The 288,358-nt window shown below is 34.5% G+C and overlaps 11 protein-coding genes and 1 long non-coding RNA gene across 17 annotated transcripts; 5 read left to right on the top strand and 7 right to left on the bottom strand.

Moving 5' to 3' along the window:
* Positions 1-22,686: 22,686 nt before the first annotated feature.
* LOC124532993 lies at positions 22,687-25,519 on the bottom strand. The gene has a single exon (XM_047108138.1). It carries the CDS (start codon positions 25,481-25,483, stop codon positions 23,282-23,284), a length of 2,202 nt encoding a protein of 733 aa, XP_046964094.1. The 5' UTR covers positions 25,484-25,519; the 3' UTR covers positions 22,687-23,281.
* A 728-nt stretch (positions 25,520-26,247) lies between these two features.
* Positions 26,248-82,897, bottom strand: LOC124532992 (cholesterol transporter ABCA5-like). Its single transcript, XM_047108137.1, has 36 exons — positions 82,661-82,897; positions 55,073-55,226; positions 54,119-54,298; positions 53,318-53,490; positions 52,551-52,791; positions 52,225-52,451; positions 51,877-51,955; positions 51,420-51,527; positions 50,991-51,134; positions 50,484-50,634; positions 49,827-49,962; positions 49,029-49,259; positions 48,166-48,280; positions 47,493-47,642; positions 46,882-47,049; positions 46,035-46,110; positions 45,131-45,307; positions 44,420-44,592; positions 44,206-44,304; positions 43,259-43,415; positions 40,654-41,005; positions 39,918-40,104; positions 39,128-39,244; positions 38,463-38,682; positions 37,637-37,724; positions 36,546-36,714; positions 35,287-35,430; positions 33,886-34,092; positions 33,363-33,523; positions 32,466-32,673; positions 31,721-31,812; positions 31,009-31,099; positions 30,031-30,112; positions 28,514-28,652; positions 27,922-28,085; positions 26,248-27,675 (listed from the first exon to the last, which is right to left on the bottom strand). Exons 1-36 carry the CDS (start codon positions 82,735-82,737, stop codon positions 27,563-27,565), a joined length of 5,550 nt encoding a protein of 1,849 aa, XP_046964093.1. The 5' UTR covers positions 82,738-82,897; the 3' UTR covers positions 26,248-27,562.
* Positions 82,898-88,593: 5,696 nt separating this feature from the next.
* Positions 88,594-95,485, bottom strand: LOC124533184 (collagenase-like). Its single transcript, XM_047108356.1, has 8 exons — positions 95,387-95,485; positions 93,525-93,582; positions 93,107-93,266; positions 91,968-92,134; positions 91,304-91,405; positions 90,238-90,383; positions 89,254-89,362; positions 88,594-89,004 (listed from the first exon to the last, which is right to left on the bottom strand). Exons 1-8 carry the CDS (start codon positions 95,429-95,431, stop codon positions 88,634-88,636), a joined length of 1,158 nt encoding a protein of 385 aa, XP_046964312.1. The 5' UTR covers positions 95,432-95,485; the 3' UTR covers positions 88,594-88,633.
* Positions 95,486-101,393: 5,908 nt separating this feature from the next.
* On the top strand, positions 101,394-107,093 carry LOC124532884 (leucine-rich repeat-containing protein 47-like). Its single transcript, XM_047107998.1, has 6 exons — positions 101,394-102,141; positions 102,430-102,858; positions 103,049-103,208; positions 103,504-103,606; positions 103,788-103,943; positions 104,972-107,093. Exons 1-6 carry the CDS (start codon positions 101,520-101,522, stop codon positions 105,074-105,076), a joined length of 1,575 nt encoding a protein of 524 aa, XP_046963954.1. The 5' UTR covers positions 101,394-101,519; the 3' UTR covers positions 105,077-107,093.
* Positions 107,094-108,375: 1,282 nt separating this feature from the next.
* LOC124533098 (DNA repair and recombination protein RAD54-like) lies at positions 108,376-110,889 on the top strand. The gene has a single exon (XM_047108262.1). The coding sequence runs from the start codon at positions 108,514-108,516 to the stop codon at positions 110,809-110,811; it is 2,298 nt and encodes a 765-aa protein (XP_046964218.1). The 5' UTR covers positions 108,376-108,513; the 3' UTR covers positions 110,812-110,889.
* Positions 110,890-111,245: 356 nt separating this feature from the next.
* Positions 111,246-122,384, bottom strand: LOC124533084 (protein adenylyltransferase SelO-like). The gene is made up of 12 exons (XM_047108249.1): positions 121,990-122,384; positions 121,588-121,751; positions 121,192-121,272; positions 120,646-120,809; positions 120,024-120,199; positions 119,632-119,731; positions 118,637-118,797; positions 116,963-117,084; positions 115,361-115,490; positions 113,739-113,865; positions 112,926-113,038; positions 111,246-112,548 (listed from the first exon to the last, which is right to left on the bottom strand). Exons 1-12 carry the CDS (start codon positions 122,179-122,181, stop codon positions 112,426-112,428), a joined length of 1,653 nt encoding a protein of 550 aa, XP_046964205.1. The 5' UTR covers positions 122,182-122,384; the 3' UTR covers positions 111,246-112,425.
* Positions 122,385-123,620: 1,236 nt separating this feature from the next.
* LOC124532956 (hsp70-binding protein 1) lies at positions 123,621-130,974 on the bottom strand. Its single transcript, XM_047108093.1, has 6 exons — positions 130,662-130,974; positions 128,671-128,757; positions 128,281-128,473; positions 127,252-127,470; positions 125,985-126,140; positions 123,621-125,088 (listed from the first exon to the last, which is right to left on the bottom strand). Exons 1-6 carry the CDS (start codon positions 130,764-130,766, stop codon positions 124,787-124,789), a joined length of 1,062 nt encoding a protein of 353 aa, XP_046964049.1. The 5' UTR covers positions 130,767-130,974; the 3' UTR covers positions 123,621-124,786.
* A 1,406-nt stretch (positions 130,975-132,380) lies between these two features.
* LOC124533272 lies at positions 132,381-142,416 on the top strand. The gene is made up of 2 exons (XR_006966686.1): positions 132,381-132,605; positions 142,153-142,416. It is a non-coding gene; the product is annotated as an uncharacterized LOC124533272 (long non-coding RNA).
* An 8,252-nt stretch (positions 142,417-150,668) lies between these two features.
* Positions 150,669-151,770, top strand: LOC124533166. Its single transcript, XM_047108334.1, has 2 exons — positions 150,669-150,970; positions 151,272-151,770. Exons 1-2 carry the CDS (start codon positions 150,837-150,839, stop codon positions 151,426-151,428), a joined length of 291 nt encoding a protein of 96 aa, XP_046964290.1. The 5' UTR covers positions 150,669-150,836; the 3' UTR covers positions 151,429-151,770.
* A 17,900-nt stretch (positions 151,771-169,670) lies between these two features.
* On the top strand, positions 169,671-286,430 carry LOC124532756. 6 transcript variants are annotated; one of them, XM_047107816.1, is made up of 29 exons: positions 169,671-170,248; positions 172,013-172,156; positions 245,288-245,446; positions 252,673-252,883; positions 254,656-254,781; positions 255,497-255,664; positions 256,693-256,860; positions 257,518-257,643; positions 259,265-259,472; positions 260,478-260,640; positions 261,610-261,749; positions 262,812-262,932; positions 270,788-271,346; positions 271,808-271,925; positions 276,792-277,130; positions 277,350-277,807; positions 278,434-278,628; positions 279,028-279,258; positions 279,344-279,667; positions 279,827-280,100; positions 280,851-281,067; positions 281,576-281,656; positions 282,105-282,267; positions 282,548-282,645; positions 283,078-283,312; positions 283,510-283,793; positions 283,904-284,062; positions 284,168-284,382; positions 284,458-286,430. In XM_047107816.1, the coding sequence occupies exons 2-29, from the start codon at positions 172,119-172,121 to the stop codon at positions 284,580-284,582; spliced, it is 5,703 nt and encodes a 1,900-aa protein (XP_046963772.1). In that variant the 5' UTR covers positions 169,671-170,248; positions 172,013-172,118; the 3' UTR covers positions 284,583-286,430. The 6 variants fall into 6 exon arrangements, with proteins under 6 accessions (XP_046963772.1, XP_046963768.1, XP_046963769.1 ...); XM_047107812.1 differs by lacking the exons at positions 169,671-170,248; positions 172,013-172,156 and adding an exon at positions 219,785-220,053; XM_047107813.1 differs by lacking the exons at positions 169,671-170,248; positions 172,013-172,156 and adding an exon at positions 219,785-220,053 and having other exon boundaries at positions 283,513-283,793.
* LOC124532759 lies at positions 191,183-192,545 on the bottom strand. Its single transcript, XM_047107820.1, has 2 exons — positions 191,930-192,545; positions 191,183-191,721 (listed from the first exon to the last, which is right to left on the bottom strand). The coding sequence occupies exons 1-2, from the start codon at positions 192,114-192,116 to the stop codon at positions 191,234-191,236; spliced, it is 675 nt and encodes a 224-aa protein (XP_046963776.1). The 5' UTR covers positions 192,117-192,545; the 3' UTR covers positions 191,183-191,233.
* LOC124532758 lies at positions 194,777-197,836 on the bottom strand. Its single transcript, XM_047107818.1, has 4 exons — positions 197,669-197,836; positions 197,132-197,331; positions 196,765-196,918; positions 194,777-195,364 (listed from the first exon to the last, which is right to left on the bottom strand). The coding sequence occupies exons 2-4, from the start codon at positions 197,316-197,318 to the stop codon at positions 194,992-194,994; spliced, it is 714 nt and encodes a 237-aa protein (XP_046963774.1). The 5' UTR covers positions 197,319-197,331; positions 197,669-197,836; the 3' UTR covers positions 194,777-194,991.
* Positions 286,431-288,358: the final 1,928 nt, after the last annotated feature.

Below are 288,358 nucleotides of genomic sequence, written 5' to 3' on the forward strand. Positions count from 1 at the left end.
GTTAGCGCGATTCAGGATCGCTAATTTAACGTTCCTATATTTAATTAGGTACAGCTGTTTTATGAGTATTAATAAATATAAATTCTTGCCTTTAAAGAAACTATTAATAAAACCAAAGACATATAGTTTTTCATTTTTTGTTCATGGATTTATATCTAACTTTTCTAACCGCTATCCTGTATAAAAAAAACTAGGGTCATGTGGTTGAAATCATGAAATCGGCTATTAAAAGACAAAGAAATTAAAAACAAAAACGTATATTTTTAATGATAAATTTATCTCAATCTCAAAAAAAAAATCTAATAATTAAGAAGATCGAAAAAAAAATCATCTAATAATTAAGAAATGATTAACAAAATAAACATGTTATTCAATTTAAAGCAAAAATATTTGTACTAAATTTTTACTATTTGTAAAATTGTAAGAATTGATAAAAAATACCTTTAAGATATTGCAATGTAAAAAATTGCGAAGTATGATTTTGTTAGGCCGCTGACTAATTGACGCCGTTTAGTAATAAGGCTTGATTGTTGATTGAAAGGCTAATTAAGATATATTATATTAATTATTTCTTCTACTTATACAGGCCTAAACACTTGTGTGGCACCCAATATGTTCTTACTTCCTCCATTTTCACAACCTTATAAGCATTCCATGTAGAAAATTATTGAAAATGGAGGTCTCAATAGTCTTTCCACTATCTGTGCTATGGTTAAAGTTGCATCGCTATATAACATATGTACTTATATACTTTCTTGAAACGTATCACACTCATAAGAAGAGACAAATTATCTTAGTAATGGATTTTCTTTTAACGTCAACTGAATCTCTTATTTGTGCTTTAAAAAATATTCTTATAAGCTACCTATTTTTGACGATGTTCTAAATACTTACCAGCTGATATATGTCAAAGCAATTGTATTTGTGTCCGAAAACTTATAATTTGTATACACAGACAGAGCAGTTCGAAAAGGTTTGCTAAGTGCCCTTAAACAAAATACCAAATAATTTATTTACGCTATATTACCATATAAGATTCGAGTTATATTAAATGTAATACAAATTATTGATAGTGCGAAAAAAGACGGCAAATACAGAGGCTAATATTTATAATTAAACAAATGACGTCACCAATGTTATACGACGTCAAACCACCATATAATATTTCTTTTAAGACCCATTTAAGGCATTTAGATGATTAGTAGTTGAATATAGAATAGATCTGCCAAACTCCTAGTTCTATAGATAAATAAATTAACCAAAGACATTATTGCCTGCTTCGTCGTCGAGTAAATATTCATATATTCATAATTTTAGTGAACCAATGATGTAGTAAGATCAGATTAGTTATTTAGAATTGCAAATATTTGCTCTAGAAATGTTGTTGTTGTGGCCTAGCTGTAGTACAGTAAAAATCGAAACGAGTTAGTATATATATGAAAAAATAAAAATGCAATGCACAAAATATTAATTTCCTGTTTTTATAATGTTATGAGCTTGTGGGAAAAACAACATTAGTGCCAATTGTCGTGTTGAAACGGTGTTGAAGTATTTACTGTGCCCTGGTGCTAAGTGCTAAGGGCTTAATTATTTTTTTAAAAGTAAAGTACTTTTAGTCGTTCACTAAATTATTCAGGCAATTAAAGCCCTTTTAGCACCAGGCCGGTATACATTTGAAATAATTATAAAACTCATTAATATTATACTATGATAATAAATTCATTACGTTAGGTTAGTTACCTGCAAGTTTCGTTATAAAAGGCAATTAATTCGTTTGTAGAATTACCCGTGTATATTCTACAAACGAATTGACTCTTATAATCGCAATTAAAACTGTAATGTAAAGATAATCGTTGCCTTTTCGCTGGGTTCCTATTCTTTACTTTAATTGTCCACTATTAAAATAACAGTTAACAAATAAGGTTTTGATTCTACAATATGATTTGTTAACATCATATTGCTTAAATTCGAATTAATTGAGAATAATCTATATACTGAAATTATTGTAGCCGATAGTAGAATTGCCCTCAATTTCTTCAATGCAATGTTAAGAGATGCAGGCTTAAATCTCTGTTATAATATTTTTAAGATGTTCATAATATGTTTACTCCACTTTAAAAGACTCTGTGAATCTGTTATTATTTACGTACATATACTAATATAAAATTCTGTTTTAAAAATACTATTTAGAAGTATTTTAATGTTTATATAACTTATATTGATCTGTTATTTAATAAACGTTGCCAATAAATGAATATAATTTATTTGTGTTTTATTTTTTATTACAGCGTATCTTCTTTAATAATAATTAACAATGTAATCAAAATATATTTTAACAACCATAATGTGCGATGAACAGAAAAGAAATAAGCGAGGAAAAAAGACCTTGTTTTGAGTTTGACAGCTGTCAAATAGTGTTTAAATTGTGTTCTTATTCTCGTTCATAATACCTGGATACTGATTTGGTCTTCCACGTGGATTTTTTTTAAAGTTTTGAAAATTAGTCTGTTCATCTTGTACATTCCACGTTCCCTTTTAGATTATTATTTTGCCCCCTTTGTATTCATCGCACGCCCCACCGTGACGGGAAAATGGCGGCCCCAAACAACATATATATTGCAACGCACAAAAATATTTGAAAAGGAAATGTAAAATCTGATTATATATCAGAGTTTAAATTTTTTTTAAATATCTAAATGTAGGCAGCAAAATTTACTTTTAAATCTGACAACCGATTCGATGAGTGCAAAACATTTTTTTCCAGTATAGTGGTGTCTGTTAAGATATAATAGCAAAATGACAAAAAAAAACTATTGCCATTATTTTTTTACAAGGTTCTTAGAATTTCTTACATTTGATAAAACTGTTTTCCTTTGGTATTTAAATAATTTACATCTGATTGTCTTTTGGATGTAACCTTATTCCCTCAGAAAGTAAATAGAAGAATATGATTGCTCTACGTTTTAGCTGTGTGTGAGTATAATAATACCTTTAAATTCGGAAGAGCTGAAGGGAAATCTTATTCTGATATCTGTCACTTAAAATTAAATAATAATAAACATTACTAGTTTATTTTTATTAAATAGGTATAGCACGTTTAAATCTCAATTTTATATATTTTTGGATGCGCTAAATTTGCTTTTTGTTTATTGCGTCCACAACAGAAATGAATTTTGGACGGTATTGGATTAAAGAACCGTACATTCGAAATGAAATACCTTCTGCTTCTGACTTTCTTTATCAAGATGTTTAGTTCGTCAAATGACGCGGAAAATATTTTACATTGTATTAAATTAATCTTGTTGATTGATAAAACTGTCGCTGCAAATTACGGCGCCATTGCGAGGACAAATGACGTTACTTACACTGATCGTACGTTATTTGTTTGCATTAGGTGAGTATATATTTAGATTCTTTCACGTTAAGATAAGATTGGTATACAGCACGAACCGCGTTTTATGGGTACCTATATATGGTTTTTCGGCCTGAATGACACAATCAATACACCTTCCATTCATAAAGTAGGGACTCTCGTGTAAATAAAAATAATTATATTAAGAGTTTATATAACATAAAAAATAGTAACATTTTATGACTTAAAGTAACAGCCCGTAAATTTGCTGGGCTAAAACCTCCTCTTTAGACACATGCAGGTTTCATCACGATGTTTTCCTTTACCGCCGAGCACGAGATGAATTATAAACACAAATTAAGCACATATATATAGTTGTGCTTGCCTGGGGTTGAACCTGAAATCATCGGTTAAGATGCACGCGTCCTAACCACTGGGCCATCTCAGCTCAGCTTTTTTTATGACTTATATAAATAATAATTAAGTTAAAGTCATTAACCTAGTTCTAGATATTTGATAATTAAATGACATTGGGCCTTTATTAATTAATATATTTAATGAAATGATAGTAAAATCTTGTGCTGACCTACTTTCTACAAACTTGTCAATTAGTTTTGTGCTTTGATTTTAAATATTTCATTATTACAATTACCTTATTTTATTGCCTTCATTGGGAACAGGAAGGCTGGTTAATTTTTTGACCAGATGATCGAAACTGCGATTAATCGCGGAACATGCGTTTCTACGCGGTCACGTAAATTTATTGGTTTTAAATTTTATTTCATGAGCTTAGTGTAAATAATGATTATGTACAATATATTAATATACTATAGATTTATAGCAAATTGAAAATATATAAGGCTATAATCTCGATAGTATCTACATATATTATATCTTAATTTTAGGTATCTAATGCTAATAGAATATATAGATTCAGTCATAGACTTTAGATAATAATTGCACACAAATTACTATACAAATTTATCAATTAATTGGGCATTTATGAAAAAATACCATGTAGTAGTCTGTATCACCGGTTCGGATGCAGATTCTACTAAAAGAATCGGCGTTAAGATCTTTTTCAGACGATTAAATACATACATAGATATAGCATTCTGCAGGTAATAACTCAACGAATTATAACGTCACGCTTATTTTATAATCTTGAATACAATAATACGATTCCCATTATTGATGGAAACATTGGGTAATATGTAGGTCTATACATAGTAACGTATATTTTTCTCCTTGCGTGTTTTACAAAACATGCAAATTATAAAATTACCTTAAATAATTAAGGACATATTAATTATCATTACAAAATGATATTCCGTAAAATGATTGTGGGATTACTTGTAATCTTATACTTAAAATGTTATAACAATAAATATTTTTGAAGTTATCATTATTGTTCGTTGAAATTCATGAGGGTGAACTTTGATGCGCATACGCAGCGTGATATGAAAACTAAATGATGAAATTGCTCGTAAAACAATTCACGTTACGCGAAATAAACAACTTCACGTGTTATCTTATTTTAAAACTGTTTAATTATTTAATTAGGCATAGACAATTTTTACTAACACTAATGAAATATTCTTAACAAAATCTTTTCTTTTTATTAAAAAAAGAGACCCGCCCGGTTAAGCACGTGAATGCTGATTCTAAATATACAACAGAATATGTTTATATACAATGTTCACACTTTTTCTGTCAGTTCAGGGCCATATTCATCTATATTTATGTATTTAAGGTAATTAATTTCATAAAATTTAATACTGTATTTATTGAACCCACTAATCACTGGCTATTTAGGTTTAATCATAAGCTTCATTCATTCGTTAATTAATCGCATTCTCAATAAAAAAAGTTTTAATCACGTGAGTAGGTGACTTGTTATATTGTTTTTCTTAGCTCGCCTAGCCTAGCTAGTCTATCTAGACGCTTATCTAGGCGTCATATTCATATTATTAAAACGTCCCGCTACTGGAACACTTGCGCGAAAAAATATAATATTGTTTGGCAAAAGTACCTGATGGTCTGATTCAGATGAAGCATATCCAGTACATACAAAAAGACAATTCGTTTGAGTCCATGTTAGGTATTTTTTACTAAGATCATGTAAAGTAAAGTAAAGTAACAGCCTGTACATTTACCACTGCTGAGATAAGGCCTCCTCTTCCAGTAAGGAGGGGGTTTGGAACATATTCCACCACGCTTTTCCAATGCGAGTTGGTAGAATGCACAAGTGGCAGAATTTCGATGAAATTAGACACATTCAGGTTTCTTCATGACGTTTTGCTTCACTACCGAGCACGAGATGAATTATGAACACAAATTAATCACCTAGTAGTGCTCGCCTGGGTTTGAACTGACAATCATCGGTTAAGATGCACGCGTTCTAACCACTGGGTCATCTCAGTTCTAAGATCATGTACTTCTAACAGAATTCAAAATAGTGCTCAAGTGTGTACACACTCTATATTTCCTTTCCCGCATTCCAGTTCCGTCCAGTCCATTATAGTTTAGTCCTCAGCCCTCAAAACCGCAGCCAGTATTCAAACTTCTGATGAGTAGGTACTAAGAATTTGTTATCAGAAGACCCCAGTAACTTTTGTGAACCTGATTCGTTTTGACTAAGAAATTATAATGTAAAAACAACGATAATTATTAATATATAATATTTTTGTAATGGCAATTACAAATTATTAAATTAAGTAAAGAGTTATTTTTTTAGCTGGCAACAAAATTTCATCAAATGAACTCACTCCTGTGCTTCAGAAAGCAGATAACTAGTCGACCACTTTTACATGATATCAAAATACATCCTAACTAAAAGTGAACAAGTATTAAACACATTCACGATTTTTATCAGCTATATTATCTTGTATTGTCTTTGTATATCTTTACTTTTTAAGATTTTTTTAACAACCAATGTTAATTTATGATTTATATAATTTAAAATATTGTGTAGGATTGCATTTCCACCAATTTATAAGTCGTAGGAAATAGATCAGTTGCGCAAATTCCCGTGTAGTGTAATAATAATAATTTATCTTGCGCAGTGTCTACCCTTTGAGATTCACCGCTGTGACCGAAATACCACCGAAAAGCCATTATTATAATTTTATTAGTTTCTAACTGTTTATACCAGATTAATTAAAATACGTCGAATTTTTGAATCTCAACTAATTTGCAAAGAAGTTAGTTGTTTTATAATAATTATGTCTGATAGTAGTAGTAGTAGTATAGACTATAGATATACTAGTAGAGTAACTATAGATATATAGTAGTAGTATAGACTATAGATATAGATTAATTTTTATTTGCATTAAAGCTAAGGTTGCAACGTATGTTTTGAAGGATTGTCTTATCAGAACCGATTAATCAACTTATTTACCATCTAATATAGTTTTATATCTGAATCTACAATACCGTTATTATCGTATTTTCCGACAGCAAAACAAAAAATAACAACGCACACATACACATATATGTATGTATATGTCACCGTAAGATTAAGAAATTCGTTAGATTACAATCTGTCTCGTCAGATTAATAACGGTGACATACGATTGGTCGCTCTTATAACAATACCGGCCAATACGGAAGAGCTTTCGACAGTCGACAATTTGACGCGGGAAAAATTGTAATCTAACGGTTTAACTTCGATAGATTACAATATAACGAAAAATAATACGTTTTTTATGGTATAGGTTAGCGGCCGAGCATATGGGCCACCTGATGGTATGTGGTCACCATCCTATAGACAATGACACTGTAAGAAATATTAACTATTCCTTACATCGTCAATGTGGCACCAAATTTGGGAACTAAGATGTTATGTCCCTTGTGCCTGTAGTTACACTGGCTCACTCGCCCTTCACACCGGAACACAACAATACCGAGTACTGTTGTTTAGCGGTAGAATAACTGATGAGTGGGAGGTTCCTACCGAGACGGGCTTGCACAAAGCCCTACCACCAAGAAAAATCTAACTAGTTTTGTAATCTTACAGTGACATATACAAAAAATAAGAATACTCTTCAGTCTTATTGAACTTCCAGCCTATCAAATCGTAAACGTCACTGTCAAGATACACTTAGCAATTTTGAACCAACATTTTTGAATCATTGGCTCAACACCAAATTAAAAATAATATACATTGAATAAGGTTCAAGAGGCAAATGCCATGCTCGGTTTGAGAAAAAAACTTTAATGCAAATATATTAAGGAATATTGCACTTATGCACATGAGTTACCACTAATCTGCAGTGGTAACACATTTGATTTCATCCGAGTTCTTGTACTCGTAAAAAGAAAAAGATGAAAGAGCGAATGCATTTCGTATGAACGCTGCCGTAACGGTAAAAAATATATGATTACTTTTTATAGAACGGTTACAGAGCTTACGGCGTATGTTACGTTTAAACCACAACTCTGCCGTGGTATAACTAAGATGCGGTTAACTGACATCGGTTCGATTTTCAACTGTTTATGCCATATTAATAAGAAAAAAAATCTCTATCGTCATATATACGCAGTTTTTTGATATCTTGATTAATTTTGGAAATTATTTTATAAGTACATACATTTTTCATTTTTATCGCGTTTTAGCTCAAAGTTCATAATTGGGTGTAGGTAGATAACGATACTATAGATAGGTATACCAAGGAAAATTTTATATATTTATATATAAGCAACAAAACGACGCGTTACTAATGACGAATACTAGTAACAATAAATTGTATATACCTACATACATAATAGAAATAAATGTGTATTAACGGCCTTATTAATAAAAGTTGTATAAATTATTATTAATCGGCAATCTTTTTTTTTTTCTTTTTCATTACTAAGAATAAAACAAAGTCGCTTACTGCTGTATGCTTAGATCTTTAAATAAAAAAAAAAATAAAGCAACGGTTTTTGATGAGTTTTTTTTAACTAATAGAGTGATTCGAGAGCAAGGTTTGAATATATAAAAGAGGGACAATATACTAATGAAACACTGCTAATTTAAGAAGTTTCTAATGTGATGTCGTAAATAAACAAATTCTGTAGCATATTTAGTATCAGTATTGCATCCGTGCGAAGCCGGGACGCGTCGCTAGTTATTCTTTAAAAACAAACTGAAATCTCAGTGCAAGACACGATCGTAAAATGTCAGGATTAAATATGCATCATTGACCTTAATCATTAATAACAAAATCCACAGCATCTCATCGTAATTCACTTTTCAACATTTGAATGAGATTCGAAGTGAATTCCTACATTGCTTAAGTCATTCGACTTAAGAAACAAAGCATATATAAAATACAAGTTATCGTCCGCGGATGTGCTCACGTTTTAGGGTTCACCGTTTGGTTTTAGGCTAAAAAAATAGCCTGTCTTTCATCGAAGTCAAACCAACAACAACAACAACCACAGCCTGTAAATTCCCACAGCTGGGCTAAAGGCCTCCTCTGCCATTGAGAAGAGGGTTTGGAACATATTACACCACGCTGTTCCAATGCGGGTTGGTGGAATGCATACGTGTCAGAATTTCAATGAAATTAAACACGTGCAGGTTTCCTCACGATGTTTTTCTTCACCGCCGAGCACGAGATGAATTATAAAGACGAATTAAGCACATGAATCAGCGGTGCTTGCCTGGGTTTGAACCCGCAATCATCGCTTAAGATGCGCGTGTTCTCACCACTGGGCCTATATTTATAATATTAGTATCGATATTTTGTTTTGGAATATTGGAATTATTGATATGGAAAAGGTAATCAACTCGTCAGTCTGTGGAACACAATCCTCTTTCTTTAAAACAAAACACAAGCGATTTATAATTATATTTTCTACAAACAAACGACCTCTCCTCCCCGCAGTTTGTACGGGTTCAATTTATTGATAAAGAAAATTAGAAATAGAACGTATTCATTTTATAAACTTAATTTATTTATATGTGTTTGTTAAAATGATTAATATGAATACTTAATTTGAATACGCAACTGATCAAAATGTCCAATATATAGATTTAAATTTAGATTATGTAAACTGCCAAGGTCAAAATTTATTGTGACAGCCAGTTTTGCGACGTTATGCGGCGAATGCTTTTTTTGCACATCATTTTTAATCTGTGATGTCTTCTATAGTATTTATTGAAATGTTATAGGTTAAAAAACACAGTAGACAGTTGCATGTTGCGGAGATGAGAATGCTGAGAGGAATGTGTGGTGTTACGCGAATGGATAGAGTAAGGAATGAGTACATAAGAGGATGTTTGAAAGTGACACCGATAGCCGAGAAGTTATGTGGAAGGCGGCTATCATGGTATGGGCATGTAATGTGCAGGAATGAGGGATGCTTTAAGCATGGATGTGGATGGATATAGAGGCAGAGGACGACCAAGGAAATTATGGATGGATTGTGTGAAAGATGATATGGTTAGAAAGAATGTTACTTGTGAGATGACGTCTGACAGAGAAGTAAGGAAGGAGAAGACATGCTGCGCCGACCCCAAATAAAATTGGGATAAGGACAAGAGGATGATGATGAGGTTAAAAGACAATTGTAATCTGTTTTAATTGCCCTAAGTATTTAACAGGTAAGGTTGGTGGCGCATTGGTGATGTAAGGAATGGTTTATATTTCTTATCGCATTTGAATACGAGCGGTAACTGCTTACCATATAAAAATAAACATATCTTTACCTGAATAATAATTAATAGAAAATGGCTGCAAATAACTTTAAGATTTCACTAATTAATCCTCATTTACCTTAGAAGATACACAATTTTTGGGGACTTTTTAAGACCTACACTTTTCTAATACATTGTTTTGGTGTATTTACTAACACTGAACCAGCGTTAACGAATAAAAATTACGAGAACATTTTTTGGATACAACAACATAGTTCAGTCTCATTGTATAATATATTTAAAAAATATACCGAAAAACCTGGCTTATCCATCTTTCCTAATGGAAACCACTGAAATGATTTTGATGTGGCTTTCACTAATGTGAAAAGCACAACAAATGTTTAAAAATTTACTATGTAATTTACTACTATAATTTATAAGAGATACAGATATAGGTATAGAAAGCGGCTTTATTTTATAATATTTTTAGAATTACTAAATGATACAATCTTAAGATTCAGTCTATATTATCTGTTTTTTTTTTTAAATATTAATGAGACCGCTTTTATGTCAATGCAAATGCAAAAGAATTAATTGATGCTATTATCTAAATGTCAAATCCATTTTTACGCATTTTTTAAATAAATAACAAAATATTGCATCAATAATTAGGTGTAAGTTTTTTTATCCGAATTTTAAACATAGTAAGCCTCATTTATAAAATTGACACTTATTTTTTTTTATTTTACAGTATTTTATAAAACTTAATAATTAACAGATAAAAAAATACATACCGAACTAGACACTTCCAATTTCTTGTTTATAATATGAAAAAAAAAAATCACGATATTTTTTTTATAATGCATGTCACACACGTGTATCTCTTTCACGCACCAAGTTCACACTAAAACATCGTAATAATCGCAATATCGTCCAAAGCCGATTAAATCATAAGAAATAGCGATTGTATACATTATAACACTACTAATGACCCTTTCTTTTAAACCTTAATTCCACATATAATATAAATCCTTTTCGGTTCACTTTTTGTCATATTTTTTATCTGTAGCAGTTAATTTATTGTCGATAAAAATAATTTAAAAGTTAAGGTACTTTTTATATAGTTGTGGTTGTTTTTATAAATCGCACTTCCTATTAAACTGTATTATTATTTGTAATGACTATTTTACGAAACGCTCGTTCAAACTTTAAGATAAAGATAACTGGCGGTCCACATCGCCGTTCACGGTCATCTCGTAAGCAACGCAAGTGCAACTGTCTTAAGATCACGCTGTTGAAACTGGAATATAATATAAATTATGAAAAACACATATTGCGAAAGCTAATATTAATTAAAAGCATGCATTGCTTAAATCTGGTTAAGTACGAATATGTTTTGCTGAATTTTAATTCATTGTGCATAAGGAAACAATTTATATGATAAACTAGCGACTCGCCCCGGATTTTCACGTGTGCAAAGCTGATACTAGAAATACTACAGATATATTCTTGTTTCTTTACTATTTTGTCCATAGCATATAAAAAAAACTTCTCGAATCACTTTTTTCTATTAAAAAAAACCGCATCAAAATCCGTTGCGTATTATATATAGCATACATAGGGACAGACAGCGGTAAGCGACATTGTTTTATACTATGTAAAGATGTAAATGTCTTCTGTGAAGCTCTGTAACAAATATATTTTATATAATTTACACTTGTGTTGTGCAATGTAAATGATGAATGAGCTTCACTACGACAAAGTCCTATCCGATTATTTGCAATAAAGATTGTGTTAAATATTTCACAATGGTTATAACTTTAACGATTTAAAATTTATTGATAGATTATCGTTAGATTTATAACAACAAACAACACAAATAAAATATTAAAATGATGTTAAAAATATTTTACGGTTTCGTCTTTTTGATTTTAGACCACAAAAGTTCACTTACCTTAGGGACTGGTTTGTCGTTTTAATTGCGTCGTGTTCTCCCCTTAATATTTTTTTTTTGTTTAATTTAGTTCTTTCGATAATGAAGAATGGTGTCAATGAATGTATACTCTGAACTTGATTTAATTATAAATACTATAGAACTAAAACAGGATTTCTTTGTTTTTAGATGGATATTTATGTGTCTTCAATGAGATTAAATCGTTTGATATCTTGAGCAATTTATAGATTTATGAAAAATGGTTTTTAATGTTGGTAAAGTTTTTGGAACTTTGGAAATAAAAAATATAAGTGGAGTAAGTGTATTATAATTATTATAATAGTTCATATATGTAGTCATCTTAGTTAAGAATTCTTTGTAGTTTATAATAAAACAGAATGCTTCTTAGAAAATTGGATGATATATTTGAATCTAAGGTTTGAACACTCTCTCCTTCTTTCTTCAAGTAGAGAAGCTTATCCTTATAGATAGTATTAGTTATCATTTGTTAAGTTAATTCAAAATATTATTGACTAGATCTAAAGTTTCTTCTGAATTAGTCGACGATTGTTGTAACCACGATGAAATTATAACTTACTAGTTATCGCCCGCGGCTTCGCTTGCGTTTTGTGTGTTTGGTTGACATGTGTTTGGCAAAAAACGTAGCCCATGTTCTTCCTGGAACTTCAAGTTTGCTTCACATCAAATTTCATCAAATTCGGATCATTGGTTTGGTCGTTAAAGAGCGTCATACAGACAGAGTTACTGTCACATTTATATTATTAATATAGAATATAGATTTGTACATTTATTTAGCTTCACGATCTCCGTGGTCGAGTGGTGTGTACACCGGTTTTCATAGGTACGCCACTCCGAGGTCCTAGGTTCGATTCCCGACTGAGTCAATGTAAATTGTCTTTGTTTTCTATGTTATCTTGGGTCTGGGTGTTTGTGGTACCGTCGTTACTTCTGATTTTCCATAATACAAGTGCTTTAGCTACTTACATTGGGATCAGAGTAATGTATGTGATGTTGTCTCATGTTTATTTATTATTATATTATTAAGTATCGTATAAGTGGTTGTTGTGTGTGTCATACTTATGCGGTGGTAGGTTTTTGTGCAATGCCGTTAAAGGAAGTGAGCCAGTTAAAACTACATAGGTTCTTAGTTTCCTAGATAGGTGGTGCATTGACGATGTGATTTAGGCATTGGTATATGTATCGTGGAAATATAATGGAAGACCTACCATGGTCAAAGCAAGGTATCAATGTGAATGGGAAACACTTAAGCCACCTACGCTTCGCGGACGACATCGCCGTGTTCTCTGAATGCCCATATAAACTTAACACAATGATTAGCGAACTGCAAAGCGCTAGTGCTCGGTAGGCCTAGAAATGAATTTAGAAAAAACTAAAGTGATGACTAACAGTAACTTGACACCAGTACTGATTAATTATGCACCACTAGAGTACGCAGAGTGTTACACTTACCATGGCAAACAAATCTTAATTAAGAAAGACCGGAATATAGAAGAAATAAATAGGAGAGTAGCTATTACATGGAAGAAGTATTGGGCTCAAAAAGAGATTATAAAATCAAAATTACCAACTAATTTGAAAAGAATAATCTTAGACACGACGATTCTACCCAGTCTCACTTATGGCTGCCAAACATGGACTTACGATTATAAGTCAAGACATAAAATCCAGTCCACTCAGAGGGCAATGGAAAGGAGCTGTTTAAACATAAGTTTGAGGGATAGAATACAGAGCATAAAAATACGAAGAAAAACCAAACTTAAAGATGCTCTACATTTCTCTCAAAGTCTCAAATGGAGGTGGGCTGGTCATGTTGCGAGATACGATGATAATCGATGGACTATCAACACTACAAAATGGAAAGGGCCGTATGGCGTGAGAAGTAGAGGTCGCCCGTGCGCCCGGTGGCAAGACGAGATTGTGGCCTACGCGGGGAGTGATTGGATGACCATCGCCAAAGATAGAGGAAAATGGGACTCTATGGAGGAGGCTTTTACCCTGAAGGGGTCCACACGAAACAAAAATTAATCATATACATCAAACCTGTTTCATTGACGACCTCCATGGTCGAGTGGTCTGTACACCGGTTTCCATGGGTACGCCACTCGATGTAGATTACAATTAGTTTTATGTTGTCTTGGGTCTGGGTGTTTGTGGTACCGTCGTTACTTCTGATTTCCATAACACAAGTGCTTCAGCTACTTACATTGGGATCAGAGTAATGTATGTGATGTTGTCTCATATTTATTTATTATTTATATTATTTGTTTTATATATATTTTATGTGTTGTTTCTGTATATATTGTTTGTATGTATGTGATACAACTAAATTAGTATTTGTAACTTAGAGTAGTACTGTGGAATAAATAAAGCTATTTTATTATTTTATTTATTTTTTATTATTATATGGATCGTGGTGACTTCATACCATCTGGTATCTCTAGTCTGACTTGAAATAAAGAGATATTAAGAAAAAGATTTGCAATACATAAACATTAACCTCGCACGAAATAAAAGCAGCAACAACTGCAAAACAATCGGTCCAATTTGAGAAGCGTGAGCGTGATTTTATTGGATTAGGCTTTTTATATATCCAGAATATAAATACACTTTTAATTATAGACAAAAATTATGGTGTAAATGATAACATGCTATATATATATATATATATATATATAGTGGTGCTTGCCTGGGCTTGGACCCGAAATCATCGGTTAAGATGCACGCGTTCTAACCATTGGGCCATCTCAGCTCATTAAGTACAATAAAATAAACACTAAAGTTGTAAAGACTGCAGTTCAGTTCGGTAGAAAAGAGTGAGAGTTTGGATCGTGAAATTTAGTGCTTAATATATATAATAATTTATCGATATATATATATAAATATATTAGTTATTTCGCACAAACAATATATTATTAAAGAAAAGAATATCTGAGGACTTAGTTATAATTATATTACGATTTGTCAAATCCAGATCACTTGGATTAGAAGAATTAAAATATCTAAATTATCATTCACATGATTAGTGTTCCTTGTTCGCTAACTTTATATAAGATACAATGTCTGTTAAACGTATTTTTGTCTTTGATATACGACGGAGTTAATTTTATCATAAGCAAACTATTAAATTATGTAAATATATTTACTGATAACATGTTTACGGTGAGAAAATCTTATTAAAATTAACTACACTATGGGTAATCAGCTGATTCTCGATTTTCAACTAACATTCAACCTAATATATATATATATATATATATATATATATATATATATATATATATATATATATATATATATTAGGTTGGGGAAAAAGTCTTTTCGCATATAGTATGTATGAACTTAATAAAAAGTATGTATGAAAGTAATAAAATCTCTTTGGCTATACCTGTATCTGGCTGGTTTTGGTATCATTAAAAAGTTTTAATTTTAAAGAAGGCACTTCCAAATTCAAATTAGGAATTTGTGTGATTTTCATTTGTTTTTGTTGTTGTTAAAATGAGTGAATCTAAAGAAGAAATTCGATACATTTTAAAATTTTACTATAAAAAAGGTAAAAATGCAACTCAAGCCGCGAAAAAAATTTGTGATGTTTATGGACCTAATGCAGTATCTGTGAGAGTAGCGCAAGTTTGGTTTAAGCGTTTTCAAGCCGGAAATTTTGATATCAAAGATGCATCTCGCTCTGGTCGCCCTGTTACGGACAAAATTGATGGCATTTTTGAAAAAGTGGAGCAAGATCGGCATATTAGTAGTTACGATGTAACTGAAGAACTGGCAATTGACCACAAAACGGTTTTGACTCATTTGAATAAAGCTGGGTACACAAAAAAGCTCGATATATTGGTGCCTCATGAACTCACTGAAATAAACCTAATGAACCGTGTACTCATTTGTGATTCTTTATTACGACGTAATGAAACCGAACCATTTTTGAAGAAGCTGATAACTGGTAATGAAAAGTGGATCACATACGACAAGAACGTGCGAAAAAGATCGTAGTCAAAGGCCGGTAAAGCTTCACAGACTGTGGCAAAACACGGATTAACTCGCAACAAGGTAATGCTGTGTGTATGGTAGGATTGGAAGGGCATCATTCATTATGAGCTGTTACCGCCCGGCAGGACCATCGATTCAGAACTGTATTGCGAACAATTGATGAGATTGAAGCAAGAAATTGAGAGAAAGCGGCCAGAATTGATCAACAGAAGGGGTGTGGTTTTTCACCATGACAACGCTAGACCTCACACATCTTTAGCCACTCAACAAAAATTACGAGAGTTTGGCTGGGAGGTATTAATGCATCCGCCGTATAGTCCTGACCTTGCACCTTCAGATTTTCATCTGTTTCGGTCTCTGCAAAATTCCTTAGGCAGTGTCAGGTTAACATCACGAGAGGACTGTCAAAACCACTTGTCGCAGTTTTTCGATCAGAAGCCACAAAATTTTTACAGCAATGGAATCATGTCACTACCAACAAGATGGCAAAAAGTTATGGAACAAAATAGCACCTACATACTTCAGTCAAATGTAAATAAACTATAAAAAAAAATTTTTGGATTTTCATATAAAATACGAAGAAACTTTTTCCCCAACCTATTATATGTGTGCTTAATTTGTGTTTATAATTCATCTCGTGCTCGGCGGTGAAGGAAAACATCGTGAGGAAACCTGCACGTGTCTAATTTCATCGAAATTCTGCCACATGTGCATTACACCAATCCGCATTGGAACAGCTTGGTGGAATATGTTCGAAACCGTCTCCTTAATTGAAGAGGAGGCCTTATACCAGATGTGGTAAATTTACAGGCTGTTACTTTACTTTAAGATACTCTTTTATTTAATAATAACAATGATGTATTTTACGAAATAACCAATTAATATCGATAAAATATTATATGTATTAAGCGCTAAATTTCACGATCCAAACTCTCACTCTTTTCTACCGAACTCAACTGCAGTCTGTACACTTTTAGTGTTTAGTGTTTATTCTACTGTACTTTAGTGTTATTTCGCTATTCAAGCAATGTAGCGTTCGTATTTGTATATGAATTTGGACATAAATAACAATTTGGACTCCGACTTCAAATAGATTTAAAGTACGAATACAGCGTTAAATTAAAAAAACTTCATGTGTGTTTTTTACGTTTTAGCGCATGTTCCGCTAATTTTGAACGCTATTTTATTGTTAATTAACCGATAAGCGATTATGAGTTCAATAGGCTATTTGACAATGCGAAAAATAAATTGTGAATTATTGTAATCAGTGTATATTATGAGTTTAAAAATGATTATTTACTAACGAAACTTGAAAATAATACTTAATTTATTCAAAAATCAATAAATAAAATTTTTTTCAAACGTTTTTCACGTGACACAAAACGCTCCTGAGTGGCCGGGCTTAATATGAAGTCACTTTCTTGTAAACCTTGCTTTTCTACTATATGTACCACAGATTTAAATACAGCAAAGTGACGTCACCGACCCCATTGCAGCGCCATATTGTCCAAGTAGCGTTTTCGCGCGTTATTTAAATATGGAATTTTTAATATGATATTTTTCGGCGAATATGTACTAGAAATAAAAAAAATCAACTTTTACTAGGTTTCTTAACCTCTACTAAATAATATAAAATGGATTTTAAAAACCAGTCAAATAGCCTATTTTGCTTTAATGTACTAGATATTAATATTACATTAACGACTTGTTACTATATATTTTTCGAGTTATTGTGCAATTGAACCATAAACGATAATAATACCAATTAATCTATACACATAATACCAATTCATCTATACATATAATAAAATTTGAGTGTCTGTTTAAAATATTAAAATTACTTGTTTTGACTAAATGCATGTGTATGCATAATACACGGTACATGTACCAGAATATATTTTTTTCTGTCAGGAATTTTAATGTTTAGATGGGCTAGATCGATTTTGATTGGACACCACTGGCTGAAAGCCTGTGGAGTCCGTTCAAACTGAACAATAACTTCTCTTGTTAAATTTAAAAACGCACGAAGTTGCGGGGCATATCTAGTTAAACAATAAAATAAATTTCACAACTGAAATGGCGCAATCGAGGTGTAGATTTTAATTAAAATAAAATGAAATCCTTTCACGGAGACCTTGATGTCTTTCGTAGTGGAGATGGTGTGCTTATAATTATTGTTTCACAAAAGTATTTATAATAAGACGTGATTGACAAATATTCCAAGACCGACGTGCTGAGAAAACACAATTTAATAACACAGATTGTCTGATGATACCAAATGTATACATACTAGCGACCGGCTCCGGCTTCGCACGGGTGCAATAGTGATACTAAATATACCAAAGAATTTGTTTATATACGACACCAGATTAGAAACTTCTAAAATGATCAGTGTTTCTTTACTATATTATATACTAAAACGTTCCTCTCGAATCACTCTATCTATTAAAAAAAACCGCATCAAAATCCGTTGCGTAATTTCAAAGATCAAAGCATGCATAGGGACAGACAACGGCAAGCGACTTTTTTATATAATGAAATGGTAATGATGATATATTATTATGAGAAATCATATTAATCTAACAAAAGTCTAACTAAATAAGAAAGTGAGTAAATATAATGTCATAAACAATTTTTAATTTTCAACTTCTCTTTTTGTTTTCAAAGTCTATTTCAATCAAAAATATAGTTTTTCAGATAAAGACATGTATGTATTTATGACTAAGTAAAAACATAGTTTTTTCGATAGACTTTGTTTACGAAATGTTTCTATTATCAAAAACTAAATAGGAAAAATTTGCGTTTACTAGACGCTTGTAAATCAATCTCATGTTAAACAATCTTGACGGATGGTACGATATTAGCGACGTGACTTCCCACTTCAGTTACATCAGAACTAGCGACGTTCGGCGGTTTTACTAGCGTTAAATATTTTTGTTTGTTCCCCTCGTGTTTCCTATGGAATCTCTTCGGAAACGCTCCTCACCTGCTTTTCTCAAGTATTAGAGTTTTTAGCGTTGCCGACGGACCAATTTTGCTTTTCGTTACGTTTCATTAAAGAAAAAATGACAAATCTCCCATAAGACATCTGAAAACATTACTATGAATGATTTCAAGACGTAATATTCATTTGCGTTTTAATTTCAAAAGTAATTCCATAATAAATATAAATTATCTTCAACAAATATAGCTGACGTGACACACTTAGCCACTGTTTTCAGGTGATATCAAAAAAATAATAATGAGATTTTGTAATTAGAGTGTTAAATGTTTGTCAACACAAAACCTACGCGCATTAGGCATAGCTCGCTATGTCGAAAGTAAAGCAACAGCCTGTAAATTTCCCACTGCTGGGATAAGGCCTCCTCTTCCATTAAGGAGAGGGTTTGGAACGTATTCCACCACGCTGTTCCAATGCGGGTTGGTGGTTGTACATGTGGCAGAATTTCGATGAAATTAAACACATGCAGGTTTCCTCACGATGTTTTCCTTCACCATTGAGTACGAGATAAATTATAAACACAAATTAAGCACATATATGTAGTGGTGTTTGCCTGGGTTTGAACCCGCAATCTTTCTTACCACTGGGCCATCTCGGCTCAAATACTATACTGGAACCATACTTACTCATCGAAACTGACATTATTTCAGTTCTTGACCAATGATATCACGTACATTCGATGTCAATATAGTTTTTCCTTTTTTTTTCTTGTGGTTGGAATATAAATATTTTGCATAATATTTCTATATGATAGAAAATTATTCAAAAATAAAAGTATTTATTTTTTATTTTTATGTATTTTATTTCTTATAACAATTCTACTAATTCAGACGCATTTCAACAATTCGCAATACAAATGTGTCATACCTTAGGTAAATAGCAAAACATACTAAATATATACTAAACATATAACTGTAAATTATCTAAAATCAATATTGGACATTTGTATGTATATAACATCCATATATATAAATAAAAAACCTTCCCAGGGTATACTATGAAATAATTATTTATATATTTAAGTGAATGTTACATAGATACAATATTAAAATTGTTGACTAGAAAATAATCGAAATATACATCATAAAATTAACTTACATTTTGTTCTTATTCTAAATCTATATCTAGATATGGCAACACTTGTGTTTACTCATATAAATTTGATTACTAGCAATATATAAAACAATTATTTTAATAAGTTCATATTATGGTATATAATTAAGAATTAAAAAAATACTAATAAAATAATACTAAAATAAATACAAGTGCCTCCATATTGATTTTCACAATAACCGACATGTTATTATTATTATTTAAAAATAATTTACTTATAAAATTAAGACAGGGTTTTAAACACCTTAACTTTCTTTCAAACAAAGTATATTTGAATTAGCGACACTAAATATATATTTGTCTAAATACGCGATTAAAATAATGATTATAATATTTCCAAAACCATTTTTCTAAAGAAAATATGGTCTGAAAATAAATACGATCTTATTCGTGAAGCTTATTGAATTATTTTTGTTTCATTATTTGAAATACATAGTTTATAGCTTAAAATAAACAGCCAAAAAATAATTAAGTATAAAAAAACACTAGGCATTCGTGATTTAAATGATAATGTTGTTAATAGTAAAGAATGATTTTTTTTTTTATGAAGTCGTGCAAAGACTAAGCGATGGAATGAACTAAAATAAAACGTCAAAAAATACACAAATCCTTTCAATTAAATTTATTTATACAAATACTTATGATTAACTATTTTGCCGATAAAATTAAAAATATAAATTATTTTTTTTTAATTAAAGACTTAAATCGGCATATAGTTGAACGTAATTTTATTAGATCAATGTATTTATCAGAATTATTAAAACATGTATTGGTTTTATGATAAAAATTAATATCATTTTGCAAGGTCTGTGACTGTCTATCGATATACAGATGAAAGTATAAGACAAAGAGATTTGGAATTATTTTGAAAAAATATTTATTTTACGGAGAAAACTCTTTTTCTGAATCCAATCGAAAGGTTTAAACTTGAAAGTATATTTTAAGCACATCAAGACATATAATTATATGATACTCCTCATTTAGATTGGTCAGAAATTTCGAATTGAAAACGCACGATATATTTTTTGTCATTTGTGTTGCACAGTTCATGTAGTCACCTCAATTAATGGCTGTTGCCAAAATCATCTGGGATTAAGTAACCAGAGAGTCTAAGATAATGAGTTTAAATCAGAGTTACCAGGTTTTACTCCATTACCCGTTTTTTATTACGTAGCCTTCTGATTTGTTAATAACCAACCAATAGTAGCTTCTAAATTCTTCTTTGTAGCCAATCATACGTTAGTAAAATTGTTTTTTTAATATAAAAACCGAGCCTTAGAGCATTACTTTGATTTTATTAGAACTATGTTTATTTAATGACGTATTATTAATAACTGGACATATAATCGTAATCACTTTAGCAATTATTATGCTGAATATTATCCATTTCAAGCATTTGAAATTTCAAAGAAAATTTTGGAAATCTTTTCTTCATCATCGTCTCATTAATATTCCGAATTTTAATTTGCTTATTATTTTATTATCTTAAAACATATATAATAATTAGCTACAATGAACTTGGAATTGATTATCTCACTTTAATATCAGCACTGCTATTCTGTTAGAACTCACTTCGGATCTCACTCGATATATTTTGATAAACCTAACGCTATTTTTGGGTGTATCTTTTGAATTATATAATTAGGTAGGAGAAAATTAAATTCACAATACTACGTTAATAAGGTGGCGAAATTGAAAATGGTGGACTTTACCCACACGAAATTGGTAAAAACAAACTTCCAAGCATTTTACTCCCTCAGGGGTCACGTTTCGTAAAATTCTTACCGGATGTCTCCCTATGGGGAAACTACCTTCCAAATTTCAATTTATTCATTTTTATACATACAGATTATCTTCTTAACAATTAGCAAAACGCGCTGCATCTCTTGGTTTAGTTTGCTAATTTAATACATGAGATTTATTCTATAGATGACATCGTGTGTGAAATTCACGAAGGTCGTGTATCGAGATGAGTATCGAGTTCGTTCTCACAGAATAGATCTTCAGTACCGAATACACAATGTTTCGGAATTGTTGTCGAATGGAAACAATTTTAATATCCTCGCCTACTGTATATTTTATTATTACACTTTCGAATTATCAAAATAATTTCTATAAGATATTATATATCATCAAAAACACAGTGCGACTTATTTATCGATCCCTACACGTTATATAAAAATTGCTAAATTATGAAATTATAAAAATTTAAATATCAGTATCAACACGATCTAGTCCGAGTACACTTGTGACGTCATTTAATGATCTTTTATATGATTTATTTTTTAATATAAAATCAAAATTATATTCGCACTATCAAAAATCAAATTGTACCAAATCAATAAATATACTCCTACATTTGAATTGTGAAAATATATCAACAGTAATAATATCGTTAAGATTCAGTCTTTAATATTAGATTATTACTTTTATCAATTAAATAACTGGCCGCAATTTTAAATCTCGTAAATGATAACGAAAAAAAATTAAACAAGGTACTTGCGGGTAACAAGGGCCACCTTATTTAAAACCAAGATATTAAGAATAATAATGAATAGAAAATAAAACGCTATTTATCAAATTATTATTCATTTCTTTATTATTTGAAAAAGTACAGTCAACACGGTTACGTTAACATAATATCAAGTACAAAGTCGTTTTTAAAAAAGCTTTCAGTGGCCCTATTTATACTTATGTAGTTTATTAAGGGCCATTTTCTAAATATCCAGAATAACCAAATAACAAAAAATAAACTATAATTACAAATTACAAAAACAATTTTTGACTTTTAAGAAAGAAAAACATATTTAAATTCACTTTCATAACAAATAAAAACAACACATGGACCTTATTAAACCTAAGTAACAAATTTTCACTTCGAAAATGTGTTTTAAACATTAAATTGAAAAGAATTATAATAATTACGAACACCTCTTACATCTCTATATATATCGACACTATAAATTAGAAAAAGAAATATGTTTATCAAACATAAGTGGCCCTTATTGGACTCACGTAATTTGTACTTTATAATAATAACGATATTACTTACTGATTTGAGTCTAAAGGAACTAAATTGAATATCACAATTCGTAAAAATAGTAATGTACGCCTAACAAGGCTTATTTTTACGATAATATATAATAAAAAATAACTAAATTGAAAAATCTAAGGTTGTCAAGTCTTATTTGAGATCAAGTTAAGTTTCTCAGTCTTCTAATTGCACATTGGACAAGCAAAATCCGTATCTTCTTTAGTAAGTCCCACGCATGCTTCATGAAACCACTTTTGGCATAATGGACACTGTCGCATATCTTCTAATCTTTCTGTATTACATGCATAACAGTACCATCTATCATTAGTATCAATTTCATCTCTACTTAATTTGCTTTTCTTCTTTGATTCTTTCACTTTTTTTCCTTTTTCGCACCTTCTAGAACGATCCTTAATGTTTACTTTTCGCCGGTGACCCTCCTTCAGATTTGATTTCCGTTGCTTCTCTATATCAGTATCACTTATATTTCTTTCTCTTTTCTTATTCTTCTCTTTATGAGTTTGCCTTTCTTCAAATAAATTTTTAGTAACAATCTGAGCTTTGTAATTAATTGCTTTACGTTTTGGGTTTTGTTTGACAATGGCAAAGTTTGGTGTTGGTATGAGCTCTTGAAATGATTTCTTTCTCTCTTGTAACTTTCTTAGTGGTACATCATCTTCAGAATTTTCGTCACTTGTGACAGGTCTTAAGCTCTTCGTAGCTTTTACATGCCTAGCAGTTATCTGCTTGATGGGAGTGCGATCTTGCTTAGTTGCAGAATTTTCATTTTCATTGTCTGTTGAACTCGAGTATATGCCGAAGAAAGACTTCGTGCCGGGTTCATTGAGCATTTTCGTCAATTCAACACTAGAAGAGTCTGTATCAGAGCTATAAATAACTGGTCTTCTTATTTCAGTATTAGTATTGTGATTCCCTGGATCAGGTGAGTCAGAATCAGTTGTACTGTAGGACACTAATCTTTTCTTGACTCCGATAATTTCTATATGTGGCTGAGACAAATCCGGTTGCAGTAAGGATGGAGAGCTAGGACTTTGATTCTCACATAAAGTGGCATCTGAATCAGAACTATCAGGCTGAGGTCTTAGTTTTGTGTGACTTTTATTAATACCTGATGGACCTGGAATTGGTGAATCGCATCGGGGGATAACATTTTCCTGTTGACAATGCCTCTCAGTAAGAACAGAAGGAGCATAGGCTTCTGATGGTATCGCCTCTGGATAGAACGGATACAAACCAGTAGATTTAAAGCCGTTTACTATGATATCATGCGTCATGCACTTCGACCAAACCCTGCTGAATATTGAATTGAAACGGGCTTTTGTAATTTTTTTTTCAGGATGTTGATACGTAAATGTTAAAACCTCTTCGTCCCAATGATGCTCAAACGATTTGTTCACGCTTTTATCTAGAGGCTGAAGTTCATGAGTAGTGTTTGAAGGCAAACAATACAGTATAATATTTTCCTTGTCTGCCGCATCAACAATGCTGTAATCTAAATGGCACGAAGCACCATCGAAAATGAGCAAACATTGACCATCCGATTTAAACTTACCCAGGTGATGGATGAAGTCAACAAATAGTGACGTAGTCATGCTTCCTTTTGGTGCCATTTTTACCAACGATCCTGAAGGCAAATTGTCGTTGTACTCGGGCTTCATCCTTTTCCCCTTAAATAGTATCATTGGGGGAATTGCGTTACCCAATGCATTTACACAAGCGGCTATCGTAACGTTTTCGGCATGTTCTTGTGCCACCATGTGCACTCTTTTTGACCCTTTTTGAGCTAAAACCAAAGGTTGATTGTGGATTGTCAGTCTGCAGCCTTTTTCGTCCATATTGTAAAGGCGCTGTGGATTATTAGCAATATCTAGCTGTTCGTAAATTTTTTTGTACTCTTGAAAGTGTTGCATGACAATTGCTTTGTTAAGTTTTTGTGCTCTTCCGGGATTTAATATTTGAACTTTGCGCTTTGATATCTCAGTATGTCTTTTTAAAAATAGTTTGAGCCAATCTTTGCCAGCTCGCTTCGTAGATTTATTGAAATTATTCGGAATATTATTTGATTCGCAAAAAACAAAGGCTTGGTGGCGTAACAATTTAGGCGTTAAAGGAAATCCTATGGATGCTAGTCGCTTAATCCTTGAAGCTAGATCATTTTCTTGCTGTTTCGTCATAATTGTGCGACGTCCTATCTGTTTCTCCACTTTGCCTGATTTCAGATGGTTTACCAATGTTCTTCTGGGTATAGAGTAATGTTTAGCAGCAGCACGTTGAGACATGACTCCGTCTTTGACAGCAGCCATAGCTGCCTCCAGCTGTTGAAGTGTCCATAGACCCCGATTTCTTTTAATGGAATGTTCCATTATTGAAACCTACAAAAATAAACGACATACATAAAGCTCATGCCAATAGTCTAGCCTCACGACACAAAGCAAAAAAAAAATGAAAAAGCCATGGCCACTCCTATCGCATTCAAGGAAAAATGCAGCAGATGATATAAGTTAATTAAACTTCTGAAAAATAAAAAATATCAGAAAAAGCCTAATAATACCAATTTATTACTATCCCCCAGGGTCAATCTTCCAAATATTACTTTTTTAATGATAGAAATTAGGACTTTGATATAAGGTAATACAAATAACACATAATAATTTACAAGTATAAAAAGATATGAAAATTAATTCAATAAGTTTAATAAGGGCCGGCCCTCGTAAGCCGCCTAGAATGTGGCTCTAATTAGACTCTTTGGCTTATTTTTTAGCAAAACAGATAAAAACACATAATAGTAAAAAAAACATTTAAGCCTTACCTTCAACAGAAGCTATATCTTCTAAATTTTACATACAAATTCCAAACCTAACTAAAAACAAACATTTAATGCATATTTTATATAATTTCTAACGAAAGAATTTTATAATAATACAACACGCACGAACACACTCGATAGTCGCAGACCTACTGTCAAGATGGCGCGTGGCGCATTGTCATGCGATACGCAGGCTAGCTTTTCTATTGGTCGTTTACATGTGTGCGTGTCTAGAAATGGATAAAACGGTTTTTTAGGATAATTTTCGACACGTGGCCCTTGTTAGACGGTGGCCCTTGTTACCCGCAAGTACCTCATAATTTCCAAAAAGGTCATTAAATGACAGATCAGTGTACAGAAGATGGAGGCATAATTATTAATGATGACTCAATAACTTAATTGCTATTGAAAGTAGTAGATTAAATTAATTATCGATACGAAGTGTTTTTTGACGCCCTGGCTGAAAGTATCTTGAGAATTCAGAAGAATCTTGATTTATTTAATTTTGAATTTAAGTATGCAACATCTTAACAACTGATTACTTTTTATACGCCTTAAAAGGTTTAGAAGTGATTCTATTTATCTTATTTGGAATTATAAAGATGATGTGATTCCCCTGGGCAACATGGCTGGCGAGCAAGCTCAGGCCGGCAAGACTGAAATGCCACGGGATGATGCGGGATGCCACGGGGTCGCTCCTAGTACGTCTTTGGTTGAGCAGAGCGGATTCGTGAGTGAATTCGTTGGCTAGAAGGGTGGAGAGCTCGTTACTCGAGCCCCCAGGGTGTTTTACACTATTGGTCAGCGGCGGAGCCATGTTATCCGCCGCAGTTGCCTTACCACTCCGCGGCATATTGAAAACCCGAATTAGGTTGGTGTGATTTAAATAAGAGTTATAAATGCGATTCCGCGAAAACTAAAGCGTCAAAATAATTTCTCTTTACCACACATTTCAATTTAATTGAATGTAACTAATTAATAATTAACTAACATATTCAATCCATTGAACGTCACTTAATGTTCTAAGTTTCCTACTAGCTTGTTATGGATTTATTATTTTAATAGCGAACCCGCAAATAACAACGTTACCCAATATCCTGAAGTTTTGATTATTTTCCGATGTTCGTAAACCAGACGTAATTAATTGTTTTAAAATGCGATTTCGTTTTTAATCCTGTAAGCTCGTGAAGTGCCAGTCGGGAAAACGACCAAAAAGAAAGCGGATATTTATGCCTCCATCTTGAAATATACTACACCTAATTATTATTCTCTCATCGGTCTCAATACAAAAGCTCGGGAACCTAAAGAAATAAACTACTGAATATCTGAAGCGTATCAATTATTTTACATTTTTTTTTTCAAAAAGCCCGATATATCTAAACCGAATTTAACCACTTGACGATTTTATTCAATGTATTTATTATCTGTGACACCGACGCCTATCTACAGATTATATAACTTTGCAATTGCAAAGAAGCGCTGCTGGATATTGCAAAGTTTAATTATTATTAGCCGTACATTAGGCCTGGGTTAATAGAAAAATTATGCTGCGTTACGTATTAACGTTTCGTTTGTAAAATCGCCAAGTGAAATCGTCGCGTTTGTTATTATTTAAACCTTACACTATTGACGTTCGCTAATGTTCTTGGTCTGAAGATTCGACGTTCTCGGATTGTGCGAATTTCAGGAACACCTGCTCTAACGTTGTCTGACTAAAGCTATATTCGACGATGTTCAGCTTTTCTTTCGCTGGAAATTAAACGGAATACATAAGACTCACCCTTCGTGTTCAAGGAGACATACCGCGCCGACAGCTGGTCTAATTACTTTATTATTTAAAAAATGTCAAGAGCCACTTTGGAACTACTAGGTTTCACTTAGATTGATGTCGCAACATTACATCGATTGATTGCGAACGTTACTTTCATATTTGATTATATGATCAGCACGGTTACGGGAAGCTGAGTTTGAATGTTATAAGCAAACGTGTCTCACCCTCCTCGATCTGCTGGAAGCATCTCGCGAGGCTGGAGACGGAGGACTGCGGCACGGAGAACACGAGGCGCTCCGCGAAGCTCTCCTCCAGCACCGCGGCCGGGAACAGCTGCGCCACCAGCGCGATGGCCGCCTCCGAGCTGGCGCCGCCGCCCGACTCCGTGCTGAGGACCCACCACTCGTCAGCGCGACCAGGCTCGGAGGGGGGGGGGGGTGTTGTAGTACAACACAACTTAGATATAGCATCCGGCAAATTCAATAAAACCGATTACTGCCATAGAAATAGCTCCCTATCGCGCCATTTGACGCTATTTATCGCTCTAGATTCTCGCGTCAGTTCAACCCGAGGAAGCAAGTGCATGAAATGGACGTGTCAAATTGACGTATATTTAGGTGATAGGATATTACAAGTTATTACGTTTGTGTAAAGATCATATTCGTATGACAAATAAATATTGATAATTTGGTATAGCGTTCTCAATTCGGATGTGATCGGTTTTACGAATGAGAGCGTATTTCGTTCGGATGTGATCGGTTTTACGAATGTTGCCGATCTTGATCTGAGTCGTGTCGTAGTGTACGGGGCACGTACCGCTGGTGGTGCAGGCGCGCGGACGACGTGTTGGCCACGAGGGGCGTGTGTATGCTGACGTCCACCGCCTCGCCCTCGCCCTCGCCCTCGCCCTCCGCCTCCACCTCGGCCTCCACGGTCGCGGAGCCCGCTCCCGACCCTAAGTATGTCTCATTTATTACGCTCAATATAGAAAACAAAAAAATGTTGGCTATAAGAATTTTAGCCAATTGTTAAAAATAGGTTCAGTTCCATGGGTCTGTAGACAATAATTGGAGGCTCGCAGAGGTGGGCCTATCGTCAGAATTTCACGGCGACATCCCCCGAAAAGACGGAGTGGGTACCGCTGTTTATTTATTTATTTATTTATTTATGTACTAACAGAGTATACAGAGAATTATATAAATGAAAAATGTGTGCATAGGGATAACTTATCTCTAACAAGAGATCTCTTCCAGAAACCCTGAATCTAGTGGAGATTATTTGTAGTACAGATTTATAGTGTAGGTACAATATCAATTAGTTTTATATTATAAAATTCAAGTAGACTTAACGATACTTTTTTAGTGGGTATTCCGGCGCCGGCGAGCCCACATCATATGGGAAATGCATAATGCGTTTTTTAGCGAAAGAAAAGGCTCTGCAGATAACACTTTCTATGAATAAAATTTATATTAATCGTTGCAACTTGTCCAAAATCCTGTGAGTTGTACAGTCGGGGTAAGAAAAGGTTCGTCACCTTAAGATCTATTTTCGTGGCTCAGTTTGAGCGATAATCTGCTTTACCGATCGAGAATGATATATTGCGTCGCAATGATTTGATGTTAAGATTCAAAAGGTACTAAGAGTTTAAGACTTGATAAAGGAATGAATTTGAAAACAGACGAAGGTTTTCTTACTCTGACTGTAGATAATCGATTGAAAAATATCGAACAAAGAATTGCTCCTGATACTTATTTATTCTGGTACTTAATAAGGATATTATGTTTGTATAGATTTCGGTGTAAGTTGAAACTGAGATACTCTATCTCAGTAAACTACATTTCTTGATGGTAGGGCTTTGTGCAAGCTCGTCTGAGTAGGTACCAACCACTCATCAGATATTCTACCGCCAAACAATAGTACTTGGTATTTCTGTATTCCGGTTTGAAGGGTGAGTGAGACAGTGTAAATACAGGGATAAGGAGCACAAGATCTTAGTTCCCAAGGTTGGTGGCGCATTGGCGATGAAAGGAATGGCTAGTGTTTCTTTTACAGCGCCATACTTTTTTTTTACAGTGCCATTGTCTATGGGCCGTCGTGACCACTTACCATCAGGTGGCCCGTATGCTCCAAAGAAAACAAAAGAACTAGCAAAAAAAATAATAAAATTCTTGCTAATGCTAATTCTAATAATTGAAGGGGCACACAACTTATGAAATATATTGAAAAAAATATTAAAATTGTGTAGGTATTTAGTGTGTTTTTTGAAGACTCATAAATTAAAAAATATATGTTGTTAAATATATGTTTGTGAATAAAGTAAAATACAGTCTCACCTTCATCCGCCTCGCCCAGCGACGGGGAATTATTCGCTGACCGTAAGGGGGAGGGCGTCAACGACAGATCTGACTCTAACATCTGAAAATAAAGAACAACTTCAAACTGATTGCACAACCTTATTAATAACTTTATAAAATAAACAATACTTAAAACTACAATACTTATAACAGCTTATTATCTCTCGTTAAGCGATATATAACCGTTTCCGTAAAGGACAACCTCAGCCTGTCAATAGAGTCAAAAAGAAAACAAGGGTACCCGAACTTAGGAACCCATGACGGGTTATTATATACCAGGTTATATAAAACACATAATGTAATAAATTACCTATGTTTGAGAATAATTGAATGACAATGAAACATTATTAAAGACTAATTTAAATAATCTCATATATTAATAGCTTGAGCCGAAATCGGCTTTTTTCACCTGGAACATAAATATGTTCCTGGTATTATGGGAGCTGCATGTTGAAGATCGGTTGTGTTTTTATTTCAAAGAGCCTCATTTAAAAGAGAGGATTGTTGATTTAGCAAAGATTCAATATAAAAAATGTTACTGGCCAGTAAGAGAACGGTGCTAAGGCTGTATAAAGAAAAAACGTAAACAAAATTAAAGAAAGTTGATATCGTTATGTCGATATATATATATATCCTTTTCAATAAACGCGAACTTTGACGACCCAATAGTATTGTATAAAACTATATTAAATACAAAGAAACAGAGACACAAAGAAGAAGAGAAGAGATAAGTCGCCTAGTAGGGGTAAGACACTTTTTCCTTAGAGAGAAATTCTGCCAATTCTCTCCGTAAGTATGTACAACAACAACAGCCTATAAATTTTCCACTGCTGGGCTAAGGCCTCCTCTTCTTTTGAGGAGAAAGTTTGAAACATATTCCACCACGGTGTGCCAATGTGGGTTGGTGGAATGTATGAATGGTAGTATGTCCGTCGTTTTAAGATTTAATTAGCTCACCGTCGATTTTTGGTTCTGTTGGCCTATCTTCATCTCCAGCGTGTAGCCCGCGCCGTACAAGTTCTTTAAATGTTGCGTCGAACCAATACACCTGATACAAACCAAATAAAAATAAAACGACAAATTAATTACTGCAGCATACATTAATAAAATTTATTAATAATTTAACTCAAAACCTATGATAACTAGGACTGCTTTCAAGTTCTGTTATTATAATTTGTCTGTTAAGAATTCTTGATTTTTTTTATTAAGGAACAAAATTCAATTATAATTTTAAAATTTGAAACCTGCAGAATATAAATTATTGTAAATATATATTATAAATAGTAAGAGAAATGTTTTGACGATTGACTAATATTTATAGACATGAATTTATGACATCCTGAAAGAGGACTGACAATTCAAAACAAAGAGGAAATTACAAAGCTTCTTCTGCTTTCATTCGATTAAAGAAGAAAATATGCACGAGGTAAATAGTTTTTTTCATTATAGCTGGTCTTTTGACTAATGTTATCTAGGGAGCGTCATGTTGTGGACGATCGGTAGAATAATATTGAAGAAAGAATTGCTTCAGAATATTTATTTTTGTTGGTACTTAATTATACTTTTTATGCATTTCGCTAAAAGTTGAAAGGAAACATACATGAAGCCCAAAAATATCGGATCACGTATGCGTTCTGTTAGTTATTCAACACGTGAACAGATTCCTCACCTCAATCCACCCTTCACCATGATCCCGACTCTAGAACACAGAGCGTCAGCCTCTTCCATGGAATGTGTTGTCAAAATAGCACCTTTTCTACCCTGCAAATGTAATTCAACAAATCTAGCTATAGCATGATTAATATAAATAATATAATTCGAATGTACTAAATTGGTACAAATTGAAGTCTAAGGCATTTTATTTCAGGAATAAAAAATGCAAGATTATATACCAAAGCGAAATACTTTTTCCCTAAATGTTTGGTAGGTTCGACGGTCGTGAACTTGGTTTAAGATTGTGTTTCACTTGGTGGTAGGACTTTGTGCAAGCACTTCTCACGTAGGTACCATCCACTCATCAGTTATTCTACCGCCGAAAAACCGTACTTAGTATTGTTGTGTTCCGATTTGAAGGGTGAGTGAGCCAGTGTAACTACAGGCACAAGAGACTTAAAATCTTAGCACCCAGGTTGGTGACGCATTGGATATGTAAGGAATGGTTAATATTTCTGACAGCGCCATTGCCTATGGGAAATCTTAGTTCCCAGGTTGGTGGAGCCTTGGCGATGTAAGAGTGGTTAATATTTCTATCAGCGCCATTGTCTCTGGGAAGTGGTGACCAATTACCATCAGGCTCGTTCGTCAACCAATGACAAAAAAATGTGTGTTTTGTTCCTGATGGGAGGGTATAAGGACAGTTGGTTTCAGTATCAGGACAGGGATGTGTTCGGATCTGATTAAAGTATCGTCGTGACCTGGAAGCTCGCGAGTATGGTGTCCCAGAGGAAGCGCTTGCTGCGCGGGTCCATGCCGGTGGAGGGCTCGTCCAGCAGCACGACGCGCGGGCTGCCCACCATGGCGAGCGCGAACGACAGCTTGCGGCGCGTGCCGCCCGAGCACTCCTCCGCGTTCTTGCCCGCGTGCTCAGCTATCTGCAGCCCCTGCAGGTACGCCTCCACGATCCTGCACCCACCACTCCGTTACGCTTGGACTAGCACAATCACTACGGCTATCAGACGGGAAACTGTGATGTCATGACTCCACGATCCTGCACCCACCACTCCGTTACGCTTGGACTAGCACCACAATCACTAAGACTATCAGACGGGAAACTGTCATGACATGACTCCACGATCGCACTCCTCCGCGTTCTTGCCCGCGTGCTCAGCTTGCAATTTGCAGCCCCTGCATGGCATTGGCATTGCACTGTATGGATGTTTGTTACTCTTTCACGTAAAAACTACTGAATGGATTTGAATGAAACTTTACCACAATATATGTAGCTTATACATCAGAATAACACATAGGTCGTAAAAAAACACATTTTTTGCGCTTACATTGCAAACGCTGACTGAATCCTACAAGATAGATCAAAACAATGTACTACAGTATTGTACAACTTAAAAAGGTCTACAAAAAAGTCCTTGATGGTATATGTTTATCTCTTAGGAATAACCCACAATAACCATTTTTTATCCTTTACTTTGTACGAGAAATAATGACTTATTTACGAAGCGATTTTAAGCGATTGCTAGACTAGACGGGACGAACCTGAAGTCCACGCGAACGAAGTCGCGGGCAAAAGCTAGTCTACTATAAAACCTTACGAAGGAGATCTCCCTTCCCTGTGAAGGCAAAGCAGGCAGACTCACCGGGGCGTGTCGGCCTTGCTGATGCCGCGGATGGCGGCGTAGCACTCGATGTGCTCGCGGATGGTGACGTTCTTCCAGAGCGCGTCGTGCTGCGGGCAGTAGCCCAGCATCTGGAACGCGCCCGACTGCGCCTCCTCGATGTTCTGCCCGCCCAGCATCACCTGCAGAGGAATCGCTGGATTATTTCGTATCAGTATGACCGTGCGAAACCGGGGCGGGTCCCTAGTCACGGCATACAACAAATATAATATTGTCGTAATAGATAACATAGTATAAAACAATGTCGTATACCGCTGTCTGTCTCTATGTATGCTTAGGTCTTTAAAATTACGCAACGGATTTTGATGCGGGTTTTTAAATAGATAGTGATTCGAGGGGAAGGTTTTTTTATATTGATAAAAGAAACATTGATAATTATCGAAGTTTCTAATGTAGCTTATTTCGTATCAGTGTGACCGTGTGAAACCGGGGCGGGTCGCTAGTCACGGCATACAACAAATATAATATTGTCGTAATGTCTCACGGTGCCGCAGGTGAGGCGCTCCTCGGCCGTGATGATCTTCATGGTGGTGGTCTTCCCGGCGCCGTTGTGGCCTAGCAGGCCGAACACCTCCCCGCCCTGCACGGCCAGCGACAGGCGCGCCAGCGCGGCGCGACGCAGCGCCTCGCCGCCGCCGCAGCACGCCGTGCCGTTGCGCGTCCCGCGGAGCTTGTACTCCTTGCGGAGATTCTGACAATCGAAATAGCGTTTAATCAAGAATATATGAGACAACATCACATACATTACTCTGATCCCAATGTAAGTAGTGTAGCACTTGTGTTGTGGAAATCAGAAGTAACGACGGTACCACAAACACCCAGACCCAAGACAACATAGGAAACTAATGGTAATCTACATCGACTCGGCCGGGAATCGAACCCGGGACCTCAGAGTGGCGTACCTATGAAAACCGGTGTACGCACCACTCGACCATGGAGGTCGTCAATTAGAAGAAGTACACTGAAAGCGAAAAGGGCATATCCATCACCGATTTTGCCTTTATCCAAATTGACTGGAAACAATTAAAAAAAAAAACAAAAGCGCGCGAAACTGAATTAAACAACAATATTTTTTGTATTTGTGGTGCCGACAGACCTCGATACTAGCGCGTCTTGTAATTTGTTAAATATTGTATTATTGTAATTGTATTAGTAAACTTAACTGAGTAAGCACTGGCGCGCACTGGTGATTTTTGTCACGGTGATTGTTTCGTCACTCCTGTCGAGTCCGTGAATATGTACAGATGCAGACGCAAATGTCACCCAACTGTCACGTCGTAACGTGCGCTCACCTCCATGCATATTCATGGACTCGACAAGAGTGACGAAACAGTCACCGTGACAAAAGTTACCAGTGCGCGCTAGTTCTAAATAATCCTACTTAAGTATAAATGATTTGGTGATTTATTGATGTGAACAGTGGCGTAGCTAGGTGAGGAAGGGCCCCGGTGCGGTGCATAGAAAAAGACTCGGGCCCTCTTCCCCACTTTCCCATCCCTCTAACTAATAATTAGATACCCTTTGAAATTATAGATACCAAATAAGAATTTTTTGGAGCAGGGTCGTGATTATCTATCTTCAGAAGCTTAAGGTTTAGTTTAGAGGGCCCCCCGAACTTCGGGGCCCTGGTGCTTTGCACCACCTAGCCCTACGATAGCTACGCCACTGGATGTGAAGAAAAAGTTCGAATTTGGAACACTTTCGATTTGTTAGCAAAATGTTGTATGTGACTGTAATGTTCGTTTTTTAAATAAAGGTATATAAGCGGGTGCGGGGCGGCTCACGTGCACGCGCATTGGAACACTTTCGATTTGTTAGCAAAATGTTGTATGTGACTGTAATGTTCGTTTTTGTATATAAGTATATAAGGGGCGGGGCGGCTCACGTGCACGAGCAGCGCGGGCGCGGTGTGGTCGCGCGCGGCTAGCAGCGCGGCGACGCGGCGGCGCTCTCGGCGCACGTCGTCGTCCTCGCCGCCGTCGCCGCCCGCCTCCGCCTCGCTGTCCGCCGCCGCCGCGCTGCCCTTGCGCTGCGACGCGCGGGACAAAGACACGTTTGAATACAGAGACAATCTAACATAAAACAAGGAAAATGTTTGGCCTACAAAAACTCATGGTTCTGATTAATACGTCCTCCCGTACTCTCTGTACTTGTTCGTAAATGTAAATTCCTACTGCTGGGCTATAGGCCTCCTCTCCCTTTGAGGAGAAGGTTTGGAACATATTCCACCTCGCTGTTCCAATGCGGGTTGGTGGAATACACATGTGGCAAAATTTCTATGAAATTTGTCACATGCAGGTTTCCTCACGATGTTTTCCTTCAACGCTGAGCACGAGATGAATTATAAAGACAAATTAAGCACATGAATCAGCGGTGCTTGCCTGGGTTTGAACCCGCAATCATCGGTTAAGATGCACGCGTTCCAACCACTGGGCCAACTCGACTCTCATACTGAGATAATCTAACATAAAACAAGGAAAAAATGTTTGGCCTACAAAAACTCATGGTTCTGATTAAAGCGTCCTCCCCCGTACTCTCTGTACTTGTTCGTAATAGTAACTCCCTTTGTGGAGAGGCTTAGGAGCATATTCCACCATGCTGTTTCCAGTGCCTGTTGGTGGATTCACATGTGACATAATTTCATTGAAATAAGACACACGTAACCTTCGTGTGTCCTTATGATGCTTTCCATCACCACCAAGCTCGAGATGGATTAACACAAATTAAGCACATGGAAATTCAGTGGTGCTGGCATGATATTATCATTTAAAATGCACACGTTCTAACTGTACTTATTCAACAACAAAACAACAACAATAGCCTGTAAATTCCTACTGCTGGGCTAAAGGCCTCCTCTCCTTTTGAGGAGAAGGTTTGGAACATATTCCACCACGCTGTTCCAATGCGAGTTGGTGTAATACACATGTGGCAGAATTTCTATGAACTTTGTCACATGCAGGTTTCCTCACGATGTTTTCCTTCACCGCTGAGCACGAGATGACCCGCAATCATCGGTTAAGATGCACGCGTTCTAACCACTTGGCCATCTCGACTCTGTACTTATTCAAATGTATAAATATTGCATGATTTTTGTAAAACACCCTTATCCTTTAACATATATTTGGTTCATGTCCCGACACTCACAGTACATATCCTGCCCCCCGACTTGAGCCTGTCCGCCGCCAACAGAGCGGCGCCACATACGGGCACATGAACCAGCATGGCCACGATCAGCACCCACACCTCCGCCGTGAAATAGCTGGACAGTGACGGCACTGTGCACAGCCCTCGGAGGTTGCAGGTTACATATACCCTGGACAAAAAAAATTAACATCTTTCATACAAATATTTATTCAAGCATTTTTGAATTTAAAAACTTGTGATAATTCTTAGACTGAGACCACATTACGGTTAAATCGCTGCGATTTTTAATCGTGAATTTGTGTATTAAAGAAACTAATACAAGCGGCCGCACTTGCGGTTTTTACCCGCGTCTGATTTAAAAACAATGAAATTTTTTACAAAATGCTCGCAGGTAAAAACCGCGACCAAATTGCGCACGCACTTGGCCAATAGCCAAAGGCGGTTTTCGGTCAGTATTCGATAGACCACCGCGCGGTGGGGAATATCCATGAATTGATATATGGACGCACGAGGTGTAAAACCTTATCAAAGCTTTTTACTGGCATCCTATAGTAATTGAAACATTTCTCAGGATGTTCTCTTAAACTTTAAAATTCCTATGAAATAATCCTTTCTCAAATCTACGGCTTGTGAAATTAACGCTGAGGTCTTTTCTTTATATTTCTTAATATCAGAGCAACAACACATACTGCCTGCCACATACTGCCATCTTTAAATCGTGTTAATGGGAGTTGAACGGCGCTCACGTGACGCGTCGCGTCGATGATAGCGAGGCAGACATCTTGGATGCAGTTACATTCAAGATTTCCTGCGCACCACGTATGCGACGAATCGCTAATTTCCGACAGTTTCTTTATTCTTTAGTAAAAGATTCAATGATTCATATGTGTTTGTGAATATTATATTTAAACAAAACTATATTTATGACTACTGTCCTATAATAATATATGTAATTAATTTGTTCAATTAAAAACCTATTGAATTTGGCAACAATAGATTGAATACACGGTCTCTTATCATGAATGATCCCGATATTGGCAATAAAATGTCTACACAAAAATAAACTCTAAATCATTGTTCAAAACACTTACCTATCAACATAATAAATGATCGCATACGGTATGTACATAACGTCTAGAAAACTGAACACTAAGTGAAGATAAAACGCGATGTTGCTACCTGCAAAAAAATACACATTGTGAAAATTCAAATCTTATATGGCAATAATACAGGTTAAAAGGCAGGCAACACAGAATTTTCGTTTGTGTATCTTATTAGTAAAAGGAAAAAATTCTGGAACATATGTCTAACAAAGTTGCTCCCCGTTGTCTGTAGGCTCAGATCTTTTTGACTACGCAGCGGATTTTTATTCGGTTTTTATTAACACACTAGAGTAATTTAAGAGGAACTTTCATATGTGTAATACATATTTACATAATTTAGTAAGGAAAAGTCGGAAATTCCAACAATGATCTCAGTAGTTATTCAAAACGGGATATTTACAAGAAGTGAACAAGACCTTTTTTTATGGTATAGGTTGGCGGACGAGCATATGGGCCATCTGATAGTAAGTGGTCACCATTACCCATAGACAATGACGCTGTAAGGGACATTAACTATTCCTTAAATCGTCAATGCGCCACTAACCTTGGGAACTAAGATTCAAGCCGGAACACAACAATACTGAGTACTATTGTTTGGCGGTAAAATAACTGATGAGTGGGTGGTACCTACCCAGATGGGCTTGCACAAAGACCTACCACCAAGTAAAATTAGTAGATAATGTCGAAATATCGAGCTCCGCCAAGTAAAAGTAATAAACATGGTAAATATCCCGTATTATATAACTGTAATAATAAAAATAACTATATTCATTTAAAATCTTATATATCAGAAGTATAATAAATACAAACTCACCCCATTTAAAAGTATCCAAAACAGCTACCAATATGAAAGGTATGACGCCCACCCAAGTGGTAATGTTTGGCATGATACTCTGAGCGGAATCCATTTTGTCGAAGATATATGACAGGCACGTGTTGAACAAAATGGCGGACGGGCTGTACAAGATCAGCAGACCGCAGAGCATCGTGATGGCTGAACCGTTGGTTAGACTTGGTATATCGTTGAGGATCACCTGATAATGGCAAAAATGAAAGACCTTCATTTATAGTTTTAATAACCTTAACCAATTTTTGTCGTTGTTCCTTTGTCTTTTATATTACATTTGTTTGTGTTGTATTATATCGGTATGTATTTATTTACATACATAGTTATATGTGTTTTATTATATTTAAAACGCAGTATATAATTTTTCAAAGTTATTTTACGAATTTCCAAATTTATTTTGCTACCCATCTGCCCAAAGGTTGCCTGGAAGAGATCGCTGTTTTAGCGATAAGGCCGCCTGTTGCATTCATGGAACTTTTGTAAATGAAACTTTTAAATAAAGCATAAATAAATTGTAGAAGAAAGTAATAAGAGAAACGGCTTAACTATAAAATGTAAAGGGCTTAACTAGAAAATGGTCACAAGTTTTATGTGACAATGATACAAGAATAGTCCTTAAGTTAAATACTCACAAGAACCAGAACTCCGGCACTGGTGACGATCATAATGAAGATGAGGATAGTGAAGTACGTCAAGAAGTACATGCTCATCGACAGACCGTTCACGCGTAACTGGTTCTTCGCTTTTATCTGGAAGCGAACATGAGGAATTCTCTATTAAACGACCAGATAGGATGAACTTTTGAAATAAGACAAATTAGTAGAGTACAGTTCGTTTATAACTGTTGCTTTCAATGCAAAATCCTTAGGAAACCTGCATGAAACTTAAATAGTTGTAGTAGATGATCATGCTTGATTACAAGACTCTCCTTTTGAGAAGGTTTGGAATATATTCTACCACGCTGTTTTAATTCGGGTTGGTGGAATACACATATGGCAGAATTTCTTTGAAATTAGACAAATGCAGGTTTCCTCACGATATTTTCCCTGAACCGAGTACGAGATGAATTATAAACACAAATTAAGCACATGAATATTCAGTAGAGCTTGCCTGGGTTTGAACCCTTAATCATCTGTTAAGATGCACGCGTTCTAACCACTGGCTCACCTCGACTCATGTTTGATTAAAATTTTGAATTTCGCCTACCAATTAATTTTGTATAAAATTTTGCAGTTACAATTGAATTGTTTTTGTAATTTACACGATATTTTACCAATGTGTCTTATACTACAAATAAAAATAGATAAATTTAACTCTTGAAATCGTTTAAAATTTTCCACATTACTGTTCTACAATGGGTATATTCCTTCAATTCTTCGTGTAAAAAAGCTATCAGCTTTAAAACGTTATATACAGACATACCTCTCGATCGTACACGATGTCAACAGCCAGCGTGACGGGTACGAGCGCGAATATCATTCCCATAAAAATAGCGCAGACCACGTTCCCCAAGTTGAACTCTTCCTGCTGTTCCGTCTGCTGGAAGGGGTGGGTGAGGACCTCTATAGGCTTGAAGCTTTCCAGCTGACCGGAGGCCGTCATTAATACCCTACGAATATCAAAAATATATAAGGAAAATTCTTTAATAGATACTAGCGAAGAAAATACAAGAAAAATTGTCTTAATATAGACATTGTACTAAAATTATGGTATACTAGTTGTAGTCCGCGTCTTTGCTCGTTTAGGGTGTTGGTTGACATGTGTTAGGCCAAAAAATTAGCCTATGTCCTTTCTTGGACTTTAAGTTTGCTTCATAACAAATCTCATCGAATTCGCTTCATTGGTTTGGTCGAGACAGAGCGACAAACAGACAAACAGGCAGAGTTACTTTCACATTTACATATATAGATTTTTATGGTGAAAAAATAGGTGCATATAAAGTCTGGAGGTTGTTAAACGAGAGTTGTCCTATTAGATACTTAACTTAGCGTTACTTTTATAAAGATTGACTTTTAGATATTACCAATTTAATGCTTAACTTTTAAACAGCTATACCAAATTGCGTAGAAATTTCTACCGATTTTTTTAGCATTTTCTTTATTATATTATATTTTTAATTATATGTATAGGTTAGCCTATGAAATAAATAAACACTTACCTGTATATACTATTGTCCAATAAGTTAATTATAATAGGCAAGCTATGAGTATACGTGCTATTGTAGTAGGCCATTATTTTCCCAAAAGGAATTAGGCTATCCTTCAAACTAAACGCTCCAAAATTCTCCATATCTAGAAGACTCGAGAAGTTTCCATCGAATAGATCTATTGGGTGAGCACCTAATGTTTCTAAAGAATCCTTAAAATCAGCGATTTCCTTAAAGTTATCCTGTTCACTGTACAGTGCAATCGGCGTCTTATTGAAATAGGCGTTCGGTTCCAATTTGAGTGGCTGCATTCGAAAAAAGACGATTTGGCGCGACTTCATGTAAAGGCCGAGCGCGCAAGAGACTGCAACAAAAGATTATCATCAAAAAACAATACTATACTACCTTGACTACTGGTCCTCAATTACAATCGATTTATAAGTGAAATACTAGAAAAGGAAAAGCATTTGAGGCATCAAAATTTTCTTAAAAAGTTGTTAATCTTATTTAAATGTAATATGAAAAATGTTATTTTACCGTTTTCTAAACCATTAAAATAACATTTTTCATCATAAAAATAACCCTGGGCAAAGTAGCATCGCCTGAATAAAATGCTGGTAAATCAGCTTGCAATTACAAGACAGATTTAATAACGATGTGATGATATTTTTAGAAATGTGCTATTTTCAGAATTTCAAACAATTATTTATTTATTTATTTATTTGTAATCAACAGCGTATACAGATTATATTTGTACAATTTTTTTTAAATTACATGAAGACTATGGCCACAAAGATTACAATATAAAATGTTTAATATAATATATTTAACAAAGTGGATAACAAAAAGAAAGTAGGTCTAAAGAAAGTTGTTGACGTTTGTGACAACAGAATATTCACTTAGTTTCGTCTTTGCTCTAGCGAATCAAGTTTATAATAAATACAGGCTTCTTCATAAGTGTCAAATTTTTTAAAATCTTTGTACGCTAAGTATTTGAGAAATTTATATTGTATAGATTCGAGTCTCTGAATATGATTTTTATATAGAGGTGACCATATACTACTTGCATATTCCAAGATACTTCGAACGTATGCAGAGTAGAGTATTTTTATGCATTCAATATTATTAAATGATTGCGTTGCTCGCTTAATAAAACCAAGTTGTTTATACGCCCTATTTGTTACTGCGTCAATATGTTCAATCATTGAAACTTTAGTGTCAATTTTAATACCTAGATCTGTAACGGTAGATTTTTTAGCAATGGTCGCGTCATTGATTTTATAGTCGAAATTAATTTTTGTTTTTTTACGAGTCAGAGTTATATGATGACATTTCTTAACGTTTACTGTAATTCTGTTTTTCGCGTAGTATTTTGTCAGGGCATTTAAATCATCTTGTAATTTAAGGCAATCCTTGAATGATCTTATTTTAAAGTACAATTTTTTATCGTCAGCGAACATCAAATAGTGTGAATGTTTGAAACAATTGCCGATGTCAAAAAGATATGCATTGTATAGAAGGGGCCCCAAAATGGATCCTTGAGGGACCCCTGATGATATGAATACAAAATCACTTCTAGCACTGCCTGTTACTACTGCCTGCATACGATTTTTTATATAAGATGTCAACCATCGAAGCAAGTTTCCGTTTATCCCAAGAGTATTAAGTTTATGAAGTAATATCAGGTGATCTACGCGGTCGAACGCTTTTTCAAAATCTGTGTAGATGACATCTACTTGGCATCTTTCATCCAAACTTTGCAGTATAAAGTCTGTGAAGATGGCCAAATTGGAGACCGTTGAGCGATTCTTCATGAAACCGTGTTGTTCGTAGGGAATGGACCTTGTAATAATGGGGCATATTTGTCTGTAAACCACTTTTTCGAACAGCTAGCTCATTGCGTTCAGGATAGAAATCGGTCGGTAATTTTCAATTTTTGTTTTAGAACCACTTTTGTGGATTGGTACTACTAGAGCTTCTTTCCATACTTCGGGAAAAGTACAAAACACATTAACAGAAAAGTTAAAAATAATTGAAAGTGGTTTAGCTAGGTTTTTAGCACACTTGGATAGAAAGAATGGTGGAATGCCGTCGCTACCTGGCCCTTTATCAGTCCTAAGCGTTTTGAGCAAATTGTAAACTTCTTTTTCTTCGATAATGATTTTGTTAATGGATCCATTCTGAGATAATATAGGCTGATTTGTTACGTTATTAAATCTGTTTTATAAATTTACAAAATTACTTTGAGAAATTATATTTTTTATGCTATAAGTTTGCGAGCGAGCATATGAGCCACCTGATGGTAAGTAGACAATGGCGCTGTTAGAAATATTAACCATTTCTTACATATCAAAAGCGTCACCAACCTTTTGAACTAAGATGTTATGTCCTTTGTGCTTGTACATTGGCTCACAGCAACCAGAACACAACAATACTGAGTACTGTTGTTTGGCGCTAGAATATCTGATAAGTGATTGGTAGCTACCCAAACGGGCTTACGTAAACCCCTACCACCACCAAGTAACTATCGAACTCGTAACAAAATAAATGTTATCCCAGATCTTCTAACTGTACAAATGTTCAATTAATTTGTGCTTAGATATTGAATACAACTCACTGATAGGCATGAATATCATGACGTAGAGCTTGTAGGGGTCGCGTATCATGCGCACGGTGCGGATGTACACGAGCGCGCAGAACGTGCGCCAGCACGACGGGCTCGTCTTCACCATCTCGCCCAGCACGTCCGCCGCCACCGGCGCCTCGGGGGTCACCTGCCCCACGCGACACATCAGCACATCAGCAACACCAGCTTATGTATTAAGACTAATATTCTTCCACTTGTAACGACTACTGGATTTTTCTAAACCGTATTCCAGAAGTAGAAGTTTTCGATGTTTACATATTGTTACGAGAGTAACCTTAGCCTTCAATACGGTGTTATGACATTTGATTCTATATCATAATTTATATCACGTTATTATTGCATATTATTAATATATCAGGAGCTATTGAATTTACTTTATTGTATACAATTATTATTCTAATTAATTGATCAATAATTTGTAAAACTGTAATTAATATTATTTTATATGGCATAGCATTTAATACTGGCATGTAACACTATTTCTTATTTTAAATATGACAGAGTTGTCATTATAAAACAATTGGACGATAGCGGGGCATTCTAACAAAAGATAGAGAGATTGGAGCATCATTGTTAAACGATAATATTATTTTGGCCATTCCGGACTACTGAAATTACAATATTTATGCCTGAAGCCTTCTCGCCCTTTCGGATCAAGTCTTGAAAGTCCCGTAGAAACAAGAGAGATATGGACCTCATACATAAAATATACGGCTTTAGTATAATAGACTCTGTTAACAGCCTGTAAATTTCCCACTCGCTTGAATAAATCCTCTTCTCCCTTTTAAGGAGAAGGTTTGAAGCATACTCCGCGCTGCTTTAATGCGGATTGGTGGATACACATATGGCAGAATTTTGTTGAAATAAGTCACATGCAGGTTTCCTCACGAGTACGAGATGATCCTGACCCTATTTACCTTAACGTGTTCGACGCCGTGCGTGGTGGAGTGCAGCGCGTGCGAGGCGGGTGGCGTCGGCAGAGATGTCGTCTTCTGTTGGTCCTTATCGTTCAATTCCTATCAACAGATATTTATTTTTACTTTCTATATTTCTGATTTAATAAATAAAACATCAAATAACAGCTGAATAAAGAAGGAAAAGAAAGGTAGACTATATCTCTTGTCGACTCACCTGGTAGCTCAAGGTCTTGCTCTGCAGCGAGAGGCTGCGCGAGAGTGCGCGAGCGCGTACGAGCTTCACAGACGACACTCCCTCCACAGCCTCCGTCTCCTCCGCGTTCTCCCCCTCCAGACTCAGGAACACTTCCTCCAGGGTCGTCATCGAAACGCCGTAACTCGTTATACCTTTAAATGACAATATTATTATGAATTCATTGGATAGTACAAAGTAACGAAAACTATAGGAATCACAATAACACACGATGCTCAAACAAAAATGTTTACTGTGTTTCGTCCTTTCGCTATGCATTTGAATGCTCAGGGTAAAGAAGAAGTATGAAAATAAGATTAAGTTCTTGAGATAAAAGTGAATGAATAAAAAACAGTGTACAGGGGAAACCTCAAAGTAGTACCAATGACAGAGAAATTGAAAGGGCACTGTTGGATTGGTTTGGACACGTGAACCACAAAAACACGTAAATAAAATAATGTGAGAATGATCGTAGAGGGATGAAGGGAAATAGTACTAAGGACGCAGTATGTGAGGACAGATATGAAAGAGATGGTTTTAAAGGACGAATAATAGAGATAACGAGAGGGAAAGAAATAGTTTGGGCTAAGTCAAGGTAAAATAAGTGTAGTTGCCTATAAGAATACAGTGTAGTACGTAATATCACGGAGATTTGTCCAAACGATTCTAAGCTGTCCCCGCGAGGGCACTCACCGAGGCGGTTGGTCTTGTCGCGGATCTCGTGCTCGATGGCGTGGAAGAGCGGCGGGAAGAGGTGCACGGCGTAGTGCGGCAGGATGTACGACAGCTCGCGGCCGTGGCGCCGCGCCTTCTCCGCGCGCGGCACGTGCCCGCGCACCAGCCGCGTGATCTGGTGCTCGCGGCACGCGCCTGCACGCACACACACGCACACGCACACACTTAGCCAGCGGCCGAGTCATGAACGGACCGAGCAACCTTCTTTGTTTACATTTGGTCATTCTTTTACAAGTGTAATACAAAAAAAACTATTTAAATTTTATGAAGTGGAATTTTTTTTTTCATACATTTCCAATGACAGTTGGAAGATCGCGTGATTTTAAGCCGTTCATGTTTCTTTTCTTATTTGAAACGCATTGTACAGTCGGGATAAGAAAAGGTTCGTTATCTTAAGATCTATATCTCTATTATATATCTCTACTATATCTCTATATCTAGTTCTCAGTGTGAGCAATAATCTGCTTTACCGATGTGACAGTCAATGTGTCAGACAATATGTCACTCTGCTTTACAGAGTGACATATTGCGTCGCAATGATTTGATGTTTAGATTCAAAAGGTACTAAGAGTTTAAGACTTGATAAAGGAATACACTTGAAAATTGACGAAGATTTTCTTACTCTGACTGTACATAAATCAAGTTTAGTGTAATATTATATGTCATAAAAGGTATATCTATTTAAACTGTTATTGATATCTTTTATAATAATATCAAACTGATAATAAAATAAGCATGTCACTTTTTCTATTCACAAAAAACCAAATGTAAATTTTATTTTCGTAACATTAAACAATTAGGTATATATTTTAAACAGTTTCAAATAACTTGGCATTGATCACATTTGTGGAAAGACACTTACCGTCTAAAACCAGCGTCAAATGGTATCCGATTCCAAACTTGTTTTTCAAAAACAGAGATGTTCCAGCGCATCGAACCTAGGAACAAAACCTCATATAAGGGAACGTCCGATTTACATGCTTAAAATACAATCTATACTTATTTTTACATGTGTTGAGTATTTTACTCATGCTAAGTTAACCCTTAAAGTATTTCAGTTTGTATCAATAAACATGATTTCTTGAATGTTTACTGACTTCTAACGTATCAATAACAAATAGTATTCAACCTGTACTTGATGGCGTGCGACCTCAAATATCCCACAGCTGGGTTCGCTTCTTTTATATTAAAATAATATTCGAAATGAACTCCAATATACATTTTGTAAATCCTAGTCGACTCAAATTATTTCTATTAAAAATTCTCCATCACGCAACATAAGACAAATCACGTGAATAATCCTTAAAAATATTAACAGTGGATTATCTGAGATATTTTCTTTTTTATTGAATTAAGATAATAAGGAGACAAATTGAACACATATACCACTTGATGGAAAGTGGTCACAACCGCTCAAATATATTGACAATGTAAGAAATATTAACCGTCCCTTAGCCTATATACCATGGTATTGACTATATATATGTACCATGTGCCTGTAGTTACACTGGTTGTTTTACCGTTCTAAATAGAAGACAAAAATACTAAGTATTGCTGCTTCGTGATACCCAAACGGAATTGCAGTTAACCTTAAAGAATCAATGAATGTCCCAGATATATCAAATAGCTCAAATAACTTAAACGGTATTGCAGGTAAACTTAAATAATCAATGAATGTATCAAATATACCAAATGGAATGACTCCTTACCCGTCCCTTGCTAATAACGGCCTTCCGATCGCCGAGGATGTCGGCCTCGTCCATGAAGTGCGTCGTGAGCAGCAGCACCTTCCCGCGGCGCGCGCGCTGCAGGATGCGCCACGTCTGCCGCCGCGACACCGGGTCCACGCCTGCCGTCGGCTCGTCGAGGATTATTATCTGAAAGATTTGACATTGATCAAAGAAAACTCAATCCAACGATATTTCCGACAACTCTTTCTTTGGATGAATTATTCGTATTCACTCATCCCTCAAACCGAAACACAACAAGGACAGGTGATTACCGGTAGAATATCTGATGAGTCGATAGTACGAACCCAGGGTGGGTTGCACATAGCACACATATCAGGAAATGAAGATTTGGCCTTAATTCAAGTATACAGGCTTATGTTATCAGTGGGTTCAACCCAATATTTAAGGGTTCATGATTGAATCTGTAATCTTCATAACGCTAGAGAGTCTATCAGTAAATACTAACTAAAACTAACTAAAGGCTAGGCTTGATTACTACGTTATGTTGATCATGTGTTAAAAGATAGTTCAGGGGAAAATCATCAACTGTGAATAATGAATGTATTGTATTTCACAGTATTATGACTCACTTTAGGATCACCAATAAACGCGATGGCTATACTGAGTTTCCTCTTCTGCCCTCCAGAAAGATGTTTCGAGAATACCGACGCTTGTTCCAGGAGTCCGACTTCGGATAGAGCTTTATGCACTTCATCAGATATTCTTCTACGTGGTATACCCTGAAAAGTAATTTTTATTAAATACAACACAAGATGAATATAATTTTTTATCTCGCTGTTTTCAGTTAAATACTCTAGTACTTAGTAGTAGCAGATGAAATCCGCGAAATTAAATCCATATAATTAATTCTTATAAATATAGTGTTCCTTAAGAACTCTACTTCTAGTGAACCAAGAACTGGTGCACACTCAGATTAAAGATTGGGTCCAGCAGCTCAGAGAAGTAATAACACACTAAAAGTACAAATAAATCAAATTAAAATATTCGTCTTATCGACAAGGATCTTTGCCAAGATGAACTGTCAATAAACAATTCACCAAAGAGTAACATTCTGAAGACAATCCTCTTAACGGCATATTTACTATATCTTAAAGATATAGCTATATAGCTTAATATAATAACATATCATCAAAATGCAATTCGTGGATTGAAAATAAAACATAATATCCTACAATTTTTTTTAATTAACAGCTTTCGCAATTTTATCAAACTTGCCGAAATGTTGGAAAATTCTTATCAAACCTTGACAGCAGCGAAGAACTGCAGATGTTCCTTAACGGAGAGCAAGTCGAACAGGACATCCTGCTGCGGACACACGCCGATCATCTGACGTATCTCGTGCATGTCGTTCGGATCCCTGGAATTAGTTACACCTTCAGGACTTCGTGAAACTAACTGATATCTAATGTTGTCTTAAATTTTCATTATTACACATTTAAATAAAACTAGTTATTACGGATTTTAATCGCGTATATTAATTATTTTGGACATCCCGACGTTTCGAGCACTTTACAGCGTTCATGGTACCCGTGACCACTATCTGATATCTGATAGCAAGACGGACAAAGTTATGCTAGTCCTAATTGTAGTTACAATAAGGTTCACTTTTATAATCTTAGCTTGCATGCTAATCAAGTGTATTACGCTTAATTACAGTCAGCTGTCTCTAAAACTAAATAAGTCATTTGTTTTTGTTATGACATAGATAAGGGGACGAACAAATGGGTCAAATGATAGTAGTCACATCACCCATAGACAATGTAGCTCTAACAAATAGTAACTATCCCTTGCATCGCCATTGCGTCAACTTGGGGACAAAAACAATATTATATTTATAAGTCCCAAGTAATGAACAGACAGACAGGCACTTGTGCCTGTAGTTTCTCTGGCTGACTCATCCTTTACTGGAACACAACAAAACTGAGGACCGTTCGGTGGTAGAATATCTGATAAGTGGGTACCTACCTAAACGGGTTTGTTAAACCTTAACACCTTAAAATTGCTACTGTAATTTAATTATAGCGGTTTCTGTTAATGAAAGACACGAAAGACTTCTTCGACGAACGTAATGTAACGATGAACGTAAGGTACATATTGTCTCTCACCTAACGTCTAAGCCATATACGTATGCTGTTCCAGCTGTCGGCGCCGTTAGCCCAGTGAGGATGTTGAAGAGCGTGGACTTCCCAGCACCGTTATGCCCCAGCACGGCTGTTATTTGTCCTTCGTAGATGCTCAGGTCAATTCCGTCGATCGCTTTCACTTCCGGTCTCCGACAATGACGAAAACTCTTCTGAAGCCCAACGATTCTGATCGCCTCTTTGTCTTGCAGTTCTCTGAAATAATTCAAATTAAATTGTAATTTAGGAGCACAATATCATTATAAAGCTTGCATAATTATGCTTCGACACAATAGCATACTAAAGCGAGCCTGTGGCGCTCACTGAAAAGACGGGGGGCTACCGCTGGTTTTTAATAGGGCCGGGGCGCTCTTGGCGTCTTGGACAACGGCGAGCACCACATTTTCTTATTTTTTTAAATATGAGACAACATAACATACATTACTCTGATCCTAATGTAAGTAGCTAAAGCACTTGTGTTGTGAAATATCAGGAGTAACGACGGCTACAAACGCCCAGACCCTTGACAACATAGAAGAGTAATGATAATCTAGATCGGCTCGGCTGGGAATCGAACCCGGGACCTCGGAGTGGTGTACCCATAAAAACCGGTGTACACACCACTCGACCACGGAGGTTGTCAACCCATACCCCCCCCCCCCATTTCATGACGGAAACGCGTAATGCGAGAAAAAATATTCTTGCTGCTTAGCGTTTTTCCAGCGAGAAAATAAAAGGCTTCTTAATTCTTGCTGCTTATGTTTGTGTCGGGAGTATCGTTACTTGGGCACGGGCTCGATGTCCTTGTGCAGCGCGTCGCCGTTGGAGTGCAGGTGCTCGGCCGCCACGCGCGCGCGCCGCCCCACCCAGAACGACGGCAGCAAGCAGAACCACGGCTTCTGCTTGATGCCGTACTCGCCTGAAACAACAAACACAGGTTATTAACACAGACATTTATTATTGTATATTGTAAATAGATATTATATATAAAAAAAAAGTATATCCTGCTGAGTTTCTTTCGCCGGTTCTTCACAGGTCTGAGGTATTATATTCCTCACCGGTGGTAGATTTCGACAATCAATAAGAAAGTGTAAAAATTTCAATTTTGAATAAAGGTTTTTGACTTGACTTTGACTTGAGACACAACTTTAGAAGTTATCAATTACGGTCGCATGCGCAAGCGATCCCATGGAATAGTAAGTCTGAAAGGAGAGTCTTATAAACTTCCCGCTTTAAGTGGGGGGCGCATCAGTGTGATTTGCAATGATAACAAATAAAAGGTAGGCAACAATTATGGGCACATTTAACTAGGCTAAGTCTTTTCTACATTGAGATAAGCAAAATTATGACATTTCCCTTTAAATAAAAATTGTATTTCACGTAAAAGTATAATAAATTCGGCCAGAGTAAAAGATCGCATATTTATTCAACTCAAATTACTTGGTACAACCGCGTCCAGCCAGTACGCAGCCAATCCATAGAGAACTGTATCCACTGCCATCATAATGAGACTGCCTCCGAATGGCACTCCGGGACCGCTCCACAAGTTATCCCAGGTCACGCCCACTCCCGCCATGTCCAACACTAGAGCCTAAATATGACAAATTAATCAATACCTTTACCACAACAACCTGCAAATGTTTCATTATAGTCTTAAGCCAAATCTTAAAGCTTCCTTTCAAGAACCAACCTATATCTTAGGTACGGCGGTCGTTTTGTACAGTAATTTCTTATTTATTAATAGTTTTCTTCTAAGATATCTCCTTCAATGTTAGGAAAGATTACATCATAAGGTAAGATCAATGAATTCTGTATAGGTTCATCACAATTCATCAATTAATAACTACTTTGATCAAATTACAAGAAAATAATTCGTGCATGAAATCAAAAAAAATTGCAGATATACTGTAATGTATTTGATCGCTGTAATAATAAATTGTAAGATACCTTGTCCATTGCGAGGGCGTAACAGCTGGAGCTTATAAGAGAGACGAACCAGAAGGCGAGAGAATCAGCGTTGGATACGAACACCTGGATGAAGTACAGCCCGCTCATCAAATTAACGGCGAAACTACCCAGAATTCCAGCAGTCTAAAAATGTACAAAATCTTCATCAACATCGGGAAAATTAGACCACTTATCAACAAATAAACATCGTTTTACAAAGAAGTTCCATTCTTTTAAAATATTTATTAAAATTGATTCTATTAAAACTTTATTATTTAAGCCCAATATATACTACAAGTTAGTTTTGGTACTACAAATTCATAATGTGATGATGAGTTAGATATAATGGATTCAAAATTCAGTTCCAGGAAATTTTCTCCATGATAACAATTTACTAATCTTCTAAGATCAAATAGACAGTTGAATTACCCTGGCCTTGTCGAAGAAAGGCGTAAGCATAAACGCAAATGTAATTATAGTAAATCCAAAAAGAAGCATCAACAGGAAAATCAAGATGTAGGACGAGTGCTGGAAAACCTGCAAGAATGACATTAATCATATAAGTTCAAATATTACTAATAGGTCAAGTCTACCTGGGTGGATACTATCTGTTTATCAAACATTTTAGAACAATAATCGCATAAATCGTCTTTCAACCGTGGGTTTCGATCCCTTAGCAACTACGCCAAGCCGTTTGCGTCTCTGCAATCAAGAGATACCCTGGTGCGACATAGGTATAATAAACTTTAATGGGAAAAACATGTATAGCGACTAATAATTATGAGAATTACAGCGATTTTCTTTTATATATATATATGTATGTAAACGCTAATTTCATAGGTGAGGACCTAAAATAAGGAATAATAGGAAATGAGGAATAACTTACCTTTAAAGTGAAGAGCAAAACTGTGCTGACGATAGATAAAATTGTAACAAAAACGGCGTAAATTAAAAACCATGAACCCCTGAAACAATATTAATACACTATTAATAAAATCGAAGCATTTAACAAACCCAAACATATATTGTTGCAGACACTTATAAATTTAAAATAAGATAAAAGAGATCTGTCAAAAACTGTTATAAGAAGGCGTACTTAATTCGGTTGTGATCGGTTTTACGAATTTTGCCGATGCTACATCTAAGTTGTGTCGTACTATAACTAATCGATCGCAGACTTTGTTAAACTCCAATAGCTTTTTAAAAATGCATTCGATCGTAAAAACAAACTTACCAATAAACACTATCTTTCAATCCCATTATCCTCATCCCCTCCCGTATTTTCTTCTCCTTCTCGCCCACCACAAACATTAGGAGATAGGTGATGAACTGTGACAGCGTCATCACCATGTACATCGGCATGATCACCCTGAAGATCACCAGCCAGTCTCCCGTATGCTGACGCTTGGGAAACTGGCGTAAATCTACCCGAGGTGGAAAGAAACGAGTCCCAGTGTCCATCTAAGAAATACATCAGCAAAAATTAGTAAAGTATAATAATAGTATAAGAGCTTTGAACAGAATAAAGTTATTTGATTAGCAAACAAAATATTGACTTACTTTAATTTTAACATAATCGATCAGAGTCTGCAACGCCAGAAAACCTGTATAATAATACTGTAACACAGGACACGTATCTTCCCTGTGCATTTCTGACAGAGGTATAAGCTGTCCCCCTCTAGACCAGTCCGAAGACCAATCTTTAAATCCTGTTCTTTCTCGACATTTAGCTGGTGAAGTTGTGAGGGTCCTAGTGGAAGGCGTGCCTCCGTCGCGGGATGGGTTCGTACGAATTGTGTATCTGAAATTTTATTTAAAATTTTCTCTATTAGAATAATGTACTGGTATATTGCGAGATGATCGAAGATCGAAGATCGGTCAGGCAAGCATCACTAAGTGTGTTAGTGGTACTTGCTTGCCCAATCTTCGATATACTAAGTGTTTAACTTGTACTTATACTTGAAAACGTACTCGGCACTGCAATATAACATCGTAAGGAAACCTGCACATTGATATAATAAGGTCCAAGCCTTTTTCATCAAAGGCCTTTATATAGGCAGTCTATTTTTCTTTACTTGAATATTAATATAAATATTTTTTTAGTAAATTGTCAATGATCATTTTGATGTATATGAAAATAATAAATTTACATTTAAACTTAAATTGTTATTAAGGGATTTGCTCTACGAGCTGATAACATATGGATGCGTATTCTGATAACAACAATAGTAGACTATTTAGACATCTAAATTAATCACAAAACGAATTGGCATTTGTGAAACATAGGCTATCCCCGTAATCAACCTAACCAGTAATATATAAATTACCTGAGCGGTTCGCCGTAAGCGCCGGGGTCGGTATGAAAAATTACAGCTAGAGGGAACGTCTTGGCGTCGTTGTGGTAAGCATCGTTTAGATCTGTCGTGTTGTTATATCTGATCCAGTTGACAGGATGCTGGCCGGATTCGATGAGCAGCGAGTTTATGTCGTCTAAAAAACCCTGTGAACTCAGCTCGTTTTAATAAACTATTGAAGTAAGAAAGTACTTAAACGCTTCTTTGTCTTTATAATAAATGTTGGAAAAGTTCTTACGTCTCTTAAAGCCTACCCTTTTCTTTTATAAATTATTCTTGTGGTTGTCTGGGGATAAATTGTTATTTGTTATCTGATTGGTCTAACTAGTAGCGGCAGTTATTATGATATATGTATATTATTTTATGCAAAAGGTAGGCGGAAGAAATGGGCTATCTGATGGTAAGTGGTCACCACCGCCTACAGATGTTGACACTGTAATAAAACGATCCCTGACATAACACTCCAGTGCCACCAAGCTGTTATGTCCCTTGTCCCTGTAGTTACACTAGCTTAACCTCAAATCTGAATACAACGTCACTAGTTGTTGCTGTTTGGGGTAGAATTGGATGGTAACCCGTCTGGGTGGGTTTGCATAAAGCGTCCATCAAGTAAAATTCTTATTATTCTTATTAATTTTTTGATAGACTATATGTAAAATTTATTTTCTTACATCTTTTAATTTTGCTAAATACATTTAAAATTACAGAAGATAACTTCACAAAAACACCAAAATAGATATAATTCCTATTTAAGTCACAATTTACAGTACTTACCAAAGTTCCATTGGCAGTATCCCAATCTGCCACTACAGCGACAGAATGGTTATCTGATATGGCGTCGTGGTGGATCCTCAATAGTCTGCCAGGTTTCCTGACTTCAGGAAAGTTTGGGTTCGGCACGAGCATCTTGAGAAATATAAGCACGCCCAAAGAGTAAAGAGGAACCAGAACTTCCTGAAACAAATACCAAGAATAGGTCTTTAAGTTGTGGTTATACCTATTGTAGAAATTAAAAAGTTAGGAGATACACCTAATTATTTGATTTCATTTTTTTTATTTCATTCTATGTAGATGCTTAAGATAATAGTTATTTTACGAATTACTCATTAGAAATGGTTCATATGTTAATTTGAAAGTATTATGTCGGGTTGGACGTGATATAAGAATAATAATTTAATTATATGTTTATTATTTTTTTTAAATCTTCCTGACCTTTTCTACCATCTAATGAAGAAAATAGCTGCGTTCAAACAATTGAATCATTTTTTAACTATTATAAGGTTGAAAAAACACACATAAGATATTCATTTCAAAAGACTAGGTGTATCTTTACGTGAACATACTTTTCTATGTAACTTACATAGAAATAATTTTATTGTGAAAGCTTCTTTAATATACTTACTACTATAAACTATACTTTTCTGTAACTGACAACAAATTTACTTATATTAACTTCAGTTGCTAGTTGTTATTTAATTTGATTAATAAATAAAAATTTTAGTACAATCATAAAACAAAATTAAAAAACTCCAATTGATAAAAATCGCGATGTTAATAAATAAATAACTTATGTAGAGCATTTCGTACAGTTATTCCTAATTTATTTTTGTTCAAGTACTACTAGTGAAAATAAAGGATCATAATTATGAGTTACGTCATATCTAATTATCTGTAGCTCTTACAGGCTACGTCGTTGCGAGTTAAATAGACAAAGGGGCGATTACTCACGGCGAGGGTTTTCCTAGTATCGCGCTTTTTGAGCAACAGACTCCTGACGACAGTGGCCCAGAGTTGCGGCCAAAAGGCCGCGGGCGGACGCGTGCCCATCGGCCCTCGCAGTCTGCTACCTATCGCCACGCAGTCTGGCTCCCTCTCGCATTTTCTGTAAACAAACGCATAAAACTTACATCAAATCATTCACAATTAAAGTTAAAACTTAATTTCATATCCGGGATATTTTATTAAGATAAATGAAATATACGAATTAACCCGTAACTGAAATGTACCTCAACGTGTGATCAATTGATACTTTGTTTATTTACTCTTCGTTATTAATTTGCAACAATATGTTAATATTGTACAGTCAGAGTAAGAAAACCTTTGTCAACTTTCAAATTAATTCCTTTATCAAGTCTTAAACTCTTAGTACCTTTTGAATCTAAACATCAAATCATCGCGAAGCAACATGTCATTCTCGATCGGTAAAGCAGATTATCGCTCATACTGAGCACACGAAAATAGGTCTTAAGGACGAATCTTTTCTTCCCGGCTGTACAATAGCGTGTAACATCGTGTATGTATCTTGTTTTATTTCATTACATGTAATACAATTATAATAAAGGGACATATCTCGATCCCTGCAGCAGGCTGTTCCGTTAGCGTTCTATCAGGTTTACTGTCTGCAAGGAATGCATCGCGTGCCGCAACACAATTCCCATTACAAGTAATAGCCGTATTTTACTTCGTTTTACAAAAGATTTTCAAAGTATAGATAATAATTACAAAATAACATTCACAATTGCAATAATATTTGTCTTCGTCATCGAGTTTTTTTTATGTTATAGGTTGGCGGACGAGCATATAGGCCACCTGATGGTAAGTGGTCACCATCACCCATAGACAATGACGCTGTAAGAAATATTAACTATTCCTTACATCGTCAATGTGCCACCAATCTTGGGAACTAAGATGGTAGGTCCCTTGTGCCTGTAGTTACACTGGCTCACTCACCCTTTTAACCGAAACACAACAATACTAAGTACTGTTATTTGTCGGTAGAATAACTGATGAGTGGGTGGTACCTACCCAGACGGGCTAGCACAAAGCCCTACCACCAAGTAAAGCCCTACCACCAAGTAAAGTGGTTAGCGTAATATTGCAATAAGTTATATTAGACGTGAGAGTATATTCAACATTTCTTTAAAAATGACGACCACGGTGGTCGAGTGGTGTGTACACCGGTTTTCATGGGTATGCCACTCAGAGGTTCGATTCCCGGCCGAGTCGATGTAGATTGTCATTACTTTTCTATGTTGTCTTGGGTCATAAAATCATAGGCACGTAAGTGTGAAATGGACAAAAATTTTAAATCCATTAAAACGGCTTTTACTTTTTTAGGAAGTTTGACTTGACATTTTACAGTATTGTATTGAATATACTAAGATGAAACGATGGGTAACTCATTAGGTACACTTTTCCAACCACTAAATCTGTATTAATATTATAAATGTGAAAGTAACTCTATCGATCTTGCACGTCCAAACCAAAAACCAAATTTGATGAAATTTGGAGTGAAGCAAAGTTGAACAATGAGCTGAGGTGGCCCAGTGGTTAGAACACGTGTATCTTAACCGATGATTTCGGTTTTAAGCCCAGGCAAGCACCCACTATATACATAAGTGCTTAATTTGTGTTTATAACTCATCTCGTGCTCGGCGGTGAAGGAAAACATGAGGAAAACGTGAGGAAATCTGCATGTGTCTAATTTCATCGAAATTCTGCCACATGTGCATTCCATCAGCCCGCATTGGAACAGCGTGTAGGAGTATGTTTCAAACCCTCTCCTTAATGGAAGAGGTGGCCTTAGCCCAGCAGTGGGTAATTTACTGGCTGTTACTTTACTTTACTTTACTTGAACTTTACGGAAGGACATAGACTTCGTTTTATGATATTTATTATAAAAAAGATATTATCGAAATTTCCTAAAATGTATCAAAATCACGGGCTTGAGATAATAAGTTGGGTAAAGCTTTATTGTTAACCAACATATAGCTAATAATTATTTTCGATTTCATCATTCGCATGTTTTTTTCTATCTATATGGGGGTGGCGCAATATTTGTAATGAATACAACATGATTAGGCATATTCTTACAACACGCCAATTCTCTTTACTTTATATGATGAACTAGCTGTGTCCATTACCTTGTACGCCTTTGAATGTAACAAAAAAATATATTATTGTAGCCTAAGTTACTCCCTATTATATCAGTTATCTGCCCGTGAAAGTCTCGTCAAAATCTATCCAGCCGTTCCAGAGATTAGCCGGAATGAACAGACAGACATACATACAGACAGACCGACAAAAATGTATTAAATGTAAAGGTATGTGTACCGTGTATAAATACATACAGTGTACATATGCATTAAGGAAATAGGGGCTATTTTAATATTACAGACACTCCAATTTTACTATATGTATAGATTATATCTTCGTTATGTTACAAGTAGTTGCAATGTATAAAATGAAATGACTAACAACTTGTAAATGTCTTCGCTGAGCCCGAGACTTTATCTCGTGCAAGAGAAGATCCATCTGAATCTCATCCAAGTCGATATTCCGACGGGAATCAGCGAATGTACATAATATTTCCGATAAACTTCCGACACCGCCTCGAGCGGGCAGGAGATGAATTGTAAACACATTTACTTGAAAATTCAATATGCTTGCTCGGATAAACCTCCTATCAACTCCATTGCAGCTCAAGTTGCTAAACGTTTTAACGTGATGCCACTCATTTCCGGGGCAATCAACTTATATTCTTCCACATTGAAGTATTTTAAATGGTTTGTTAAAATATATATACAACCTTATTTGAATATTTTAATTATAGGAAGACGGATCGCCAAATAGGTTATAGACTTTGGTGTTGAAAAGAATACTAATTATTTCATACGTGACCAACTTGGTACATTTTGCATGTGAATAACTTACAAGCTACCAACACTTATTTGCTCAAAACTTTTGTTGTTACATTATATACCTATAACGTATTATAACTTAACTTAGTACTTAATAATAAATAATACATCTGTTGTATATTTTGTATAGTATGATTGGTATGATGGAAAAGTAGCAGGGTAACAGCGCAAGGCGCGGCCGGAAGCGGTGTCCTGACAGGTGCACGGCGCCAAGGGGACTCCGGCCCTTGTTAGGGCGAGTTACCCGCTAACACTGTTATTTTAATCGAAGCTATAATCATATTACGAACACTTTTATGGATTTTGTAATACAATGTAAGTCACCGCTATCGTTTTCCTTCATTTTGGTAATAATATTTTGGTGTATGTTACTCGTTTCGATTTTGTTGAGTATGTACTTTTATCGCCTAATGCATCAATACCTTGTGGCGAACTTTATTTAAAAAAAAAACGCGCGGTCGCACAGTCTTGGGTTGACTATTGGCGCGAAGTTCGAGTGCTTCGAATATGTTATTTCTAAATCATCGAAAATTTATGTTTTAGTGGTTTGTGTTATTCTTTAATATTAATTTGAAGTAACTAATAGGTATTATTTGTTATTATGATGTAAAACTGACATAAAAGCCTATATTTATGTAACAATAGTAGATTTTACTACTGGACAGCAACAGTATAATTTTTTTTTCACTTTTTTCTTTCCTTAGGGGGAAAAAGCAAAGGTATGTACACCGTACAGCCAAAGCAACAGTATCAATTTATGTTTTGATTTTTTTTTAATTCATACCATGTTAACGGCATAATTTATGCGAACTGTCATTCTAGTATGATAATGACTTCAACTAATTATGAAATATCTATGAGTAATGATATCCATATGTATAAAGACAATGCGTAGTTCTCCAAATTATAATAACTTAGCCTTTTTTAATCAACGGTTGTCCACTCATGATTGACGTATAATAAAAAGATAGGCGTGCCTCGGTTATCTAAAAGCAGAATTTATCGCAAATCCGGAGTGCCTGTTATTATGCGTCTATGGAATATTTTCACGGTGTAATTTTCCCTTCACCTGAACCTACTTTCGACAAAGAATTTGATAAATAGTAGCTGTATTGCTGAACAATGTTTATTTTTTTAAACGAAACGAAACGCTTGGCCCTTGGAGTAGTGGTGCAAAAAGATTCATCAAAAGTATAACACCTCGCCTCATTGCCTCCACTGGTGGCAGGAGGGCTGGTTCGTTTTTTGCCCAGAGGATCGGAATTGCGATTCAACGGGGAAATGCTGTTAGCATTCTTGCCACCATTCCACGCGGTCAATATTTATACAGTACAGTAAGTAGATTTAGTTCATATTTGTATATATTTAAGCATTTAATGTTATTAATTCTTATGTTAATAAATTTAAATACCATTTTTTTAAAGTAGCTCATACTGCAATATTTAAAAATAAGAGTCTTCAACTACAAAAACACCAACCTACACGAAACAATACGGCTGTTATACATGAATGCAGTTTTTCAGCGTGCTGTGGATGAAGCTTTAGTTTTATGGATAAAATACGAAACTAATCGATTTGTCAAGAACAAAGGTACATAGCTGACATATTTCTATAGGTTTGCAACCAGAAATGTCAATGTCATCCATTCGAGGAAAGTTCCACTTCTATTTACAATATTGTGTTTTATTAATGAAACAAAATGCTCAATTTATTTATTTGCTTAATTGCGTTTAGTTATTAATTCATTTATTGCTTCAATAGAATTTAATGAAATGAAATAGTAGAAACTGTCGCGTAAAATTGCAACTTTTTTAAACTGTGTTTTTAAGGGTTACTTATAAGTAAATGAAACGAAACGAAAAAAAGATAGAAAGTTAATATAAACACGTTCTCACTCAAAACAAAAGTAGGGCAACACTGTTGTGACATGTTTTAAGGCGCGAAAATGAATACAAAATGGACGATCGCGTGGCAAAAGAAAATGGCAGATTGCACTGATTAGAACTTTTTGTACTCGAACGTCCGTTAATTAATGGGAAAAAACATAAATAGTAAAAACTATGAGTTAATTTTTGTTTTATATCTCTGCGGACGGGTATTTAATTGTTTAATTTTACGGCCTGTATGATAAATCTTTATAATCAAATACATGTCAAGCTGGCAAAGTAATTTATGTTTTTTCCCATTAATTAACGGACGTTCGAAGTAATTATTTAAGGTCTTTATCAACTTGACTCTGTTGCGAAGTTCTGAAGGGATGATAGAGAATCATTTAATCCGCTTAGGCTTAAAAACTTCTCGTAATAAAATAAGTCGACGTTAACGATTTTTATGAGCATAATCTCTAATTAATCTGAAGTTCAAGGCGCTTACAAACAAAAGTTCAATCGATATTTTCAACCATTCACGCTTAGTTGAAATTAATACATTCAAATTTTTATTATGTTTTCTACATCTGAATAATTACGTCATAGCAATAATTATTGAAATATATAAATAATTATAGTATAATTGATATTTTACTGGTCTCTGTACGCGACTTTGCCTACACGTTTTAATCATAGATTAAAACGTCTAGGCAAAGCATATAAAGCACAAACAGTAACCCATATCCTTTCTCATAGTTCAAGCTACATACTAAGTTTCAACAAATTATCTTCAGTGGTTTAATCCTAAAGACGTAATCGACTACACTTGGTGGTAGGGCTATGTGCGAGACCGTCTAGGTAGGTACCACCAACGTATAATGATATCGTATTATTATGTTCCGGTTTAAATGAGACAGTTTACAGGCACAAGGGACATAACATTTCCCAAGGTTCATATAAGTTTGGAACATTGGTCAACAATGTATGGAATATTTCTTTCCAATGTCTATAGGCAGTGGTGACCACATACCATCAGATGGCCAATTTGCCTGTCCACCTACGTAAAATATAAGAGCACTAATACTCTATCTTCTGTAAAGGTACAATATAACACTGCACGATCATGATAATTAGGTAATTATACCAATCCGCAATTTACATGTTTCCACATCGTCCGCCCGTTGAACAAATAAGATTACACGTTGTGTTATATTCTATTCTATTAATTACAAGCGTTCATACTATGTACTAGAAATATCAGAGGCATTGTATATTATGTATGAATGATTAAACATATTATAATCCCCTAGAGCGTAAATCCTCCTCTTAGTCACTGTTAAGTACAATAAAACGTATATTTATTGGTTAATTGTAATATTGCTTGACATTAAATTATGATGCGAAGAGTTTAAAAAAAAAGTTACAACTTCTTGATTTAAAAATTATAAGTTAATAATTCATGAAACATCAGCATCATCAGCCAATCACAATCCACAGCTGAATGTATAGGCCTCTCCCAAAGTGCTCCTTCCACATTCAGTCGAGTCACTGCATCTTAGCCTGACGACCCACGATCTTAAGATCTGTCTACAAATCAATCAAACTTTTGACGTACGTGGCCACAACCACTTCAGTCTGCTAATTTAGCAAACTATGGCGCTAACTCTGGTTGTCCTACGGATAATGAAATTTCTAAGCTTATCCATCATTGGTACCTAATTCATAGATCGCTAAACGCCTTTTTTTTCCAAAAATTGTATTTAGCGTGACCCAAAATGGGCATTTCAATTGTCTTCCATTGCTTTTTTTTTTGTTTAGACGCGTGAGTTGATTATGCTTAAGATAAATAAAACTATAACGATATACATCATTAGTAGACCACAAAAAAAATTTGAGGATATCTCTAACGACCGTACAGTAAGTACTACTGTATATATTCTTCTATGCGAGAAATTCTGTCTCTCTTTCACAGCAAAACAACTTTTGATGTAATTTAGTTTGCTTACAAGCTTGAAATGAACGGAAGGGTCAATCCCTAAACCGCTAGTTGTGCTAGCCTAATAGAACTATTCTAGCCAATCAAGTTCCAAGTCCTTATATCTTACGCATAGTAAATGTTGCGGCGTTAAAATATCAGATGAATACTAATAAGGGTACATTATTACAGACTATATTCACCCATTTCATTACATAAGTATTACCTATATTCACAATAAAATAAAATATTGCTCAAAATGTAAATTGGAATAAATCTCAGATACTTTGTCGCGCTCTACCTAATAGTCACCGTTTGCTAAGCGACAGCATATCACGTGATAGAATGCGTCATTGGCATTACTGAGAACTTATATAAAAAGGAAAATTGGATTCAGTTCATTTAAACATTTAGCATTTGTTCAAAAATTTACATATAGACTGCTTTTTAATTGCTTAGGGTAGAGGTGATTCTACCGCTTTATCTGAGCATGTGCCCCTTTAAAACTATTTTATTCGCAAACCAACAAGAAAAAAGCAATCAGAACAGACCCAAAACTTAACAAACACTGAAGTTTTATAATTAGAAGTTATTTATAGTATAAAAAAATATCGGAGTAAATATTAGCAAAAACATTCAATTGAGTGAACTAAAACGAAAATTCAAGATGGCGTCCCATTCAGCTGGTCGGATCACTCATTAGATGATTTTGATGAAGAGGCTGGCATTTGTTCAATTCTTAAATCATTTGTTATTTAAAGTAAAACAAAACGGTTTCAATTTTGGTGACGACAATTTAATGGCGTATTTATTAGTGCAATTTATACATTCATGGCATGCATAAATAACGAAGTGTTATAAAAAAATTAATAGATAAAAGTTATAATGTGTTGTGTCGAGTCCACATAAAAGTACTTTAAAAAAAGATGAAGGATATGAGATGTGCAATAACGAATTTGAAAATGACAATGAATCAAATATTTCTAGGCGATAAGTTAATATACTAAAGCAGATAAATTTTTGAAGAAGTTCGACCACATTTTGTGCATGTGTATCGAATTATATGTATTTTTAAATCCACTAAATAGGTATGTTTCGATGACATAATTATATAATATTATAGCAACGTAAAATAACCAATAATGAACTTATACGCCAGTATTATACATATTAAGGTGGTGGCTTTGTCAAAGAAATTCTGAATAGGTACCTCATACTCATTAGATAATCTACCATGAAATAGCAAAACCATTACTTAATTCCGGTTTATTTTTTACTGACTTTGCCAATGTAACACGAGGGACATAATATCTTAGTTCCCACCAATATAATAAAAGTAATATCCCACAAAGTCTGCGACATGCAAATAAAAAAAAAAAATTACTTATTAGTAAAAAAATATGATTCTGATGATATATCGACTTCAATGGAAAGTATTGTCTGATAAAGTAATTAAATAAATAAGCTTCAATATTTTTTTCGTCACCGACAACATTTACATATTTTCAATAGAAAAAACATATGTTACACTTATTCTTGTAGTTCCACATTATATATTTTACATAAATACGAAGTGAACTTAGATATTCATGTTTCTAATTTGGATCTTATATAAATGTGTAAACGCAAATCGACGAACACCACCTGTTGTAAGCCCATTTATAAATAAATTACATTGAAATAAATTGCGTAACCATTAAGTAAATATTATAATTCTTGTATTGAAATAGCGAATACTTATTTAACATTTACTTGGTGGTAGGGCTTAGTGCAAGCCCGTCTGGGTAGGTACCACCCACTTATCAGTTATTCTACCGCCAAATAACAGTACTCAGTATTGTTGTGTTCCGGTTTGAAGGGTGAGTGAGCCAGTGTAACTACAGGCACAAGAGACATAACATCTTAGTACCAAGGTAGCACATTGACGATGTAAGGAATAATTAATATTTCTTACAGCTTCAGTGTATATGGGTGATGGTGACCGCTTACCATCAGGTGGCCCATATGCTCGTCCGCCAAGCTATTCCAAAAAACAAAAAAAAAACATAATAACCCCCTAGAATATAAATAACAGCTTGAAAGATCTATTAAGAAAGTTGCAGATCAGTTAGCACCATTATAATTAATATTTATATGTTAATAACATAATTACCAGACTACTACGCCGACCTGACTAACGCCAATCATATTACGAATGCTCGTGACATACCCACTTCGCATGTATGTGGATGGATGTGCTTAGTAAAGTTTTCTTAGTTGGGTTTTATTACATCCAGGGGCTTAGATTCCCTCCTGTTTAAGTCAAACTTAATGGATTTAAAGTAGGAGTGGTACTGTGAGATAACTCACCCCCAGAAGAATGATCAATGAGAGTTCAACAGAACAAGGTAGGTACGGTAGAGACAGCGGGAAGCGTGTATCTCAAATATCTACATCAAACGGATATCGAATGCGTTATTATTGTTCATAATGTTTATTTGATTGCCCACAGAGATCAAGGGAAATAAATTCTGAAGAAAGTAATGGTCTTTAATTATTCAGATCACGTGACCAGCGATTATAATATTATTGATGGTGTTGACGTCAATTTCGCAGTCGGCATAATTGGACCGGAAAGGTCAGCCACATGCTTATTCCCAAAGGCAAAGCTATACCAGAGACGAATTGCCTTAAAACTTTAGAGGATCAACTTCAGATACATAAGATTGTCAATATCGTAATAATTACAGTTGAACGCCGATTATCCGAACGCTGATTAAACGAATCGCCAAGAAAAGCTTAGGACTGCCTAAGCGTAATAAAAAAAATTAAAACCAAGTAAGTTTTATCCTATGTATTTTAGTCAAGTGAGCGTTATTTTAGAACCGTTTTTGTTAAACTTAACAAAGTTACTAGTCGATTTAAAATTATCGGAATCGACCCCGGTCCTATTTAATTCGAATAATCGTTGTTCTACTATATGTAAAAAGTATTGATATTTGACAAATATCATAACTGTACACTACATTCGTAAAAAAAGTGTAACAGAATTTTGACAAATGAAAAGGTTAATGTTACCATATTCAAATTCCTTTATTACTTTCTTATCGATCGTAATTAATCAAAGCCAAAATTACGATTGGTTCAGAAGATAAATACACTGACCTGAGAGCCTTGAAAAGAACTTAGCTGTTTTTCCTTATAAAACTTTATTATAATTTACAATATCCAATATTAAAAATTGTCCCGCTTTCCTCACGATCCGAGGAGATTTTATTCCCAGGATGTGCCATCTATGAACTTACTAATTGTTTATCAACTATTTGCAGATAATCTTTACTTCTCATATTTTTTAATTTACCAACAATATCTTCAAGCTACATTTAATAAGACATTATTTGCGGACTTATTATGTTTTTTTTAAATAGTATGTAATCGAAATATTAAATCACATAATGATGCGATATTTTTAGAATATGAAAAGTTTACAATCATTTTGATCAACAGCATAGAATTACGATGTGATGGAGAATCGAATCAAGAATCAGGGTATTTATGTCACCACCGCATGGGATAACGATTTACAGAACAATTGTTATTCATTGTGATCTTTTTATTAAATCAATCAAATCTTGATTAGATTTGATTTATTTACAATAATTTTATATAAATACAGCATTTCCCCGTTGAATGGTAATTCGAATTCTCTAAACAAAAAATAATACCAGCACTCCTTGTACCAGTAGGGGCAATAAGACGAAGTGTTATACTTTATCGAAGGTTTTTACATTATCACTCAAAGGTTTAAGAGATAAGATTTCAACTGTAAAGGAAACAAAGATGTAATTTGCAATGAGACGAATATTTTTATCGTTTATTCGCTTCAGCTTTTACCCCTGCGGCTCCGGGTATTAATTTGATATTTTGGCATCCATCTTTCTCGAAATAAACCAATTTGTATGCTCACGACAAACCTATACCACAAAAATTATTCAATTTGAATATGGGAATATTAATCAGCTGTATGATTCTATTCCTTCTATTGGAAATGAAACGATCGCCTCCTGGCTATTTCTTTCATTGAATATATGTAAATAATAAAAATGACCAAATAAAGACCTGCCGAGTTTCTTTCGCCGGTTATTCTCAAGGTCAGGGTATTTTCTTTTCCGAACCGATGGTATTGTTAAATTTGATTTTCAATAAGTTAATGTAATGCTTCTATATTGAAGAAAAGGAATCTGAATTTATTACTAACTGACTTACTTAGTAATACGCCATTTTAGTAGGTGTATATTATTTTATAATCATCGCAGTTTCGCTCGCGTTTTAGTAAAAAGTAGCCTACGTCCTTCTTTGGAACTCAAGTTTGCTTCATACCAAATTTAGTCAAATTCGGTTCACTGGTTTGGCAGTGGAAAAGCGACAGATAGACAGAGTTTTTTTCACATTTATAACATTAAGTATAGATAACGCTTATCACCATTCTTACGTACCACGCTATTGTTCTGCGTTGAACTTTGAATTATTTCTTACAAAATACCTAAATTAATCATGGTTTGGTCATATATATATACTCGTATAGATCTTAGAAAAGTCAAGATAAAGTAAAGTAACAGCCTGTAAATTACCCACTGCTGGGCTAAGGCCTCCTCTTCCATTAAGGAGAGGGGGTTTGGAACATATTCCACCACCCTGTTCCAAAGCGGGTTGGTGGTGCGATGTTTTCCTTCACCGCCGAGCACGACATGAATTATAAAAATTAAGGACATATATATAGTGGTGCTTGCCTGGGTTTGAACACGTAATCATCGGTTAAGATGTACGCGTTCTAACCACTGGGCCATCTCAGCTCTCAAAGTCAAGGTATATATATATAAATGAATTGTAATAAAAATTTTATCGCATTTCCTAAGGCTAATTCGGGTCGAATGTTTATTGTCACCATTATTTATTTTCAGTACAGGCAAATTACACATACAGATATATAAAGACAGCCTTAGAGTATAAAGAAGTGAAAAACGTAGCAATTGTGGAAAAAATACAACACTGTACTAATAAAATGTTTGAATTGTCGCGGAAGAAGTCGTGACGTGTTAGAAAAAGTTAAATGTGATTTTAGCAATGCATGATAATGATCAGTCGCCTTGACGCTGAAATGAGGCGCTCCCACGACACACCCTTGTGGGTTAACTTCCTATCGATCCACGCGCCTTGCTGCCGAACTGCGGGTTCGGTTCTAAACTGAATCACATTGACGTAACGGGGGGGAGACGGGAACTCTACGCTTTTTGTAAATGCTCAAAGCAGACAACCTGAGATTTTCCAGAAGATAGAACACGAAATCGAAAACCGCAAATTCAAATTAGTACATGTGCTTAATTTGTGTTTAAAATTTGCCTCGTGGGTACTGAAAAAAAAATACCAAAAGAGGTTTCAAGATATGTAGGTTTCATATCTTTCAAACTCTTTCCATAAAATCAGTAGATACCAAAGCATTGCGACAATTAAAATCTGTACTTTGCCTATTTATTTGTTGGTTTCGTGATTATAAAAGTTAATACATTTTATAGTTCGTTAAATAAAATGTAAAATATAACTTCATTCATAACATAAACCACGCAATTACTTTGAAGTACTTGTAACGTGATATATAATTAAATTAATTTTAAAGAATAATTTTCAATGACAATTGTTACTTTATACTTAATTAATCCTTTTGATTAACTTTCGAATATTAATTACATAGTTTAAAAGATAATGCGATTTTAAATCTCCATTTAAATAACATATACATTTTAACTGTGATCATAGTCATCATTCATACTACTGGACAACTACGACAAATATACTACTAGCAAAACAACTAGCATGCTACTACTAAAGTAGCATAGGTAAATACTTAGCATTTGCTCTTAGACATTCAAGGAGTTTTAATAATAAACTACACGTACAATGATTTTTTTCGAGTGCCGTCTCTACGCGAAAACTTGAGGGTCGGTTTTGAATAGTTAAACATTTTTTCATCCCCGTCAGAAATATCAAACAGCTTTATTTCTTCTTACTACTATTTTACCACGCGATACTATTTAACAAATTTTTACTGGAATCTCACCAACAGTAAAGATATCATAACTTCATAAGTCTCGTAATAGGTAATGCTGTAGATTTCAGGATTCTAGGGTTATCAGTTAGTATAAATATGTATAGCTTGAAGATCTTTCCAATCGTGTTATGTGTTTGTGCATTACATGAGCACTATAAAATATTATAAATGTCCACCATGAGTAAGCAGTCAAAAAAACATTATAATCATCATTATTGTCATTTATGTAAATCCCTGAGATCACATAACCTTTGGACACACACATACATGTAAATTTTCTTGAAATTCTACAATTAAATAAAAGAATACCTTAAGCATTTCGACATTTTCAATATTTTATAACTCTGACATGAAAAGTATTACGATATTGTTAATATAAGATGTGATACATAATACGCTATAACAACTTTATTTGAACAAACATGCTTGCCTAACACAAACATGAGCTGGCCATACAAATTCGTACAATGTTATATACCAACGAGTATAAGAGGGCATTGTGATCGAATAGCTATATAAATATATACATGAAGCGATAGCCTGCCATTTATAATTTACGAGCGTTCACCCTTAGGGTGGGCAATGAAAGAGGAACGTGTCTGGTTAATGAACTAAGCATAGCGGGGCGTAAAGCTAGTCATAAAACACATGATGAAATGACGTCACTGTATATACTACTATTATCGAATTACCTGGAAATGTTTCAGTCTTGTGAGGAAAGGGGTCCTGTAAGTACTGATCATCCCCTACATAGTTTTGGAACTTATTCTACGCTCTAATGCAGATTGGTCGTAAACATGCGACATATTTCCATCCGACCCAGGCATTCCAGACGATGTTTTCCCGAGCATCAATTTAAATACGAAATAAGCACAAGACAACTCACTAGATTATGCCAGACTTTGACATACAATTTTCGATTTAGATACGCTTAAAATTCAAGTAAATAACCCGTAACCGTAATTGATGTTACTATCATTATCATTGTTTACTATTCCGAGAGGTTAGACTTTGTTCTAAGTAACCCAGGTCTAACGTATACTTACGTCATTTATCTGTCTCGACTGCGATAAGAATTGACCTTATCAATGAATGTGTACCTCTTGAACATCATGGACTCGGCAAGCCGGGACTTCACATGGGTGGAAAAAATAATAACTATGTATAATCTTTTTAGTCATTTGAGCAACTATATTGACTGTTTATATGATCAGCTTCGTTTTAATTTAATTAAAATGTATATATTCAACGGATAATATGCTGGGATAGAGAGTGTCATGACGTTTGCCGTCAAAGCGATACGATGAAGTCTGACCTCACCAATGAGATCTTTCACATCAAAATTTATTTAATGCCGATCGCTCAGATAATTATGTATGGACTACACTTGACCGTCAGGCGTCGTATGCAAACGGAAATGTGCTATTTTTAAATCTAATACGTAAGTCGGCGTTCATAAATTACGCGGTATCATTTTGGCATCTTTTAAATCCCTCCATCCTTAAGTCATCTTATTTAGTTTTTTTCCCATTTATTCCAGAGACATTTAATGTTATCGTCTTTAGAATTAAATGTCAGTAAATAGTGATTATATCATAGACGAGAGAAAACGAGGGTGACAGCTTTAATATTTGGTGGTAGGGCTTTGAGCAAGCCCCCCTGGGTAGGTACCACCCACTCATCGGATATTCTACCGTTAAACAACAGTACGCAGTATTCTTGTGTTCCGGTTTGAAGGGTGAGGGAGCCAGTGTAACTACAGGCTCAAGGGACATAGCATCGTAGTTCCCACGGTTGGTGGCGCCTTGACGATGTAAGGAATATTTCTTACAGCGTCATTGTCTGTGGGTGATGGTGACCACTTACCATATGCTCGTCCGCCAAACTATTCCATAAAAAAAGTCTTATAATGCAAGTTCCAGAACAACAAAATAATATTTACCACAGCAAAAGAATTCAGATACACAAATAGTGCAGTTGCTACACAGACGCCCTGTAAAATTAAGGGTAGCTTGTTTTAAGTTTAGCTGAAAATGCGGCTAATCAATATTTCCGCAACAGTTCATTGATTTTAGCCGTCGTAATGAATTTGTAACACTGAAGGGGCATTATGTCTCGACACGAACGATCCTACCTCGTTGACCTTGCACTATTGTTTTATGTAGTTATAGTTTATGTAGTTCTAGTTATAGGTACTATTTTATCATTATTACATGATCGCACAGATAAATTGAGTTTTTTACCAGGTTTTCTCGTTATAGGTAATAGCTATAGCTATTTTTTTTTTATAAAACGATTATATTCAATTTAAAATAGTACCACACGACCAACGTACTAATTAATTAAGTATTTTAGTAATTTAACATTAATTAACATTGGTTACCCCGTATTATAACATTATAATAAAACTAGATATTTCTTAACCTAATAAGGAAGTTAAAAGTAAAAAATTGAAAAAACATTACCGATAAATATAATTTCATTTAGAATTATTAAAATATACTAAAGTTATTTTCACTTTATAACGTTTAAGACACATTTTTTTGTCTGTAAATTCAAATTCAACGGTTTCCTTTAATTATATTGTCCAAATAATAAACTTGTCTGTGTAAAATATAATATTGCGTATATTTATATTTTGGTAAAATTACGTACAGTAAATCGTTAAAAAAGTTAAATGTTTGACTCGATAAAAACTAATACGCTTTAAACCAATTTACAAATTATGTTAACAAAAAAAAATATTTTTTTACAAAGAATGAAAGGATCAAATGATTATTAAAAACCCTGAGCCCACGTTGGGCGCCATTTTTATAACGAAAGCTGATAAACGTCTAATATAAAAATATACGTTATACGTAAATTCATATAACTTTCAAGCTTCAAAATAATTAGTATTCGGGTAATCTGTAACACCAAATAGTATTTACCACGTTCTAGGTATTTCCATGACTTAGTCGAATTTTCCTCGCCTTTTTTACGTACAAGACATCGACCCCTACGCTTATCATAAATATTTGATGGAAAATGTTGATTAAAATATTACTGAACTATTATTATAATGATTACTGTTAAGCCTTCACCCATAGTTTAGCGAGGTCAGATAGCAATGATCGAATATGGATAAACTATTAGTTAAAACGTTAGAATAGTTGGGAAAGAAGATGATTAAGCTATTGCATCTTCAATTCGAAGCGAGGTCTAATACGCCTCGTATGGGTCTGTCTTGCGATGCAGCTTAGAGAAACATAGACTTCTCTGTCGTGCGGAGGCTATAACGTCTATTTGATATGTGATAAATATATTTATATGATGGCTATTGAAAGTAGCTTGCTACGGTGTACCTAATACGGGTCCTTGACCATGTACCGCCCTGAAGAAACAGAGTTCGATCACACCACAGCATCATATCACGAGTTTCAGTTTCTTAAACGGTACGGGGTCTAATGAGCCCCGTACTGGTATTATGATATAGTACTACGATAGTTTTCACACGACGTCTTAAGCGCCCCGTACAGCAGGAATAGAAAAAATAAAAAAATCATGCTGCAGCGAACGTGTTAAAGAAAATTACATGAAGGATATGAAACTGGGTATCTTTTACTAGATTACTTGCCAGACGATGTTTGCAATTTTAAACAGCTTAGAGCTAAACCAGATTTTTCGTTATACCGATCTCAATGTTGCTGATATTGATAATAATGTTCATCAGCATTTGAAGGCTTCTTAGTACGCTTTTGTCTTCCATTTGTCTCTATCTCTTCAATTCTTCAAGCTTCAGATGCTCTGTCCTACAGATACGATCTCATAATCCACCTACTTGGGTAGGCTTTTTTGTTATACTTATTTTGAGGTCAAAAATATCTAGCCAAAAACAAAACAATGTGAAGCTAATTAAAGAACAGTATTTTATCTAAACGAATAAACGCAATTACTGAATATGAATGGCCTTAATATTTTTTGTGACGATATTTCCAACAGATTATATTTCCGTTGGGCGATTCTTGGATAATTAGAACATCATAGTACTACTAGTAGATATATAATTTTCGTTACAATTACCAAAACGTTTTCACATCATATCCTGTCCTTACTAAGGACACGACTCAATATTCATATGTATTTAATCATCTATATAAATCGAATAAGAGCTGTAATTATAAGGTCTCAAGCCTTCAAATAGTCGTCGCATATTAAATAAAAAACATTTAAAACTTTAGTTTAAGATTTGGCGTTGATTTTGGCATTTTGTAAGTTACTTTTTAAAAAGTAATGAGGGTCACGACAAACGGTAATCCAGAAGTGAGTGCGTGATTTTAGCAGGGACCATATTTCCGTGTACCCCCGGACCTCAGAATATATATATCTATATAGTATCATCGCTATATCAATACAGCCTCAATGTAGACTTATTTATGTCTAGCACTATTTTTGTACTTAATGTACCTATAACGTCAAATTTGATCCTCAGTATCATAGCATACTGTATGATGTGATTATTAAGAAATATATATACACATATATATATAATGTACTAATGTCTATGTAATGACCAAAGTTATTTATATTATCTTTTCAAAACACGCTCACTACGTAAGGTGATCTAAAGGAACAATATAGAAGATAATGGTCTTAGCTGAGGTTATAACTCGTTAAAATTACCTAGTATAAAGGCGTCGCTCTGACCTTAAAAGGCGTAGACACAGCGGCGTCAATAAACTGGGTCTGAACAAACAAGTATTGGCAAACGGCCCACGCTTCTAACCCAGTGTCTCGGGTATTTTATGGATCTTACGTTACATATGAAATTTAGTTATGCAGTAAGATGTTTGGGTTCTCATTTTTATTAGATAAAGGATATTTTAATAAGCTTACAACCTATCATTACAACTGATAATCAGAGTTGGGACTTTGGAACCCAGCTTGGAAGCTGAATGGTACACCTATTTAGAACACAATGATAGTAATCATTGCATACCAAGTTCCTTTTTAATTTTGGTATTTTTCTATTTTTTTATACTTTTCTATACTTTACTAATTGTGCCGTGTCTCAAATAAATATTTGTCTTTTTTTCTACAGTTATTTTTTTATAATCCATTCGAATCATAGGGAAAAAATACACAAAGAATCAAGTTTTCATTTTTCTCGGGCAAAACTAAAATTGAAATAAGTAATGAAAAGCGCTCAAAATAATCTTAGGATGGATTTCGAGGGACCATTGAGTCAGACTTTATACTCTATATATACTCTTTAAAAATTCATGTACACACAAATGTTCATGCCCATTTAATTGAATATTGGACTTATAATCATGACAAAAATTCTTTAATATATACACTATATCGATAAGGCTTTTGAATTATGTTTACGCTTTTGCAAGAATTCTTCAAAATATTGAACTATCTCGTTTCAATGATGAGCCATCCATATGATATTAGTAACTATCATATGATTCAATTTACGAGAGTGATAAATAGCTGGTTAGGAAAGTAGCATCAGATTTTTATATAATATTAATTTTACTATAATCAGCCCGAAATTTTGAAGTCATACATGTGGCGCGTTAAAAAAAGGGATGAAAATGAATTTATATCATGTATGACGTCAGAGTGACATGAAACCTCGTGCTAAAGTCGCTCGCTAAACCGCCAATTAGGTGTCAAGTTACTCGAAATAGACAGCAAATTCACACCCATTTTATAAAATTAATTTTATCAATTAAAAACATGAATATTTAAATAATTTTATGTGTGTTTTATTAGTGATAAATTACATGAATCATAGTAATACTTAATATTATATTGTTAATTATCTTTTACATGCATTTAAAACTATCTTTAGTTACGCCAAAAAAGTTGACCTACTACGTGTAAATAGGTACATGCACTTTTTGTTTGAGCACGTTTCTCATATTTGACCAATCCCTATATATTCACAAAAGTTCTTCCTGTAATGTAAGTGCCCTCCTGGCCTATTTTAAATTCGGACTCTATGTAAAATCCGTTTTCTCTGCTTCATAAGCCGGTGGCACGACAATCTGACTACACAACAAGACCAAAAAGAAGTCAGTCACAAAACCAACAACTTCGCGAACTCTCGGAGACACAAGTGCACCCTCAATATCCAAACTTCGAAACAAGTGGGAACTACTCGATGGGTAATAATACCTATGACTTTATATTCGCCGAACAAGACTTGAACCAAGCATCTTGGTCAGTCATACTAAAAGAGACCTAGACATAAAGTTCCAATTCAAAACTGTAATTAAGGTCGATTTTCGGCGAGCATTATTGTAATGAAAAATATATTTTTTCTTTAAATATATTATTTTAAGTACTTTGGGATCGTTTAGTGTACATGTTTAAGGAATGTCTAGTATGTCTAGTAGAACACCGACAAGTGAGAGAGAATGTTCTGTTTCAGATTTTTAAAGCTTTAAATTTACCCAAAATATGTAGAACGTTAGATTAAAACAAATATCGTAACACTTGAAGTCAGAATGAACTTAGAATATTACAACGATTGCATTCTCGCCCGACTCTTTGTGGAAACACACAATTACATAAACAAGATAAAGACATTACCCTAGTTGGAAAAGTACTAGTAACATCTACTATATGGCTATATTTGCGCTGAATTGCGAACTACTGTATCAACTATATACTGTATGAAATCATTAGTAAATTAATTCGTCGCTGTGAATGTTCAATATTAATCAGAACAACGATTTGACTAACGTGAAGATAACATATACGTTGGTATATTATATCTAACGTAATATTATGACGTTAAACGACGTCAGCAAGTTTGGCTGGGAGCCAGCGGTGACAAAATTCAATAAAATTCATACGAACTCTCGACAACACACAGACTCCTAAGAATATTATTACATAGAAGCTCTTTCGTAGCACATGAAGGAAACGTGATTGTCGCCGGACCTGCCCAAGAATAATTGAGATTGTCAGGAGCACTAACAGGTCTTAAATTATCATGTCCTATAATATGACTTTAATTTACTATGTTCTTTATATTATGAGATCAACATTAGTTTGTCCTTAACAGGTTAAAGTACAATAGGAATGGGAATATTTTTACAACAGTTATAACTATAAAAATGTCAATTACAAAGCTATTTTTTTATCAAATTAAAAATAGATTACATGTATAATATTATATATATATATATATAATATTATATATATATATATAATATTATATATATATACATAACACTTGACGTCAGAATGAACTTAGAATATTACAACGATTGTATTCTCGCCCGACTCTTTGTGGAAACATACAATTACATAAACAAGATAAAGACATTACCCTAGTTGGAAAAGTACTAGTAACATCTACTATATGGCTATATTTGCGCTGAATTGCGAACTACTGTATCAACTATATACTGTATGAAATCATTAGTAAATTAATTCGTCGCTGTGAATGTTCAATGAATAATTGAGATTGTCAGGAGCACTAACAGGTGTTTTAAATGTTTTTTTTTAACATTCGAGTCGAGATGGCCCAGGAGTCGAGATGGCCCAGTGGTAAGAACGCGTGCATCTTAACCGATGATTGCGGGTTCAAACCCAGGCAAGCATCGCTGATTCATGTGCTTAATTTGTCTTTATAATTCATCTCGTGCTCAGCGGTGAAGGAAAACATCGTGAGGAAACTTGCATGTGACAAATTTCATAGATATTCTGCCACATGTGTATTCCACCAACCCGCATTGGAACAGCGTGGTGGAATATGTTCCAAACCTTCTCCTCAAAGGGAGAGGAGGCCTTTAGCCCAGCAGTGGGAATTTACAGGCTGTTGTTGTTGTTGTTGTTTGTATTTGAATTCATAACCTGCCAGTTACCGTTTAGATTTTAATGGCAACTTTATAAAGTCTATGATTGTCGATACGTTATGTACTTACTTTTGTCTTTCGAATGTATTTATCTTAGATTTTCTAGTGTGGTAGGTAGGTGGTAGGTTTGTAACAGTATAGTAGATCTTCTGCTATTAATAAAATTCATATAACAATATTTTTATATAGGTTTAGTTTTACGTTTTTTGGCCTTAATCGTGATATAGATTTTTCTCGAGAAGATCGATTAAAAAATTTGTTCGCTCACATAACCAATCCTTCATAACTTTAGTATCTAATACTGAAATAGCTTTTATAATAACCGTGACCCAAATATTTAACTTCGAAATTATAAAAAAAAATAATGAAACAGCTTGGTACTGCTTTTACGGCGGGTGAAGTTTGCCTTTAAGACGCAAATACCGAATTGAAACTGAGAACGAGGTGCGAACATTCATCAAACACGATTCAGATTCACTTTGGCGCAGTTACACAACCACAGGCATTCGAGGCGTGAACATGGCGCCACATTACACGAACAAATATGCTAAGATGTTCGTTTATAGATTTAATTACATAGATTTATGCTTTCTCTGTACTTATAGTACGATACCACTTTATACAACCAATAGAAATAGCTACCTATCGCGCCATTCGACGCTATTCGTCGCTATAGATTCTCGCGTCAGTTCAAACCGAAAAAAGCAAGTACATGTAAATCGACGTGTCAAATTGACGAATATATTAGGTCATATGATATTAAAGATATTACGTTTGTGTAAAGATCATATTCACATAAGAAATAAATATTTATGTGATCAGTTTTACGAATTTTGCCGATGATACATCTAAGTTCTGTCGTACTATACTAAACATGGATTTATTTGATTTTTTGACGAACTCCGTGGTCTAGTAGTATGTACACAGGTTTTCACGGGTGTGCTCCGGACCACTCCGAGGTCCCAAGTTCGATTCCCAGACAGACAGAGTCAATATAGAATAAGTTTATAAGTCTTCTATGTTGTATTGGGTCTAGGTGTTTATGGTACCGTCGTTACTCCTGATTTTCCATAACACAAGAGCTTTGGCTACTTACATTGGGATCAGAGTAATGTATGTGATGTTGTCTAATATTTATTTATTTGTTAGTAACAAAAATCGCATCTTTACATTTTTTATCATTTCGTCTAAAGATAGATATAATCTTAGTAAATACTAACAGCACGTTGACGTTTTCAATAAATATCCTTTTTAACCGACTTCAAAAAAAGAAGTTCTTAATTCGACTGTATTTCTTTTATCTCTTAACTTTGGCCGGTTGAATCGATTTTGATACATTTTTTTTTTATTACACAAGTAAGTTTACTCGTCACAAACAGTCCCAAACCAACAACTATCACCGTTCGTATCATCGCTAGTCAGGTAATTATGTTTCCGAGCTAAAGACAATTATCAATACATCAAGTAACCTGATTAATCGGCTAATAGGAAAAGTAATTTAATATTGTTCGCTGAAAAAGTAATTAGCAAAGAATTGCCTCCAATCAGACGTCGTAATAGCAATCGTTGCATTTTATTGAACATGAAGAAACAGTCTTAATTATTTATATTACCTACATACTAGCGGCCCCTGCCGGCTTCGAATGGCATTTTTTTTATATTTTTTTTTCTTACTTTTTAATGTATATTTTAATTCCCGGCATGTTTAACAATTTTTATTCTATTTCAACTTATTATATACCTAAACCTTTCTTATCAATCCCTCTGTATATAAGTGAAAACCGCATGAAAATCCGTTCAGCAGTTTTGGAGTTTATCGCAAACATACAAACAGATCGACGAGAGACTTTGTTTTATAATATGCAGTGATAGTTACAATACATAGTATAATTATTTAATTAATAATAAGCACTAGAATTTCATATACACACTGCGAACTGACAATGATAAAATATATTATGAATGAGCTCTCACAACGTAATTACTGCAATACTAGTTTCCATCCCCGGCTACACCCGTATGTAATGTTGGTGGTACTATGTCCTTCTTTACCCCTGAAAATGTCATGTCAATCAGTTGAGTAATAAAAACTCATAAAATAGATCAAAAAGATTACTCATTATACTTTAAGACTTACATTTTTAAGATTATTTTTCAAAAAAGTCGATGAGTATTTTTTGTAATCTACACTTCCATACTAATATTATAAATGTGAAAGTAACTCTGTCTGTCTGTTTGACGCTCTTTCACTACCAAATCGCTGAACCGAATTTCATGAAATTTGATATGGAGGACATTTGAACTCCAAGTATATACCATCCATACATTTTTGTCCAACACATGACAACTAAACTTCTAAAACTCGAGCAAAACGTAAACGATAACGTTCGCAGATACGATTCTCATGATAAAATTATAGAGGGAGGAAACAGTATTCGTGCCGTTTTTCCAAATAAACGCCCTATTGCAGTGGATTTAGTGGAATTGAGTTAGCTTAATCATTTATGTATGTCAGCAAAGCCTTGGCATTCGTACCTGCAAACTACCTACCTAAAACTGTCTCAACTATACATACGTACAGTCAGCGTCAAAAAATTAGAAACGCTCAGGGTATTCAAATAATTAGACGCAATCAAAATGACAATAATATAGGTACAAATAAAGTTTCCTTATTGCTGTCAACATTATACTCGCTCAAAATGTCGAGACGTTTAAAATGTCATATAGATAGTTTCAGTCAAACCGACATAAATATGGTTACAGTCCAAGCATTCTAAGTGTTCAAAAATACGGAACACATTAGAAAACTAGCATATTATAGGTATACCGCTTCCCAAAGATGAAAATCTCTTTAGGCAATCTAGTATTGTTTACATGTCATTCTTTTATTGATAGATAAAAGTCTTGCCTGTCTTGCCTGTCAATTCAATCAAAATCAATATGTGTATATACAAGATTATGGTTATTTGTAGTACAACAATAATAAAGAATAATTTTGAGAGGAGGAAAATCCACTTCTTCCAAAAAAGTATAAAGTCGCTGGACTTTTATTCTACTGAATACGAAATGCGTTTTAACATAACAAACGCTCATTCTATACTTTTCCTTTAGTACGGTCTATTATCAAAAACGATTCGTTTTTCTTTCGGGTAGTAAAATTGTTTAATTTACATTCCCCGTTTATTTTTGCAAGCAATTCAAGTTTTGGATGATTCTAATAAAGCACGATGCAAATCACAAAATATCATTATTTAGATACTAAGCAATACCTTTCTTTTTTGAAATCAAGGAAAATTTGTTAACAATATCAAAGAAATAGAAAGAGAGAAGAGTTTAAATAACAAAAACTAATAAGCAATAAATAATGTTCAGGTAAAGTATTATAATAGCTATACGCGATTTGCTCCTCAAAATGGTCTTCAGAATATACTGACTTTTTTTGTATACAATGCTGGTCTTCCGTAAAACCAACATACGTGTTCTTGAACCGCCAAATATAAAAACGAAAACAAAAGAACATCGGTACACCAACAATACAACTACGCTACTAGAACAAAACATAATTATCACCAAAACCAATATAAACTTAGAAGACAAAGAAAGTCGCCCATACCAAGAATACCGGAAGTGTAAAAATACACGACAAACTTACGTATTGGGTATACGTCCATCATAACCATGTATATGATCTTTTAATAACGCCATCAACATATTTGTCACTGACGTTAAATCAGTGCAACAATATGGGACACGTGGCAATTATATGGCAACATTGTCTAAGTGCATAATCCAGTATTTATTTATAGACTCAACTTAAGCCTTGATGTAGATTAGACTATTATAAAGAACTTGAAACAAGATTACACGGACGGTGTTGAAAATAGGGTTTGGAAGCCGAATAAGCTTTTTTATATAAGTGATGAAGCCTTGCATCGTCGTATCGATGAATTAGCTAATGGATCAAGATATATGGATTCTTTGCACCCTCTAGCCGCATGAACATACTCGTGCCAAGCCATACCGATCGTAAAGCGTGTAAAATCGAAAAAATGAGCATTGTGTCATGACTCGACCATATAAGTTGCTTTTAGGGCAATTATTTGGGTAGAATTATCTCACTGTTTGACTTACATTTTGTGTTTTATGGAAGATGTCTGAATACACTCATAACTTTTGAAATAATTCATTTAATTTAACTTGCACAAATTTGCAAACTGGCTTTATATGGTTGGACATTTTTCATGCTAGCAGGCCATGTTGCTTTGCCCATGAATATCCCTGATATTTATGGACAAAATCCCACCAGAAAAATCCGACACGATACCCAAATAACAAGCACTATTAATGATTATATACAAATCATTGAACATCTTTGATTTCTTATACCACCAGAATCATAACATCTATAGGCCCTAAACTGATTGAAACGATCTTTGCATGCTAACGTTGTATTTAATTATTCAAACCACTGAGCATTAAGAGTTTTCAAATGTATGATGACAAATATAAATTCCACAATGAGCATATGTTACAGCGCGTAGCAGTGACGGAATTCGTCTTGACGTATCCATTGATATAGAGCTTGTCTCTAAGCGTTACATTTGAATATTGCCCTTGGCGTACATTCAACAAAATTAATAAAAATGTACAACATAGTAAGTGAAAAAGTAACAGCCTGTATATATAATATAATATGGTAATTCCAGCACTTTGCTGTGTATACACGTGTGGCAGATTTTCATGCGACACGAGATGGTTTCCTCGCGATTTTTCGAGACCACCGAGCACGAGATTAATTATAAACACAAATTAGGCACATGTAAATTCAGTGGTTTGTCAGGGCTTAGGCACGGAGTAATCGATTGAGTTCGTCTTTTCACACACATAATAGCTCCCACAGGGACGATACTTAAAAACGTTTTAACGAGCGTATAACGATTACAAAGTCATTCCAACAAGTAATTACTCTAGTGTAATCGTAATTTCATTTTATGCATTTTACCTTCAACGAAGGAGTAAAGGGTAAACAATTAACGATGATGAGTTAATCGACATATAATATCATTACATATCTAGTATAAAACAAAGTCGTTTACCGCTGTCTGTCCCCTTGTATGCTTAGATCATTGAAATTACGCAATGTATTGTGATGCGGGTTTTTTTAATAGATAGATACCTTCGAGAGGAAGATTTTTTTATATAGACAATGTAGCAAAGCAACACTGACAATTTTAGAAGCTTCTAATGTATTTTACGTCTGAGACTATGTATATTAATATAAAAAAAAATTAATTACTATGTATAAAAATATAATTATATGATTTTCCTGTTGATGTTTCGTATGTGTAAATAATGTTGTCAAATTCGAATTGTTATAGAGCTACGTTGTTTCTTGTTGTTTTATGAAATAGATAAACGTATGGGCAAATTGCCTATCTGATGGCAAGTGGTCACCACTGGTAACATTGTCACTGTTAGAAGCATTAACCTTTCCTTACATCACACCAATGCGTCACCTTGTGCCTGCAGTTACACTGGCCCAACCACCCTTCATAACGGAACACAATGATACTAAGTATTGCCGCATGGCGTTAGAATATCATAAGTGGGTGGTATGTACCCAGACGGGTCAAAGACGGGACAAAGGTCTACTACTAAGTTAAACTCACCCGAAAAGTTACACGAAGATTGTTAAGCATACTGTTTCAAAGTAGATTGATTGATTTAATATTTCTTGTGTGATTTTGAAATTTCCTTCAAGACATTTCAATGCTTGCGACATGATATATACGATCTTTGAGCACAAGAGGTACAACACAAAATGTGAACCAATGATCTTCGTTTAAAAATACATGTTCTAACCACTGGGCCATCGGAGCTACGAACATATATGTATAACTGATTTTGGAAAAACCAGCGTAATAATAACTTTTCCATTTTGTTTTTCTTATTGATTGATATTTTATTGTTACTTTTTTATTCATATCACAAAAAGACTTAAAAAAATACATTACACGCATGACTTTGTTTCTTTTAATTGTATATATATTGAGTGCACTTTGCTATGATGAAAAGTATCTGAATCTACTGAGTATATGTTTATTTAAATATACTTTAAATTAACTGGAAGCGGTTGTGACTAATATATTTCGAAATGAACACAAAGGAAAAATAACGTCAAATTTTATTTAGTATATTATTAATAGCTTATATTATTATTTAACAATACGGTATGAATTTATCATTTAATATGAACATTAATAATTTATTATTATTGCATCGCAATTCTCGAAATTAATCGTTAGTTTAAAAAAATATATAATTATGTTGTGATACGGAAAATTAATGTTTGACTTCGAATTAATTATGCCAAAAAAAATCATTACGAAACACTAACAGACACAGAGATAGGTACGTCACAATAATTACATTAATTAAAATCTATAGATGCATATATTTTAATTATTATTTAAAAACACGGTATTTTAATAAATATATATTATCTACTTTTATATGACATTAATGTCATATAAAAGTAGATAATATTAACACTTAATAAAAAATCTTATACATAATATTGAACATAGGCTTCATGATAAAATATCATATATTCATATAAAATTTAAAAAAAAAAACGTATATCAATATCATAATTACGCAGAATGTCGCATACATCTCTCGCTGAAGGTGTGGTAGACCTCATATCACCCTCTGGAGTGTAAAGTGATGTGAAATAAAGTATAATGTGTAAAAATAATTCACTTTAAGTAAACGCGTCATTTTAATCAACTAAAACCTCTTTACTCGGTATATATGCAGAAATACTAACGTTAGCTGTTCGGTGCTGGCCGGCGTACGGCGTCCATCATCCCGCGCACTACCCAGCACCCCATTGGTATCACTCATGCAACACAATATTGACGCACTGGCACACAGAAATACCCACCGGATTATAGCACTAAAACTATAACATTATTGACACACCAGTAATTTATTTATAACGTGGGAATGTTATAATACGCGTATTCAACGATTCAGACGTACGCGAGGCGCGCTTCCTGAACGATCGCCATCATGATTTGAGGGGTTATTTCGCGCGCGCGCCAAACGATTCTCATGCGTTGCCATGTTTGTATATTTGCCCTGTTTTAGCGGTAATAACAATGCTAAGTGTGTAAACGTTTCAATATACTAGATATAATTGATTAAGTGTCATATCAATCAATATAAGCATTTTATGTTATGCATTTGTGGTTTTTAACTCATATTTAGGTGATGTAGTAGCCGCGTGTAGTCAAAAAGTTTTATTAAAGAGCACACGAAATAGCTTAAATCATCAAATTAAATTTTAATAATATTTCAATCCTTGAACTTCCTTTAGAAATAATAATTGACATCCAATGAAATATATACATTACTTTATTTATTTTATTGTCAGACGTATTGCCTTTTTAAAACGAAAACTAAGTAAAAAAACCTTAACAAATCCTATCCTTACATATTCCTCATGAACTGTATAAAAGTCTGAATTTATTAGTTTAACGCAGCGTTGGGGAGTTTATTATATAATATATGTGATACTAAATAGCGTTCTTTGAAATAATACTATATTTGTATTCTTAAAAGACATTTCTCACTAAAATCTATAAACATTTTCATATCGTTATTGTATACGTTAATGTTAACCGTCGTAATTAATAAAGAAGGGAGAATATATTTTTCCTAATGGGTAATATTTTTTCGTATCTGACAACCCAGTCACGCATGCGCGAAATGCAACCACTGCAATACGGCGCCGTATGACAGATTCTTGGTCCTATTTTTACATTTCTTTGTGAGTACACGCTTGACACAAATTAAAAACGTGGTCAGTTTTTACTATTTCATTCTTTTGTAGATTCTGAACTCGTTATGCTCTAGAACTGTTAACTGTTTTAAAAATTGTTTCTCTGACAATATTTTTTTGTCTTTTTTAATCTATATTATACTACGTTGATATTCATTCGATATTACATAAATTATATAATTAACATTTTTATAATAAATCTATAATTCCTATAAAATTTACATTTTCATAATAAATCTATAATTCCTTTAATACTTTACTAGTTTCCACCCGCGGATTCCCTGCGTGTGTGAGCGCTAGGCGTTAGGAACTTTTTCCGGGAAAAAACTCTTTGCCAAATTACATTCCTATCCGTTCAGTCGTGCTGACTTATTTGAGTAACAATCGATTATTACATTGATCCCATCTATCCATCTTAATTTTATAATATTTAAAGATTTTTTTCATACTACAAAGCCATGTATTCTATTTGCATTGAAATTAATATAAGGCCGAGTTGCACTATTCCTTTGATCACTTTCATATGTGAAATAAAAAAAAAACAAAAAATGAAGCTAAACATATACATACCTACAATCAACTTTTGTATGAAGCAAAAATAATGATAGAATGACGAAAACCTTTTATGACTTCTGTACCAAAAATCATAAAAAAGTGAGGTTTCTGTTATTGTTTGTTTGGAAAAAACCATCCCATTTCAATAGAATTTGACGTGGTATATGAAAAGTTCATATTATTTCAACCTATAGTTTTACACGTTATAAATAACAGTTTTTGTAGATGTCACAATTTTTTAAATACTAATATTACATCAACATAGTCGAAAAGAATATTGTCAGTCCAGACACTTCCCGAACGTTGCTATAGATGTAATAGATACATAAAGATACACTCTACTTGATTTGTTAATTTTCATAATGTCCATATAAAAGTCAAACATTATATTTTAATTTTAATAAGAAATCACATTTAATAAATGTTTAACATTGAATAAACTCCGGCAGGCTCCTTATAGACGAAATGAAAATCTTTTTTTTTACTTATAAGCGTCGATGTAATCCTGAGACGATTCTAACTTAACAATCCAATTTTATATTAAGAAAACTATAACATTTACAAAAGAGGTTTTATGTTGTCCAAGTATCTTGACAAACATTTTGGTTACATCCCAAACTTACAGGTAAGACAATTGAGAAGTAGAGGGGAAAATGAAAAATAACAATGATATCTTGGGTCACCCGGTTGAGTACAAAAGGTCTGACTGATATTTTGATTCTGACTTTATAATTGTAGAGAACTATACTGTTATTTTGATCTAACTCGTAGAATATGCAAAAAAATGTGTTTATTTATATCATCAATTCAGAAACCTCTAACTTTTCAGTGTTAGTGTGTAACAGAGAATACTAAAATACGCATGTATTACATATAAATCTTCTTCATGTATCAATATATATATCAAAATCAAAAATCAAAATAAAATTTATTACAAGAACTTTTGAATCGTCATTTAATAATTAAGTGAAGCTACCGCTGGTTCGGAAAGTAGATTCTACCGAGAAGAACCGGCAAGAAACTCAGTAGTTACTCTTTTTCAACATTTATAAAAATACAGTCATGTTAATAGAATTATTTGAATTAATATATCCTGCCTGGAAGTCAACAGGTATTAATTCCACGCCTTTTTATCATCTACAAAATCTTGTATCGAATAATACGCCTTTTTTACCAATGTATTTATTAATGTATTTTTTTGTAATTTTTATCAAAAAACAGGTCAAAATTCGTTGTATAATTTTAAACGTCAAACATACATAGGGACAGACAGCGGTAAGCAACTTTGTTTTATATTACTCATATGTAATGATAATGATAATAAGTAAACAACAGACATAATTAATTAAATAACTAAAACAAAATCATTATTAACAATATTATTAAATGAAACTGTATACAATAGAAGGAGACAGAGATAAAGAGAAAGAGACAGAATGATCAACTGGAGGAAACATAGTGCTTTTCCGCACAAAACTTCCATATAACTTCGATATAATTCAGTGTGAATGAAAACAATATTATTAAACGAAATTGTATACAATAGAAGGAGACAGGGAGTAAAAGAAAGAGACAGAATGATCAACTTGAGGAAACATAGTGCTTTTCCGCACGAAACTTCCAAATAACTTTTATATAAATATTATAAATATGAAGGTAACTCTATCCATCTGTCGCTCTTTCACCACCAAAACGCTAAACCGAATGTGATGAATTTGGTATGAACTTCAAGGAAGGATAAGCTTCTTTTTTTGCCTGATACATGACAAGCGATACCCCAAAAACGAGCGAAGCCGCCGATACTACTAGTCTTTTGTAAATACACAGAGTGATGATTTTTATTCACGTTACTCTGATTTAGAGATGGTAACACTGTTGCATTGCATCTTGGTTGGCTGGTTAAAAAAGCGGAATTAGCGGAATTAGGACCTTACTTCTATTTGACAATGCGAAAACTAAATTGTGAATTATTGTAACCACTGTATATTATGAGTTTAAAAATGGTTATTTACTTACGAAACTCGAAAATAAAACTTAATTTATTCAAAAATCAATAAATAAAAATGCATTTTTTCATACGTTTGTCACGTGACACAAAACGCTCCTGATTGGCCGGGCTTATAGTGAAGTCACTTTCTTGTAAACCTTGCTTTTCTACTATATAGTAGAAAATTAATTAATTTAATCTGTGGTACATATGTACCACAGATTCGGACGGTCGGTGGTCAGAATCCGGGTTTAAATAGCTTATTTTAAAAATAAGGGTAATTGATCGTACAACTTGGAATTGCGCCGATTGAACCTATGATCTTAAATAAATGAATTTATATCTAATCGAACTGAGTTTTGGATTTATAGAAACAGTAACCATTTATGTTTAAGTTAATTGGGAATCATTAAATCACAGCTTCACTTCAAATTCATACGTTACAAATACACAGTATCAATAGCTACACAGTATTGTTTAAATGAAAGCATTTTCTATTAATAAAAATAGCTGTTTGCACGTTGCAATTTTAGCTGATAAATTTAGAGACACAATACAAGTAAAAGGCAATTAAAAGGCGTCGCCAGCGGTAAGAATATACGAGCAAGTAAAGTGCGGATAGAGAGATTGCTTGCCTTGATACTTATTGTAATAAAACTATCGACCCATCCCGGCTTCGTACAGCTTCAATACTGACAGTAAATATTTACAGTATAAAACAAAGTCACTTTCTCTGTCCCTATGTCCCTTTGTATGCTTCAATCTTTTAAACTACGCAACGGATTTCGATGCGGTTTTTTTTAATAGATAGAGTGATTCGAGAGGAATGTTTTTGTATACACTACATGGACAATATAGTAAAGAAACATTGATAATTTTAGAAGTTTCTAATATGATGTCTTGAATTCTGTTGTATATTTAGTAACAGTATGTTGCATCTGTGCGAAGTCGGGGCGGGTCGCTAGTAATTAAATATACTACAGAATATCTTACAACGTTCTCAGTTTTTCAGTCGTTATTTTTTTTTTACTATATTCTCTATGAATTACATAACAAAAACCTTCCTCTCGAATTACGCTGTCTAATAAAAAAACGGCATCAAAATCCGTAGCGTAATTTTAAAGATCTTAGGGACATACATAGAGACAAACAGGGGTGAGCGACTTTGTTTTATACTATCTAATGATATTCTCTATTGTTGTGATATATTACTAGCTGTTATATGCCCGAACATTCATATCAATTGATTCAAAAACTTATAGCCTATCTCTATCTACGGAAGCTTTCGCATCGATTGGTCATACTCTCATACCAAAACATTCAATAGCCTTAACGTGAATGGCGCACAAATAAAAATGGACATATCTAATATACATATAGAAGACCAGCTTTGCCTGTGACTTCGTGAAATTTTAACAAAACGTTATTATTGCAGCCAAAGTTACTCTTTATTATACCGTCTATCTGAAAGTGAAATTCTCGTCAAAATCTGTCCAGTTGTTGTAAAGATTAGCCGGAACAATTAAAAATAAGAAAAAAGTTATTTTGGTATATGTACACACTCCAATTTTATTATATGTATAGATTAAACGGTAAGCCAGTAATATACCAAACAATAAATTGTTGGATGTGAAGGCATATTAACAGTTCTTCGTAATGTCTTTATACTACAATGTCATATGTCGCGTGTACTTTGATATCGTATCCAGTATAAGCATGGAATCCTAAGATAAAAACTACGCCAATAATTATACATGTACTTATTTAAAAAACACAAATAGAACTTTAGAGTTTCTTTGTAATTTATTTATCAATACTTCATAGGCAGTTATAATTTAAAATTCAAATTTTATTGTCTTTAAAATACTTTATCGATAAAAAAGATTAGTGACGTCACTTATGTTCCACAAACATAAATTTGGTAAAATTATAAAGTCAACAGTCTATTAATGTTCCTCGGTTTAAAATTTAAGTCGGTTTAAGTTTTTAAGAATGATGGAACACGCATACGGCTTTTCATCAGATGTAGCATTATAAAGACAAATTATGCACGTGAAAATTTAGAGGATCTTGCCCAAACTTGAAACCATAATCTTCAATTTTAATTCATATATTGAATTCCTCTGAACCATTTCGGTTTATCATCAGAAAATCAGTGGGAACTTCATTTAATTCTTTTTATATGCAAATAACAACTATTTCCTGCCTTCCGAGAATTCATTCACATATTAACTGGCCTAGATAGTCGGGGTTACGGTTTACGTTAGTAATACTGGTTCATTTAATCTGTGTAACGATTGTCAACATCATATTATTCAGCAAATGTTTAATTGTTACTTCTGGTTAGAAATTTATGGAAAATTAAACAATTGAATAAAAATAACTAATGTTTATTTGTGAATCAGAGAAAACACTTAAGCTTGTTCTTCCTCGTTGTCTTCTTCTGCTTCATTGTCTTCTTCTTCTTCGTTGTCTTCTTCTTCTTCATTTTCATCTTCTTCTTCATTTTCGTCTTCTTCACTCTGTTCTTCGCTAGTTTCATCACCTTCCTCGCTGGTTTCACCATCCTCCTCACTAGTTTCATCATCCTCTTCGCTGGCTTCCTCTTCTTCCTCTTCTTCCTCCTCTTCTTCTTCTTCTTCTTCTTCAGGTGCAGCAGTAGTTACATCAGGCTTAGTAGGTTCAGCAGTAGTCGTAGATGTTACCTGCTGGCTTGGGTCCCAGTCGAAGTTGATGCCAGTGACCTCAAGGTACCAATCGTGATAGTGACCAGGACGGATGAAACCTGAGCATAAAATTAAACTACTTTATATCAAGTAAATAATATTAATATTACACTTTACTTCGATAAAGACGTATATTAATTAGTAATTTAGTTACATTTCATTTATTATTGTGAGGCCGGTGTATGTTACCTTTTGTTTTTGATATACAAAACTTTAGAACTGCCGTTAAACATGGTTATGGAAATATCATACTTGTTCTTTAATAAGTCTATCAGGTATTTTAAATTTCAATTTGTTGGATTACTAACCAGCTGGGAAGTCAGTGTGGCAGCCGGAGCTGGACACGAAGGATGAGATACCGACTTGGGTAAGGGTACCGTCAACATCTTCAGTTACAAGAGGACCACCGCTGTCACCCTGAAAAAATCAATAAAATAACATAACTGACATTGACAACACAGCGTTGAATGAAATACCAATTATAAGAATAATATGAATCAATGATATAATCGCTTATTATATTCGAGATAACTTTAACTAATATCAGTAACGCAAATGGAAATTTACGACAAAATCTTCAAAAACGGTACGGGCTTATAAATCAAACTGTAGACTAATAACTGAGAACCGTCTGAGATTTGAAGATTATCTTGTCATCTATGTAGTTGTCCAAGGTTCCGATACCAGTACATCCTCATACAGAAACTATTACATTCATAACACAAGAACATCTATCGGCAGATATTACCAAAAACAAGAACAGCCTGTAAATTCCCACTGCTGGGCTAAAGGCCTCCTCTCCCTTTGAGGAGAAGGTTTGAAACATATTCCACCACGCTGTTCCAATGCTACCCGGTGGAATACACATGTTTCAGAATTTCTGTGAAATTGGTCACATGCAGGTTTCCTCACGATGTTTTCCTTCGCCGCTGAGCACGAGATGAATTATTAAGACAAATTAAGCACATGAATCAGCGGCGCTTGCCTGGGTTTGAACCCGCAATCATCGGTTGAGATGCACGCGTTCTAACCACTGGGCCATCTTGACTCATAAATTATATTGCCTTTTCCTTTTTTAAAATAAAAATCGTCACCTCTTATATGAAAATAAATGACCTCAAATCTGTTTCCATGAATATTACCAATCCACGAACACAATAATTATCCTTATTATCCCAGGCATAAACAAAATATTTTAGGATTATATATGAATATATTAAGTAAATATTATTACGTGTTTATTATTGATTATTTACATATGTATTTATCAAAAATGCATTGTTGAAAATTACCTGGCAGGTAGATTGACTGGTAACGTTGTAGCCGCTTGCGCAGATGGTTGAGTCAACGATGATGCCGCTACCGCCATAAGTGTCCTTGCAACGATCGTTCGAGACTCCCCTAAGGTATACCCAGTTAAGAATCACGGGAGCCGCACCTATAAGTGAAATTATTCATGATTGTTGTACAAACTAATATCATTTTTACTTTTTACATGATTATTTTTGTTTAACGTGCTGTAATATTAAATTGGGACACCGTCCTGTAATGATATGTGTATTGTGTATACAGTTTGGCATTATAAATAAATAAATAAAAATATATCGATATCGATCTCGCCTTCTAAGGGGCCGTCGATATATTACGTCATTCTAAATTTGGGGGGGGGGGGCGGTTGGTCTACGGCTGACAGTAAATGATAGGAGATAGATAGGAGGGGGGGGGGGGGGGGGTGTTTCGAAATTAATGTCATTCTTATTTATTTATTTATAGTTTATTGTTCGCGTACAAATAGATTATTTCTAAAAAGATATTTCTTCCAGCACACGTAGTAAATGAGACTGCAAATGACTGCATATAATACCCTATTTTCCACAAATCTGCAATGTTTTAATTTCGTCAAACTGGTAATGACGTCAATTTTGGGAGAAGGGGAGGGTCATTGAGAAATGACGACAGGATGATTGTAGGGGGGGGGGTCTAAATTCTGAAAAAATCGATGACGTAATTTATGGACGGCCCCTAAGCCAAAGGTGAAAAAAAAAGAAAGAATATGACATTTTAGTAAAAGAGTTAATTTTACCAAGCTGAGTAACTACAGATAATTTTTGGCGTATTAGCGGCGACTATTTTGGCAAAACGGTGAACACTTACCACCAGCTGACCCATTTAAATGTGCGTCTTCCTACGCAATACATTATCATGAGGCATTAGTTCAACAGTGAAACATTTACTGTTACATACTAGAGATTAAACTTGCAAAGTATGGGCTGTATCAGTACTTAATCTTTTTTTACAGTTTATTAAAACAAAAAAAAGTACATCGAAAGTGGTCCGAACTGAACAAGTTCAACTTACCGTTGGTCCATGTTCTGCCCCATCCACTGGCTTGAAGCCTGACGCCACTGTAGTCCTTGTCCTTGTCAACAGAAGCCTGGAGCCTTATGGGCTGAATGACGGCTGAAAGAAGAAATAGTTATAAAATAACTTGACACTCTGTCTCTTCTGCCTATTACGCAAATATCCTACAATCATAATGTTCCATAATTTAATATGTCAAAAACGTAAAACGCATCAAAACATACTCTGTTCAAATAGAGTCTTGCGAACACTTTCAGAATCTTTTACATGATTAAATTTAATTTAGAATTACCACCGATTCGACATTTAGATACAGATCTATAATTTCTATCGAGAAGACTAACTACTACTAAATTCACTAGTTATGCTTTCCTTAATTATGTTTTCTATGGTACAAACAAGTATAAGTACTTATACTTGTTGGTACCATAGAAAAATATTAAAAAGCTGAAGAGTTTGTATATTTATGTATAATATTTTATCGACAAGCAGTCGATAATATAAAATCACAAGGTAATATTATATTTATCAACGAACAGAATTTTTCATCTATTCGATCAATAATAATAATTAACGAAATTTATAAAGCAACTAAAAGGATATAATAAAATGGCGTTTGGTATTATAAAAACTATAAAATAAAGATTTCCAAGAAACTCACAATTGTATTCAAGGAAACGGTTCAGCTTGATCAGACCGATGTCATGAGGTTGGACTTGGGCGAGAGCCTCAATGTATTCAGGGTGGTTGTAGTAGTCGGTGGTCTCGAATATAGCGGCTGGGCGAAGGAGGGAGACACCACCAGCACGGATGATCACAGTGACGCGGCTAAATTGTTTAAAAAAAAATCAGTACTTTTTCCCGTTCTATATTTATCGGAAAACAAGGTTTTTATTTCTTATTTTATTTGTTTAGCTTTCTAGTATTCATAGTCCATACAATAAGGGGGGAGAAAACCCTTGAAAAATTTTTTTTCATACGCCCAGGGCGGCTTGACTTAATAGGTTCTAAATAATTACCTTTAAGAGTATTATATATACATTGAATGAAATAAGGATATTTTTATAAAAATCACATTTTAGGCTTCAATTTATTTCAAATTCAAGTATATGTTATTTAGACTGCAATATTTATTTATGGCAACATTTTAAAGATACGTCAAATGTATTACATGCAACGATAATACTATCTTAGAAATATATTTAAATCATTTGTCGTGACAAGTTGCTATCGACATATCGATCGATCGACATCACCAAAAAATGTTTTATATCACTAAATACATTAAAAGTAATGTCATATTATGCTAATCTTCTTCCTACACAAAAGATAACAATAATATAATTAGATAAAAAATAATATGATAAACATGACTTTAGCGCATTTAATGTGACACAATTTTAAAAAATACGACTATATATGTCAAAGTATTCAGATTAAAATAGTATTAAAATTTAAAAGGAATATTTAATAGTTGAAGGGCAAGCAAAAGTCTTATAACGTACTTAATGTAGAGCTCTATGCTAAGTTTGGATACAACCCATTTTACATATTCTACTATCAAACAGCAATACTTTGTATTGTTTTTTTTTCGGTTTGAATGGTGAGTGGGCCAGTAGAACAAGTACAAGGAATATCAACCCAAGATTAGTGGCGCATCGATAAACACAACTCTGACCATATGCAAATTGGCCCGTATATATTCATAGGTCCGACATACCAATATTATAAAAAAAGCAATTAGGCCTACTGGACTGATCCCAATTAGGACGAAAAGTAATGATGATGGCATTAACTTACTTAGCAGTGCAATGAGCGGCTGTCAGAGCCCATTCATTGTGGATGAGAGTGGCACCACAGGCATTGACGGTACCAACCGGGCCTACCATACGGAGAGATAGTTGGTAGGGAATGTCGCCATCTTTCGCTTCCCATCCCGAAACAATTCTTGACATATCATCTAGAAATAAAAGTACATTTAAATCATCAGTGTCGACTGTTTAAATTTAATTTAATTTAAAAATAATAGACAAAATTCTTTAAACGCGAGATTAAAATATGTAAGTAGGTTTAATTCGTTTAACATTTAATCTTTAAGAACCAATTAAAATATTGAATTAATAGACATTACTAGAATGATTAAAATATTTAAAATTATTATTATTAGAGAATCAGACACTGTATTAAAAAAATCCTTTTTTTAATCTTATTTACTTACATCGTGCATTTTCGGGATAAACAAATGGCGGCGGGCTTGCGCTTGGGTAAGCACTAACCTGGAAAATATAAAATCATCTTTGAACTATAACAAATCCTTATCTCCCAGATATATTGTATTTAATCGGACTATCTTGTATTATTTAAAATCACTTTAGATCCCTAAAATTTACTTCTACGGAAATACTGCTGGAAATTACGGTATAATTACATTTTAAAATTTTACCCTCAGTGTGTATATAGATAGCTCTTATTAATAAGGCTAAACATTTGGAACAATTTGCATAGGAAGAATTTGATTATTTAAGAATATATTATATTTAGCATCAAGCTCAAACATATCCACGTACGTTAAAATACTTTAAGAACAGTAAGTCTTCACTAGATACCTCTATTACAGTAATAATTAATAATAATAACATATACATGCTGAAAACATCCGGCTCTACGGTAGATTTTTTATTAATTATGATTAAAACCTGTTATCAAATCTTAAGTCCTTCAAATAATTAAGATAGCACTTTCAGTTAGGTACTGTTCTATATAATTACGATAATCTGTTTTAATTTCGATGATTTGTTTCTGAATTCTAGTCGATAATTTCACCGATTTGAAACCCGAATAGTCTAGACCCAGAGAGCCAGTCAAGAAAGGTGAACTCGTCTAACTAGTGGTCATTAATATCTACGTACTGCCTAAATATGTCTCATGTGAGATCTCATCTCTGCTTAAGAGGTCGTCAGAATCGTTTGGAAACTTCTTTTTAGTTCAATCACAAATTTTAAGTCCAATATTGCTAATTGTAGCGCATACACAGCATAAAACTGTGCAACAGAAATCATTGGAAGCGGGTTGTAAATAATCGTAACATGCCAATTTTTCGATACATTGATGACCTAAATCAACTAAATATATTCATTGGCATTTTACAATACGACAAAATTAAAAGTATTCATTGTCTTGAGATTTTCAACGAAGGCTAGGGGCACATTATGTTTGTAATTTCAATGATTCTGCCCTCCAAACAAACAAATCAGAGTTTGAAATGTCATGTCATTCTCGTCTCCTTTCTATTTTAAGGGCTTATATTTTCGTAGATTCGTGTTAACTTATTATGATACACAGCACTTAGTATATGGAAATAAATATGGAGACCTAATTATTCAACCTTATCGATTTTAGGTGCGTACTGATTATATAACAGTACTTGATATAAATACTGAAATAAGGCCTGTTTTACGATAAATGCCTAAATACGATTCAATATACTTTACTTGCGTTTTATTATACTGTGTGATATCTGATCAGGTTGTATAATATTTTTTATTAAAGAACGTAGAAAAAATCTTATTGTGTTAACATTTATTTTTAATGCCTTAAAATATTTTAATTTATTTATGAAACCAACTATTAATCACCTATTGAATAATAAGGTAATTTTAGTACATCCACAATAGCAGTATTAATATTTGAAACAAATAAAAACTTGTGAAAATAACGTTCAAAATGCCCACATGAAATGTCCAAGAACACTTACAGGATTTGTCAGTATAATCACATTATAGATGATTGTTGATTAGAGTTAATATACTAAAATATTTCTATATTGGGTATATCAAATTAAACTGTGGGAATATTTCGTTCAGAATAATTAGCTTATAAGAAAAACAGAAGAGTTTAAACCTAACAAATTTAGCTTAATACTCAAGTGTTGCCAGATGTAAAAATGTAAAGCACATTATTCACAGCTAAAAATATATTAAATGATCACCGACTTACGTGAGGCTACTAAAATTAGTAATCCAAAACAAAACTAAATAAATAACTAATAGGAAATGATCGAATTGATAAAATTATATTTACCCAAGAAACCGCTAACAAACACACGAGAGCACCCCAAGCTGCCATTTTAACTATAGCCAAATAATTACCGTGAAATTATGTATTTAAATCAATATCTTAGAGCATTAATTGATAATGAAATCAGATTAATTGATAACATTGCCATAATCCTTATCACTGTTACGCTGACTTGAAGTCAGATAATTTGGGTTTCGTCCTAAAATTAGCCAGCGATTTACGTATTATGAATCAATAAGCAAATTGATTTTAATATATACTATATATTATGTTTTGTAGCTTTGTTTTCATACACCATGAACATAATATATAATAATTCAAAGTAAACTTTTATTATCTATATTAATACGAAATATTTCTCGTATTGTTGTACCGAGGCAAAATAACTGGTAAAATTTAAATGAACGCATGTCCATTTTGTGTGATACAGACAGAATATATTAATTTTAACTATATGTGTAAGAGATTGTTCTTTATAAACTAGAATCGTTTACTTCAAAGCAAAATTTGTATGAAATATAGATAATTATTTTATTTCTTTAAAATCTCTATGTAGATATATGTATATCATAGTAGTTGTACATAGTAGTTGTTTTGATTATAAATTTTCCAGTAATAGATAAAAGGTATATATTAAAACGTATGCTTGTTTCATTTATATACGAGCTGTAGCAGGGATTGGAGACAAGGTGAAGATCGAGGTCACTGGCGTGCCATGGAAGAGGCCTGACGTTGATGGTGCAGGATAATGCAAATTGAGGCTCTTTGCCTCACAATCCTCATTTCTAACTTTGTTTTTCTAAAAAAAGAGACTATTACCGCACGATGCTGTATATTATTAATGTTTTTTTTTTTTTCAAATCATCATCAACAGCCTTTTTTCGTTCACTGCTGGACATAGACCTCTCCTATAGCACGCCACTGTCATCGATCTTCGGCTACTCAAATCCAGCTCCTTTGCTTTTTTTCAAGTATCGAGTTTTATTGTTTGCCGTGTAGGTACATATATCTGATAAAATATAAAAACAATTTACAACTTGTTAACGGTGTGCAAAGATAGCATAAAATAATGCCATATTATTTGTTTTATGGCATAAGTTGGCAGACGAGCATATGAATTACCTGATGGTAAGTGGTCACCATCACCCATAGACAATGACGCTGTAAGAAATATTAACTATTCCTTACATCGTCAATGTGCCAACAACCTTGGGAACTAAGATGTTATGTCCCTTGTGCCTGTAGTTACACTGGCTCACTTACCCTACAAACCGGAACACAACAATACTGAGTACTGTTGTTTGGCGGTACAATAACTGATGAGTGGGTGGTCCCTACTCAGACGGGCTTGCACAAAGCCCTACTACCAAGTAAAACAATATATATCCTTTTTATTTTTAAATAATACGAGTTTTTTTATTAAAAACTAAACTGATCTCGATAGCTTATATCTTTGACTACTCTATAAGACTAACTTACTATAAGAGTTGCCGGCATTTTTAAAATGTTCCATGGTGTGTTTCCAAAAGTCAGTATCAGATGTTGAGTTATTACATGCTATGTTAATAATTTATTTATATTTTGTTGCAGTAACTTTTGGACCACTAATAACTTATATTATTATTATTTGACTATATTGAGATATCTAAACACATATTGTATTAATATTGATCACTCGTCGGAATTATGGTCCCGTGGGCCCCTCTCTCGGGAATACCAAGGCAATTGCACTTCTCCAAATCCGGCCCTACTAGATGTATAGATATAGTAAATCGTCGTATTGCCGCTGTGCTTTTATACCCAAAACCTCTCTAGTGATACTTGTGACCTAGGGGTAAAGTAAAGTAAGTAAAGTAACAGCCTGTAAATTTCACACTGCTAGAATAAAGCCTCTACTTCCATTAAGGTAAGGGTTTAGAACATATTCCATCACGCTGTTCCAATGCGGGTTGGTGGAATGCACATGTGGCAGGATTTCGATGAAATTAGACATGCAGATTTCCTCATGATGTTTTCCTTCATCGCCGAGCACGAGATGAATTATAAACACAAATTAAGCACATATATATATAGTGGTGCTTGCTTGAGTTTGAACCCACAGTCATCGGTTAAGATGCACGCGTTCTAACCACTGGGCCACCTCGGCTCGACCTAGAGGTAAATTTTACTAATCTATAACAACTGCGAATCGTTGTTGATTTTGTTCCGATCCAACGTCAACCTAATCATTACTAGATCGTCCTGTTAGTAGAATAAAAAATCGTTTAATCGACGACGATTACGTGCGATTTGATTCTAAAACAACAAACTCTTACCAGAATTGGTAACGCGTCAGCATCCTTTGATATTTTAAAACATTCAAATGGTCACTTATGAAAAGTCCATAAAAATATCTTCCCTTATTTTCCTGTATACAATTTGGACGCATGCAAATCTCATATGAGAGATAGAGCCTCCAAGTTTTTATGAATCCCTTATAGTTTTGGCAACGTTTTCTCCGAATGCAGATGACAGAGCACATTAAGCTATATCTCATAAAACAGGCAGCATATTAACGTACTATATCCGTAAATACAAAACTAAATTAATACAACTATCATATAATCGGATTATGGGTCTTTACGTATATCGGGAAAACACAAATCAATATAAATACATAAGACATTAGTAGTTCTAAACTTTTGTCCTTAAAATGACAAACATAAAATGCTAAGACAAATAAATTATTCAAATTTATTTTTTATTAATTTTACTTTTACTGCTACTAAGTATTTAACGAATACGCTATAGTAAATTAATAAAAAGAATCACACACACAAATTATAGAAAAAATAAGTAGCACAAAAGACTGTATAAAGATTGGCATTATATCCAGGAAGATGGCGCGAATTGCAAAGCCACCTACGAACTAAATCAGCGCTTGGGTGATCACTGTGGACCAATTTCGTAGAAATAAAATATTTTTGTTAAGAAAAAAATTATCCTTTCTAAACAATACATTATATTATATTAAAATATAAATTGTTCGCATTATAAAAACTATCATTATAATAACGCTTAATGAAAAAATGGGAATCCCACAAATATCCCGTCTTTTTGTTAAAAAAAAAAATTTTTATTAGAGGTGGCAAACTAGCAGGAAGCTCACCTGCTGGAAAATGACTACTACCACCCATGGACATCTGCAACACCAGGGGGCTTGCAGATGCGTTGTTAGCCTCTAGGGAAGGTGTACGCTCTTTTCTTGAAGGTTTCCATGTCGTATCGGTTCGGAAAAATCGCCTGCGAAAGCTGGTTCCACAAAGTGGTTGTGCGAGGCAGAAAATGACTAAGAAATAGCGCTGTTGTGGATTTTCGGACAACGAGGTGGTGCCGATGAAACTTCGAATTTCAACGAGATGTCCGAAGGTAAAATTCAGCAGCCGGGATTAATCCGAACAATTCCTCGGAACATTCCCCGTGAAAAATTCAGTAGAAGGTGTAGAGTGATCCAGCATCCCTGTCAATCAGTGATCAACGCGAAGCCAAAGGATCAAGGAGATCGGAAAGGGCTTGATCGTCAATAACTCGAGCCGCTCTACTTTGGATACGGTTAAATGGAAGGAGCTGGTACTGGGGAGCACCCGCCCAGAGGTGAGAGCAGTACTCCATGTGAGGCCGAATTTGCGCCTTGTAAAGTTTTAGCCGATGGGCCGACGTGAAATACTGTCTCGCCTTGCTGAGCACACCCAGCTTTTTTGAAGCCAACTTGGTTTTTCCTTCCAATTGACCGCGGAACTGAACGAGGCTCGAAATATCAACGCCAAGTATTCCGATACTATCTGTAGCGGCTATCGGAAGGTTCAAAGTTGTCTAAAAATGTTTTGCTGTTTACAAGAATCTTTTATGCTCATAAATCTCATAATCTAGGATGATCAAGCTGATGCATTTTAATATAACATGAGTTATTTCTCGTCTACATTTATAAATGTATGAAACCACATGTGAAATAAATTTATAATTATTTTATAAATACTTGAAAAATCAATACGTAAAACCTCGGCGTATCGGTAGTAGGTATAAAGCAATAAAATTATAATTTTCCAATCACTACCGATAAGTCACTTACGTAGTCATATCAGGGTCTTATCATATTTTTTAGGCTTAAGGCGGATATTGACATTTATAATTAAAAATATATATAAAGATAATCCTTTAAACAGAAAGGAAATTAAGTATATAAGTCAAACTTACGCACGCGCTTTAGATAAAAATCTCAATAGACTTGTATTAGTACGACATACATTTCTTTTTACAATATAAAATATTACAGCCGCTACGGAAAGAATTTATAATGAGAGAATATGAAGTAGACTAAAATATATAAGGCTTTATTTTAAAACGTTGTATTATATTTAACGAAGGAAGCCTTCGGATGGCTTGAAAGATTCTATCAAGCTGATAGAGTTTCGTTAATAATAATTTTTATAAAGGATTATAATATAAAACGCAGAATCATTATGTTTACAAACACATTCAAAACTCATATCCAGCAGAAGTAGACGATTTCTAATCATAAAATATTAACAAAAATGTGAAGGATCTTTTTTTGTACGTATTCTATTGATATCTCTTTTAACTGAGGTTTTCGAAATCACATAAATTTGATATTATCACTTTTATAGTATGTGTTTCTGTTTTAATGTTTTTTTTTATTATTGATTGCAATAACAACAGCCTGTAAATTCCCACTGCTGGGCTTAAGGCCTCGTCTCCCTTTGAGGACAAGGTTTGGAACATATTCCACCACGCTGTTCCAATGCGGGTTGGTGGAATGCACATGTGGCAGAATTTCTATGAAATTTGTCACATGCAGGTTTCCTCACTATGTTTTCCTCCACCGCTGATGAGCACGAGATGAATTATAAAGACAAATGTTATTAACGCGCAAAAAGTGAAGACTAGAAAACGTCCTAATTGGGACGTTTGCCTTTAGTTGTTTTACGTAGTAATACATTATAATACATCATAATTATGTAGTAATTTGCGTAATTAAAACATCTAGTTATCCCTTTTACTTATTGTTTTAATCAGGTTATCCTTTTTACTTTTAACGAAATGTAAAAATAAACTAAAATAAACGGTCCCCGGGCGCTGCACACTTTTTTCTGTTGTTTAGTAGTATGGATATAACATATCTGTTAATAGAATATCATTGGCTCCAACTATATATGTGCAGAAAATTATAGAGGATTCTTGATTACTGATGATCTTAACTTTGCGATCGCCGCTAGGACGAATTGGGTTCTTCTAGTTATCCAACTGGACTTTGAAGCCGAGATGAGAGACTTTGACTCGTTGTCAGAGCTGCGGAGTCAGGAGCTGACCAGTCACGGTACTTTTATTAAAGATATGTATAAGATGCGAAGCGACGACAATCTGTTAAAAGTGTGCTCTCTAAAATGTCGGCGATGCTATAAAAGGCTCATTCTATTTATACCTTCACAATGTTTTTTAACCAAAATTTTTTACTTAAAAATAATTAAAGTCTCAACGGGCTCGCATCTTTGACTAAAGTAAAATACGCTGTTATGCTAACATTAAGCAATGGCAACACTAAAACAGACCAATTTAAAAAAAAAATTGTATCTGTGAAACACATTTGACTTTTACGTTTTAGTGTTACCTAATATATAGAAATATTCCAAAATGAAGTGGAGAAATTGTTTCAATATATTTTTTATTTAAAATAAAAGAGGTTAATAACAACATATTTTATGCGAATCCCAAGTTATAAAAGTATATAAAAGTATTTAATGTTTAAGAATAAGATACATAGAAAACCATAGTTTTTAAATATGAATTCCAGTGATTTGAAAATCAATCTGATAAATAGAAAATTAAATTTAAAATTATTTCCTATAACATCATAGCACTTTTATTCTTTAAAGATTTTTAAGGTATTATAGTTTTTAAGATTGAAAGAAGTTTAAAGGTAATTTATGAAGAGGCTGGCAATCTTATCTTTGCTTAGTAGGTACTTTAACTTATACTATAAACTATTTGTTTTCTGTTTGCGGTAAAACGACGTGTTGCATCTTATAGAACATCTTAAACATTAGTATATGTGTTAACATTTAGTTATATAAAACCAAACATGAGTGCGTGGCCAGAAGTGCAGACTGCAAAGTCAGAAAACAGACATGAAATTAAATTGGCGGGAGCCGCAATTTCGAAACGCATTTCGGATGAGGGATTAGACAAAAATTTATTCAAATTAACCAACATAAATTTACTGAACATCAGCGATACATGTCTTGCTACTATTCCTGATGATATTAAGCTTCTTGTTAACCTACAATCATTGTTATTGTACGGCAACAAGCTGACCGAGTTTAACGAAAATTTAACCTCTCTACCAAAGTTAAAAGTGCTCGATTTATCCCGAAATCAGCTTACCAAAATACCAGAGAGCCTGAATAAAATGAAAGAACTAACGAGCATCAATTTCAGTTCTAATCAGATTGAGCAATTGCCGAAATTTGGTGATTTTCCAAACTTAATCATTGTTGATATATCGAACAATAAATTATCCTCATTTCCGGACACTGAGAATGCTAACATGCCACATTTGACTGATTTAAAGTTAAAAGCTAACGAAATCGACTCAATTCCTAGTTATATTGCACGCAGCTTGCCCTCTTTAAAGAACTTTGATATTGAGAGCAATCAATTAAAGACCATTCCAGGAGAAATCGCCACTATGTCCAAATTGAAAGGTATGTGTTGTTATAATATTGTATATCTACTGGTCTACTGTATGTTAGTATTTCATCAGGAAATAACACATTGCAAAAGTGATACAATATTTCATATTAAAAATTCAACAACAGAGTTGCTTATAAATTTGGCATTTACCATGCAAAAATCATGAATTTCTTTATTATCTGAGGTATTTATATCATCATTTTGGTCACAAACGCTACAGGACAGTCTGTGAGATCACTTTAATTTAATGTACTGTCATTTCTAAAAGACATAAATAGTTACTATACTGTTATTTTCAGAGCTCAATTTAAAAGGAAACAAGTTGACAGACAAACGTCTGATGAAACTCGTCGACCAGTGCCGAACTAAACAGGTAATTGATTACATACGTGAAAACTGCCCTAAAGCCGATAGTGCACAGGCTACTAGCAAAGGCAAGGGCAAGAAAGGCAAGAAACAGGACGAACCACCACCTGATGATGTGGGAGACTTGTGCCATTCTATGAAAATATTACATGTTGAAGATGACATATTAAAAGTCACCGTAATAGAACAAGAGATATGGAATATTAGGCCACACATCTTGTGTTGTATCATAACTGATTTGAAATTCACTGAGGATCTGTTCAAGAAGTTCATTCAGATGCAAAACAAACTACATGATACAGTTTGCGACAAAAGAAATGTTGCTACGATTGCTACTCACGATTTAAGCAAAATTCCTCCAGGTTTGTTTGCCAGTTAATATTCTATAATTCTTGAATTAGATTTATTAATGTTTTTATATGAGATATAAAACTCACACAAAAAATAAATAAACAAAAAAATTCGAATACTTCATATCTTAATAGCTTTTCATCTGAAGAATATTTAGATTATAAATTAAGATAAATGTAATATCTAAAATTGTTACTACAGGCAATGTCGTTTACACGGCTAAACCTCCATCCAAGCTGAGCCTCAAGCCTCTTTCTCGAGCCAAGGCTTATACTGGTGAGCAATTATTCCAACAGCTGACAGTGGAAGCTGACTCACTAAGGAAAGAGAAGAAAAGGAATGTGTATTCCGGAATCCACAAGTAAGTACTACTGTATTTAGCTTAAATTATAATTCATACATTCACACTGTTAACCATATTTACCCAGAGTTCTTTGCCCAGCTCTGAATATCCCTTATTAAAGATTCATTAATGATAAGAATTAATTTCTGACAATGACATATGAACTTAAAAGAACTTAGTGAAGTTTATATTTAACTAATCCAATAAATAAATAAACATGTAATATATGATATTAGACAGCAAAATTAATTCCCTCATTGTTCATTACTTCAATCGTAAGGTTAATAAACTTATAAGTGGTATGTTTGTGTAGGTATCTGTACCTACTGGAAGGCAAGCCGAAGTATCCATGCTTAGAGGATTCAGCTGGCAGAGTAATCAGCTTCCCACCGATTACTAACTCTGATGACACTAAAGTGAGTTTGTTTTTTATTATCAATTGATTACAGCTTTGTTTCTTACAAAAGTACATATAAATTATATACTCTACTATAGTCTAATAGAACCCTATAATAATTACACAATTCAAATAGTAGCAATTATTTTATCATGAACTGTTATAGCTTAATGTTATTTAATAAAAAATAATAATTCCAGATGTCCTTAGACAGCAAGTCAATGCTTGTAGAAGTGACTTCACACTCTTCACTCGGTGCATGCAAAACTGTCATGGACAAGATGCTCCAAGAGTGCTTGATGCTCGGGATAGGAGATGGAGAGGATAGCGGCTTCCATACCCTGACTGTCCAGCAGGTAAGGAAGAATAGCTTCTTAATCTCATGTATTAATATGGATCTTGGTATATTTGTCTAATAAAAAAAGACTTTGTAATCGTTTGACCAATTATCATTAAGGTGGACACATTTTTATGGTGACAGTACTTGTTGAAATCCCCACACATACTGAACGACCGATTGCCATATCTTTTATCATGAGTACATACAAAACAATGGCAGATTTTTCGATTTCTTTTAGTAATCGACACTCAAACATTACATCACTTAAGTTTGACTTTATAATCTAGCAATTCCAAAACTTACTTGATGAATGGATGATGGAATTCGTATATAGTTTTAGGCATACCCTCATTTTTATGACTTTATATAATGTCAAGCGAGTTGGTAAACCATTTGGTCATGTTTCATATTGATAACTTATCTAAAACAAATTAATATAAAACAATTAAGTTCAGTTAATTGAAATACTATATTTTGCTTCATTTTTAATGTGACTTCAAATTTGTAAAGATATAAACCAGTATAGTACGACACAACTTAGATGTCGCATCGGCAAAATTCGTAAAACCGATCACATCCGAATTGAGTACGCTATCCCAAATTATCAATATTTCTCATGCGAATATGATCTTTGCACAAACTTAATAACTGCTAATAACATATGACCTAATATGATACTACAAGTTATTACGTTTTACATGCACTTGCTTTCTCTGAGGCGAGAATCTATAGCAACGAATAGTGTCGAATGGCGCGATAGGGAGCTATTTCTATTGGTCGTGTAAATCGGTAGTAATCGGTTTTATTTTCATTCTATTGCATTTTCCGATGCTACAACTCATTTGTGTCGTACTATACTAAATATTTTGCATATGTCAGTTAAGATTCATAGTCAAAATCATCCAGAAAATAAAAAGAGCCATGAGGTAGGATAACAAGAGCACTGGTTCAATGTTTGATATGCTAAATTGTAGACAAATTTTGTAAACCATCTCCCTAAATATATAAGTACAGAAATTTAAAAATAAACTTAATATTTTTCAGGTGAAAGTAGTGGACACCGAAGGCAATCTCAAGAGCGTTTACCCGTCGAGAACAGACTGCGCTTTCGACGGAAACATCAAGGTGTATCGCTTGCCGAAGAAATAATTCATTTTATTTCTAAGCTTTTTATTTATTACGTCACTTGGTGCTTTGCTTGTCGTCTGACGACGTGTTACTTTGTGATAACGCTTGACCAACAGAACAATGATGCCCCTTTTTGTTCTCAGTAATGTTGACGTTGTATAAATAGTTGTATCTTAAGTAAATAATGATTATATGTATGGAATTGCACAAATTACATCAATCCTAGCTATGTTGTTTTCGTTTTACTAACAATTACTTTAGTTAATAATTCGTTAAAAACGTGATTAAATAACATTTTGTTAAACAGTTATTGTCATCGTTGTGTTTTTTCATTTCTTAGTCTTTGTTCAATTTGTTTCAAACAATTATTACTATTAATACAGTTTACTTATAATAATTATATAATATATAAAACCTTTTTTGTGGTCTGCCACTGTTCTGTTGGATAAACGGTTTGTTATTTTTTTATAATTAAATAAATATGTCGATGATCATAACCGGCTTGGTTCCTTAAAATACTATAAAAATTACAATTTAAAATCAAATATCTCATGAGTATAGTAATATTAGAATGTACTATGTGTCAGGTATCCTAGTAGTCTATGCGTGTGCTTCATATCAGCGCACGCGCACCATTTAGCATAAGACAATGTATATGTGATTCATTATAATTATAGCAAGACACAACTTAGATGTAGTATCGGCAAAATTCGTAAAACAGATCACATCCGAATTAAGTACGCTATTCCAAATTATCAATGTTTACTTCTTATGTGATGATGATTACACAAATGTAATAACTTATAATATCATATCACCTAATATCGAATATAGTAGGTTGTTTGACACGTTGCTTTCCCGGGTTGAACTGACACGAGAATCTATATCTATTGGTTGTATAAATCGGCAGTAATCGGTTTACATCTAAGTTGTGTCGTACTATACTCGATTATTTGAAAGTAGTCAAGCATCTACATACATACTAAAATATGTCTAAGAACAACACTATTATCGTGAAAAAGGATATTGTCGATATATATTACTAAAGTTAAACAAAGCAGAGTCTAATTTAATTACAATAAAGTTCATTTAATAACTAACGAATTAACCGTCGAACGTCTTAAAGTTTTGCACGCTTTGGCCAGTGTGGAGTTGTTTTGTCTGTGATAAGGGTAATTACAGTTGATAACACCTAATATTATATATGTGCGATGATAACAGCCATCGTTTTCTTTAAATTATATAGTATACGACACTGATCTTTTATTTTTTTAACTATGTAATATTCTCTTTAGTAATTAATAATTACATATAGTATATGATTAAAAAATACTAAAATATCTATTCTATCTACGTGTATATTGTTGAAGAATATTTTTGTATTGAATGAGCGAATCTGGCTTTGCTTATAAAATCTTGATGTAAATGTTATTATAATGTAGACTATGCATTACTTATTGAAAAAAAAAATAGTTTGAGTATTGTGTTATGATCTGTATTTATTTTTGTAACAGTATTCTAGAAACAGTTAGAATTTTTTTAGTGGTGTTGCCACCTAGCACTTATAAAATGTCAAAACATTAGAACCTTACTAACATATACTTTCATACGGGTAATTTTAATACGAAATGACAAATCAGTAGTTTTAACTGTGCGTTCATAAGTATGTAGTAACTATTCTTTAGATGTTTTTAACACTATTATTCTGATGAAATACATGATTTTGTATTATATTTTATAACTATGGGTATTGAGTTTAAATTCATTTAAATAATAAAATATGTTGAATAACATTAATGTTACGTAACGTGAAAGTTTTTGTATCAAAAATAGAAATAAATAATAGCAAGCAATTTTATAATTGTGGTGTGGCAACATCATAATTCTGTTGATGTACGTGATACGCTCAAATTTAATTTTGTTAATTAAACACACAGCAAGCAACTATCAGTCATTACGTGTATTGTTTTCATCTTATGTATTAATTGACGTGTTAAAAAAACGTATTTGTGAAATAAAGTTATCAAACAAATACTAATATAATTTTTAAATTATAGCCCCTAATCTTGTCTATGATTATATATATACCTGAAGGCGGGTTGAATAAAAAATCAAACGAAATTAAAAAGCGAACGCCTCAATCCTTCGATCACTTGATCAAACATACAAAAAAATCTGAGTTCTTTTACCAAAAATTCTCCAGTCTGTTTTGGTTCTATCCTAATTTTGACAATAAGTAACAAAATGTATGCTATTAATTATTCGAATTATTATAAAAAAATTATTCGAAAGATAGCTAACACTATTTTGCTTGAGAACTATCATTTTCCATTTAATTTGACTTAATTTTATTTTATGGAATAGGTTGGCGGACGAGCTTGGGCCACCTAATGGTAAGTGGTCACCATCGCCCATAGACAATGACGCTGTAAGAAATATTAACTATTCCTTCCATCGTCAATGTGCCACCAAGCTTGAGAACTAAAATGCTATGTCCCTTGTGCCTGTAGTTACACTGTCTCACTTACCCTTCAAATCTGAACACAACAATACTGCGTACTGATGTTTAGCAGTAGAATATCTGATGAGTTGGTAATACCTACCCAAGCGGGCTGCAAGGGCCCTGCACAAAGCCCTACCACCAAGTAACAGCAGTTCCATCTAATCCAGATTTTAGACAAGATCAGATAGCGGAACATAGAAGTTACGAGTGACTTTTCTTATAAGAATACTCTTAATAGCAGGTTTTGAATTAAAATGAACGTAAATGTGTGAGTAGAATTTTTGAATACCGATTAAAGCACATTCTTTATTAGTTCAATATGAAATTTAATAGCATACCAGTAAATATAGCCTCGGTCTGTCATCCTATAGTTAATACTATTAACAAACAATTCGATGGTTGAATAAAACTTTAATAAAAGCCTAGATGACCCAGTGGTTCAACCTCGAGACTTGGTAACGAATATTACGTGTAAGTGTATACCCCGGCATATGGTAAATTTGTATTTATAATTTTACCTAGCTAGCTGTGCTACCTCATACCCATATCTAAGTGTTTTATTAGACGTCCATATTAAATGATTATTTTTAAACTAATCTAGAATTTGATTTAAAGTTTAAAAGCACTAATATTCAATTTAAAATGTATTGACTCTTTAATTACGAAAATTAAGTGTTAACGTAAATAAGTTTACTAAATACTTATACTTAAATTTTACTCGCTACGCTACTGTTTTCTAATTGATTAAATTCTTCGTAATATTTACTTTAAAAACGAAAATGACATAAAAACATTGACACATTGTCAAATCTAAACGTCAAACAAGTTTTGACATGAAAAGTCTGATTCAAATTGTGAATTTTTAAAATTAATGTTTAGTATATTAAATTTCGAAGCTGGTTCTTCTCCCTTTGTTAGTAAAGAAATGTATACCTTTTTGTAAGGGCTCAGAAAAATGAGGCGCAGTTTGGCGCCGAGTCAAATTGGCTCCGGTGAGAATGTATTTAAAAGTCCATTACTAGGTTCAAAAAGGAAGAAGCGGGAATGTACAAAAATACCGCTAGCACAAAAATCTGCTTCTCAAACATTATCGGCAACTGATCACGAGAATCTAATCAAGCAAATATTGAACAAACCATTCAAAGTTCCTATATCGAATTATGTATCGTCCTATTGCAGTAAAAGTCTAGGTTTAAAGCGAACTCAATTGAGAAGAGCACTACACGACCCTGATGAACCGAACGCACTCGTTTTATACCGGCCCCCGTACATACCCGAACATGAGAAAATGAAGATGAATGCTAACGATATAAAGGTGGCTGTAGTTGTTGATCCGGTTCTAGGAAACATCTTACGTCCTCACCAAAGAGAAGGAGTTCAGTTCATGTACGACTGCGTTACTGGAAAACAGATTGAAAACGCTTATGGATGTATTATGGCTGATGAAATGGGTTTAGGAAAGACTCTTCAATGTATAACCCTCTTGTGGACTCTCCTTAGGCAGGGGCCGGACTGCAAACCTACAATAAGCAAAGCTATAATTGTATGCCCAAGTAGTTTAGTTAAAAACTGGTATAATGAAATACAAAAGTGGCTCGGCCAAAGAATTAATGCACTACCAATGGATGGTGGTTCTAAAGCTGAAATAACTTTAAAATTGCAACAGTTTATGAACACATTCGCGGCAATAAGAGTTGCAACCCCTGTGTTAATTATATCTTATGAAACATTCAGAATATATTCTAATATTTTGCATGCATCTGAAGTTGGCCTTGTATTGTGTGATGAAGGCCATCGGTTGAAAAACAGCGAGAACCAAACATATCAAGCTTTAATGGGCTTAAAATCAAAAAGGAGGATATTAATATCTGGTACCCCCATACAGAATGATCTGACGGAGTATTTCAGCTTAGTTCACTTCGTAAATGAAGGGATACTTGGTACAGCACAAGAGTTTAAGAAGAGATATGAAAATCCAATTTTAAAAGGTCAAGATGCATTAGCATCAGTCCCTGAGAGGGAAAGGGCACAAGAATGTCTCCAAACTCTAACATCAATTGTAAACAAATGTATGATTCGCAGAACTAGTAGTTTACTTACAAAATACTTGCCGGTCAAGTTTGAACAAGTTATTTGTGTTAAGATGACACCTCTACAAACTCAAATATATAAGAACTTCATTAACTCTGATGCTATCAGAAATAAATTTTCTGGTACTGGAGAAAAGAATACACTAAGTGCTCTGTCCAGTATTACCACACTTAAAAAACTTTGTAATCATCCAGACTTAGTCTATGATAAGATCATTGAAAGATCTGAAGGATTTGAAAAAGCAAGAGACCTACTGCCAAGTAATTACGATATCAAAGATGTCCGACCAGAGTATTCTGGAAAGCTTATGATTCTAGACTGTATATTAGCCAATTTAAAAACAAACACAGATGACAAGATTGTTCTTGTATCAAATTATACACAAACTCTTGATCTCTTTGAGAAATTATGCCGTAAAAGGTGCTATCAGTATGTGAGATTAGATGGGTCTATGACAATCAAAAAGCGAGCAAAAGTTGTTGAAAGCTTTAATAATAAAGATTCCAAAGAATGGATTTTTATGTTAAGTTCAAAAGCTGGAGGATGTGGATTGAATCTCATTGGTGCAAATCGTTTAATCATGTTCGACCCAGACTGGAATCCAGCAAACGACGACCAGGCAATGGCGAGAGTATGGCGAGATGGCCAAAAGAAACCTTGTTATATATATAGATTATTGGCCACTGGTACGATAGAAGAAAAAATCTTCCAACGGCAAGCCCACAAAAAAGCCCTAAGTGACACAGTAGTTGATCAAAATGAGGAATCATTGAGGCATTTCACTTCAGACGATTTGAAGGACTTATTCCGCTTGGAAGAAAATACACTATCAGATACTCATGGCAAATTTAGGTGCAAACGATGCATTAATAACATTCAAATTACTTTGCCTCCTGAGAACTCGGACTGCACCTCAGATTTATCCAACTGGTATCACTGTGCTGATAAGAAGAATTTAGCAGATATAGTCCTTAAACAATGCTGGGATCTTGCCAAGAGTATATCATTCGTTTTCCATCACCGCTCGGCTCAAACTGAAGCACAGATGATTGCAAATAAAGAAGAAGATAAAGAGAATATACAGGAACGTAAAAGAAGGAAAATAGAAATAGATGAGGACTATTCTGAACCAGATGATAGTGGGGATGAAGATTATGTCTAATTTTGCTAATTTATAAATTAAGTTTAAATGTTTATTAAGATTTAAGTATATTTCTAATGTTAAAAGCCAAACAGTAATTAAAATTATGATGTACAAATAAATAATATTGAATGGATGATTGTGATTTATGAATAATTTCCTTTTTTTGAAGTTATTATACTTTTTGCGCGGTAAAATAATTAAACAAGATTGTTTGAAATAGACTAAAAGAAACTTAACGAAATATTCATTACGTATGCCACGATATATTTATTTACATATTTTAACAAAGACTTTTGCTAAATTAACGCTTTCTCGTAATTAAAGAAATGGGATCGGAGTAACTCATAGTGAATTGCAATCCAAAAGAGAAAAAGGTAACTAACACCCAACTCATTAACCCAATCTAAGTATAAAATTGATTTGATAATTGAAATTACAATAAAACAATAATCATAAATGTAGATATTTATTTGTCTTAAAAATAATCAACCTTTTAAATAAAAAATTTACAAAAAACTTATGTAGGATGAGTGCGGACAAGATCGCCAATAGGGTGAGGTAGGACCGATCGTAATTCCGGCTGGTAAGACTATTTTTATATGTTCACCAGTCCATAAAAGCAGTTTTAGTAGATTTTCTAAAGGACTGGTTTTAAAATAAATACTAAAAACTGTCGAAATTCAATCGGTATGATCGTACCCCATAGACAATCTCGACTCTACATAGTATATTCAAGTAAAACAGATTACAGTTTGTCTGTCATTATAAGGGGAAACTCATATAAATTACTTACAAAACTGTTTAGTTTTATTCGTTATATACACATTTAAGATATCCCCTTTATAATCTTTAAGATATAACTCTGATGCCATGATCCCTTCCCATGTGATTTATTTTCCTAAATAGTATATTCCAATTGCAGGAGTATATAAACACACAATATATTATCGTATTCCAAGCGACTAATAGCTTGGCAACATTATGCACCACAAATAATTCTTAATTAATTTATTTATTCATATTACAAAAGTCCACTTCGACTGAACTTTTATATCAATTTTAATGTTTCTTCCAGAATTCCCATAAAAACATTTCCGACTTCAAAACCATTGTTTAATTAAATCCATTGCTATATCATAGATTAAACAAGATCTCGGTGAAATAACGTTAAATGATTATTTATAGTTATTAATCTTGTAATTAGAATAGGATACAGATTATAAATTCCAGTAACAGACTGTTAAAGTAACCCAAACCTTTCTTGATGTGTATAACATAAATTAATTAAGGCTACGGTTTCATACATGGTCATCTCTCCCCTTAGTCTAGGCCATAATTAATATAAATCTGTAAAATATTTTGTTCCTTAAACTAACCTTAAACCTTTAAAAATAAATAGAACGCATCAAACTGAAACAAGTATAAATATCTTTATAAGATTTCTAGTCACATATTCAGTCCATTCTTACATAATATGTCTTTCTTACAAATTCCTCTCTTTCCCCCCTTTTTGTGATCTACCACTGACCTTGAAGAACAATAACATACACGCTTACAATCTTATTGTTTACGTAATTTGTATTTACTTTAATATTATAAATTATATACAAGGCTGCTATACAGGGTGTTTTCTCAACTGGAACAGCTCAGCTTCAAACCAAAAGACCAGCTCGGTGGTTGGGCCGAGTATCCTAATTTCTCCGCTTCTTCGTTTATTTCATATGGATTTTTGAATATTTTCAACAGCAATCTCACCTGTAAATCAAATCAAAAAAACATATATTGTTAAAGACTTTTACTAAAAATTTTAAATCTGTTGTGAAACATTTTTTTAACTAGATTGACACAACTTAATCTCTAGTAAAAAGTATTCAATATCAGTTACTATTAAAGAGTTGCGGCTACTGGCCACTGATACTTATTTCAGAGTATCGTCGTTAAAGTAATGATTAATTCGGTGAAATAAATTCAATTAAATAAGCTCTCTCTCTATTATTCCCAAAGATCCAATAGATATCCAGTCAATATATAAATTAATAGTAACGACGAGGCAGATATAAAAAATAGAATACATTTTATTGCCAGACAGAATTGCACTCCGAATTTTAGGCCATTGGGGCAACTATATTGACCTTGTAAAAATCATTTTTCTCAGCATCAGCGATGGCTTCCTGCAGGATCCAGTTCCTGGGAACGTAGACCGGATTCACTTTCATCATACGCGTTCGTCGATCTTCATTACTGACTGTGGACAAAATCACACAATCACATATATAACATACTTTCTAATGTTTCATACATTTTTATTTGCAGATATCCAAATATTGTATTGATTTTATTATGAATATTGTATGAGTACATTAATTTAATATTTTTGTAGGCAAATTGTAAAATTGCAAATTGTAATTGTTAATATTTTTGTAAGCATGCTAATAAATGCATTGCAATTAATTGTAATGCAGCACATTTTGGATATGGTTTTGGTATATAATCCAACTCATCTTAACTATTTTGATCTGTTTCAAGACACTATTGTTAAGACTAATATTTGATAATATCTATTTTTCATTAATTTTTAAACATATATTATTGCATTCAGCTAGCACAATATGTTTTTTATTTAATTTAAACGAACCATAATATATGCTCTCCAAAAAACAAGATAAGTTTGACATTTGAATGAACGGATTCTGGCAACATTGTCCAGTACACATGGATGGAAATCTTAATAACAATGAAACTAATGCAAATAAAATAATTGTTTTTAATAACATTTGAAATATGCAGGTTATTTTTAGAAAACAGTTACTATTGAGTTTCTTGCCTCTCGGTAGAATCTTCATTTTAAAAATACTTTAATTTTAATTTAATCTTGTTAAATTATTCCAAATTGCTCCCTATAGCGTACTTGAATAAAGTACATTTTGATTTAAAGTTATACAAACCATTTTCCTTTAGCAATCTCGCTGTATATGTGTCCACCCACTTCTGCCACCCTCCGGCTTTGGATATTTTTGCTAGCGACCACTTCTTGTCTAAAACATCCTTATCAAGTAACTCTTCTTTATCTATCTGAAAAAGAATCGGTAACAATGTATGTGGTGTTTTCCAATATTTATAATTATATTTAATGTTGTCTTAAATTTTCGCGATTACACATTGAAAAAAAACTAGCTATAACGGATTTGAATCGCGTATATTAATTATTTTTAACATCCCGACGTTTCGAGCACTTTACAGCGTTCGTTATAGCTAGTTTTATTTCATTATAATTATATTTATTATCTATTAGATTTAAATAGGCTATTTGACTGGTTATTAAAAACAATTTTATATTATTTAATAGAAGTTAAGGAACCCAGTAAAAGTTGTGTTTTTTATTTCTAGTACATATTTGCCGAAAAATATCATATTATTAATTTCATATTAGAAGTATGGAGGACACATACACAAATTAAATATTAAACCTTATTATGTATTGAATACTTGTCAACTATATTCTCTCGTCTGACGTCTAGAGATATTGTGCACTGTCATTACTTACACATAAAATAAATAGGCTATTTGAGAATGCGAAAAATAAATTGTGAATTATTGTAATCAGTATATATTGTGAGTTTAAAAATGGTTGTTCACTAAAGGAATTTGAAAATAATACTAAATTTATTCAAAAATCAATAAATAAAAATGCATTTTTTTCAAACGTTTGTCACGTGACACAAAACGCTACTGATTGGCCGGGCTTGTGATGAAGTCACTTTCTTGTAAACTTTGCTTTTCTACTATATGTTCCACTGATTAAAATACAGGAAAGTGACGTCACCGACCCCATTGCAGCGCCATATTGTCCAAGTAGCGTTTTCGCGTGCTATTTAAATTTGGAATTTTTAATATGATATTTTTCGGCAAATATGTACTAGAAATAAAAAAATCTACTTTTACTGGGTTCCTTAACCTCTACTAAATAATATAAAACGGATTTTAAAAACCAGTCAAATAGCTAATTGTTAAAATTAAATAATCGCCTTTACTTTTATTTCATCAAGGACATTGGCTATTTTTTTGCCTAGCATATGAAACCAGCCCCCAAGAACGCAAGCGCGACCAAACCCGTCACTAAAAAGATGCAACACAATCAAAAAAAGCACAAGAAATGTATATTTTTTTTATGTTATAGGTAGACGGACGAGCATATGGGCCACCTGATGGTAAGTGGTCACCATCACCCATAGGCAATGACGCTATAAGAAAAATTAACTATTCCTTACATCATCAATGCGCCACCAACCTTGGGAACTAAGATGTTATGTCCCTTGTGCCTGTAGTTACACTGGCTCACTCACCCTTCAAACCGGAACACAACAATACTGAGTACTGTTATTTGGCGGTAGAATAACTGATGAGTGGGTGGTACCTACCCAGACGGGCTTGCACAAAGACCTACCACCAAGTAATATATTCTTCATCAGATTTAGGAGGTCGGATTCCAATCTAGTTGGTTATTGTGCATGTGGCCTGATCGACCAAAAGGTAAAGGGGAGATGCTCTCAATCCTGTGCTGACTAACCTCGGCCAATTGTCGGAATGTGCAAGTGAAGTCAGCGCTCGTGTCCTGCATCAGCTGCAGGAACTCTTTGACGAGCGTCACGTCGCCATCCTCAACTGTTTCTAAGCCGAGTTTCGCTAGGTAGGTCTTTCTGAAATTGTATTATTTACTAAGTTCACAATTTAATTTATACAAATGTAATAAAGTTCAGTTATATGTATGGCTCGATCAAATGTGATACCTAATCAGGGTTGCCAATGTGTGGGGAATTCCCCAAAGTGCGGGGAATCGTGGGAATCGGGGATTAGTGTGAGGATTGTTACATGTGGATAAAATGAGGGGAATTTGTACTTATGCGTTTTATATCAAAACGATCAGTAATTGATTGTTCATCCGTCTTTTAGTTAGTACAAAAATTGAATTGTAGTCGATTATTAGTTAGCATAGTAGCAAAAACACACAATATACAGACATTAACCACGACTAGTCTGATTCAACGAAATTTACCTCGAAAATTGGATTTATTGTTAGGAAGTGAAAAACAAATATACAAAAAAACATGATTTTTTCCTTTATTTCTGTGTGGGAAATTGGGACATTTCTTTCCCTCAATTTGGGGAATTTCGCTAAGATTTTTGGGGAATTCGGTGAAAAGGCATCGGCAACCCTGCACCTAATGTCACCACCAGCCACAAACGCTGACTTTTTGATGATGATAGCCAATGGGTTAACTGATGGTTTGCCTTAATTGTCTCGTGGATGATGTAATGAAAGGCAATTAAGTATAGATATATGTATTGTAATATAATTTACAATATTTAATTGTTACGACGATATTACAGTGCGATTTTAGAATGGCGACTCGGCGACAGAACATATAATAATGTATTAATTGACAATGTAGCATATCGAATATCGACTTGTTTCTAGGTGCCATTATGGGCAGTGATTTTTGCTTACATTAATAAAAGATAATACGTAGGCACAATGGTAAGAATATTAACTATGCCTTACACCAAAAAGATGCCATCATCCTTGGGACCTGAGATGTTATTTCCCTTATAAGATTTCGCAATCATCGGTTAAGATGCACGCGTTCTAACCACTGGGCCATCTCGACTCTACATTTCGATATTATCCACGCATGACTTGTTTACGAGACGAAAAATAAAAAACAATGGTACATACAACAACAACAACAACAGCCTGTAAATTCCCACTGCTGGGCTAAAGGCCTCCTCTCCCTTTGAGGAGAAGGTTTGGAACATATTCCACCAGGCTGTTCCAATGCGGGTTGGTGTAATACACATGTGGCAGAATTTCTATGAAATTTGTCACATGCAGGTTTCCTTACGGTGTTTTCCTTCATCGCTGAGCACGAGATGAATTATAAAGACAAATTAAGCACATGAATCAGCGGTGCTTGCCTGGATTTGAACCCGCAATCATCGGTTAAGATGCACGCGTTCTAACCACTGGGCCATCTCGGTACATATCCCGTTTTAAATACTTGCAGTTATGTTCCTTGTGCCTGTAGTTACTCTGACTCGTTGCAAACCGGAGTGCAAAAATACTAAGTACGGTGATGATGATCAGTATCTCCCAATCAAAGCAAATACTCACAAGATCCTGTCCTTGACGTATCCATCGAGGGTCTTGAAGACATCCTTAATCTTCTCCTTGTCGCTGTCTGTCAATATCGGTTCCAACGCAACGGCTAACTTCTCGAGGTTCCAAAGTATTATCTAGAAATATATTAATGTAACCTTAAATAATCATCTTCTACATCGAAATCCATTATTACATTACAATACAGTAAAATACTTCGTTGATATTCTTTACAAAAAAAAAATGTAAGTGTGTTAGGCCAGTTCCTTATTACATCGGCTTTCTAAAGGGAAAGCCTCGTCAAAATCGTTTCAGCCGTTCCACAGTATAATCGGAACAAAAAGACAGCCAGACTAATCGTAAAAATTTTGTTATTTTGGTATATATGTATATACATACGTTTGCTTCGAGTACAAAAAATTTTAACAAAAAGAAAAACCGACTTCAAACAAAACACTATTTTAAAACAAATGAATATGCACTAAAAAGTAACAAAAATAATTGCGTATTCAACATATTTTTTAGAGTCTAAAAGTCCTAAGTAAAATGAAATGTAAAATATTAGACTACTTAAAAGTCGATTTACGATTATATAACGTAGTTATAGTTATTGTTATATTTTTGCAAATTTAAGATCGTTTTAACAGGGATACCAATATCGGAAAAAGATATAATTAAAATGGGACCCCAAGGGAAACACTACCATTCAAACAAAAAAAAAATATCAAAATCGGTCCACCCGTTAAAAAGCTATGAGATAACAAACATAAGAAAAATACAGACGAATTGATAACCTCCTCCTTTTTGAAGTCGGTTGAAAAGCGATTATTTCAATATTACTCGGAACGTTACGTTGGATCTCTGAATGTACCTCACGCTAGATCACTCGTCCATCTCAATCAACGTTAAAATCTTACAGTAGAATCTTTGTATAACGGTACGTTTAAGGAAACTCTTAAAGTTACGGAACCCTAATCCTACGAATGCTGACGTACCAAACAGAGAAGCTCCCAGGCGATGACCTCACGAGATCCCCGTATTAATCTTTCATAATATTCTATCATGTTTATCAACCAACAACAATAGAACAATATGGCGCCGCCTAATATCAAATACTAGACCCCCCCCCCCCCGGCTTCGCAAGGGGTCAAAGCTGGTACTAAATTTACTACTATTTACTTGGTGGTAGGGCTTTGTGCAAGCCCGTCTGGGTAGGTTCCACCCACTCATCAGTTATTCTACCGCCAAACAACAGTACTCAGTATTGTTGTGTTCCGGTCTGAAGGGTGAGTGAGCCAGTGTAACTACAGGCACAAAGGACATAACATCTTAGTTCCCAAGGTTGGTGGCACATTGACGATGTAAGGAATAGTTAATAATTCTTACAGCGTTAATGTCTATGGGCGATGGTGACCACTTACCATCAGGTGGCCCATATGCTCGTCCACCAACCTATACCATAAAAAAAAATAAAAAAAAATATTTTTTCTTGATCCTTTACTATATTGTCCATGTATTATATACAAAAACCTTCCTCTCGAATCAATCTATCTATTGAAAAAAACCGCATCAAAATCCGTTGCAGAATTTTAAAGACCTAAGCATACATAGGGACAGATAGCGGTAAGGGACTTTGTTTTATACTATATAATGGCTAATTCTTTCGTCTTCCCACCTACGAACACTCACCTCAGGCTGTCTGTTAAACGCGTATCTCCCCATATCATCCGACGTGTTGGGCACGTAGTGCTCGTAGTAGTGGTCTATGAAGCCATACGGCCCGTAGTCTATGGTCAATCCCAATAGGCTTATGTTGTCTGTGTTTAGAACACCGTGAACGAAGCCTAAACCTGTAAACACAACTTTATTAATCAATCATCCACATGTATAGGAAACTTAGATGTATATGGCTTGGCTAGCAGCCACGCCGGACCATTCTCGAGGGAGACTGCCTCGCTATCATAATCCAAAAACATTAGAAAACAATTTATAATAATTTACATTGAAAAGTGAAATATTATTCCTTTACCTTTCTCATTTGAAAGGTTATTTCCGGATTTTAGTTAATTTATTAAATTATATAATTTGACAAATAAAGAAAATATAGTTAGTTAGTTTGTAACTCTAGATAAATTTACTAAGCTTCGAGTTAGAAGCAAATATCAAGTGTCATCTTATTGTTAATAGACGCCATCTTGATTTACAGATAATAAATAATCTATGCCAATGGCAAGGAGAGTAAAAATTAACAACTTCAATCTTGAATTGACATCACACCTTTTGTCGAGATGTATGTTATGATAGTTATGATAATTTTTATCATAACTTCAATATATTAAATCAAATCAAATCAATTTATTAAAGTAAACTTCACAATGAAGCGTTTTTGAATCGTCAATAATTAAACCACCGTTGCAGTTAGCAGCTTCTAGCGAGAAGAAACTGCAAGAAACTCGCATAGTTGCTGGTTTCATATAAACAGATTTACAATGCTGTTCTTTACAGTAATTAGGTTTATTTCGAAAAAGTACTCTCTTAATTAATATGATTTATTTATTAATTTAGTCTTAGTAATTAATTTAATATGGTGAAGCAGCCGTTAATACACCTATTTATTTAAATTTCTCGCGTAATGATGTCCTAGAGCTAATATTATATAATTACATTAATGCAATAATTGTTACCTTGCCACGTAGCGACCATGTCCAAATTCCTGTGAGCTACTTCCGAGTACAACTCGACGTATCTGTCTTCATTGTTTAAATCAATGCTAGGGAAGTGATGCTGTGTACAAATATTATTACTTTATAGTATTTATATTTCATAAAAAACAAATATTGGCGAAAAATTGTTTAAAATACGTTATATTCGTTTATTAAGATTCTAGGTAAGTTACAAAACTCCATTATATTAAAATATTATCATTTCAATAATTAAGTATTAACATAATTTTAAAATATACAAGCAATAAATATCCATTATTAATATTAAATTTATATCTTCATAATTATCATGGCAACACATTATGACAATATGGCAGTAAAACAAGTAACATGTTTCCACAAATAAAGGTTACCTTAATAATGAAATCGGCCAATGTCTTCGCCAATTCGGGTTCGTTCCGTTTTTGCAGTATCTCAAAGGAGCCAATCCGATACCACGCCGGCGCGACGCGCAGCACGACCGCAGCGCGCTCCTGTCGTGACATGCCGCTGTACGTCTTGTCCCTCCACACCTTGTGATCATCTGAAACTGGAAACCCTTCATAGTAAATCATACCAAACTGTGTTACCACTCAGAGAAATCTAGGTGGTCTATGCTGTACTTATTACCACCACTAGATATGAACCCATTTTCGGTCCTAGTTTAAAAGCTAAATGCAATGATGATGATTATGAGGATTTACAACTCTCAGTGTATAAAGGCTTTATTCATAATTTTACTTACATCAAAAACAGCATTAACAAAAAAAAAACAACACTCCAGAATTATAATTCGGGGGTCCATTTTTATTTGACGCGATTTCATAATACTCTTAGACGTAGAAGGTACTACTGGTTTTACCCTTAATATCTATTATAGTTAAATGTATTTTCCAACAAGGATTAAAAGAGCCATTAACTATGAGAAAATAAACTAACTTGAGAATAATCAAAAAGTGTGTCATCAATGCATATGAATATCCCAAAATATCTTACCAACTAGCGCCCCTGCTCTGGTGGTTGGTATGCCAAGGTAGTAGCAGGCCTCGCTGGCCACCATCTCCCTGATGGAGGAGCGAAGGACGGCGCGTCCGTCGCCGAACCGCGAATATGGTGTTTCACCGGAACCTTTGAGCTGAGGCTGCCAAGACTCTCCTTTACTATTGAAATTAAAACAAAACATCTTTGAAAGTGACAATGTAGCTACACTAACAAGAAATTATTACATGATAAAATAGTACAGATTTATATTTGTTTTTTTAACAATAAAGATTATCCTCTATAATTTATGTGCACTTGTAAAGTTTCACATGTAAACAAAACGACAAAAATAGACAATAATTAATTTACACACTTAAATTTTTAATTGATTCTTTTTTCCTGTTTGCAATGATCAAAATATGATAATAGCATATATATATAAATTTTCCTATATTTTTAAGAGTAAAGCTTAGCAGTTAGCAATGTCAAAGGATAGGGATGATTTCAAAACACTCGGTGGCATCATCTTTTGAGGTTAATTATTAATTTGTCTAAAATTACCTGTTCACATATTCACCCAAAATATGAGCTCTTCCATCTCCTAACTGGTCAGCCCAAAAGCCAAATTGGTAACCCCCGTATCTACAACAATAGAAAACAACACAACTATCAGCAATCACAGATATTTAAATCTGAAGTTTTTATAAATAAATATATAAATAAATTCTGTAGTCTCATGCTAAAAGACTTAAAATTAAAATACATTTATTTGCACATAAGATTGACATTACTGACCATCCTAATATACAAAAAGGCATATGGTATTTAAAACAATCAATATTGTTAATTGTTTCTCTTCTGATTGCTGAAAGCATTATTGAAATTGTTCCTTTTAGAAAAGGGCCACAGATAAATAACTATTTAATGTTACATGTTGACTGTTGAAAGTTTGCTTACCTATGTGAAACACTTAAAGTTCCCTCAGGTGCATATATTCCAGCTACAAAGTTTATAAACTCCTCTGACTCTGATACCTTAGGGTCCAAGTCGAATATATCTGAGAGGGCCTCATCAGACGCACAGACAAGATGCAGCTTGCCTGTGAGAGGTTCTGTTGGTACCTGGGAATAGACTGCATGATTAAAATGAGCTTTGAGGAAATGTATTATGCCAAAATACCAAGAACCTATACAATTTGAATATTATGTCTTGAACTCAAAAGCATATATTATATTATAGTTTCATTATTATTTGTGTAATTGTTGAATTAAATCACGCACCAAAATACCATAATTTATTTACAGAATAAAGTATAAATCATATTTATGTAATAAATACTATATTTTATATGGAAGAAACCTTGGAAAAAACAGCATTTTTCACAGCAACGGGAACATTATATTCTGGATTTTCGTCTATCGGTAACTCCGCGTAGTTTGGCGGGCTCTGGAACTTCCATTCCTTAAAATCACTCACTAATTTTGCCATGCTCGGCACAGGTAACTTATGATCTTGAAAAAGCACACTAAACGCGTAAAAAGCGCGCCGCATTAGTAAACAGTATACAAGTATTTGTTTTTCTTAAGCTAGTTTATTTATCATGGTTGATATAACAGATTAACTATGACTTTTATCTGGAATCTAATTATAGGAATAAATACTTTTTTTTAAATAAAAATAAATAGTTTATTTCATGTTATTCAGAAATAAACACACGAATTGCTGAATAAGAATAGTAGACTTCTGACAGATTAGGCAGGTTGACAAGTTGGATGACATTGACATTATCACAACAATAGCACCATAAAGACTATTTTACACGTTAGGCTAATATTTTTTCAACTGTTGTAACTACGAATACTATTCACGTCTTGGCCAATTCGCAAAATGCTGACAATTATTTACAGCGATAACGGTATGCTTTCAAATATTAACACAGATGAAATTTCACGATCACGTTTTATTAGCGGTGAGTTAGGCCCATTACACAATTCTTACAGATTTTTCTACTTCTATCGTTTAATCCACATTTAATAATACATATACATTATACATGTTTACCTAAATAAAAAAATTAATGTACCGGTAATTTTAAAATTGTATGAATAAATAGGCTATTTGACAACTAACGAAACTTAAAATAATACTAAATTTATTCAAAAATCAATAAATAAAAATCAATCGTTTGTCACGTGACACAAAATGCTCCTGATTGGCCGGGATGAAGTCACTTTCTTGTAAACCTTGCTTTTCTACTATATGTACCACAGATTAAATTACAGCAAAGTGACGTCACCGACCCCTTTGCAGAGCCATATTGTCGAAGTAGCGTTTTCGCGCGTTATTTAAATATCGAATTTTTAATATGATATTTTCCGGCGAATATGTACTAGAAATAAAAAAAAAACAACTTTTACTGGTTTCCTTAACCTCTACTAAATAATATAAAATGGATTTTAAAAACCAGTTAAATAGCCTATTAAAAGTGTGTGTTTTAAATATAATATAAGATAAAATCCAAGATAATTTGTTTCAATATTCTTTACTAAATGTAATTTTTTGCAATTCTTTGTCTGGTGTATTTTAAATTAAAATTGAAACAACGATAAATTTTGTAGGGCATCTACAGACAAGAAAATAGACAAAAAGAATAAAAAATAAATAAAAAAGAAATTCGTTTTGTGGACCATTAGACAAAATACTATCTGCGAATTACTTATTTGTATTGAATTTATATGCAATTTAGGCCCTTCTTTTCTTATGGGAGTTGATATAATTTTGGCAAATCGAGTTATAGAAGAGACATATTGTATTGATGATGGTGTTGCAAGATGAGCAAAGACAGGTAAATTATCTACTCTTACTCTTATAGTCCGATGTGAAAGTAAATACGACACGACTGCGAAGTGTTTAGGCGTAGGACCGACGATTTAAAATTAGGTGTATATGCTTTTTAATAATCTCGGAATGGAAGAAAATGGAAACACAACTCAATTTTGATATAAGTTTATTGTTATACAATTGAGAAGTTTTATTACATCGATAATACTTAATTTTAGTTATCAATAAAAACTTAACAGGTTAAATCAATCAACCATTAAAACCTTTTTGATCCGTCAATATGTTTTGAGTTATACATCAGTAGAGGTTTAAAATATATTATATATCCTAGCGCGCAACGACTTTGGCCTTTTACTCACTTGTGACGTGTGTTTTGAATTAGCGTCTTGATCACTATTGTTTTTATATTATATGTATGTTGCTTTACAAAAAGACAAAGTTATATTATTACTAGAATTGATACATTCCCTGTATACAATTCTGTCTTATCACTTAAGACGTTTTTGAAATAAAAGTCTTTTAATTCATATGTAATGGTGCAACTGCACACAAATTTATACATATTGAGCAAATGCAAGACGCGTAACGCGTCTTATGGGTCAAGTGACGTCACACACTAGACCACCGCATAGAACAAAAATATTTTTTAAATGGGCATTCCCATTATTATTTATCTGCAGATCTTTTAAAAATCCTTCCCATTTTTTTCTTTTTTTTTATGTACCCTATGAAAAACTATAACTTCTTAATTTAAAATTAATAGATATATTAAAAGACTTACAAAATATTTGTTAGGATGAGTTGGGACAAAATCGGCATTGGAGTGTGATCACAGAAATCTAAATTCCAGTCAATATAAGCAGTTTTATTAGCTTGTATTTGCTGGAAATTAAGGTCAAATAAAAATAAAGATCAAATCTTGCAAACCCCATTGCCGATCTCACACCAACTCAGTACAGCAGTCAGTTTAGGTAATTAAGCCTTTTAATTATCTAATCCCACTGGCGTTTTTGAGACAGCTAGGCAAAGTTTTCTGTCTGGTGTTGCCATAAATTAAAATTAAACAACTTTGGAATTTGTTGTACATTGTGCAAGATTATTTTACATACAAACCCGTCAGTATGTTGTAATATTATAAATGATTTTGAATCATATCGAAATCCTTGATGTTTTAGTCATCTATGTCATTAGAAATTGTCTAAATATTGACATAGTAAAATAGTAAAAAATCTTACTTTCACATTTAGTGTAGATATTTTGATTATGCCATATTGTGGTATAAATAAATGACTCAAAAATACTTGCTGCGCCCTTCCTATCTGTCAACTTCACTGTTCACAACTTCCACCTGTGGACAACTGTCGAACACTCTTAAAACGGCATAGCAGTATTCCTTTTCTTCTATGAAACCATCACCCACAAATTCCGGGACGTCCAGATGATCCACTATGATCTGCTTAAGGTTCAGTGACGGTTCCCTGAATTGCTGTAAGACGGTGGAGTCTTGCCCTTCTAGCAAGGTCTGTAGGACGCTCAGCAACTGTTCTGAGGATGCATCCCGCCCTTTTTTGAGCTGCTCCGCTATTATTTTCACGATGTTGTTTTGAATGAATTTCTCTGTTGGAACATAAATAGTTTACATGTAATAACAGTATATGACTTTTAGTCATTTCTCAAAGTTCTAAAATACCTAATACACAATAACACAATGAAAATTATATATTACAAAGCTTTATTACTTCACGTTTTATAAAATAATAAACATACTCGTATTTTAACCTGTATATTTTGAACAAGAATAGTACTGATACTGTGGTTTGAGATATGCCGAGATGGCATAGTAGTTCGAATAAACCACACAAATCATGATCAATCCCCGTCAAAACTGAGTTCACATATATAATCTGTGTTTACATGATTTATGCAGTGACCAATAACATTGTAATAAAAATTGCATTTGTAGATTGCAATGATCCCTTGTGACTATAGCTACATTGAGGTAACTTTACGCTTGATGAACATGACTTATTAGTTCAAAAACTTGTCGTGTTGGGGTGGCCTATTGTAAAGGAATGGTTGGCGGTGATGATGGTGAACATATGATCAATCATATCGATCAGTAATTGTTACAATACAACAACAACAACAACAGCCTGAAAATTCGCACTGCTGGGCTAAAGGCCTCCCCTCCCTTTGAGGAGAAGGTTTGGAACATATTCCACCACGCTGTTCTAGTGCGGGTTGGTGGAATACACATGTGGCAGAATTTCTATGAAATTTGTCACATGCAGGTTACCTCACGACGTTTTCCTTCACCGCTGAGCACGAGATGAATTATAAAGACAAATTAAGCACATAAATCAGCGGTACTTGCCTGGGTTTGAACCAGCAATCATCGGTTAAGATGCACGCGTTCTAACCACTGGGCCATCTCGACTTGTTAAAATATTATACATAAAAAGAGTAAGACATGATATAATATACGAAGTCTAAAATCAAAATTTGTGTGTTACCTTTAGCATCAGGGTAGTTTTGGCACAGGTAACGAATGAGGAAGGCAGCCTTGGTCCTGGCGGACACGTGAGGCTGCTCCAGCGCGCTCGTGAGCGTGTCGCAGCCGCCCTGCGCGATCAGCTCCCGGCAGCCGGGATCGTACTCGCGTACTGAGCCTGTACATATACATATAGCCATATTTTTATCTATAACACCCTGTGGAACTTTTTGGACTATATAGTAGAAATAATTGGTCGAGTGGTGTGTACACCGGTTTTCATGGGTACGCCACTCTGAGGTCCCGGGTTCGATTCCCGGCCGAGTCGATGTAGATTACCATTAGTTTTCTATGTTGTCTTGGGTCTGGGTGTTTGTGGTACCGTCGTTACTTCTGATTTCCATAACACATGTGCTTCAGCTACTTACATTGGGATCAGAGTAATGTATGTGATGTTGTCTCATATTTATTATTTATTATTATAAAGTATGGAAATTTTATTTTGAATTAAAAATACAAACCATGATACAACTTAGTCATTCTTATTTGAAGGGTCTTCAATTAAATGGAGCCACATCCTATTAATGTTTTTTTTTGTTAGAAATCCATACTTTACAGAGGGTAAGATTATTTCAATTAGTTACTTTTTAATTGTAGTTTATTAGAAATTGTTCTCTCATGTCCAAATAGACATAAAATTTAGAAAGGTGAGAATTTAATATTTAAAAAAAATTACAAAGAAAACTCTTACAACAAAATAACATTGAAACGTTTTTAAGTAATCAATAAACAATGATTAATAATTGGTTTAAAGTCAGTGTCATCATTACATAGCATAAAATGTCGCTTACCGCTGTCTGTATCTATGTGTGCTTAGATACGCAACGGATTTTGATACGGTTCTTTTTACTAGATAGAGTGATTCGAGAGGAAGGTTTTTGTATATTACATGAACAATATGAGAAAGAAACAAGAATATTTCTATAGTATATTATTTTAGTATCAGCTTTGCACCAGTCGAGATGGCCCAGTGGTTAGCACCGCTGATTCATGTGCTTAATTTGTCTTTATAATTCATCTCGTGCTCAGCGGTGAAGGAAAACATCGTGAGGAAACCTGCATGTGACAAATTTCATAGAAATTCTACATGTGTATTCCACCAACCCGCATTGGAACAGCGTGGTGGAATATGTTCCAAACCTTCTCCTCAAAGGGAGAGGAGGCCTTTAGCCCAGCAGTGGGAATCTACCGGCTGTTCTATTGCACCATACATACACCAAAGAACTCACATGAAATAGCGGAAATACATTTAGCCAGCGCATAGCCCTTCTCGCTGTTGGCCAAATGCAGGAGTACGTTGAGTAATCCGTACTCGAGAACGCGCGCCTGGCAGTGCGGGTTGTTCTGGCATATTTCAGCCAGCAGCTGGCTGGTGCGAATGCGAATGTCCTCATTTTCACTACCATAGCAAATCGGGAAGACTGCGAATCCGCCCAACTTTTGGAAATCTGAAAGAAATAAATACAATTTTCTATCAAACGCTTAATAATAATGGTATTCTTGGTGGCAGGGCTTTGTGCAAGCCCGTCTGGGTAGGTACCACCCACTCATCAGTTATTCTACCGCCATATAACAGTACTCAGTATTGTTGTGTTTCGGTCTGAAAGGTGAGTGAGACAGTGTAACTAAAGGCACGAGGGACATAACATCTTAGTTCCCAAGTTGGTGGCGCATTGACGATGTAAGGAATAGTTAGTATTTCTTTCAGCGTCATTGTCTATGGGCGATGGTGACCACTTACCATCAGGTGGCCCATATGCTCGTCCGCCAACCTATACCATAAAAAAAAATCCATATTCCCATACGTCACGGCATACGAGTGGACCTTACCCCAATGTCGCGTTATCTGAACCTTATTTTTAAAATTCGTAATATGAAAACGAATTACATACGAAGTATAACAGAAGATGTTCAAACTAAAATATACTTTATTCAAGTAGGCTTTTACAAGTACTTTTGAATCGTCATTTAACAACTATACTAAGTGAAACTACCACCGATTCGGAAAGTAGATTATATCGAGAAGAACCGGCATGAAAGTCAGTATTTGCCTTGAAAACAACTACTAAATACCGATGCACTAATTGCAGCTCGCCTTTCTAGCTTCTGTTACGAAATATTTATATAGAGAAAAATAATATCCATGTACAATATATCATTATGATCGTAAATACGTGTGAGGGAAACAAACAACCCTTTGCATTTATAGTAGAGGCGATAAAGCTAATCGACACAGCTGATAATACTTAAGAACTCACCCATAGCGACGTCGATATCATCAACAAACTCCATCATATTGTTGAAGGCCGCCCTGATGTCGTCCGGTACCGGCTGGCCGAGTTGCACGCTCTTTATAAACTCTACGTTGGTGAGTATTTTAATTCCTCGCTGCAACACCTTCGGCACGTCCACCGTGAGGCTCTTCAAAGCCTCCTCCAAGAATCGACGCCTCTGAAATCATTGACACAATTTGATAAAAACAGGTAAGTTTGAAGAGTTGAGACGATCCGATGGTAAGACTTTACATTTGTGTTTATATTATATGTCGTTCATAGTGATGCCGGAAAACATTGTAAGGAATCCCGCATGACATTTAAAAATACTATTTCAATTATTTCAATAGTAATTCTGCAACAAAAATGTATTACCTCTTCGTCCAAAGCACTGACCGCCGAGCTAGTCGGCCCATCTTCCTCGGTCTTGTTTGTGGCGTCAATAGCGAAACGAAGGAGCGTCTGAAATCAGAGGATATTTATCGATATTATTTATGCCATCCAATACATTACTACTCATATAGCTATACATATAATAAAACTTTAGTGTCTGTTTGTAATATTAATGTAACCGTTTTTTATTGTTACAGTACATTACCAAAATAACTATTTTTTCATTTTTTGCCTGTTTCGTCCGTCTGTTTGTTCCGGCTAATCTCTGGAATGGCTGCATCGACTTTGAAGGGATTTTCACTGTCAGATAGCTGAGGTAACAAGGCATAAGTATGCATGTGATTTTAATTGACAAGGAATCACTTTGTCGTAACTCTTATCTAAATCGCACACTTGGAACTCATAATTTCTATAACTTTCAACCAATTGCTATGACTACTCATTTGGACATAAAGAATAATTTAGCACAAATCGTATTGAATAATTCAAATAAACTTTAAGATATAAGCAAATATAAAAACAACAACAGTTTTTCAAGGCTTTATTATAACATATGTGACTTAACACTACTAGTGACAATTTCTTGGCAAAGAAGACTATTAACTTATCAGCCCTAAGATTGGGAAAAATTGATACAATATAATCATGAGCTACAACCAGTAGAATAGAGGCAAAGTTTAATAAAAACAATTTCTTGTTATAACCACAGGACAATAAATTATCCTTACTATGATACATAAATAACAAGGCATCTATATCTCTATAAATATGCAACCTTCGCATGTTTGTGGCCATAAAATCAAAAGCATTCAACTTTGATCTTTAAATCTCAACCCAACACTGCTTTTCAACGTGAATCTGGTTTTTGTAGTCAAATAAAACCTGTCACCTCCCTTGTGTACACTGACCATAATACTGATACATAAAATTTCCTCCCTACCATAATTTGTGGTAATACAGTCTATAAAGTAATCTATCCAAATAGTAAATTCAATAATCAATATTGAGTTGTTTAAATTGTGGTCGATAACATATAAATATATACCTTAAATGATCAAAAGAAGATTATTTAAGTCTAAGCCGTTAAGATGATATATGAACAAAAAGTAAAGGCGATTACATTGTAACAACTAATTGAATTTAATAATTTTAGAGTAGTTATAAACTAAACCACATTCATAGAATACGTATAAAATTCTGTACAAATACATTTATAAATAATTTCAACAAGGGGAAATAATAATTGAAATTTCTACAAGGAAAGATATAAATTAGTCTTTAAATCAATTCGGCAGATATTAAATTAGCACTATGCTATATAGCCTATCCTTTTGACAACATATATTCTTCTCTTTCTTTCCTTATGTAACAAAGATGTACCAGCCAGCGAAGCAGCCTGTTCAATTGAATGATTTGTTTACTCGATCAATCTACGTTCGCTAGAGTCATTTAAGTTACTTCCTTATTTATTTCAAAGCACAGTAGCTATAGCGAAGTATGTCTGGCTCTAGCTATCAATATTATTTTAATATTATGTAATGATACTTTATTATTTATCAATGCTTCATATGACTTACATATAGCATGGCATTAAAAAAAATAAACAAATCATTCTATTATTTAAAGTCATAAGAAAAATATAAATTGAACATATCAATTATATTTAAAATCATTTTATTAATTGATATATGACAGAAAATATTCAACAGACTGCCTAAAAAATATAATTCATACAATTAAATGTGGATATATAATAAATAATATCAAAAACTAAGCAAAAACCATTCAGCTGGCTGTAAGTATTCTCTAGGTACGGTAAGGCAAGAATATAATTGTCCATAATAAATCAAGTTACAACCAAAATAATAAAAACTAATTCATGCTGAAATATTTGCGCGATGCGGAAGTTACATATGTATTATTTATGAATATATTTATAAAAAAGACGCACGCTGATACATGAAAAATTTTACCTGCAAATTAGTTGGTCGTCGAGGCTGCATTGACATGCCTTGCTCATTAGGGTTAGGGTATGTCAGAGCGCCCGCGACATGGTCAGCACGATCACTTGATTCCATTTTGAACTATCGAAATAATATTCACTGAATTCAACAATAAACAGTTCCTCGAGCACACTGTGTCACAACTGATCACCTCCGATGATGTTTTGATAGTAACTTTATGTTTAGAGAGTCACTATGAATCAGACCTCACGCGTTAAATTCTAGAATTTTAAAGAAAAATCAATAATTTGAGTATTTGACAATTTAGAATGACAAGGTTGAATGATGTTTTCACTAATGAAAATAAAATCTCCATATCTATATTTTTTTTGTTTCAGTTTTAAGTTTTACGATATTGTTATCTTAGTAACACACAGGCTTCTGAGTAAACTACTAAGATTCTTTCCATTTAATTTCAGAAAAATCTACATTTCGAAGCTTTAGCTAATATAATACTTTTAAATTTTTTAACCGTCATTTTACAGATCTATACTAAAAGTAAAGCCTACTTGAATAAATCATATTTTTTTTTATTGTATTTTTATCAATCAAATACAAACAGTCTTCAACTGATAATTATAGAATAGATAGATTAAACATTTATGAAATAAAAGATCTTCCCACAATCAAGGTTGAAATTTATAAGCTGGTAACATTTTGTGGCTGTCAAACTTATGATGTTGAAGTATTTTTTTAATACGGTCCACATGAATGTACCACGATGTAAGATCATACAGCCAAACTACTTTATAATGTATTCTTTTTAATATTTAATAAAATATCAACTGTACAAATAAATCTCATTTAATTAATTTTAAAGATAAAATTTATTAAACAACCAGAAATATTACTAACCAGAAAATATTACTATCATAATTACCGTGTTAGGTGTTACTAAAAACATTTTACCACAAAAACGCAATTCCGAAAATCTAGATATTGATCCTGTTACTTTAAGGTTTATGTGTTTAGAAGTTCCACGTAACAAAGATATAATTTTTGAATAAAAATAAAATCGTTATTCGAGGGACTAACCTAGAACCCTATTTATAGAAAAGAAGAATTAATTAAAAGTATTCCAAGATTATCACAAAGAAACACACCATCAATGTCCCTACTATGTAGTTGGTACTGCTAGACTAAAACGATTTCACGATATTCAATTTCTAAAACTAACTTGCATTAATTAAAATTTTGTTAGTATGGTGGATAGTTCATTATGCACATGAAAATATAAATTAATTAAATAAATGTAACTAAGAGGAATTGAAGGCATAGAAACATAGAATAATTATTTTAGCTGAATTATTTATTATAGCATATAATACTGTTTGTGGAATGTTTTTATTTAATTAATATATAATAATATTATTAATAACTACATTGAATTACTGAATACTAAGATGATTGGTAGCGTTTATAAAAGCAGAAGTGCTCTTTGTTACTTCTTCACGCTGAACCGATTTCGACAAAATTTTATATGGATATGGTTAGAGTCAGGGGAAAGGAACAGGCCACCATTTTTTAAATTCATCCTTGGAGAAGGTAAAATGAGGTTAAGGTTTGTGTTCTAAGTAAAACTTTACAAATTTTGCGTTAAGCCGCAGGCTCAGCTAGCTGACTAAATATAATCTATTCCAATGCGATCATATTGCTGATAAAATAAAAGTTGATGCGTATTATTTTCACTTCGTATATTCAATAACAAATAGTTTTAAAATCCCCCACATCGATACAAAACAACTTTACAACTTAATCTCGTTGATAAGAGTTAAGAGTGATAAGATATAGTGAGATAAACGCACGATGATTCCGTTTTGAGATCAAATGAAGAGTACTCTCTGTTTCTTGTTGTTCAATTATATATAATTCATCATAAAATCAATTTAAATATATTATTCTGTGCGTTCAGAGGTAAGTTATTTTAAATTTTACTTATTCATCGTTTAAGTCTACACTAATAAGTGTTATTTATTTGTTTATTTCTAAGTATTTTAGAAGTAATTGTCTTATTATCTATATGTTTCTTTATATAGTATAAAATAATGAAACTTCGCCTTATGTTTCCGTAATTTGCATCAAACTGATTAGCTATTCGATTCTGAAATAAAATTTCTCCAACAAATTATTATCTCCTAATTAGTACCAAAATGTATATTAAAAGTTATAATTATTATGATTCTATACAAAATTATACAGATAAAAAATGTTTCGTAAGTAATTATTGATTTTTCGTGTAGAATATAATATATTTTTATCGTTTATTATTGATTTGCATTGTATCTCTCTTTCTTTAGACGAATCTACGCTCCGATCCAATGGATGATATACTTTTTTAAATGTAATATTAGGAAAACCTTTCATAAGCAAATAAATAAAACTACTTTTAATCTGTATTTATATGAATATGGTTTCAGCCAGTATTGAAACAGTTTATTGAGGAAGATTAATCGTAATTAATAAAAAATATTACGATGTTTGATCATAATCAGCTAAATAATTGCTGATATGAAGATGATGCGTACATTTATGCATTACTTATACTATAAAAGCAGGTACGCCTGATACGACGTACATAAATTTTCCCACAATAATGCGGAAGCATATCGTAACATTTTATTTTATTATAATGGTATCATTGTCATTGTCATTAAAAAACCTCTATTTAAGATAATTAAACTTTTTTTATAAAATTACCTGGAAAGTAAGTACTTTTCTTATATTAAACAGCGCTCGCGATCGCCGAAACGTTAATTTTCAAAATTCAAAATCTAAATCTAAATATTCTTTAATGAACTTAGCTCATATATGTACTGTTGTTGTTAAATTAATTTGCTAAATCAACAGATTTTTAATTCGTCTAAACATACATGATCAAATCGAAGTTATAAAAATCTTACTCGACTTTTGTAAACACAATTTTGAAGTTTAACGTTTTAACTAATCGAATTTTCAATCGTTATACAATAACGTATATAGGATACGTTACAAACCTACAAACGTATCCTTACCGTATTCATTGAGTATAGCTAAAAATTCTGCAAATATTTTAATAAATACTGAGTGAAAATAAAGTCCATTTACATCTTTTGTAGCAAGATACTGACGTTTTGTTATGCTATCATTTTAAAGATGTAGGTGCTATTTATTATTTATCTCGCAACAGATAACAATTCTGGAAAACATAATGTGCTAGTATTGTTATTTTCCGAGTTATTTGTTTTGGAAGTCTCATTAGATTTTATGTATTTTACGTCTCTCTAAATAATGATAAAAATCTATACTAATATTTTAAATTTTTAAGTCTGTTTTTAAGTAACGCTTTCACAGACAAACCCCTGAATCGTATTTTATAAAATTTGGTTTGTAGCAAGCTTTAACAACGAGAAAGGACTTATGCAATATGCTACTTTTTGTATTTAATACCTAGTTGTCGCGAAGTAGCGTGCGACAACTAATATATAGGATTTTTTTAATAGATATGGTTAGACGGTTGATATCGAAGCTGCACGATTGACTGAAATAATGATGGATTATACTTCTTGTTAATCCTTTCACGTACTTTATTAAAAATTTGGTTTCATTAAATAGATTTTGGTTTTCAAAAAGATCTTATGTCATATATTAATGTAACAAAGAATCGAGTAAACCCAATAAAGGAAGAATAGAGTCTGCAAGATCTAAATACAGATACTAAAAATAATAATAATATTTTATAATATATACTACGGTAAAAAGTATAAATAATGTATAATGTTATAACAATAACACAATTAGTATAATCACTCGGCAGTGAAAACCACAAGGGCAACTTGCAATTATTATTCGAATAAAAATATGTTCATATATTAAATCGAGTCATCAACGGTGTGTAAAAACATCATTTTCATTTCGGTGCTCATTATTAACATACAAATTTCATTCAGTATAAAAAGACCGCGCTATTTAATTGTACCTATCATAATAAACATTTAAACATATTTAGTAAACAAATGAAATGGAAAATTAAAAAAAAAATATTTATATTTTTTAAATGTTTTATCTGTGTCGTATAAAAGATAACGTGACGTAAGAAAGATTACCGTATTGCTGTATAGGGTTACATCTTCGTGTAGTTGTTAGATTTATTTCATAAAAAATAATTCGTGAAGCAGCATTGTAGCCAATTCTGCAATAAACTTGTACACGATATCGTTGCCTTTCAACCGTTTTCCTATTCTTCCAACAAAACTGTCGATATTGGATCAGAATATGTTCAGAATAATAACCTAACCGATATAAATAAGCAAAAATCGAAGCCAGATCGGAGTAGAATCAAGAACGTATCGTAACCGTTGAATGCTAGTAGGATTTCCCCCTGGCCAGTTACCATCTGCTATCCAATTTACCCATCTGCCTTCCAACTTTAAATAAGAAATACAACAAGTATGCAAATAAAGTCACCACTACACTTTCGATAACAATATGTTAACTTAACATATTTTATCTGTGGCATATTCTTGGCAAAAAATTTACCGATCAAAAAGGTTGAAAAATGGTGCAACTTATCTTTATAAAAAGTAATCGTTACAGGCAAGAACTACAAGTAGATAAATGGATAGTATTTTCAAAGATTCTGGAGATTACATGATGATAGATAGATAATGAAATATATCACAAAATTTTAAATTAACATGGTTATTTTTATTGGTAAAGTTATTAATTGCGGGATATTTACCATGTTTTTTTATTTTTATTCGGTGGAGCGCGATATTTCGACATTATCTACGAATGTCTTGTTCACAGAGACGAGACATTCTCGTGAACAAGACATTCGTAAAAAAGATGGTAAATATCCCACAATTAATAACTTTAGTAAATCACAAAAGTCTAATATACAATAATATATACATAGATATAAATTTTTGTTACCCTTTTTAACATAAAATATCAAATTGATACTTTTGTGATTTGTATTTTCTATTAAGAATATTTCAACTGAGTTATCTATAGTACGTACTTACCCAGTAAAGAATTAATATAATACATAGATATATTAATGGTTTTTAAGGGTTATCTATCGTTTATATCTTTCAATCGACACTAGACAGTCTATATATAGATAGATAAGAGTATATATATTCTTGAGTAGCAATGTATTCAGCCGTGTAGTCATAATCATGACAAAGCAAAAAGAATGGCATGAAATTCCAAATTAAAAAAAGAGATGACGGGTAAAGTCCTAAGGAGTATTTGAAGTTTATCTATACATATAATAAAATTGGACTGTCTGTTTGAAATATTAAAATAACACGGCACATATACCAAATTAATATTTTTTACAATTTTTGTCTGTCTGTCTGTCTGTTTGTTCCGGCTAATCTCTGGAACGGCTGTACCGATTTTGACGAGACTTTCTGCAGATAGCTGATATAATAAGGAGTAACTTAGGCTACAATAATAGTTAAATTCAAACGCGTACAAGGTTGCGGGCACAGCTAGTTTAAAATAAATCAGAATATAAGCTTTTAGAATTCCATAATGAGTTGAGATGCGACAGTTTTAATGGGTGATAATGTGATATAACTGCTTAGCGCACGAAATATATTACGCTATAACGAATACAGATTATAATATATTTTATGTGATAGAAAGGAGCATCTACGTTCCTTGCGGTTTCGCGTTTAATTAAATGGCTCCCCCTACCACCGGTGCGAACTCAACAGCTGACAGCGAGTGCGTGGAATAATGAAAGATTATATATTTACATTAAAAAAAATATCACAAGGGAAGCGTAGTAACTATGTGTATATAACTATAACTATTATTTAATATACATTACTAACGATCCGGCTTCTCGCAAGGGTATAAGATAGTAAATAACGTTAAGACATCACATTAGAAACTTCTAAAGTTATCAGCGTTTCTTTACTATATTGTCCATGTCTTATACACATAAACCTTCCAAAAGAATCAATCTATTTATTAAAGAAAACCGCATCGAAATCCATTGCGTAATTTCAAAGATTCAAGCATATGTACATAGGGATAGACACCAATAAGCGACTTTGTTTTATACTGTGTTATGATGATAACAATAATTATGACAGTGATGATTATACAGATTACACTACGAAATGCATCGTAATTGTTTTCAGTATTAACTGAAAAAAAGTAATAGGGCAACATATTTAAAACATGCAACACTCCGTTCTATTGCCTCCCCTGGTGACTGATTATAAATGGTGAATATACGCAAATACTTCTAGTATTTGTACCTCAATTCCACGCGGTCATGATTTTTTATCGAATGATCATCGAAAGGATTTGAAGGCATCAATTATCAGGACTATGAATTAGATGCGAAAAAATCTTGGAAATCCAGAGTAATAAACATGATACCTGAATGATACGAATTTTAATCTAAGCCTACAAATTCTTAACAGTAATGGTTTAATTAATTTACATTACATTTCTTATTGGAACTTGCGACAGTATTTAAAAACGGCTTGATAAAGCCCATTACACAATGAAAAAAATAAGAGATAAGGAACAAGGAATAAGGCTACAACTTATTTTTTGACATAAATGTAGTACTATTGTACTGAAAAGAAATATATATTCAGTGTTAAAAAATACATACTGTGAGAATGATTTAAACTCGTAGTAGGGGTCTCGCCAGCAGTAAAGTGCAGTGTTACTTTCGATGAGAAAAAGTATATAAATTTTCCATAAAAACAGTTATTAATTTTCAAATGAGCGGTAGTGTAGTATAAAATATTTATTACTTAAGGGATCTCATCAGTAAAATAACACTAAGTATTATAATTTATTTTATAGAACGTATTTAATTCTACTAGAAAATCTCTAATTACCATTACTGCATAAATTTAAAAAACAATGATTACACTAGTTACTTCTAAGTACATATGAAGGCATGACATTTTTGCTTTTTTTATATGACTAATGTAAATATATTCCTCATCACTACAGCACTATGCCATATGGGACTCTAGATTCGGTTACCCAGTAAAACTAGCTCCTCTTAAGGTTAGGATTTCATTCGGCTCAAGCAGGTTTTATTTCACAGACCACGACATTAAATAATACCATAATTTGTGGCCGGATTTCAACCTACAGTCTTAAGTTGCGATCCACGCGGTGTCATTTAACATTGAGTATCTTTATTTTAATAATAGTAGTCGCCTGCGGCTTCGCACGCGTTTTAGCTTCATACCGAATTTCATTAAATTCGGTTCAGCTGTTTGGTCGTGAAATGGCGACAGACGGACAGACAGAGTAACTTTCACATTTATAATATTAATAATATAGATAGAGGTTTAGAGTCGAGATGGCCCAGTGCTTAGAACGCGTGCATCTTAACCGATGATTGTGGGTTCAAACCCAGGCAAGCACCGCTGATTCATGTGCTTAATTTGTCTTTATAATTCATCTCGTGATCAGCGGTGAAGGAAAACATCGTGAGTAAACCTGCATGTGACAAATTTCATTGAAATTCTGCCACATGTGTATTCCACCAACCCGCATTGGAACAGCGTGGTGGAATATGTTCCAAACCTTCTCCTCAAACAGAGAGGAGGCCTTTAGCCCAGCAGTGGGATTTGGGAATTTACAGGCTGTTGTTAGATAAAGGTTTTGGTGACATGTCACATAAATGAAACGAAGAGCCTAGAATGTCATTCAATTATCTATACGTCTAAACTAATATTATAAATGCGTAAAGTCTGTCTGTCTGTAGCTTAATCATTGAACCGAAATTAATGAATTTTGTCATGAAAACACGATATTTATACGAAAAACTATAAATAAAGGAGTATTTGAAGTTTATCTATACATATAATAAAATTGGAGTGTCTGTTTGTATTATCAAAATAGGCATTTTTACTCAATGCATATGTATGTATAAAAGTAAAGTAAAGTAACAGCCTGTAAATTCAAACTGCTGGGCTAAAGGCCTCCTCTCCCTTTAAGGAGAAGGTTTGGAACATATGTATGTATACACGGTACGTATACCGAAATAACATTTTTTCGTCTGTCTATCTGTCTGTTTGTTCTGGCTAATCTCTGGAACGGCTGTACCGATTTTGACGGGACTTTCTGCAGATAGCTGATATAATAAGGAGTAACTTAGGCTACAATAATAGTTAAATTCAAACGCGTACAAGGTTGCGGGCACAGCTAGTTTAAAATAAATCAGAATATAAGCTTTTAGAATTCCATAATGAGTTGAGATGCGACAGTTTTAATGGGTGATAATGTGATATAACTGCTTAGCGCACGAAATATATTACGCTATAACGAATACAGATTATAATATATTTTATGTGATAGAAAGGAGCATCTACGTTCCTTGCGGTTTCGCGTTTAATTAAATGGCTCCCCCTACCACGGGTGTGAACTCGACAGCTGACAGCGAGTGCGTGGAATAATGAAAGATTATATATTTACATTTTAAAAAATATCACAAGGGAAGCGTAGTAACTATGTGTATATAACTATAACTATTATTTAATATACATTACTAGCGATCCGGCTTCTCGCAAGGGTATAAGATAGTAAATAACGATGTTAAGACATCACATTAGAAACTTTTAAAGTTATCAGCGTTTATTTACTATATTGTCCATGTCTTATACACATAAACCTTCCCCTTGAATCAATCTATCTATTAAAGAAAACCGCATCGAAATACATTGCGTAATTTCAAAGATACAAGCATATGGCCGAGTCGAGATGGCCCAGTGGTTAGAACGCGTGCATCTTAACCGATGATTGCGGGTTCAAACCCAGGCAAGCACCGCTGATTCATGTGCTTAATTTGTCTTTATAATTCATCTCGTGCTCAGCGGTGAAGGAAAACATCGTGAGGAAACCTGCATGTGACAAATTTCATAGAAATTCTGCCACATGTGTATTCCACCAATCCGCATTGGAACAGCGTGGTGGAATATGTTCCAAACCTTCTCCTCAAAAGGAGAGGAGGCCTTTAGCCCAGCAGTGGGAATTTACAGGCTGTTGTTGTAAGCATATGTACATAGGGATAGACAGCATTAAGCGACTTTGTTTTATACTATGTTATGATGATAACAATAATTATGATAATGATAATTATACATATCGCACTACGAAATGCATCGTAATTGTTTTCAGTATTAACTGAAAAAAGTAATAGTACAACATATTTAAAACATGCAACACTCCGTTCTATTGCCTCCCCTGGTGACTGATTAGAAATGGTGAATAAACGAAAAGACTTCTAGCAATAGTACCTCCATTCCACGCGGTCATGATTTTTACAATAGGTATTGATGTGTTATATTTTCGTTTATACTACCTTAACTTCAAATCTTCACTTTTTCCCTATTGGTATTAATAGAATGATCATCGAAAGGTTTTGAAGGCATCAATTCCCAGGACTATGATTTAGATGCGAAGAATATTGGAAATCCAGAGTAATAAACATGATAGCTGAATGATACGTTTTTTAAGCTAAGCTTACAAATTCTTAACAGTAATGGTTTAATTAATTTACACTACATTTCTTATTGGAACATGCGACAGTATTTAAAAACGGCTTGATAAAGCCCATTACACAATGAAAAAAATAAGAGATAAGGAACAAGGAATAAGGCTACAACTTATTTTTTGACATAAATGTAGTACTATTGTACTGAAAAGAAATATATATTCAGTGTTAAAAAATACATACTGTGAGAATGATTTAATCTCATAGTAGGGGTCTCGCCAGCAGTAAAGTGCAGTGTTACTTTCGATGAGAAAAAGTATATAAATTTTCCATAAAAACAGTTAGTTATTAATTTTCAAATGAGCGGTAGTGTAGTATAAAATATTTATTACTCACGGGATCTCATCAGTAAAATAACACTAATTATTATAATTTATTATATAGAACGTATTTAATTCTACTAGAAAATCTCTAATTACCAATACTGCATAAATTTTAAACATAAAGATTACACTAGATACTTCTAAGTAGATGTGAAAGCATGACATTTTTCCTTTTTTTATATGTATAATGTATATATATATATATTCCTTATCACTACAGCACTATGCCATATGGGACTCTAGATTCGGTTACCCAGTAAAACTAGCTCCTCTTAAGGTTAGGATTTCATTCGGCTCAAGCAGGTTTTATTTCACAGACCACGACATTAAATAATACCATAATTTGTGGCCGGATTTCAACCTACAGTCTTAAGTTGCGATCCACGCGGTGTCATTTAACATTGAGTATCTTTATTTTAATAATAGTAGTCGCCTGCGGCTTCGCACGCGTTTTAGCTTCATACCGAATTTCATTAAATTCGGTTCAGCTGTTTGGTCGTGAAATGGCGACAGACGGACAGACAGAGTAACTTTCACATTTATAATATTAATAATATAGATAGAGGTTTAGAGTCGAGATGGCCCAGTGCTTAGAACGCGTGCATCTTAACCGATGATTGTGGGTTCAAACCCAGGCAAGCACCGCTGATTCATGTGCTTAATTTGTCTTTATAATTCATCTCGTGATCAGCGGTGAAGGAAAACATCGTGAGTAAACCTGCATGTGACAAATTTCATTGAAATTCTGCCACATGTGTATTCCACCAACCCGCATTGGAACAGCGTGGTGGAATATGTTCCAAACCTTCTCCTCAAACAGAGAGGAGGCCTTTAGCCCAGCAGTGGGATTTGGGAATTTACAGGCTGTTGTTAGATAAAGGTTTTGGTGACATGTCACATAAATGAAACGAAGAGCCTAGAATGTCATTCAATTATCTATACGTCTAAACTAATATTATAAATGCGTAAAGTCTGTCTGTCTGTAGCTTAATCATTGAACCGAAATTAATGAATTTTGTCATGAAAACACGATATTTATACGAAAAACTATTTTCATTATCAATAATTGTTTTCTATCAAATAGTACAAAAATACTCAAGCTTACTGCCTCAATATAATAGGTAATTAATGTTACTGTAACGTATCATGTTTGTAATATCGGATAGGAATATAACATGACACGTAGATTTTTGTGATATCGTAAGCACGTTACCATTATGACGTCATTCATTCGTGTTTCATAATAACGTAATTTGTATGAAATTTTTGATTTTATAAAAATATCACGTGATACAAACTTTGAGTTGTGTACTCTGTAGATTATTAGACCAATGCTAAATATGTACTATCAAATCATTATATACGTCCTACTATTATTGGTTTACTAGTAATATTAAACATATAACAGTCAAGGCATCAAAGATTTTAATTTTGATTTATTTATCGGCGACGTCAGTATGACGTAGAAGACATTACGGTCACAATTTTTTCAGGGAATATCGAAAGGAAAGATATTACGAACGTCATCATGTCTGATAACGGGTTGATGCTTTACTCCTCTTTATACTATTATATAATATAACTATTAAAATAATGGCTTTGAAATTTTCAGAAATGCCGCCTCGTCAGGACATAGTGGTGCAGGTGGAGCGGGTCCAGGTGCAGGCGTCGCCTCCGCCTCCCCCACCACCTGGGCGACTCCAGCGGCCCCCTCATGACCACCCCTCGACCTACATCGACAGGAATGCGCGTCAAAGGAACAACACGCAAAGAACGGCGCAAGCTAATAGCTAGAAATTTATTTTTAACTTTTAAGAATTCGATTTAAGCTAATATCATAACTGTAAATTATTTCGAAATATAATTTTACTAAATACATTGTTTTTTTTAGATATTGCTGGAGATCGACTTTGATAATTACTGTCCCGGATATTCGCTTTTGACTAACAATTAAATTTTTGTCGAATATAGACCTTAGTGCAGGCTCTGCACAATGTGGGCGGGTCCTATCGACTCATAACCATAGTCCATAATCTACCGTCAAACATTCAAAGCCAACTACAGTCATACTAAGTTTATATTGCTGTTTTCCTGTTCCGGTTGAGTGAGCGAGTGTAATAACAGCCACGAGGGAGTCATAAGATCTTAGTCCATACAGCCATCAGGTGACCTATTTGCTTGCCGGCTTTTGTTAAATAAAAAAAAAGTATTTACTGATTGTTGATGGAACGGTCAGTAACCTAAAGAACTAATATTAAATTGTATCGTTAAAAACTTAAATTCACTATAATGTTATTAATTTTGGCTAAAGAAATAAGTAAATATAGTATGCACATATACATTACACGTGCAAAAATAAGGTACCTTAAAAAAAATGTTAATGCAAAATTTATGTCATATTTTTTTTGTAGCGTGGTTAATGGTTTACCGCATAAAATTATTATTTCTAAAAGTTTGTCGTAAAACGTACCATAAATTTAGCTCACAGAATAGGTACACTTCGGTTGCTTTTTCAGGAATATAAAATGCTCTTTGAAAAACACTGTTTCAGTAAATATATTTTTGTATTAATTTATACTAGTTGGACGATATTGATCAAATTTTACTGACGCCAGATTAGCATTATGGTAGTTGCATCCCTTATTAAGATTTATTTATTAGAATTCTAAGATCACAGAGTCAATGTCGGTACTTCTAGAAAAAAATCTAAAACTATGAGATAAATTATTTTCTCACGTTTAATTGGTTGAGATTATATTTATTTGTAATATATTTATTTGTTTAAGCTATGTAAAGCTACTTTAAATTAATTGTAATTTGTATTTAAATAAAGCTACTTACAACGATATTTAAATTACTTCTCAATATATAAATATTTTCTTCTACGTGACTATTATAGTTAGAATGAAGCTACTATTGTTAGGAATTACCTATATATGCACATGTGTATAAAGTATTAAATTTATAATTATATATATCATAACGTTCCATAAATATATGAAATTTAAGTTTTGTAATGTAAAAATTAAATAGAAAACGAATCTTAAAAAAAAAGTCCATTCATCCGTGTAATTAAAAAAAAAAAAAAATATTTGTTTGTAATACTTGTTTTTAAGATAGAATAATGTTCGTTAATTATCTCAATTAGCATTTATAATTAGCCACGTCTTGATTCCGAACTAAAGACGGGGCATTGCACTGAATGTTAAAAAAAAAAAGTTGCATTGTCAAAGTGACATGCATGATGGAAGCATTAGAAGACTCAAGACAGGAGCCAGAAGGAGACCGGTCTAAATAGAGCTATGTTAGCGCGGCAGGTGTCATTATTCCCTCGTATAATTGATTGGCAAATGGCAACAAACAGTAAAAATAAACAGCCGCAAACGCGGCAACTCGGCGAATGGCGGTGGCGGCCGTGCCGTGCGGTTGTGCACGGAGCGGCAACGTCGCGGATCGATCGACCTCCACGCCGCGGTCGCTGCCAGCCCACTGCGTGAAAGCAACTTTAAAAAGTTTCCTTTTACTGGCAGCCACTAAAACTCGCTTATGAGCGCTATGAGCGCTGGAAACCCGATCGCTGTTATGTCTTTTTAATAAATGTGAGCCTTTATTAGATATTTTTAAAGAGAAAATATATACATCTACTTTATTATAAGATATGTAGTTCATAGTTTATCTCCAATTTATTGGTAAAACCAGCAGATGTTTTTGCAGTTATATTCCATTTATTAAGAATTGAGTTAAAATGAGGAAAAGCTAAGATTTAATAATTGTAAAAATGTACAATTACAATACAATATTAAAGAAATCGTACGCATGAAATTAAAATAAATACTAGTTTTGAATTTGTACAAAATATCCTAATGTAAGCAATATGCTTGAAGCTTTAATAAAGACTAAAAAAATATTATATAAAAAAAATAAAAATATGTAAAACGCTACAATTTGTTAAGTGTACACAAAAATTTTAGATGTCAATGTAAGTTGTAGTAAATATGAACGTTAAACCTGGTTGTTGGGTTATTCTTTATAAACTACATAACCACATTTTACCTGCAACGTATTATTTAAATTCGTCCAATGCAACCTGCATGCTGCTTCTTCGTCTCCCACATGTACAAAGACAGATACAACAAACAGCGATTAATTTAAAAAACTAAATTTCAGACCTTAAGATGAGTACGTTCAAAAAATTGCGACACAATATTGAGTGAGTGAGTTCGGGGTCAATGAAATGAGCAAATTGATAAACTGATGATCACATTATTACTAGAGTGAGCCGTGAGGGGAAAAGTGCATCTGTGTTCGCGCTTACATTTGTAAAGCAGTATTACATTTACAGCTAGTCCTTGAAAGTCGTCGTGGTCGAAATTTGGTCTAGGAAACGTTAATTCATATTTAAAACAACACATATACAAGTACTTACACAGTATGAATCATGCAGATTTTCATAAATTTTTCCTTTATATGGAAATATTGAAAGAGCAGTTATGTACAACTAAATATCTCTACATCATTACATTGTCTAAAATAAAGCCCCTTACCGCCATCTGTCCCTATGTATGCTTAGATACTTAAAATTACATTACGGTTTGTGATGCGGTTTTTTTTAATTGATAGAGTGATACGAGAGGAAGGTTTTTGTATATAATTCATGGACAATATAGTAAAGAAACAAGAAAAAAAATGAAGCCAGAGCTTGTCTCTAGTCTTGAATAAAACACCGTCCAGATGCACGGCCCGTAAAGGCTCAAACTTGAAGGCTGAGTCGCCCAATATTGAGTGCTCGCCCCAACGGTGGCGTTGTAAAGCCCAGTAGGGCCAACAGCACAACTACACACAGACACAAAAAATCACGGTGCACAGTACTTGTATGCGTGTAATAGTGATCACACGACCCGACACGCACAAAGCGCCGGTCGCTCCAGAACGGTACCGGTAACCGTCAGCATACTAAACATGCATGACGGAACGATTATGACGATCAGTAACGTGATCTCGTGAGATCGTCCGAAGTCGGTATCTAGTTGTGATCACCGGTTTCTCTTTTACAAAGTCTTAAATTAGCCATATATTTTCACTATTAGTTGTATATTTTAAATTTTTATTAAGAAGATATTGTTTAAGCAAATATAGTAACATCCATTAAATGCCTGTAGTTATACTATATGTCATGCACATCTTCACGTCATCATCTTAACTCTGTTACGAGCCGTGATTTTTTTGCTATATTGCATCTTCGTAAATTTTGGTCGTGAAATCGAAAAATTATAAATGATCCTGGATCGTCTAACAGCGTGGGGAATATTACAGTCCACGATGATAAGACTAACTAAGTTAATTTCCGTATTTTCACTTTCATTGCATAGAAAAAGAATTTTATATATTAATATAGCAAGGATAATGACGATATTACTGACCGAAATCAATATTGCAGACACGTTAGCAATAATCTTTTAAGTTTTATTATATACACGCGTCCCAGCTTTGCACGGGTAGAATGAGATCTACCTTAAACAAACATCTTTCCAATTGCATAAATGCCGAACAACTCAGGAGAGTCTTGTAGACGCATAGAGAACAAACTGATAAATGATTTGTTTAAGTTTTACTATTAGAGTTTGTGTATTTTCTTTAATGAATAAACATTTCTGATTCAAACAAACTTTAAAGCAAAATTTGAAACTGTCTATTTTCGTTGTTGTTTATTTCTGAAAGCGTTGCTTTTCATTGGGAGTAGCACTGTTATGTTCGCCTGGTATTTTTTCCTTATACAACAGTTTTCTTTGAGCTATTTTTAAACTTTCATTTTCTAATTTAAATCTTTTCACTTTCCTTTTCTGTTTTTGTAAAACAACTTAAAATCAGTTTTCCTTTGTGCTTGTTTCTCTTATTGACGCTTTAAATGAATTGTAGGAATGTCGAATATTGATTAACTATCGGTAACAGCTACGTCATGTGAAGCAGCGAACCTAACGCTCCCGCGGGGCTAACGGGCTAGCTAAGCAGAGAGAAAGACCACAGTAGATGGACACTAGGAGAGGCCTATGTCCAGCAGTGGACAAGAACGGGCTGATGATGTGATGATATGATGATGTGAACGTGAAGTAGATCTTCTATAACAAGAGACATCATGTTGTACGTAATACTAAATTATTTCCCCGATAAACCATCTAAAATAACACAAGATATATTTACAATTAGTAACAGGTAATGTTGTTTAGGAAAATATATTTTATGAATATTTTGGCCAGTGAAAAAAAACTTACGTTGTAATATAGCTTCAAGGAGTACAATTTTAAGATTAATCTAAAAAAGTCTCAATAGATACGTCACAGCATTTATAATTGTCATACATCGATCAGTCGAATCCAATTTCATGATATGAACAAATATTTATACGAGCCCCAAGCGAAGGAGTGTCGAAAACAGATATGTACACGTGTCAAACGAAGGAGTGTCAAAGTTTTTTATCCTTTCTCGACCTCTGGGTGTCAGGTAGAACAAGTCGTCACTGAAATGTGCTGAGCACATGCGAGTAAATTTAGTTGGCAAACATTCATCATCCCTCTGTTCTTCTTGGACAATTTTTATCCATTCTTCTTTCAATTTCAGTTCATTTTGAATATTGACTTACCTACTATATGTGTCACTAACCTTTTGTATGGAATCGATGTAAAGATTAAGTACATATTAATTAATTTGACATTAATCGGTATGTTTATTGATGGACGGAAATCTATGACGTAATGAACGAACGAAGGGTTCAGTAGCAATTTAGTCAGCTTAGTAAATTATACTAGGATCAATATTTCAGAAAATGTCGGTTAAAATGTCAAGCGCATACCACTTATACACTCGGCTAACAACATATACAATTGTACAAGACACATACGTAGATTAATGTCATGCCATTCTTTATAGCAAAGTATAATAAATAGGTCTACGACTCATAGTGTTCGTGTCGTCAACACGCCCTTAAACTCTAATTAAATTTAAATGTGAAAGTGTGTTCGTCACCACAATATTTACTATTTTTTTGGATTTACCCCGACTAGGGACAAAATGTTAAACTTGAACAACAAAAGAGTTAGTGTAATAGATCATATTTGTCAATATCCATCAAATCTATTAGCATCAAAGGCAATACGTTTGGAACATTTCAGAATGTAATACATACATATACATAGAGGCCTCGCGTTTAAAATTGCGGTGATATCTCCGGAAGTAATCTATACTTCTTCACTAATGTTATAAATGTGAAAGTAACTCTGTCTGTCTGTCGCTCTTTCACGACGAAACCGCTGAACCAAAATTCATGAAATTTGGTGTTAACCAAACATGAACTCCAAGACAGAACATAGGATACTTTTTGCCTAACTCATACCAACCAACACCGTGAAACGTGAGCGAAGCCGCGGCGACAAGTAATCTATAAATACATGATTAAATGGTAGCCAATCTATTAAAAAATACTAATCCGAGACCTCGTCCTCACGATCGCCAATTTGTCGGAGCGGTGATACGGTTTTCGAGAAAGGGATTGGAATTAAAACTATTGGAACTGTAACAGAGGTTTGTCTAGAACTGTTTGCATGTTCTAAATTGAGAGATATTTCAGCCATAGTGTATTCATCTTGTATGGTACTCTCATAATAACTATTTTGACATATTATAAATAAAAAAAGAAAATTGTTACGCTTATTTGATATCAGCAATTTTGCCACATACGATGAGGGATAATTTCTTCTGGATTTAATTATTTTACTCATAAAATTAGGATAATAATATTACCAGTATATTAGAGGCAAATCGACGAAGCCGTCTTTATGATCTGTATATTCATTAAATATTCATTAACAGAATTTCTTAAATACTCAATTGTGCACAATATTTTATTCTGCATAGCAATAATTTCTTGAAGTCTCTTGAAATCTCCTTCGAGCGTGACCGGGCTTAAACGTTAAAGCATATTTTTTATAAATAACTTAATTTGCATACTTTGTATACATATTCATATGCTATTTATTCCCTATCATTACTTATGTAATAAAGAAGTTCAATAACCATCTTACATAGAAACTTCGCAGGAAATACGACATACTATCTTCCCCTCCCCTAACGCCCGCATTTGTTGGGGGGAGCGACTTTAGTTAGCTTACGTGCAAACCAAGGGTATAAACTAAATCTATTTTAACTTTCATCCAAATCCGTTCTGCAGTTTTTGCGTAAAAGAGTTACGAAGATCAGATCCATCCAGAGTTAATAATAATATTATTAGTAGGGTGTAATTTTTCGTGTTCCTATCAGATTTATCGCCCTATTAAAAATTAAGCTTGAGTTATCTCCACTTGAGTTCTTAGAATAAAATATACGTTAGCAGTAGGCATAGTGCGAACTGTAAATAACTTTATAATTATTTTAATAGCTCAAATGCGATGCATCACCGCCATGATTTATAGTTACTGACAGATTAATGGCTGCTGTCGGTGTACCTACACTTTAAAGACGCAAATTTAAAACAGTGCAAATAAATTTACGAAGTGGTTATGACAACTACATTTTAACAAACTAAACGCTAACTTAATTTGTTTGTAATCGTGCTAGGTTGTTATGTTAAGTAACTTAATAATATTTTTCAGATAACTTATCATAACAGTGATCAAATCCAGGTCAATTGACATATCTGCAATATGTTAATATTTATTTTTGTCTATTCAAGCCCTTCAACACTTATTTTTAATCGGTTTTCTATGATCAATACGTCCAATTTCGAATTAGGTTAGACTAACTAGTTCAACATTTAACCTAGACAGAATATAGCTTTAATCGATCAAAGTAACTGTTAGAACTGTATGTGCAAGTATGTCTATCTCCAAGACATTGCTCTTTTTACCTTTTCCAAGATTCTGAGTTGGAAACAATGCTTTTTTTAATTTAAATGTTAAATAACTATGTATGAAAAATGTATACGCAAGTAAGAACATTGTTTAATGTAAATTCTATTGAGTGAATATATTAGAATAATTACAGAAAACATTATTAAAGGTGTTTAATTTAATTCTAATAATATATTAGGTACCTAGATGGTTCCGTTTGTTGTTTTATTTTTCTAAAATATTGCAAGTTGTCAGTGTTAAGTCTTTCTACAAAACGAACGGGTTGACAGCGGTGCGACGTTGCCGCTCCGTGCCTTACTAACGGCCAATACGGCATCGAACTTAGGTGCCGAGAACGGCAGTAAATACTAATACACTGCCAAATGCCAATAAAACGTGGGAGTCCTATCGCCTTTAGGTTTCAAGAAAAATGTTATTTTTTATTTATTTATATTATAGGCTGATTATTTGCAGTTAACGAACAATTTTGTATAAGCTTCGAGTAGCTGATCAGAAAAATAAGTCTATTTTAGTATAACAGCCTTGTTAATTATAGTATGAAATAATAACCTATCAATCAATTCAACTTCCTAGAATAACATTTAAATTTAAAAAATGTTAATTAGTGAAAAAAAAACAGCATCATTACTTGAACCGACGTATTTACGTTACGTTGTTTTTTTTTTAATTTGTTATTTGTAATTTTCATTTTTCATCTCAATTAGCTTTGGAAAAATAAAATAAAATTGTAAATAAATTTCTTATAAAAATAACTATTTTTAATATGGCAACGAGTCTTTTTGTTCGAATGAAAATTTATAATACCGTATGTGACGTCTGTCCCTAGCCTCACTATATATAGGCCATTGCTTCCGATAAAATGATAAATATGATAAAAAAAATGTCAAAATCGTACAACGTAAATTCACCATTTTACTATGAACAAACAAAACATTCTCCATATTATTAGTTTGAATTTAAAACAAAAGCAAATCTTTAGAGGTTATTTGACATGGAGGTCAAGCAGTACCCGGAGAAGATCTTAATAAAAAATACACGGATGGGGTCGCCGAAAACAGCTCATGAATTTATAATAATTCGGTATTTGACATGGCTAACAATTAAATAAGAAAATAATTGAATTATGTAGATTTCAAGACGCTGATTCAGAATAACTATGTCAATTTACAAATTAAACATTTTAAATATTTTTATTTCTTAAAAATAAATAAGAAATTTTTCATCTGTGCAATAACAAAACTCAAACGGCTCACTAGCCAATCAGAACGCGTGACGTCACGATTCAATAAACAAACAAATCTTGCTTGGTCTGTCAAACAAATTGCACTGTTACTTTTGTACGGTGGTGTTATTTTATTAATAATTTTGTGTTGATTTTATTAGTTATTCAGTCAAAATGCAAGTGGAGAAAGACTTTATAAAAACTGATAGTGCTAATCTGCCAAAAGTTGATTCGTTTATGATTGCAAATTTCTTTGCATCAAACCCGGACTTCTATTCTGCAGAATTTAGAAACGTGAAAACTTCAGTGTAAGTATAAAAGACGGTATCTATCTAATATGCATATATTCATAATGTTCTAATTCAATCGATGTCCTTAGCCTTAAAATTTGATATTTTTTGTCATTATTTACTTTGTTGGTTATGTATGTCAAAAATATATTTCGGGTTATATTGCGATAGGTAATAATTTATAATTAACTGAAGCAGTTTTAGAATGCAAAAAGTGTCTATCAAAATATAACTACTAATACATTGATGCGTAACATGGTCTGCTGACCATTTACAATGTTTTTTCATAATTATTTTATTGAAATATTTCTATTTACAGATCATCAAGACAGTCCTATGGTGATGATGCTATTGGTTATGTTCAATTAAAACGTGACCACACTCTGTGCACCGTGAAATGCAGAATATGCCCTGAGCATAGAGTTCGTCAGACATCATATTATGTCAGCATGGTTATAGATGAAAAAGTAAAATAAAAAAATATTTATCACTATAATACCAGTATTTGACGACTAAATAAATGAATAATACTCACATCAAAATGGTCCTCGTAAAAATAAATTGAAGATTTAGGTGATACAGTGGACGGATCGCGTCGTGCTAATTGCAGCCACTTTTTACGAAGAGGCCCCGATTGTGGCACATGAATAAATAATTAATTGGGATTTTTTATTGTTGTACTTGTACAGCAGGGAACTGTGCAAACTTTGTATGATGACGAAGCCATTTCTTCGAGATTTCAAGAAAAACAAGAGAAAAACAGTTTACACAGGATCATTCACTTAACTGTTTATTGAATCATGACGTCACGGCCTAATTTGTCACTTGACTTGCTTATTTGGCGGGAATTTTGAATCGTATTATTTAAAATGACTGTTTTTGTTATAAATTAACTTTAAAAATGAAATAAACAATTATTAAACGTATCTTTAGTGTCCTAAGAATACAATAAAATACTTTTTATAAAATTGTCAAACACCCAATTGTTCTTGCCGGCTTCATAGAATAAACCGATTTCCTGGAAATGGATAGACCCGGGCAAAACTAGCAACGCTAGCTAGTTGAACGTTATATAACTACAGAACTTAACTATAATTTGGATATTACACTGTCGAACGCGGACAATGACGACCATTTGCCTAACGACGTTTTGATGACGCGCGTCAAATCTGCTTACAGATTAAAACAAAATCTATTGTTTTGGGTAATTTTATAGCACTTGTCAAAATGGTATTTTTTTATATATTATTCAAATCGATGTACTACAGGCTACTTTAAAACACAAAATATTTTTTTATATATTTTGTTATATAACTTACGTTCGCGTATACCGGGAGAACGTGACATTTCCGACAAGCTCCAAGAAAGCAGGCTTCGCTGATTTGGGCATATCAGAAGAATATCTCTAGAGTACATAGTACAATCTTAACGTTACAGGGTCAAGAAACAAAGAGCGACCTAAAACCAGACGGACAAATGTGGTCAGAAAAGATCTTAGTTCCTGCAATGTTGATTAAAACGATACGTCAAATAGAGCGAAGTGGAAGCAAAAGAGTAGGAATGCAGACCCCACCATCAGACGGGAATAATAAATACACAGGAGAGACAGAATTTGTTATATACCTGCTTTAATAATAGTTTGAAATAAAAAATATTACTAAATATGTTTTCAATGATGTCCTGGATTCAATCCCCTGGGTCGTGACAGTAAAGTAAAAAGTTTTTGCGTTTTTCTGTCGAGTTTGTGGAAACAGACCGGTGTCTAAAAGTTGTCAGTTTCCAAACTCTTAGGTAAAGCCGTCTTGAGCCTGAACTTATTCCGGTCGTATTCGCCATCAAAAGAGTGAGAGAATTGTGTTTTATCACACACGTATAGTAGGACACAAATTAGATGTAGCACCGTAAAATGCAATGGAATGAAAATAAAACCGATTACTGCCGATTTACACAACCAATAGAAATAGCTCCCTATCGCGCCATTCGACGCTATTCGTCGCTATAGATTCACGCGTCACAGAAAACAAGTGCATGTAAATCGACGCGTCAAATTGACGAATATATTAGGTCATATGATATTACACGTTATTACGTTTGTGCAAAGATCATATTCGCATGAGAAATAAATATTGATAATTTGGGATAGCGTACTCAATTCGGATGTGATCGGTTTTACGAATTTTGCCGATGCGACATCTAAGTTGTGTCGCACTATACGTATAGTACGACACAAATTTGATGTAGCATCGGAAAATGCAATGGAATGAAAATAAAACCGATTACTGCCGATTTACACGACCAATAGAAATAGCTCCCTATCGCGCCATTCGACGCTATTCGTCGCTATAGATTCTCACGTCAGAGAAAGCAAGTGCATGTAAATCGACATGTCAAATTGACGAATATATTAGGTCATATGACATTACAAGTTATTACGTTTGTGCAAAGATCATATTCGCATGAGAAATAAATATTGATAATTTAGGATAGCATACTCAAGTCGGATGTGATCGGTTTTACGAATTTTGCCGATGCGACATCTAAGTTGTGTCGTACTATACACACGTATGTGTCATACGTACATACATATGCGTCATTCGTTCCGCACATTGGGCTAGTCGGACTTGAGAATTGAGTCAGTTGAGAAAAAGTGGTCAGTAGGACACAATAATACATAAGTATATGTTAAAAAAATCCAATATTGGTGTAACTAAGCATAAGCATTGTTGGCATACATATATAATACAGTATACGATATGATCTAATATAAGTACCAGTCTGATAAATTAAGTAGTAAATATTATGTGTTCCAAAATTTTATTTTTATAGGATATGTTACTATACAGATACAAATGGCTGAAATGAATAGTTTGAACTTAGAAAATGTATATTACGATTCAGAATTTAAATATCACATAATTTATACTGACAAATATTGGTAGAAGCAATTGTAATTGTTAATTGTATACTTGGAACAGTTAAGTGTAAGTAGAACGGGAATAAACGTAATTAATTTTGATGTTTCATCAACAAACAAATAGACGTAACAAGAGCAGATAAACTGCTATCACAATAGTCGTTAACCCAACTAAACTAAGACGAAAGCATGTAAATATATAATCTATAACATTCCTTAAACAACGACAGTAGATAGCTAACAAACATATAGATAAAACAAGTATTTACTACGCATGACTTTTCTTCCAGTAGTTGTCGATAGATACTTGGGATAGGTCCATAATTATTAATACAGGTCAGGCGATCAGATAGATCAGATATATATAATATTAAACATTTCTATACCTTATAGGTTCTGGTCATGAGATGGCCCAGTGGTTAGAACGTGTGCATCTTAACCGATGATTGCAGGTTCAAACCCAGGCAAGCACCACTATATATATGTGCTTAATTTGCGAAGGAAAACATCGTGAGGAAACCTGCATGTGTCTGATTTCATCGAAATTCTGCCACATGTGCATTTCACCAACCCGCATTGGAACAGCGTGATGGGGTATGTTCCAGACCCTCTCCTTAATGGTAGAGGAGGCGTTAACCCAGCCGTGGGAATTTTACAGGCTGTCACTTACTTACTACTTTTATAGGTTCTGGTCTACACTATACATATATTTTAAGTGCGAAAATGACATCTTCTTTCTCTTTGCTTAAACCGCCGATCCGACTTAGATGATTTCATATTTTGGGATGGACATATCAAATTAATATCTTTCATTTACCCCTCAAGAAGATAAAGTCGTAAGTGCTATAGGTAAAGTTCTTTAACTATAAAGTTAAACCACAGGTTCAACTAATTTAAAATTAAAACAAGAATGAAAACATAATCCTAAACAATTCTTGGTTCGGTATGGAAGCTATAACATAATTAATAAAAATATTAAATTCCAACAAATACATTTAAAATCAGACAAAGATTCCTCCTGTTCACCCATATAACACAAATTTCAAGACTTCAGGAGAGAATGGACTGTTAACCTGTATAATTAGTAACTCTTTCTGTTTTGCCAATAATTTGTAGTAATAAAATGGTCTACCTAACTTGCCAACAGTGATAAATAATGTCTAAATTTAATATCTGAAAAAAATTACATTCAATTCGTTCGTTCGAAGTCTCTTCTTCAGGATTGTAAATACAGTTATAGAGAGTTTGGTAAAAACCATGACTTGATCTTGAAGCAATACTTAAGATTTTCTTAACACACAACTTTCAATTATTTGCAGTGAAATGCAATGGTATAGCATAACAGTCACAACATTGAAGGCAACATAACTCTCGAAAGGATTAAAAATATATTAATCGCAAGTATAAAAAAGCGGCCAAATTGGAGACGAAATTATTCAACTTCATTTCACATTTAACTTTGCGTTTGACGTATGTAGGTTGAGCGCAAGAAGAAAAAGAAATACTTTCTAAAAAAATGCTCTGTTTTTGCAAAAGGCTTTATATTTACAAACATGAAATGTTTAATTATTCAATCAACAGTGAAATATGTCAAAGTAATAAAATAGATTTGTACAACAAAACTCTTTAAAGTTGAAATGTATCTTAGTCTCTAAAATTCCTTTAGAAAAGTACGTAGCAGACTTGGTCGTTTTCCACCGGAACGAACCCTCTTTTCGCCCAATCGAGCTTGAAGATGAACTCTTAAACTTCTGCCAACTGTCATCTTCAACCGTCAGAACAGTTCTCGATCTCAGGAATGGAGTTATACATACTGATAAGTCGCAATCGTAAACATTTCAAGGGATAAAGTTTAAGGAGAAATTAGAGAGATAATTCCATCACAACGCTTTAATGAAGAATCTCTTAGTGGCTGATTTTTATATTAGATTTTATAACATACAACCTGTACAGATACTTGTTACCAAATAGTACGCCCAGATGGTTCTGATCCAGGCAACACTGCCGAATTTTTGTTTGTTTAATTTTCTTTAACAATTAGTTAAAAATATTGCGTAATAAAAATTTTGAGAAAGAAATTACAATAGACCTGATCGAAGCTTGTCCACGATTATAGATCGTTGAAAAATATTGTTTTTTTATATCAAAATTCTTATAATCGAGATATTTCGATATTAAGTCCACAAAATTCAATGAACTGACAGTTCAACGGGCGGCCATGTTTTTCAAAAAGTATGTTCCAAACAATAATTTTGTGCAGGGGTACGATGGACTCAAGGGAAATTTATCGACGGTAAATTAAAGATAAATGTTTATGAAAAACTTATATATGTTATATGAAAAGTAAAGGATAAACCATATGTTTTTTAAATTCCTTTACCGTAGCGAAGCCGGGTCTTCACGTAGCGAGTTTAATTATAAGCAATATATTAATTTACTTATGTCTACCAGAATAATACCGAATTGTATACAGTTGAAAATTTAATTGAACGACATTGTTACCAATGATTGTGTAGTTTCGCTCTAAAAGAGCCATTAAAGTAAAATAATTAAGTATATTTGTTTCTTACATCTTTTCTTTTTCTCTTTATTATTTTATTTCGTCAGCTGTGTAAATTCGTTTTTTTTTTTCAATTGTAATTGTTATTCGTTTTATTATTCTTATTACGCGATGAACTGAAAAAAAAAACTAGGTCAATATCTTATTTATACTAGGTACCGAAGATACGAGGCTTTAGTTTATTATCCCGTTGCAGTAAGTTCCAAGAATTTAAAGAAATGTTATAGATTCTCTATTCCTAGAAATAAAAGCATAATCTACCGGTTTAAAAATATATATACTTTAATATGATATTTGTAAAATTACAAGTATTAAATAAGAAGTACCTAATTTTGTAATAATAAACAAGACCTCTTTTTGAGAAGGTGTTTTAGAGTTTAGTATACAACGCCGACCCATACAGGATGATGAATACACAGATCGTAATTTCTTACAATATTTTCTTTCATAGCTGACCACGAAATTAATTTTAAAAACAAATTAAGGACATGAAAATTCAGTGGTACTTACTTGGGTGTGCTTTTGTTTTTCGAATACATCGGTAATTCTCGAGTTCTAGCCAGTGATCCATCTGGGATGTAACCGTGGACCATTGGCCCATCCACAACGTATTATGGACGGGCCGATGGGCCACCTGATAATATGTGATCACCATCGCCGATAGACAATGCCACTGTAAAAAATATAAACCATTCCTTACATCTTGGAAACTAAGATGTTATGTCCCCGTGCCTGCCGGAACAACTATTTAGCGGTATAATATTTGCTGATTAAGAAATATTGTGTTTGGTTGCTTTTATACTCGAAAATCATTTGAATTTTATCTTTGAAATAGATTAGCCCCAATTCAACCGCTAAGTAAGAAAGGAAAATTCGATCCTAATCTCTTGAGCTATTGTCGTACAGTCCAGTTTAATCCAAATTCACAAGTAAATCTTGCAAATCTGTCACCATATGTATTTAAAAACAATGACCTCAAAATTAATCGCTATTTCCAGTTACATTTTGTACATAATTATGTCAACATCTCTGTTTTTATTATATTATGTTCATTAGATTTTGGCAGCACATAGCTTATAGTCTAAATAGACGCTATTCATGCAGGTAGCGTTCAATGCCTCCTTTACCCGAGTGAGTTACTGGAAAGCAATATTAAACTAAACCTTAACCTTTCATTTAACTGAATAACAGCGATTATGTTATTTCACAAACTGTGTCCATCATGAGTGATAAAAGTATCGATATAACGAAAATTGCCTTTAGAGTTCTACGAATGATCATTCGACAAATCATCTATCCGAACTGTTCGATTATAAAATCAGACTGTTCGAATGAAATAAACGAAGAGGAAACTTCAATAAAAATGCAATAGAAAATTGCAATTTTGTATCGCGCTGTAAATAATCTTGAAAACTTTAAGATAAAAGTTTGAAAATGGTTTTGCCGTCATATTTAGTTTAATTATTAATATTGTAAATACATATTATAAATTTGAAAGTAGCTCTGTCTGTCTGTCTATCTGACACTCTTTCATGACCAAACCGCTGAATCGAATTTGATGAAATTTGGTATGAAGCAAACTTTAACTTCAAGAAAGGACATAGGTTACATTTTTACCAAACACATAACAACCAACACCTTAAAACACGAGCGCAGCCGCGGGCGACTACTAGTAGTTGTATAAGGTTACAACAAACAACAACAACAGCCTGTAAATTTCCACTGCTGGGCTAAAGGCCTCCTCTCCCTTTGAGGAGAAGGTTTTGGAACATATTCCTACCACGCTGTTCCAATGCGGGTTGGTGGAATACACATGTGGCAGAATTTCTATGAAATTAGTCACATGCAGGTTTCCTCACGATGTTTTCCTTCACCGCTGAGCACGAGATGAATTATAAAGACACATTAAACACATGAATCAGCGGTGCTTGCCTGGGCCATCTCGACTCGAAAGGTTAAAAAAAGACACATTTCAAGTATATCGCATGTATAAAGAGTTTGTTCTAGATAAAGTAACACACGTACATACATCAGAATAAAGTACTGAAAGTCATATCAAGAGTAGAGTCTACGTGTTTTCGCGGCAGGAATCATCTCGAACCAAATTGCGGAAGCATGTAGTCATTCAGCAGTCGTGACGCTGAAGGCTCCGGTGAGTGTATCTCACGTACGCCTCAATCCAATGTCGGTACGGTATGAATATTGACTGAGTATCGTGCTAGCGACGAGTGGACCAGCATCTGTATATCTCGTATCCGCGTGCCAGGGTGGACGTAGATCGATGCGAGCAGGAATTCCAATTTTTCTTTTTCATTTTGTTTTCGTCGCCTGTCGTAGTTCTCGCATTTGTTCAGCCCTAAGCTTTTTAGGTTGTTTGGATTTTTGACGCGAGCTTCTGCCAATGACACTTGGATCAACGTTTTTTAATTTGACACAGCACAAATTTAAACCAATCACAAACGGGCACTTACTTTAATCTGATGGCGTTGTGAGCTAAACAAATGCAGCACGACGGAATGGTACAGGTAAGCTCTCCCCGTCGTGGGCTCGTCCGTTGTTAACGCATCATTAGCCCTGTAGTTATTAGTCGATTCAAACCTAACGGTATTTTGTATCGCAAGAAAATTCGTCTTACTATACCGGTTAGCGAAAAGATTAAACGTCAATATAGCAAAACATCATTTTATGGCTTTACTAGGTGACATTCAGTAGCTTTCTTAGGCTTAAATTGAAAAAAAATAATTATTTTAAGAGTAAACTAGTTTTCTACATCCATATTTTGTTCGTCCAAAAACCAACAGAAAAAAAATTACTTTATTTCATTTAAATGACAAGTTTAGCCACGAAATCCATGATCGTAGAAAATATTTGTAAAAACAATTATTATTTTTTGTTGCATCTAACTCAAGCTTTCACATTTATAAGTACGTTTAAACTAAGTTTTATATATATAACTAAGTTTAAACCTGGTTAATTCGTGCTATTAAATATGATTAAATAAAGGTAAAAACTAAAGAACGTAGCTTTATTATCTTATAGCTTATAGCTGAATTAAAATACGTAGGGCAAGTAAGGGTATAAGATTGACATTTGACAGCTCATCGACATGACAGAGATTAGGGTTGCCCATAGACTAAAAATTCAGGTTACCATTTTAAAAAATAATAACTCACCCAGTAAATACCATGAACATATTTTTGTATTAACGAGTACATCTAAACCTTCATTATAAAGAATAAAGATTTGTATTTTTTTTGCTGCTCGTTGATAATGGTAAACAAAAAATGTACTCAGTATTTTTTCTAAAATTATACTATCGTTTTAAACCAATTAAAATTGTGTTTTTCAAGTAGAGATGAAGATCTCTAGTTGAAACACGATTGAAGCGCACGCATTTGTAGCGATTTTGTAACAATTATGACGTAATTCAAGCACCCATAATACCATCTAAAGCAGAATTGCAAAGACATTAAGTTGTTCCGCCTTCGATCCTGTAAAATAAAAAAATAGACCAGTTTACGTGTAATTTAAAATATCCACAATTATGACATACCTATTATATTTGCTTTTAAAAGGGAAAACTGCAGACTGAATACAGTACGCGTATTTTATTATAAATTATCATAATAATATGTTATATTTTAAATGAACAGTCCTCAAATATTGTAGAGTTTTCTGCTTTAGAAAGGTTGTTCGATAATGGATAGAAATTTATTGGCAGGTGAAATTAAATGAATAAACGAATAAAAATAAATACGAGACAACATCACGTACATTACTCTGATCCCAATGTAAGTAGCTAAAGCACTTGTGTTATGGAAAATCAGAAGAAACGACGGTAGACCCAAGACAACCAAGAAAATTAATGATAGTCTATTTCAACGGCCGGGAATCGGACCCGGGACCTCCTATGAAAACTGGTGTACACACCACTCGACCACTGAGGTCGTCATACGAATATTTTACATTGTTACACATTGGATCACCTAAGCTTAAGCAATATCAATATGTAAGTATAAAATATTAAAAATGACTGTAAGGTTTCATTGGATTCAGAATATTGATATGAAACGAGGCACAACCCCTGGTATGTACCGATGTACCGAAGTAGACAGCGAGGGAGCGTGTTACGCCTTTCTAGGAAGCCGTAATTATTACATCACCGTCACCTATATTATACTCATTTTCTTTCATGATTTACCATAGGTTACTCGTAAATGTGAGCTTTTTAACTACCTACTAATATTGACCAATAAAAGTTATTGATAAATTTTACTGATGTATTGTCTATCAACAATGTTGGTGTAAAACAGGTGGTGATTGAGCTGGCTATTTTGCTATTACTTGCTATTTTATATTGTTTATCAAATGCCCAAACATCAAATATACGTATAATTTGTTGCATGAAAGGTGTAGTGTTATAAAAGGTTACTGGGACCATCTTAGTTTCCATGGTTGGTAGAATATTTTTGAGTTAAGCAAAGGCTCTGTAATATTTATAAAAGAGCCTATTTAAAATTGTTGTGAGAACTTCAATCAAGCTTATAAAATAAACGCTGCTTAAAAATGCTGCAATTAAAACTATTCCTATACATAATCTGTACGTTTAAATTTCTGCATTTTAAATTTTCTAATAGAATCGAGAATTGACATAGGGATTTAATTATAGCTAGCTTGAAGTTAATACTTCTACCTAGTTATTACTGCAGTTATGGAGTTATATATTATTAACTTGATTTTAAAAATAATTTGTGAAAGAATAAATGAATAAAATAAACCTTGTTTTGTATTTTATGCTATTTTAATCACAATGGGGTTGTCTGTAGTAATATTTATCAATATTTAAAAAAGAAACATAGTTTTTCAATATTACAACACATCATTACTATGCAAGTTATTGTTGTGTATAGCAAATGTAATTCTTTGAAAAAGCCGTATTACATTTATTAATATTCCCGTCCGACCTTCTCAGAAAATTTAAATAAGTATATATTTGAAATTACTTTCCACATTTAATTTTATTTGATCACATAAAAAGTTATGTTTATTTGTGATATAGATACAATATTATGAAATTTAATTTAAAATATATCTTATTAAATCGTACGTCGATGTAATACAATGTCAGAGAGATTTTTCGGTCAGGTTTCCAAGCGAACGCTGCCAAAATAAATGTAAGTACAGTCAGAGTAAGAAAACCTTCGTCAGTACTCAAATTCATTCCTTTATCACGTGGCAAACAGGCAACCGTATACAAAATTAAACTTACGTAGTACTCTATTTTTGTGGCTTTTATTTTTGTCAAAAAGACACAGATTATTTCGCCAATGTCACGTGCGATGGAGAAGACACGATAGAGATTGATCGTTACGATCGAGATTACATGCTCAAATTAATTTTGAAGGCGTAATAGTACTACACGAATGTGGAACCCATAACCTAAAACAACACAACAATAATAATTAGATAAAAAAAATAATAAAATAAAGCAACTACTATTAAAATGCATAACAACAATCACAAAATAATTTGCGGCTTAATCTTATTACGTTCAATATATTTACATAGAAATTTACAAAATGGAAAAACATTCAACATTAATAGGACGAGGAACTTTAAGAGGGAGAAAATCGTAATATTATATTAATATTAATATAGTCATATCTAGCAAAGTACTCTTTGCTAGATATGACTGTAAGGACATTGCGATGCAATATGTCACTATCGATCGGTAAAGCAGATTATCGCCCATACTGAGCACACGAAAATGGATCTGAAGGTGTCGAACCTTTTCTTACCCCGACTGTACCTATAGCCTATTACAGTTGTAGAAGGAATGAAGATAAACAAACCTTCAATTCACGTGTTTCATGCGATTTGCTAATAACTCAGCCATTTTGTGCTCCACTGACAGTTCTTAATTAATATATCCTTATTTATAACACTAAACTGATCCAATTTACTACTAATATACACTTGAATTTTACTTCCAAATTTATAATAACATCATTGTCACCTTTCAAATAACATTCTTTTGGGTGGAATAAACTATATGTAAGACATGACGAGAACACTTCTTTCAGCAAAAAAATGGATGTTTTAATTAATTAAAAAAAAAATAGTTCTAATAAAAACGTAACTTGATAATAATTATTTTGAAAAAACGACTGGTATATTAATAGTTCCTAATTTACTAATTGGAGTAAAAAACTACGTTATTCACATTTCCTTATATAAAACAATTGCTGGACGAAAATACTGTAAACATAAATAATTAATTTGCTACATACAAAGTCACGTTCCATTTATGTTACAATAAGCTGTAGCGATTTAATTGGCATTAGCAAGGGTCTTAATTGTTTTTTTTAATATTATTATTTTTGAAAAGAGTTGTAGCAATGCCCCAAATTAATTAAGGAATTACTAATATTCCTATTTACCCTTCCTTTATCCTTATCAATTTTGTTAGAAGTGGAGACGAAAATAGCCCAAAGGGCAGATCGATCCTACGACTTTATACAGCGCTAGGCCTGAAACCTTGCGCAATTGACGCTTCAAAAATCATATATAATTATAAATCATATTATTTTCATATAACTTATCATAGGTACAGCCTTTCAAACTTTTATAAGTAAATAACAAATTTGGTATCGTTCATGCCATTCTTAAATACCTTAAATCAAACATTTTTATAAGGATAAGACGAAGGCGAGAAGGCCTTCCCTACACAAGTAATTTTTGGAGATCACTCTTATAAGATCGGACGACAAAGTTCATCTTTCACAAGACTAACCAACTGTAAAATGTTTACGATCCGTGATATAGTAGGACTATTTTAATGTTCTAAATTTTGTAATCATCCAGTATCTCATTCAAAATAGTACTCAATAGGCTTAGAGTTTGTTTTTACAGAATAAAATGCATTATTATACCGTCTTTTAAATCATTTCAATTTCCTTCCTGCACAATCGATATCAGAGAGTTGATGTAGTTGAAAATCTTTTTTCATCCGGGGTTGTAATAAACGCTGTTGTGTCTACATGGTCTTAACATTTCTAATTTAAGAAATATCTTCAATCGTTATACAGCTGAGATGGCCAGAACGAACGAAAGAAGATGAGTGGTTAGAACTCGTGCATCTTAACCGATGATTTCGGGTTGAAATCTAGGCAAGCATGCTTAATTTGTGTTCATAATTCATCTCGTGATCGGCGGTGAAGGAAAACATCGTGAGGAAAACTGCATGTGGCTAATTTCATCAAAATTCTGCCACATGTGCATTCCACCAACCCGCATTTGAGCAGCATAGTGGAATATGTTCCAAACCCTCTCCTTAATGGGATAAAAGGCCTTAGCCTAGCAGTGGGAAATTTTCATTCCTTTTCTTACTTTATACAGTGTGACAATGTTCTGAAGTATCTAGTTCATTGATTTAGTAAATTCTATAACACCGACGTTAAATGTTTAAAAACGAATGTACTCCAAAATAGGAAGCTTCAGACATTACAGAAACGACAGAGTTCCTCGGTATTACCATATACGTTAAGCTGAGCTTAGCATATGGGCCCCCCACGGACCCTTAATGGATTGGCGCGTAGACTCAGCTCTGCGATATATATGCATGTTAAAAAAAGTCGTCTGATGCAGATACGATTCGCCTGGTGCATTTTAGTTACTATCATAATATCCTGTCCTATGGCATTCTAGTCTTGGGTAATGCAGTCTATACCAACGCGGTATTTGTCCTGCAGAACAGACCATTAACGTAATATATAGCTTGGACCTGTTCTTATGAATTAAATCTGAAGAAATTTAGATATTGATAGTCAATTCTTCTATCTCCCAAAAAATAGACACTAAATTGTGACATTAAAAATTGTGTGTACATACAATGGTGTAGCAGGTTGTGTGAAAAACCGATATGGCGTGGTGATTAGAACGCGTGCACCGATGATTACGAGTTCAAGCAAGCACTACTGCATTTTTATATACTTAATTTGTGTTTATAATAATTCATCTCATGCCCGGCGGTGAAGGAACCTGCAAAAGTCTTATTTCAACGAAATCCTGTCGCATGTGTATCCGACAACCCACATTGGAGCAGCGTGGTAGAAATGGCTGCAAACCTTCTCCTCAAACGGAGAGGCAACCTTAGGCAGCTTTAGAAAATTTACAGGCTATACTGTACAAGTGTATGTGTGTATTTAATGAGTATGTATATGTACACTACTATTAATATAAGTTACAAACCTACACTTGTTGAGTCCCTATACAGTTGTAGTAAATCTTTCGTTAGAAGGATTGCTTAAAAATGGCCATCTAAAAAAAAAGGATGTTAGAAAAATAATATTACGTCACATAAAATACAACTTGAAAATTAATGCAAGCAAATATTCTATATGCTAGATACTTAACAAATATGTACCTATATCCAAATAACATTGTATCCCTATGCCCGTAAAGACATTTACGCAAGTATAGTTTACACGAAGACAGAATTAGGATATAATGTAATAAGAATATTGATGCTTTATGATGAAAATTATTAATAACGGTATTGCAGCAATTGTTTTTCATTACAAATTCAGTATAAATAATCAATTAAATGTCGTACATAATCTGCGAGTCTAATCTTAGGTTGTCATGCCTAGACTATTCCTAGAACTGCCTAATGACGTGATGAAAGCTCATTAGATTATTTCTGTACACTTCATACCACTGACCGGTGACTCACGGGGCGAGCATTTAGTATACCATTGTCTTGTTCGGAATTTTATAATTACGTAATATTGACATTAATTTTATTCACAACGTTTTTACTTAATAACATTAAATGCTTAAATATATACAAATGTGAATTAAAATAGCCACTGTTTCTGCTCACGTGGAATGGTGGCAAGAAAGCTAGCAGCCAGATCCTTTGGACAACAACGAAACAGCCCTCCTGTCATCAGTGGAGGCAATAAGGTGAGGTGTTGTACTTGTGATGAAGCTTTTTGCACCAAAGGCAAAGTGTTTCGTACAGCATATGGGACAGGAAACAAACAATAGAACAAGCGTTGTAATAGTTTTTACGTAAGGAAAGTCAAAATGCAAAAAGGCCTGCACAAATCACAACGGCGTGAAATTGACATTAATAAAGTAGCCAGCATCTTACTGCTCCTCAAACGTAAATCGGATGGCACTGCGGACGGGTAAAATATCTTTGTCAACGTAGGTAAGCGGTTCGACGTCCAAAGTAGGTGTCATTATCATTACATAGTGTAAAACAAAGTCGCTTACCGCTATCTGCCCATATGTATGCTTAGATCTATAAAATTACGCAACGGATTTTAAAGCGGTTTTTTTTAATAAATTCATTCAAACGAAGCACAACATAGAAGAAAATGACTTAAAAACTGTGAACATTCTGAAACATTCTGCAGTATAATTAGTATCAGCATTGCAACCGTGCGAAGCCGGGGCGGGTTGCTAGTTATTTTTATAATTTGCTTTTTAAAAAACACCCTCTCGTAAATTATCCACGAAATCAAGTTGAGTAGTACCTACGAGTACGATACATGTATTTCGAAACAATCTTGATCAATTACACCATCTGCCGCATCACCTGCCTACAACACTTTTAACTTATTTTCTCACCCATCCTTTTGAATTCAAGTTCAATTCTCCATAACGAAATGATTATAAAAACACGCGTAATTTGATAAATGGCGTTAGGCACACGCACACATAGAACTCTCGTCATCATTGTGTAGGTGATTGTATAAATACGAATTCAGAGCAGAAATTCGATTTTGAGTGACATGTTTGAACAAGAGCTGATTAATTCGATTCGATTATAACTTTTTATTCATAATTATAAACATATGTTGTATTTGATTTAACGAATGTTTACATTGTTATACAAATAAAAAGAATAACTTTCTACCAATATGCAGTCTGTTTAACAAAAAGCAATAAGACAGATCATTGAAAAAAATATATAATCATTTTATATATTTAGATATACATTGTTTAAATTAATTTTTATTTATTAAATCAGAATCATAAGTTATCTCAACAATATTTCCTTCTAGAAACAAATTGCTTGACGAGTGCATGATTATTTATACTGCGATGTAGTTATTTGTATATAATCATGACGGCAGTAAAAATACTCACGATACGATCACAGCATTAGTCATACAAACTATAAATAGAGTTAAGTCAAGTGCAAATACAACGAGTTTCGAAGGTGTACTTATTAAATATAATATAAAAAATCCATCTTATAGCAATATCTCGTTAGTAATAAGCAATATTAATAAGATATCTTCTCGGAAAATGACTCGATACCTTCTGACGGACAGTTCACCGCGCGCTCTCATTGGTCGAGTCAAATGTGCGCGCTTTCTAGGCTTCCTGTTACACGTTTCCGTCCCTTTTCACAACTCCCACAGATTGCAGGAAAGATAAAGCTACACATCAAAATAAAATCGCTCAATATAAATAATAAATATAAATAGCTCGATATAACTAACTAGTTGTTACTCGATGCTTTGCTCGTGTTTTAGGAACTGGTTGTCATGTGCTAGGCATAAAAGGCAAAAAAGCGTAACCTACGTCCTTCCTTGGAGTTGAAGTTTCAACAACAACAACAACAGCCTGTAAATTCCCACTGCTGGGCTAAAGGCCTCCTCTCCCTTTTGAGGAGAAGGTATGGAACACATTCCACCACGCTGTTCCAATGCGGGTTGGTGGAATACACCTGTGGCAGAATTTCTATGAAATTTGTCACGTGCAGGTTTCCTCACGATGTTTTCCTTCACCGCTAAGCACGAGATGAATTATAAAAACAAATTAAGCACATGAATCAGCAGTGCTTGCCTGGGTTTAAACTTGCAATCATCGGTTAAGATTCACGCGTTCTAACCACTGGGCCATCTCGACTCTAGTTCAAGTTTGCTCCATGTATTTCATGAAATTCTGTTCAGTACCAAACGTTAGTGAAAGAGCGATAAACTGACAGACATAGTTAATTTCAAATTTATAAATATAAGTAAAGAAGGTTAGATAAAATCTTAAATCAATAACCAATCCCTCTGTCCAGACTATTTCCTCAAAACAATTAAATGTTCATTAAGTACACGAAACAAATTTGAGCCTGATGAAAATATCTTGTTTTTATTATTTCGTTTGGTAAGTTCATGATTGCCTAAAATAATCGGCGTTCCGAGGCCGTTTGCAGAAAAATACATAATCACTACGACCTTACGTTCTTGTCGCGGTTTCAGATTCTTAAACCTGTGCTGTCCTCATTTTTTCCTTCGATGTTATGAAAACAAGCTTACATGTAATTGCGTTGATTCAAACGTGGCAGGGAAATAAGCAGGCTTAATTCAGCGCACGAGATGATGCCTGCTCGAATTATGAACCAGCAATCTTCAGTTGAGATTCTCGAGATCTAGTCGACTGGAGCACGACGGCTTTTTATCAAGTAAAATGATATATTAGTATATTAATAATACATACGAGTATGTATGTTTCGGTATTTTTCTTCCTTTTATCTTAAGGTGAAAAGATCGATTAAGCAATAAGGCCGTTTCTTGTACTATATAATGGGTACAAGTTCCATTGACGTACAATAAATAGGTACTGTATTGTTCTGTACTATAGACAGCTTAAATAGAGCAAGCATTGTATTTTATTACCTACCCCGTAAACTTAAGTAACTTTGACTATTAAATAGTTAATAATTTTTTAAAAATACTTTCAATAAAACTCATTACTAAAATAATGTTCAGATAAATAAATAATGTAGGCTTTTATATTCCTCATCACTGTATATTGTGTTGCAATTTTATGAAAGATATTTTAGTTTTTAGAGATGTATAAGGAATGTATACACATATGACTATGACTACACCAAAGATTTGTCTAAAATACGTTTATGTGTTTCTAAATATGGTTCTTGTACGTCTTTGGTTAAGCAGCAACTAATGCTGCCGTGGACTCACACCCTCAGTTCAAACCCCGGTCGGGCTGATTAAGTCATTGGTTTGTCTCTTGTAAAATTCTTAGTAGCGACCCAGAGTCTCAAGTTTGAAGATACACTCCCGCGGAGTTGCATTGCATCCGAGTAAGTGTTATATAGGTCTATATCTATGTTGCTGGCTAGTCTTCTTTTAGAATGTCCCTCGCGGCTGAGAACATCATCATAATCTTTTTAAAATTTATTCCAATTCCGTAAAGTAAGCCTACAGTTTAAAATAGCATATTTCTGAGTTTTATCAAATAAACTGAAAATCGAACTATCGTCTTTAATCAAGTGACATACCTTCTTGTGTAATTTCTACATGTTAGTGTTGCCTACAAACAAAATCATTAGCATAGAACGGTGATTTATCTAAAAAAATAGAGGTCGAACTATCGATTTTTAATCTTGACTCGCGTGACGTAAATGATTCAAATACTTGTGTTATTCCTACATGTTGTTGTTACCTACAAATTAAATCATCAATCGATTTGAATCCTGTTCTGTCCCACTGGTATTTAAACTTAACTACCTACTTCGATATAGGGACTTCCAACTCGATCGATTTTAATGCAAAGGATAGCGCGAGTAAGTTATGAAAGATGATAAAGTGACAAAAATGAAAACAGAAAATTAAATAATTATGTAGGGAGAAGAGTTGTGTACTAGATACATCATATATAATAGTTAACATCACAGTTCACTATTATCGGACATTTTATTTTCATAGACATATAAAAATTGTTATCACATCAAAGGTATATGATACACAAGAGCACTAGTACGAAAAATATACCATGTATCATAAGAGTAAGATCAATAGTTATACCTATTAACTTGGGTACATAAAATTTAATGAAAATAAATAATAATAGCACTCTAAATTTAATTTTCAGTTAAAATAATTTTATGCATTTAAGGAAATTTAATATTGAATAAACCTTCAAACGACCGATTTAAAATCGTCATTCGCAGTAGTGAGGTTAAACTGTTTGTTTTGAGTTGGCATGAGTTATGTTGAAACAAACTATACGTACCGAAATGACATAAATAAACATGACATTATGTACTGACTGAGATATGGCCGCGTATATCTAAATATGTAGGTTATAGAAAAGAGCACATGGCGATGGATGATAGCGCGTCTAGGATTACGCTCGTTAGGCAGGTAGGTCTCGAAGGGCCGCGGGTTTCGCCGCCACTCGTAATGCGTGGAAACGTGGGCCTGAATGCCGCAGCGCGCCGGCAACGCCGCCGCCGCGCTCTCGACCGACGACCTCGTGTTATCGCCACCCGCGGTGAAGCGATACCGAAAAGGTCACCACACCGCGCTACCCACCATCCGCTAATGTCTTCGCCATATAAACAATCGCTGTTTTCACATAGATTCCATAAGCACACCGTGATAAAACATTCGTGTTGCGACGTGGCCCGTGCCCCGTGGCGTCGCTCCGCTATCTCTCTCTCGCTCCCCCCGCACCCTGTCGACTCCGCCCCCCTCGCGCCGTAACGCCGCCTGGCGGCAGCGCCGCGAAATGTATACGACGTCTATGTACACCGATGCCACTTCGTACTTATAATTTCGCTGGACGTAAATTTCGACCGAAACGGTTCAATGGACTTTTCAAAAACATTAAACGTGTCACGTAACGTGAAAAGTCTTATGCTACACAAGAAAACTAAAGGAAGTGGTGTTGCGCAACTCGTTTTTTAAAATATTGTGTTATCCAAGTGCCTTTTTCGTGTCCGCGCGTGTGAGTACGGTGTCGAGTCCCGTTTGGAGGCAATTTAACGGATTTAGGCTTAAAGGTGAGTACTTTTAACACCTAATACACACTGTCATGTTCGAATTCGATGAGAAAAGTGATTTTAAAAAGTTTAAAATGTTTAAAAGTTAACTTTCCCTTGTCAAAAAACTTAGTGTCTTAACTGCGTAAAAGCAATTCGACAGCAGCTCTCACTAGCTAAAGTAGACGGACACGATTGCACGAGCTCGAGGTCTGCTACTTTTGTAGCAAAAATGCACGTGCTCTCATTACGTCTTAAATATTACAATGTAGGTTTATCATGTGAAGACGGATTAAGTGATTTCCGTTCTTATATTTATCAAAAATGAAATAGCAGTATTGTCCCAGTATTTTCTGTTTCGAGATCGGGTGGTGGCCCATTGCTGCTTTCTGTTTAGGCCTACGCGAACACGGCTCAACTAGCAAGGCCACAAACCTCTTACTTGCCAAGTATATGGAAATCTCCAAAAGCACACAAAATTGTCAAAAAGAATAGTACAAAAGTGATTGACACTGTTTAATTAATAAAAAAGTCATAAGTATAAGTATACCTACATAAAAAAATAGTTTATATAGCCAAATGTAATTTCTAAATTTTTCTTAACTATTTACAAAATAACCAATAAAACTCAAAACTTATTCTAAATGTAACTCATATCATACGAGTAATATATTACAAAATTAACAATTAACAAGATCGTTTCAAAATTAGTATTTAAATTCTATTATTTGATTAATACGGTTTATTTGTTCAAGATAACGCATATTGTTTTGCTAGTTTCTTGTAACGATAACGAATTAAAAAAAATCTTATCACAAAACGCAAAAATGACTAAATAGTTCATTTAATGATACGGCAATCACTAAATTCAAAATATTTTACAAATCGTCGTACGAAAAATAAAGTTAAACAGGCATGCAACAGATAATAAATAATATAACTAAGTAATACCTAAGATTTTGCATAAATATAAAAAAGGTTATACTTTTCAATATAATAAAATGTTATTTAATGATTTTCACCCAGAGCTATAATTAATTACCATGTGTAGATCTCTCTCTTAATCTATATACAAGTAGAATTATTATACGTATACATAATATACTACATATATCAGAATTAGGGTTAACATTTAAATCAGTGTTGCTATCTCCAAGTGGAAAAAACCGAGACATTTCGGTCAAAACGAATAATCAATAAATACAGAATATAATTTGATGTATGTTATTATGTAAAAATTGTCGAGAAAATCTGCCTTACATATTTATGATTTTTTCTGCTTGATAAGTGATTATAAAATATACATTATATTAACTTTCTGAAACATTGACTATTTATATTTAAGCGATTTCGCGAGTTAGTTAAAGTAAATTTGATAGGTCTTATAATATAAAACAATGGACGAATTATGAAATGCATCGAAAACATCATTTCCAATCTGCTCTTTATATGACAGGGAAAATTATTAACAATAAATTCACATTTTTATCTAATTATTATTGAGTTTAACAATCCTTAATTTTGCATATTGAATAAAAAAAATAATACTCTTGTTAATTTAAAAGGGATCGGACAGTGTTTTTTTTTTAAAAATGAAAACCCACTCTACAGTAATATTATTATTTCATTATTTTTTATTAAATGCCTCAACAAATCGTAAAAGATGCGATTTGTTTTACGAGTAAAGTAGGAAATGAACACGTTTAATAATAAAACGATTTGAAAAAAATTATTACTCTAAAATAATGTAGATATGTATGAATACATGTGATACTTTGTCCGCAGGTTGTTGGTGTGGTTGTGTGGTGGTGTTGTGTGAGTGTAGTGTCATGGCGCTGAGCTAGCGGCCGGCACGGCATGCGCGCGCGCCGCTAGCCATGCCGGCTGGCACATGGCGCAGTACACACACAGGACACAGCCCATGCACAGGTAACAATAACATGTATTTAATTAAATGTTTAATTAAATCTTTCATTTATTATCAAACAAAATTGTTAAGTCCACATTACTAATAAGAAATACCTATATAGTTAGTGTATACGAAAAAGACTCGTCAAAACTAATCGAATGAACCCAAACTCCACAAGTTTACTAGTAGCCATTAATGTGTTTCATAATCCACCTCCATCATCAAATCAGCTCTAAAGTACCAAATTAGAATATCATTGTACGAACTAATTATGCTTCCAAAGTTACAAATCGTTACTACAGCTATTTCAAAAATGTTAAAAACGACATCTTAAATTAATTTACATGCTTCTGTTAATTGCATATATTCACTTCTATATAAAATGTTAATAAAAAACGTTCAAAAATTACTATTACTATTCGTATATAACTTTCGATGTCAATTTTACCTTTCGGAGTGTATAATTCGTTACTCTTTATGTTTATTTGTCCAAAAAAATCGTAATTATGTATGTAATGGCTGAAGAGCGAAGCAGATTTTTAAATATATTTATTTTATCACTCGTTCGTAATCGATTTTATTCGACTAAGTAAAGTTCGCTGTATTCGATAAATGATTATCTATATTTTTCTTTGTTTGAATCGTTCTTTCGAGTTATTTATTTCGGTTCCGAGCTATCGATGTTCCAAATGTATGTTAATTAATTCGATATCACACGTTATTCCGTAATCTTTTGCGTCTTTTAAAAACAACGTCTTAAATCCAACGTATGTATAAATACGTATATCTCTAACTAGTTTATTCTTTTGTGGGTTGGTTGAAGGTCCGTAGCGTAGCATTGGCATTAGTTAATTATAGTTGTACAGTTTATCTTGCATTTCAAAATAATATGCTCTTAGTTGGACATACTTAAAACATTCCTTCTCTAAGTATATAGTTTGGTTAAAACAATATATTTTAGGGTTGATACACATGACATTGATGTAAAAAAGGTGCAAGTTCGATAATGACCCCCACCCCTAACTCTAAGCTTAATAAGAGCAGTAAATAGGAATATTTGTAATTTCTTTAAATGGGACATTGCTAATATTCTATAATAAAAATGTTATATTTGTCACCTTATATAATACAATATGTATATTATGTATTATCTTTGATGCCGATTTAATCTTTGAAATACTACATTTATAATACTCACAACGTATCATGACTTTCCATCGGGTGTGATAACAGCCAAGCGCGAGTCTACGTTTAGAAAATACATATACGTTATGCTAGCTACAACTAGTATATCTAGTAATGCCATTAACTATCGTCCGAATTTGAGGGGAGCAGATTAGGTTCATGGAAAAATGTGGAAAGGCATACATTTTTATGGCATCATTTAAAATCGAAAATGGCGGACGTTAGCTGCAACCATGTTCGACCTTGAACTGCTATTATCCTACAGTTCTATTTTATATATAGATAGTACTCGTATTTATATCATAAACTATCTACGAATACCAAAAATCGGATATAATTATTTTATAGTTTGCGAACGATCCACATTAATTACTTCAGCTGTTTATAGCCATCTATATTTCAGGATTCCTTGAATCCATTCAAGGAGGCTTTACTTAAATTAATTATTAAACTACACAAGTGATGTTTAAAAAACAATAATAATACCTGTATATATATATGATCGTTCGTATGATTTCCTCAAATTAAGTGCATTTGTTTTTCCAAAAACCCCATTGTAATCGAAAGCGACTTGGCCGTTTTCGTTATGCTATCTCTACTAATATTGTAAATCCGAAAGTAACTCTGTCTGTCCATCCCTATCTCGATTAAACCACTAAAACGAATCAGATCGAATTTAGTATGAAGTAAGAATCACGAAGATGGACAGAGGCTACTGACAACAGCAGATATTACTGTGTGTATTATATAGATTATAAATAATAAATAAGTAATAAAAAAACTGTACATACATGATAATGTTTTGTTTTTTTTTTGTATTCTCTTTGCAAGATTGTTTTAAATATATTGTTTACATCACGTCTTATTCCGATTTAATTAAAAAAATGAACGAAATTATCTTATCAATATTTGCGCAATGTTCACTAGAGGTCAACTGAAGGAGGTCGGTATGAATTATTTCGTCCGTACAAAAATTACTATTGTTTCTTTTAATTAGCTATGGTTCAGTTCAATGTACGAAATAGAGAAATACTTAAAAAAAAAAACGTATTTACTCTTTAGATTTGTCTTTGAAATGAACTCGTTTACCATGCGATAAGAGGAAGTCCAAACAACAGGGGTCATTAACCTCTATTATCTTTTGCTAAATAATTAGATCAGACTTGCAGGTAAATTATATGACGGAATCAAAATAAATCAACTAGCTTATAATTTATATCAATATTAGCATAATTTGCAAAAATATGTTAAGATACTAAGTACCTAATTTGTTATGCATTAAAATGTAGTTGCTATTACCTTTTCAGTTGATTTAACATTCGTTCTATATGTTAGCGATGTTCAATGCAGTGATACGATTTTTGACTATTGCTTGTAAACCTATCCATTTTCCGGGATAAAAATATTCCGTGAATACCAAGGGTTGACCGAGTTCTATTCAAATTCATCCAATCGGGTTTCGGCGTTGCATGCACGGACAGATAATAAAAAATCTGTTTTTTTTTTTCACGAACACATACACGATAAATCTTTTCCACGTCGATAAAATATATTTAAAAAATACACACATACGTATGTACGTACATGGCAAATGTAGATATAAGTACACAGTAAATGCTAACTAAAGTTACAAAAAGATAATAATATATTTTATTTCTTCATATAAAACTTATAACAATACCTAATTAAAATTGTTCCTTGCCCCGATAAGATAAAATTGTTTGTAGATAAAAATAATCAAGAGACACGCGATTGCGAATAAATTCTTCTAGACGATAATATCATTACGTATTGACGTAATGATAGTGTCGTACAAATATATAATTAATCACAATAAGAAGCTAAAATTGGCAAAATAAAGAGGCTATAGGTAGAATAATTCCTCTTAAGATCCTGGTCTAAGAACGCTGACAACATTATTTTCATAGTAAGGCTAATCTTCTTAATAAATACTAGCGAATTTGTTCATTTACGACATCATTTTAGAAACAGCTAAAATGGTCAGCGTTTCATTTTCTATATTGTCTATTAATTATAAACAAAACCTTCCTCTCGAAACACTTTTTCTATTAAAATTCCGCATCAAAATCCGTGCCGTAATTTTAAAGATCTAAGCATACATAGAGACAGACAGCGGTAAGCGACTTTGTTTCATACTATGTAAAGAAGAGTGAATATGATTTCGCTCTTAAACTATTCATTAGATTGAGTTGAAACTTTGGTGAGGTTTTCTGCGTAAGTCACCCTTAAGGACGAGAATATTACTTTGTTTTTCCTTCAATGTTTTATACAGACCTTTATTCGAATCCCTGTGTGGTTGTTGTTTCTTATGTAACATTTGTTTCGAGGTAGTACGAAATTTAAAAATAGTTACCTGTATATGAGTTAACGCGGTGGTAGGGCTTTGTCAGGCTCGTTTGGGTAGTTGCCAGCCACGCTTCATTTGCACCGTTAAAACATCAATGCGTTGCATTGCTTTGTGCGCATTTTATAGACGAGTAACCCAGTGTAATTCACAGGCACCAGACTTATGATATACTATATGATATTGATGTTGCTATGTTTGGTGGTTTGGTGGACGGAACGTGATGTTTACACTTCGCCCAGAGCCAAGTGGTCCTCTGCCTTTTTAAATAAACAAATTATGATCGATAGCTCGCATTCATTTAAGCTATTATTATTATTAGACGATCTTACGCCTGTCTTGCCGAAGGCGATTGATATGCGGAATCAGGAAAATGTTCACTGTATTTTTTATACATATAATGTAAAGCTCATATAATTAAGTTAGGGATAACGTTTACTACGATTAAATTCAGTCTTTACCTATATTAAGATAGACTTGGTACGATGAAAATATTTTCAATTCTTATTAAAAACGGTTTAACAAATTTCTACTTATAAAATCTACATAAGTAATTGAGTGTTACGTAATATTTTTGGCATTTTGTGATGAGAAATAAAAAAAAATCACCGACACAACTATTAACGACGTAAGATCTTTCTGTCTAACTTCGCATTTTAATGACAATCGGCAGCCTCAATAATATCAATCCTATCTTATTTTAAAATGTTAAAATTATTTATAAATTTGTTATCTTACATAAGATTTATCATAATCAACTCCCCTAATCCCCCTCTCCTTCTTTAAGAAAACTATTAGCCTTCTTAAAACTATTAGCCCCACCCTCTAAGACTGCTTGCGTGATATTTAACGTCTATATATTTGTTTTTTGCAAAAAAAAAAACGACAAGAATAATATCACTTGTGATCGAATACCTACTTAAATCTAAGTTAGAATGGTATACTTATTAATTTGAATAGACAGATTGAACGCATAATCGTGTCGGGTCGATAGTGTGCAGGTACCGGCAGATTATGACGCAACTTCTATTTGGCAAGGCGACCATGACTCCGCTACTGTCAAGGTCTTAATAGCTTTCAAATGATGTGTGAAATCTTAGATGATAAAATTAAAATGAATACTGTTGATAAGAAGCAACAACTCGTACTAATATCAATACGCTCCGTGGTAGATCTTACTTTAATTTAAGGTTTGCATGGTTGTAAGGCTTTGTGCAAATCCATCTGGGAAGTATCACCTACTCTTTACTTTTTCTCTCGTTACCAGTATTATCACTTAGTGTTTTTGTGTTCCGTTGTGAAGCATGATTGAAACACACCTTAGTTTATAAGGTTACTGGCTCACTAGCGATGTACAGAATGTTTAATTTTATTACAGCTCCATTTTTTTATGGACTCTTGTGACCAATAAAGTGTTCCATTTGGTCCATATTATAAATCAAATAAATATGTAGGTATTTGAAAATTGAAAATATTCTTTTGAAATGCTTAGCCTACAAACTTTGAGACATTCGATAAATATTTATTGGTCAATTATTTATAGACACATACTAGGTATAATCTGGATAAGAGCCAACTTTGGGATAATTTTTTTTTTTATTTTTAATTTATTTGAACATGAACTTCAAATACAAGAAAGTTTTAACTGGTTGCCTGCCACAAATTATAAAGATAAAATTTTCATTTTTAATCTAAACAGAACTTAAATTCTGTGATTTGAACGTACGATGAAGAATTTTTTGGGAGTAATCAAAACATGGATGGTTATTTTTTTATCAATGGCAGAAATGCAACTCTTGCTATGGTGTGGTAGCCAATATCCTCAACATGTCTAATGTCAAGGGTCTAAAAGAATTTGTTCTTTCTATTATGATTTTATTCCCTTTGACACACCCTTACCCAACTATACCTAATCCCTTATTTCATAACGAAAGTAATTTTTACCAAAGACTTCAGGCAAATTTAGCTGAATTACACTTTTTTGCTAAGTAAGCGTTTGAAGCCTTAGGCTGTTTTAATATTACGAGAGAAGGAAAATCCTTTTTATACATTGCCTTTGAAGGTTCTGAATTTCTTTTACTTATGTTTTCATTTGGTAGCCTTTGTTTTATAAAATATATTGAAACAAATACGAAAAGTGAAACTGTTTTGGATTGTGGCAATTTTTATTATATACACATTTCTAATATAAGTCTACTAATAAAGAAATTAAGAGGTAGGGAAAAAAAAGGATTTTAACTTTTGGTATTATATAAATTACGAAAATTCATTAGAATAATTAAAATATTTGCGTATTTTGAAAGATAAGACGTTTATGACACGCTGAATTTGTAGTACCTATTAAAGTTATTTCTCATTTCATAACGGCAGAAAATATTTATATACACCAAGGACAAGATATGTTAGACAAGGTCACACATACAAAAGTATGGAATTTCTGGAAATATCCAGAAATTCCATACGACCTATTTAGTCTTATTTTAAAAGTAAATCCAAGTAAATTTTAGCCAGTCTAGACTAGTCAGGTCACAGTTATAGAGCGCGACTCCAAAACAGATATCGATTGCTCTAAAATAGAATAGGCGGCTGCTTTCGCCTCCACTCACTGATAAGTGGGCTAAGTATTAAGTGTCTCATCTGAGATGATTTTTACGGTCTCACCGTGCTATTTGCTGAAATGCGTCTTTCTTTCGCTAGTTTTTACATTATCAAAATAATCCATGAGAGAATGAATATTAGAGATTTGGCTATGTGTTTAGCTATTTTGTTCTTAACCAAGCCAAATAAAATTAATTTTATTTTATTATAATCAATGACATTTTAATGTTTTTTGACACATCTAGGATTTCTATCACCTAGATTTTATTATATATTTTTCATTTTAAAATGCAATATCATTTTATCGTACCAAATATAATATAATATAATATAATAGTTGTTAGATGTGAACGTTACATTACAATTTTTCTAAAGTATAATATTCTATCAGGCGTATCGGAAAGTTAATTCAGTTAGACTACTAGCCGTCAGTGTTATGGGCACGATAATAGATATGGGCCCGGCATGGGCAACAGGCGAAAATTTTAAAGGATAGTCAGGTAAATTGTATAGAATTATGTTTCTACTTTTTAAAAGCGGAATACAAAAATGTCGTGCACTCTGAATAGTGGGATATAATGGCCTTTGTAAAGCAGACGGTTATGCTATTGTTATTAATTGAAAAAAATTAGGAACAGTGATCTCATACTGTATTTGCGCAACTTTATGACGTAACGCTGTTGAGATTTGTCAAATGTTAAAAACGAATTGAATAATAAATCTTAATGTATTTATAAAAAATAACAGGAACTGGTCTTCAAGACTTAAAGTAAGTAGATTTTAAGCAAAATCCAAGGCTGCAGTTCGTGTAAAGTAGTCTGGTCATTTGTGATCTCCGAGCCCCATGCTGTAGCGCAACATTCCAGCTCTAAGCCCACGCATTTACATCTTAAAACCTATTTGCATTCCATGTCATAACAAGAACAAGTTGAACAAGTGCTCTAATAACCGGTGATGGCGATATTGAGATGTTAAAATGTTATTATCAATTATTCTCTGTTTGTTAATTGTTAAAAGTGAGTTCAGTAATCTAAGTATTAAATAATAAACGTTATTAAATGACAATTATAACTGTGTAGCTGTGTTTGAGCTTCGTGTTTTGTTCCCTGATAGAAAAAACCTTGGATAGTTGGACAGTGTTACGGTATATAGGAACAATTATTTTTCTTACCTTATAAAGTAAAATTATTGGAACGCCTAAATAAAATCAAGTAAAAGTATGATAAATTTAAAAATAAAGCATTTAAAATCGAAAGGTCAGAAGTTTTGCATGAAACTTGTTTCTTTCATTTTGCAAATATATTCGTATGTTAACTTTTGAACAGTTGTAGGAACAATATTGTTTTACGTTTTAACATAGTCATATTCTAGTGGTGATTCTGAGTACCGTAAGCAAATGCTAACCATTATTTATTCAACCGCCAAACAAGAATGCTTTGTATTGCTATTATATAGCTGTATTCCTGTTTGACGAGAACTCGTGTAATTACAATCACAATTTCCGAACGAACCCTACTAAGGATACAAGCAATGATTTATTTACTTAATTCCATTTACAATTGTATTACGATACATTAAATATTATCACAAACTCAGCAAGTTCGAAACTAAACTGTATGAGATGATAACGAATATAAATAAGTACCCATTTACCATTACCACAAAGAAGTTATATTAAACAGCAGTTTTAAACTAAACATTAGATCAATTACGCAAAAATCGTCTCCAAGATTTAATTTGGAATCCCTTCCAATTATTTTAACGCGAAAGTTGAATAATTGCCTGTAAAAAATTGGCATGGCCATTAATTTCATATCAATAATTTTCTTTTATATATAGAAAATATGGTAGTGAGATCCTATAATGGGTTTTCTCAATCTAAAATATTCATTGCTTATCGGTTTGCCTAGTATTACTATTATTGATGTTTTTCCCAATTCTCTGAAATAAATTTTACTTACTTTTATTTAGACATATATATAAAACCATTACAGAACCAAATAATATGAGTATTACCTCATAATTCTGGTTTCGGATAAAAGAACGTTTCAATAAGACTTTTGAACCGAACTTTTATGTACAAAGAGACACGTAAGACGAGGGGAGGTCCGAAAGTCCGCGGAATGTTTTTGCCTTCGTTCTGATAATTATTATTTTTAAATTTGGAAACAAGTCAAAGTCACTAGGGCCATATTTGTGTAAGCAACTATCGAAAATTCTCTTATTTAACACGCCTTCGGACAACTTACCACTTAATTACCCTCATGGTCATTGTATGGGTCGCTGCCTTGACTCAGACTAAATGTGGTGAACCCGTGTCTCATCACCAATGAAACTTTACTCTTAACCAAAATCGGTATATAATCTTAGCAACTTTTCCAACAATGATTGGCTTAGCTAATTTGCTATTGTGATTGTTCTCGCCGTTTTTACACTGATTTTTGTCACACAAACAACCTTGGATAATGTATACGAATTAAAAATTTTGAATTGATAAGGGTTTAAAGTGGCCCTGTTATTAAAGTTTGACCTCACACATGTGCTAAAGAAAATCATTAAACATTAATTATCAATTGAAGTTGACATCAAGTACCGAAGTGGAACGGAAATTCCATCAATTCGACATCACTTATTTCATGTCCATAATCCGACACTTAAAGAGTGAGCCAGCTATGGCTGCTTAACCGACTAATTGAATGCCCTTAAATCATCTGTCAATGTGACTTTTAACCGATTACAGAGATACTAAGTGTACGTAAAGTACAACTGATTCACTTGTTTTTTTTTTTTTTAATTGGAATTATTCTAACTCTACTAAAAATATAAATTTGATATTTGAAACAGTAATTGTTTTATTTGTATTGATTTTTACTCAAATAAAATGCATTAAATTGTGTAAATCGCTTTCAATAATACGATTGTGTTATTGTATGTAATTGTAATTGCTAATTTTAGCGTGCATATGTATTTGTATCAAATTGAATGGTAATAACTTTTTCGTTTTTACCTTTTTACGTAGCTGATTCCATATGAAATTTAGTTACTAAAATACATGATAAGAAGATAATACAATGATATATGATATATATATATCCAATAATATATTCTCATCCAACGAATATCATCTCGTAGACGGACTCGAGAAGTTGGTTAAGTGATGATTCAAAAGTGAATTGGCAATTCTTTACAGGCATTAACGTCGAAAGTTTTCTTTATTTTTTTTTGTACCTATTTCTCTGCATTTGAGATTTGTTGGTAAGCCAAAATTCTTCTGCACTGTTTTTGTGTTTAAGGTTTGACTCAATGAGGGTATTATTTCAAATTTTGCAGAATAATTTACTGTCCTACATTAATTTGTTGTTTTCGAAAAATTATACAAGTTATATAGTTATGCTGTAATCTTTTTAAAGTGATTGTTTATTCAATAATCACTGTAAAAGACAATAACGATTCAGTTTTTTTTATTAAAATTCAAATAATTTCGCAATAAAAGGTCATGTAAAGAATCTCGAATGAGAGTGCAAGCAAATCGTTCATGTCTGAAAATTAAGCAGGTACTAATTACTCCTGTTTAGGTAACTGAATTAACTATCTTTGTTTTTTTCTTAATACTCATGATATTTATGAAATTGTATACAAATAGCTGAAATAAATCAAATAAACTTAAAAAATATCGCGTGACTAGAAAACACACCGCGTATGTATATGTGACGCCATAATCTTAATGTACTTATGATGATGAGAACCAATACAAGTCATTAATATAATTAGATGTAACTGTATTTTATGAATTCATTAAAACAAAGGAAAAAGTTTTTGCGAGAATTATTCGAGTTATTAGAATTGCATTATGATATATTTTAATTAATTAAGATTGATGGACGAGGTAGTTTTTAAAATATTATGCAACTAGGAATATACTTTATATGGAGACAACCCGGGAACAAGCAGGTTTCGTGTCAGGTAATGACACGAGAGAAGATATAATGAGGGTGAAACAACTAAGCCGAGAGAGGACAAGAGATCGATACTGCATGTGCCTCATAGATTACTTTCAGGCCTTGACTATGTAGGACCGATGGGCGGAACTTAAAACTCTATATCGCGAAGGTGTCTATGGTGAATAGTACCACCATCTCCGAGAGATGATGAGAAATTGATTTCAATTAAAATAAAGGAAAAATACACATGGTGGAATCGAATGTCTACTAATTTTTGTAAATTTTTAATTATAACGAAAAAAGTCTGGCCGTATAAGTTATGATATAATTATAATCACGATCTTCCCAGTTCCAAACAAAAAAACAACCATTCAAGTACCTAATTAGTAAATGCTCCTTCTAAACGAATGAGAAAATGACTCGATTGTTCTTAGATTTCATCATTTTATCAATTGCCATTATGACATAAGAATTACGTTAAATGTGTCTGTTGTTTTAAATGTTTAAGTTACAAAACGAGGAAACATAAATTAAATAACAGTAATAATAAATGTAATAATAAACATTAAACTTCAACTAATAGGTATTTGATATACCACGTACTTACTAAAACAATCACGAAAAATAACCATGCGACCCATAAAAGTTATTCGTATTATTATTATCTGAAAATACAATACTATTTTAAGAAGTCATTTAAAACAACAAATTAATCCTAACAGAGAGCCAAAAATGTGTAACTATTAATGTATTATAACGTAGTAAATAAATGGAACGCCACGCTGTTATACATAAAGATAAAATGTATAGATTACAGACAGCGATCCAGCTGATCGTGAAACTGTATCGCTCGGCTTGACAGACTCGGCTAGGGAAATGGCGCGAGGTTGCCGCTCGGCGTCCCATGTTCGAAACCGCCGCGTTGCCGCTCCGCGACAAACACACCGAACTTATTTGCCGATGCGAATTGGATAAGTTCGCGTAAAGACATAGTCGTAAGTTTGTTTGTATGTAGTTGTGCTGTGTGTGAGACACGTCATTAATTGAAATAAAGCAAAATACGATACGATATGGTTTCTTTAACAATTATTGTTACTCATCAATAAAAAAAAACTTCTGATAATTTCGAGTAGGTATTGTATAACGCTGACTTATTTCCAAGAGCTTAAAGACGAAACATTAATCTAATTTATCGGATAAATAACTATTTAGAAATAAAAGAATGATTTCAACTATGTAGGTACTGTATGCGCGTGGGTAGGTATATGGAGATCAAAACAGAAATAGGGTAGGTATTTGACGTTCAAAAATATTTGAAAAATATTGAATTAGTTGCCATAATAATTTAAAATACATATAAATAAATATATGTTCTACCTGAAATATTCGGTTCAAAAACAACTTTCAATAGTGGAAATAATTTTTACTCGTTCTTAAAAATGCGGTATCTTATAACGGTGTCGACCAATTAAATATGGCGAAACGGGTTCTCATAATTTGGATTTTGCAGTTAATTGGCCGGGCCGTGAAAGAGATAGCATTGAACATGAACGCTTACTTACTTCTTTTTATAAAATTAATATGGACCAAATGCGGCTAAACAGGCTCCTTAATATGTTGATATTATTAAAAAACCACTTTATTATTCGTGTACGTCTAGAAACTTGTTACGCGTTAAATTTTAACTTTTAGAACTTATGTACTATTTAATAAAGATGATAAGTTTATTCATGGATAAGTGTATTTGTTACATTAATTCTACTTTACTTAACAATAAAAAATTAAAATGTTAAAATTGAATCGAACACGCAACTGCAGTCAATGTTGCTAGCTTCAATTATTTAACGTTCCACTGTGTATTTCAATAAAAAATATAGGTACATTTAACAAAAAGCAGGAGCGCATTTTTTGCACGTAACATCAAATTGATTTAACCCGTGGCATCGATCGGCGTGTTGCCGCACCTCGCGGACGGCATCCCCGCGACGTTGCCACTCGGTGCGCGCTATTATTATTTATTGTTGTAGCCCGCCCGCTGCACGCTTGCGTCACCCGTGCATTGCCCGAATATATCCTATAGTATAATAGTGTTGTGCAGTCCTCGGGTATCCTCGATTTTTTTGGAATGTCGGCCTCGACTTGAATCGATAACTCTTGTACATACTTTGATGTTTGTATAGAGCTTACTGTCTTTCTATTTACTTTCAATTGCACATTTCATAATAACAATTTTAATACGTATGTTAAATGTATTAACAACAGTCTTAGAGCACTGTTTAATAATTATTTTTTGTTACAATAATGACGAGACATTATCGAGATGATATATCGAATGAAAGCAAAGCGCTAGCTTTCGCCTTAGTTGAATTCACCAGCATGAAGGTCTAGCTGATTTTCGAGGACTATGCTTGTCCGTTTCTAGAAAATATATTTTAAGAATAGATATTGAAAGCGGACTGACTATTTTAGAAACCTTTTAGTCGTTACTTACAATATTTCGTTCAGCATATTATTGAAGCTTATTTACATACGATATGTTATGTATGGCGTTTGTATATATTAAGAAACAGATGTTAGACTTTTCATTCTTTAAAATAAAATATTACAAAAAGCGGTTTTGTTGCCATCACAATGCAGTTTCTAATATTTTAAGGTTTTAGTAAAGTAAAGTAACAGCCTGTACATTTCCCACTGCTGAGATAAGGCCTCCTTTTCCATTAAGGAGAAGGTTTGGAACATATTCCACCACGCTGTTCCAATGCGGGTTGGTAGAATGCACATGTGGCAGAATTTCGATAAAATTAGACACATGCAGGTTTCCTCACTATGTTTTCCTTCACCGCCGAGCACGAGATGAATTATAAACACAAATTAATCACATATATATTATAGCGGTGCTTGCCTGCGTTTGAACCCGCAATCATCGGTTAAGATGCTCGCGTTCTAGCCACTGGGCCATCTCAGCTTTCAGGTTTTGTTAATAATAAATCCCACTTACATTATTTAACATTTTGTACTCCGATCGCGATGGGGTTGTTTTTATTTCAAGTTTAAATTTAAAAAAAAAATCTATTTTGTTTAGTAATACTTACCTCAATTTGAAAAAATCTATCTCATAAAGGGATATAACAAATTCGTAAATTTATTTACATTTGTATAATAAATGATATATATAAACAATTTAAGATGGCTTTTCCAAAAAGTAGACTCACCATAAATTGATTTAAACCCCGTTGTAGTTTGATTAGTCAATGATTTTGAAAGTATAGTTAAATATATGTGTTTTTAGTAGGTATATTATATTGTGTAATTTTAATATGATATTTGAAGTCAAGTTAATATGCCTAATTGCATGGTAGCGAAAATCCGTCCCATAAAATATATAAAAAAATCGTTTAATTGAAGTCCTCCTGACTACATATTGGCCATGATGGCCAATGTCAAGGGCAATCCCACTTGGCAGGAGATATTGCGCAAACATTGGTGCATTGTTCATTTGCTGACTCTCGTTATCCGATAGCCAGCTCACACACAGACATAAGTTATCAAGCGTAGGACTGTCCCTTGGAAAACACAAATTGAAATCGAACCTTTCTTAGAAGTAGCTACTAGAAAAGTGTAACGTAAACTTTTCAATATTCTGACTCAGACTTAAACCTGGTACTCCGGAATTTATAAATAATAAATAAATAAAATAAAAAAAATAAAAAATAAAATTTTATTATTAAAACCGGAATTTATAAATACACAAAAATAATTAATTTCACTGACAGCAATCCTTTCACATTACGATGAAACATAGCATTCTTATAGATAACGACTATTAAGAAAACAATATTCACAAAATAAAATTGAATGATAAAACATTTAAAGAAGGTAAAGCAATAATTATTGAGTGATAGCTGCTTAAGAAGGGGTAGTATTTATATGAACGTGTAATCAATTATACTTTTAATTTTTGTCTCATTGCTTAAAACCTGTAACGGGTATAATATAATCTACAATTGCGCGATGACGTCACATACTCCGTCCTCTTTGAACCTCTTTGTTCTTGCGTGCTTTATGAATATAAGTCCATTATATTTCCATTGAAACCAACTTACGTTCATCACAATAATTATGAATACATCTCCTCTTCGTAATTAATCTCATTTTACCTACACGACCCGCTGTCTGTGGATTTAATCGGATTAAATTTGTATTATAATAAAATTGAATTGAATGAAATATACCAAATTCATCAATATATATGACAGGCCAATAATGCTTTTGACTCTACCCTGAAGGAGTTTCGAAAATTTGTGATTATTACTATATCACCTTTCTTTAGACACGTATAACCGATGTACATGAGTAACACAGGTATTTAAAGAAAAACGTACCAAAAATATAATGACTTAAAAAAATAAATTCACCTGGTTTTTATTTTGAAATAGAGATCAATCGATAGCTTGAAATACTCTATGATTATCCTATTACTTGCGTTTATCCGAAATATAGCTCTGGACAAACAGACAGACAGCCAGATAAAAACAAACGTTCGTTTCAGTAATTAGCAAATTACAGTTGTTTTGAAATCACAGACAGACATTTTGATTTCATTTATTAGTATAGATGTAAGAGAAAATATTATTCTTAACATTACCCGCACTCTCATATAAAATAGAATTATCAACAAAATGTCCAACTCTTCTTACGTTATCCCTATTCAAAGGCTGCTCGGAAAAGATAAAAGAAAAAGATAGTAACGTTCGCTACTGCCATTTCTTATCAAAGTTCTTATTTTGTTGGCCGTAAACTTAAATTGCTTCCATTCGCAGACTTTTTTAAGACTTGTCTTCATTTATATTAACTAACTTATAGCCGGAACTTTGTACGTATTGGTATTCGAACATATATTTCAAACAATATATTCCGAACAATCTGTATATCTATGCCCATCCTATTGTTTTGTTATAAGCGTTGCCAATAAATAATTAAAATATTTTTTTGGTTTGGCTAACACCTAAGTATATCACCTAAATGTGACCGCTCTTAAAATCTGATGATAGGCATCCCTGCCAATGTTCAGCCAATCTTAAGATCGTTCAATAATTCATATCCGAATTAAACGGTAATCGAAATAAATAGTATTGTTTATCTATTCGAAATGATGCGTTTTATCCTGACGGATTACTTAACGTTAGCTGTGGGAATTGAAATGGGCCAGTTTGATTACATACCCAACACAGATGACATCTTAGATACCATAGTTAGCAAGCCGTAACGTTATATGAAGTTGATATTTAGTTACCACCAGGTAACCCCTGGATTTTAATTTAGAGTGAAATAAAACACTAATGTCACTTGACAAATGAAAATATAATATCGACTTTCTGCAGTATATTTTGTTTTTTGTTTTTAACCTAATCTATAGATACGCATTTATTAAAAAAAATGCAAGTTGTTTATAATAAAAATCGTTTTTTGAAAAGCACTGATTTGGTATATCTTAATATATTCATTTAATTATTTTGCAACGATATGCAAGCAATTTTTTTCGTGAACTAACAAGTGTTTAATAAAACAAAAAATAAGGCATATAAATTTGTTCGGTCGTAATGTACTATCTATGCTATGCATCATGAGTCGTGCGAAAGTTAAACTATAAATCAACCTTGTCTTCAATTTTAAGTAAATTTCATTTGTTAATAGAAACCTTAATATTTTTTTATGTCGTACCGAAATACTTAAAATATGTTGTCTTCAAGTATTTCGGTCATGGCTCATCTCAACTACAACCAACGCGAAACATATCATAGTGCTATATGTGCGTAAAAGTAGGCGCACTCTTTTTTAACTCCGACCTAGAATTTTAATCCAAGCCCTCACGAACTGCTTCTAAATTTGTAGGATAATCGAATAATAAGTCGCATTGCTATATATATAACATAGTTGTAACACGTTTTCAAAATCTACGAGTCCAAATTATAACTACCTATCTTTTATTTATATATATAATACTTAAGATACATATATGATGACAAATACGATATGCATGTGTCGTCAATTGTAAATATGTATAAATCACCACCAAGATTGTTATTATTATTGAGAGTTAAGCTATACACAGTAATTAAAATATTCGTAGGAATGTGGGTTAAATTAAGAAGTACTCCACCTACTGACTTCACCACGCACCCCATACAGCATTACAGTAAAATGTCTATAACTAGAACTGGGAGTCGACTCTTAGTCTAGATTTTAAAGCGGGCGGCTGTATCGACCCGCTCCGTCTGCAGCGCGGGTCACTCAAGGTCACGGAACAGGACAGATTTGTCGCTACTATCTGGGATAAGAGTTTTAACCCACTGCAGCACACAGAACCATCTATGTGTATCATGATTGATTACATTACATATATTTTTGCATAATTCCTACGAGATGTTAACAAATATTTAATTAATTAAAATATTTCAGTTATACTTTTACACATCCTCATTTCATTTGATTCTTTTACTTGTAATGAAACTATAAAGTTAGCTTATTATATTTATTTGTAATTATTATGTCCTGGCTTTGAAAAGAGTTTTTTTTTAACTAATAGTAACTTTTTACGATAAACCTCACTGAGGCATCGACCATATTAGATGGCTAAAAATCAATATACTTACTGGTAACTATATCACATTGCAAAGCTACAGGAATTGAAAAAAAATTATCACATAAGATATACCGTAGGTTGTTTTTTATTCCCAGAAACACAATTACGAATGTGATAATATTCATTGAAATTACGTACATTGGTTTCGTCGCGATGTTTTCCTTGACGAACGCGAGATGAATTATAAACACAAATTAAGTACATGGAAATTCAGTAGTGTTTGCCTGCTTCATAAAATTAATGTGAAAAGTCTCGTAAACCTACTTACTCAAACGATTTTAATCTTTCTTCCCCCACGTCTGACATAATAAGTAATTTTAAATTTCGTCAAAATAAAAAAACTGCCACAAACTGTAAGATGGTTGGAGTTATGTATATTATTATGCATTTTATTTTCTTGTAATAAAAAAAAACACAATTCAAATGACTCATAATATATTAAAATTTTAACTGCTAATGTACTTAGAAATATTTATTATTTTGGCAAAAGAATCTTTATAATACGTATGATTGTGAGCAAGTTTAAGCAAACTCAAATAGTGCTAGTTGCAAGTTGCAACTAAACGTTTCTCGGCACTTGTGTAGGTACTGTCATTAACTGGTATGAAAGGCAATCCCACGATAATGGAACCGGTTACTCCAGGGTTACAGGCGGACGGACTTTCGCCTCAATTGATGTTTACATGTATATTACTATAGCTGATAAAGTGACAATAATTAAGAACCATTATAGATGCACAAACCCCCTGCCCTTCTATTCTAGTACGAGAATTCTTATCAACGCTAATTAAAAAGATGTCGTACATTGATTTATGAAAACCTATGCTTAGAATTTGTTTAGTTAATCTTATATATGTCTTGTATGTACTTAATTGTATTATATGAGAACTGAATGTAAGATACACCTACCCTAAAGATGTGAAAGTTGCAGCATCGATCCTGTCGCCTTGGGTTATTGCCATCTGTACTTCTAGCACAAGCTCCAGGCTTGAGAGTAAAACAGAATTATAGGCATTTATTCGATAACGGTGGTGACGTTGTTTTAACAAAATTAAAAATGATGCTACAAGTTTTTAAAACGGGATATTTACCAGGCTTTTTGTTTTTATTTGGTGGAATAAAATGGTTAAAATCTTAAATATGATGGCGTACAGTCTTGTCGGTTCAGTGATCTCTGACTTTTGATTTATTTATCAGATAAAGATCTATGTGTGAATATACATATAAACATACATTTTTCCTGCCACACTATCTTTTTGTTTTCTTTATATAAAATAAGAGTAGGTAACACAACTATCACCGTCATTGACATTTTCAAATTACTACAACGCTATTATAAAGAAAATACAAACGTTACATAACGAAATAAGTAGGTTGTATGAGTTATATCGTATCACGGGTACGATAAACAAAAGACACGTGTTGGTTATACATACAGCTTGTATGTATGTAGGTGAAATTCAAGTTTCAACGAGTGTAATCGGAAGGGTCAGCAGTACCCCGGCCTCCTATATCGACCGCGCGACATTGCCGCTTCGAACACTTTCCCCGCGACGTTGCCGCTCCGTGCAGACTGAATCGTGTTGTTATGAGCATGACTTGTTGCTGTCTATGAGTTTCTAAGAAAACTTCTTTCTGGTTTCAATTTTTTATTTCGATCCCTTAATACTTTTCTATGCTTTGATGACGTCATTTGTAGTAATAAATTTTATTTTTTTTAAGTAATTAAAACGGTTTTTTTATATACCCAATAAAATTATAATTTCAAATATAAATGGGTATGTTTGCTTTTTTATAAACCGTAACGTGAGAAAAAAGTAATAATAAAACGTTTGCTGCGGTTGGAGCGCTTTAAAACGCTACATTAATCATTGTAATTAAGTAGCGCAGCGCTTTTTATACTAAATGTTTTAAACTTTGAATATGCAAATTACATCCCGGGAATAGAAAAGAACATTCATTATCTATGGTCTTTTATCCTACAAAGTATATGTTATTATGTATCTGTAATATTTAAAAGTAAAACTTAATTTATTTTTGATATTACAATATTTTAAAATGCAATGAAAGTATACCTACTAAGCATTTATCTAAATTAGAAAGATATTAATTACACGGATCTTTTATATGACTTATGTTATATCAGGATTTGTATACTGTGCACATGTTGAGTGTGCATAAAGGACTGTGTTCTTTGCCTGTGACCGTGCTCTGGAAATATAATATACTTCGCTGACTTTTATTGAATTATACTTAAAAACGAGTATTATTTATCAAAGCATAAATAAACTCATTGAAATGAAAAGCGATATGCAAAACTATAACTATTATATTTGTTCATTTTTAATATATTAAAACGAAGTCATTAATAATCTATAGTATTAAATTCGGGCTTGAAAGTTATTGCTTCTGACCTAATATGTTTTATTAGCTTCAAAACCTCGCATCTAAATTCCAGTTTCTGGTCTAAATCGAACTCCCTGACAGCTGGCAACAATGAATCGAAGAACGACCTATCTTCGTCTTCCGTGCAATGCGTTTCGACCGTTTGTATATTCGGCGTTTCGACAAATTCGATCTTATCGAATTTCTCGACTCGACGCCGTTTCAGGTTGACGATAGTCGAAGCCTCCTCGTCGCTGTTCGTCGTGACTTCGATGCTTCTGGGCTTGTTGATGCTGACGTTTTTCTCCTCGTCCGTGGTGTCGTCCTCGCTGGTGTGGTTCTCGTTGTACCGGCTGCTCAGGAAGGTTAAGTGTTTCGCGTACATGTAACCGCGTTTTCCGTCTTTGCGTTTTAGATTCCGGACGTACGCATCGCGTATGTTACGCCACTTGCTGTGTAGCTTGCGATCTGTAAGTTATTTTGTCTATTACAAAAGGCATAAATATTAAAGTTCTTGATCGTATGGGAAGGTGATGTTTTCGATGTTTATTTATGAACATTTTTAAAATTATATAAATTGTATACAACCAATTTTGAATGGATAATAAATTGACTAAAATATGGTTACTTGGATTATGAATATTGTTGTCGTAACCTATTACTATACTGTACTTACAGACTTCTGTTTTTTCAACATCTTTCATATTATCGAAATCCGTTATGAAAACCCTCGCCACGTTGGCCCAAGCAATCTGCTTGTCCTTGGTCTTGTACCTGTAACCGTCACTGGACACATCCCATAACTCTTTGTGTTTCTTTATTTCGTTTATAAACGTTTCAGCGTCCAGTGAGTACGTTGTCATTTTGAATGAACCACGTGTTATGTAATATATATAGATGTGTACAAATTACTATAGACAATTAAAGGGAATAGTTTTTTTTAAATGTAACGTAAATGTTATTTATCCTCATTTTGCACAAAATCTTTTAATAATATCAATTTCGTAATATTAGCTGATAAAAATGTATCCATAATGAATAAGTACGCAACGCTTTCACACGAACTCGCCGCGGCCTGGCAACGTGCGTCGCAGCGACCGACTTGGCAACGCCGCCGAGTTTATCAATAACGGTTGAACTTTACGTAGTATCGCTCGCTATCATAGGATTATTGTAAACACAGATATATTTTTTAATGTTTACGATTATTATGTATTCACTAAAATATACGTTTAAGGTATAAACGCGTCGAACTGACACGACTAATCCGCACGAAGTGACGCACCCGCAGCGCCAGTGCGACGTCGCTCGTCGCACAACGTGGTGTGAATGTAGACTCGGCCGTCACGCGAGTTTGATCTCTATGGCGTTGGAATAAATGATTCGATATCAAAGCTGCGTTCCAACCGCTGCAGAGCCGAGCGGCAACATCGCAAACCGCAGTAACCGCGCCGCGCCGCCGCACCGCCTCGTCCGCTGTTATTGGACTATTTTGCGTTCTGTTTATATGGAATTGTAAATACATTTGCTTTTATCAAATATATTCAAATGAACATTTGAACTTATCTGACTATATACAAGTAACTTTAGATATAGTATTTAGTCAGGAGAGATAGTCTATCGTACAGACATGTTACATATTAATGTGTGATTTGTACGTAATGTTAACTGGTTCGTGTGAATATAACGAGATGCATTTATGAAATGTATGCAATCTATATAATATTTAATTATTTACTAAAACATCCTCAATTAAAAATAATAAAGTTTGTCAATTATGTTTGTGTACCTACAGGAAATCCAAATACATATTAAATATGTAGCCCATAATCTTTAAGGCTATTTAGAGGACGTGACGTTTTGAACGTTTATTTATACTTATAGCCATTTGTTGTTTATTAATTATTTAACATTATAAATATTTAAACATTTTGGACAATTGTTTTCCGAGCTTTATTTAACGAATGATACGTTTACAATAATAACAGGGAAGTTATTTTAGCGTCCATTCAACAGAAATCAGGATAATCGATTAACCCGTCCCGTTTCAAGGACGGTTTCATTTAGCGGCAACCTTTGCCTTTGTGTTAGTGCCGTAAAAAAGGCTGTATCGAAAGTAATTTGTTGATTGAAACTGCTACACGGATTGAAAATATTACTTCATGTATAAACTTTGTGTATGAAAAATCATTCTATTTCATTCACTGTTCAACTAATGATGGTCTAAAAATAAAAATACATTTCTAGTTTTATATAATAATTATATAACGTATTTTTGTTGGAAGGGGACAAACGATGGTGAAATCTTATAAATAGTTTCGGTCACAGATTTATGAGAAGTGCATAATCGCGGTTGGCTCGGAGCCTTGGAAAGTTTAGAATTATAGCGAAAGTTGAGAATTTGCAAAAATTTTCAATTTTCCTTCATAAAGTTTGTTTCTGAACGATTACGTTCAGCGAGTGAGAAGTTTTGACTGTAATGCTGTTTAAACTTTAAAATGTTTTGTTTAGACTTGTATTAAGTACGTGTTTCCAAATTATTCTTTTATTCAACGTTTTCGAGTTTTAAACGAATGTCGTTTTTGTTTCAGGTATAACGATAATCTGGTAGAGGGGTAATTACTAAGACACATATCATTTATCACCATTTAACTATTTAAAAGGTATTTTTTCTGGTTTTTGTACCTCCGATGAAAAACGAAAGCGGTATAGAATCTGCTTCTTCTTTTGTCTGCCACAGACGATGTTTATATGTTAAATAATTAACTTTGGTAGCAATGTTTATTTCGTATGATGACTTAATAAATGTACATTATAAATAAAACTCCAAACGTAAAACTCAGAACCACATGAGCGTAAACAGGGCATCGATTGCCAAGTTTGTCGGCTCAAAACTTTAGCGGCCAAGTTTCGTCCCCGGTGAGCTTACTTCGTATGTGGGATGTAAGCTAGTAACAATGTATGTTGACCGAAACTCGTTTTAAAAACGCGAGAAATCCCTAAACGATGTAATATATTACATACTGTGATTACAATGTTTAAAGTAGTTTTGTTTAAAAAAATATCATCATTTAAAAAGGGAACAATGTCTGTGTTCTGATACCATAAAATAAATAGGTGCGAATATTATTAAAAATAATTTTATTGAAGTGAACTTTAAGTACTAACCTAATATAGAATTTACATAAGACATTCAACAACTCTCAAAGACTATAAGTACAAATCATAATTTATAATATAATGTGTACTTACTTGTACCACCGTTTAGTCACATTACTTATTAGACGATAGATATTTTACAATCTTTATTCTTCCAAATATATCGTGTATAATAAAAATGAATTAAAGACAATAACTATAAAAAGTATTCAAGTTAACATAACACCTATCAATAACGATAAAATTGTTGAATCTTTTAAGTACTAGTTTTATTATACATGCAACTTTTTTTCGATGCATATATAACTATAATGTACATAAAAAATCATTTTTATTTATAAAAGAAAAGATGAAAAATTCTCAAAAACAAGCTATGAATCCGTGTTACCGAGAATTAATAGATAATAATTAATTTCACCAAAACTATCTTGTACATATGAATTCTGTACTTTAATCGGACACTTTCATTTTGAGCTGATCTAAACGAAGGTTTACGTTAATAAAATGTCAGAAAACTTCATGATTAACTAAGTCAATTCCATTTTACACTTACATCTAATACTCAGTTATATCGTGAATCTATTCCGAACTGTCCCTCCTTTGTTTGACCATTCCGTTTCTATCCGAACTGCTGCCAGGTATTGAATTATTGAAATGTGAATTTACGGCTTCCTGCATCACATTTGCTATCTGAGCCCTCGCCCACATCTTTATATTCGCCGGTAATTGCTTCATTTCCGGTAGAAATGAGAGCAAAAATAGTTTATCGCTGTCCCCATCGTCAGATATATCCACGGGGAAGACCGGCATCTCCAACTCCTCTGGAGCCTGGTCCCCGTCCGAGCTGGATTTCTTTCGACGTTTTCGTCTCGGCGTATGACTTGTGTGACTGCTGAAAAGAGGATCTTCGGTCTGGTTGCTGAATATCACCTGGTTACCATCTTGATCGTCGCTGGAAAAATAAATTACTTTAAATAGTTCGAAATATCCAGTAACTATAGTTTCTGATCTGAAACTGTAATATTAAAATATTCTTAAATCCACGACATATTACCATCTTAGAAAGAATAAGATGTACTACTCTCGTATGACATTGTATTCATAATTCTTGTTAATTTAAGGACATCGACAAATAATGCCTTTAATGAAGATTATCGGTTTGTATTTATCGTAAGCATTTAATTTACAGTTATTTTAATTATTTATAAAGTAATTACGCGGTCCGACGACGCCGTTTCTGATAAATTACCAATTATTAGCAGATTATTGGGTACTTCGATTGAGCAACCTTTTGTGTTATTCGAACTTCAAGTTAAAATGCGTAAAGCATAAATAAAATCTATCGAATAACAGAAATGGTCATCGGAATTTTATAATTTATCTGATAAAAAAAATTCTGATAGAAGATGTTATTATATTAAATAACTGCTTTATAGTGTATTCAATATACACTATAAAGTATATGAGAACCTATTATGAAATCAACCTGTACAGTTAACGAACATCTATACCATAAATCCATGAAAAAAAACCTACGCAGTAACAGTCGACTCGCAAAAAGCTAACCCGTGTATCATATGACGGATGCTTTATTTCCTACCTGTCAAGGTCTTCGGCCCCGCGGGTCATAACTCAACCAAGTATGCAGTTCTTGCTCATTATAGATAACGAGATTGTGTCAAAAAAAAACATTTAAAATCAACATTCCAATGTTCGCTCAACTGAGGAGTGACGTAAATTTTCTGTGATTATTACGGATAGTTTCGTCTTCGCGATATATATTTTGTAGAAAATTATTGATCCATTTTATAAACCTTTCTAAAAAAAATGTCGCAAATCATTTCAATAATCTCTTAAAATATCTTTTGCACCAAATTTTTACTGCAACATTTTCTATAGCCGGGCTTACCTACTTAGCTAAAATTCAACCCTTTTAGCCTTTCAAAGCCCTTCGACCCGAATCTCAAAGGATTTTCCGGTCGTATTCCTACACTAGTTACTTGATTGGACTATTGTGCCTTTAAAGGAATATTAGCGCATTGAATATACATCTTAAGAACAGTAGTGTGCCGTGCCTTGCCTTGACTTATAAAGCAATTTAAATACTTAACTGGTAATTTGTTATTTCAAAATGTGATTTAATGACGTTAGTACATTTTAAATGTAAGAAAATACTATTTAATTCTTAGTCTAAATAAGAGACCGAGTGGGTAAGGTGATCCGTGAAGACAGTTCGACTATCGTAATACATATGTAATATATATACTGAGTAAAAGTGTAATGACCCCTTGAATCACTGGGCGTGATCAGATTGTATCGCAAGAGTGAAACTACTAAAGTTCCCATACTCACTCATCACTGACGCTGCCCTCGAAGCCGCCGAGGAAACTCATGCGTTTGAAGTATATGTAGACGCGTCGGTTGCCACGCGGCGCCGCGCGGCGCGCTCGCAGCTCCCTGTTGTACGCGTCCCGAAGCGAGCGCCATTTCCTTTGCAACTGGAGGACTGCGCAGTGCGCGACATTACGTCAAGATAACACCTGAATAACTTTTTTTTTTATACTTCAACTTAGAATTTATTTACTCTTTTCAACTCTTATTTTTTTTTTTTTTGTGGACTGTAGGTACTTACTATTGGATATTATACTTAAAACAAATAAAAAAAAAGAAATGTTTAAGGAAATATTTGTATACAATAATGTGGCAAGTGTGTAGGCACCTCGATCGTACGCAGTTGCCTTATTGAAGCTGTCCCAGTCGTCGTATATAGCGGCTCCGACCTCCTTCCAGAGGTGCAGCTTCTCCTCGCGGTCCGCGGGCTGCTCCGTCCGGTACAGACCTGGACGCTTCTTTATTTCCTCAATCAAACGCGCCGGGTTCAATTGGTAAAGCGTTGTCTTTATCATCTCACTCGTTTTGCTGCATAAATAGTATGCTTCATTACATACGATATTTATCGTAAACAAAATCGACAGAAATATAAAAGTAAACTGAACCAATGTCGCATCAAACTTTTAAAAGATAATGCATTTTCAAAATGGCAATTTGTGTCAATTTTTGAATGCGGTGATCAATCTATCAATATTATGGTTACTATAAGGATCGTTTATTGTTAAATAGCTGCCTAATATATTTTATATACTCAATAATTGTAATCTCATGTAGGTGTAGATACAATACAACAATCTCTAACGAGTGTGACCGTAGTGCAAGTCGTAAGAACTTGTGTTGATCTCGATAAAACACAGCCACTCACCTTTACTACTTATACACTTTCCAAAAGCTGAATCTGTATGATTTATCACAGAGATCTCAGTAAGGTCTTGTGGGTCAGATTAACGTTTGTTGTGATATTGTTATGCGACAAAACTGACGCACACTCGGGTCGGACCGCGCCGTGCGACTGCCGCGGATGCGCGCGTTGGTCGCCGGTGATTGGCCGGGTTGCGACAGTCGGCCCGCCCCCTGCGACTCGGCAGTCGCACGTCGCGTCGCCCTGTGAATGACATTACGTCACTTGTTGTTTTTTTTATTGTCAAGGAAACTAACTTATTTCAAATATATTTTCAAAAACATTTTTTTTGCTTCTAGTTTAAATTAATATAAAGCTTTTAGTACACGTAATAAATTGAAGATTTCATATACGGTATTAAAAGCAATATGTTTTTACCATAATTAAAATCACATTACTATATTTGTATGATATCATTTGGACGCGTTCGCTCCATGAACATTCTGATGGGAAACCTAGTCATCCCAAAACATGGCAATTGTCAAACATTCTTCGAATGGTGTCAACGGAACCGGAATTGTTAATAATAATAACATTACGAATAATATGAATAAATATCACTTTGAAATTCTTCTAGTATGTATTCAATTGTATAAATTATATCATTTGTTAGGTAATCTGTAGATTTTCAAAAATATGGGTTAATTGTGAACGCGATATTAGTTGTTATTGTTTTTCCTCATTTTATGTATTTAATTATTCATACAACTTTTTAAATACGCACACAATTTTTTTTTTTTAATCCGACATTGCGTGATCGACGGCCAGGGTTGTCGCTGATGCTAAAAATGAAATGCCAATTTTTGTTATCACCTTGAATAGATCAAGACTTATGTATTTACTCTTAATATATTTTCTAGAGAAGATACCGTTGTTAGTACCTCCTTTTCTTCCAATGTTCAAGTTTTTTTCAGCTACATTGTCACATACAATTTCGCTACGTAAAATGTATAACCATCCTTAGTTTGTGTCGTTAATTTGAAAGCTGATGGTTATTTATCAGATTTTAAAGGACTTATTTAACGCTGACTGTCTGTAGAAAGGCATGTTATTGATACAACACGTGGTAGTAACTTTCTTATTTAAACTTCAGCCATTATTGATTTTTCTAGAGAACAGACTTGATAACTCTTCACCTTTATATTATTAGCTTTGTCAAATGAATCAGTTCTACCGAATAAAGATAATTTTGTTTTGCCTGAAAGCAAAAATAAATATATACAAAGCCCACCTAAAATATTGCGTGGAAATTAAATGCCTACACCAGAACTGAAATGTTCGTATTCCGCTGTCAAGAGCTGTCATTCGTACGTGAAACTTATTCCGAATTTATGCCATTAATAATTTATTTCATACTGCTGTGTCGCCTTTGCAATTTAGCTTTAAAAGGCATGTAATGGACTGACTAAGGAACAAATAAATTACTTTATTATTTATTAACCTGACATGCATGGGCTAGTATAGTTACTTTCACTACTAAATAAGTATAGACTCACTAATATACTTGCTAATACTTTGACGTTCTTTTAAAAATACTTTTTTTATACCTAAACATAACAATGTATTATTATTCAGCTTTAATTGTTCTTTACAAGTGTTATTGCACTGATGTTAAATAAACTGACAAAAAGCCAAACAAAAGTCAGTTCGGGCACCTGATGTTTACCTAGATTCTTACGTAAAGCTAAACATATCCACTTGAAGCAGGATACCTGACAACCCTGAATACAGTACAGTCCTGTTAGTTTTATAGATGTTATAGATAACATAGTTGACCATAAAATAATTTGAGGATAAATATTCATAAACCACTATTTAAGCTTGTTTATCTAACCGACCGGTAGAGTACCAGTAGGGATCTCAATGTTTGCTTTATTTCTATGGTCGAAACTACATCAAACTAAAAATGAAATTGTCATTTAAACATAAATATGAATTAAGAGTTTCACGTAAACCGTCAGGACATAAACTTAGGTATCTATAGCGCACCCTACTTTATACTGAGGAAACTTCATTAAACTCACCTTTCACAATCATTGGGTAACGTAAAGATGGATAATACTTGAGATTGCGTTTTTGTATTTAATCATCCACATAAACAAGTTACTCTGACATTATAAAGAAAGCGAATATGAAACTAATTCGATCGTAGCATATGACTAGGTTATTGTCAAATTATAAAAAAGGTAATCAATGCAGTTACGTCACATGCGAGTCTCAAGACCAACCCGACCATATTGATTTTGCACGCCGCGGTGTAAGACTAAGTGCAAACTTACTATGTAAATGACTGATATCACAAGGAGTAAAGATGGACAAACCATGGATTTAGTAATGCCCTTTCATGTGCTACAAACAGTTCCTAATTATTTATTATTTAGTCTTTTCTACTGATATTCACTTTAATTTTACTTTTAAAAATTCTGATACAACTTCGGCGATATAAAAAATGAAATATCTTCTCGAATCGACCAATGGTTTCGCATCAATTCGATGTTGTTTATTTTGCTTCAATTGGATTGTGGGTGTAATTAATAAAGATGGACGACACTGTTCTTAACTGGATATTCCCTTCATCCAACAGGGATGAGGGAATGTCCCACGGCAACGCATAAGCCACCTCTATATGGTCAGTTTTACTCACTTATACACTCACTGTATTACTCACTCACTCACGGGTACAAATTATAAATAAAAAAAATTAAATCGTATAGCACTAAGAAGTCATTTTACCAATTGTTCTATCAATACGTATAGCATGTATTTCTTTAATTAGAGCCTTAGTTGCGATATGACCCCCTTTATACAAACAAATGTATTTTGCCTCGTTATAATATAAATATAACATGTTATGAACCTCGTTCCTCAGTAATGTCATAGTTCATCATTAATGTGACCATGTATCCGCGATACCTAAGGCTTTTTATTTAATATGGCTAGCAATATACATATAACATTTACATGTAACATTTTTTAATTAATTACGTTTTATTTATAAATAAAAAAATATTTTAATTAACACACAATAAAGAACAAGTATTCATTTTGAAGATTAGTTATTAAGATTATTAGGTATAAAGGAATCTTTGAAAAACTAATTCGCAGGAACTTTTTTCTTGCCTAAAAATTCTTCATTGTATAGCAATATAATTATTATTTTTAAATTAACAAAGTCGTACCTAATGTATGAAGAAAATCGGTCTAAAAGTTTTCTATACATTAATTCTTCAGCCTCAGAACATACTATCTAGGTAGTTTTACGGTAAAATGTTTGAATACATTAGCGCGCGGGAATATAAATATTATTTATATTATAATTTATAATATAGTAAGTTGGTATTCTCCGCAATTTCATGACGCATTGCTGCAGAGCGTTTTAAATAAAGAATCCTCACAGATTATATCAATGCACCACCCAATGTTATTCAAACGTCATTGCATATAAAAAAAAATATGGAAGCGCCACGGAAATATTTTTTTCATTCAATAAAACGCGCCCTTGCCAACTTGTACCACCGCAACTCTGTCAACACTTTTATTTCATTTCTTTTAAAAATATATCAACATTTTCCTTATTCTTTTTTTAAATACACATTTTAACTCATAGATAATGTTGTTTTTGTGAATTGCAGTGTTACTTAGAAGAATTTTTCTCATAAAATTTATGGTTTATTGTTCAAAATATTTCTATGCAGATTCAATTTAACCAGAATAATATAATATACTGAAGGTACATATTAATAATGATTAATTATTTTTGATATTTTTATGGTAATGCTTCGCAATAATTAATGTATCATCGAGTCCATTTTGTTGATGGTCTTTATTAACATTTGACCTCATTGCTTTGAGAGTACAAGCCATAGTTAATTTTACGGTTCTAATGTATATAGACAGTTGTGGTGTATTTTCCTGTCTGCCTAAAAAACATACTGTTACTTAGATCTTGTACATAAATGTATTATAGTATTTAATTGTGTGTATTTATATCTTATATAATACATTATATCAAATATGATAAACAAATTCGAAGTATTACAGCGAATATAATTAATATTCTCCCAGAGACAGATGAATTATAATATCTTTTTTTTGGGTACGTGTAGACGAAATGTGTAGGCGTGTTTAAATATCACTCTAATTTATACAAAAAAACAAGTCTTGTCTGGTGTTATTTGATTAATTCAAAAAGTATATATTGTATTTTTTGTTAACACGGTATAGCAAAGCGTAGCAAAAACCATAAAAGTTATCGATTATATCACCAAACTAATCTTATCGCGTAAACACTACGCCTGATTTGTGAACCTACGAATCAGTGCGGAATCGCAACATATAATTACATAAATTACAACATTGGCATTGAAAATTTTTCGTTTAAAAATAGCTCGAAAAACAGATAATAAAATTAGTCGTAACAATATTGTGCACGAGTTCCAAATTCCAATTTCAAAACAGTCTCGTCTCGTACGGTAGGGTGGGCGTCACGCGGAGATACATAAGTATAAATACTTATATAGCTTTTGCTGTAGTGTTTATAAAGTCTATAATTTACCAACAACGTTCAGCGCTCCGTGTGGCCTATCGTGCGAGGTATTGATGTAGGTGGGAGCGGAGCGGCAACGTCGCACTCAACGTTGCCGCGCCGGTACCGCTAGGCGGCGTTGCCGTCTCGACCCACTTACAAACGGCAACAGGGGCCGGTGCGCCGCGTTTTTTTCACTTTGCTAAATTATTCGAGTTTGTTTATAGCTTAATTGCGGGCGATTTTTAGATTCCGACCGAAGCGCTTCCTGGATACTAGCGCTCAAAATGTTTACGATTCAATTACTTGTTTTTCTCTTTTCACGTGGAACTTAAAAGTTGTAAATTTACATTTCAATCTCACGATAAATAAAAACATAATTTAGTCATAACAAAAAGTATAATTTTGAAATTAAACATTAAAATTTATTCTTGTTTTTACAACCTTCGCATATGATTTATATACATTGTTTTATTTAAAACAAAATGTGTAAAGTAAAAGGTATATATTCTGCTATGTTTTAATTTTTACAATGTTATTTTACGTTTAAAATTGAAAATAACCAAGATAGGTGTACCATTCACAAAAATATAAAGATCGATACAAAATACAGTAACAACAAATTTATGAAATAAATTTTGTACATAGAATATTATTTCTTCATAAATATTAACTAAAAAGTTTAATATTTACTGACATTCACTGTATATTTTAACGACATTGAGAATTTTCAGAGGTCATCAAGTCTGGATCTTCCAAGTTCGAAAATTGTTTTACTAGTTAAAATAAGTGAGAATTAACTGAACGTTACTAATTTGAAACTTAGATTCCCAGTATATTATACAAGATTATCACTTCAATTACACGAAAGCCATCGGTTTCAAGTAATTTTTTTGTCAGATAAGAATAGTATGCAAGTTCTATAATAGGCTAATTATAATCTTATATTAATCATACTTATATCTAGATCACAGATCTGAAACGAACTAACTATTTTTACTTGGTGTGCGTGACACTCGCCATACGTCATACTACGCCCGTTTACTGCATCAAAATGTAGAGTTAAGGCTTCAAAGTCAAATTTATACGTGGTGATGAAAAAAGACGAAAAAAACTATATATTGTAGGTACTCAGATTACTTCGAAGATTCGTGTATATATAATGTTTTAAAGTTCGCTTTTTTACAGACCTATTCAAATTAATACTTGTGTGCTGGTTTTGTTTCTTCATTTATTCATAAAAAGAAGCCTCAAAGGGAGACCTTACAAAATACATTTAATAAATATACCTGATTTTATTCGAAGCAATACTTATATATACAATGCGATGAATAATTTTTATATAAATGCTAAGGTAAATATAAAAGTATGGTATAGTTCAATGAAGGTCGCTTAGAACGTTCGGAGTTAGTCGTTCAACTTTATCCGTAAATACGTTTTTGTTAACAAATAAAGCAAGTAGTCAGATCCTGTACTGTACAGGCTGGGTCAAAATAAAGTTGTGCTGAAAAAAAGCTAGATTTACAAAGATAGCTTAAGTTTAGTAAAGTGTACATTTAGTTCGAAAATGACGATTCAAAAGTGGTTTTATGATACTTGGATGGAGAATATTTTGATTAATTAGTATTACATTCCCGTGCCTCGAAAGCCACGTAAACCCTTCGCTGATCCTGTGCCTCAACTCCATCTTTTCGTGTCGGATCATGTCTGCCTCGGATTATAAGTGTTCCCGTGCTACATACATGTGCCCTTCAATATCAGCAATTTGTATATTTGGTGTTTTAGGGTAACCACCTAGGCAGATATTCGGTCAGAACAACTTTATTTTCAAAAAATAGACGTTTCTTTTAGCTGTATTAGATATACAGTTTCATTTTAAAAAGAAAAACAATATCGACTAGTTCTTTATAAATTCATACGATCTGCAATAACAATATATTTGAATATATTGTTATTACAGGTCGTATCGCATCGAATGAAACATTTATTTGATGCCAGTCGACGACGCAGAGATGCTTCTGGGCACCTACTTCCGACAAATATGTTTTGATTTTAATTGACTCGCAGAAGAAGGCCAAGTGGCATACGATGATACTCGTAACATTATAAGATTAAAATGTATTTCACTCAAGTAGGCTTTTACAAGCACTCATGTGATAATCAGATTCACGCTGTACGATTACTTGGTATTGGTCTTTGTGCTGGACCGTCTGGATAGGTATTACCTACTTCTATATTGTACCGTCAAACAGCAATACTGCTAGTATTGGTGTGTTCTGATCCGAACGGCGAGTGAGACAGTGTAACTATAGGCACGAGGGACATAACATTTTCGTTCTCAAGATTGGTATCGCATTGGCGATAAAGGAGTGGTAACTTGTATTTCTGTCTGTATGTCTTTGAGAAGTGGTGACTGGTGACCATAAGGATTCATTAAAAATACTCTTTTATCGTATTTTATTCATTGATGTTACCATATCTAAAGCTTATGCGTAAGTTAATCCGTAGTTTTATCACATATAACATCGTATAATATGAGAAGGCGCAAGACGAAACCCGAAGCGTCTCTTCTGAGAACGAAATTAGACGTGCTGTCTTGTGTCGGTAACTTTGCTTTTATTCGCATCATTTCTATTCTTCCATTGTGTTTCAGTTAACAAAGTGAACACCTGCCATTGATCGTACAGTACAGTACAGTACTAGACGTACCTTGTTTCTGTGCTGTTTCATCTCATCTACTCAGGGTTGCCAACTCGTAATCAAATAAAATATGCTAATTTTAATTCTCCTTTAAAATATAAGCTCAGATGATATCGAGGTATCTTTTTACATATATATTTATAATAAATTTCATAATTAATATAAAACAGCTCCTATCAAATGACCGCGTGGAATGGTGGCAGGAATGCTAGCGGCATTTCCCAGTTGCATCGCAATTATGATCCTCTGCCCATAAAATGAACCAGTGTGTCACCAGTGGGGGCAATAAGAAGAGTTTTATATGTTGTTTTTTTAAAGCATAATTTATTCATCTTATTCCTGGAAATCCTGGAAATAAAATATTGTATTTAGTGATATAGCCTAACCCTTTATTTTGTTCCGATTGATGTCCGTTATCGACACCGGGTTCTATTTAAATCGATTAATTATAATTGATTGTGTATATCTAATGTCACGCTGTTATTAGTATATACGTGTGATAGACGAGTACTGTATTGTTGCACATTATACGCACCCGATTTTACAGCTCTCAGGGCCGTTTGCTTGCCTATTGTAATATAATAAATATATATTTTTTACTTTAATTGCACGCGATGAAAGTGAACCAAAGTTTGCATCGAGGTCGAATTTCAGTGCTTTAAAACATTTGACGCAAAAGGGTTTCACTTGTGTCACGTGACGCCGCCGAGTAAGAGCTGCACGCGTTCACTTATTGTTTACTTTTGTTCTACGCACAATATTGCTTTAAAAATATTGTGTCATGTATACGATTGAATTCTTTGCGTAACGGCTGCGAGCCGTGCCAAGTGCTCGCAGATTGTTTTGGCAGTGTCACGTAAGTCGGAGAACACACGAGAGACGATCATATTTTTCAATTACAGATAACGTAACGTTCTGTTCATAATTTTGGTTTGCAATATTAATGACTAAAGCATCTCATCAATTATCTGATGTAGTTAATTTGTTTGTCCTATTCTCAATCGTCTTGTTGTCGAATCTTATCGATATCTAGATTAACGCCCGCCATGCGTTTTGTAAGCCTCTATATAAGTTTAATTTTTAGTCAACAAAATTTGTTTTCATTTATTTCTCAAATCCATCGCTCTGTAGACTAGGTATCGACGATGTTTAGAAAAAAAATAGAAAAAGATAAGATTAACGTACATATTATGTTGAAACAAAATAAATAGACATTTAAAAATAGAAGAGGATGATCTATGAAAATACATTCAGGCAGTCTGCGTCTACTTTATTATTTTTATTCTATGCTGTTTTTGCGCCACCAGTTGCGGGCACAATGCACGTCCGGTGTATTGTAGGATCATCTGCATTCTGCATCTTTATGTTCACTTGCATACGAGCACACACGCACACACGGCCACGCGAAAATATACCGTATTACCGTTTACGACGAGCTAGTTCTCTTATGTGGTACGCATACATGTAAATAATGCTATCTGGCGGGCAAAAACGTACTTTATGTTAAGTGGGCTAGAGTCGTAATTTGTAGTTACGTTATAATATTGCATGGTATATGCAAATGTTAACAATACAGTACAATGACCATCATTGTGCCGGTAAAGTATAACTTAATCTCCACGTTCTGTCCCTGATAGATGTTTAAATAGTGCGCAGGTAAAATAGGTAAGGTAGGTACTCAACCTACAAGAGGTGCGGATTTTATACTTGTATTCTCTTTGCGAAATTATCTTTTGCCGTGTTTCGAAATCTGTTTAGCTTAGTTCATTAAGGCGCGTTTCAATGAAATAGTAGGTAAATTTTGGAAATGTTCGTAATTCCTTCGTAAGTGCGATTCGTGGCAACAAATAAAATCCCAGTGATTGAACTTATATAACAGTATTACACAGGAGATATTTGAAAAAGCATGATAACATATATTGTAGAATACAGTCAGGTCTGTACATTGACCACCTTTACCTTCCATGATTGTATTTGTACAGTCGGGGTAAGAAAAGGTTCGTCACCTTAAGATCTATATTCGTGTGCTCAGTGCGAGCGAAAGTCTGCTTTACCGATCGAGAACGACATATTACATCGCAATGATTTGATGTTTAGATTCAAACGGTAGTAAGAATTTAAGATTTGATAAAGCAATGGGTTTAAAAACTGACGAAGGTTTACTCTGACTGTACTTACATACAGATAACAGTACTTTCCAGAATTAAAAGGTATATCTAATACTAGAGAAACCTTTTATTGATTTAAGGGGTTTATTATTATCTGTTAAAGCACACAGGTATAATTTTACACAAGAGCCGCTATACGGTGAATCTGCTTAACTAGGTCTAGGTACAAAAATAGGTTGGCACTTATGACTCATATATAGCTAAACAGCCCGTTAATCTACTGATATATAAAATTATGCTATGGCGTTTATACGTGAATCTATACTTTAAAAAAAGCAACAAAACACATTTTACTTTTAAAAGTTTTAATTATAAGCAGTCTAAAACAATTTGGATACATTTCAGTTTTTCGCAGTATGAAGGATTTTAGTTTTTGGCAACGCGTATGTATACATGTATCTTTACAACGACATCCTGTATTCAACAGAACTACATATCATTGGAACCGATCCAACGCTGTATGAAAATCGATAGCGTATCTGCTCTCTCAAATCGATAATAACAAATTGGGGTTAACCTGCCGATAAGGTACGGGTGCAGTGGTCAATGTTATTCATAATACTGACGGTCATAGGTTCGATTTCGGCATGCTTATCAACAAATGTAGTCGACTATAATCCATAATATTAAAATACTAGCGACTCGTCCCGACTTCACACGAGTGCCATGCTGATACTAAATATACTACAGGATTTATTTGTATACTACATCACATTAGAAAAATCTAAGAGTATTAGTGTTTATTTACTATATTGTCCATGTATTACATACAAAAACCTAACTCTCGAATAACTCTATCTATTAAAAATAACCGAATCAATATCCGTTGCGTAATTTCAAAGATCTAGGCATACAAGGTACAGATAGCGGTAAGCGACTTTGTTTTATACGAAATAATGAATAATAATGATTATAGAGTGTCAAATAACTCCTATATGCATATTGTTTTTATTATAAGGTAGTTATTTTATTTGTAATTAATAAATACCCATATTCATCGAGCAGTCTTCTTAGCGATTATTTAAAGTTTCATGCCGACATTCTCACGAGAAACCACATTCCAAAACAGTTCAACAATTAATTTGAGATAACCTTTTAAATTCTGGTTTTGTAAACGATTTATAATTCTTGTTAACACGGCTCTGGGTTACCTTCATGCAAAACAAATGTATGTTTATAACAAAGGAAACAACAAAAGTTCTCAACTCTCAGTCTCAAAAAGTGGTCAAAACTGATGGGTGACTGGTGCACTTATTTTTTACAATCATTAGTGTTTTCAGTTCTACATCCTGAGGAGTGTGATTTGATCGTCTTATGTATGATTTCTTGTCTAACGTACCCAATATCTCACTTCCAAAAATGGGCTGGAAAAAAGTTTTATATTTTTATGTACACATTTTATTTAACTTGTGTTATTTACAATCAATATGGAAAATAACAGCACTACAATTTTATAATAACCTAATTTTATTTTGTTATTGAATAATTACATATCATCAAATAAGTAAATATGTATGTTCACATGCATATAATAATATAATCGTTATTTAAAAAAAAATATGGTAAAAACATACATCACTCACTAAATTAAAAACATCGCAACTGCAAACTTTAGCGCTGAAAAATGTGAAATTTTTCGCATTTTCGCGGAAAAACGAACATTTTTGTGAGATATTTCTCGTTACATAGTTGCCCGTATTCCCGTCCGTGTATGCAAGAGGAATCCCGGCTACCCTGACCGGGGTATAAAGTTGACCTTTGAAACTATGGCTGAACAAGTTTCAACATGTTAAATTTAATTATAATCTGGGCTACATGTACAAATTTCAAAGGGATATCCTCTCAATTTTTATTTTACTATAGAACGAACATATTTTCTTCACAAAGGTGATGACTGAGGAGTAATGCAAGTGCCTTCGTTTAGACATTTGGTGATAGTATTAGTTAAATTTTATAAATACGAATACTTGTTCGTTGGTTTTGTCACACGTAGAACGAGTCAAAAGATCAGTTTGATTTTATCCCAAGACATTTTTCTTTGACTCCCCAAAAGATATACCGTTCTAATGTATCGCTTAAAACAGCACAACTTTCTATGGAATGAGTCACATCCCATCTTTTTATTTGGCTTGGCAGTTGGCAGAACACGCCGAAACCGTTGAAACCGACCTTCATAACAATCACAAAATACATATATTATACATAATAATGAATTTAAACAACATTAGAAATCTCTTATTTATGTCTATTTATAATTTAACCAAATATATTATTTAAAAACTGTTATTTTTCTCTATGAACCAAAAATCGTAATTATGGCATTAAAATGTAATTCTTATCTAAAAATCTTTAATTAATAATGCAGCTATGCTTTATATTCCATTTACATTAGTAAATATAATATTCAAAGTACTATCTGTTAAGCCGAGTCCGATAAAGGTGCTCGCTACGATAACACTTTCCCAAAGGTAAAGACAACTTTGTTAGGCATATTTTATACAAAAATAAATGTTATTATCTTAACAACATTTTATCATAGTTAAGTATTTGAAGGAATTCTTAAAACGCCAACTTAAATTCCCTGGAGACGCGCTACGTTGAGCCTCGGGAAATATATTTTTTTTATGTCGGCAGCAGCGAAGTAAAATATTGAAATATATTTTAAAAGAGTATAAAAGTCTAATATAGAAAAATATGATGGAAATAACAGTCAACGCACGCAATATGTGGTTATAAATCTCACACAACGGTAGCTAGCGAGTGTAACAGTTTACAAATAGAAAGTTAAAATATATTTTACATCTATATCTTATGTAGAAGTTTACAAACTTCTAGTTTTATTACAACTTCCAACATAACGTCCTTTATAGATACGATAGTACGTTTATACATACGTGATATCTCGAAAATTGAATGCGATGTGCTGAATCAGTGCGCGAGGTTGCCGCTCCGCACCCGAGGCGCCATGTTGCCGCTTCGCACGGGCGCCGCGTTGCCGCTCCGACCTCCGCGTCCGATACCATTCATACAATTAATAACAAGTAAAGTTGTGATTGTGAATCTTTTCACAATTAAGCATGCGGCTGACGTGATGTAAGGCCCTTTTGTTTTGCTTTTTTACATTTTTATAGAAAATGTAAGTTTATAAACTCTAATAACATCAAGATTCTTTAATATAAATTTACGTTAATATAAATCAAATTTTAAATCAAGCAACTAAGTAAGGAAAACGTAAATGTCACATAACTGGACGAATATCTCCTCGTCTTCAGGGAAAGTTTTCCTAATCCAACGTACTGTTCCATGTACGACTTGTAGGATATACTCGTGGCACAATTTAATCCGAGACATTAACGTTTCCTTAGGATATTTTCTCTCGTCACTGAGCACGAATGAAATTTATAATCAAAATTAAACTCATGAAAGTCAGTGGTGCTTGTCCGGATAGGAACCCTCGGTATAGTCAAGGTCCACATGTTACCGTTGAGCTAGTGAAGTTATTGTATGCATCTTCATCTCTTTATGTACTTATAATCATAGTAAGTTTTTATTAAGAAATTCAAGAGTTTCAAACTTTCACTCGGAGGTAGGGTTTCCTACAAACTAGTCTGGATAAGAAAAACCCATTCATCACTTAGTTTTACCGCCAAACATTAATACTTAATACTTTATTATTAAGTTATTCTAGTATTATATATACAGTACAGTTGCATGGTTATGTATTAACGTAATGGAAACAACTCAGTAGGAACATATCTCGTATTGATTTATTTCTCGGAAACCGACTTGATTTTTAAACCTGTTTTCCTCGTTACCGTTCATATATTATAGGATCACAAATTGCAGGTTTATTTGTAATTAGTAATAAATACTAATAAAGGGATTATTTCATTATTATTTTTATAAAATAATGAGAACTAATCTAAATCGATCGCGATCGTATACACAGGGGCGGTAATGTCCTAGTTCAATGTTATTGCTCTAGTTATATCCTGACACGAACCTAATGCTATACTCTATAAACTATTAAGAGCTTCTGTTTCAGTACGTATTTTCAAGCATTTTATGAACTGTTTTGATCCATCTACAGTTAACAGGATACTTGGTCATAAGAGTTGTGCTAGTAAGCAACAATTTAGTAATAGGTAGAGCCAATTTCGTCTGTATCAAGTAATCTATCTTGTGATGTGTTCATCATTTGAATGTTATATTCACCACCTATATATAGGTGGCCCATTTGTAAACGTATATATGTATAGCTCACTGTTCGTGATCGACAAAAACAAAGTATATATAGGCATTTTTATATAATAATAATACATGTTTGTAAATTCATAGAAATGTGACGTCAAGTCATGAAGCGTGACAAACTCGTCTGGATTTATCGATGTATTGCCCCCAGCGTAGTTTATTAAGATTTCATGCTCGCTCGCATATTTGTGCCGTGTATCATTCAGCTAAGCTAATGAAATATGTATGTCGTGGCGCCGTGATGAAAAAAAATATACTTTTCTCAGAATCCACAATGGAGTCACATTGTTATCCAAAACGTTATTGTGTTCATAAAATCTAGAAGTTTCCTTTATTAACTCCTTTATGTCGCGTATGAAAGGTGGGACCTTCGCGTTTTACGACTGCTTTCTAATAACCCGCCGGTTATTGTAATGTAATTGTACATTCGGCGGACCCCACCACTGCCCGTGTCGGGCTCCGGAAACACCAACATAAGCACCTGCCGTCAAAGCTGTAGTACTTAACGCATCCAGATACAATTGCCAAAGAGCCGATTGTTCCTCATATAATAAGGATGGAAACACATTCTAATAAACTTTTAAATATATACGGCTAATAATTATGAATCAAGTTAATTTTTGTATGTAAATTGTGTAATATAATAACCTACTATAGTACCTTAATTGTTTATTAATTTATTTGAAAAGACATACGAAATAGAGGCGAATTGATATTGCAAATTATTTCTTTGACTCCTTAAAATTTCCGTTAGAATTCCAAATGGCTCAACAGTTATTTGTTACCTTTTACTATTGCAAACATCAAGACTGTTGATTTGAGTTTTTTTTCTTTGTAACACATAAGACTGGCTTAAAGATTTTTGGAAAGATTTTGTGTGAGAACCTCCATCGGATATACAATCAAGAAAAGATGAATTTATTTTCATAAAATTTGTTTTAAATGTTTAGACATAAGTTTATAATTCAATTACATCCAGCAATAAAACATTAATTTTTTTAGTATCATTGTAAACGTTCGGGAACATTCCGAAAGACTAAATAAACAAAGATAAATTTAAACATTATTTAAATCTAAAATCAGATTTCGATATAACTTAGCTTGTTAAATGTGCCATTAAAATATCTGCAATAAATTACGCACATAATAAATTACCATAATTTGATGAGATTTAAGAGAAAAGTTGAAGTAGCTTCAGAATCCTTCTAATACAAGATCCAGCTTTCTCAACAAAATGGGCTTTCCAACCATACAAACTTATGTTATTTCTTTTTGTTAAACTGCAAAAATTAAATGTTAAAATGTAACTTCGATGACATCTACCTAAAATATTGTCAGGCGTATATTTTCGCCGATACTCAATGAAGTAGTTCCGCTAACTCCTGATGCTCTTCTACTTATCGGGTCAAGTGGTAGAAAATGTATAGTGCAGTTGTTTTATTAGGTACTTTTCCATTTAATATTTCGCCAGTATTTTGTCGTCATTCAATAGGCATAAAATGACGACTGCATCAAATAGTAACTGTATTAGCCGAATTGATTTAATTAAATAACAATGTATTTAACGCGAAGTAAGCGACGTCGTATATTTAGCCACATAATATCAGCAAGTAGTATGACTCCGGTATAAAGTTGCACGGCTTCGTGAAAGTCGATACGTCCGGAGATAGTAACTCGAGTCGGCCACACGAGAGCCGCGCAAACAGTGGCTACTCAACGCTACTAGCTTTCGACGAAAAATATTTGTCCACCTGCTAGCCTAAATAAACGTTCAAATTAAATAGAGATGACGACGAAATTGTACGAGTGCTGAATCATTTGATAACGTGTTTTTATGAATAACATAAGAAACATTCTCATATAGTATGTTATGTACATGATTTGATCTGAAACATCTATTAAAAAGAAGTTGGCTTTAGAACCAAAAACTACTTTGCTGATTTCTGTACTATATCAGCATTAAAATATTACAAAGAATGGTTTGATTGTTGTGTGTACACAAGCTTAGGAGTTCTTCATATTAATTTATCGTGTAATGAGAGAAATAATATTTAAAACGAGTAATAGCGACTTACAGGAATTGTAACAACGTGCTAGACGTTCATATTTTGACTCAATCGAAACATTCGAGTTACAGGCCATAAAATTCTAGAGAAGACGAGCGCGCACGTACTGAATAAGATAAGTGTAATCAAATTCAGCTTTGCAAAATATGTTTTATAAATAGAGATTCCGAGGCTATTAACAAACGTTGTTTTGGTTCGTTAATATTTACAGAAAATTCTTGGTTATCGTTAAATCGATAAACAACCATCTGAGTAATAATACTGAAACTTACTGTAAATCGAAGTTAAAATAGATATTTACGTTAATTCTTACGAATAATTGACACATATAAATTGTCCTGATGCGTGTCATGGGTAACATAATAATTCATTTAAAAAGTTTAATGTAGCGGAGCGCAACTGGTTTTGTTAGCGACGCATAACTAAAGCATTGTTTTTATTTTGAGAGAGTGTGGCGTAACTAGCGACCCATCCGACTTGCAAATGGCGTCGCGCGGAGCGGCAACGTCTCGCCGTTGCGATAATTTCGTATGCGATATTGTAACTCTTATCGTGTTGAGAATAGAAGCCAAAATGATGAATATATTTTGGCCATTAATGAGGAGCGGCAACGTCGCTAACGTAAACTTATCAACGGTCTCGAGTTATCTGTTATCAAAAGAAATGCGACTTGTCGTTTTGGAGCATAGATTTCTTCGTTTGTCGAAACGCCATTGTTGTTAATGCGTCAAAACAACAAAGAGGCGTTGCTTGAAAGTATTCGTAACAAGTTTAGTCATGTAAAATAACAATCGAGGAGTGTTTGTATCAGTTATCTATTTGCATTTTGCAACGAAGTACGCAGTCTCTTATCGTTTCTGGTTTCTAATGGCGTAGTATGTACGAATCAAGTTTCTGGGATATAATTGATGAAATACCAAACGTGATAATATAATGTAATATATAATAACTGTTATAATTACACCTGAAGCTACATTCAAAACAAAATAATTCGTTTTTTTAAGTATTTTTTGTCTTAAATGGAGAATCTCTCTTCTCAATAATTCTCGAAATTAGTCTTATTTAGAACTAGAACATTCTAGATTAGTTTTTGCGTAATATTTGTAGGTGTACTGCAGTGGGCTGTGAATGCTTTATTGTCATTATAAATAAAATTTTAACAAAAAGAAAAACCGACTTCAAACAAAACAGTATTTTAAAACAAATTAAAATGCACTAAAAACAAATAAAAATAATTGCATATTTAACACATTTTTGAGAGTCCTCCTAGGTAAAATGAAATGAAAAATATTAGACTACTTAAAAGTCGATTTACGATTATATAACGTAGTTATAGTTATTGTTATATTTGGAGCCGGTGTCAGCCACAGGCACACGCTTCAACAATCAAAAGAAAGAAGCGATACGAGCCTCTTGATTGACCCAGTATAATATCGTATAAAAGGTAATTTGTAAGAAACATTTCTTAAAGTATTCTCGTATGGTTTTTTGATAGGTATAGTATAGGGTTGGCTGACACCGACTCCAAATATAGCAATAATTATAACTACATTATATAATCGTAAATCGACTTTTAAGTAGTCTAATATTTTTCATTTCATTTTACCTAGGAGGACTCTCAAAAATGTGTTAAATATGCAATTATTTTTATTTGTTTTTAGTGCATTTTAATTTGTTTTAAAATACTGTTTTGTTTGAAGTCGGTTTTTCTTTTTGTTAAAATTTTATTTATTTTTTGATTTTAAGTGAAGCTGATGTAGACTAACATTATTTTATTAATATGGATAGATTAAGCGTGCCGTTTATATGAATCAGAAACTACTTCAAGGACAATTTTAAAAGAAACTTTCGAATAAAGCAAAAATAGACTTTCGAAAATGCGGCTTTAATACGTCATGCGGCATAAACTACAAGGTACCACCCTCGAATGAGCTGTAATCGACCTAAGTAAAAAAACTTTGCAAAAGAGCTATTCGTATGCTATGTCGTACATCATATGACATCACATCATATACACAAAATTTGATTAAAGACAGAAAGAAATTCTGCCCCAAATCGCACCCTAACTGTAAGCCGTTTAGGAGTTCCGTCAATACATAGTATAAAACAAAGTCGCTTTCTCTGTCCCTATATCTTTAAAACTACGCAACGGATTTTGATGTAGTTTTTTTTAATAGATAGTGTAATTCAAGGGGAAGGTTTCTGTATATAATAAATGAACAATATAGTAAAGAAACACTGACAATTTTAGAAGTTTGCAATGTGATGTCGTAAATAAACAAATTCTTTAGTATATTTAGTATCAGTATTGCACCCGTGAGAAGTCGGGGCGGGTCGCTAGTTGATTATAATATTCGATTATGACAATTACATGAACATAACCACGTTCCAGAAGGTGATTCAAATATCCAAGTAACCCATAAATAAAAGATTCGACCGAGTATTGCTAACGTGCTCCTCAGAATTGTTCCGTTCCCTCCCGTTCCCTTGATTTGTCATGGATCCTGTGCTCAGAACCTTACCAAACTTTCACCAAACTACCCTTAAAGTATATCCTTTATAATAAAAAAAGAATAATCAAAATTGGTTAACGTGATTTTGAGTTATTCACCTATTTGTCGCGCATATACATAATGCAAATTTAAGACTTATGTCGTTTTCATACGGATACCATCATCGGAAAAAAATAAAAAAAAAATGGGACCCCACGGGAAGCACTACCTTTCAAACAAAAAAAAAATTATCAAAATCGGTCCACCCAGTAAAAAGTTATGAGGTAACAAACATAAAAAAAAAAAAAAAAAAAAAAAAAAAAAAAATACAGACGAATTGATAACCTCCTCCTTTTGGAAGTCGGTTGAAAAGCTACGTGGGCCAAACAAGCCGACCTTGTAACGAGTATACTAGGGTACAAGATATACATACAGCTCAATACTGCATTCAGATTCTATAATTGCTCATTTCAAAAGATAATAATAATAGAGCTTTATTAGTTTTTAACTATGATTTATTTGATATTTTTCAAGTTATTTTATTTTCTTCGTAATCGGCAGCAATAAACAGTACTGAAACGATCAAGAATGTTATATGCATGAATCACTCATCCTAATTTCGTATATTCTAGCTTTTAATCAAAATATATCGAATTTTCGATATCCTCCCTAACCAAACGGTGAGCGGAGCGTTCGCCTCCCTCCCGAGGGGAGAAATAGGGGAGGCCAACCTCGGCCTAGGGGACCTTGAGCCCGGATAAGCGAATCAGCTGTTCGTATTGTCGACTGTTTGAGACAAATTTATAGAAAAATAACTCTGTTGCCAGATATTTTAGTAGGTAAGTACACGAATGCTAGCGATGTGATAAATCGGGCTTCAAATTCATGTTAGTTTGCGTTTTCATGTGTTGCGTGCTACGCAAAAATAATGATGCCTATGTAGACCCGGCACGAATGTGCCTAATCGACAAGTAGTCTGAAACGCACGTAACAGCATTTCGTCTGTAATCTTTAAATTCAAATCGTTACTGTATTTAATGTTTATTATACTTTTCTATGATATGTAATATAAGCTTAGCTTCTACGATTTGTTCGGTAATTGGCTCGAGATAATTCAAACTAATACAGTCCATTGAAAAAAACTTAATAAATAAACTCCAATCAAATAGTTAGGTATATATATGTATACATTCATAGAAATAGTTTTCTGATATTTTGGTTTCATATTTATACAAGATATATTCTCGGATCTTCTGATTAATCCTCGATTAAATCTCGCTCGTTGTCTGGCAACGGACCTCAGCTCTCAACTGAAGAGGCAATTAATTAAGATTTGGCCAGAAATGGTGCCGGCTGGGACGTGGCTCGATCGATGTTGTGCCTGTTCTGTATTTACTTACCTTCATATCACTCTTGTTATTAGAAGTAACAAGAATACACATCCGGTTACTGCTTCCACTGGCTACTAGCGCTATAACACATTTCTCATACCTAGTTCATCCATCTTTCGAAGAACTTCCATTGCGATTTGACTTTGATACCTATTGTGTGATATTTTTAAGTCAGTTAGTCAGTATAGTGAAATTGAGTAAATGATAGGTAAAGGAGCTTCAAATGTTTCTTGTAAAAAATATTTAGAAATTATGAAATGTTTAAGTTTGGATTTTTTTTAATTACCAGGTATGTTTCCTTTAACGTTTTTGGAAATTACCTTTTAAGGATATAGTACTGTGAACATTTGAGGGATAGGGGACCATTTCTTTTGGTTTGGCTTGGAATAGAGTAAGGTTTATTATTATTACCCAGTATTTGTTGTTAATTACAACTTAGTATTTGTCGTTAATTCGTTAAAGTTAATTCGTTAATTCGTTAAAGTTAAAAAAAACTATAGTGGCTACAATTACAAGTAATTTTAAGAAATAAGTCGTAACTTTCACCAAATAAGGTTATATTTAGTAACAGCCTGATTTTAAAGTTTCTTCCTGACAAAATTTACATTTGAAACAGGTCTTATCTTAACTTCTAATTAAGATTCAAATTGTCGTTTTATAAGATTAATTAGTACATGTAATTATCCTGATAATAATAGACTAATTAATATTTATGAATAATTATTTTGGTCTGATACAAGAGTGTGTGTAAATATGTGAAGTGTGCCTACGTGTGTCAGTTACATATAGGGCTATGTACCGTTTAAACTTCTAATATGTGAAGAAGAGCGAAATCTCATAATAAAGACACCATTTTCTTAGTGTCTTCTTACAACACTAAAGATATTTTTGTTTTTGTGAGATTTTATATTGTAAAGCTGCAGTATTTCGGGTTCCTGATATTCGATTTTACTTATGCAAATTATATTAGACTTAGTTCATGAGTATCATGAAATCATATTCTATGTGGGAATAGCTGCACATATAATCAATGTGTTTTTAGTCATTTCTTCGTACTTACCCATAATCTACAAAAGAATCTTGTCCACATATAATATCTCATAATTTTCATAATTTTAATAAAAAATCTCAAAAGATAATGTTAATTGTAGCAGTCAATCGTCGCAAATTAGCAGTCAATAGTTGAAAAAATATAGGTATATAAATAACGCGTTTAAGAGTACAAAATAATAATATGTTTTGTATTCAAGTAAATGTGAAGATATATAAATTAATTAGGAATTATTATGTTATCCACTCCGTCAGAATCACCACTGCCGAAAAAAACGCATACTATGATAACATTGACTAAACAACCGTTACAGACTTCTATTGCAACCACCAAAGCGTCAATAAAATTAAATATAATTTTAATTGTTAAATTATTAAGTCGTTACTAATTCAGTTGCTATGGTTCACTCGGTAAAACAAAAGTATATAATCCTCTATGAACATAATGTATAATACAATACCCTTTGCATTACCGTGTCATACAATAGTTATACCTGTAAGTATGTCAATTCATGCGCCTGCGCACAAAATGTGTCACATTCCGCCTCCATTGTTTGTTTACGATGTTGAAAAATATATATACAAACAATATGTTAACATTAATATTTTATCTACTTGAGTATACCAATAACTATAATATTTTAATGATATTGGAATAACAAAGCTTAATGTTATTGAATCTCATATCCGAAGATCTAGTGTTGAATATTATCAAATTATTAAACTTTGTTGTCTGTGCAGGAAAAATAATTATATATATGATAAAATCAGTAGACATACATTAGATATTTGGTAAATACCTATAGAATTGATATTTTATCATATACTAGGTATTGATAGTAAAAGTTTAGTTTAATTCATACAAATTTGTTGTGTATATTTTATTTTGAACAAGACCTACCTAATTTTTTCGTTTCATTGCAGGTAATACTGAGAAGAGATTCGAAAAGTGTACAACAGGGTATTTATGAATATATTTTTTTCTTTTTAAATATTTTTAAAATTTACATTTTTTATCATAGTGCGTATCGTCGCAATGACTCTTACCAAGCACCATTACAAGTTTCACTATTAGATGTAGCAAGAACACTTATAATATCAGATATTATATTAATATTACAATTTCCTATTTACATGACTGTATTTTTAATACATCCAGACTCGCTTACAATAACAGCACTTGGTTATTTTTGCTTTCGCTCTGTTGACAGTGTATTTTTATCGCCGTTAATAGTGAATAGCGGAAGTATATGTCAGTTATTTCACACTACACTATCTCTGGGCATTGTGCTATCTGCTCCAAGTGTCGGAGTGTACGTCTAAATGGTTCAACGTCTCCGGCGCGACTGCCGCGAGTTCCATTCAACAGGCTGAAAGGATGTGGGCGGGGCAAGCGGGACGCGGCATCATTGGGCGAGCGAGCGGCCCGCAGCGATGGCCGCCGCATCACTTGGCCAATGAGCTGTGCGCGGACCGAACGCGCGTCCGTCCGGCCACCGGCGCGACGTTGCCAGCTCTCTACAAAAAAATACCAGATTCGACCTTCTTAGGACCCCCGTTTTTTTTGTTTGGCCGCGTTATCATTCGGGAACGTATACCCTTATCCGAGTTATGGTGTTCTATAGGTGGATTCGTTGTGCAGTGCTCTAGTGTATTATGGTGTGGTCGACGCCTTCGGGGGAAGTCTTGATAGACGTCGTTTCAAGGTATATTTGGATTGCATTGCTTCAAGCGTGAGATAGTGTCATGTGACGTGGCGGTGCCTGCCTCGTGCTCGATGACGTGTTGTACTATCACCGGTGTAACGACATACGATAACTCCATGCGCTCGATTAGGATAACATATTATACCTAAACCATAAGTATAATGAAACCCTCACCTAGTTCCATTGCTATAATGTTGTATCGAATTGGATCTAAGCTCTCCTCGTAGGGTTCTGACTCGACTGTTTGGTAAGTTTAGCATAAGTTGTATACCTTAACTCTTACTGGGAGCTTGTGTGACTCTCACACGACACTGCTGGCTATTGGCCCATGCTCCACGATGCCAAACGTTGCCATGTTAACGTTTACGAAAGTCTGTAGTCACAATTTCAAGATGACATACATGTGTATCTCTACAACATCAATAGATCCTAATGTATAATTACGTTACTTGTCTCGTACAAGGTATCGCCAAGTTGGGCATCGATTCTATACCTCTATTATGAAACGAGTTAATGTTATAGTTACTTGTTAACCAAAACTAGAAGTTGAGCATTATGTGCTCGCTTCGGTGTACTGTAGTCTCGTATCGAATGGAAAGTTACCAACCCACGCAATATTATTGTAATTAATCGTGTTATATCCCATTAAGTTAAAATTTATCGTTACAAACGTGATTTTTCTCGCAAATATATGTATACATATACAACTTATATAAAGTTTTGTATAATTGAAACATCTAGATTGGAACTTGTTATTATTATTCCAATAATTTCAAATAAATCAAACGTGTTAAATTTATAAATTATTTTTGTTATTATATACTTTGTATAGAATAAATTAAAACCCTGTAGGTAATATATTCAACATAAAATGTTTACTAATTTGAAAAAAAAAACATGAACTCTTGATAAGTAAAATGTCTTTATCTCTTTGGATATATCTTAAAATATAGTAATCATTATCTTTGCTTCTCTATACTAAACTAACCTTCAAATGCGACTTTGCGTATATAACAAATGTACCATTGAGGAATAATAACTGCCTTGTATTTCAGCTTAATCGCTAGTTTGATATTTAGCGAAATACTGAAACATAAATTATGGGAAAATAATGGCCGGTACATAAACATTTCAGTTCACAACACTGCCCCACATTACAGGTTCGTACCCGTAGTCGCAGGCAACAACTAGTGCGTTAAATCTATGACGTAATTTTAGCGACAAAAGAAAATAACAGTTTCATTTTAACGGATATAAAAAATAATTATTTTTACGAGTCGCGATTGCGATAGCTGTTTCCTCAAGGTCCTCGCTGATAAACGAAATCGTATGATACCGATCGACCTTGACCGCTGACTGACTGTCTTCGCTATGTACTCCCGTATATACATAACATGAATTTATAGTAACTCTTACATAGCTATATAAAAGATAAACGAATAATAGGTATTTCATAAGAAAATTGTTATGATAATAATGTCTTTATGCGTTTTAATCTTTATTACGTATTATTATTTTACTGTGAATATTCCGCCGAGATAGCTCAGTGGATTGAGCACGTGTATCTCAACCGAAGGTCACGGGTTCGTATTCGTGTAATAACAAGGAAATTGTACAAGGAAATTTAAAATCAAATTTCACCTCGTGTGCCAACAGGCATTGAAGCTGCGTGGTGAATAAAGTCCCCAACTTCTATTTACGATGAAAATAAATCTTTGCTCGTCAATGATCTCCCATTGCATGGAATAAGATGCAACTTTATGTGAATAATTATTAACTTTACTAGCAATCTCAAATTTAATTGTTTATGTTCAAGTATACTTATTTCCGAATGATTTTTATATAAGTAATCCCCGTTAGTCTAATCGCGATACCATTCAATCGATTATGTTTAGCTATGTCCTGGTTTGCAGAGTGAGCCAGTGTTCTCATCGTCGATATATATTTAGGAATAGCTGCTTACAGTGTCTGAGCAGTTGGTGAGCTCACCATCGTTTGTGTATATAACCCATGCCTTCCAAACAAGCAGAAATGTATTTCTATAAGTTTATCAGCAATAGTAAACGTTCAAAGTTATTAAGACACGCTTATCGCTCCGCGTGTAATCGGTCCAAACGGTCCAAAGTTTGCGAGTTCGATGACTCGGTTGGTCATACGATAGTGTCATAATGCTATTTTACAATTTCTGTATTTATATATAGAGTGTTTATGATGTTAGATTTACATGGACTAGTCCTAAATAGAATCCATGACCTAGATTGATTTGGACTCCTAAAAATTTAAACAGGTCGAGTCGAACTAATATAGAGCATTATAGGTAATAATAGAAAAACTATATTCATTCAAAACTTTTACTTAAGACTAGTTATCGCTCGCGAATTCACTCTTTTTTTTGGGTTTTAGGTCGATCGTCAGGTTTTAGGAATAATTAGTTCGTCTATATCTTTCCTGGGAATTAAAGCTTACTTCATTATAAATTTCATTAAAGTCGATTCCGTAGTGTGGTCGTAAAAGCGCAACAAATAAACAGACATTTTTGCATTTATTATATATGTATAGATGATGAATTATTTGCCAGTTCCGACACCGAAAATGGTGTGAAAACATACGCCATATTTGATAGCTTCTGACGTCATCAAGTACACGAGCACACTTTTATTGCATCGCAGATGGATTAATTCAGGGTCATTAAACTCTGTCCCGGTTTTAATATAACATAATATAGTCTTACTAGCTATTTTATTTTGTAGCCTTTGACGGAACGTTTTGACCACCGAAGCGTAACGTAATATGTCCATTGTCATATGAAACAAATATATTATACAAACGATATAGGAATTTGATGCTTTTGTTCTATTGCGAAATAACGATTTTAGGTAAATAAAGTACGGATTTCCATATAATACTAAACGTACCTTTCGTCGACACTTTTTAAATCTATTGTTGTTTTTTTATTTTTTAAATGTGATGTGATGAAAATTCAGCTATTTTCTATTTTAATACTTTGTTCGTAGAAAAGGGTTCAACGAATGTCATATGTAAAAAATCAATCTAGAAACTTCGTTAGTTATTCGTTAATGACTCAAGAACTAGGCGATAACTCAAACACGCATTGTCAAAAGGAACATTACGAAAACGAGATAATTTATTTATAATCTAAGACATCGCCAGCATTCTTGCCACCATTCCGTGTCGTAATCTGTACACTTGTGCAGCCATAAATTGTGATCTGTGCTGGTTGTATTTACTCCTAAGTCGCATATAAGTATTTATAGTATACACAACTGTATTTAAAGGAAAAGTATATTTGCAGCTCTTGGTACATCGCAATTTATACAAATTTATTTTCTCCTATTGTACACAAGATTAATTTTATCGCGTCAGAAAGAGACAAAGCATCAGTTACTATCACTCTTTCGCGTTTATTAATAACTCTAGAAGCTTATCTAAAATGGCGCGTAGGATATCTTCCATAGTATTAGATAAAATGTTCTACAGCTGCCAAATCCCTCTACGAACTCGGATCTCGGCTTCGGATCCCTTTAGCGATGCCCTTAATTCCATTACACAGAGAAATCTACATACCTACATGTTGTATGAATATATATTCTTTATGTGGTTTTTTTTATAGTGCGGGGTATACCATTCGCGTATAAATATTTTTGAGGAATATATAAGATCGTGAAATTTGGAACTCAGTATACACCTCTGAGTTTTAAGACCATCGAACCAAATGAAGGCACCTAGTGAAATAAATAAACCACTGTTTCCGTATCAAATCCAGGGTAAATTATATATTTATGACGCTTAAGTAACCAAAAATATATTTTTAAAAATAGTTACGACGACACAGACGATGCTAAGGCAGCTTCCAACAGAACGTGATCAAACGAACCTGCAATAAACGAAATAATTAATAAGAAAATGATACAGTACCTCTTAATCTTTGATTCATATTTATGGGGCTCTAAATGAAATTGATGTCCTTTGAACCAACACACTATAGAACTTTAGGGCTGAGACATCCTATGCCTTTTATGTGTATACGACAATGATGTAGATTAAGAGGATTTATCGAGTGGCGAGCTCCCAAGGCGAAGGAAAACAGGGTTATAACTCTTCCAGCCCCTAGGCATAGTTGTTTTGATCAGCCCCCTGACCTAGTTCAGGAAACTTATATAATCGCTGCCAAACTGCTTCTTTAATGGATCGTGGATTATTTGAAGGATTGAAACCTTAAAACTTTTGCAGTTTAAAAGCAGTTCGAGATTATTTCAAACATTTCAGTTTTTCCATCTTCTGTTATGTTTAGACTTCAAATGTCGAAATGGCAATTATCAATTCCTATCTAAAATCTATATACAGTTAGATTTGGTCTGATTGTTTTATAATCACCAGCTAGTGTTCTCATAAGAATAAAGGAATTAAAGTTTCTTCGATGATTCCTCTTCTTTTTTATCAATTTCTATTCTCATTCGATGGGATTAAACAAAGACGATTATAAATTAAATTAGTAAAATAAGTCACTAGAGGCATAACAGATAGCATATTATATTATTCAAATACAAAAGCGACTGCAGTCAGAGCATTTTGTACGTGACACCGGAGAAGTTCACGTCCAGTTTCAGTTGCGCCACATTCATGAGCTTACGATGATTAATTAAAATTTTCCACGTGATAAAATGCAATTCAGTCTTAAATTAAAGTAACTAATGCAATCAAGTAAAGCAGCCGAGAAATAAACGCTCAAGCAAATGTATCCCTCGACTGAACAATAGGACTCACCGTCACGTAATCCGAATGACCTAAGACCTAGATATCCACATAGTAGGTAATTGCCGCAATCAGACCTTTGGATCATGAGATTGGTAATGTCGTGTCGGTGAACTTTAGATGTCACGTTTTCTTTCATATGTCTATATTATTATTATTTTTTATGGTATAGTTTGGCGGACGAGCATATGGGCCACCTGATGGTAAGTGATCACCATCACCCATAGACAATGAAGCTGTGAGAAATATTAACTATTCCTTACATCATCAATTTGCCATCAACTTTGGGAACTAAGATGTTATGTCCCTTGTGCCTGTCGTTACACTGGCTCACTCACCCTTCAAACCGGAACACAACAATACTGAGTTATTTGGCGGTAGAATAACTGATGAGTGGGTGGTACCTACCCAGACGGGCTTGCACAAAGCCCTACCATCAAGTAATAGGTACACGCGGTGTCTCTACTAGGTTTGTAGGTGGAAATTCTATTCTTCTCTTTTACCCTACAGGCTAATTGAAGCCTAATAAGAGTTTTATTTGGATTATTGTCGACTTAATTGATATTCTGACTCCATAAGAGCGCTTAGTAATGTTGAATTCTGCCAATTAGATTTTATCAAACTTATCTTTGTAAATCATAAATGTCAGTGTTAACTGACAAGTCTTTGGAGTTAGAGAGCCTTCATAGTGTAACTTTTAGTTGCGAAACCAAGATCTCCAAATTTCATGGTTCTGTCTTATTGTTTAAGCTGTGCGTGATATTTAGTCAATCAAGACATTGATTTTGAATTGAATAAAATCAAAGGTCCGTTCATGAGTTTGCTCTCTTCTAAGATATCTTTTAAGTTCATGTGAAACCACATAAGTTGCAACTATATTCACACACATGTTACACCAAACCACACACCAAGATTACCTTTCAAAACCAACTTCCTCTCGACAGAGGATAAAACACTATAATCTTTTTTCTGCAGACGGATGCGGTGTGCACATCCCAATTTCACTTAATTATCAAACATCGATAATGATCTATTATTTCGATTCGAGCGAATTGCGATATTTTTTACTGACTCATATTTATATGAAATTACTAACTAAACTTATATATTTATGAAAGATACGCAGTTATCCAAAGAAGCGTTTTTAAATTGCTGGATTCAACTCGAGAGATGTTATTTTTAAATGCGTTATCTACATAAATAACAGCTGTGATTGTTCAGCAGCACCTCTTTAATATAAAAACGAGTGACATAAGCAGCGATTGTGGGAATTTGGAATCGCTTCAAGGATGTAGGAGGTGTACTGGAGTAGCAAAATATACAATTTTATTTTAAACACTACAAGAATTGGATATTTTCAGTGTCACACTTTCGAATCGATTCGAAAAAGAATTTGCCTTACTGCAAAAACTTAACGCATTACTAGTATATGAAATAAGGTATAAAAAATATTAGCGGTATTATATCCAAGGCATCTGAAAGGAAGTCCGGTGAGTCACCCGTGCATATCTGCGCGGCGACTGAAATGAGATCGTTTGAATGCGGCCACACCTGCGCCGGCGCACGTACTAAATGATAAAAATTTGCAATACCACGTTTCTGATAATACATGCACGATAAGATCTGAAACTAAAACATCGTAGTTACGTTAAACGTATTATTATAATTACTTAACACAATTTATTAATACGAAACTTATTTTCGGGACGTAAATAAAATGATGATGAATTGCAACGTTGATGCGCAGACGGTGTACAAAAATAGAAAAAATAGGTCCAGCAGGAGTCCGTGTCGGAAATAAAACGAGCGACGACAAACGCGATGCGCGCGCGCAGTCAAGGACGGTGCGTGTGGGCGGTGCACGTGTTTATTAGCTTTATGGGGTTATTGGTACCATGGGGTTCTGTTTAAAGTAATAAAACTTGCTAAATCTAAATACTTTATCACAAATTTGTCGTCTTACTCATCAAGAGTATGGAATAGTATAGTTTTAATACCAAGGTATTACTATTACATAGTCTTTTTTTTGCATCCAATATATTAAAATTATTATCAATTTTTTTTGCCATTTTGAAACATTAATAAAACGTAAACCTGTTTTTAAAATAGAAAAGAAGATTCCGAGAAGCACCGGAAATAAACTCGATATTTACTCTTTTAATCGGATTATAAATTAATTTATTACAAAAAAATATATCTTTTATAATGATTTATTTTCTTTCGTTCTAGTATTTGTCTTAAATTTGGGGTCAAATGAGAAATTAATTTTAAAATTGCCAATAATTAGGTCCGATCGATATGGTAGGAATATTTGATGAATTTCAGAGTGATAGCAAATTGTTTATAGCAATTGAGGCCATGTAATATCTACCTCAATATCCAACCATTGATGTCAGGATAACTGTATAATTAAATCGATAATAGTTCAGTTCAATCACAGTAGTTAACTGACGACTGCTGATCGTGTGTCGCTTCGACCTTGTTTGGCGAGATGTTCCCTATTCAACAAGAATTTATTGAACTTATTAGATACACAATTGCATGAGTCATACTTCCTCTAAATGAGCTGATGGGAGTCACTTTGCCAATTTTCTGGTATTTTTTTGTTCTTGCCCCAATTGGCACATAGCATTCCATTTGGCTATTTTATTTGACACAGAGAGAACTAACCTTAGTAGGTACTATTAAAACTTGGGTTTCGAGTGAAATATGGAATTCTTTATATCATCTAGTCTCTGTTTATGGATTGTACATCTCTATTGTACACTTATATTATGTTATGTTTACTATTTTATACATTATATTCGGTTTTTTTATTGTGTCAATGCACTTGTACTTGTCGTGATCACGAGCTGACTGGGAACTTCGCTTCCTATAATTTCAATTACGCGAGTTGTACTGGATTACATAAATCTCTCTTTTATCGTTTTTATTTCTTTATATTATATCACTGTGAACACAGTGCACTTACTCAATCGGAGTCACGATACTGACAAAACGTTTATGAAGATGTCTTAATTTTATGTAATTCATGTTATATTTTGGTGTTCATTTGAGAAATTAAATCAATCGACGCGATATCAACTTTTATGTTTCCTAATTTCAACTCACGTAGCAGTTGGTCGTTTCGTTTTGAAAGCCTAATAAAATCTATACCTGCGTTGTTATATTTAGAACAAATTTCTTAGCCTTAATGGGCTTGCCACCCTGTGCTTATCGAATTAGGATACCTTTTGTGAATTGTAATAATTTCGATGAGCTATCAAATAATTGCTAGACGAGACAGCCTTACTTATCTATAGTCAAACATAAATTACTTCGAATAACTAGATTTTACCGAGCCAGTTGTTATTGTAATGAGTTTTAAAGATCACTCGGAAATGTCTTCTATCTCTTCGCTATAATAATTAAATAAGGTTCAGAAGTTCTAGTTAATCTTCGTAGACGGAACGCAGTGTTGCAACGTCTTAACGAGTTTGCTCTGTTGTCGTCAGATCGGACTCCAGGGAGCAGGAACGTGTTTCGGAAATTGGAAATGTATGCTACGGACGATCTAGATCTGGTTTATTCAACAAGTTATACACACTGTATACCGCATATCAAATTCAATCGTAATTTATGTTGCGTGCTACAAAATTCATAGAAATCGTATGATGGATATTATTTATACCAGATATAGTTAAAGTCTGTCATGTATATATATAATACATGATTGATGAATTACATATTACGTGCAGGTAAATCGGAAATGTTCTTTGTACATAAAAAATGTATATTGACTTAATGACAGATCAAAGGAAAGAAAAATTGTTTCTAAATTTCGGTATTGTTCAATAGTATTTTCTTTTTTAGGGTTTATCATTAAAAAAAGATCACAATTATTACTTATGCTACAGCTTTTTTAATAATAAATATCACTTTTCCAATTTTAGACCGATAGTTATATTTCAGCAAGTGTTTAAAATGCATATTAGAAGCAAATACTTAACAAATTAGAAAACATTTATCTTGGTCCTTCTGAGAGCGGTGTGTCTGTATACGTAGAGTATGACACAAAAACAATTACAAGTTGAAGATAAAGTGATTTACAAACACTGACCACTACAATATATATTTTTTATTCGCACGTCGGAAATAGTAAACAGAGCGATCCAATCCGCCTGATGTAATTGTTTGGCTTCCGACTTGAATTGGATTATTTGTATATTCCCAACATTTGTAATCTGATTGTGTCGCCAACGCAAAACGCAAACGCAATGCTATACGGACAGAAAGAGATTCTAACGAGAAGAAACGCCAAGAAACTAAGCATTTACTTGCACTAACATGAATGGTTCAGATAATAACTTAACCAATATCAGCGTACACTTTAATAAATACCTAAAAAAACATCATTTGCGAATACGTTAATTATTATAGTACTAATATTATTTACTTGGAATTGCCACGGAGTACATTCAAATATAAAGTAAAACAAAGAAATCATGCATTTGTTCCTTTCATAATTAATGTAACAGATATTTGTGATACAGTTCTTATGAAATTGCAAAAGCACCGTTGATGACACCGTGTTCCAAATTGTTAATATATGATGGCAATGGACACGATAGTGATCGGGATTGCGTTTCTTAATTTTAATCACTCTGCGTTACAACTATAGTAGTATATTTGTCCATGTATTTTATCTAGTAAGATCTATCCAGCTGTTCGTTCCCTAGGTATAATAGAATTCCAAGTCAAACCGCCATCAACGTCTAATTCTTTGTTACTTCTTAAAAGGCGTAATTATTGAACATTAAAGTGCATGGCAAAATGGGCCCCTATGTTGGATTTAATGTCATAGGGGATATCCCTAGGGTTAGTTTTCATATTCTCGTGATTTATATTATAATCGTGTTAAATAGAAATTAACTGCTAGGTAAACACTACAACATAAAAATCATACAAATAATATAGATCCAAGGTAATAACTGGCATTTGTATATTTGCTAATACTTATTTATATGTTTTATATGTTTCTTGTTTAAATTTTTTTTTTTCTATCGTCTCTTTAATAACTATTTTTCGTTCTTTAAGGTTAAGCTCCCGTTCGGCTCATATAACACTATAACTCAGTAAATAAATCCTCAGTAAAAGTATCATACTATATTAAGTTATGATGCCATCTTTACTTATAACATGAAATTACAATTGCTCAACAAAATTAAGGCAGGTTGCCTTAAACCATTTCTGATAGACATTTTATATCATCCTATCCTATAATTACAATTTTCCTAGGAAATAAGTAATTGAATTCATTTTCATTATTCAAGGACCACGGGAACAAAGTCACGTACATTAGTTCGTATATGTATGTGTAATTAGACACAAAGGTGTAGCGGGTGTACCGAACGCCGCCCCCTTTAAAAGCCCTGTGGCCTGGAAAGTAGAAATTCTATTCTCTCATAAAGGCTGTAGGAAAGGCTATTTTTGTATATAGGGCCTTTTCCCGAGTGCTGTTCTAAGTACATATTTATTTTGTAATTTAAATACTTTACTTGTAATTTTATTGTTCATTGCAACATTTGATGTCTATTTAAAGTTACTTTGAATCGGTCATTATATAACCTAATCAATTTGATAATAACTTTTTAATTTTCACAATAATAACTACAATTACCGGTCGAGATTTCACTAATAGCAATATTGGTTTGTTAATTAAGACAAAGTATTTACACCATATAATGAAATTATGGCGTAATATTGAGGTTCTACATAAAAAATGCAATCGAAAAATTCGAAAAGATTGAGTTATTTCTCGCGGCTTCCCTCACCACTTAAGTAGTTCATCGTCAGCTGTTAAGCATAAGAATATTTGATATTCAAGTTGGTCTCATACCTAAACAGCGTCAGACAAACGGACAGAGATATTATCGCATTTGAAATAATAGTATAGATTAAGTAAACGAACAAGTTGCTAGTAAAAATGTGTATATTCACCATTACATGTGTCTAATATACAAGCGGAATTAAACTTGTCCATTCAGCTTGTCCTACATTTTGAAACAATAGATAATAAAAGTCACTCACACAAATGCTAATGACAGTTTTATGACAAATGAAATTAATTTCAAGTTACGGCTCGATATTTAATTACATTGTTTTTCAATTATAAAACAATAGTTAATGCTCGGAATGCGTCGCAGAGCCTGTTTTGTTTTGTAAGCAATTATGTGATGCGACTGGCGCGCCACCTTTCGTATGTTGACGGTAATGTGTCGGAAGCCTTCACGCAAATGTCAATAATAACTCTAGACAGGTTTAACTCAATCGCACAAATGGCTATCAAGTTGGGCACCCCATTGGTCTCATCAGAATGCTTTTGTAATGCAAAAAATATGACAATAAATATGGACGAATGATTCGTTTCATAGAAAATTTTGCTGAGTTGAACAATGATATATACACAATATAATATGCCAGGGGTTATGTACCTCATGTCCTTTTATGTACCCTCAAAAACCTGTATAGAGAATTTATGATGCTCGGTAGAGTAGTTACGACAAGAAAGAGTAACAAAAAATATTCACTTTAACATTTTTAATATTTGGATATCGAAACACTTTAGGGATATACAAAGAAAAAATGTAAAAAGGAACTCTATTAGATGTCGTAAATTAATTTAAAAATACCTATAAAATATGCAATATCATTAATGAGGTATGTTACACTATCTCATTGCATTTTATTGTACGCGTCATTTCCTGTAACACATAAATATTATCAAAATGACGTTTTTATGTTTGTGTTCGTGAGTAATCTGTCATCAATGTGTATGGTAGTGTTCGTTTACACGATAAATATGCTTCGTAATGATTAATTTCTGTTGTTGTCTGAAAGCCAGCATAATTAATATAGGTTATACTAAGTCACCAATTTCAGCTGTATTGGCAATTATATTTTGTGCTTTCTTTGTTACTGTTATTCATAGAAGGCTTATATTCAAATTATAAACGCCTATTTCATGGGCGAGAATTGCATCTCATTAAGTATATTTCACGAGATTGATTGATGTTTATAGTTACTGCTTGGCTCCTGTAGCGTAGTTATTAAGGCTAAACTGCCTTTAATATAAATATATATGACTAAAAATACTATCTAAGGCACAAACATAATATTTATTCATGGATATAGAAAACCAGTTGAAATATCGTTTTATATGGAATTAAGATGTCATCGTAAATACGTGTAAATTATCGGCAGTTTCTGAGAATGCCAATTAAAATAGAAAGCGTGTCATCGCTATAAAGATTAGCAAAAAATATATCGCGCAGTTTCTATTTGCAGCGATTATTCGGTTCAATCTGCACTCGATTTACAAAATTGGCGAAAACAAAAAATACTTGATTTAACAAACGACCAACGGGCATCTTGTGCAAAAGACGAAACAAAAAGTAAAAACCGTTGCTAACAACACATAAGCGTATGATGTATCTATTATATTATAATGCAAATTCTAAAAGCAACATTGTTCCATCCTTTCTCAGCGATCGCGAAACACTTTCAAAAACAAATATTTGCAATAGATTAATGCGAGAGTATAAATGGACAACAAAAGTCATCAAACGAGACGCGATACTTGTGCCGACAATCTATAGCTCTATGCGTTCACTACATCGTAGAGTGAGTGACCTTCGCGAGCGACGGGCTGGCAACAGCGTACAACCACAGCTATACCTACACCGTGTATACTGAATCAACAAAGTTGTTATACGAGCGACGTAGCTTAGCACGATGACCCGTTCCGCCATTCTGTGACGCATCGCTCTTCAGATGTAAAACGTCGTTACTCACGACGCGATCCGATCGATTCGCGGCGCTGCACCGAATTATTAAGATTCAATTTCGCTCGGTGAGCGCGACGCTTTGAGTGCTTCGGTATTGAATGCGGGCTGGGAAAGTGTTGTATTTATTTTTGTTCGCAGTCAGACACAAGTGCAGTATTCCGAGAAACGAGTGAAACAGTCCCTGCATTTTACTGCAACCCCGCTGTTTATTCATTTCTCAGTTTGTATGACACGGTGAGGGCTAACACTTCATAATTAAAGCCTGCAACGAGTGACTAGATACGAGTGGTCCGTCCTATCCGTATTCCTTTAAAACCGAGTCTGTACGTTCGAGTAAGAGTTAAATACATAAACTAAAGTTCTTTGAAATACCGGCTAACCTCGTACGAGAGTTTTCCTTACGCTATTTTTGGGACATCACGTTCTTTGATGTCATAGTGTTATACGAGCGAACTCCTAAAGGAAGTCGTAACCGTTAAGACGTGTAGGCTCACTGTGAAAATAAATTGAATGAAATGGATAAAAAGTTCAACTCTATACTTCGTTTTTAATTATAAATTAATTAATGTAACTCACTGAATTTGGACTTGTAAAAAGCCGTTCTTTATACACCATTGCAACTTTTACCAGTTTAATTCAACTTGACATAGTCGTATGTACAGATATATATGTGAATCTTAAATTGAATTTAAAACCAGTTCCACAAAGCCATGATTGGGCTAAAATTTACGTACGAACTTTTGGTGGTTACAATTGAAACCAGCTCGATAAATTTTATTCGTATTTAGACAGAGATTACAAGAACAAAACTTGTTTTCAAAAAGTTTTTTTTTTTAATATGAATTAGTTGATACTTAATAGTCTGATGTTAATGATAAGTTCATTAATGAAATGATAATTTGCGATCGATAGCACATTTCTATACACGATACGATCTGGCACCATTTCACAGATGGAACCTGATTCACTCGATCTTCTTGCTATTTAACAAAAAACTGTCCAAGAAATACTTGATTAAACTAGGTACCGTTTCACAATAAAATCGCTTGAATGTTATAAAAGTAAAAAAAGTAAAGCGATCCCAAAGGGGAAGCAATTCTTTACCGATTTATCTCGACTGTAATAAAATTTCAACGAAGGCCACAGGCATACATATTCTATGAGTGAATATAGTTCGTAGTTCGGACTGTCTTGAGTATTGTTACTTAGCGCCTCGAAAGCTGGAACGTTTAAAATTCAATCGCTTTTTGTTTTGTCAGTTTTTGGGTCGCTAACGGTACGCCGGTGCAATCCGCGAACGTTTTATTTGCAACATTTTTAAACTTCGTGTTTCCGCTGTATGCTAAATATTCCATTGTTTTATTCACTTAACTAAACAAAGTATTTAGTTTTGCTGTATTGTATTTATACGGTACAGCATTTTATTGAATATGAAACAGGATCAAAGAATAAAATTGCGTAAGTTTTTATATGACTACAAAATCTTGATGAATCAGAGTCATTTGTGACTCAGTGGGAAGATTATCCTTTCATAAAATAAATATTATTTAAAATTATTGTATAGGTGCGGAATTGCCGAAAAAACCTTCACTTAATATATGTATACAAATCACAAGACATTTATCGCAGCTTCCATTAGGATACTATGTTCTTAATGATTTGAGGTTTTAGAAAATTAATTAATTTTCACACATAAATGAAAGCGAGGCGTGTTACGCAATTTGTTTTCGCAAAAGTTCCAACGGTAGCGCTCTATATACAGTATACACGTGTGCGTGTCTCATTTCACATTTCTGATGACCACAACGTGTTCACATGAGTCACCAGTCACCCGTCATCGGAAACCGGAGTATCAAAATTGTCTCGATCCTTTCTTAGACCATTTGCCTTGTTAAAATTGGTCAACTGAATATCGGAAATGTTCGTGTTATTCTGATTCTGTAACAACAAATCCGATGTTCACCGCAAAACGTTCGTTAATTCACAGAAGGTGATAAGCGACGTTGACTATATTCAATAATTATGTCATTTAGATAATACGCACATCAAAATAACGTATCATCGTTAATATACCACTTTTATTTTAACGAGTGAGATTTGAAATAAATTATTACCCTACATCACTACTAATATCAGATGTTTTTGATTTAGAATTCTATAACTACAGTTGTATGGTCCGCTATTTTGCGTCTGTAGTCGTAGTATTGTCATACTTGGCAATATGTTGAAATCGTCAGGCGTCATTAAGTAACTATTGTGGTTTTAAAATCTAATTTATTGTAAAGTCAGGTACTTCTCGTTTTGTAGGTTAATATTGTTACGCCGATATCCATTAAATGTTATTCAGAATAATGTAAATATGATTATACTATGTCTATTAAATTAAAGAGTATTTGTGATATAGTTTATTTTTTTCCAAAAGAAAGAGTACTTCGTCAAAATCGGTGAATTTGATTTCATACTTATATACAATGTATATAAAAGATGAAAATGTAATTATTCTTAAATTTTAAAAACTTAGCAATTCGAAATAATTTGTATTTATAAATAAGTTTAAAATCAGTAATAAGTTTCTTTTTAAGCGTTTACTACATTGAATGACGTTATCTTGAGCGCACCGTTCACGCTCCTTATATGTTGTCTCGTATGGCCTATTCCAATGGCAGGAGCAGTAACGATACACAAACCTTATATTTACGTAAACCATGAGATTTGCTAATAGCTCTGCTATACACTATAAACATTGCTAGATTATCCTTATCTGTAATAAAACGCTACTCCACTTAACTACTTATATCCACTTTAATATAACATCCAAGTTCCGATAATAACATCGCAAACATTAAAAACGTATTTATTTCACGAATCTATAATGGAAAATCAAATATTATCATAAGTCTCGGCAAAAGTCATGTCAATTCAAGGTCAACGCTGTTTATTTGTTTTCACTTCTCCTGCCATTCAAATGGACTACATCCACACATGACAGTAGCGAAGTATTAAAAGGCACTCAAACTCCTTTCTTACATATGGACGCATCACACTTACATATGTATACAACAGGATCCCAGAAAACGTTCAAAAATATTCAATTATAAAATTCAAAAGAATCGTTAAAGAGCGTTTGTGTGCTAAAGGATATTACAGCACTAATGACTTTCTAGTTGACTGCACACCTTGGGAATGAGATGATCGCCTCCAGGCTGTTACAACTAACAAAAATATGTTTGATATGAAAAAAAAAAATGATACCACTGAGTTTCTTTCGCTGGTTCTTCTCAGGTCTGACGTGTTAAATTCCGAACCTGTGATAGATTTTTGACTATCAATAAGAAAGTGTAATCACTTCTATTTTGAATAAAGATTTTTGACTCTGGCTTTGATATTTGTCAACTAAACACTACCACCCGTCCGAAAAAGAAACTACCAAGACCTGAGAAGAAGCGACGAAATAAACTCACCGGGTCTTTCAAATATTCAATATGAAAAGAAATGGCCAGGAGGCGATCGTTTCATTCCCAAGGTGTGCTATCAATCATAAACTCACTATTTGTATAATGACCTTTTGCACACGAACGATCTTCGATATACTTTTTAAATTTATCAATTTTTGTATAACCGTATACATTGCCCTACATAAGAGTTACTGACAGTCGCATAACAGGACTAACAACATTGTGTTTGTTCCCACATTGCAGAATATATATATTGAGAAGCAACAGTTAATATTTTGATTTATTTATATTGATACCTCAATGATTCTTTAATTCCTAGGTTATAGATTGCGCGAATAGCCCTTTTCTGTAGCACAAATATAGTATGGGCTTATGTTACTTGAAAGCATAATTCCGTAAGACTTTATACCGTGAAAGTAACTGAAAAATACTAAGTGAGCCGTATCAACATCGGTAAATAAACTAATTTTATGGACCGCAAATACCGCAAAATTCAGTCCACTTGTCAAATCGTTAATATTGAGACTCATTGCAATTTGGCATCAACGGTAAAGCAAGAAATTCAGCTGACTCAACAGGAGAGAGATTAACAAGAGATCGAATACAGAGACTGACACATTCTCAATTATCTAATGAATTGATAGAAATTAACAGAGAACTCTCAATTTCTATTAGAAATATATGGGCTGGGACAATATAAGAATATTTTAACCAACTGATACCGTCGTACCCATTATTTATGTTACTATTTCAGCTAAATATATCAACAAATCCTCTCTATCGAACTAATCTTTGGTTAATCCTAGCTGTTATAAGGTTTTATTTGTGGCATTGCTTTGACATACCGCATATTTTTCTATCCGGTGGGTAATAATTTCTTTCTGAGGCATGAAACACATTTTACTATTTAAATAATTTAAAATGTTAAAGAGTTTTTTTGCTTTTATATTTATTGTATTTTTGTATGTGAACAAGTATTATATTTTATTGCATTTGCAAGCATGCAACTTGTAACGCTGTTTTTCGCGACCTATTTAAAATACGTTTAAATATTCAACGTTGTTTAAAAATAAATGTCTGTTTGCCTGTCGGTGCTTTTAATGGAACTTGAATATTCACGTCGCTGACAATGTTATACTAACAGACATAAAGTACACGGGTATCAATAATACATACTCGTAAGACCGAATACAACATTTTCGAAGGACATTCGTTTTAGCAAGCACTTGGGCATACTTTGTAACATATTATATTAAACCCGGAAAACAAACATTGCTATAAATGGGAAGATATTTTCCGCGTACTTCGGCATTGTCAATATTAGTTCACTGGTCGTGCGTCACGTGTCTTCTGATAATGTTTAAAATGCATAGAGGCGCGGTCACTGACCGACTATGTGCATAATTACCGACAGCTAATAAATTCAACTTATTTATATTGTCAAATATGTTAATTCAATCAAAAAAATAATGGTTTGTACTACGTCGGATATATATTATGTTAACATATATAATTAACATACTAATTGAAATTACGAAAGATATATATCCTGTTTCTAATTCCATGATATATTTAAATCTATGCAATCTGGCGTAACGGTGTGACGAAAACACTTAAAACAGAGTCCAATTAAAATGCATTAGTAATTGGTTTGTAAAAATAAAAATAACAAACGTCCATCTTTACTAACCATCTGTTACACGATACGACGAATGCATTACACATTCATCGTAATTGTATAAAAATGAGTTCAATTTGACATTGAAATAACTCGTTTTATCGGTTATCGTAATAGCAGTGAGTCACAGGTGACCTCTGCTGATCGCTGCACCCTCCGATCGGTTCCCGGTCGGTCAGGTTGCGATCACTTTCAACGTCACGCTTACGACTGAGGTTATCACCTTCGTTTAGAAATATAGATCTTTTTAATACCATTGTTTGACCTTGAAATGTGATAAATTATATCATACAATAGATCTAGTCTAAGATTAATGCAATGTCAGTACATTTTATGAACGGTAGCTTAACTAATAGACTGTTTATATATCATCACTGGTTTCAAAGGCCTCCTCTACTTTTGAAGAGAAGGTCCGTTTCCACGATAGTCGAATGAGTGATGATAATAATAATTATAATCAACTAGTTGCTGCCCACGGATTCGCTTGCGTTTTTGGCTCAGTGGTTTTTTCGTGAAAGAGCGACAGACATACAGACACAAAGAGTTACTTTCATATTTATAACATTAGTATAGAAGAATAGATACTTTTCTACACTATTGTAGATAGTAGGTACGATAAAATAGATAGTATCACATGATGACAGCCCTATGCTCGGACGAAGAGCGTGACGGTCAGTGGCGTGACATGAAAGACACCGAGTCGTATGTACATTTATTCATGTAGGTATATATTAATTATTATTGATCGCCATGCCTAATTCTATAGTGAACTCTTCATTGTATTTGTATCCAATTTGTATGTCATTATATGACAAATTAACATAGGAGACGGCCGAGATAACCCCACTGGCAAAACCCTTTAGGCACCTTACATGTAGGATTTCGAAGTTCTAGAGGATGGATTTCATCGTTCACTTTAACAGAAAATCATTTCCTATATTTTAGGTATCTTAAGATATAAAGTACATTGGATCCTTGATAGCTTAACGCTGAAATTCAGGGCTTATAATGTAAAACGATTGAAGCGTCCCTGGGTACTAGTACTTGACAACTAACTTTGACGAATAAGGGAGGGAATTGTGGAAGCCCGTCTGAAGAGTAGTACTGGCGGTATTCTACCTCTAAAGATCAATAGTTTGTAATACTGTGCTGGTTAAAGTTTGAGTGAGCCAGTGTAATAGATGTTGGTTCTTAATTAAGCTATCTAGTAATATATTTTCAAAGATAATAAGTACCATTTACAATTAGTTCAAGTATAGTATAAGTAAATTATTATTATGTTTTGGTTTTTGTTTACCGATACACGTATGAGTACTATATCTCTTCGTCTAATCTCTCCTACACTTCTCATACAATACAGAGAGAAAACATTTTCAAGTGCTTGTAAGAGCTTACTTAAATGCTATACATTTGGACCTTGCTTCAAACATAAATCCTTTTCCTTTAGGTTTTATGCGATACTGGTTACTATAGAATCGATCGAAACCTACCCACAATTATAGATCGTTAAGAAAACATTTATTAATCCATAAAATATATACGCAAAATTCGTATAATCCAGATATTTCAGTTCATCGGAAGGCCATGTTTGACGCTTAAAGGTGCGTTCAGAAAATGTGTACCACATAATGATTTCCTGCAGGGTTACGGTTGCTAGTATATATTTATATTAGTTTAGTTTTATTTGTTTTACTCAAGCAAAGCCGGGTTTTCATCTAGTATTTTTATTATTATGTTATCGTCATGTGATTTTGATTTTTAAAATAGAACCATCACACATCATTTCAGCGTCTCGTAGCAGTCGGCTATGGTAGCTTTTAAATGTATTGATCTATCAATCACAAAAGCGCTTCAACTACACGTTTCGTGACAGGAAACCGTACACCAGCGAAAGCTTTCTCAAAGCGAGCTGGCGTCATGTAGGCGGACGCCAGAGAAAACTGTTAAATTATTTTTCGTAGTTTTTACCGTGCCGACTCCAATTATAGTTATACTTTGGCGATCTATATTAATAAGTTCTCTACATTTTATAAGTGTATGGAAGCGTGGAGTTATTACTTGTTGACTTTCCTGGTAGGATATGTTATATACGTTTGTTTTTGGATGACGTAAGCTTGTATTTCAAATGTTGGAAAAGTGTAACTACTGAGTTTCTTGCCAATTCTTCTCGATAGAATCTCCAATCCGAACCGGTGTTTTTTCACATATGTATTTAAATACAAGTCTGTAAAACGATTTGAAACTGTCTTTAAAAACTCGCATAAAGTATAATTTCATTTGATATATAAATTTTCTAAAAAACTGTATATACTATTACACATAGTTCGATGAGTATTGTTATTTAATCAGCTACATAAGACTACTATGTGTAGTAAAATATAATCAGACACCAAAATGTCAATGTCCAAACGCGTAGCTATGATTAAGTGAAAGTTCCATATAAAACGAACGAATAGTTTTCACGTGCACGCGTTAAAAATAAATCCGCAAATCTCACCTCCCTATAACATTAGCGAGATCGCAGATAACACTGTGACCGTGAAACAAACTGAAACAGGCCGTTCTATATATAGATAATCTGTTCGTCCGGTTATTCACTCCATGTTTACGATTAATTCGATTCAAATACGTTCCCGCTGCATTCATCTTCACTGATCTTTGTACGTGATCTTTAATGTTATTGTTTTAACCGATTACGGAGACCAGCGATTGGAATTAGGTACATTACATATTTGTTTTGTATGTCTGTACTCAACGAAAGTGAACGATGCAATTTATTTTGATACTCTAGATTAATACAGATGTGTATAATTCTAGATTTTGCAAATAATTAAATCAATTATTGTTTTGTGATAGCTCGTGAAGGAAAACATCGTGAGGAAATTTGCATGTGTCTAATTTCATAGAAATTCTGCCATAAGTGTGTTCCACCAACGGAAATTGGAACAGCGTGGTGGAATATGTTCCAAACCATCTCCTCAAAAGGAGAGAAGGCCTTAGCCCAACAGTCGGAAAGTTATAGGCTGTTGTTGTTATTGATACATACATATACATAATGCATCATGCAATTGTGTCTGGTGGGTTCATTTCGGGAAGGTTTCTTTGCTTCAGTCTCAATAGCGGCTCCTAATACGCCAATATATTTAACTAAATTGGTGCTATTTTACTTCGCTGTTGATACACTTAGGTATATATAATACGTAGTGTTTTATTGCACGCGACCGGAAACGCATGTTTACATGGAGTCACTACACCCATCATTAAAATCGAATACGTGCCAACGAATAGTTTGTTTATGATTAAACACGCTCCGAAATTATTTATTGATAGTAATATACCGAATTAAGATATTAAATTATCATATACATGTCATGTTTCACGTGCAAAGTATATTTTTATGGTAACGAAGGAATGTATTAATTAATTAACTGTTAAAAGTTTAAGCTGTAACATTTTCCATTTCACAAACATAGAGTTTAATGAATGCTTTTATGATATTGAGATCAGATGGAACAGTGGAACACTTTGAACTTAACCACAGGACGCGGGATCAAATTCAGGCAAGCATGTGCCTATATGAGTTGCCTTGAGGTCGATTTCCTCACATAGCAAGAAAAACTGCGTGTATCTGTAAAAATTGCCTCTACTGAATAATGTGATCTCAAATTATTGAAATTCTTTTTTAAGTTATCGTACATTTTTTTTAAAATAAGAATGACTATGCCTACCGTACATTAATTTTAGCATACCTATACAAGTTAATGTTATAATTGTTATCGGTGACCTTGACCGAAACCCGCTAGTCGCAACATACCTACTACGTGCCTTCAATTCGATATGCATGTTATTTTTCTATGCCTTCAGTAAGAAAAAGAAAGCCATATAAATTATCATATTATTTATTAATCTTTAATTAAATAAATACGTTTTAAATTTATCGTTTAAAAATCTCAAATGTATCTGAACGCTGGATATTTTATATTATGAATAAAATAATATACCTTGTTTTTAACGTGAGTTAAAGATGACACAGCCTTTTAAGTGTTATAACGGCGTGCTTCGCAGTTTGTATTAGCGGCCATTAACACGTCGAGAGTCTTCTAGGAATTTCTATTTGATCTTAGGGTCGCTGCAATCTTTTAAAAAAAATAGTGGCGCGTAAAATACATACAAATAAAGTAAAATGGCATACGTATTTGATAAAATTGTTTCTCATATATTAAACAACTAAAAAAATGACTATATATTAATATAATATATAACATTTGTGTGTTTCAAAAGGCTTGTTTAAAACGAAAGGTTCGGATTAATAAATAATCGATTTTCAAAATGGAAAACACGTAAAACAAACAGCTACATAACTATTATAACTTTTACTTTCATAGGTAAAGCTTTCCGTTACGTTACGTCACAGCCCACAGATAACACAGACTGTACACATTGGTTCTCGGAATCATGAAATCGAATTTACAACTCATCTGATTGGCGGTTTTAAGTGGATTGCTTTTGTTTTGTACATTTTATAGGTCAGGATTTTAAACTGGGTTATTAGTCGAACGAAGCCTTCATTGATATCATAGTTTTATATTAACTGTGACAAATATAAACTTTACTTCAAAGACATACAAATTAGTTGAGATCTACTTTTTAATATATCTTTGTGTTCATAAATTATATTATTATTACAAATGGGTTAAAATTCGGTTTCAATTTGGAATATCTTACGATATTTTAAACGACAAATATTATGTTTATTAAAATAAATGTTATACAAAGGGAAGATCAGATTTCATTTTGATACATTTGAAAGCCAAGAAATTAACAAAACATATCTTATCAATAAATTTTACATTTTTAAACACATTCCGAGGTACCCGATCCCTTTTTAATAACAGGTATTTTCGTTTTACATTAAAAGAGGTTTTATAAAAAATATTCATGATAAATTAATAAAGTTGTCTCAATAATGTTGGTAGTTTTTGTTGTCGACGTTTTAATTTTCCTCGATCGTGTAAACCCGCTAATTGCCAAAGGTTCGTTAACTCTGACTCACGGTAGCCAACACTTGAGTCATCGACTGCTGTTTGTATAGGGTTGACAACATCAATACCTGGTCCTCACACATAGATATAAACATATATGTGTGTGTCATTACATCTTACATGTATTAAGTTACACTTTTTTATTGACCTCAAATAAATTAATATAGTTTTATAATACACAACTAAAAAAACTAATAAACAAATGTAACCTAACCTATATACGATTAATATCAGAAGAGACTGCACATTTTGGAGAAGTTTTTAGAGTATAATATAATTATGTAAATAGCTTTTTTTAAGTTTCAAACGGTTTATTTAAAAGAAATAGATTGAATGAAGTGATAAGGATGAATCATGTTGTTGTGTAATTAATAGTCGTGCCTAACAACTTGATCGATAAAACCATGTGATGTGACCATTTGACTAAATAAGCAGTACAGTTGACGTTTAGAAAGAGATTTGATAAAACGTTGATTGATGGGTATATTGTTATACATGTGTGTGAACAATGAAAATAATTAGTAGTTACTATTAAGTAATTACTTTAATGATTTAGTTTAATATCATTGACGTTACAAGGCAACCCTACGTCTGACGGATCAATTAGTTACAATGGAAACTTTGTATACAATAGCTATTAGCAACAATACCAATACTTCGCGGCAGTAAAAATAAATCTTTCATATAGCCATTACATGAATCACATTAATACAAGGTTTGGAAACAAAATACGAACTCTTTTTTAAAATATGACCATGATCACTAACTTGCCAAAGTGCTTTGCGGATTCCTTTCTCTCTTTCTGACATCATTTCTTTGAAATTCATTTGAAAGAAGAAGACACCTTTCCTCACTAATTAGACAACCCCCCCCCTCCTCCCATCCCAAGAAATTTATGATGGTTCAAAACGTTTGTGTTTGTTTTATAATTAGACTATTAAAAATGTTATATGTAATAATAACTCGAGTACCATGTTACATTTGAAAAACCTTTTTCGTCAGAAACGTTTCATTAGAAACGTTGCACTCAATTTAGACCTTGAATTTGACCCTCATTTGAACAAGTTTACTTGAAGCTACGCAGATCACAAACAGTTATTCCAATTTTATTATATGTTTAGATGAATTATTATTTCCCCAATATAATAAGGAAAATTAGGTGAATCTAAGTTAGCGTTACTGCTAAGGGACTTTTTGTCACCAGGAAAACAATACAGTTATAGTTTTAAACGGTGAGTCAGTTACTCAGTAGATTACTCAGGTGGCGCGGTTATTGTAATTGGGTTGAGTCATTGTCTATTTTTATAAAATATATGTATGTCCTTAGCAATTACGATTATGAACTATATTCATTCTTAGTTTTTTCAACGGACTTCATTCTTTATAATCGTTTGAATTGTTACGAACTTCGTTTAAAGTATTTGACTTCAAAGTCGTAAATTTTTCTTTATATTTCTGATGAGCCGCGGTAATCCCCCAAATGTAATTTGAATGCTAATTATTATACAAATAAAAAGTAAAATAAAGTAAAAAAAAAAACAAAATAAGCTATACCAAGGATACCAAAAACACCTTATTCAATTGATTGTGTAACAGTATAATAATAAGTTTTTACCCTAGAATGTTTCACAGCCAAATCACAGAATTCTTTACGCAGTCGTTATATTGAAAACAATTTGTTTTATATAAAAAACTGCTACATTGCTCAATCTATGTGGACCCTATGCAAATATAAATTTAGGTATCTACGAAAGTTCATATCGTGAGGATAACAGTGATACCTGTAACCTGATTAACTTTACATGTAAACAGCAGCTGCTAAAGCGCTTTAAAGATGAGCTCCAAACCCAAATCAAGATAATTTAGTATTCTGTGATACATAGGCATAGTCGTAACTTGTCACCGGCGAGTTTTTATCGTTAATTGATTGATACATGAACCCATTATGTTAATGTATCAGTCAATTAGTGTTACAATCTTGACCTTGAACAGATTACTTCGTAGTAACCGCCGGGTAAACAAGGGTCATTATTGATGCCGCCTTGATTCCGAATGATTTTCAACTAGTAATAACAATTAGTTATTTGAATAATGAGATAATCTTTGTTATCGTTTATGGATTCCTTGGAATAGTGGCAGAGATACTGTATTCAATAGAGATGACTGTCATTTCGATTCCGAGATGTTTAATATATCGATACACAGATACTTTTAGCGAGTAAATAAAACGTTTTTTAGTAAACTATTAAGTCTGAAGTCTATGTTAAAAGAGGCTTCACTATGAACCTTCATTATAGCACTATCACATAGTGGGATTTTAAATCTATAATTATATGTAACCTACTTACTTACGCAACTACAATTGTTGCATATAGAGATATACCTAGATTACTGAGTCAATCCTAGGCTCTGTCAAGACATTCGTATAAGTGGAGTAAGTAATGTTTCGTTTCGTTCCAGGCCCGGGCAGAGTGAGCACGGGCACGGGGCGCTGGCGTACGGCGGCAAGCAGGCGGGCGTGGCGCCGGCGAGGCCCGCCGCGCCCTACGCGCCGCCCTACTCGCCCGCACAGCTGCGTCTGCACCAGCCAGGGTATGGATCCGCTGCGTTGTCATACAGGTGTGTATATCATTTGCATACCGTTTTAATATAAAGAGGCCAAAAAGAAGCTTTTCATTTTCAACAATTTCAACAATATCCTTTCATACATTTTACACCCAATCCACTAAGCCGTCACACTTTTAGTAGATGCTAAACCTAAGCCTAAATTTGGGAGACATGTTTAAGTCTATCAAGTGCAAACTAAATTGTTGTCTAGAAAGCTATTGTCTTAAATGTAAATATACTTGAAGAAAATCATAAGAATAACTGATATGAATAATTATATAATACCGAATAGATAAGATAAGGTTGGAGAAAAATATATTGACATAAGCTTATTGGTAATGCGCATGTTACTATAAGCACATTATATGACGTACCATGATAAATCTCATTTACAAAAATGTCTAACACCTCAAACTCACCGAAAAAACATATTTACCGTTGTCCCCCGAATGAAGGCTATGAGGGATTCCCTGGCGCCGAATGCAAGTTAATACCCACTAAAAACCAGCGGTACCCTCTCCCGTCTCCTTAAGGGCGCCACGGCTTATCCTAGTTTAATCGCAATTCCGATTTCCCGCGCGAAATGAACAAATCCTCCTGCCTCCCACAACCACCGGATGTAATAAGACGGGAAGTTTACCTTTTACAATTGGACCGTGGTGCCGAAATAATGTACCAGCCTACACAAGGACTAATACAAGTTGTTAAGATTGAAGCGAGAAAAGTAACGCTATGAAATAAAACCATACATGAAATATTTTTAGAATCATGTGCATAACATATTTCGTCATGTAAAACAGGGTAAAACAGGGTTACTGTGATAGCCGAGATGGCCCAGGGGCTAGAACGCGTGTATCTTAGCCGATGTTCAGATAAAATAAGACTCTTAGTTTCAGTTACTAATTCTTCTCGTGCTTGGCGATGAAGGAAAACATCGTGAGGCTGCATGTCTCTAATGCCACATATAAATACATATACCCTACCACTACGATGTTCTAATGTGGGTTGGTGTATACACCGATCAGCGTAGTGGAATAAGCTCCAAACCTCCTCGAAAGGAAGAGGAAGCCTTAGTCCAGCATTGGGACATTTACAAACAATTTGGTTTCTTTTTTTAAATCCTAACGATTTTTTAAGCGGTGCAAATTTCTGTGGATTGCTGCAAATTTGCACAGCCCTGTCCAATTTTGAATTGTGCCATGTCATGACAATAAAATTATACGCAGAGTATGATAACCACAATAGTGCCTCGGGCTAGAATAGCATAAATCGTGATATTATAGCGAAGTTTCAGCCTACTTACAGTAATATGTGGGAATTTGAGATAAAGGTTTTCTACTGTTTTGCGGGCGAGAGACTTACCCACGCGATCCATTGTGCCATTGTTGATCCGGAAACGAAACACCATTAAACGAGGCTGATTGATCACGTAATAGTCTACGCTTCGTCTGTAATCTCTTAGAAAATTTTCCACTTGTATAAGTATGCTACTGTACTTAAAAACATTGAAAAATACTTTACTTTTTTATTGAGAATATACCTAGACACATCATTGATACTGAATATTAATCATTTCTTACAATTTATCTTAATACTTATATAGTTTTATACATACACTGTGCGATTCGTAAAATAAATATTCGTACACAATAAATACTTAGTGCTATTTTAAACTAGCGACCCTCCCCGGCTTGACACGGCTACTTGATACGTATAGTTATATCATGATCAAATTACATAAAATCATTACGAATTGTAGCCTATGTGTTATTCCTATGTATTACCTACTGTAAAGTACATACTGTAAAGAAACCGTTAAGTAAAAAACCTACGTTCATATGTACAACCATCGTCACTTTCGCGTTTAAATATTACTAGGATTAGAATTACACGTAAGAAAGTTTTAAATTACTGAACTAAATAGAACATAATACATAAAGTAATTGTATGTTATTTTTAGATATGTCTAGTTAGTTACATAAGTGTCGACATAAGATAATTCTGTTGACACAAGTTGAATTACATCATTATCAAATCCCTGTTTAATTAAAGAGAAGTATATTATATGACGGTTCGTGATAATGCTAATTATGTTTCGACTTATTATTATAGTATAGCTTAGCACGCAATTGTTTACTCTTGTGTTATCAGTCAGACTATGACAGGACTTAGTAGACAGACGAAAAATATTCATTAATTAACTAGAAGGCAGGACGCGAAACTTTGCTTCTTGAGGCTTACAAAATTTCCAAACCTATGGTACATACAGTTACTATTTTCCGCTACCTAAGATTAAGTCTTTGATAAATCGTAACAATTTGTTAAATTGCAAGTAAGAATCGTCTTTAATTTTCTGAACATTTAAGAACCAAACTTGATTAGTTTGATTCTTAAATGTGCAGAAAATACCACACCAATGACCAAATCTTGTGCGTCCCACTGGGTCTAAAATCGGCTTATGCTATTAGCATACAAGATATATAAAAACATATAAAGTTTACCTCTTTATAATATATATTTAAATATAATCTTCAAATGAGATAATTTCAATATAAGTTATGCTGTGTTAGTTAATTGATATTAATTAACAAAATATCTTGTAACTTATAAGTTTTGGTGATTACTTAGGCACGATGTTCGTCATTACTTAACTTAATCTCGTTATGAGACTATATTAGTTAGCAAAGAACCCAGACAATACGATTTACGATAGAAGCAAATTAAAACGTGAATTAAACACATTTTTCCTTAAAAGTATAAAGTAAATATTAGGCTCGAGACTTAGACAGAGTCCATTTTATTCTTCTCAGACCCAACAACAGCTTATAAATTTCCCACTGCTGGGCTAACCTTCTCCTTAACATATTTCACCACGCTGTTCCAATGCGGGTTGGTGGACACACATGTGGCAGAATTTCTATGAAATACTGCAAAAAAAAACACATGCAGGTTTCCTCACGATGTTTTGCTTCTCTCCTTCCGCCGAGCACGAGATGAATTATACACACAAATGAAGCACATAAATATTCAGCGGTGCTTGCCTGGGTTTCAACCCGCAGTCATCGGTTAAGATGCATGCGTCCTAAGTTTCTAACCACTAGGCCATCTCGACTCTTTTCTCAGACCCAGAAGCATAGTAGTTTTTAATGTAATCGTCGAATTAAATGTCTTCCCTTGTTTTATTCCAACGGTGCAACGGTTAACCGTCTGAAGTAACGAAAATAAATTCGAAGGCGTCCGTATCGAAGATCTCGAGCTCGAAGGGGCGCTGACGAGGCGAACTTGTTTAATGGCGAATTAATAATACTCGATAAAGCCTTCACGGAGTACTCGAAGAAAAACGAAAAGCAATAGTTGCGAAGGCTATCGTGTACGAGCACTGTTATGCTTATCGGCTACAACATCGTCAGACAGTGTATAATAACGCTTTTTGTAATATAAAACGGATCTTCCTGCAAATGAAACGAGATAGCAACAACGTATTGTTTTTTCTCTTAATTCAAAGAAACTGTTCTGGTCCTTATTTCGTAATAATGTTTGTGTGGAGTCGATAATCAATCTACGATGATTTTAAATTAACAAAAGTACATAAAGATCTAATAAATTCCTTTAAGATATTTCCTTATCCGTTCCTTAAGAACCTATTTGAAATTTTAAATCTATTAAAATATACCTATAATTGTTTCCCGTATTAGTATTAGTCCTAGTATTAGTCTCACAATGAGAGGTATATTATGTCCAGCGGTTGTTATTACTTTATGTTATAACACGCAGAATGTGATATTTACGACATAATTATATTTCCATTAAAATATATAAATTTTTCGATACCAAGTGACCAAACGTTAAATTTAAGACTCGAATTAGTTAATGTTTTGAAAAAGTTACTCTCCTAGTTGTACAGTTTGGCGGTCAAACGAATGTTAAGGAAGGATTATAACTTTATTATTTTACAAATACACTAATACATAATGCAATATATGATTATATTTAGAGAGATTTGATACAAGTTATACCTAATTAATGTACTCGACATATTGGATGTATAAAGTTGACTATCATTGACTATCACTGGCACATACTTCCTGAACTGACAAAAACATATATAAAAGTTATTGTAACTAAATAACATAAGGTGCATAAAGTAAATTTAAAATTTACGTATGATACAGAATTATACAATGCTTTCATGGGACGCACTGGTTGTACCCAACAAACCGTATCAAGTTGCAGTCGTTGATAATAATTATATAAAACAAAAAGACAGTCGAAATAGCACCTAGCATTTTATGCAGTTTCATTTTCAGTGATTGCTGATTACTATATTATATTAATATTAGATAAGAATATTTTTGTTTTACAGCATCAATACACCGACTAGCAGTTAAGTTTTTTCAAAGCAATCCGAAAGTTTCCGAAACTATTCCTGTACTCTTTCATAACGTGCTCCGGTTGGCGATCGGCCAAGTTTGTTTTTATTCAACGCTCCGTCCGATGACCATCTATTTGCGATTTGGCAAAACATAAACCATTGATGCACGTTTTCTGTCAAATAAGTAAATAAACTTTTTCCATCAACGAATTTCCACCTCCTCAGCGGGAGCTACGCGTGGCTCGGACAGGCCAGTCGAATACAGAAGCGAATTCTATCGGCTCGTTACGAGGCTAGTTCGAGTCCAGACAGTGTTGACTTGGTATCCAATTTCGTTGAAATAAACGTTACGTTCAAGATTTATATATCCATCACATGTCTTAGGTATTAGTTTTTAAGCGATGCACATTAGGTATATTCCTGGATATAAACGACTTTGTACATTTATACATGATAGAAATCAAAAATAGAAACAGGTGGTGTGAGGTTGGTTTGTATAGGTGTCCATCGGTAACTCACGAATTGAAAGCATCGCGCCGCGCCGGCACGCGCCCGCAAGTCAACCTGTGTGGAATAACAATAAAAAACAAACAACGCTCGGCTCTGCTACAGTTATACGCGCCCCCCACCCGCAACCTTGGCCTTCCCGGCTCCCCCGCGGCCCCCGCGCGCCCCGCACCGCCGGCGCTGCGCCCGCCACGTCACCGTGCGAATGCTTCGAAGATAAAATGTGAAATCTTAATTTAGCAATTTCGGAACGGTTCTCTTAGTCTTGCCGCTTCGGTTATATGTGAGATCGCTCCGTATTGGTACAGGCTGAGCGTTCGTTCTCTTATCGTACGTAATGTTACTTTAGTGATCTTAGTAGATTTGTTAAATCTATTCAGATCGATATTGTCTATGACATTATGAATTTAATTATAAACTTTAGAAATTCATTACAAAGTCTAATATAAAACCTTTTTGTATTATTGTATAATGAATATAACTTTTATCACAAGCACAGTATAATGTATTTACTGTTTTTCTTTAAGTTTTAGTAGTTTTAAGTAAAAAATATTTTCTTTTAATTAGATCTGCCTCCTTCATTCCGGATGCTGTTTAATGTTATATATTAAATTGAAATAAGTTTAATAACGTTATCTAGGTCAATAAAGAATATTGAACAATAATTCGTTTAGTGATAAGTGTGTCTCCGCGAGTGTAAGTTTCTTCTATGCGCTAACGTTAAGTAAAAAAAGTATTAAATACGTAAATACTTCTACTATGACTCTGAGTCATCGTTTTATGAGACCGATGATTAAAGACTGGACAATGAGTCCATTCGGTCGCTTTAATCAAACGAGGCTCCTTTTAGTTCATCTACCAGCTCGACCTTGTTTCATAGCTTTTTACGATGTATTGTATCTATTCAGCACATGTAGGGTTACCAGGTGTCTTATAATCTCGGGATATTTAATCTATAAAAGCGTAGTTTGTTCGGTAGTTTGTAAATCTTTTATACATGTTTCGGTCATTGAACTTGATGATAATTCTAATTAGCGATAAGATTCACAATGACTTATAATTAAGAGAAAGAGATCCCATGACGCGCACCGAAGTGGGTGCCGCTGGTTTTTTAGTGGGTATTCCCATATAAGACATCCCCAGGGTTGAGACAATGTGTAAAATAAAAGAGTTGAGTGGTCTTTTAATGCATTTCAAATGAATGATGACAGAGTGAGATAAATTAGTGTTTTATTAAATATAATATATTTTTTTATTCATTTCTACATGGACACTTTTTGTCAGCGTCGAACTCATTTCCAGCTATATCCAGCTATTTTCAAATATGTATATGTGGTGACTGCTATCTCAAGCACACGTATTAATTAATATTCGACAACACGAACCAAGAGCTTTGATATTGAAATAATAACAAGGATTCGTTTGCTTATACATATACATAATTAAAACTTACACAGGAAAAACTTAAAATTCTCGAAATTAGAGCTAAGTACAGTATTATAATTTATGCTTTATTTAGATGAATAGTCTCTATTTACTCCTATACGTAATGTTAAATTAAAAAGAACCTCTATCTTGTTGAAACTTATTATTATTACTACATATTTACTAGCTTTGCCCGAATTTGAATTTAACAAAAAATATATATACATATTATTGTAGCCGAAGTTACTCTTTATTCTATCAGTTATGTGCCAGTGAATGTCCCGTCAAAATCGGTCCAGCCGTTCCAGAGATTACAAAATAAGTCGATTGCCTCTTGCGAATATACCTACTCTTTGGTTATACACATGTCTTGACGTTTTCATATGTTCCTAGAAATGATGACATTTAATTCTGCTATTAACACATAGATAATACAAGGCAACAAGGTTAATGTCAGCATATCAATCATAATTTCATTGATAAGAATATTGTCAATCGTGGAGTTGATCCACTCCGGTGCACTTCTGCACGCGATAACGCGACGCACATCCAGTCTCCAGTCGAGTGGCTCGCCGTCAAATATTGCGCGATTCATTCGAAATTAGGTTATGTTTTCCTTCCAATGTCCGACATTTTGATGTTTTATAAATAAGTAGAATAAATCGTTTACTGGGTAGATTTAAATTTCTTTAATATTTCTGTAACGAAGTAAGTAATGTAACATTTAGGTATATTTTTAACAGGAAGAAGCGCTATTTTAGCTTATAGTACATTTTGCACATATTGATTGTTTAACAACTCCGTAGTTAAACATGCTCAACTCGAGGCCTGTAGTTGAGTAGGTCACCTTCGCACTGGCCGCAGTCTCTGGCCGAGTGTTAGGCAATGGGCTTCAATGATTATTGATTAACGAATTGTGTGTTCGTCGTTACAGAGACAGCTATGCCCGCGGCGGAGGCGGCGGCGCGGTCGGCGAGTACCGGTCCGGCGCGCGGATGTCGCTGTTGGGCTCAGCGTACTTGCCGCCGCCGGCGCCGCCAGCCCACCACCCGCCGCCGGCTGACCCTCCGCCCTTCAAGAAGATCCGCCTCGCCGCTGAGCGGCCCTCGCCTGCACCACATCAGCAGCTCAGGGTTGACACACGGGTACGGATCATACCTTTCATTATTTATAATTATCTAAAACCCGCTGGTACGGCCTTATGATGTTTGTGAATACATTTCTTTTTTATAAAAACTGAAATCACCCGTCAGTTGATTCCTGCAGTGGGATCAAGGAAGAACGATAATTTAAATACATAAATGTGTTATTTTGTTTCCTTTTCGATATCAAAGACAACCAATATTAATCTCTTTAAAAATTGAAGCTTACTTCAAGATTCGTTGTACCTTTACCATATCCAACAGATTTTAACTATGTTAATGTTAAAAAAAAAGTATTTAACATATATAAAATTACTTTTTATTAAATACACAATTGTTGTGTAAATGTCTTATGTGTAAAGCACTATAATTTCTACAGTAGTGTGCGTTTGTGTGTGAGAAGATGTTATTACGTTCCTATTTATCAAGTGTTACTCGATACTATAATTACAAATTAACTATCGAGAGTAAATAATGTAGACAGCGATTGAATCGAGCTCTATGAATGTTGCGCTTCAGCACATGACAATTATTTTAAAATATGATTTGCTTATGAAATAATAAAACTGTTTACTGAATAGTTGAAATATTTTATCGTTCACAGTTATTTTTCATGTTGACTGTCTCGTTGTTTTAGCGGATAGTTTAAAGCTTCAAATCCCAAAGTTCAGGTTACATTATCCAGCTAGGACCCTTCAAATGTTTTTTGGGTTTGTGGTCGAAATTTATCCACCGTTTCTATTGGGCCGTTTGAATCTTTTTGATTGTGTCTGATTCATGAAAGTAAACGTATAAATAAAAATATACTTTATTCAAGTAGGCTTTTACAAGCACTTTTGATTTATCATTTAACAACTATATTAAATGCTACTTCCACAGTAAAGAACCGGCAAGAAACTCACTAGTTACTAATAACAATTACAAATAGAGTTATGTTAATACAATTACATATTTATTTATAGTACGACACAACTTAGATGTCGCATCGGCAAAATTCGTAAAACCGATCACATCCGAATTGAGTACGCTATCCCAAATTATCAATATTCATTTTCTCACACGAATATGATCTTTGCACAAACGTAATAACTTGTAATATCATATGACCTAATATATTCGTCAATTTGACGCGTCGGTTTACATGCACTTGCTTTCTCTGACGTGAATCTATAGCGACGAATAGCGTCGAATGGCGCGATAGGGAGCTAATTTCTATTGGTTGTGTAAATCGGCAGTAATCGGTTTTATTTTCATTCCATTGCATTTTCCGATGCTACATCTAATTTGTGTCATACTATATGTACAATATCCAATCTGGGAGTCAACAAGTTTTAATTCCACGCTTTATTGTCGTCTGTATAATCTTGTATTGTATAATATTGTCACTTGAGACAAAATCTTCTATTTATAATCGTAATTCTAGTACTATACATACAGTATAACGTTACCATAAGAATAAATCGCAAACAACTTTGTTTGGTTAATTATATACACGACGACCTCCGTGATCGAGTGGTGTGTACACCGGTTTTCATGGGTACGCCACTCTGAGGTTCGATTCCCGGCCGAGTCGATGTAGATTACCATAAGTTTTCTATGTTGTCTTGTGTCTGGGTGTTTGTGGTACCTTCGTTACTTCTGACTTTCCATAACACAAGTGCTTTAGCCACTTACATTGGGATCAGAGTAATGTATGTGATGTTGTCTCATATTTATCTATTATTTATTTATTTATATGAGTTTATTAATAACATATACAAATGGAATCCTTCCAGGAGTCGGTTATGAACTCGTACAACAACTCGGTGGAGGTGCTGTCGCCCAACCCGCCTTCCGAGCCCACCATCGAGGACCAGAGCTTTCGGACGACTAAAGACGATTTACTGCAGCAAATATCTAAGGTATGGAGATGTATACAATATAGTCAACGTGGCAAGTTAATCATAGGCTACATCTTATTCATAGGATTAATTCTATTTGACTATTAAATAAAGGGATTAATACGTCATACAATATCTCTTCTTTTATTACAAATGAGATTATCTATTCATTTTGTGGTAGAATTTTGTCCAAGTCTGTCTGTGTAGTACCATTCTCTCCTTGTCGATTATTATGCAGCAATACTTTTTATTGTTGTGTTCCGGTTTGAAGGGTGGTTATGCCACTATTACCTCAGGCACAAGGGATATGACATCTAAGATTCCAAGGTTGACGGTGCATTGGTGATGTAGGATATGTTTAATAGTTCGTCAGCGCCGATGTCATTGGGCGGTGGTGATTAGTTATCAGCAGGTGGCCCATTTGTCCCCCTGATAAAGACGAAAATGTGTTTTAAATTCAGCAACGTTTTTATTAATTATGGAAACTAATCCGTTATTTACGACCAAACTTGGTTTGTTGGATGTACAGTTCGGAAAATTATTTTAATACTTACAGAGTTCTATGTATATCTTTACTAACAAGTCCGATTCTAGTTTATTCGTATATTAGACTTTCGTAAAGTTTGGAGTTATATGTACGCTGGAAACTCTTTCGCATGCCGTACACGTTGCTATTCTGCACTTAAGTTTTGTAAATTATAGCACCTAGTTACAGAAAGATACTTATCAATTCCAGGTGGATCGAGAAATGACGCTGTCGGAGACGACGCTGCTGAAACTAAAGAAGAAGCAAGAAGAATTGGAACAGACTGCGTCCAAGCCGGCGCGCGCCGAGGAACCGGAGGAGGCGCCGCCCCGGCACCGGAGCCTGGCTCAGTGCATATACGCAGACAACAGGAAGAGGGTACTGCATCCATGACTATTGTTTATATAACTCAATACTATGGTTTTAAGTGAAATCGTTTGAATTCTATTTAATTATCAACAACAATTTGAACCATATGTCTTGTTTGTAGCCTTAAAAGTTATGAAGCATTCATTGCATTGAACTTGGTGTTCAAACGTCCTCGTAATCGAATACATATATTCCAATTTGAAATTGATTCATCTGTAGACGTTATTACTATATGAGTGTTATATACGATATGGGTGTATGCAGCACTATATGTATGTTTGATGCGTAAAATTTACGTTAAATTTATAAGCCAAATTCAATCAAATATCGAACAAGACATACAACAAAACAACAACAACAACAGCCTGTAAATTCCCACTGCTGGGCTAAAGGCCTCCTCTCCCTTTAAGGAGAAGGTTTGGAACATATTCCACCACGCTGTTCCAATGCTCACGATGTTTTCCTTCACCGCTGAGCACGAGATGAATTATAAAGACAAATTAAGCACATGAGTCAGCGGTGCTTGCCTGGGTTTGAACCCGCAATCATCGGTTAAGATGCGCGGGTTCTTACCACTGGGCCATCTCGACTCAACAACTCTCGAACAAGACATACTACATTATATAGCATAGTGAGTGCTTAATCTCTTGTTTGTTGAAACACCGGCTCCCGGTATAAACACATTTTGGCCGCAACTGTTGACATACCGGGAGCCGGTATGGCTAAGTGTGTTCTGTTATTCGCTCTGAAGTACCCTTTGTTGAAAGTTTATATATTAGCTATGATTGAGTATTTATATAGAAATGGTTGAAAGTGAATAAAGATTATTCAATTTACAATAACATTCATAACTTGAATTGACTTGATTCGTACTAAATACGGAGAAAATCTAGTTACAATAAAAGTCTGTCCCAAAATTGGGCTGTCTGTTGACCATACCGGCTCCCGGTATAACAGGTAACACAAGGTGGGCTAATGTCATTTAACATACGAAAGGTTAAGCACCACAAAGCGTACTAACACGCGTGTCCCCATAGGCGGGCGCGGCGCACGCGGTGCTGGCGCACCTGGGCCCGCCCGTGCTGTACCCGCTGTACAACCAGCCGCAGGACACGCTGGTGTACCACGACAACATCCGCCGCCACCGCGCCTTCCGCAAGCGCCTCGCCGACCACCTGCGCCGCCTGCGTGCCGACGCCGAGAAGGTACCACCACACTACCACACTACCACACTACCACTACACCTAGTGGTGGGCAAAGCTCTGCCAGTTCAGAGATCTCACGCCACAGAGGATCTGGGGAAATTCGTCTTTATTGTATTGCTACAAAAATACTCTTACTTACTTTATATTCAATATCAAAACGTAAAATGATCATTATAGTCTTGTAATTGCTCCAAAATCTATTTGGAGTTGTTATTTGAGGTCCCAATACAATGTTAAGAAAGTTTTGATTTGACTGTGGTAATAGTTTTTGCATTCACTTTCTATTGCCTAAAAATTGATTTTTAAAATACGGAGCAAATGTATGTGACAATATTAAGTTACTCCAATCTTAAAAGCCGTTGTTTTTTTCTTAATATATATATTCTTCTTCTCTTTATAGTTATTTCTATTTTTAATACTGATGCTACAACATAAAACATAGTAATTAAAATTCGTCTTTAATTTTATGTGAATAGAATTTAATTTCGTTTGCAATGCATTCGTTATTAGATTAAAGAATAACTGATTAATGAGATTGACACACGATGCAATGTGGTCACGTGAGACGCTTACGGTGTGGCGTGTGGATTGACACACGATGCAACGTGGTCACGTGATGCGAATACGTTGGTAACGTGGGTGTGGGTGTGGTTGCAGCGCGAGGACGCGCTGACGGAGGAGTACAGCCGGCGCGCCGCCGACTGGATGCGGCGCGTGGAGCGGCTCGAGCTGGGCCAGAAGCGCAAGGCCAAGGACGCGCGCAACCGGGAGTTCTTCGAGAAGGTGACTTAAACAAACCGCTCACTATTATATGTCCCTATGTATGCTTAGATCTTTAAAACTAGACACTGGATTTTGATGCGGTTTTCTTAATAGATAGATCTTGGTGGTAGGGCTTTGCTTGGTGGTAGGGCTTTGTGCAAGCCCGTCTGGGTAGGTACCACCCACTCATCAGTTATTCTACCGCCAAACAACAGTACTCAGTATTGTTGTGTTCCGGTCTGAAGGGTGAGTGAGCCAGTGTAACTACAGGCACAAGGGACATAACATCTTAGTTCCCAAGGTTGGTGGCACATTGACGATGTAAGGAATAGTTAATAATTCTTACAGCGTTAATGTCTATGGGCGATGGTGACCACTTACCATCAGGTGGCCCATATGCTCGTCCACCAACCTATACCATAAAAAAAAAAAAAATCGATTCGAGAGAAAGGTTTTTGTATGTAATACATGGACAGTATAGTAAAGACACACTGATAATTATAGACGTTTCTAATGTGATGTCTTATAAGCAAATTCTGTAGTCATATTCAAAACATTTAGTATTAGGATTGCTTCCACGCGAAGTCGGAACGGGTAGCTAGTATTATGTATTTAATAAAGCACGTCCAGGCACGTGGAAATACACGTCAGTAAATCGCTTTGCATTATTGTTAATTACTAATTATATTCTAGGTAATAACGTTTGAAGTTCATGGAGATATTTCATTAAATAATATAGTTTTATTGTTTTGAGATGGAGCGCCGGTCGTTGAACTCTGCCAAATTTTAATGTGCAGCACACAGTAGAGCGAACCGAAATAAATAGAATAAAAGCAAGAAGGTTTATTGAACTTTAAGCAGATGGTAGTCACATTTTCATCTCTTCCGCGTCGGCAGTGACAGACACTATCACGTGTGACTACAGACATGTAATTAGGAATGATTACGTGTTATGATTACAAGTAGTAAAAGTTAATTAATAATTTATTCCTGTTATTTTTGTAGTATAGACTGTACTGTTACATTTATTGTATCTGTGTCTTAAAACTCGTACTAATGTATGTACTCAGATGGTACTACATACATTGAGTATAGGTACTTATATCTTCTTCGTGATTATGTCTTTAATCTATTATTATATGTACCGCCATTCGATTTTCGAGTTATAGAGAACTTATTAAAATAGACGTTACAAATTAGCTTAATTTTGGCTTCTAAGTATATTAGGTTTATAAATTTAAATGATTAATTTCGGGGTTAAAAAGTATAGAAGAAGGTATCTGCTATGTTCCATTTTAGATTTTATTGTTTTTGGTCTTGTTTAAAAGTTAGAGAATCGGAGGTCATGGGTTCAAACTACGGGTTAGCCGTTGCTCATACTCCTGAATTATGTTCGTCAGCCACTGTATATATCGATCCTTGCTAGGTTAAATTGTTGTTTTGTTATCATTTCATAAAACTAACAGAATAATAAAACCACGTGTCATCCTTGAACGTATTAAACAACGGATCGTTTCGATTTTAACGCCACTATGTCTGCAACGAGCCTAAGAATAAGACATAATGTTAACCAACCGCGTAATGGCCCGAGACTCGGGGTTGGGGGTTGGGTGAGCTGCTAACGCCGCGGGTTGGGCCGCAGGTGTTCCCGGAGCTGCGCAAGCAGCGCGAGGAGCGCGAGCGGTTCAACCGGCTGGGCGCGCGCGTCAAGTCGGAGGCCGAGCTGGAGGAGATCGCCGACGGGCTGCACGAGCAGGAGCACGAGGACAAGAAGATGCGCTCGCTCACCGTCGTGCCGCCGCTGCTGCGCGACCCGCGCGACCCGCGCCCGCTGCTGCTCGACACCAACAGTGAGTGCCGCACACACACACACCGCCCCGCTCTGACGACCGCCCGCCGCAGAGCGCCCTCCCCGCCCCCCCCCCCCCCACACACACACACACACACACACACACACACACACACCGCCCCGCTCTGACGACCGCCCGCCGCAGAGCGCCCGACCCGCCCCCCCCCCCCCCCCACACACACACACACACACACACACACACACACACACACCGCCCCGCTCTGACGACCGCCCGCCGCAGAGCGCCCGACCCGCCCCCCCCCCCCCACACACACATACACACCCACCCACACACACACACACACCGCCCCGCTCTGACGACCGCCCGCCGCAGAGCGCCCCCCCCCCCCCCCCCCCCCCCCCCCACACACACATACACACCCACCCACACACACACACACACCGCCCCGCTCTGACGACCGCCCGCCGCAGAGCGCCCGCCCCGCCCCCCCACACACACGCACACACACGCACACACACACACACGCACACACACACACCGCCCCGCTCTGACGACCGCCTGCCCTTTTAAATAAAACTAATTATAACGGATGAATCGCGTATATTAATTATTTTTAAACATCCCGACGTTTCGAGCACTTTGCAGTGTTCGTGGTCACGGGTAGACTAAGATGACATTTGTCTATTTGAAGAACAAAGGAAATATTGTTAACAACTACCGCCAACGATTTCTCAATCGATATCTTGAGTAACGTTCCGGTTGCACGCAGAAGGCCCTAACTGTATCTTTAGGTCTTGCAGTCTGTTGGATTTGGGATTTTAAATTTTTAATAAGTGGATCCCAGGTGTTAGAAAGTCTCCAACCATCTTCTCTATTGAAGTTCGGATGTTTTTGAATTTCAATAGCCTCGCGTATCATTCTAGGAATGAATCTGCGTTCTCTAGCGAGGATCTGTGGTTTATCAAATCGGATAAAATGGTTAGGTTTATCCAGAGCGTGTTCACAGACGCGTATTTTTGACATCTCGTATGTGTCCCGCCGCAGAGCGCTGCATGGACATGGAGGCGGAGCACCGCGGGCTGCAGCTTCGCAACGTGTGGACGCAGCCCGAGCGCGAGCTGTTCCGCGAGAAGTACCTGCAGCACCCCAAGAACTTCGGCCAGATCGCCTCCTTCCTGCCAAGGAAGAGCGTCCGGGATTGCGTTAGGTACGCAGAGATATATGTTCCACTACTTATCTAATCAATTAATACCAATTCCATTATATCGAGTTACTTGAACTTGAAATGCTCAGTAACAATTTTTAGTCAGCGACAGTTAGTACAAATAAACATATAAGCGAATTAAAAAGTATTTGTAGTATTCTATATAGCATAACTATTAGGAAAACGCAAGAAATATCAATATTCGAGATTCGGTAATCCTTACTCCTATTGCCATTGAAACGTACGTTGGTGTTACTCAATCATTACTCACTGTGCTACAACAACTGATTTCTGACAATGTTGTGGGTGATACTTAACACAAATCATCGCCCAAATTTGGAGTAAAATCTGAATTGGATTCTAAATTGCTTGTTTTCGGTAAAAATAAACGTTCGATTTACAAATACGTAATGAACATTTCTTGATAAATATTGTAGTTCCTAATGAAAAAACTTTACTTGATTTTACATGCAACGCTATTTTGAATATCGCGGGTTATTCAAGCAATAATATCGCGTCAATTCACTTTCTAATATTATTTATTGGGCCTATATCTTCTTATGGTCGGAATTTACTATACCAGCCAAATTTATTGAAATTACCACACAAAAGCCTACTTAAATGGCCTGTAAAACGATGTTTAAATTAATTAATTAAATGACATGTTCAATTTACATATTATTTAACAAAATTAAGTTATAATCAGGTAAGCGATCGCTTTGACCTATTCGAAAAATGTACATACTTATCAAATCTCTTTTGCCGCAGTATCGATGGATTTATATTACGAGACACTTTTTACCCAAAGTTAACTGTGTTTCTCCAAACAGACTTCGTTACTGTGATATATTTCCAACAATATTGTAGAGGCTTACTCATAAGAGGAATTGTTTACAATCAGCTGGATAATTTGATTCGTGTGAGCTGTTTTCCAAACTGTGTACTTTCGGTAATGTCGTCTTCCGTGCACAGGTTCTACTATCTATCGAAAAAAGCAGAAAATTACAAACAGTTACTAAGAAAACCGCGACCGAGGCGACACGCGAGGCCGAGGCCGGCGCCGGAGCCCGAACTGCCTGCTGGAGTCACGACGAGACTGCAACGGTCGCAAGGTGACTATAATATGTTTTGTTATCTTAAATTATTTTTAAATAATCTACATACTCATGTCTATCTAATAGAACCGTATAGTACGACACAACTTGATGTAGCATCGGAAAATTCAATAAAACCGATTATACCGATTTATACAACCAATAGAAATAGCTCCCTATCGCGCCATTCGACGCTATTCGTCGCTATAGATTCCCGCGTCAGAGAAAGCAAGTGCATGTAAATCGACGTGTCAAATTAACGAATGTATTAGGTCATACGATATTACAAGTTATTACGTTTGTGTAAAGATTATATTCACATGAGAAATAAATATTGATAATTTGGGACAGCGTACTTAATTTGGATGTGATCGGTTTTACGAATTCTGCCGATGCGACATCTAAGTTGTGTCGTACTATACATATCTCAGAAGACGTATAACATAGAAATAAATGTTATACAACGGCCACACTTTCGCACGCAGATTCATGTCACGTTTTTTGAAAATAAAGTCAGTGTTCGATTTACTGCGAACTGCGCGTAATCCGCATTGTTAAATAACTTCGCGGTTTTATAACGTCGCGGTGAATTGGGCGAAATAGATGCACTAAAAAAGCAAAACGTGTCATGCATATCGCGCGAAATTTTGCTGTAAGCAGAGAGCACGCAGAGCCAATAACATAGCCACGAACTTTGTCTCGATAAATCCCTTTGATATATAATAATTTACCAACATTACGTTGGTCAACCTCACATCTAATTCTTTTCATTTCGCATATAAAACATACATCGATTGTAAATACATGTGATTTGGCAAATCTAATAATTAATGTGATTTACACACATAATGTTACTTTATTGACAATAATCATCGTGGGGTCCATTATTTGTAAAAAACTGTTTGTGAAAATTTGTTTTTAATTGCTCCTCACAACACTAATAATTCATACTGAGGTGCGCAATATGGCTTTATTTATGAGTAAAATAATTGATTTTATATTTTTTTTTGTTTGTAAGCTTATTATGTGAAATGTAATATGTGTTGAGTCGCCCCATCTGTAACCCATGTCCCGGCGCAGGCTCGCGCGCGGCCGACAACAAGGAGCAGAGCCTGGAGGAGCTGGCGCCCGAGCCCACGCCCGTCAACTGCATCCCCGTGCCGCCGCCCTCCGCCGCGCCCGCGCACGCGCACCCCGCCCGGTACGTGCACGCACGCACACGCACGCACACGCACACACACGCACACACACGCACACACACGCACACACACGCACACACACGCACACACACGCACGCACACGCACACACACGCACACACACGCACACACACGCACACACACACACACACGCATACACACACACACACACACGCACACACACACACACGCACACACACACACACACACACGCATACACACACACACACACGCACACACACGCACACACACACACACGCACACACACACACACACACGCACGCACACACACAAACACACACGCACGCACACACACGCACACACACGCACACACACACACACACGCATACACACACACACACACGCACACACACGCACACACACACACGCACACACACACACACACACACACACGCACACACACACACACACACGCACACACACACACGCATACGCGCGCACACACACACATACATTATTTATACAAGCTAATTACTGAAGCGACTAAGTCTATACATAGTTGTGTATGTGCAGCTCATACTGTCACTGCATAATACTTCTACAATCTACATATTGATATAAGCATTATAACATTTAAAACATTGTTATATTAAACAAAACAACAATTATACGTCAATATTAATAGGACATATTTAGTTTATTTGAATACATACTAGTTATCGCCCGCGGCTTCGCTAACGTTTTAGGGATTAGTTGTCATGTTAGTTAGGCAAAAAAGGTAACCTTCCTTGGCGTTCAAATTTGCTTCAAATCAAATTCGGTTCATTGATTTGGTTGTGAAAGAGCAACAGACAGACAAAAGTTACTTTTATATTTATAATAATAGTATAGATTATATTTACATAATAACTAATTAGTATTAAAAAGTATGACTATATAATTTATCTGTAATTTATATTTCGAAAGCGCGTATAACTTGAACCAGCGCCATCTAACTTACATTCACGGAACTCAACGAGATTGCTTTGCGACGACAATTACGCCATCTCTGTTCACCTAAAATAAATGCAACGCTCAGAGCCGCACTATTAACACACTGTAGTTCGGTCTACAAAGGTTTCCATCTAAATTCACCCAATTACTCCTATTTTTATATGATTTTTATTGACGGTTGAATGGTAGTAAGAATATATTAGAATAATAATATGAAATTTTAGTTAAAGACAAAAAAAGCTTTTCAGAACTATAAAGAAGTTTATAATGTCTACATGGAATTTATGGATTATTTCTAGAAAATATGTCTGTCTGTTGTCATGAAATTAGGTGTTAAACATGCTAACCCTAACCCTAAGAAAGGGTATTGGGCTTTTGTATATCAATAAGAAAGTGTAAACACTTCCATTTTGAATAAAGGTTTTTGACTTTGACTTTACAACCAGCGTCTATAACTAAATTAATTAGTTTCTAATAACGTAATAATATCCCAGATATAGTGTTGAAAATTAATAAAGTACCTGTTGCGAAATGTCACATTAAAACTCCTTTGATATTAGTTGAAATTAAAGGAGAATTTACTCAACAACAACAACAACAACAGCCTGTGAATTCCCACTGCTGGGCTATAGGCTTCCTCTCCCTTTGAGGAGAAGGTTTGGAACATATTCCACCACGCTGTTCCAATGCGGGAATTTACTCATTGGGGGTTTAACACCTTTGATCTACATCGACATTTTATACAACTGTATTAAACGTAAAGCTATCACCGATACGTCGTAGACTGCTGATTCTACCAAGTAGAACCGGCAAGAAACTCTAGTTGTTTTAAAATAGAACCTTAAAAAAGTTGTAGATTGTCTAAAATCGAATAACAATGGTATATATCGGTCGAACACGGTCGGAGCGGCGGCAACGTCAATAGCACCGAGCTGGCTTTTTAATTACGCCGTGTCAACACAACGCCATGTATTATTCAGTACGGGTGAGATGAGGCGGCCTGGGATCCGGCTGTCGCTCCGTGCTATGTTAAATCGTTGAAATTAATTTTAATATTAATAAAGATACTTATGTCCACCGTACATACATAAAAACTACTAATATATCTGAAATATTCATATACGAAGTATACTAGTAAGTATTAAATGTTAAAGATCAAATTCTTTATATCGAAGTGAAAACATAACTTACCGCTGTCAGAGGACATTTTTGAGCGATTGTGCAGCTTTTCTGTAACGATTGTGTGAAAAGTATGTTTTACTACTTTCACGTCATTTGGTTTGACGCTCTTTGACTTTTATTTAATGACTTTATTTGAAACAATGAATGAAGAAACAAAACTAATTCCGTATCATACATAGGTACTTATGAACTACTGAAACGGACCACTCTGTAGCATTTAACACAGTTTTATGTTTCTTAATATGTGTTAAAAACACAGAAGAAACCTGTGTGATAAACCACCAACATCCATCTAATTAGCGTGTTGTAAATATGCTCTAAATACTCTCTAAAAAAGAGATACATCAACATTATATAAGATATTCACATATAAGTCTTGATTTATAAGACCGATACCAAAATATTAGTTACAGAAAATTCGACTCTGAATATTCAAAGCACTGTGTAAATATTTTATCAATCTAATTCGCCATCAATACTACACCGTCGTATTAATTAAAAGGAGCGTAGCGTATTCCTCAAAATTCCGTTGGAATCTAATCTCCATAAAACGTTAAACAGTTAACGAAAAAGGGGTTTTCCGTAAGCCCCCGTCCGCTGTTTGCTCTCCACTCTCCGATATGAACTTCAGATCGGACCGATTTTTCTTTATTCTTTACATTAACCGTTTAAAATTCATATTCCCGTCCAATTCACTTAAGCTCCCCGCAGATGAATTACTTATAAATTGTATCTTAATGTTGCTATCTCTTATGTTTTAAACTAGCGACCTCTCTCGCCTTTGCATGGGTAAAATATTGATACTAAATATACTACAAAAGATGTTACGACATCACATTAGAAACTTTTAAAATTATCAGTGTTTCTTTACTATATTGTCCATGTATTATATACAAAAACCTACCCCTTGAATCAATCTATCTATTTTAAAAAACCGCATCGAAATCCGTTACGTAATTTTAAAGATCTAAGCATACTTAGGGACAGACAGCTATAAGCGACTTTGTTTTATATTATGTATTGATATGGAAGAAAGTCTTACATATAAATGTTATAGCATACAGTATAAGTAAAATGATTTATTCGTGAATTGGTCATTCTATCGACGCTATTATTTCGCGCCTTTTAATATTTATGTATTATATTTAAACTTCTAAACAACTATTCAATTGTATTTAATTAATTATTAAACAATATATACTTCGCGTTAAAATCTACATTCCGAACCGGTTTTATTCGAATTTAATATTATAAAACTAGACATAATTTACTCGCAAGAGCCTACATGAATAATTTATATTTTGATATAATTAAGTTATTAAAAACTACTTTAACATCGTTAAACTCGTGATTCAGATACGGATGGATGAATATTATTTTTGAGATTAGATGTAACTAGCAAACTAAGCTACTGTAAGTGAACGCGTCATACAAACATACACTCTTGAGTTATTATCACTAATATAATATTAAACAAACACATTTAATCTATATTTAATATTATAAATGTGAAAGTAACCTTGTCTGTATGTCTGCCCTATTTCACGGCCAAACCTCTGAACCCAATTTGATGAAATTTACTATGTAGCAAACTTGAACTTCAAAAATGGACATAGGCTACTTTTTTGCCTAACACTTGACAACCAACATCCTAAAACGACGCGACGCGGCGGGAGACTGCGAGTTTAACAATATATAAATATTGGAATATCAACTCTATATTATATAAATTTGGCGTTACATAAGCACTAGCGCGCACTGGTAACTTTTGTCACGGTGACTGTTTCGTCACTCTTGTCAAGTCCGTGAATATGTACAGATGCAGACACAAATGTCACCCAATTGTCACGTCGTAAAGTGCGCACACCTCCATACATATTCATGGACTCGACAAGAGTGACGAAACAGTCACCGTGACAAAAGTTACCAGTGCGCGCTAGTTCTAAGTTATAGTTTCTAATCGGTTACTTGTTTGTCCTAAATGTTTGAACAAATAATTGGAAACGATTACTAACATAAATATAATATTAAAAAATACATATGAAATTTAATCATGTTTAAAAAGGTCTTTGAAATATTAATTACATATTTAAACATATCGTTGAGTGCAATAAAAATGAAACGTTTTGTTTACCGAACATTGAGCTACGATTCCAATAATTATATATTAATATTATTTATCGTGGCAGTTATAATGACACATATGTACCTCAAATTTAAACGGATTCAAAAATATTTCACAGTGGTCAATGTCACGATGCCTGCGAGTGAAAAATAAAAACATATTTATTTATAATTATACAATACTAGTTGTTGCCCACGGCTTCGCTCTTTAGGAATTGGTTGTCCTGAGTTAGGAAAGAAAGTAACCTATGTCCTTTCAAGTTTGCTTCATACCAAATTACATCAAAATCGGTTTAGTGGTTTGGCAGTGAAAGAGCGATAGACAGACAGTCAAAAATAGTTAGTTTTACATTTATAATATTAGTATAGATTACTCTAGATCAGATTTGATTTGAAAAGTTCTGGGGTAGATACTCCTTGAACTCGGAATCGTCAAACCTCAACTAAGTGTGAAACAGTCCTTTCTTTAAATTTATGCTGGTGATAAATGTTACAAAAATCGAATCGATCTATTTAATTCGCCTGATTTTTTTTTAAACATTGATGATGATGACGTCACAATACTTCTGTGCTCAGTCGTTTTTTTAATATTAATGATTGTGAAATTTGTATCAGCGGAAACTTGGCTGATGTTTATTATGTTTTTTTTACCATAAGTGTCATCTCACTGTGTGTTTAAAAAAAATCAAATTCAATTGCTAAAATACTTTATTCAAGCCAGCTTTAACAAACAGTTCTAAGTCATTACACTGGCAAACATGACATCTGATTAGTTTCTGACTTTTCCTGCTATGTCCAATAACACAAGCTGCTCACCCCTACACTGGGACTCAGCACAACACATAGTCCCGCAAATAAAGGCTCAAGAAAGAAAACATAAAATATATTCGCCACTAAAAAATGATGTGATTTCATTCGAGTAAATATTTCATCAATTGGATGAAGCTATGTAAATAAATAGCTTTCCCTAAATTATATTTATTTCAAACGAGTGTTTCATCAATGAATCAAATAAAAAAAAACGTCCCGCTCGCCGTCTCCCGAGGGAGGGGAAGGGGGAGTTGTCAATAGTACAGGAATAATAATGCTGCGATATGCGTGTGTTGACATTCACTCTAGCTATTATTTGAGGAGGATCCCGGGGGATGCGTTGTTACCAAAATTGGGATCGGTTGTCGATGTGAAATATGGATTAGCCTACATATATCGCACGCCTTCACCCGCGCCCTTGTGGTCTATGGCGGGAATAAAATAAAAACAAGATTGTTTGTGGTTATATTAAAATTAATTGAATGATGAATGATTCAAACAACGTAGCCGAGTAACCACTATGATTCAGCTCACTCCCTCATTCAACACTGCTTGTTTTATCTGTTTGAATGCATTGCAAGCAAAAGCTTACCCTTAAAATACGAAAAAAAAATCAACTTTGTTATATAAATCAAGTTAATTTAATTATAAAAACTACACAGGCCGTAATGATTCGTTGTATATCGATGCGAACACCGATATCGATAGCGGCGCATCCCTAGCCAACTCTCCGTGGTTGTTTAGATTTTTACGCAAACAGCAGCGGCCCATCTTTCTAATTGCCTTAATTAAAAGCACCAATCGTGGAAGCGAAACACGGGAAATCAGAAAAAGTTACACTTTTATTTAATTGACATTACGATGGAAATATTATAAATTATATTATTAATCTATTTTTTAATTATTAATTATTCGTTAACTGTTTTACTCCTGTGTGATTGGTATTTCGAGCTTTGTTACTCTGTAAATTCATATATTTACATATATTTTTCACCAACATATTCCCCTCCCAAATGTACTTTCAAAAGGTTATCCAGTAATAATATTAATTATCTAACAGATACATAATCCAGCTAATACTAGCGCGGGTGATTAGTAAGTGGGGATACATCCCCCATTTAAAGTTTAAATTTCCAAAAACAAATTTTTTAGCGTACTTACGTCATGAAATTTGCGTGATTTGTTAAGTGTTCCAAATATCAGTTTTCTAATTTAGCCGGCATTCAGGACAATATATATTTATAGAAGACTACTCAAAAAAAACATTACAATGCGATAACAATAAACACTTTCATACAATAAGATTCGTTTGAGAAGGGCGTTCTTTGAAGATACTACTAGGGTAATTCCCTGTCAATATCAGAATGCATACTTAATTCATAAGTAGGTTTAAGAAACATAAGTTCTATACTTGACAAAGCTTGAGAGTTTGAAATGTGGAAAACGCAAAGGAAATCTAAGGTCTATCATTCGGATTTATATGGTTTGCGTTGTGCCTCTAATGGTCTATTTATGATTATACTTCGGTAACTTCGCACTACCATAAGGAGCGTAGTCGTCATCATTAACACCTCTGAAACTCTGGAGCATATATTTCTTAATAGTTGCCGATTATATTTTATCAGCAGCTACCTTCCATTTCAATGTAATATCTACTATTATATATATTATAATTATTTTGTTTTATAAGTAGTAGCCACCAACACACATTGGAACAGTGTAATGGAATATGTTCTAAACCTTCTCCTCACAGGGAGAAAAAGCCTTAGCCCATCAGCGGAAAATTTATAGGCTGTTGTTGTTGTATACGTATTTGCACACTTCGATGGTGGTAATGGTATACTTTTAACATATAAATAAACGTGGTGGGTATATGTACTGTGGCCCCAATATATGAGGTCATTTTCTGGTCACGTTTATGACGAAAACGCGGGTGAAACCGCGAGGCGGAACTATCTGTACGTATAAATCGTGGCGGAGTATTTTCAGTGACGACAGCAATCCGACACGAGCCAGGACTGTTAGCTCAGCCTCCCCGTTAATTACGAGCTACGCTTTAATTGGTCGAATTTTAATTACCACCGGATTTCGGGTTGCGATCGCTGATTGTTTGACGATGGACTCGGAAAATAAGTTTCGTTTTTAATATTAGAATTTATGATCTGTTGTTGTTTAATGTTTTAAGTATTCAGGTTATTTAGTTGAGTTATAATATCAATGCGTGAATAATTTTAATGATAGTAGTTTTAAAATTAAAATTAAGAAAAAGACATACTATTGAATATAAATTAGTCTTCAAATAAATATATAAATTTAATTTATTATAAAAAAAAAATCTCATCGAAATGAGACAGCATTTAAAATAATATGAAAATGAACACAACACACATTTGAACTGATTAATGCGATATTACACAAGTGCAAACAGCGCGAGAGGGAGAGGGGGTAAGGCAAACATAATTAGCGCAATTCGCCACTCTTTATATTAACCAATTACCCTGAGGCTCCCCCCACCGGGAGAGTTAATAAACTGCGGACGAATATAATACAATTAATTCTTAAGTATTCACATTACGTGATTACAAATTTATTTTAATAGTTTTAAAGTTTTTAGACGTGTATGTGGGAATGTCTGGGAATCGACTGTCTCTGCGGCGTGTGTACATATTGATACTGATTGAAAAACATATAAGATTATTTGTATGCTCTCGTATATATTTTGTACTTAAGTTAATGTATTTAATATTATGTGGACAAATATTGATAATAACCAATGAATGTTCGTACAGGTCGGAATTAGATAGAACACCTCCCCTCCCTCCTTCCCCGCCGCCGGCGTCGTCAGCGCCGCCGGGGCCCGTGGCCAGCACGACGAACGACACTAGCGAGATGAGCGGCCCGAGTGCAATCGGCGGCTCCGGCGAACTGATCGGTCCTTGTGGACTAAACGGTTCCAGTGGACTGAACGGTTCGAGTGCGCTGAGTGGTTCGAGCGGATATAGCGGTTCAAGTGGACTAAGTGGTTCAAGCAACTTAAGCTGTTCGAGCGCGATGAGTGGCTCGAGCGCTCTGATTGGCTCCAGTAGCATGAGCAGTAGTGGGAGTATGAGTATATCTAATGTATTTACGAGTACTAGCGGAGTGAGTGCTTCTAGTGGATTAAGTGGTGCAAGTGTAGTGACTTCTAGTGGTGTCTATTCGAGTGGGCTATGCGTACCGTCAGGTATAGCGTCAATGGGCAGTCCAGCTCCTCCACCGGCAACGCCGCCGGTGCCCGAAACTCCATTACCGCCCTTACCGGAACTACCACCAGCTACCGTCGCGACGATTACAACTACCGTTATTACCGTAAGTGATTTTTAAATTAAAGCATATTCCTTATAAATGTCTCAATTGTGCTCCCTAAAATTTTGCGAGCTACTAAAGTTCTTATGTTCAAGCTATTACCTAAAATTAGTTTATATCCATAGAGCCGGGGTTCTATATATTTTTTTAGAATTAATAAGGACAGTAGGTATTCACTCACCAATTATATTACCGCCAAACGGCAGTACTCAGTAATATTTTGTTCCGGTTAGAAGGTTGACTGAGCTAATGGCACAACGCACACAACATCTTAGTTTCCAAGGTGGTGATACATCACATCAAGGAATGGCTCATATTTCGTACAGCGTCACACTATGATTCCACAAATCGCGGTCTATCGTTGTATGGCTTATGTCCGCTCATCAGCCGTGCCTAGAGGGGATTAGGCCCCGTTAGTTAGGCTACCCTAGCTCAGTTTGTCACGCCGTGCCCGTTGTCCGCAGACGACGTGCGTGTCGAGCGGCGGGGGCGCGGTGTCCACGTCGTCGGGCAGCGCGCCGCCCACGCCGCAGCCCGCGCCGCCGCCCACGCTCGCGCACCCCTCGCCCACCCCTGAACCAGGTTAGTAGCCCTACTCTCCAATCGTGTTCACAGTTGACGAACGGGTTCTTAGATACGATTTTAATTGAAGCAACTCCATTTTCCGTTAATCATGTGCCATTGAGAGCTAAGATGGTCCAGCTTCCATAGATAGAAGCCGTGCATATTAAGCGATGATTGCGGCTTCAAGCCCAGGCAAGCCCCACTGAAATTTGATGTGCTTAATTTGTGTTTATAATTCATCTCGTGCTCGGCAGTGAAGGAAAAATCGTGATGAAACCTGCATGTGTAATTTCATAGAAGTTCTGCCACATGTGTATTCCGCCAACCCGCATTGTATTTTAATTTCTATATATTCTGATATTTTTAAAAACGATTTCGAAGGCTATCTGTGTCCGCTGATTTTAAACATTTTATAAGATACATGTTTGATAATGTTCTTAGTTAGAGATACGGGGCACGTATGTAGATAGAGTAGGGTTGTTCTATCGGAATAGATTGCTTTCATTCCTGTAGGTTTAACTGGTTGCAACCAGTCATGAGATTATTTACGAACCAACGACAAAAATGAATGAATGAATGAACAAATTACGCTTGTTAGGTAACTTTTATTGATAGGAAATGGCTTTTCGGATTACCGCTTAATTAATTCTTGGTAAATGATCACAAACACTGTTGATGTTAGTTACATATGTTTACATTTTAGTTAGAATGACTAACATTTAATAAAACGAAATAGCGCCGCACAAAAAGTTCTCGGTATTCCCGTTTTTAATCTATCAACAATGTTTGGGCTCAGGGTAAGGGATCAGTCCGACTAAAGAACTTGATCCATGTACTCCATAGACTCCAGGACTACAATCATTATCAACATATATAACTTAATACGTTTTCCTAAAAAAACATCTACGTTATCATTTATGTCTATGTGTTTTTGCATTTTAATATAATTTATTCTGATGTAGAAATACGATGAGAATCAGAAATATTTTTTTACTAAATAGAAAATATCGTATTTACTTATTGCCATATAAGTTTGCAAATTGAAATGTTTAGTTTTATAAATAGGCCTTTAAAACTAAACATTAGATCATCTTGGAAATATATGTAACCAAGCTCTAGCTTTACGCAGGACAATAAGAAAAAGAATTGAACTATCATTAATTAAAAAATTGCATACTTTTAATGTGTATATTAAATTGTAATTCGGTGTTTGTAGTTGGATTGGTGAAAAATTAAAGAAGATTAGGATCTCAAAATGAAAAATCATTTAATTATTATACGTAAACATTTATTTCAACAACGGTAACGTAAATTAATTTAACCTACTGCGCTCCCACACTCGCGACACAAACGAATCACACGTTAAGATCACGCACTGGACGTGGACGGCTCCGGCGAGTTGTGTCCCGTGGTCGTCTCCTCGGCGTGGCACCGCTTCCTGTGCTTGTGCACGAAGTAGTAAGAGGGAAACTTGGAGCCGCACGTCTTGCACGGGTAGTAGTGAATGGTGGACCGCGTCTGAGCTTTCTTGTGGCGGCAGGCCCATTCGCGTTCCGACGTCGGCTCCTGCCAGGCCACGTTCAGTACACGGCTAAATTTCACCGGCCCGTCACAGCACGCGATGTCGAGCACGGTGCTGCTCTGATGCTTCGGAGGATCAGAGGGCTCGATGCGTTCCACGTCGAGCTCGCTGGATGTAGTCGATGACGGTGAGGGTGGCGGTGGTGATGACGGAGGAGACGGCGCCCTTGCCCGGCGCGGCACGGGTCTGTGCGCGCCGGGTGGAGGGGCCGGTCTCGCCACGCAAGGACTGGGTCCGAGCCACGCGCGGTACAGAGACAACATCCTCGTTTCGCTGCTGACGGCGAACTAAGCGCGCGGCTCACGATCTCCACTTTATATACGGCCGCTCTCCCGAAAGTTTGCGTTGAAAATGTTGGACGTCTTATGGAAACGCGATTAAATATTAACGTAGGAATAATGAATGCGAAAATAATAGGGTTTAGTTTTCGGGGACGGCTCATTATAAAAGTGGCCCATTGAATATGCGACATACAAAACCGTCAGCCCCGATATTTTAATTTGTTAGAATCGCGAGGGGCGTATTTTATAAAATGTAAATACGAGATCTCGACAAAGCACTTGACATTTTTTTGTGAATCTCGATCCACAATGGCGTATAAAATATTCCTCTCGGCATAATAACCGGCGAGTGTCTGTGAGTCGGCAAACACTTAATTCACTTAGAGGTCCCCGGGGCCGGCGGACCTTGTTCCACACCGCTCCATTGAGAGTTAAACACCGAATCTAACTAGTATTCATAACTGTCTTTTGTTAAACAACTTGAGATTTTAGGAAAATTAGCTGGCCTCATTAACTTTGATGGTAACTTAGTTACGATGGATCTCTTAACGTGGTATGTCGTCACTCTGTATGAAGTCAGGGTATAGAACTGTTATAACCAACGTTGCAAGTGAAACGTCACGTTTTGAAATGATATTAAAAAAAGCAGCCAAACGAAGTTGTCCGTGATATAACAAAAGGACCGAACATTCGTCGTATAAAATCTTAGAATGTCTCTTTACAATGACTACTTTATTATTCAAATCTATTATTTCCCTGAGGTTGAGTTTTTCTTACAATTTTTATATTGAATTAATAAATAAAATATGTCAAGGAGATTATTTGTATAGGACTGACAAACGGAAAGATATGTTATATCCCTCGTGGGTAATGTTTGGCATGTACTTAAATAATTTTCTTTAAAGGAAAAAAAAACGGCTCAAAATATAACAACGCAGCGAATGTCCCGGTACAAGTTTCCCGGGCAAACATTTTACATATTTTTTAACAATTCCATCAGGACATCAAATCAACATTCGCAGCGTAGCGGGCTTATCCGCGTCATCCGTAATCCTGGCTCCGGTGACGTCCACGTTCACACGGAATACCAAATCAAGCCTGTCTCACTTTAAAAGGGATATTTGCAGAGCTTTGTCCCAAAATTACGGCTTTCGAACGCTATTGTAATTGTAAAAGTGTTATTTATTCATAATAGATAAGTAACAATGGACATAAAATTATTTTCGCGAAATTGTTTTAATTAGTTACGTTTATTTCAAAAAGTTATTTCATTTACAACCAATAAGTATACATCTGAAATGAATCATGACATTTGAAAATGAAATAGACTGTATCAATTCATTTTAATATGATCGAAAACGATATAAATTCAACAGAGCCTGAACGTTTAATCTGCAAGATGTCTCCCCCGTGTTTGGTCCGGGTAAACGTGGCTGTCAGTAGCTCGTTAAATTGTCACGCTCGGCATGACGCCGCAAACACGCGACACTCGATCACATCCAAATCGCCGGCTACTATATGTTCCCCGGGTCTCTGCTGTCCCAAAAATATTATATCGTACAATTTAACCGATTTGTAGCTACATATTTATACCATTTATAAGACGTTTGAATGATAAGTTTTCTGTTTTCGTCTCTAAAATAAAATAAAAGTAAATGATTACTGCATTTAATGTCTTTATGTTAAAAATAGAGCAAGTCCCACGTTGGGCGCCATCCCTTCCACCGCTAATGAACACCGAATTATGCTGAGTTTAATTACACAGAATAAATCGTGGAGTCGGATCCAATTAGTTCTTGTACAAATATCAGTAATTGGTGTATTAATCGACAGAGCGAGTTCGGTTTTAGAGATGAATTCGTGACCTTTGAAATATATTTATTGAAAATTTAATGTTATATGGCTTTGATAGCTATGCTGTAATATAATTATGATCATTCCGCGAATTTATTTATGAATCGTAAAATCAAATATTGCGTTCTCTTCGTCAGCCTGCTGAAGTAAGGTTGTATTTTAAACAAAGAATAGGGACATGAATTATTATTTTACCCAGACGTCTTATAAATTATATTGTAATCAACTCAAGTATTTCGTAATAATTTGCCGCATATCGAAATATAAATGTCATATTATTGTATTAGTACCTACAACGCAGTGAGAAAAGGTATACACAAAATAATAAAGGTATATTAAACAGTTAACACAAAAGCATAACAGGATATTCATAAACCTATGACTAGATATTGTACTTAAAATTATAGACAAAGACTAGTTTCCAGTTGCCAGCTGTTTGGCTTATGAAAGTGCAACCTCAAAAGTTAAATTATCTGAAGGAAACGCATTTAATTGCTTGTTGATTCACTTTAACTTGATGTTAGCCAACAAACTCTGCTTAAACATCTATCTTGATACCGTTTATATACTTGGAAACATTACACCTATTTGAAAATTATATATACATTTTATTTAATATAATAATATTGAAGTTGCAACAATGTTTATTTAATTCATCATTCAATCGTAAAGTATAAATGTGCTACTTCCATAATAAACGTTAAACATTAAAACGATGCACTAATAGGTAACAGTTGAACAAAGCGTTAAATAATGTATAGTGGATTATGAGGTACCGCCCCCCACCCACGCTAATCTGCTTCGCTTTGCAAATTGGCGCCCAACGTGGGCCTGAATATTGCACGTCCGTCTGATGCGCCCTGATTCGAGAATTACCTCACATTCTGATTTAAGGCTAAATGTTTAATTGTTTAGTGCGATCCGGATTTGATGGTGGTTTAATTGCATTGCGGTTGAATTTATTTACGAATCACGATTTAGTTATTGAATGAATGCGCGGTAATAATTTGTATAAAAGTTCATGATAAATATATTATTAATCGTATGTTTATATTCGTCACTTAAATTTGCATGTCACATTCTAGAAAACTAATTTAATAAAAAAGAACTACGATTAAAGTATAAAATTATGCTCGATTACAAAATACATGTAAATTTTATTTACAGCGGTTACGGAAAGAACGAGTACTCCATCATCCACGATACCACCATCAAGTACGCCCACCACCACTACCACCACTGTGACCGCAAGCACATGTGCCGTGTGTTCGGCGACGGGTGCCACCAGGGCGGTAGCGCCGTCGAGAGCCGCCCAGTATGGGTTGGAGCCGTCGACGACGGGCGCGAGGGTGTGTGAGGCCTGCCACTGCCGCTGCGTGCGTGCGAGACGCAGCAGATGCACGGTGCCCTCGTGTGCGGGGCCCCGGGCCAAGCGGCTGCGACACCTGCCGCCGCGCTGGCACGACCTACCTCAGGATTTAAAGAGGCCGCTCATGGAGGAATTTCGTAAGTGACATTCTGCTACACATTGCTAAAGATTATGTGGTCAAAGTGTCATTGACTTCACTAGATGTGAAAACGCTTCGGTATTTTCTGTATATATTCTTCGTTGAATAAATCTTAAATAATTATGTTATTGAAAAAAATAAACAAACGAGCAATGCATTTCTTTTATTTGGATACTTGATGAAACAAAATACTAATACATATTTATTTAATTCACAGAAATCCCAAGTGACCTCAGCAAATGCTGCCTAACTTGTTTCAAAAGGATAACCCGACGGTTAGACACGATAGGGGAAGGGGGTTCCGCCCCCGAACCCACAGAGGACGAGGCATCGAAATTCCGGATACTGCTGCGGGAGCACGGCACCGCCTGGGAGAGGATGGCGGCCGCCAGCGGTCGGACCCCGGCCAGCCTAAAGGCCTTCTACTTCACCTACAGAAAAAAGCTCCAGCTCGATACGTTGCTCAGCGAACGACAACCCTCGCGGGGCAGCGACACGGACGACAGCATACTGAGCTCCGGGGATACGGATACGGCCAGTGCGGAGTCCCCCAGACCTCCTCCGCTACCGGGGCCCCGGACTGATGCCGTGGCTCCCAGGAGGCATCGGCGCGATGAGTATGATTCCTCGGCTACGGAGACGGCGGACGAAGAGAACGACGCTCCTAGTGCGAAGGTGGGTTATTAAATACATTTTGTTTGAAATGATAACAATTGGTTTCGTTCATTTTTGTGCAAATAATGTTAAGAAGCGAGATGAGGCATCTTCATAGCTCGGAGTGCCGGCTTATTCCTCGCGGACATGAAAATGTTGCTCTCAATTTAACTTAGCACAGCCTCGACTCCCTCGGGCACGCATGGAACCGCATTGGAGAGGGAGCGTAAGATTGATCTGTATTATAGCGAGGCCTCTGTTATATTTTAACATTAAGTGATTTTAAAACAAAGTAAAATGCGCATTTCAATATAATTTTTTTTTTGAAAAGAAAATCATACACTTTTTACCACAATATTATAAAAAAGACTTTGGTACAAGCTAAGTTTCCACTAATTCTGGGGCTATTGACAAGTGACATGTCTTAATCTGTCTAATCTGTGGAGCTAAGGAATGGTTATTTTATTGGCGCCATTATTTAATCTATAAGCGATATTGACTTACCAATACCGTTTGATGGTTTTTAATCATTTGCCAGTTTACCGAACTGATTTTTTTTATAATTGTATGAAAAAATGTTGTAATTACTAGGGCTTTTTTAAATATTTCGTCTCGGACTGTATTTAAGTGCGATTGAATTGTAATAGCAAGCCGGTTCGCAGTCGGCGCCCGCGCCCGCTCCCGCTCCCGCGCCCGCGCCCGCATCCGCGCCCGCGCCCGCCAGCAGCGCGCCCACGCTCACCATGCGCGACGTCGTGCTCAACATGATCGAGGTCAGCCTGCTGAAGAACTCGCGCCCGCCGCCGCTGCCGCCGCACACGCTGCACCACCAGCCGCCCAAGGTATCGCTTGGAACTTTATATCTATTCGGTTTTCAGATAGAGAGCAGAGATGGCCCAGTGGTTAGAACGCGTGCATCTTAACCGATGATTGCGGGTTCAAATCCAGGCAAGCACCGCTGTTTCATGTGCTTAATTTGTCTTTATAATTCATCTCGTGCTCGGCGGTGAAGGAAAACATCGGGAGGAAACCTGCATGTGACAAATTTCATAGAAATTCTGCCACATGTGCATTCCACCAATCCCTCTCCTTAATGGATGAGGAGGCCTTAGCCCAGCAGTGGGTAATTTACAGGCTGTTACTTTACTTTACTTGTATATTTATTTAAATAATTTGCTTTATTTATTCATGGTTTTATTATGGCGAATACATGGTCCTAATGTCAGTGATATTCGTGGCAGGTGTCGAGTCACGAGTCGCTGGCCACGCTGACGGTGGTGAGTGGTGCGCACGCGGGCTCCCCGCGCTCCCCGCGCTCCCCGCACCGCGGCGCCACCATCACTCCGCTCCCGCCCGACGGCAAGGAGCTGCTATTACTGCACGTGGAGCCCCGGGCGCCGCCCCACGTGCCCGCGGAGCCGCTGCTCGACCTGAGTGTCAAGCGACCGCGACACGACTTGCCGCCCAAACCTGTAAGTTTATTATGCGAATATATATCGAACAAGAACTGGCCTGAAGGTTGTCTTTGCAATGTTTCATCCATTACTCTCTTCTCAGCCTCACCGCAACGCAGAGTACGCGACGTACCGCGCGCAGCCCGACCGCGAGTCCCCTACATACAACGCCAAGCCGAAGCCCGTGTCGTCACCGCGCCCTACTCTGAAGCTGTCCAATCCGAAGGGCTCCATCACACTGGGCACGCCGGTCGAGACTCGGTTCGAACAGAAAACCGGCTCCATCACGGCCGGCACGCCGGTCCACGGCCCGCACCACTTGCCAGAGAAGCGCAACATGGACTACCACAGGCGGCGGAGTCCCGGCGGCGCGTACTACGCAGGCGCCCCCAACCAGCCGAGACCGCAGTCGCCGTCGTTTTCAACGGTAACTTACGACCTTTTGATACCAGCTTAAATTCCTATTGATAATATCTTCTAATTACCACATTACAAATCGAGCTAAATGATTATCTCCTCATTGTTTAGATCGGTTACTACCAATTTTTAACGGAATAGTCTGGTTTTAACTATAATATAATTCCAGGCGACGTCAGCAGGGGTATCCCGTGGACCATACGGCTTGGAACGACGGCAGATAATGCTGACCGACTTCATCACCTCGCAGCAGATGCACGGCGGCACTAGAAGAGAGCGCGCCGAGCCGCCCCATCAGCAGCACCATCAGCAGCATCAACATCAGCAGCATCAGCACCAACACCAGCAACATCAGCAGCATCAACCAATCCGGCGGGATAGGGACAGCGTGTCCGTCATACAGAGGCATACACACGCTTATTCACATCCCCATCCTCCACCCGGTAAGTTTTGAGTGTGATTCGAGACTCGTACATTATAAGAATAAGAATTAAGTTGATATCGGTTGTTAATTATATGGTTTCCGATAGACGTATAGTACGACACAAATTAGATGTAGCATCGGAAAATGCAATGGAATGAAAATAAAACCGATTACTGCCGATTTACACAACCAATAGAAATAGCTCGCTATCGCGCCATTCGACGCTATTGGTCGCTATAGATTCACGCGTCAGAGAAAGCAAGTGCATGTAAATCGACGCGTCAAATTGATACCTGCATGTGTCTAATTTCATCGAAATTCTGCCACATGTGCATTCCACCAACCCGCATTGGAACAGCGTGGTGGAATATGTTCCAAAACCCTCTCCTTAATGGAAGAGGAGGCCTTATCTCAGCAGTGGGAAATTTACAGGCTGTTACTTTACTTTACTTTACTTTACTATTCGTCGCTATAGATTCACGCGTCAGAGAAAGCAAGTGCATGTAAATCGACGCGTCAAATTGATATGTTTGGTCATATGATATTACAAGTTATTACTTTTGTGTAAAGATCATAATCGCATCAGAAATAAATTTTGACAATTTGGGAGAGCGTACTCAATTCGGATGTGATCAGTTTTACGAATTTTGCCGATGCGGCAACTGAGTTGTGTCGTACTATACTACATTCCCATATAATTGCCTAATGTTTATTGGTGCTCACTATAACCTGGTCCGAATGAAACTACATGCAGTGTCCTCTACCACAGGTCACGAAGCGTTCACATCGCTGGTAAACGCGGCGTCCGCAGCACCCGCTCTGCCCGTGCCGCGCACCCGCGAGCCCGAGCCCGCGCCGGAGCCCCTGCACCACGCGCACCCGCACCAGCAGCACCAACAGCATCCGCAACACCCTCAACACCAACAGCATCCGCAACATCCTCAACATCCGCAGCATCAGCAACATCCGCAGCACCACGAAATGAGGTATGTGGTTACGATGAAATAAGCAAATAATAGTATTGCCTAAAAATGTTTACTTTATCATATAGCTGAGGATATTAAAACCATAAATTAATTTTTAATACAAAAAATGCCTGTAAATGTAATATTGCTAAGCTAAAACCTTCTCCCATGATGAGGACAAACCTCGGAGCGTATTCCAGCACGCTGCTCCATGACTGGTCACTTTAGTTCAATTTAGCCAACATTTTGACATGAGAAAAGCGAATCTTTTAGAATATCGAATATTCGAAATAAAACTAGTTATAACGGATTTGAATTGCGTATATTAATTATTTTTTTGACATCCCGACTTTTCGAGCACTTTACAGCGTTCGTTGTCACGGGTAGGTCAAAAAAATAATTAATATACGCGATTCAAATCCGTTATAACTAGTTTTATTTCAATGTGTAATAATCGCGAGGCAACATTAATATCGAATATTATCCGTAAGTTCACATTTATGTTATCAGTGAGATACTCTTTTTCCAGTAGAGGGTCTCGCGAGTTCGCGCTGTCCCAGAAGTACCACACGCAATACGCTACGGACCGACGCGCTCCACAACGGGACAGGTACTTGATAATGCTATTTTTTTTTTATGGTATAGGTTGGCGGACGAGCATATGGGCCACCTGATGGTAAGTGGTCACCATCACCCATAGACGATGACGCTGTGAGAAATATTAACTATTCCTTACATCGTCACTGCGCCACTAACCTTGGGAACTAAGATGTTATGTCCCTTGTGCCTGTAGTTACACTGGCTCACTCACCCTTCAAACCGGAACACAACAAAACTGACTACTGTTATTTGGCGGTAGAATAACTGATGAGTGGGTAGTACCTACCCAGACGGGCTCGCACAAAGCCCTACCACCAAGTAAATATAGCTACTATACGTTGTTATATAATATAATTACTATACGTTCTAATAAAAGATAATTTAATAACTATATTAATGATTTGTATTAACAAAGTAGTCAGTCATTCGATTCATATAAATTATTTACTCTTTTTCAGTCGAGAACGAGGGATGGTGCCTATCCAAGACAGGCATTACGTGATCGAGCAGCATCAGCAGCACTCCCAGCATCAGCAGCTCTCGCAGCTGCAGCAACATCCTCAGCACCCGCAACACTCACAGCACACGCTGATCGATCGGCTCCACCTACAAATCGCACAGGTATAACAAAATAAATGTCTCTAACGACCTATCAATATATTACATTTGTCAAACAACATGTATACGAATTAGGTTCAGTTGATTTAAGTCAATTTCTAAAACAAAGGAATACTGATAATAAACGATAATTACTAAAATGTATTTAAATAGACAACATAGTTTCTCATTATTAGTGAAGAATAATTTTTACATTACGCGAAATTGTCCCCTGATAACAAATGTTTGATGATGATGTAGATTGAACGAATATTTGAAGCAAACCGTGGTTATGAGCATAAAGTATTTCCAGAACGTGTCGAGCGAGGAGCGTCGCGCCGGCGCGCCCTACAGCCCCGCGCCCGCCAAGCGCCCGCTGCACGCGCTCGACCGGAAGGACGGGTACGCATCGCACGCACGCGACACGCACACACGACGCGACTCGCACGCACACGCACGCACACTTACACTCGAATATGCACGCACACATACACAAGGCACAGCTCCAACGCATACGCACGTTCACGCACATAACATACGCACGCTCACGCAGATAATGCCCACACGTGCACGGCCACTCGCATGCAGGCCTTCGAAACTTTTAATTACTACGTGTGGGCCTAAATCACAAGCTCATATATAATTGTGTCTACCCGTCATGTGGTGAGGGAGAAAAATATGTAATAAATATATTACATATTTTTCTTTATATGAATCGTTAGGCTTACCATGATTTATGATTTTATGACTTTTGCTTATAAGAATCGTGGGCATAGGTTCGCCTAAAACGTGTTTTCAAAATAATATGTTAATCAAATGTCTTCTTTCGATTAGTTGCTCGCCTCACAGCCGGCCCGCGGTGAGCGTCGCAACGACGGTGACGAGTGTGGCGGGCGCGGGAGCGGGCGCCGGCGCGGGGGCGGGGGCGACCGCGGCGGCGGCGGCGGCAGCGGCGGCGGGAGCGGACCGCACGAGGCCAGCCGACAGCAGTAAACTCACGGCCGCCTCGCTGATCAACGCCATCATTACGCATCAGATCAACCAGACCTGCGACCAGAGATTCCCGCCGGTGAGTGCACCTCACCTAGCCCGTTATTTCGATTAGCTAAGTAAACTGACTTAGCTAACACGATCACATTGCATCTGCTGGATAAAAAACTGGGACAACTATGTATTTTTTTTTAAATAACACTTAAGAACACGATTATGACTTTAATTCCGTGATAATATTATGAGTTACTTATGCCTTATTGTTATTGGGTCTAGAAGATAATCCGCGAGGGTGAGCAGCCGGCGCAACCTCCGCCCGACCGCGTGCTCGCAATCGACCATGGTCGCGATCGTGAACGTGAGCGGGAACGTGAGCGCGAGCCCGAACGCGAACGTGACCGCGAGCGTGACCGCGAACGCGAACGCGAGCGCGAGCGCGACCGTGAGCGGGACGAGACGCCGCCGGTGATGCACAAGAGCATCAAGCTCGGGGATCTCGCCTCAAACATTATCGTGAGGGACTTCAGCAGTCCCAACACCAACTCACTCATGCATCATAAGTAAGTTGGTGACACATTAGTGTCTCCTAAGGCATGTAAATAAAAAATGATATATTATAAATTTAATTTGAACACTTTACTTAAACAAAACGATACATTTTATTTTTCAGCAATCGCTTCGCGGTGTCGACGGCGGACACGTACGTGGCGAGCAGTGGCACGAGTGCGGGCGCGAGTGCGGGCGTGTCTGCGGACGACTGGCGGCGGGACGCGCCCAAACACGCGCCCTACCTCGAGCCCGTGTCGCCGCCCGACAACCACCACGCGGGGTGAGCTAGCTCGATTGACCGAAGTTTACTCAAATAATCTTAGAAATTGCAGTTTTCGTTTGAAATATGCAGACACAGAGTTAATCCTATTTCTCCTTCTTACAGGAGAGGCAGCAGTAGCGTCGGTGGTGGCAGCGGCAGCGGAGGGCGGCGCTACAGCGGCGTGGGCGGGGGCGTGCTGACCGCCTACGACTACGTGACCACGCGCATCGTGGAAGTCATGCGCAACGACGCCGACGAGCGCGCCAAGCCGCTGCCCTTCCCCACCTCGTACGCCTACCCCTACTCCGCGCTCAACGTCGCCACGCCGGTCTCCGACGGTGAGTGACCGCTCCCCGCTGCCCCCCCGTCCCCCGTCCTGTGTGCGCCGCCGCTAACCGCGCCTCCGCCCGCAGGCAGCACGGCGGTGAGCAGCGCGGCGGGCGCGCCGAGCGGCGCGGCGCCGCTGCCGACGCCGGCGCAGCCCGAGCCGGCGCCGCTGATGTCGGCGCAGTACGAGCCGCTGTCGGACGAGGACTGACGGCCGCGCGGGCCGGCCGCGCGCGCCCCGCGAGCCTAGCGCGCGCGTCGCCCGCCGCCCGCGCCCGGCGGGCGACGCTCCGTCATCCGCTACGGGGACGGCTCCCGGGGATGATACAACGAAAGCTTCCGCCGCTCTCGTGCGACGAGGCAGGGATGCAGTTTTCTGTGGAGAAGCTTTAATGGACGATGTTCGTATTATCCTGTGATCGAAACGCGATTTTACGTCGATATTTCCGCATATAGACTCCATTTGCCGATATTTTTTTTACGAGCGAAGCAAACTAATCGAATAACACGCGCATATTTTTATGTACGACTCTGAAATAATTGAAAATGTATGTAATGATTGTATATAGTTGTGTAGAGCGGGGAGGAATCTGCTCGCGACGAGCCGTCACGCGGCATTACCGGCGGGACGAGTGATGTTGTTACGTGCGACTGCAGAGTGAGATGATGTGAATATTCAATTGTTATTTATTTGTTATTTTTTCACTTGTTTCGTCTTTTTAATGTCGTAGTGACCGTAATGATGAATAATGTGGAGCCACATGGTATGTTAACAGACGCGATTGTGTATACCGGACAAGATAAACGCGACGTATTTGTAATCTGCGACATCTCGACTTACTGAAGTGGAATAAAGGTTTCTGAAAGTTTGCTATTAAACGGGCAATTTTTCAAATGGTCAGAGAGTCTACATTATTCGACATTACGAGCGTGTTCGAGAACCGAGATGGCTACGTTGTATGTAATACGATATATGCACTGCCGCTGCGCGTACCTCAGTAAATTTAAGTGGCAGCCACACATTAGCGAACCTGTAATATTGACCCAGTCTTCCATCTCAACACCGGTAGCGTAGGATCGCCGCGCGTCTTCGTCCATGTCTACACCTAAGTACTTGTAAATTGTGTAAATGATAGTTTGTATAAGATATATGACCTCGCCCGGGCATTTGCAGATTCCTCGCTCACGGCGCCCCGAGCGGCCCTGCCGCGCTAGGCTTAAGGATTACACACGATAAGTTTCTTTTGTATAGCTTCGCTTCGGATTTCGCTGTCGCGATTGTCATTCGAGTTAGTATACGCGTAGTTGAATTTTCATTTGTCTCGTGTAAATAGCGCATCGATCGTCTATGTATAGTTCGCCGACGCAGCGAAGTCCGGTCGACACATACATACGTATACATAGTGTAAACACGGTTAACGAAACGGTAAATTATATACATATTGTAAAAGTGTATGGTTATTATGTATACATACTGTGCATTTGTAATTATACAGGTTAGTTTAACGAGTACGATAGAGATTTTCATTTTCTAGTTAGGTCGGTCCGAGGACCGGGTATAAATATTGAGCGGGAGTGGGTTATGAGTGCGAGAGTGTCCGCGTGTGTCCGCGAGTGTCCGCGTGCGTGCGCGCCCGTGCCCGAGACCGTCCGCCGCCGCCCGCGCACTGAGCTGCGTGCGTCTCGAACGACACCCAGCATTGTTTTCACTTACAAATTATTATAACTGATTTGTTTTTAATAAAGAACAACCTATTTGAGTTAAACGTAAAATTTGTGCTTACATTAATCATAAATCGAACCGTAGATAGTCTTTGCTTATTGGACGGAGGTTGGACACGCAAGCGGCTGTGGTGTTTGCACGTGTCTTCAAATATTGTGAATAAAACGACTGATTACCGTAAGGGCGTGGCGGCGGCGGCGGCGGCCGCACACATTGTGATTTCTTTATATAATGTAACGTACTAAGTAGTCGAAAGAGAAGATAATCCTTGTAAGTCCGATCTTAAGTAAAAACAAAGTTTTGGGAGGACAGATCAATAAATAAGATGCAAATCTATATTGTTTTTTATTTTCAATCATTTTACGTACACACATACAGAATTTTACAACAATATTTTTGCTATTATATTATATAGCGTTTCTATACAACACATAATATACTATAACTTAATATTTAATACTCTAGCTAAATTTACTACATAGAGTGTCCGGACTAGACCCTACTGTACTACGGTTTTGCCGAACTGTCCAATAATATCTATTATTAAGTCTAGTCTAATAAAAAACAATGGGATTTAGTCCTAGACAATTTTACAACTTTTTTATTAATATTCCTAATAAAGATTTGTCAAAGAGTTATCTAAATATTCCATGATTTGATTATAGCTCCGCTAAATTATACCCTACAATTTTTTTAATTAATATACACTTTGATTAAACAAAATACAACACTATTCCAATTTATTTGTACTTGCAAAGTTCTTATATCAATTTATCTCATTCAATATTTCAAGAATCTATTGAACACCATAGATTATTTCAGAGCTCGACCAATGACGTCACGTCAACTCAAGGTCAAAAGTTAAATCTTTGTAACTAAATTTCAAGCACAACTACATAGGTATAAACAAAAATGTTTATACTCATAGCACACATTCCTACGAAATTATAAAATGCATGCAAGAATACGATGATTGATTATTAATAATGATAAATATTTAATTGACTGTTGCTTCTTCATATATTTTTTATACTGTTATATACGTAATAATATACAAAAACAATGATGTTCTAGTAAACAGATATGTTACTAACGCGCAAAAAGTGAAGACTAGAAAACATTTGTCTTTAGTCGTTTTACGTAGTAATACGTTATAATACATCATAATTACGTAGTAATACGTTTTGCGTAATTAAAACATCTAGTTATCGCTTTTACGTATTGTTTTTTAACAAGCTATCCTTTTTACTTGTAACGAAATGTAAAATAAACGGTCCCCGGCGCGGCACACTTTTTTCTGTTGTTTAGTATGGGTATAACATATCTGTTTATTAGAATATCATTGTACAAAAATAATACATTAACCACTTTGTGGGAAACTGTGATGCTTTTAATATTACACAAGGAGCAATTTCTTTACCACTGTGTATAGTCGACAGTTCAAACCAGTGGCAGATTTACCAATAGTCTAAATAGGCTGGAGTCTAGGGCGGCAGATTTAGAGGGCCGGAAAATTTAACCCAATTGTTTTTTTATCTTACAGAAATTATTATAATTAAATGTAATACACATTACGTCCGCAATCCGTATACTCGTCCCTACATAGCGGTTGCAAAAAATATCTAGTAACTATAATAACGGGCAAAAGCCGATGTAATGAGGACGATAGAACACAGATCATAAAGTAGCAATTTCAGAATAAATATTTTTTTTTGTTTAAATAATTTATTTATTGTTATTATATCAAAATACATATCTCACAGAGGCCCTGTACCCCTAAACTAGGAAAACCCGTATCTTAAGGGCCAGTGACTTCCCAATCAATGTTTTAGTTCAACTTTAAATTTTTTGCTTAACTTAGTTTTTTTATTGATTAAATAATTAGTGTACAAATAAAAAGAGATAAAAGGAACACGCATGTAATTAATATGATTGGGAACTAAGCTAACGTATTGAAATTCAAAAAAACAGTTAGGGCGGCAAAAATAGAATAGCCTACTAGCGGCAAATTTATAAATCCGTCACTGGTGCAGACTTCAGAGTCCGTCTCTTAGGGTGCAATAAAAAAGTTCCGAAATATTACTATAAAATTAAAAAATAATATCTTTTTTAGCAATGATGTTGTAGTAAACAGATATGTTATTAACGCGCAAAAAGTAAAGACTAGAAAACGTCCTAATTGGCACGTTTGCCTTTAGTTGTTTTACGTAATAATACTTTATAATACATTATAATTACGTAGTAATACGTTTTGCGTAATTAAA

This window comes from Vanessa cardui, chromosome 10 (assembly GCF_905220365.1).
Source record: "Vanessa cardui chromosome 10, ilVanCard2.1, whole genome shotgun sequence".
NCBI classification, from domain to species: domain Eukaryota; kingdom Metazoa; phylum Arthropoda; class Insecta; order Lepidoptera; family Nymphalidae; genus Vanessa; species Vanessa cardui.

Coding starts and splice junctions, on each gene's coding strand:
- LOC124532993 (XM_047108138.1), bottom strand. CDS start 25,483: ATGGAACATTCCATTAAAAGAAATCGGGGTCTATGGACACTTCAACAG.
- LOC124532992 (XM_047108137.1), bottom strand. CDS start 82,737: ATGAGTGATACCAATGGGGTGCTGGGTAGTGCGCGGGATGATGGACGC. Junction 51,956..52,224: donor TTGAAAGATAGTGTTTATTG/GTAAGTTTGTTT, acceptor ATATTGTTTCAG/GGGTTCATGGTTTTTAATTT. Junction 44,305..44,419: donor GCAAGACCTTGAGCTACCAG/GTGAGTCGACAA, acceptor ATCTGTTGATAG/GAATTGAACGATAAGGACCA.
- LOC124533184 (XM_047108356.1), bottom strand. CDS start 95,431: ATGGCAGCTTGGGGTGCTCTCGTGTGTTTGTTAGCGGTTTCTTGG. Junction 93,583..95,386: donor GTTTGTTAGCGGTTTCTTGG/GTAAATATAATT, acceptor TATATTTTCCAG/GTTAGTGCTTACCCAAGCGC. Junction 91,406..91,967: donor CCGTTTCCTTGAATACAATT/GTGAGTTTCTTG, acceptor TTCTTCTTTCAG/CCGTCATTCAGCCCATAAGG.
- LOC124532884 (XM_047107998.1), top strand. CDS start 101,520: ATGAGTGCGTGGCCAGAAGTGCAGACTGCAAAGTCAGAAAACAGACAT. Junction 102,142..102,429: donor CACTATGTCCAAATTGAAAG/GTATGTGTTGTT, acceptor TGTTATTTTCAG/AGCTCAATTTAAAAGGAAAC. Junction 102,859..103,048: donor TTTAAGCAAAATTCCTCCAG/GTTTGTTTGCCA, acceptor TTGTTACTACAG/GCAATGTCGTTTACACGGCT.
- LOC124533098 (XM_047108262.1), top strand. CDS start 108,514: ATGAGGCGCAGTTTGGCGCCGAGTCAAATTGGCTCCGGTGAGAATGTA.
- LOC124533084 (XM_047108249.1), bottom strand. CDS start 122,181: ATGCGGCGCGCTTTTTACGCGTTTAGTGTGCTTTTTCAAGATCATAAG. Junction 119,732..120,023: donor TGGCCGATTTCATTATTAAG/GTAACCTTTATT, acceptor ATTTGTACACAG/CATCACTTCCCTAGCATTGA. Junction 113,866..115,360: donor CATTCCGACAATTGGCCGAG/GTTAGTCAGCAC, acceptor ATTCTTTTTCAG/ATAGATAAAGAAGAGTTACT.
- LOC124532956 (XM_047108093.1), bottom strand. CDS start 130,766: ATGGAATCAAGTGATCGTGCTGACCATGTCGCGGGCGCTCTGACATAC. Junction 128,758..130,661: donor GACGACCAACTAATTTGCAG/GTAAAATTTTTC, acceptor CTCTGATTTCAG/ACGCTCCTTCGTTTCGCTAT. Junction 125,089..125,984: donor AAACTACCCTGATGCTAAAG/GTAACACACAAA, acceptor ATGTTCCAACAG/AGAAATTCATTCAAAACAAC.
- LOC124533166 (XM_047108334.1), top strand. CDS start 150,837: ATGCAAGTGGAGAAAGACTTTATAAAAACTGATAGTGCTAATCTGCCA. Junction 150,971..151,271: donor AGAAACGTGAAAACTTCAGT/GTAAGTATAAAA, acceptor TTCTATTTACAG/ATCATCAAGACAGTCCTATG.
- LOC124532759 (XM_047107820.1), bottom strand. CDS start 192,116: ATGACAACGTACTCACTGGACGCTGAAACGTTTATAAACGAAATAAAG. Junction 191,722..191,929: donor TGTTGAAAAAACAGAAGTCT/GTAAGTACAGTA, acceptor AATAACTTACAG/ATCGCAAGCTACACAGCAAG.
- LOC124532758 (XM_047107818.1), bottom strand. CDS start 197,318: ATGATAAAGACAACGCTTTACCAATTGAACCCGGCGCGTTTGATTGAG. Junction 196,919..197,131: donor GGCAACTGCGTACGATCGAG/GTGCCTACACAC, acceptor CGCACTGCGCAG/TCCTCCAGTTGCAAAGGAAA. Junction 195,365..196,764: donor GAGGGCAGCGTCAGTGATGA/GTGAGTATGGGA, acceptor TTATTTTTCCAG/CGACGATCAAGATGGTAACC.
- LOC124532756 (XM_047107812.1), top strand. CDS start 220,004: ATGGTGTGGTCGACGCCTTCGGGGGAAGTCTTGATAGACGTCGTTTCA. Junction 283,794..283,903: donor AACTCACTCATGCATCATAA/GTAAGTTGGTGA, acceptor TTTATTTTTCAG/CAATCGCTTCGCGGTGTCGA. Junction 284,383..284,457: donor CGCCACGCCGGTCTCCGACG/GTGAGTGACCGC, acceptor CTCCGCCCGCAG/GCAGCACGGCGGTGAGCAGC.